Source organism: Phacochoerus africanus, chromosome 7 (assembly GCF_016906955.1).
Source record: "Phacochoerus africanus isolate WHEZ1 chromosome 7, ROS_Pafr_v1, whole genome shotgun sequence".
Taxonomy (NCBI): Eukaryota; Metazoa; Chordata; class Mammalia; order Artiodactyla; family Suidae; genus Phacochoerus; species Phacochoerus africanus.
The window spans coordinates 67,845,782-68,121,984 of NC_062550.1; the positions used below are offsets into that span (position 1 = coordinate 67,845,782).

The following is a 276,203-nucleotide window of genomic DNA, read 5'->3' on the forward strand; positions in this document are numbered from 1 at the left end:
TGGGGGGGTGATGGTTGTGGTGGTGGTGGTGGTAGGGTGGTGGTGGTGGTGGTGTCCGTGTGTATTATGGGATGGCCAGGAGGTGGGTGGTTGCCCGGGTGACACGCGCGCGCGCGCTCGAAGGGGGCGTGGCCAGTGGTTGCTGAGCGACGAGGGGGCGGGGGTTGCCCGGGAGACCTAGGGAGGAGGGTGGCGGTAGTGGAGGGGGGGGTTGGAGTTGGTTGAGGTTATTATGGGCTGTCCGTGGGGGGGCGGGGCCTGTGCGGTGGGATTTCCCGGCCGGTGTTTCGGGCCCTTTAAGAGGCGACGCTGGAGCCGGAGCCATTTTCCCCCCTTCGGCCGCGGCGAGGAGGAGCCGGAGCGGGAGTGACACCCGGCCGGACCCTGCGCGACCTGCGGCGGCTCCGGGGTGAGGAGAGCACGGGGTTCCCAGACAGAAGCCCCTCTCATCCCGACCGGCCCCGAGGGTCATCCCTCCACCCAGCCTCTCTTCGGGCGTCCCCGGACCCGCAGACCGCCCTCTGCCCGGGAAGCCGACCCTGCCTCTCCTTCCCCTGCAGGGCGCCCAGCCCCCGCCCTCGCCCTGCCCGACTCTAGCTCTCCGCGACTCCCACCTCGGGCTTTGCCTCCCACAATGCCCGGCGCCCCCCTCGCCCTTTGCTCACTTGCCCCCCGGGACACGTGGCCCGGCCCCCCGCCTGGTGGGAGCCCCGGCCCCCCACGCCCCTGCCTCCAGCCCCCCGGAGCGCCGAGCCTCCACGCCCCCTCGTCCCCGCGGCTTCTCCGGAGAACCCGAGTTGTCCCAGAGGACAGCCTTTGGAGAGCTGCCCTGTCTGGGGACTGGCCCCTCCCCAGGCGCAGGGAGTCGCCCCCCCACCCCCAAGTGACCTTGTGTCCCCAAGCGCCTCGCCGCCGGCCGCCTCCCCCGATCCTCCCCCCCACCCCCCCGCGCCGCGGCCACTCGGACCCCCTCCCCCGACACGCCCGGCTCAGTTCAGCGGCTTCTCCCCTTCCTACGCCGGCACCGGCTTGCCCTCGGGGGCGCCGCTTCCTCCGGTCTGGGGGGCTCCAGCACGGGAGCCGGCTTCCGGGCTGCCCCTGGGAGTGTGGAACTAAGTTCAGCCTGAGTGGTTCGGGTGCCCTGCTCGGGTGGCTGAGGCGGGGGGGGGGCCGGGGGTGGGCGGAAAGCGCGGCGGGGTGGGGGAGGGGGCCGTGCGCGTCACTGACTGTTCTCTTTCTCTCCCCCCTCCCCCGCACAGTGACTCGGGCCAGTGTCGAGGGCCCCAGGCCGCAGGCAGGAGCAGCTGGGCCAATTCCCTGGCCGGGAGCGGAAGGGGATGGCGTCGGGCCTGGGCTCCCCGTCCCCTTGCTCAGCGGGCAGTGAGGAGGAGGATATGGATGCACTTTTGAACAACAGCCTGCCCCCACCCCACCCAGGTAACATCTTCCCCAAGGGCCCCGGGCAGGAAGGAGCCATCTGGGCCCTCCCTAGTGGCTCTGTGAGGCAGGGTTGAGTTTCTGGGCTTGCTCTGTGCAGTGAGAGGTGGAGGGCATCCGAAGGGAGTGGTTCCCTTCTGCGGAGCTCTTGTGCGAGGGGATTGGAAGCCATGTGCCTCCCGGGCTGCGCGGACCGAGATGCAGGCTTGCTGCACTGCCTTCGGGAATTGCTCTGCAGTTCCCGGTTGAGGGAGCTCTCTGGGCTGGCAGGCTTTGTGGGTCCTTGGAGGAATGCAGGTGGCTGGGACCCCTGGAGGCTGTGCAGTTGGGGAAGGGGCTGGGTTGAGGATTGCTGTTGGAGGAGACCAGCCGGGCATCTCTGCCGGTAGGATCCTGTGATTGCTGCTGTGGAAAAGAAAGAGGGAGTGCTGGTTACTCTCTGATTATTTTTAGCTTCTGATCAGTTACCGGCTTTCTGTGCTGTTTCAACTGTGTGAAGTTTGAATTGCGCTCCGAAGCTGGAATCTAGAGTGCTCTTAGCCAGGCAGATTGCTGGAATGTTTTGAGTGGGGCTAGGAGTGGGATGTAGTAGCCTGCAGGGTATACTCCAAGGGACAGAAAGAAGAGAGATGACACTCTGGGCACCTTTCTTCCTCGGGCAAGTGGACTTAATCCTGGCTTTTTTCTCTAGACGGTTCTGCCCTGTGCAGGTAGCCTGGGGTTTGGACTGGTGGTGTGAGGTGTTTGTGTAGGTGTGTTGGGGGTTGTGTTGTCTGTGTTTTGGGGTGGGTCCTTGCACTGGCCAAACCCGAATGGTTATGCATCCTGCCTGGTTGGAATGGCTCTTGTTTGTCCTCAAGTGATGATTGGTGTTATGTGTCTAAGTGAATGTCTCTCTTCTCTTTCTTCAGATCCCTTAGTTAAGTCACCTCCTTGTTTTCTTGACCTTTTTTTCGTAGCTTTGTTTTTTTCTACGTACTGTTTCTTCATCTTTTCTGTTTGTGGTTTTATTTTAATTCTGGAGCTTGCTAGTCCTGTTTTTGTTTCCCATCAAATGTTTTTCATTTTTGACTTCTCTCTCCATAGTTCCAACTGCAAGTTGAGGTGGTCTGGGAGAGATGTTTCTACTTTGGCACTTTCTAAGTTGGAAGTCTTCGTTTCAATCCGAGGCCATTTAGGAGAGGGTCATTCTTGTCATTGAGTCTTCAGCTGTGGGGATGAGAAACTTAGGCTTGAGTCTCATCACTGTGTAGGGCAAGGTGGCAGATTTCTGTGCTGTGGCCCAAGGTGGGGTGGAGAATGGCGGTAGTGGTGAGGTGGTTCCATCCTGGCTTTGAGGGGCATGAGGAGTAGCCGGGCCGTCCAGCCAGCATTGGTTCCACATCTTGGTTTCCCATTGGCCCCTTGGTCTGGGGCTGCCTCTGTGTTGATTGGGAGCTGTGCAAGCTCCCACGGTGAACTCTGCCCCAAGCTGTAGCGTGACCCAGTTTTTCCACTTGCCACACCTCATTCCTGCCCCTTTCCCAAATCTTCCCCTGTATCTCAGCCAGTTTGTCGCTTGCCATATCAGTACATCTGCCTGAGAAGTTTGAGGGTCTTATGTGGATGGAAGGTGTCCCCTTGGCCTCCATGGGTCTGTCCTTGTCTCCACTTCTAGTTTTTATAGAACTGATGAAGAGGAAGAGCCCAAAGGTGAGGCTGTCTGGGGAAAGGGGCAGTATGGGGATTACTGAGGAGAAGTCTTTAAGAAACTCATTCTTTCTGGTGAGGTCCAGGCTGCTGTTCCATTCCCAGGGGGATGGGAGGGGCTCTCTTGTGCCTGGCCTGATCTTGGGCTGAGAGGGGAAGGGGGAGGCTGATGATGCTTTGTCCAGCCTCAAGTCTCCCGGTTCCTAGTGTCTAGCTCACACGGGAAGGGTGGAGCCAGAGGATTTTAGGACCAGTTCTGGGGGTCAGGCGGTGAGAGCATGTGTAGGAGTAAAAGAAGCAGGCTGTTGTCCACCCCTATCCAGGTGCTGCTCCTTTTTTCTCGGTGTGGACATGGCACCCAGGTGTTGGATAGGTGGCTACCTCTGATCTGTTAGAAGGGGTTTAGGATCTGTGGCCTGCACTCTGGGTGGAGGTGAGGAGGAAACCTGAGTTTCAGAGAGGTCTTGTGAGCTCCCATTCCTCTAGGTAAATCTTTTGGGTGTCAGAAAGAAGGTTGTATGCTCTGACAACAACGCCACTGAGCTGTTTGTTAAATTCCAGCTCTGATGTCTGGAAGAATAAGGATTGAGGGAGTAATGCAGTCCCTCACATGGTATCCCCTTCCAGGTTGGCTTGAGTTTCCTTGTCTAGGACATTAGAATGGTCTCCTGAGAACCGAGTCACCTTAGAGTAGGTGGTAGGAGAGGTGGCATGTGGACCTGGGGCTAGGTAATAATTTGGGAAGTGTTCTGTGAGAGGGTAGTCTTTCTCCTGCCACCTCTCTCAACCCCTCCCCCCTCCCTGCCACTTCCTGTCTATCCTCTGTTGGCAGCTGGGTGCCCTGGGCTGGCTTCTGTGGTCAGGAGCCATTTTCCCTCTCCTCAGTGGGTGAGCCATTCCCTCCTTCTCTCCACTCCCTTCTCTACTCCCCCCTCCTTGGGCGGGGGTGGCTTAGGAAGAAGGAGAGGGGGGAGGAGGGAGCTGGTGTGCTGGTGTGAATGTCTTACAAAGGGAGCTGCCTCCTGGCCCTCTCCTCCTCCTCTGTGCCCCTTCCCACCTATGCCTGCCCAGGAGCTCTCGCTTAACCCCAGGCTTTGTGTGCGCTCCCAGCTGGGGAGGAGGTGGAGCCAGATGGGAGGAGGATGGGGGGGGGAGATGGTGACAGCTGGGCTGATTTGGGCCCCTGGGGAGAAGAGGCTACTGACCAAGGAGAAGCTGGGGAGGAGCAGTAGAGCTGGAGGTGGGGAAAGGAAATCATGTTTGGGAGTGGGCGTGATACTGGGCTGGCAGCTGAACCTGGGGCGTGGAGATTCTGGTGATTTTGAGCAGTGATGACCCAAGGAGGGTAGTAAAGGGTGTGGTTTCTGGGACCCCTGAGCAGAAATTGTTCTGGGAATGTGGTGAGGGTATATTCTTTAGTTTTTGCCTTCTGGGTAGGATCTTTTATTATCTCTCCATGGTTTATGGCATACTTGGTAGCCAGTTACAGGAAGACTAGACCTATTTCCCTCATTTGGTTAACTGGGTGCAGCTTGATTCTGCTACCGTGGTGAACATATAGAGAGCTCTGTTGGGGACGAGGGAGAGGAGGCAGGGGTCTGGACAGCTGCCCGAGGTGGGCCTGGTCTGGCCTGGCAGGCCTATTTCGGGTATATACAGCTCTCTCTTTGTCTGTTTTTGTCCTGGGTATCAGCTTCCTTCTGTGGCGTGTATAGCAGTTCTCTTCAGTGGAATCTGGGACAAGAGGTGGGGGAATAAAGTCTAAAGCCTCTGGATTAGGCTCTAACCTTTTACTATTGATCTTTTCCCTGTCTGCCATTTTCTGCCAAATACATACAGAAAACGAAGAGGACCCGGAAGAGGATTTATCCGAAGCAGAGACTCCAAAGCTCAAGAAGAAGAAAAAGCCTAAGAAACCTCGGGACCCTAAAATTCCTAAGAGCAAGCGCCAAAAAAAGGAGGTGAGTGGGTGACTGGATGTTCTGGGGAACGAGAGGAAGAAGGGGGAGCTCTGAGAAGGGGTGGAGGGCGCAGGCACTGGTTCCTCTCTCTTGAGTGGTGGGCCGGGGCCTGGGCCTCGGGGCTGTCCTGAGGTCAGCATGTGTGTAGCGTGTGTGTGTCTGTCTCCCTCTCCCCCTTCCCCGCTCCAGCGTGTGCTCTTGTGCCGGCAGCTGGGGGACAGCTCTGGGGAGGGGCCGGAGTTTGTGGAGGAGGAAGAAGAGGTGGCTCTGCGCTCAGACAGTGAGGGCAGCGACTATACCCCCGGCAAGAAAAAGAAGAAGAAGCTTGGACCTAAGAAAGAAAAGAAGAGCAAATCCAAGAGGAAAGAAGAGGAGGAGGAGGACGACGATGACGATGATTCAAAGGTGCCTGGACCTCCATTCTCTTCTCTATGCTGTCACCTTCTGTCCCTTGTTTCCCAGGCGCTCTCCTGCCCCTAAGCTGTTTCCTCTCCACCTGCTTCTACTGGTTCCTCTTAGTTCTCTTATCCTGGACTTGCAAGCCTTAGTACCAGCTCGCATTCCCTTAGCCAATGTGGGCTCTAGGATCAGCTCTTGGACCTTGCCCTCTCTGCAGGAGCCTAAATCATCTGCTCAGCTCTTGGAAGACTGGGGCATGGAAGACATCGACCACGTGTTCTCAGAGGAAGATTATCGCACCCTCACCAACTACAAGGCCTTCAGCCAGTTTGTCCGGTAAATAGGAGGCCCTTGGGGGCAGGAGATGCCTTCACTGTCTATAATCTCTTCTCTCTTTTCCCCCCTGCTCTTCTATTTTTAAGTTTTTCCTCTTTTCTGTTCTTGTCCATCTCTCCACCAGACCCCTCATTGCCGCCAAAAACCCTAAGATCGCTGTCTCCAAGATGATGATGGTTTTGGGTGCGAAGTGGCGGGAGTTCAGCACCAACAACCCCTTCAAAGGCAGTTCTGGGGCTTCTGTGGCAGCGGCAGCAGCGGCAGCAGTGGCCGTGGTGGAGAGCATGGTGACAGCCACGGAGGTTGCACCACCTCCACCCCCCGTGGAGGTGCCTATCCGCAAGGCCAAGACCAAGGAGGGCAAAGGTGAAGTGGGACTCAGTGAGAGGGGGGCTGGTATGGGTTCAGGCTGTGGAAGTTATGGGAAGCGTCACCACACTGTCTTGTCAGCTGGAGCTAGAACCTGGGAGGGAGGAAGGAACCTTGGTTTAGGAGGGAAATGGGGGAAGCTGACCACATGGAAATGTTTTATTTTCCCCGTATCCTGCACTGTGGCTTCTGTCTGGATTGCATGATCTTACTTGCCCCCTCCTTATTTTAGGTCCCAATGCTCGGAGGAAGCCCAAGGGCAGTCCTCGTGTCCCTGATGCTAAGAAGCCTAAACCCAAGAAAGTGGCTCCCCTGAAAATCAAGCTGGGAGGTTTTGGTTCTAAGCGTAAGAGATCCTCGGTGAGAGAGCACCCCTACCTGGAGAGGTGCCTTAGCTAATTGAGGGATGTGGCCCTAGGTCAGCATTCAGCCTTCCCAGTGGGTGTGCAGCAGTGAGGGGAGTTGGCCGTAGAACGGGTGTCGAGGTTCCACATGCCACAGCCCTTGCTGGGATCCCAGTACCCCTAGTGAAAGCTTGATCCCTTCTCCACCGCTTTCTCCTAACCCCCTTGGCTTGAACCGCTGACCTTTTTCCTTCTCATTCTGCCAGAGTGAGGATGATGACTTAGATGTGGAATCTGACTTCGATGATGCCAGTATCAATAGCTATTCTGTTTCGGATGGTTCTACCAGCCGTAGTAGCCGCAGCCGTAAGAAACTCCGAACCACTAAAAAGAAAAAGAAAGGTGTGTTTCTTTTCTGTCTCAGTATGTGACGGGATGAGGGAGGAAAGATTGGGGAAGCATCTCCCTAAGGAGATAGGTGTTAGGCCTGGGGGGGTGGGGGGAGGTAGTTTTTTTCTAATAACTGGGCTTTCCCTCTTCCTTGCCTAGGCGAGGAGGAGGTGACTGCTGTGGATGGTTATGAGACAGACCACCAGGACTATTGCGAGGTGTGCCAGCAAGGCGGTGAGATCATCCTGTGTGATACCTGTCCCCGAGCTTACCATATGGTCTGCCTGGATCCGGACATGGAGAAGGCTCCTGAGGGCAAGTGGAGCTGCCCACACTGCGTGAGTGCCCGGCTGTGGTGACCCTTGGGAGCCCTTGACAGAAAGGGTGGGACAATAAAACTCTCTGGAGCCTGGGTGGTGGTACTGGCTGTGGGCTGTGGGAAGCCTTCAAAGGAATGATGGGTGCGGTTCAGACTTGCGGGGTGGGGGGTGGTCATAACCTGACTCTGTGTCCTTGACTGCAGGAGAAAGAAGGCATCCAGTGGGAGGCTAAAGAGGACAATTCGGAGGGTGAGGAGATCCTGGAAGAGGTTGGGGGAGACCCTGAAGAGGAGGATGACCACCACATGGAGTTCTGTCGCGTCTGCAAGGATGGTGGGGAGCTGCTGTGCTGTGACACCTGTCCTTCTTCCTACCACATCCACTGCCTGAACCCCCCCCTTCCGGAGATCCCCAACGGCGAATGGCTCTGTCCCCGCTGTACGGTGAGTGTCTGACCCCAGCCAGGTGGGAGATGGGGGAGGTGTGGTCCAGTAGGAGGGCTCACCCCTCTTATGTGCGGACATCATGTGGCTCCGGTGTGGGAGGGGTCAGTGGAGAACTGTGGGACTTTTAGCCCTGAGACAGTCATTTTCTTGGGGGACCTTTGTTCTGGGAAACTGTAGGCATAACTTTGAACAGAGTTGATGCTTTGCCAGCCCCCTTAGTGGGATGGAGCACTATTCTAGCCCAGAACATCCTTTCCTGTCTTGATACCTGGCCTCAAGGTGGTCTTGGTAGTTTAGTGATGTAACAGGGCCACTTTAGATTGCCTTTAGATTGCTTAAGAGCGGAATTCTGGGCTCTGGTTCTGTGAGTTTTTTGTACTTACTTGTTCTGGGTTATTGTTGAAGTCTAGCTACTGGCTCTGTTAAGCACATAGGAGTGATGATGTCACTCAGGTCTTGGACGAAGTCCAGAAACAGGGAGGGAACTCTGTTCTCTCCCTAGATGGATCCTAGGATTAGATCTTACTTGAAATGATCTTTTAGGAGTTCCCTGGTGGTCTGGCAGGTTAAGGATCTGGCATTGTCACTGTTGTGGCTTGGGTCACTGCTGTGGCACAGGTTACACATCCCTGGCCCCGGAACTTCAGTGTGCTGTGGGCATGCCCCCCACCCCGCAAAACGAGATTTTAATATTTTGGCCACACCCACGGCCTATGGAAGTTCCCAGGCCAGGGATCGAATCAAAGCTGCAGCTGTGGCAACACAGGATCCTTAACCCATTAGCTCCAGGGATCTCCTAAAATGAGATTTTTTTTTTGTCTTTTCTTGGGCTGCTTCCGCGGCATATGGAGGTTCCCAGGTTAGGGGTCTAATTGGAGCTGTAGCCACCAGCCTACGCCAGAGCCACAGCAACATGGGACCCGAGCCGCATCTGCAACCTACACCATAGCTCACGGCAACGCCGGACCCTTAACCCACTGAGCAAGACCAGGGATTGAACCTGCAACCCCATGGTTCCTAGTTGGATTCGTTAACCACTAAGCCACGATGGGAACTCCCTAAAATGAGATTTTTAATAACCCTTTGATGAAGTTGAAGCTGCAGGTCCTCCCATTTCCTGTCCATGTTACCATGATTTGGTGTTGGATTTTGTCTCTTTCTCTTTTAGTGTCCAGCTCTTAAAGGCAAAGTTCAGAAGATCCTAATCTGGAAGTGGGGTCAGCCACCATCTCCCACACCAGTGCCTCGGCCCCCAGATGCTGATCCCAATACTCCGTCCCCCAAGCCCTTGGAGGGGCGGCCAGAGCGGCAGTTCTTTGTGAAATGGCAAGGCATGTCGTATTGGCACTGCTCCTGGGTGTCTGAGCTGCAGGTAAACCTGGGGTGGACCAGAGATGCGGGGAAGAGGGCAGTGAGAAAACAGCCTTGTGGAGAGAAGGAGTGAACAGAACTCCTTGGGAACTTACCTCTCTCTCTGCACGCAGTTGGAGCTGCACTGTCAGGTGATGTTCCGAAACTATCAGCGGAAGAATGATATGGATGAGCCACCCTCTGGGGACTTCGGTGGTGATGAAGAGAAGAGCCGAAAACGGAAGAACAAGGACCCTAAATTTGCAGAGATGGAGGAACGCTTCTATCGCTATGGGATAAAACCCGAGTGGATGATGATCCACCGAATCCTCAACCACAGGTACCGTGAGGCTGGGCCAGACTGGTGTTTGTCCTGTGCGTACTGGAGATGGGCAGTGTGTCCTTGGGAGGCTCCTTGCCAAAGGGGTTATGAAAATTGATGTCACCAGTAACTTAGACCTGGGTGAGGCACTCAGTATGTTATTAACTGACTGAATCCTGGTATTTGAGCCATAGACTGGAGAGTGGAAATCATTTTTGGTGCAAAGACTGGTAAGCCATATGTATTTGGTGCTGAATACATGTGGTATCTGGCCTTCCTAATGGTCTGGTTTGGAGCATTTACTGCTGGCAGTTTTTGAGAACAAGGCTGACTTAGGAGGTGAGGAGAGTGGCCTTCTGGCTCTGACTGAGGGTTTTCTCTCCTTGACCTTGCAGTGTGGACAAGAAGGGCCATGTCCACTATTTGATCAAGTGGCGGGACTTGCCCTATGATCAGGCATCCTGGGAGAGTGAGGACGTGGAGATACAGGACTATGATCTGTTCAAGCAGAGCTATTGGAATCACAGGTGAGGGACTTTGCTGAGGCTGCTTATTGAGAAGGACCCCAGACAGCTGGGTGATGTGTCTGTCTTCTTCAGGGAGTTGATGAGGGGTGAGGAAGGACGGCCAGGCAAGAAGCTCAAGAAGGTGAAGCTGAGGAAGTTGGAGAGGCCCCCAGAGACTCCAACAGTGGATGTGAGTTGGCAGAAGAGGGAGGGCGGTTTGCCGGGTGGTTGATGTGTCTTGCCTGCCCCAGTCTGCTGACGGTGCTCTAGGTTACCGTCTCAGGTGGCAGCTATAGCTGAGGTGCTTCGCAAAGTCTGCTTCCTGACTTCACGTCGTTGTGAACTGGGATAAATTACTTTATTTTTTTTATTTTTTTAATCTTAAAAAAACTTTTATGTTTTTAGGGCTGCACCTGTGGCATATAGAAGTTTCTGGGCCAGGGGTCTGAGCTGCAGCTGCCAGCCTATGCCATAGCAGCACCAGATCCAGGCTGCGTCTGTGGCCTTTGCTGCAACACCAGATCCTTAACCCACTGAATGAGACCAGGGATCGAATCTGCATCTTCACAGAGAAAACATGGAGTCCTTAACCCGCTGAGCCACAACTCCCGGGACTAGTGTTTTACATGATCGAGAAAATGTTACCTATGGAGGGGTCACACAACCAAGCTTTTATGAAATTTGTTTTGGAACCTGAGTCTTTGACCCTTAATTCATGGTTCAGTTCTTACAGGTTTAGCATAATATAATTTGAGTGTGGTTAAGGTTAAAAAGATAAACTTAGGGGGAGGTCCCATTGTGGCTCAGCGGAAATGAACCTGACTAGTATCTGTGAGGACGTGGATGTGGGTTCCATCCGTGGCCTCGCTCAGTGGGTTAAGGATCCTGGCATTTCTGTGAGCTGTGGTGTAGGTTGCAGACATGGCTTAGATAGCACATTGCTGTGGCTGGTAGGCCGGCAGCTGCAGCTCCAGTTTGACCCCTAGCCAGGGAACTTTCATATGCTGCAGGTTGCGGCCCTAAAAAGCAAAAAAAGATAAATTTAGGGGTTCCCACTGTAGTACAAGGCCATCGATGGTGTCTCTGCAATGGCAGGGAATGGGTTCAATCCTGGCCTGGAAGAGTGGGTTAAGAATCTGGTGTTGCTACAGCTGTGGTGTAGGTCTCAACTTCAGCTCAGATTTGATCCCTGGCCTGGGAGCTCCATATGCTGCGGGGCAGCCAAAAAAGGAAGAAAAGAAAAGAAAAAGGATAAACTTAGGTTGACATGATTATCTACCTGGTGAATCCTGACTAGTAATTACTGTACTGCCAGGGCATCTGTGACATGTTTTTCCTCAGATATCTCTAGGACCAAGATCTCTGTTGCCTTGCTTCCTGGAGGATCCTCAATCAAACACAAAGTTACCATAACCATTGAGCATCTTTTTCCCACCATTTTTTGTGGCTCCCTTGAGTAGGAGCTAGTGAGGATGTGTATGGAGGAGGCAGCTACTGTCTTATGAAGAGACGGGGATTCCTTGCCAGCTCTTGACTTCTTTATTTCATCCTTCAGCCAACAGTGAAATACGAGCGACAGCCAGAGTACCTGGATGCTACAGGTGGAACCTTGCACCCCTATCAGATGGAGGGCTTGAACTGGTTGCGCTTCTCCTGGGCTCAGGGTACCGACACCATCTTGGCTGACGAGATGGGCCTTGGGAAGACAGTTCAGACAGCAGTCTTCCTCTACTCCCTCTACAAGGAGGTAGGAGAGACGGGACTGTTATTTTTTTTTGTTTTGTTTGCCTGTCACGGTAAAGTGTATTGTGAAAACAGGCTGGTGTGGGGACAAGGAGACAGACAAATACATGTACACCAGGTGGCTCAGGTGAAGTAGCATGGCTTGTTCACATTGATGTCATACTCGCTGAGGGCAGGGGTCAAGTCCGCCATGGTTAAGAGTGTACTTGCAGTCCTTGCTCTTGCTTTGGGAGCTGCCAGAGGCCATGCCCTTCATTTTGCAGTGCTGAAGGGCATTGTTAGCAACACTTGAGATGAGTTTCTGGGCAGCTAGGGAGATGAGCTGAATTATGTGTGGATCCGAGGCCTCAAAACCAGCACGGTTCAGGGAGTAACCAGTCACTGCATCAGGAAGTCTACCAAAGATGTGCTGGACACCACCGGCTTCATGTTGCCATTGGCTATTCCTGGCGGCACATACACCCCGTTAGACATGGCCCCCTCTAGGGGTGCCGCACTGCCCGCCAACACTGGAGCTGCCCTGAGCTGCTTGGCCAGCTCCCTGGCCTGTGCCGCCATCGGTCCCCTGCCCCCTGCTGCAGCTCCAGCCCCAGTGCCCACGGGGCTGGCCTTATTCACCACAGTGGAGCCGGTGGGCAGTGAGGTAGGGGCCGAGACCCCGGATACTGGGCCTAGGACCGAGGTGGTGGAAGCCAGCGCCTCCTTGGGGTCCACTCCAGAGCCACCGCAGCTCATGGGGGCTGTTAGTTTTTTTTGTGTGTGGGTGTTTTGTGTTCATGGTCTTCCTTTGCACTCTAAGGAGAGAGAAAAAGAAAGAAAAAAAATTGGTCTTGGACCCTGAAGAATACTGTTGAATGACACTGAGATAGACACAACAGAGACAGACTGGGGGGAATGGAGCTGTGGGCAGAATGAGTGGTAGGTGCAGAGAGCCTCCATTCTGGGGGGTGGGTACGTGCTGTGAGAGATGCAGAACTGGTGGAGGGAATTGGTGTGAAAAGACTTTGGAAGGGGTAAGGTTTAAGCTCTCAGAGGAGGCAGGTGTGCTCTGTGGGCAGGAATAGGCCGGGCGTGTTCGTACCTCGAGGAAGGGGAGGAGAGGAGCATCAGCACACAGGCCAGCCCTCTGCCAGCTCCTGGGGTGGGGGTGGGCACTGGGGTTGCCTGTGGGACCCCCCTGGTCCTTACTCTGCTTTTTCTGTTCTTCCTCACAGGGTCATTCCAAAGGCCCCTTCCTAGTGAGTGCCCCCCTTTCTACCATCATCAACTGGGAACGGGAGTTTGAAATGTGGGCTCCTGATATGTACGTGGTGACCTATGTGGGTGACAAGGACAGCCGTGCCATCATCCGAGAGAATGAGTTCTCCTTTGAGGATAATGCCATTCGTGGTGGCAAGAAGGCTTCGCGAATGAAGGTATCTCAGTGTGGGGAGCCCACCCTCAGGAGGGAGCTGTTGCTGTGGGTTTTTTGTGCTCTGGTCCTGGGGGTGAGGCCAAAGCATAGTGGCTGGAAGGAGGAAACCCCCAGGTCCCTTGACTTGGCTTGTGCTGGAGGAGTTGGACCTTGGTGACTGGTTGCCTTCTTGTGCAGAAAGAGGCATCTGTGAAGTTCCATGTGCTGCTGACATCCTATGAGTTGATCACCATTGACATGGCCATCTTGGGCTCTATTGACTGGGCCTGCCTCATCGTGGATGAAGCCCATCGGCTCAAGAACAATCAGTCTAAGGTGAGGGGTAGGGGAGGGCTGGCCTCTAAGTGTCAGTGTTCTGGTACCACCTACTCATTCGGGGGGGGCGCTTAGGAGGAGTGGAAAAGGCAAAAGGGTCTCTGCCTGCTTTCCTCACTCATGGTAGACCCTTGAGGCCAGGCCTTAAAAGAGAGATGGAGGTGGGGGTAGGGGCTTAACTCTGCTGGGCAGTGAAACCAGAGTGTGCAGAGATGTACCAGGGTCCTCCTGTCATTGGATTTCACTTCTCTCCATCTGCTTCACCAGTTCTTCCGGGTCTTAAATGGCTACTCGCTCCAGCACAAACTGTTGCTGACTGGGACCCCATTACAAAACAATCTGGAAGAGTTGTTTCACCTGCTCAATTTTCTCACCCCTGAGAGGTTCCAGTAAGTGTGTTTTGATCTATAATCGGCTCATAATTCTTCTGTTTCTTTCTTTTGCTCATTTCCTGTATTCACTTTTCTTTCTCCCACATCAACAATTTTTTCTTTTCTTATTTGGAAGCAATTTGGAAGGCTTCTTGGAGGAGTTTGCTGACATTGCCAAGGAGGACCAGATTAAAAAACTCCATGACATGCTGGGGCCTCATATGTTGCGGCGGCTCAAAGCGGATGTGTTCAAGAACATGCCATCCAAGACAGAGCTAATCGTGCGTGTGGAGCTGAGCCCTATGCAGAAGTGAGTCTGAAGGGACAGAAACATTGGCTCTATTTTTCAGACATATTTAAGACCTCAGCCGGCCTGCACAGCGTTGCCTCGTTCTCTCCGTACCCTGCTTCAAGGCACATGGGGACGGAAGCAAGCAGCCTAAAGAAACCCATCCCCAAGGAGCTGGGGCCCAGAGTTCTTTCACTGTTTCTTATGTTACTTATTTATGTATTTATTTTAATTTTTCTTTTTTGGCCGCCCTGAGGCATACCGAGTTCCCAAGCAAGGGATCAGAACTGAGCCACAGTTGCGGCTGAAGCTGCACCTGCCGAAACACCAAGTCCTTAACCTATTGTGCTGGGCCAGGGATTGAACCTGCCTCCCAGTACTCCCAAGATGCTGCTGATCCCGTTGCGCCACAGTGGGAACTCTACCTTTCCTTATTTAAAATGATGAGGGTGGTAGTGTTTCTTAGGTTTTCTCAGTCCCAAAATGAGTGATGTTGGAAGGAAGGTCTCAGGCCTTGGGACTGCATTATGAGTCATTGAAGTCATCGAGTGTGACTTCTCTTGTTTTTTTTTCACTTGTAGGAAATACTACAAGTATATCCTCACTCGAAATTTTGAAGCGCTCAATGCTCGAGGTGGTGGCAACCAGGTCTCTCTGCTCAATGTGGTCATGGATCTTAAGAAGTGCTGCAACCACCCGTATCTCTTCCCCGTGGCTGCAATGGTATGTTGTGCTGCCTCTTGATCCTCCTTGGGAACTGCTTCATTTGGGGTATCTTTCAATATATTTTTTTTCTTCTTTGCTTCTTTCCTCAGGAAGCCCCTAAGATGCCTAATGGCATGTATGATGGCAGTGCCCTAATTAGAGCATCTGGGAAATTATTGCTGCTACAGAAGATGCTCAAGAACCTTAAGGAGGGTGGGCACCGTGTGCTCATCTTCTCCCAGGTATTGTGTGGGCTTGGCTGGAATTTAGAGGGTGGCAGAGGACAGCTTGGCGACACAGGGAGGGATTATCCTGTGACTCGCCTGTGATAAATTGTGCTCCTTTGCCAGATGACCAAGATGTTGGATCTGCTGGAGGATTTCTTGGAACATGAAGGTTATAAATACGAACGTATTGATGGCGGAATCACTGGGAATATGCGTCAAGAGGCCATCGATCGCTTCAATGGTAAGAGGGAAGGAATGGTTTCATCCTGGCAGCCCCATTCACCAGTGGCCCTTGACTGGTCTCTTGTTCTTCCTGGGCATCTGCCTTTCTATTTAGTGGTTTAGGCTCTTTGTCAGTTGACTGAAAGAGTATTTTTGAATTTTTTTTTTTTTTTTGTTTTTTTTAGGGCCGAACCTGTGGCATATGGAGGTTCCCAGGCTAGGGGTCAAATCGGAGCTGTAGCCACCGGCCTACACCAGAGCCACAGCAACACAGGATCTGAGCCATGTCTGCGATCTACACCACCCATCACAGCAACGCCAGATCCTTAATCCAGGGATCGAACCTGCATTCTCATGGATGCTAGTTAGATTCATTAACCATTGAGCCACGACAGGAACTCCTTGAATGTTTTGATTGGAAGAATGTATTGGATTATTCCTTGCAGATTATTTTCCCTTTAGAGTCTTCATTCTTTCTGCACTTCCTTTAATCCCCTTCATTGCATCTTGAGGCCCGGGTGGGCCTCAAGCCCAGACTGTGAGTTATTGGCAGATTTATCTCAGTAGCCACTACCACCTCCTCTTTTTTCTCTCACTTTTTAATTTGAAAGGATTTTGAACTTAAAATTCAAAAAATAGTGCAGAGGCTTCATGTGTACCCTCCGCCAAGCTTTGCCTCATCATGACTTCTATTACCACAATTGAGTTGTCAAAACCAGGGCGTTAATGCTGGATTCATACTCAATTAAATGGCAGACTTGAATCAAACATCACCTGTTTCCTGTGTCAGGATCCAGTTTCTTTTTTTCTTTCTTTTTTTTGTTTTTGTTTTTGTTTTTTCTAGGGCCACAGCCATGGCATATGGAGGTTCCCAGGCTAGGGGTCTAATCGGAGCTGTAGTCTCTGGCCTACACCACAGCCACAGCAACACAGGTTCCAAGCCGAGTCTGCAACCTACACCACAGCTTATGGCAGTGTGGGATCCTTAACCCACTGAGCGATGCCAGGGATCAGATTTTGTCCTCATGGATGCTAGTCAGATTCATTTCTGCTGAGCCACAGCAGGAACTCCTCCTCATTCTTTTCTTCATGAGTTGATGCATTTGATGATGACTGGTTAGCTCTTTTGTAGAAAGTTTCTTAAGTTTAGCTTTGTCTGATGTGTTCTCATGATTAGACTGATGTTAGATATTTTGAGCAGGGATTCCACAGAAGCAGTACTGGATCATTTTCATCCCTGGTGAGGGTTGTCATGTTGATAAAGTCCCATTGCTGGTGTTAATCTTGATCACTTAGTTAAGATGGTGTCTGCTGCATTTTTCTACTGTAAATTTACTTTTTTTTTTCATTGTACCTGATAAATAGCCCAAGGGAGATATTTAAGACTATGGTCATGTGTTTTACCTTTAACTTTCACACTGATTTCAGCATCCATCAGTAATCTTGCTTATTACTTTGATGTTTGTCTAATGTTTTTTTTTTTTTTTTTCCCTCCCACTTTTTAGGGCTGTACCTGTGGCATATGGAGGTTCCCAGGCTAGGGGTCAAATTGGAGTTGTAGCTGCCGGCCTACACCACAGCCACAGCAACCCAGGATCCGAGCAGAGTCTGCCACCTACACCACAGCTCACTGCAGCACTGGATCTTTAACCCACTGAGCGAGGCCAGGAATCAAACCTGCAACCTTGTGGTTCCTAGTTGGATTCGTTTGTACTGTGCCATGACGGGAACTCCCTAATGGACTTCTATGTTTCTATTATTCCTTCTACATTTATTAATTGGAAGTCAGGAGACACCTCTAATGGCATTTTTGGTTCCTTTCTTAGCACCGGGTGCTCAGCAGTTCTGTTTCTTGCTTTCCACTCGAGCTGGAGGCCTTGGAATCAATCTGGCCACTGCTGATACAGTTATCATCTATGACTCTGACTGGAATCCTCATAATGACATCCAGGTGAGCAGAGGTGGCAGCTTTGGTGTACAGTGATTTATTGTAAATGCAGTGTTCTATGTAAGAGTCCCATCAGCTGGAATGTGTTGTTTCAGGGGGAAACAATACATTCTATTCTTTTTGGTCTTTTTAGGGCCAAACCCACGGCACATGGAGGTTCCCAGGCTATGGCTCAAATCGGAGCTGCAGCTGCTGGCCTACACCATAGCCACAGCAGTGCGGGATCTGAGCCATGTCTGTGACCTACACCATGGGTCACCTCAGTGCTGGATCCCTAACCCACTTGAGCGAGGCCAGGACTGAACCTGCCTCCTCATGGATGCTAGTCAGATTCTTTCCCGCTGAGCCTCAATGGAAACTCTATAATATGTTCTTGTTTTTTGTCTTTTTAGGGCTGCACCTGTGGCATATGGAGGTTCCCAGGCTAGGGGCCTAATCGGAGCTTCAGCTGCCAACCTACCCCACAGCCACAGCAACACCGGATCTGAGCCACGTCTGCCACCTATACCACAGCTCACTGCAACACCAGATCCTTAACCCACTGAGCGAGACCAGGGATCGAACCTGCAACCTCATGGTTCCTAGCTGGATTTGTTTCCGCTGCGCCACGACTGGAACTCCTACAATATATTCTTTTTAAATGTTTTTTACTTTATTGTAAGCCAGAAAGTTTGGGTTAGCTGTGATCTTATTTTGGGTAACATGATAGAGGGTGGTGTCCGGGAGCAGAGGTGCAAAAGGAAATTTTGTACAAATGAAGGCAAACTAGCTCCTACCTTGTGCTAGATTTAGTATGTTATGTGGAAGTCAAGGCCAAAGTAGAAGTAAGAAAATACAGTTACTTCAATTTTCGGCTTCATTTTGTGCCTAACCTCCAGGCTTTTAGCAGAGCTCACCGTATTGGGCAAAATAAGAAGGTGATGATCTATCGGTTTGTGACTCGTGCATCAGTGGAGGAGCGCATCACCCAGGTGGCGAAGAAGAAGATGATGCTGACACATCTAGTTGTTCGGCCTGGGCTGGGCTCTAAGACTGGCTCCATGTCCAAACAGGAGCTTGATGACATCCTCAAGTTTGGTACCGAGGAATTATTCAAGGATGAAGCCACAGATGGAGGTGAGCTAGTCAGGAGCTCGTTTTGGTCTGGGGCTTGGCCTCTCTAAAGGGTATCTTTCTCTGGTACCTATGGTCCTGAGACTCAGACCTTGGGTCCTGTGGGACTTGCTTTCTCCACTGCAGCTGCTGAAGCTAACTGGGGGTGTGGACCCCTGATTCTTTATAGGAGGAGACAACAAAGAGGGAGAAGACAGCAGCGTTATCCACTATGACGATAAGGCCATTGAACGACTGCTGGACCGGAACCAGGATGAGACAGAGGATACGGAATTGCAGGGCATGAACGAATATTTGAGCTCTTTCAAAGTGGCCCAGTATGTGGTGCGAGAGGAAGAAATGGGGGTGAGTATGAGTCCAAGGCAGTGCTGTGCTTGGTGATTGGTCCAGAAATTGGAATTGAGACCACAGTGGTATCTGAGAGAAGAGGGAGACATCTCTAGGCAAATTAGTACATTGATGAGTTGATATATGTCTTCCTTTGAAAAGAAATACTGTAACATATGAGCAAATCACATTCTCATCTTTGACGTGGCTGTCCAGAAATTCATGGCTGCATTTCATACAACTTTATATTAACTCGTCTTTATCAGAATCTCGTTTTCTTTTCTTGTATTTTATTAGCTCTATAAGTAAACTTTGGATTACTATCTCCAGTCTCTCCAGAGAAAAGGTAGGAGATAAGATAAATACTTACACCATCTTCCTGTGCTTTTTAAAACAGAATTGTTTTTTTTTTCTCTTTTCTTCTGTTTTCTTTTTTTTTTTTTTTTTGGTCTTTTTGCTATTTCTTGGGCCGCCCCTGAGGCATGTGGAGGTTTCCCAGGCTAGGGGTCGAATCGGAGCCATAGCCACCGGCCTACGCCAGAGCCACAGCAACGCGGGATCCGAGCCGCGTCTGCAACCTACACCACAGCTCACGGCAACGCCGGATCGTTAACCCACTGAGCAAGGGCAGGGACCAAACCCGCAACCTCATGGTTCCTAGTCGGATTCGTTAACCACTGCGCCACGACGGGAACTCCCTTTTCTTCTGTTTTCTTAGTACAAGACAAAAAGTACTCAGTGGTTGTCACTGTTGTGGCGTGGGTTGGCTCCTTGGCCTGGGAACTTTTACATGTCGTGGGCATGGCAAAAAGAAACAAAAAAACAGCCCTCAGTGATATGTGGCTTCTGTAGGAGTTGTGTTTCAGTAGGTTAAGAACCCAACTAGTATCCATGAGGATGCAGATTCGATCCCAGGCCTCGATCAGTGGGTTAAGGATCTGGTGTGGCTGCAAGTTGTGGCATAGGTTGCAGATGTGGCTTAGATCTGGCATTTCTGTGGCTGTGGCAGAGGACGGCAGTTGTGGCTTTGATTCAGCCCTTAGCCTGGGAGCTTCCTTGTGCCGTGGATGTGACCTTAAAAAGGAGAAAAATATGTGGCTTCTGTAATGATTTTTTTTCCCCAAAGTAGTATAGGGTATAAAAAGAAAAAAAAAATGATTGCTTTTTCTTCCTGTCCCCTTTAAGCTACCTGGGTCAGGTTGCTGGTGATTTTTGCCGCTTTTTCTCATCCTTCCAACTTGTAACCATCCCTCTTGCTGTGTTTTTCTCATACCTTCCTATTATCTTGAGTGACACTACTACTGCTAACCTCGGTTGGGTGTAACCGTAGCTGCAAAGTCTGATGGGTCTGTAGACCAACAGTGTCCAATCAAAACTGCCCTCCTGTAAGGTGCTCTGGTTCCTGTCAGTGGTGACTGCATATGGTGGCAGCACCTGCTGAGTGGTTGGATGGGAGAAGTGTACTCTCCCTCCCACTGATCACCTCTGCTAGTGACTACACAGGGATGCTGCCCACATTCTCTTTAGTGGCTGTGGCTGCTCTTTACTTTATAGCCTTTTTAGATTTCGTTTTTTGAATAGGAGTATAGCTGATCCTTGAGCAACTTATTGTTGGTCCTCCATATCCGTAGTTCCTGCATATCTGCAGATTCAACCAGCCATGGGCCGTGTAGCATTGTTGTATTTACTACTGAAAAACATCCATGTGTAAGTGGACTTGTGCAGTTTAAACCTGTGTTGTTCAGGAGTCAGCTGTAATTCAGCTGGTTCAGAATTCAAAAAATAGGAACCTTGAGGTTGCGGGTTCCATGCCTGGCCTTGCTCAGTGGGTTAAGGACCTGGCGTTGCCCGTGAGCTGTGGTGTAGGTGGCAGAGGTGGCTCGGATCCCGCGTTGCTGTGGCTGTGGTGTAGGCTGGCAGCTATAGCTCTGATTGGATCCCTAGCCTGGGAACCTCCATATGCCCCAGGAGAGGCCCAAGAAATGGCAAAAAAAAAGACCAAAAAAAAATTTTTTTTCAAAAAATACAGAGGTATCTCTTTCCCACCCCATTCCTCTGGCCACCCAGCTCCCTCCCTGAGGACAAGTGATATTTTCAGTTTCTTGTATATATTTAAAAAATTATTTTCTGTGGGGAGTTCCCGTTGTAGTTCAGCAGTAACAAACCCGACTAGTATCTATGAGGATGTGGGTTTGATCCCTGGCCTCGCTCAGTGGGTTAAGTATCCGGCATTGTCGTGAGCTGTGGTGTAGGTCACAGACGTGGTCCGGAACTGGCGTTGCAGTGGTTGTGGTGTAGGCTGGCAGCTGCAGCTCCAATTGGATCCTAGCCTGGGAACTCGCATGCTGCAGGTGTGGCCCTGAAAAGCAAAAAAAAAGGTGTGTAATAGTTACGTGTGTGTCCACACGTGTATGTATACATACGTGTATATACACGCACATGATACACACACAAGGATCTTTTTTATTTTCCTTTTAAGGAAAGTAGTTTCTTTTTTTTTTTGCATTTTAGGGCCATACCCATGGGCATATGGAAGTTCCCAGGCTAGGCGTTGAATCGGAGCTGCAGCTGCCAGCCTACGCCACAGCCACAGCAATGCCAGATCTGAGCCGTGTCTACCCCCTACATCACAACTCACAGGCAATGCCAGGTCCTTAACCCACTGAGCAAAGCCAGGGATTGAACCCGAATCCTCATGGATGCTAGTCAGATGTGTTTCCTCTGCACCACAACGGGAACTCCAGGAGAGTAGTTTCTTATACGTAATGTTCTTTACCTTGCTTCTGTCTACCTAATAATTCAAATCAGTAAAGAGCCCCCCATTTTTTTGCTGCATAATATGTCCTTGATTGAAAGTACCGTAATTTATTTTAAAAAGTTGAGATGTAATCGACATATATGCCGCTATAGTAGTTTTTTTTTTTTTTTGGTCTTTTTGTTGTTGTTGTTGTTGTTGTTGCTATTTCTTGGGCCGCTCCCGCGGCATATGGAGGTTCCCAGGCTAGGGGTCGAATCGGAGCTGCAGCCACCGGCCTATACCAGAGCCACAGCAACTCGGGATCCGAGCCGCGTCTGCAACCTACACCACAGCTCACGGCAACGCCGGATCGTTAACCCACTGAACAAGGGCAGGGACCGAACCCGCAACCTCATGGTTCCTAGTCGGATTCGTTAACCACTGCGCCACGACGGGAACTCCCGCTATAGTAGTTTTAAGTGTGCAGCATAATGACCGATATTTGTATATATTGCAAAATGGTCAGCCTGAGAAGTTTAGTTAGTATCTGTTACCCTACTTTTTTTTTTGCTTTCTAGGACCACACCTGCGGCATATGGAAGTTCTCAGGCTGGGGGTTGAATCAGAGGTGCAGCTGCCGACCTAATACCGCAGCTCACAGCAACGCTGGATTCTTAACCTACTGAGCAAGGCCAGGGATCAAACCCACATCCTCATGGATGTTAGTTGGGTTTATAATGCTAAGCCACAATCGGAACTCCCTTTGTTACCATACATACTTAGATGTTTCTTTCTCTTGTGCCGGGAACTTTTAGGAGCTACTCTTGGAAATCTCCTTTGGCTCAGTGGTTTAAGGATCTGGCATTGTCACTGGTGTCGATCTGGTTGCTGCTGTGGCATGGGTTTGATCCCTGGCCTGGGAATGTTTGTATGCCATGGGTGTGGCCAAAAACCCCCTGTTCTTTTAGCAACTTTCAAATATGCAGTATGGTATTAACTGTAGTTACCATGCTCTACATAAATTCACCATGACTTATTTATTTTTAACTGGAAGTTTATACTTTTGATTTTCTTCACCCATTCCCTTTCTAATTTATTCAAATTACATAATGAAGGGTAGTTAGGTTGTTTTTAGTATTATTCTATTAGCACCTTAATCCTAATGCAAGGAGTTTGGAATTAGTGGTCCTGAAGTATCTGAAAAAATACAAGACTTTCAAAGGAGGACAAACATTGAGATACAAAAGGATATATATATATATTATATATATATGTGTGTCCTTTTTTTTTGTACAGTGAACTTTATGAAGTTCATGAAGAACAGAGGGGCTTATGGCCTTTCTGCTTTGTCTCTTGGGAAAGTCTTTTGCAGTATTTCAGAAGAGTCTCCAGTCCGTCTTGTTAAGTCTCTAACCTCTCTTTTCTGTTTTTTACTATCTCCCAACTGTATATATATCACTAAAAGGGGTTAAAATAAAAAGAAAGCAGACTCTCTCTTCACTCTTTTCTTGTGGTAACAGCTCCATTCCATATTTTGCTTTAGTTACATTGTCTGCCAACCTATACATAATTATGAGGAACGTTGTCCTGTCAATTAAAGCTCTTTTAAGTTCTTAGGTCCAAGCTGGCACAGCAAGTATTTCAGAGTCCAGCCATGCACAGGAGCTAGCAGAGTGGGAACTGTGAGGACCAGGGGTAAGCTGGTGGTGCTGACTTCAGCACTCCTGAGTCCTGGCCCTCCCTCTGTCCCAGGAGGAAGAGGAGGTAGAACGGGAAATCATAAAACAGGAAGAAAGTGTGGATCCTGACTACTGGGAGAAATTGCTGCGGCACCATTATGAGCAGCAGCAGGAAGATTTGGCCCGAAATCTGGGTAAAGGAAAAAGAATCCGTAAACAGGTCAACTACAATGATGGCTCCCAGGAGGACCGAGGTGTGTGTGGCCGGCCCCGCCCCCCACCCATGGGCCGTTCCACTAGAGCAGTGGGCCCCGCTCATCTGCCCTCTCTCCCTCCAGATTGGCAGGACGACCAGTCCGACAACCAGTCCGATTATTCGGTGGCTTCAGAGGAAGGTGATGAAGACTTTGATGAACGTTCAGAAGGTGAGGCCTCTGCCTCTCTGCTGGCTTCTTAAATAGTGAATCGTCTTAAGATTACACCAGTGTCACTCACACATCCTTTTCTTCTTGCAGCTCCCCGCAGGCCCAGTCGTAAGGGCCTGCGGAATGATAAAGATAAGCCATTGCCTCCTCTGTTGGCCCGCGTTGGTGGGAATATTGAAGTGAGTAGCACTCGGTTCTGGAGAAGGTTGGGTGAGTGCTCATGTTGGGTCTTCGGTGGGGGAGGTTCTGCTCCCCTCACCTCGGATCCTTCTTCCCCCCACCAGGTTCTTGGCTTTAACGCTCGTCAGCGAAAAGCCTTTCTTAATGCAATTATGCGGTATGGGATGCCACCTCAGGATGCTTTTACCACCCAGTGGCTTGTGAGAGATCTGCGAGGCAAGTCAGAGAAGGAGTTCAAGTAAGTGGAAAGTGGGAGTTTCCATTGTGGTTCAGTGGGTTAAGAACCTGACTGAGGATGCAGGTTCGATCCCTGGCCTCACTCACTCAGTGGGTTAAGGATCCAGCCTCGCTGTGAGCCGTGGTGTAGGTCACAGATATGCTTGGATCAGTCATTGCTGTGGCTGTGTCTAGACCGGCAGTTGCAGCTCTGATTCAGCTGCTAGCTTGGGAACTTCCATATGCCATGGGTGTGGCCCTAAGAAGAAAAAAAAGGACAAGTAGTAGCTGGGATGAGTGACGTAGAGTGGGTCTCTTAAGTCTCCGGGCCTTCCACAGTGCTAGTCCTGGCTGTGCAGGGAGTTGGCTGTCCTCTGCTGAACTTGGTGGGTGAAGCTATTAGTGATAGGGTTCTTTGTGTCCCTGGAAAGGGCCTGGGGTACGGTGTGGGGTCTGGAGACCAACTTTCAGTGGAGGGTGGGCCTTTCTTCAGATGGGGCCATATTTGTTGTCTGGGATGATGAGGTGGGAAAGAATCTGATCTGAGAGTTGGCATAATTGTGTTTAACTCTGTTTCTCTACTCCTTTGCTGCAGGGCTTATGTCTCTCTCTTTATGCGGCATTTATGTGAGCCAGGAGCAGATGGGGCTGAGACCTTTGCTGATGGTGTGCCTCGAGAAGGCCTGTCTCGTCAGCATGTCCTTACCAGGATTGGTGTCATGTCCTTGATTCGCAAGAAGGTGAGCCCTGAGTTTCCCTCCATTGTTCAGGGTTTCAAGAGGAAACTAGAGGGCCATTAGGAAAAGGAGCTTATTAAAGGTAGAATTGGGTTTACAGGAGTTCCCGTTGTGGCGCAGTGGTTAACAAATCCAACTAGGAACCATGAGGTTGCGGGTTCGATCCCTGCCCTTGCTCAGTGGGTCAAGGTTCCGGCATTGCCGTGAGCTGTGGTGTAGGTTGCAGACGCAGCTCGGATCCTGCGTTGCTGTGGCTCTGGCGTAGGCTGGCGGCTACAGCTCCGATTAGACCCCTAGCCTGGGAACCTCCATATGCCGCAGGAGCGGTTCAAGAAATGGCAAAAAGACAAAAACAAAAACAAAAAAAAAGAAGTGGGTTTACAGTCTTTTGTCCCATTGCTGCAGGTTCAGGAGTTTGAACATGTGAATGGGCGTTGGAGCATGCCTGAACTTGCGGAAGTAGAGGAAAACAAGAAGATGTCCCAGCCAGGGTCACCTTCCCCAAAGACTCCTACACCCTCCACTCCAGGGGACACACAACCCAATACTCCTGCACCTGCCCCACCTGCTGGTAAGTCTGCCTGGACTGTCCTCCTGTTCTTGTCCTGGCCTGTGCTTTTTCTTCTTCCCGGTGCTCAGTTCTGACTGGGGAGTCTGGCAGGACACACAGCAATCTCCCTCTCAGTTTAGGAGGGCTGTCCTAAGAATAGGGCTGGCTCTTAAAGGCACGAGAGGACAATTTAAGACGAGACAAATTGAGATCAGTAATCTCTTTTTCTGATCTGGGGCCTTCTCCTTAATTAATGCCTATTGTTGGTCTGCAGAGGATGGGATAAAAATAGAGGAAAATAGCCTCAAAGAAGAAGAGAGTGCAGAAGGAGAAAAGGAGGTTAAATCTGCAGCCCCTGAGGCCACTGTTGAGGTAAGAGATGGGGGTGACTAGATGGCACACCAGAGGCAAATGGATACAGCCCCTTCTCCTGCCTGGGTGCTGGCCTGCCTGCTTCAGCTTCTGTCTTCTTTCCTTTGCAGTGTACACAGCCCCCTGTCCCTGCCTCAGAAGATGAAAAGGTCCTCATTGAACCCCCGGAGGGAGAGGAGAAAGTGGAAAAGGCAGAGGTGAAAGAGAGAACAGAGGAACCTATGGAGACAGATCCCAAAGGTATCCACATTTTCAAGCACTACAGATCTCTATGAACCGCAGCTGCTCTTGGACCTCCAGCTGGCTGGAGAGACGTCTGGAGGAAGATACATACTGTAAAATCTTGTACCCTTGATTTTTATTTTTATTTAAAAAAAATTTATTTTTTTCAGGGCCACACCCTCAGTATATGGAGGTTCTCAGGCTAGGGGTTGAATTGGAGCTGCAGCTGCCAGCCTTACGCCACAGCCACAGCCATGACATATCTGAGCCCCGTCTGTGACCTGTGCCACAACTTGCAGCAACCCCAGATCCTTAACCCACCGAACGAGGCCAGGGATTGAACCTGCATCCTCATGGATACTAGTCAGATTCATTTCCACTGCGCCACAATGGAAACTCCTACTCTTGATTTTTATTTTTTTATTATTATAATTTTTTTGTCTTTTTGCCATTTCTTGGGCCGCTGCCGAGGCATATGGAGGTTCCCAGGCCTAGGGGTCTAATCGGAGCTGTAGCTGCCAGGCTATGCCAGAGACACAGCAACTCAGGATCCGAGCCGCGTCTGCAACCTACACCACAGCTCACGGCAATGCCGGATCATTAACCCACTTAGCAAGGGCAGGGATTGAACCCACAACCTCATGGTTCCTAGTCAGATTCGTTAACCACTGTGCCACGACGGGAACTCCACCCTTGATTTTTAAATTGAGGGCTTTTTCTCCCTGAAGACATCTTTTATGAGTATAATCATTGAGATTGAGGTTTAGGACTCTTCCAGGTGCGAATAGCATAGGACAGAGAACCCTCTTCTTCAGGTACACTGTCAACGCTCTCTGCCCCTGCAGGTGTTGCTGACGTGGAGAAGGCGGAGGAGAAGGCGGCAGGCGATCTGATTCCCATTGTGGTGGAGGACAAAGGTGAGTGTTTGGAGAAGCTGCCTGTGCTTTAAGAGGACTCGGAACTGAAAGGAAGGACTTTATCTCTGGGATGCCCTTCCCTCCCCAGGTTCCCCATCCATACCTGTAGAGCCATTTTATCACAAGCTAGAATACTCCATCTCTCGCCATGTGTGGCTGTCAATGGGTGGGGGCCGGTGGCCCCTTCTTCTGGGTTTGAAAAACACTTATGTGGAGAAAGGGTGGAGGCAGATGGATATTTTGTAGCATATGGTGCTATGGCTAAGGGCCATGGTGCTGGGCTTCTGTCTGGAGCTGACGTTTTTTCTTCTGCATATCCTGTAGAAGAGAAGAAAGAAGAAGAAGAGAAAAAAGAGGTGATGCTTCAGAATGGAGAGACCCCAAAGGACCTGAATGATGAAAAGCAGAAGAAAAATATTAAACAGCGTTTCATGTTCAACATTGCAGATGGTGGTTTTACTGGTAAGAAAAAGAGGGCCCCACTGGGATTAGAAGGATTTGAGGTGAAATTAGGGTTTTTGTCAGAAATCAGGGTATAGAGACTTTGCTATCTCTCCTAGTTGAGGGATTGCCAGCCTGGTTGCAGACTCCTCTGGGATCCATGGGGCACATGAAGTTGGTATTTGAGGGGTCAGGAATAAGTAGCTTTTTGAATTCTTACAGAGATTGCTTTTCTTTTTCTCCCCAAACCTCCTCAAATTCCTCTTCAGAGTTGCATTCCCTTTGGCAGAATGAGGAGCGGGCAGCCACAGTCACCAAGAAGACCTATGAGATCTGGCATCGACGGCATGACTACTGGCTGCTGGCTGGCATCATAAAGTATCCTTTGCCTGAGTCTGGGCTGAGGTTCTTGGTGAAGGTTTCTGAAGGTCCCACAGTTTGAAGTTCATTCCTTGTTGCGTTTTTCCTGAGCAATTTTCCAACAGCCATGGCTATGCCCGGTGGCAGGACATCCAGAATGACCCACGCTATGCTATCCTCAATGAGCCTTTCAAAGGTGAAATGAACCGTGGCAATTTCTTAGAGATCAAGAATAAGTTTCTAGCCCGAAGGTTCAAGGTGAGCATGATGGGGAGGAAAGGAGCGTTGAGGTGACGGCCTTTAAAGTGCGGAAGGGAGTCTGCTCATTCAGCCACACTGTTTGTTGTATTCTCCTGTGTACTTAACTTTTTATATTCTTTGGAAGGCTTTCATCCCAACTACTTTAAATATTAGAGATAAGACATACAGAGTTGGGGAGTTTCCTGGTGGCCTAGAGTTTAAGGATTTGGCATTGTCACTGCTGTAGCTCAGGTTTGATCCCTGGCTTTGCAACTTCTGTATGCTGTGGGTGCAGCCAAAAAGGAGAGAGACATTCAGATTTGAAAATTAACCAGCTATTCAAAGGCTGGAGATGACTGTGTCTAGTGAATGACAGGCCAGTGCAGTGGGTGTGCTGGGGGGACACTGCAGGTTGGAATGTTCGGAAAAGATACAGAGGTGGGGCTCAATCAGATCTTTAAGGAGGCAGGGCTGACACGGGCTGGAGGTACTTTTTTCTGGGTCTGAGCATTTGTGTGGATGAGGGGTGGGGTAGATGCAAAGGTGTCGAGCTCCATTTTCAGAATCACTAGGGCTATTACTAAGCCGAGGGTGGAAGGGGAGTCTTATTTAGGAATTCAGCCGATGTCTGTGGCACGTTGTGTGCAGACCATGAAAATGGGATACCAAGAAGATGGGACACGTGGATCTTGGGCCGAGTATAAGTGGGGTAATAAGGTATACTAATAAACCTTTAAACACCATGTGCCAAGCGGTGGGTGGCACAGAGACAGGCCTGGTACCTGTTCTCAAGGAGGAGCTTTCAATTTAAAGTAGTGGCAAATGTGTGATCAAATGAATGCCATTCTCTGTGTTGGGAAGGAGATTGCTGGATCCACAAAAAAGTCCTCCAGAGGGAGTGTGGGGAGTGGGGAGAGAGCTCACAAATTCTTCATGGAGAAGATGGCATTGGAATGAAATTTTGATGAATGTAATAGAGACTGTTGGATAGAATTGGAAGGCTGTCTGAGACAAAGGGATTAGGCTGGGCGAAGAGAGGCTGTAGGGCTTGGTGTGTTTGGAAACAGCAAATAGTCCAGGTGGGGTGTAGAAGTCAGCTGTGTTGGTGATGGTGGGAGGTAGGCTGGAGCCATAAAGAGGTAAGGGCTGGAGGTGGGTTTTTGGCACCAGATAAGAGAGTTGGGCTTTACCTTATGGTTCATGGGCAGCCATTGAGGGTTTGTGAAGGGTTTGGATATAACCAAGGGAGATTGAAACAGAACATTCATGAGATTACAGAACTATCATATAGGCATGAGGTAGGTACGAGCTGGGCTGTGATGCTGGTTGTGGAAATGGAAAAGAATTTACAGGATTTACTGATTTACTATAAGGATCATCAAACCTTTTCTTTTAAGGGGCCTGAGAGTATTTCAGGCTTTATGGGACATTGACGCTCTGTTATAGTGTGCAATCAGCCCTAGGTGATAAATGAATATAAATAGAGTGTGTTCCAGTAAAGCTTTATTTATGGGCACTAAAATTTGACTTTCATGTAAGTTACAGACCATTATTTTGGCTTTTTTCCAACCATTTAAGAATTAAAATACCCATTCTTGAGTTCCCCTTGTGGCTCAGTGGGTTTAAGAATCTCACAGTGTCTGTGAAGATGTGGCTTTGCTCAGTGGGTTAAGGATCCAGTGTTGTCACAAACTGTGATGTAGGTCACAGAGGAGGTTCGGATCCAGCATGGCTGTGGCTGTGGTGTAGGCTTCAGCTGCAGCTCCAATTCACTTCTAGCCTGGAAGCTTCCATACGTGGCCATAAAACAAAACGAAACAAGACCCATACTTGGACTATCCAAAAACAGGCAGTGGCCCAGGTCTGGCCCACAGGCCATAGTTTGCTGACCCCTGACTGACTTTACTGGATTTGAGATACAAAGGAGTGAGATTCCAAAAATAACTGGAGTTTTGAGTCTGAGTTGCTGAAAAAGTTAAATTATCATTGGCAGGTCAGGGAAGTAAGAGGAGAGGGAGCAGTGTATGGGAAAGAATTAGTTTTAGATAAGACCTTAGGTGTTTCTCACAAGTAAATGCCTTCCCAGTACCACCCCACCCCACCCACCCCCCCGCACCGTAAACAAGTGGGATCAAAGTGGTCAATCATGCATAAGTGGGATCGGAACAGTCAGTGCCTGAGATGACTGGTTTGAAAAGCACCAGCTCGTTTGCATAGAGGTGCTGGTCGTTGCCAGGAGGGGAGAGCTCTCTCCAGAAAATGCTTTAATACAACAGCCGGGGAGTTTCCATCATGGCACAGTGGTTAACGAATCCGACTAGGAACCATGAGGTTGCGGGTTTGGTCCCTGGCCTTGCTCAGTGGGTTAGGGATCCGGCGTTGCTGTGAGCTGTGATGTAGGTCACAGACTCGGCTTGGATCCCACGTTGCTGTGGCTCTGGTGCAGGCTGGTGGCTACAGCTCCATTTTGACCCCTAGCCTGGGAACCTCCATATGCCGCGGGAATGGCCCTAGGAAAGGCAAAAAGACCAAAAAAAAAAAACCAAACAAAAAAAACCCACAACAGCCGGGAGTTCCCATTGTGGCAGCGGAAACGAATCCAGCTAGTATCCATGATTCTGTGGGTTTGATCCCTGGCCTCGCTCAGTGGGTCTGGGAATCCCGCATTACTGTGGCTGCGGTGTGGGCCAGCAGCTGTAGCTCTATTCGACCCCTAGCCTGGGAACCTCTATATGCTGCAGGTGCAGCCCTAAAAAGCAAAAAAAAAGGGGAGGGGGGAAGAAAAAAGAAAAACAGGCAAGGACTGATCCTGGAGAAAGCTCATAGTTTGGTGCAGGAGTTGGTGAAGGAGACAGTATATAGACTGAAAGTAGGTTCTTAGTCTGTCTGGGGATAAAGTTAGTAGATCCTGATGGAGCCAGTCTTGTGGAAGAAACAATAGTCCATTATTCTCATACTCGCCTTTTTCTTGACCCCTAATGGACTCTTTTTAAGAACCAGTGGATATTTGAGCAAAGTAAGTCTCATAACTCATGAATCAGCATTCTGTCCCTTGGAATATATTTCAAAGGACCGTTTACACAGCTCCATGAGGCGACATGGGCAAGTGTTGGTTGCAGTATGAATTTTGGTGGTGGGGCCTAGAGATAACTTGGATGTTGCACTTTGAGGGTGTGGGTAGGTAAATGTGGATTCACATCACAAAGTAAGCAACAGAAGTAACAAAATGCACATAACAAAAGGATTTCTAAAAAAGATGTGTAGTGGTGAAAGGAGGAAAAACCATTTTATACCAAAAAACATTCTTTAATTAGAAATGTGCACGTAAAACAATACTTAGTCTTCAAGAAAACTCAAAAAAGACACACAGTAAATATATTAGAAAGGTCGCCTATTAAGAAAGGAAAGAAATGGGATTGACATATGAAGAAAAGAAACAACAGGAATAATTTTAGAAGAGTAAAACAAGCACTATCCATAGGAGGGACTGCTGTGCAACTGTTAAGTCATCTTTTATAAAGACCAGTTAATAAGTTTTGTGGTTTTGTTTTTTTGCTTTGTAGGCCTGCATCTGCAGCATATGGAGGTTCCCAGGCTAGGGGTCTGATCAGAGCTACAGCTGCCAGCCTACACCATAGCCACACGGCATCTGAGCCGCATCTGTGACCTATATACCACAGGTCGTGGGCAATGCTGGAACCTTAACCTACTGAGCAAGGCCAGGAATCGAACCTGCAACTTCATGGTTCCTAGTCGGATTTGTTAACCACTGAGCCACGATGGGAACTCCAAGATTTTTTTTTTTTTTAATAATGAAGATTTTTTACTACGTAACTGTGAATGAAATTATAAATATGTAGGATCTTTTTTTTTATATGCATTTTATTTTTCCTATTTTTATTTTTTTTGTCCTTTTCCTATTTCTTTGGGCCGCTCCCGCAGCACATGGAGGTTCCCAGGCCAGGGGTCCAATCGGAGCTGTAGCCGCCAGCCTACGCCAGAGCCACAGCAACGCAGGATCCGAGCCGTGTCTGCAATGTACACCACAGCTCACGGCAACGCCGGATCGTTAACCCACTGAGCAAGGGCAGGGACCGAACCCGCAACCTCATGGTTCCTAGTTGGATTCATTAACCACTGCGCCACAACGGGAACTCCAAATATATAGGATCTTAATACATAAAAAAATAAACATAAGGAAACACATCAAATGTTAACTGTTTTTAGGAGGTAGAATTGTGATTTTGATGCTTTATACATTCTGTATTTTCTAAATTGAGTTTTTATCATTTTTTGTGTAAAAGTGAACCAGTAAGATAACTTAAAAAACTTGGACCACCAAAGAGGGATGAAAAAGCCAATGTAATGTTGAACTGGTGTTGAACACCAGTTCAGGTGTGAGGGAGCCATTCCTAAGGTTCTTCACAGGTTCTCAGAGGCCCATCAGAAATAAGCCAAGTGAATTATCATTCCAATGCCCATCTCTTTATCCCTTGTCCAGCTCTTAGAACAAGCCCTGGTGATTGAGGAACAGCTGCGTCGGGCAGCTTACCTGAACATGTCAGAGGACCCCTCCCACCCTTCCATGGCCCTGAACACCCGCTTTGCTGAGGTGGAGTGTTTGGCGGAGAGTCATCAGCACCTGTCCAAGGAGTCAATGGCAGGAAACAAGCCAGCCAATGCGGTCCTGCACAAAGGTAGCCAGTGGCTCCCCTGCCTCCTGCTGACTTAGCCTCCTTCTTTCTCTGTCCCTCCCCAACACATTTGGGGAGCTTTGCCTTCCTCCTCAGGAAGCTAATATCTCACAGGCAATCAAGGACAGTAGTTCTTTGCCTCTTAACTTCTTGAACATATTCAGCTTTTTGGAGAGGTGGAGAGCAACCCAGAATAATACATAGTGTTATCTGGGCTACTTTAGAGGTAACTTCAGGTCATTTATGATCTTGTGCTTTCTAGACCCCCTTTCAACATCCTGTTTCTAATTAAAGGTAAGACATTGTGAGGGGGTGGAGGGTGAAATGAGGGAAAGGTAGCTGTTATAAAGGAAGAGGGAGACAGCTCCAAAGGTGGAGAGGAAAGAAATAGGAATAGCTATTTAAGAAGTGGTGGAGTTCCCTGGTGGCCTAGTGGTTAAAGATCTGGTGTTGTCACTGCTGTGGCATGGTTTTCTCCCTGGCCTGGAAGCTTTTGCATGCTGCGGGCACAGTCAAGAAAAAATAAGTGATGGAGATAGAGACAGGGATCAAAAGACAGTGAGAGGTAACTTTAAAACACAGAATCATGGACATTTGGAACTGGAATATGAGGAATAGGAATTTGAGCGTGGCGGAGCCAGGTCAGGTGACTGACAAGACAGCACTCCAGCACGTCACTTGATCATTGAGAAGTGATGGGAAAGCCGGTCCACATATTATAAGATGGGCCTAGGTCTTGACCACCACGGCTCACCGCCTTTTTTCCCCCCCATGCAGTTCTGAAACAGCTAGAAGAACTGCTGAGTGACATGAAAGCCGATGTGACTCGACTCCCAGCTACTATTGCCCGAATTCCCCCAGTTGCTGTGAGGCTACAGATGTCCGAGCGTAACATTCTCAGCCGCCTGGCAAACCGGGCACCTGAACCGACTCCACAGCAGGTATAGGACCATTTTCCTCTGGCCATCTGTTCCAGCAGAGCCACTCTGGAACTTGTAACGTTGCTGTCTGTCCCTGGCTTTACACATTGGGCAGGTGGGGCTGGTCCACCAGTGAGTTCCTTTGGGGTCAGGAGGGTTCCTGGGGTCTGACATTCTGACCCTCTTGGCTCTCTCTTTCTCTAGGTAGCCCAGCAGCAGTGAAGATCCAGATGGATGATACCACCTCCACCGCTGAGCAGTGACCTTCCTCACTTTCCCTTGCCCAGCTTCTCCCCTGGGGGCCTGAGAGACCCTCTCCTCCCTTCTGCCCCATCTTCCAAGCTGTACAGGAACAGCCCCCAGTGCACTGGGGGAGGGGAGGGAGTGAGGGGCAGTGGTGCCCTTCCTGCTGGAGAGACATGCAGCAGTAGCGCCGGCGCCATCTGCAGGGAGCTGGCGGGCTGGCCTTTTGGGCCCTGGCTTCTCCCCACTGTAACGTCTGTTACACACAAACTGTTGTGGGTTCCCGCCAGGCTTGAAGAAAATGATCTGAATTTCTTCCTCCTTTTCGTTTTATTTTGTTGGTTTATTTTGTGTTTTCATTTCTCCTTTTTGGGGGGTATTCACAGTGGGCCGGGCCCCTGGGCGAGACACAGCTACCTCTGTTGGCATCTTTTTAATACCAGGAACCCAGCGGCTCCAGCCCCTGAGCAACTAGAATGAAATAAAGTTGGAAAAAAAAAAAAAGGAAAAGAACCAAAAGCATAAAAAACCACAGCAAATTTCTTGACAAAAATTGAAAATAAAAGTTTCCTTGTATTTTAGTGCTCTGGTTCAGTGTGGGTGTAGGTGCAGGTGGGTGTGTCTGACGGGAGCCTTGGGACAGTGCAGCTGAAGACTAAGGGTTTCCTTGTGTCCTGAGACTCCACGAAATCTGGACTGTGCACGTACCCTCGTGCTCCGGCCGCCACCACCTGCACGCTGCGAGGAGCTCCGGAGCTCCCTGGGTTCACAGCCTAAGCCTGACTCCCAGCTTCGCGGCCTTCTCCAGGCTGTAGATGTCTGCTGTAGAGAATCAAAGGAGAATCTTCCTCGCAACATTGCGAAGACAAACCAGCGAAGTGCCGGAGCAGTTTTGAACAGCTGCTAAGTACCACCTTAGGGTTTATTTCAAGAAAGGCTGCTCTGGGTTTTCTGTTAAGTTTGTGTGAAGTGAGAACACAAGATGCCTTCCTCCCGACCTCTCGTATGGGAACCAAGGCAGAGAGTTCCCTTACCTGAGGGGCAGCGCGGGGTATGGTGTCAAGGAAGAAGGTTTCAAAGTCACAGGACTTGGGAGTGGGTGCGACGTTGTGGGGCGAAAGAGGGTCCGGCTCTGACGCCTCCGTCCGAAGGGAGGGGCCGTCTTTTGGGTACCAGCTTTTCGGACGAAATGCGGCGTAAGGCGAAAGGCTGACATCTGGAGGGAAGGGCGGGGAAGCTAAAGACGTCCCCCTACGCGCCGCCTTCTCCACCTGGGCGAGAGCGGAGCGGTCCTTCCGGGGAACCTGCCCGCCCTCTGCACCGCCTGCCCCGCGCGGCCGCGCGAATGAAACTTCCGGCTCCCGCGGCGGACGGGAAGCCCGGAAGAGGCGGGGCCTCGGCGGGCGCGCTGTGCGCTTGCGCGAGACGTTCCCTTGGTGTGGCGTCCGAGCGCTGTCCCCGCACCGCACGTGGAGTGCTGTCGCTGCTTCCTAGGGCCCTCTCGGGACTGGACCCGCTTCCAGGTGAGCTGCAGCTTCGGGCGGGTCTTCTGGAGGAAGTCGAGGAAGGAAGGGTGAGGCGTCCACTTGGACCGGGGCGTGGGAAGGGGACGTTGTACCAGCGGTGTGGGACCCAGGGCCTGGGGCTCAGCGTGGAGTGGAGGTGTGGCCAGGCCTCGAGGGGCAGTGGGGCTGCTGAGTCGAGGTTCTCGTCAAGGCAGTGCTCTTTTCCACTTCAACTTGCTTCGTCTGCTCTCTGCCTTTCCCGGACAACACGCGCCACTCTACTGTCTCTCGTTTTTGTTTTCCTCAGTACCATGGGGCGCAAATTGGACCCTACGAAGGAGAAACGCGGGCCGGGCCGAAAGGCCCGAAAGCAGAAAGGTGCTGAGACCGAACTCGTCAGATTCTTGCCTGCAGGTAAGGGTCAGACGTGCCCGTCCCCTTCCGATTCTCTAGCTTTTGCGCCGTTCTTCCATCTGTAGTGTAATCCCTCAGTTTTTTAGACTGTGTGTTCATGAGTTATTAGGAAGTAAATATGAATGGAACAATCTCATAAACGTTTAGAAATTAGAGAAGATGTGACAGGGGCACAAGTTCCCATGCAAGGAGATGTGTGGTTTAATGTTTAGGGCCTTCAGAGGAAGCAGGATTCCACGGAGTTGCCAAGTTTGAGAAGATTTTGTGACTTTTTTTTTTGTTTTTTGGCCGTCTCAGCAGCATGTGGAAGTTCCCAGGCCAGGGATCGAATCGAAACTGGAGCTGTGACCTACCATACTGATCGTTAAGCGACTGCACCACCGCAGAAACTTCCAAGAAGTTGGGTTTTGCACTAAGCTCTTCTTAGATGACCTGCTTCTGTGTGGGGGTTTCATAGGTAGCCATGCAGCTCCCTTGGTGTGATCTATTGAAAATCAGCCCTGGACACAAAAGATTGTAAGACAAAAAAAGAAGAGAAAGAGAAGAAAGAAGTTGGGTTTTGAAAAGTGGGTGACATTTTAGCAGGTGGAAGTTGGGAACCGGGACAGTCCAGTCACTGTGAACTGCATTGTAGAGGAGATGGGAAGGCACAGAGCTGGCTCCCACTTGGTCAGGAGTCTACTGCAGGTAGTTTGTGTTGAGTATTGTCTAAAAGATGCAGTTTATTGAAGTATAGGCAAGTGGTAAATACAATGCTGAACCCATTGGACACATTATATCACTTCATTCTCTCAGTGTCCTGTGAGAGAGGCACTGCTGAGGAAATGGATGCTGAGAAGTTAACTTGTATAGTTATAAAATGATAGTGCTTTATGGAGTTCCAGTCTTGGCGCAGTGGAAATGAATCCGACTGGGAACCATGAGATTGCGGGTTTGATCCCTGGCCTTGCTCAGTGGGTTAAGGATCCGGTGCTGCCCTGAGCTGTGGTGTGGTTTGCACACATGGCTCGGATCTGGCGTTGCTGTGGCTGTGGTGTAGGCTGGCAGCAACAGCTCTGATTGGACCCCTAGCTTGGGAACCTCCATAAGCCGCCTCCGGTGCAGCCCTAAAAAAGGACAAAAGGCAAAAAAAAAATAGGAGGGCTTTAAACTTTCTATTTCTTGGAGAATATAGGAAAAGCAGCAGTTTTGAAATCTGTGGTTGGCAACTGATTAGATAAAAGAAAGGGCAGAAGAAAGATTTGAAAGTTTCAGAATGGCGATGATGCTATTTTTTGAAATCAGTCTGGAGGGAGGCCCAGTTTGGATTTGGTTGATGAGCAGCCAGATGGCGATCAGCTCCTTTACATCTCTTTACCCGGCTCCCTGTAGAGCACAGTGGAGTGAGTTACAATCTCTTCCCTTTAACTACTGTCCTAATTCTCTGCCCTTTTATTTTCTCTCCTTTTTATTTTCTCATAACCTCCTCTCTGCCTGTTTTTGATTTTTTAAACAGCTGGTGATGAAAATTCCAAGAGGCTGTCCAGTCGTGCTCGAAAGAGGTGAGTGTAGAAGTTCTGTCGTGGTTCAGTGGAAACAAATCCTACTAGCATCCTTGAGGATGCAGGTTCAATCCTTGGACTTGCTCAGTGGGTTAAGGATCCAGTGTTGCCATGAGCTGTGGCATAGGTTGCAGACGAGGCTCGGATCTGGCGTGGCTGTGGCTGTGGTGTATGCCGGTGGCTACAGCTCCGGTTGGACCCCTAGCCTGGAACCTCCATGTGCCTCAGGTACGGCCCTAAAAAGACCAAAAAAAAAAAAAACAAAAAGAAAGAAAGAGGTGAGTGTGAATGTCCACATTTATGTTACACAGGCAGATTAAATTGGTCCTACTCATCTTTGGGCACATGATCCCATGTGACCCTGCTGATGGAAAGGGCTCTTTGGGGACTGTCATGGTTCCCTGCAGTGGGAAGTGGCAGAGCCTGGAGGGGTATTCCATTTCCTTACTCCTTATGTCTTTTCAGGGCAGCCAAGAGGAGGTTGGGCTCTGCTGAAGTCCGTGAGACAAATAAGTCCCCTGGGGCCAGACCATTCCCTGGAAAGCTACCAAAAGGTCAGTGAAAATAGGAGCTGGGTGCTATGTGAGGAGTCCACTGGGTCCTGGGTAGGGAAGAGCTTGCTGATCATTTCTGGAGTGAAAGGAACAGCCAAAGGACATGTGTGGGGGTAGAGAGTACAGGCCTCATTAGTGTGTGACTGCTCTCAGCCCGGTATTCTTCAAACCCTTCGGGATCTCTGCAGGAGCCGTCCAGACACCGAGTAAGAAGGGAGCCCTGTCCTTATTTAATGCTGCTCAAGGCAAGAAGCGCCCAGCATCAGCCTATAGCAGTGAGGAGGAGGGAGAGGAGGAAGACTCTGAAGAGGGTGGTGTGGTGAACGAGGGGGACCTCTGGGGCTCTGAGGACAGTGATGCTGATATGGTAGATGACTATGGAGCCAACTCCAGTTCAGAGGACGAAGAAGAGGATGACAGTGAAGAGGTGAGCTCTGTCTCTCTGGGTCTCCAGGAAGCGATCTTTGCCTTTTTGAGTCTTTCCAGATCGTTGAGACTGACTGTCCCTTGGTGACGAGGATAAGCCTGTGTAGAGGACAAGGATTTTATTTGGTATCTGTGAACCTCAAAAAGATTTTTTCTTTGGGGAGTTCCCGTTGTGGCTCAGTGGTTAACTAATCCGACTAGGAGCCAGAGGTTGCGGGTTCGATCCCTGGCCTTGCTCAGTGGGTTAAGGATCTGACGTTGCCATGAGCTGTGGTGTAGGTTGCAGACACGGCTCGGATCCTGTGTTGCTGTGGCTCCGGCGTAGGCCGGCAGCTGTAGCTCTGATTTGACCCCTGGCCTGGGAACCTCCATATGCCGTGGGAGCAGCCCAAGAAATGTCAAAAAGACAAAAAAAAAAAAAAGATTTTTTTTCTTTTAATTTGGTGATTCTGTCCTAGGAAGAGGATCCAACGATTTATTTACTGAAGTAGGAGAAGTTATCATGTACTGTACAGTTAGTATGTGAGTGTGTAATTAGGAAAATTGAAGCAATTTCTTTGTATGGAATACAAAGAAAGTCCCCACTTGCACCTTTGTCCCACAACCCCCCCCTTTACAGAGCTACTATTTTGAGACTTAGAGGTATCATGTGGACCATAACGCCAAAACTCTGGAAACTTCCAAATGCCCAATATGCTTAAGTTAATTGTGGTTTATTCATATGCTAATTAACAGTTGGCCGTTATGTTTGTGAAAATGCTTGTGATCTAACTATGAGAAAAGTCAAGAAACACTCTTGAAAATGCGTAATGATTTTAACTGCGTGAGAAACGTGGAGTAGGTCTGGAGGAGGATATGGCAAAGTGGGTATCCAAGGGCAATTTTTCTCCCCCACACCTGTGTACAAACAGGGATGGAAAGAAAAGTATAATGAACCCTTTCAATCTGTCGCTTTAGTTCACTGATGGTAGATATTGTGCCAGTCTTATATATTCCCTTCTTCAGAGTCTGTATTTCTTTTTTGGAGCAAGAGTTATAGTTGTATTTAGGAAAAAATAAAATAACAGAGGCCGGAAGTATTATGTGGGCTGGCGGAAGGACAGGCCTTGCGGCACCAGCCCCTTGTGTCTTTTTTTCAGTTGCTGCCCATTGAAAGGGCTGCTCGGAAGCAGAAGGCCCAGGAAGCTGTTACTGGGTAAGTTTGGGAAACTCTTAGGGTGGAGAACAGGCAGCGGCTGGAGTGAAGTAAAGTGTGAGGAAGGAGGCGGTGTCTGCTTTGATCTGTGAACCATCTTGTTCCTGGACCTGTTTCAGGAGCCAGTGGAGTGAGGAGGAGACTGAGGAAGAGGAGGAAGAATCCCCTGAGTCAGGCCCTAGAGAAGATGAGACAGAAGGGGGCCTCCAGATCAATGTGGATGAGGAGGAGCCTTTTGTACTGCCCCTTGCTGGGGAGATGGAGCAGGATATCCTTCTGGTGCAGGGGGAGGCATGGTGGGAGGTACTTGGGAGAAGGGATTTCCAGGCCCAGGGACACTGGGAAACAGTTCTTAACGGAACCACATGCCCAGGCTCCAGACTTGCAACGAGTTCACAAGCGCATCCAAGATATAGTGGGAGTGTTGCGTGATTTTGGGACTCAGCGGGAGGAGGGTCGGTCTCGTGCTGAATATCTGCAGCGGCTTCGGAAGGATTTGGCCACTTATTACTCCTACGGAGACTTCCTCCTTGGCAAGCTCATGGACCTCTTCCCTCTGTCTGAGGTACTTACTTGCTAGTCTGATGCCCTCCCTGCTCTTCTAGCCTCACCTTCTCTCTTACCCTGTGTGAGAAGGCAGCCAGCCCCCTTGCTCTCTGCTCTTGTGGCTGAGCCCCTGTCATCCTCTGTCCCAGCTGGTGGAGTTCTTGGAAGCTAATGAGGTGCCTCGGCCCATCACCCTCAGGACCAATACGTTGAAGACCCGGCGCCGAGACCTTGCTCAGGTGAGGGGTGGGCTTTGAGGTTTGCTTGTCTCAGGGAAGCACTCTGATTTCTGTGAGCTGTAGAGACCCCCGAGTCCCACCCCAACTTGGGGGATCTTAGGACCTGAGCATTTCTGGGTACAGGCATGAACCCTAAACCTAGATAGACCTAGTGTCAAGCTGGGTTTGTTTGGCTGGTTCAATCACAATAGAAGTGCTGCCTTACAAAGAAATGGAAGGGCTCGTCTGCCTCATTCATTGAGAAGCTGGTGAGACTGATTCCTGCCCCCAGGAGAATACACGACACGCTTGCATAAGCAGAATTTTAAGCTCATCATTTCCAAGGGTTTAGGGAATCGGTGATGTATCCCTGTGTGTTGTGATCTCCTGATGTGGAGATATGCTGGTAATTATCTTTAAAGCTAAATTTTAGGATGATAAGGAGGCTGAACCTCTTGGAAAATCAGAGTTCATTTCCAGGAGATAAAAGAACAGCAGCTGGTAGTTTGTTATGGCATTCAAACCTTGAATTAGAACCGAGGCTAAGGAAAAGGAGACCATGACGAGATGGGAGAAGCTGTTCACTGTCTGTGATGACTGTGTCCTGATTAAACTCTAAGGGTTGTGGTGCCGCAGGCCTCCCAGCAGGACCAGGGCTTCATGTCTCCATCTGCTTTCTGGGTAGAGTAGCTTCTGAGGTTTTAAAACCTTCATCTATCTTCTCTTCAGGCACTAATCAATCGTGGGGTTAACCTGGATCCCCTGGGCAAGTGGTCAAAGACTGGACTCGTGGTGTATGATTCCTCGGTGCCCATTGGTAAGTGGTCCCTGCCCAGCAGCCCTTCCTTGTCCCCCTCCCCCCTTGTTCCAGCACATCACAGGTGGGTCCTCCTCCACAGGTGCTACTCCTGAGTACTTGGCTGGGCACTACATGCTGCAGGGTGCGTCTAGCATGTTGCCTGTCATGGCCTTGGCGCCCCAGGAACATGAGCGGATTCTGGACATGTGTTGTGCCCCTGGAGGAAAGACCAGCTACATTGGTAAGAGGAGGGTCTAGGTGGGTTGCTGATTTGTTGGTGCTTAAGAAACAGGGCACAGGTTCTGGAGTTAGTCTCTGTTCCAGCCCCACGTGGGCCTCTTACTGGCCACATGGCCTCGGGCAAGCCCCTGGTCCTCTCTCATCACCTGTAAAACGGTGCGGTGATTGTGCTTGGGTTGGCTGTTAAGTGTTACGCTTCAGTTGCAAGGGTTGAGATGTGCATGTAGAAGCCCTTGGCACAGGGACACTGTATACAACTAGTCGTAACCATTTGATTAAGCGGATGTTACTTAGAAGTAACTCAGTCCGTAAGATCAGAAGGGTGTTTGGTAACAATGGAAAAACCACCCTGGTAGGCTTGCTCATCCCAGGGGCCAGCACAGACCAGGTAGACCTACCACCTTACTGTGGACATGGGGAATGCAGCTTATTGGGGAAGTGATGAATGAGCATGTTCCTGGGCTAGAGGGTGGCTGGCAGGTTTGGAAGCAGAGGAACTGCTGGTGAGGCCTGTGCCCTCTGCCCTTCAGCCCAGCTCATGAAGAACACGGGTGTGATTCTCGCCAACGATGCCAATGCTGAGCGGCTCAAGAGTGTCGTGGGCAACTTGCACCGGCTGGGAGTCACCAACACCATCATCAGCAACTACGACGGGCGCCAGTTCCCCAAGGTGGGACTCCCTTCTGCGTGTCTCTCCTGAGATTGTGTTCCAGCCCCCCTGCCCTCTTCTGATCTCAGGATATTGAGACTTGCCTCTAGGAAATACAAGGTTTGGCTCAGGTTACCCAGAATGGCTGATTATCCTGCCCTTTTCCCCAGGTGGTGGGGGGCTTTGACCGAGTCCTACTGGATGCTCCTTGCAGTGGCACTGGGATCATCTCCAAGGACCCAGCTGTGAAGACTAACAAGGTGAGGAGGCAGGGTTGGGCGACCAGTTGAAGTGGGGGTTGGGGCCTGGAGAGCCAGAGTGGGAGGTGGGGGACCCCCTGAGCAGCCAGCAGTGCCTTTTGAAATTCCAATGCCCTGGATCTCTGTCTGGGGACAGGATGAGAAGGACATTCTGCGCTGTGCTCACCTTCAGAAGGAGCTGCTCCTGAGTGCTATCGACTCTGTCAGTGCCACCTCCAAGACAGGAGGCTACCTTGTGTACTGCACCTGCTCTATCACGGTGAGGCCTGGCAGTGGAGCCCAGGGGGCCTGGGCTGGGGCTCCTCAGCCCATCCTTCATCTCCAGCTCTTTGCCTTTTCCTTCCGTCTCCATCTGCCCCCATATGTCAGGTGGAAGAGAATGAGTGGGTGGTAGACTACGCACTGAAAAAGAGGAATGTGCGGCTTGTGCCCACTGGCCTGGACTTCGGCCAGGAGGGCTTTACCCGCTTCCGGGAAAGGCGCTTCCACCCCACTCTGCGTTCTACCCGCCGCTTCTACCCTCACACCCACAACATGGATGGTTTCTTTATTGCCAAGTTCAAGAAATTCTCCAATTCTATCCCCCAGTCCCAAACAGGTAAGCTCTCTGTAACATTCGTTGCCACCTTTGCTTTCTCTGCCTCTCAGGAAGCTTTTTAGGGTGGCTGCAGGGAGGGGTCGGGTCTCTGCCTCCCTATCCCAGCTTTGCTTACTTGGGTGAGGGACCCCTTTCATCCCAGCGACATTTGTTCCCAAGCTTGGACCCCATTCGGGTATGTTAAAGGGTTCATGCAGGTGGGGCCTTTTCCTTGATTCTGCCAAGTGGCTGCAGTTGTTTGGCACTAAATGCATTCGCAGTGCGGGTGTGGTTTGTCTTCCTTCTTGGCGAGGCTGCCTTACTGGTAATAGACCTCTTCTGGTCCAGCCTTGTTGGCACTGGGTTGGCACACGACTCCTCCGAACTATCAGCGGTTCTCTGAGCCCATCATACTAATTGGAGATCTGTTTCCCAGCCATCTTGAGGAGTCTGGCCTCAAGGGGAGGGGTGGGGTTGCTGAAACAGGCCCGAGGGCTTTGCCTGCTGGGATGTCACCCTGGGTTTAGTTGGAAGAAAGAGAGGCAAGCCTGCCTTCTCTGGATACAAACTTCATGACTTACTGCGTTGATTTCTTTTAATAAACAGTGCCTCCTAACAGAAGTCACATCTGAACATTAACAGAACAAAAATCTCTTTGAGAAGTAGCAAAATTTCCTGTAATTTTTTTGCTCTATCTTTAAAAATCTGTGTTTAAGTACATGTTTAATATATGTCAGTCTTCATTTATGAAGACTAGCTTGTTTCTAGTTGCTCTGTGTGCAGCTCATCAAAATCTGCATTTCCAAAAGATTTTTGCATTTCCATCAAAAATCTTTCCCGATTAAAAGAAAGGCCCACCCAGTGCTTGAGGTTTATTCAGGATTCACCTCTCCTTAGAGTGTCTCATTACCTGCTGGCCTCAAGGGGGTACAGCCTCCTCTAAAAACCTTTTGGACCAAGGATGGGTAGTGATCCCTTCTCTTTAATATAGGGTTCAAATTCGACTTGAGTATAGGTGAGGCTAAGTAATCTGAATCTTAAGTAATCTACTTTTTAGATAGCTCCCAATTGTGCGGAACACTTGGCCAAGAGATAGTACCCGGGCAGTTTTCTTATTGTACTCCCTCTGCTTATCTCCACCACTGATGATCAAGGCTCAGTGATGAGGCCTGTTTTCTGAAACCATTCTATTTAATTTTAACCCCAGGAAATTCTGCAACATCAACCCCTACAAACCCAGACTTGCCCAGCCCGAAAGGGGAGGTGACTCCCAAGCCTGAGGGCAGCAGCCAGCCTGCCAAGAAGGCCAGAGTGGCTGTGCAAGCAAAGCAGCGGCTGCAGAAACGGCAACTTCCCAAGAAGGCTTCTTTCCAAAAGCAGAATGGCATCTCCAAAGGGACAGGCTCAGAATTGTCCACTGTGTCTTCTGTCACAAAGGTCCAACCTTCCTCTAAGCTCCAGGATAGCAAGCAGCCAGCTGAGAAAGCAGTAGTGGTCAGGGAACCAAAGATGGCTGGGAGACTAAAACAGTCACCCAAACTGCAGTCCTCCAAGAAAGTTGCCTTCCCAAAGCAGTGTGTTCCTCCCAAGGGCACGGACCCAGAAATCCCTCCTGTGCCATCCCTCTCCAAGACCCAGGATGCTTTCAAGCCTGAGGACCGCAATCAGCCCCTTGGGAACAATACCACAGGGGCTGAGAAGGTAAAGCAGCAGTTGCCAGAGCAATCTTTCAAGAAAACTGCCTTCCAGAAACAGAATGGCACCCCCAAGGGACCTAAGACTCCCACCATGTCCCCTCGCAGTTCTAGCAGGCCCCCACCAGCGAAGAGGAGAAAATCGCAGTCCAGAGGCAGCAGCCAACCACTGCCCTCTTCAGTGGATGGTTGAACTAGACTGGGGTGGTTCATTGCCATTGTTACTAGGTTGGAGCTCTTACCTCCGTGAGGATGGCTTTCCCACCATGGATATGAAATTTAATACACAATTTGCAATCTTGCCATTGTGGTTTTTTTGCTGTTATTTTGTTTTTCTGAGGGTTCTGGATGTTGGCTTTGCTGCTTTTAAGGGTAGGGGTGGGAGGGTGGGATAGGGATCCTCTGAAGAGGGGATCGTGTGGTATACTGAGAAATCAAGTCAATTCCAGGCACCTGGGATCCTTTGACTTCCCCAGGGACCCAGGAGAAGGCGAGGCAGAGCCTGGGTGTTCAGACTGGAGCGAGGAGGGCAATAGGAGTGTAGGGAAGATGGATTTCGCGCTACTACAACCATGGAGTAGTGGAGGATCTGGGTTTGATGACTCTCTGCCATCCTGGTTGGATTCCGGGCACAAGCAAGCGGTCCGCTCAGACCAGGGCTCAGCCTCAGACCCGGAAAGGTCGGTCCAGGTGCCAGCTTCTCAACGAGCCTTTCATTGGCTTTCTTCCTGCCCTCCTCCTCTCCGCTGACCTCTGCCCCCTCGATCGAGCTGTCTGATTGGCTGCCACACGTCCCCCTGGCGCCTCATTGGCTCTTCTCCCTCACCCTCCATCCCTGTTCCTGCACTAGTCTCCATCTCCCAGCAGAAGGCGCAGCCATGAATCCGTTATTCGGCCCCAATCTCTTCCTCCTCCAGCAGGAGCAGCAGGGCCTGGCCGGGCCGCTGGGGGACCCCCTGGGAGGTGACCACTTGGCCGGAGGCGGGGACTTGCCTCCGGCGCCGCTAGCCCCGGCCGGCCCGGCTCCCTATTCGCCCCCCGGGCCGGGCCCGGCGCCCCCCGCCGCCATGGCGCTCCGCAACGACTTGGGCTCCAACATCAACGTGCTCAAGACCCTGAACCTCCGCTTCCGCTGCTTCCTGGCCAAGGTGCACGAGTTGGAGCGCCGCAACCGGCTGCTGGAGAAGCAGCTGCAGCAGGCGCTGGAGGAGGGTAAGCAGGGCCGGCGGGGCCTGGCTCGCCGCGACCAGGCCGTGCAGACCGGTTTCATCAGCCCCGTCCGGCCCCTGGGGCTGCCCCTGGGCTCCCGGCCGGCCGCAGTCTGCACCCCGTCGGCGCGGGTGCTGGGGTCGCCCGCGCGCTCCCCGGCCGGCCCCCTCGCGCCCTCCGCGGCCTGCCACCCAGCGCCCTCCACCTCCGCCTCCACCGCCTACTCCTCGTCGGCCCGCTTCATGCCCGGCACCATCTGGTCCTTCTCTCACGCCCGCCGGCTCGGGCCGGGACTGGAGCCCACGCTGGTGCAAGGGCCTGGCCTGTCGTGGGTGCACCCCGACGGGGTGGGCGTCCAGATCGACACCATCACCCCCGAGATCCGCGCCCTCTACAACGTGCTGGCCAAAGTGAAGCGGGAGCGGGACGAGTACAAGCGGAGGTAGGGACCGGGAAGGTGGGGACGGCGCACACCGTCAGGCCACACTCGGGCCGGCCGGGGCTAGCTGTGCCTCCGGGAGCCGATGGGGCCCAAAAATCAGGGAGGAGTCAATAAGAGTAAAAAAGTTCCTGCTGTGCAAGGAGGAGCTTGGAAGTCCGTAAGACGACGGAATTGGATACTCTGAGACTAGAATCCACAGCAAATGCAGAAGTCAGACCTGTGACAGGAAGGAGTCTAGGAGTGGATACTGCGGGGGAACTCATGTTCTTCTGGCTTTTCTCTCTGTCTCATCCAGGCTGCAGTGTTTGAATGACTGTGTTAACGCTGGGGTTTTGTGAGGTGCGAAAGGGATGTGGGTCTGAGAGGTCACATCTAAGCTACCACTCACCTGCAACCATCTCAGCCCTGGCAGTGATTTTGTGATATAAGCTCCACGTAGTGATCAAAAGTTAGAGGCAAAGGATGTAGCTTTAATGTGGGAGTCTTAAGTGAAATAAGAAGGGGGGTGGGGAGTGCACCTTGCAGTGGGTGATCCTGCTGCTGCTCAGGGTTTCCCAAAGTCGTGTCCATGGAAGCTGTGGGCCCACTCTAGTCCATCCTCAAGACTGGGGACCTCAGGGCATTTCTGGGAGCAGGTCAAAAAAGAGGGATGGAAGAGTGAAGGGAATTCCCTGGGGGAGGGGGAGGGGATTGTTCTTGCCATAGGGCTAGTGGAAGTTGGGGGAATCTGAAAGTGCAGAGTCCAAGCTGGAGGAAGTGTGAAGAGGGCAGCAAGTACTGAGTAGGAGAAGGTTGGAAATTTGGACACACCCATAATATAAAGCAGCTGGGGCAGGCCTGGTCACTCTGAGGATGGAGCGTTGACTTTCTGCACAGATTCCTTTGGGTTATCACAGGGGGCCTGGGAGGGGACTCAGTGCTGGAGTGCTGGCTGCATCCCAGTGGATCCCTTAGAGGGTTGATAACTAGGCTGTTGGAACAGGAGCATGAGCACAGGCAGCACTTTATAGACTCTGACCAAGGTGCCATGGTTGAAGAAGGAGGTAACTGGTCAGAGGCAGGCTTTGCCTTCAGGTTCAGCCTCTTAATGAGCTACTCTGACCCCTTGTGGGCAGACTTGGGAATTACCCTTGCAACCCAGCAGAGCAGAGATGTGTGTCTGGTGGGGGACTGGCTGAATGTTCTGGGAAATGACTGCTCCCTCTGGGGGTGACCTTCAGGGATCTGTAACCTGCCAGAGTCTAGCAGATCACAGGCTTTCAGGGGTTGAGTCCCGTCCTAATGCTGGCTGGCTTCCTTCCTTAGTTGTAGTCCATGTTTAAGTGTCTTTGGGAGACTCAGTTATCCTAAAACCAGTGCTACCCAGAACCATCCTGCCCCTGCCCCAGCCTCGACCCCTGCAGAAATGAATCAGCACAGTCAGCAGTGGAACATGGGCAGTCTGGAATACATCCATAACCACAGCAACAACTGCTGGTCTCAGGGACACTTTTTTTTTTTTTTTTTTAACTGAAAGAGTGTTTGTCCTTGGTCCAGCTGTCCAGGGCAACAAAGAGTTATTCCTTAGGGATGGATGATCTCATGGCTCTGCAGCACACTGCTGTGCAGAGGGCCCCACAGCCAGACTTGGATGGTACGTGACCCTGGCAGTTACTCACTCTTCCCATCCCAGATCCCCTGCCCTCGATCTGTTCTCTTTATAGCAACACTCACTCCTGTCTGTAGCCTAGAAGATACCGGCAGAGTTTGAGCACTGGAAAGGAGCTAGGCCTCCTGGTTCCAAGTTCAGCTCTCCTGCCTTTCATGACCTTGGGTGGGTCTCTTTTTCCTGGCCTTAGGTTTTCTAATATAGGAGTGGCCCCTGCTTCCTCACTTCACTCAAGGATGCCATTTATTTAGAAGAGAGGGTGTTTGCTGGATGTAAAACACACGGAAATTGCTCACATTTGACCCATATTTAGAGAACCTTGTGAGACCAGATTTGAATGGAGGTCAGAATGAACCTATCTGTGGGAAAATCTAGCTGGAGTACAAATAGAATTTTAACCAGCTTCCAGATGATTGATTTTCAGTTTTGTTTTTTTAGCCCTGTAAGATTTTATTAATCTTAATCCTTACCTAATTTCCGTACTTACGTTTCTACCTGAAACTGTTGAGTTCACTGTCCTGTCCTTCCTGATGCATCTTGTCCAGGGTTATTGTCCCCTTGTCAGCTTGCTTCCTCCAGGGACGCTTGGACCCCAGGGCCTTCAGAGTACCACATCCCATGCCCTCATGTTGCGAAGAAACTAAGGCCCAGAGAGAATGCCAGAGCAAAAGGGAGGAGGACAGAGAGGAGAACGTGGGGGCTGGCAGGGAAGGCTGGGCGGGGAGCCAGGAAGGCGGGAGCTGGGCTGTGCGCTGAGCTGGCGGATGGAGGCCCGGCTGCCTGCCTCCTCCCTGTCCAGCTGGGAGGGGCAGCCGCAGTGATGCCAAGGAGTTATTATTAGGAATACTGCAGTGCGGGTGTGAGTGAGGAACAGGAGAGCAGGGCGAGATGGGACTGGAGGGAGAGCCCAGGGCAGAGAGCAGAGGCATCTGGGAGCAGAGATGGAGGGCAGGGGAGGACTGAAGCCTAGGCCTGCAGAGTGTGTTCTCTGCGCTCTTCCCAGCCACCTTTCTGGTGCTGAAGTTTCTCTCCTGGTGCAATTCCCCTCCTGTCTCAGCCTGAAAGAAGTCTTCCCAGGATGGGGGAGAAGTGCTGGGCTATGTCAATGGGTCTGAGAGGTCCTGCTGTTCCGGCCAACCTTGGGGAGGGGGTCCTGACATCAATCCTAAGCAGTGGTGTTGCCCTCGCCCCTGCCCTTCAGCCTCCACCATGCAGTGGAGGATGCTCTGGCTTGCTCCCAGCCCTGGGAAAGGGACCCTGCCTTGATGGGGAGTGTCTTTTGGCTTATTCGTGGTCTTAGGCTCTGCATTCTGGAACCTGGGAGATGCCTGCCACCTCTTGGTCTCATCCAGCACATCAGCGAGGCACTTCTGCACGCTCCAGTTTCCCTCTCCCTCTGGGCGTGGGTGCTTGGTGATCCCAGGCTCCAGCTTGCAGAGCTTGAGTGCTTCAGGCCAGCCTGGGCACCTCTCTGCGGCTCACTAGGGCCTCTGGGTGGGCACTTTCTGGAGCCTGTGGGGATGGACTTGGAGCATCTCCTCCCAGGCTCTTGACCAACTCTGTTGATGCGGTGTGTGTCCCGCAGCTGCTTTTGCAGGGTTAATGGTACCCCAGGAGGCAGGGCAGCGGGCTCGAGGAGCTCTGTTCTGGTGCGGGCAGGAGGCGGGAGCCTGGATCTGAGGACTGAAGGTGGGAGAGCGGGCCAGGCGGGCCTGGCGGTCTGGTGCGGGCAGGAGGAGGGGGACGAGGCTGGGCCGGGGCCTGAGCGGGACGGGCTCTGCGAGGGACCAGAGCAGCCGCAGTTGCTCTTAACTGTAGTTCGCGGTGCGAGGTCAGCAGTTCCGGGAAGGCAGCTGGTGAGCTGGGCACCGGTGCCTCGTCTTGGCGGAAGCTCTTGGGGGCAGCGGCCAGGGCGGCGGCAGCTGCCTGAGCCGGGCAGGAGGGGGCGGGGCCCGGAGGGGCGGAGCCTGAGCCCACCTGCCGCCCTCGCGCCTCCGCAGGTGGGAAGAGGAGTACGCGGTGCGGCTACAGCTGCAGGAGCGCGTGGACGAGCTCCAGGAGGTGAGGGCCGCCCTCCGCCCTGGCCCCCCCACCCCCCGACCCCAAACCCCACGGCCCCCGCTCTCACGCCCGCAGTGCGCTCACGCGGGTCCTCCTGACTGCAGGAAGCCCAGGAGGCCGACGCCTGCCAGGAGGAGCTGGCCATGAAGGTGGAGCAGCTGAAGGCCGAGCTGGTGGTCTTCAAGGGGCTCATGAGCAACGTGAGTGCGGCCGCGTCCCCCTTGCGCCTCCCGCGCGCTCTGCCGGCTCGGCCCTGAGGCGTCCAGGGCCAGGCGCAGCAGGCCTTCTTCACCGTCCCTGCCTCCACTTCGCCCTGCTTCCTTTTTCCCCTTGGCCACCCCAAGAAGGAGGGGAGTTCGCTAGTATCCATCAGGATGCGAGTTCGACTCCTGTCCTTGCTCAGTGCATTAAGGATCCTGTGTTGCTGTTGCTGTGGCTGTGGTGTAGGCCAGCAGCTGTAGCTCCAATTCAACCCCTAGCCTGGGAACTTCCATATGCCTCTAGTGTGGCTCTAAAAAAAAAAAGAGAGAGAGCGAGCAGGAGGAACAGAAGCCCTTGTGGCCTCCACCACTACTCAGGGTTTTTTGCTTGCGTTGTGGCCCTGGGTGAAGTCCTTCCTGCCCTGCCTCTGCCTCCAGGCCTGTGGAACAGGATAGTGAAGCATGTCCTTTGCGGGATGGTTCTGAAGGGCATCATCATGGAGTTAGGGTGGTGCCTGCTCAGGGTGAGCTAGTGCGGTCATCACTGCAGTATTTTTTCCGTTCTCATAGCCCCCGTGGTCTCACTCTCTCTCTGGGAACCTAAGTTCCAGGAGGGAGCCCCCCTGCATGTCCCAGGCACTGTGCCACGCCTTTTCGGGGCCCTGGTTGGCCAGGGAGCCATTTGCCTGAGCAGAGTGCTGGGGGCCCCGGGGAGGGGGCATCCGGGAAAAGTGACACCTGCTCGGAGTTGCCGAAGACGTTTGACTGACTGGGAGGATGAGGGCAGCTCACCAGCCCCTCTGGCCTGCCTCACCACTCCTCACGCCTCCTGCGCAGAACCTGTCAGAGCTGGACACAAAGATCCAGGAGAAGGCCATGAAGGTGGACATGGACATCTGCCGCCGCATCGACATCACCGCCAAGCTCTGCGATGTGGCTCAGCAGCGGAACTGCGAGGACATGATCAAGATGTTCCAGGTGAGGGCTCGGGACTGCCTCGCCCGGCCCCGCCCCTGCCGCCAGGTGCCCGAGCTGAGCGCCCTCAGCAGGGGGGGGCTGGCCCCGCCCCCTTCTCTGGGACCTTAGTGTGGCATCTTGGGGGCGAGGCTGGGGGGCGAGGAACAGCCTCTGGAGAGGAGTTTGGAGCTGTCTCTAATGCCGTCTCTCCCCCCTCTTCTCTCCTGTCTGCCTCCTCTCCTCTCTTCCTTTCATCTTCTCTTGCTTCCTCCACAGAAGAAGCTGGTTAGTTTTGCTCTCACGCAAGCTTCTTGCGTCCTGCCCGTTTCTCAGCTCCGGGCCTCCCGGCCCAGCGGGCTCTCAGCACAGACCCCCCTCCCCTGAGCCTCCTGCTCCCCCCACCCCTTCTCTCGGCTCCATTTCTCCCCCCCTTCGCCCTCCGGCTTCCAGATCTGGATGTGTGACTCAGGTTCTGCTTTGTCAACTCTGCGGCCCCCTCCTTCCTCCTTGCAGCCTGAAACTTGCCTCTTAGTTCAGTCCTTTCACTGGAAAGACGCTAGAAAGGAACTCCTCTGAGCCATTCCGCGCATCTTAGTGTGGTCACGGCCAGCCATTTCCCCCTGATCTTACTGCTCTGTTTTCTCTGTTTCTTCTCTGTCTCCCTCCTCGTCTGCAGCCCCGTCCCCATCCGTGTCTGTCTGCCGGTCTCGGCGACTCTGGCGTTTCCGTTGTTCCGTCCTGTAACCGTGTCTTCTCTCTGTCCGCCCGCCCACCCTTCCCGCTGGTCCCTGCTGCCCCGCCCGCCGGCGCCCACGCCCTTCTCCTCATGCACCCGGCCTCGTCTCTGTAGTCTCTGCACTTGTCTCCCATTAAGGTCCCGTCCATGGGGGGGCGGAAGCGGGAGCGCAAGGCTGCCGTCGAGGAGGACACCTCCCTGTCAGAGAGTGACGGGCCCCGCCACCCCGACGGGGATGAGGAGGAGAGCGCGGCCCTGAGCATCAACGAGGAGATGCAGCGCATGCTGAACCAGCTGTGAGTCCCGCAGGCCCCTCGCCGCCCCGAGGCCGGAGCTCCCCCAGCAGCCCCCTCCCCGCCGCCCGCCTTGACGCCGGGCTCCGTGTCTCTAGGAGGGAGTATGATTTTGAGGACGACTGTGACAGCCTGACTTGGGAGGAGACGGAGGAGACCCTGCTGCTGTGGGAGGATTTCTCAGGCTATGCCCTGGCCGCCGCAGAGGCCCCGGGAGAGGTAACCGCCCTCCCGGCCATGGGGCCTGGCTCCTCCTCCCTGGGCACCAGGCCCGTCTCCTCCCCGCCCGCCGTCCACTCCGCGCTCTGTCTTCCCTCTGTGGCCACCATCCGTCACCAGCTTCTCCCTTGTGCTGTGTGCTCGTCCTCTCTCTCTCGCCAGCTGCCTCTAACCTGCCTCTCTCTCTCCCCTGCCTTGCCTGTGGCGCCCCGTCCTGTCCCTCCCCTCCCCTCTGGCCTCCCCCTGCTTCCCTTTCCACTCCAGCAGCCGGAAGACAGTTTGGAGAAGGTGATTAAAGACACCGAGTCCCTGTTCAAAACCCGGGAGAAAGAATATCAGGAAACCATTGACCAGATAGAGGTAAGGCCGTGAGCTGAAGCCAAGGGGCCCAGCTGGTGGGTTCTGAGCCAGGCGGCAGGTGCGGTGGCCTCACCCCTGTGGGACTCCAGATGCCAGGGCTTCCCTGTTTCTTCCTGGCGAGTGGGGAGTGGTCTTGCTGTAGTGCCTCTGGTGGCTCCTTGAGACCTGGGGCTGGGGAGGGAAGCAGACAGCTGTGGGCTTAGATCTCAGCTCTGTCACTCATGGCCTTCCACTCTTTTAACAAGCTGCTGCTTTGCTCTGAGCCTATTCCTTTTGTTTGTTTGGTTCGTTTTGTTTTTTGCTTTTTTAGGGCCGCACCCTTGGCATGTGGACTTCCCAGGCTGAGGGTCAAATCAGAGCTACAGCTGCCGCCCTACACCACAGCCACAGCAACTCGGGATCCTTGACCCACTGAGCGAGGCCAGGGATCGAACCCGCATCCTCACAGATCCTAGTCGGGTTCGTTAACCGCTAAGCCATGAAGGGAATTCCAGCCACGAAGGGAACTCCTATTCCTTTATTTGCAAAAATGGCGATCTTCCTAACACCTCCCTCAGCATTGTTTGAAGGTCAAGTGAAATAAGGCACCACGGAGGGCCGTGTCTGTCTCGCCCTCAGCACGCCGTACTGTAGTTGCGTATTGTTGTTATCGTCCGTGCTGTAGCCGAGTCCACTCAGAGGTGGGCTTGAACTTTGCTATCGCTTCAGCTCAGCCTGTAAGCTAGTAGAAGAACCTCTATTCTTAGTCCTTAGACATGAGGAAGCACCTGGAGATGGCAAATGGAGCTGGTGCTTTATTTTTATTTTTATTTATTTTAATTTTTTTGTCTTTTTGCCTTTTCTAGGGCTGCTCCCGCGGCATATGGAGGTTCCCAGGCTAGGGGTCCCATCAGAGCTGTAGCCGCAGGGCTACGCCAGAGCCACAGCAACGCGGGATCCGAGCCTCATCTGCAACCTACACCACAGCTCACGGCAACGCCGGATCCTTAACCCACTGAGCAAGGCCAGGGATCGAACCTGCAACCTCTGGTTCCTAGTCGGATTCGTTAACCACTGAGCTACGATGGGAACTCCCTGGAGCTGGTGCTTTAATGTAAACTCTAGGCCTCCAGGGGCGGCAGGAAGGCTTTGTGGCAGCCGTGGAGGCGGGAGCTGCAGGGCAGGGCTTGCATGTGATTCCCGTGAAGCTGGTGGCGGGGGTGTTTCTGGAACTCTCAGCCTCTTTCCAAGTCCGCTGCACTCACACTGCCTGCGTTTTAAGAAAGAAGTTAAGGAATTTTTTTCCTACATCCTCATTTTCCCACGGTGCATCGGCTGGTCCTGTTCCTTAAAGCAAGACAGGTGCTCGGTTTTAAAGCATAGAGGAGGGAGTTCCCTCTGCAGCTCAGAGGTTAACAAACTGGACTAGGATCCATGAGGATGCGGGTTCGATCCCTGGCCTTGCTCAGTGGGTCAAGAATCTGGCGATGCCATGAGCTGTGGTGTAGGGTGCAGAGGTTGACTCCGATCCCTTGTTGCTGTGGCTGTGGCATAGGCTGGCAGCTGCAACTCCAATTTGACCCTTAGCCTGGTAATGTCCGTATGCCAAGGGTGTGGCCCTAAAAACCAAAAAAAGCAAAAAAAAAAAAAGACACAGAGGATGTGTGTCCTGAGCTGAGGAGCTGGGAGGGGGAGCAGAGCGCAGTTCTCTCCCGTTCACCGCCATCCATCCCGCTGTCCTCTCTGCACGTAGAATGGTACGAGGAGAGGTGTCAGGAGGGTGGACACCGTGGTTTTGGCTGTTGCAGTGCTGCTTCCGGCCATCCAGATGGGGCAGCTGGGGTCCCCTTATCTCTGTGACCTTTATCTCTCAGGGTCCCTGGGAGGGAGGCAAGGACCATTTCCATTACTGGATGGGGGAGGCCCAGGCCCAGGGTGGAAGGTGGGAGGGAATTTTTTCTCCCCTCCCCTTCTCCCTCCACCTGCTCAGCCCACCCCTCAGTGTAGACAGTCGGGGTCCTCTCCCTCCCAGAGCCCTGCTCCGAACGTGTGCGCGAGGTGGGAATGTGCAGACGCGTGGAGACTGGCAGCAGTCCCAGCCTTGTTTCCTGCTGGAATACGTTTCCTTCTTCCCCGCCTGCTGACGAATGGGCTCTAGAACCCAGCTCCTCCGCTTTATCGCCGGCTCTCCTGAGCGGCAGCACGTGAGGTGTAGGTGGACGGAGCTGGACTGACCGGTCAGCGCGTCCTGCCCCTCGGCTTGCTGCAGAACCCGGGCCGCAAGCCCAGCTCTGAAACCAAGGCCGCCGTTAGAACCGTGCTCATTAGGGCTTCTGACCCCCCGCCCGCTGCAACCCCCACCCAAGCCACCATCTCACCACCCCCTGTGTCGCCGTCCTGACCATCTCTTTGTCTGGCCCTGTGACCATTTCCTTTTCTCTAAGTTCCCATCCTGTCTTTGCCCAGTTCAGATCTTTCACGGATGCTTTCCCGCCCTTTCTCTCTGCTCCCGGGCAGTCAGGCAAATCGCCCCCAACAGTGGTGTTCAGCCTCCCCCTCTGGCCCCTGTTCTTTGTGTCCAAACAAAGACAGGCAGGAGATTGTCTCCGGCCTGGATCTCTTCCCGCCTCTGCCTCGGAGCCTGTGGTGCAGAGTCAGGCTCGGGGAGGGAGGCTGCATTTCCTTGATTCCAGGCACCGCACCTCTTCACCTGTAGTGGTTCTCGAATTGGGCTCCATCTCATAACCTGTCAGACGGTCGATGTGGCAGACAGTCCTTCTGTTAGCCTCTGAAACGGGCTTACAAGTGGGAGAAGAGAGGAGGAGGAGGAGATGAGCGGTGAGAGAGGGGAGCCCCTGGCTGCTGAGCTCAGGGGGCCACTGGGCCACGAGTCCGGTAGCTGCTTTACGAGGTGAAGCCCCGAGTCCCCGTTGAGGTGCGGGGCGTGCAGATGCCGAGGCCCCGTGGCCGGCCCTGCCAGGGGCCCCCGTCCAGGGAGTGAGGGACTGAATAGGCCACTTGGGGACCCAGGGAGGGGTGAGGCCTTCCACAGGGAGCCGCTCGTGAGCTCCAGGACATCCCTGTCCTTCACACCCACCGTCCCTTCCTTTCCTCAGTGAGTCTGTTCCAAGGTGCCAGGCCTGGCTCAGATCCCTTAGTGAAACCCCCTGCGGGCAGAGGTGCCTGGGGAAACGAGGAGCAGTGGTGAAGCAGTGCCTCCTGCCCTGAGCTGGTTTGGTTTTAAATCTGAGCCCTACCCCACGGCTGCCTGCACCCCTGCCCCGGGTGCCCTCGGCAGGTCAGCCTCCTGGGGGCGGGGGCCCTGCTGACCCGGCGGCCCTGCCCCCGACCCCCACCACAGCTGGAGTTGGCCACGGCCAAGAACGACATGAACCGGCACCTGCACGAGTACATGGAGATGTGCAGCATGAAGCGGGGCCTGGACGTGCAGATGGAGACCTGCCGCCGGCTCATCACCCAGTCTGGGGACCGGTAAGCACCGCCCCCCCGCCCCCCCCCCCGCCCCGAGTGTGGGCCCCTCTCTGACGACGAGCCCTGAGACCCTCCAGCAGTGACTTAGCCACTTGTCACGAGGCTGCCCGTTGAAGGTTGCCTCGTTTGTCTGGCCCAGGCTAGCAGCTTTTACTCCTCCCTCAGCAGTTGGATACATAGGTCCACTCACGGCTGCGCAGCCCAAACCTCCCGATGCCGCCAAGGCTGGTGGTTCCCCCACTCAGAAAGGCAGTTCTCGCTGTGGCATGGTGGGTTAAGGATCTGGCATTGCCACAGCTGTGGCGTAGGTCACAGCTATGGCTCAGATTCGATCCCTGGCCCAAGATCCCTGCCGCCCGCTGCCCCTGCACCCCTTAAGGGCAGCTAAGAAGTCCCCTGGTGGCTCAGTGGGTTAAAGATACGGTGTTGTCACTGCTGTGGCTCTGGTTACAGCTGTGGTGCAAGTTTGATCCCTGGCCCAGGAACTTCTGCATGCCATGAGTGCCACTGAAAAAAATAAGAAAAGCAGCTAAATTCTGACAAAGAGCGCAAGGGGGTGGGGGCAAAATTTTATCTAAAGTTAGAGCCACAATTTGTGCCTTTGACTCTGTGTAAGCTTTGAAAAAAATGGCAAAACTAGGAGTTCCTGCTGTGGTGCAGTGGGTTAAGAACCTGACTGCGGCGGCTCAGGGGGCTGCAGAGGTATGGGTTTGATCCCTGGCCCGGCACAGAGGGGTAAACGATCTGGTGTTGGCACAGGTGTGGCATGGTTCAGTCCCTGGCCTGGGAACTCCCATATGCTGCACTTGCAGCCATGAAATTAAAAATAAATAAATAAATCACAAACCCGCTATAGATAAGCATGGAGTGGGGGCCACAGAGCCAGGGCACTCAGCCGGCCCCTCTTACTGTGACTTCACATCTTTCTGAACTCAGCCTCTATTCAGCCTCTCCTGGTCCCCAAGTTAAAGTGGGAACTGTTCCCCCCATCGGGGTGGAGTGGGCGAGGTTTCCTCTTCCCTCCCCGCCGGCCTTGCCCTGCATCCGTATCCGCCCTTGCCCTGTGATCCTCCTGCCCCACCTAAGATGTTATTCATCTACCTGCCAGGAATAAGGCCAAGGGTGCAGGATGCCAGCTTGTCAGGATTCTTGCATGCCTGGAGGAGGTTACAACTGGTGTTTTTTTCTAGAAAGTCTCCTGCTTTCACTGCGGTCCCGCTTAGCGACCCGCCGCCACCGCCAAGCGAGGCTGAGGACTCCGATCGCGATGTCTCATCTGACAGCTCCATGAGATAGGGACCTCGCACAGCGGGGCCCTGCTGGGACTCACCGAGCCTGGCCCCTGGGACCGGGCGCTCCCCCTGGCTTCCTCCCCTGGTCCTCGGCCTCTCTCGGGTCCTGGGGTGCCTGGAGCGAGGCTCAGCCCGCCCTTCCCGGGTGACTCCCTGCACAGCTGGCTGTCCTCCTTCATGCGTGGGTGTCCGCTACTTTCCCATCTTTAAAATGCTGCCAGAGTGCTCGCGACCCTCACCCCGTCCTCTGAGTAAGGAGTGTGATTGTCGGCTCTTCCTTCCACCCCGGTGGCCTTGAGCCAGCTGACAGTCCTGATTCTGTTCTGGTGCTCACTGGCCCAGGTGCTGGTAACGGCCTGAGCAGCGGGAGAGGGCGTCCCTCTGTGTCGCAGGGGCATGGAACAGGACTGGGCGGCTCTCTGCCCATGGACAGTGGAGTGACGCGGCCATGACCCTTCCCTCGTGGAAGTGCCATGCGTCTAGGCAGTCTCTGGGGCCGATGGGGTGCAGTAGCATGAGGGGACAGGAGCTCCTGCAGTCTCCCAGTCACTGCCGAGGGACGGAGAAAGGTGCGCGCGAGCGTGTGTGGGCGCATGTGCGCTCCTGTTCTCGGGGGTCTCAGTTTCTTCAAGCATCAACCGAAGATGCACCTCCTCCTCCTCCTCCTCGTCTGACACACGCCGAGTGAGAAGGTGGCCCAGACTCAGAAAAGCTTGGAGAAACTGGGGAGACGTGACTGAGGGTACCTCGGCCTTGCTGGCTGAGGCAGGCTGTGCTGAACTGATGTTTGAATGGAATCTAATCCTAATGAAACTGGCGAGTATTTATTGAATGCTTTGGTGTCACTGTTTCCAGCAACTTTTCAGTGGTGGCCCCGGTCCCTGTTGTGTGGTGTGCACCGGTGATCATCGCACAGACACGCAGGGTTACAAGCAACTTGCCCAAAGTAATGGCACCTCAAGTAGCAGAACCAGGGCCTCCATCCAGGTTGTCAGTGCTAAGTCTCTGCTTCTCCCCACTAAGCCTGTGCACATTCACAGGTGACAGAGGACATGGAAATAAAACCACCCCAACCTTTCCTTTGGGCTAACCTACTGTAACTTCTCTGAACAATCTCTGAGCTGGCACTGGCACAGCGGTACCACAGATGGCAATCTCTTGGGCACTGAGGCTCACAGCTGTGACAGGGCGGAGCTGGAATCCACTCCTGGCAGTCAGGCCGCAGCCAAATGGACTTCCTGTGCCAGTTCCCCCCTCCAGGGAGCTGCAGACAAAATGGTGTCTTGGGTACAAGCAGCCAGGCCATTCCTGGGTTCAGCCACGGCAGTCCGGAGCTGTAGCACCCAGAGGCCTCACTAAGGCATCATGAGGACAGGTGGCTCTTCAGAGGAGCCCAGGGTGGAGTTTCCTCAGCAAGTTCTAGTTCTCCTTGGCCCCAGCCTGGCTTCCCTCCTCTTTATCCCAGGCTTTAGAGTGAGACACGACAGGAGGCTGGGTACAGTGTACTTTATTGATGGTACATGACGAGGCAGGTCTCCCTAAGCCCCTCCCCTTCTTCCGGGGGTCTGGGATGGAAACTGGAAGTCAGGAGATGCTCGGTGTGTTGGGGGATCGAGTTGGGGCTGTGACTCCCCAGCAGCTGAGGGCCTCTCTCCTCCTCGCGTGCTCTTGCTGGGGTTGGTGGTCCAGGGGCTCTTACTCCTTGGAGGCCATGTGGACCATGAGGTCCACCACCCTGTTGCTGTAGCCAAATTCATTGTCGTACCTGGAAGGAGAGCAAGAGTTAAGTGTGGTTTTCCCGAGCAGCCACCAGGGGGCACCAGACTCGATCACATTCTGAAGCATCATCCCTCCCCACCCGCCACATCCCCCAGCACCCTACCAGGAAATGAGCTTGACGAAGTGGTCGTTGAGGGCAATGCCAGCCCCAGCATCAAAGGTGGAAGAGTGAGTGTCACTGTTAAAGTCACAGGACACAACCTGGGGAAGGAAGAGGGCCAATTACGGAACCCAGTCTTTTTTTTTTTTTTTGTCTTTTGTCTTGTTGTTGTTGTTGTTGCTGCTATTTCTTGGGCCGCTCCCGCGGCATATGGAGGTTCCCAGGCTAGGGGTCGAATCGGAGCTGTAGCCACTGGCCTACGCCAGAGCCACAGCAACGCGGGATCCGAGCTGCATCTGCAACCTACACCACAGCTCACGGCAACGCCGGATCGTTAACCCACTGAGCAAGGGCAGGGACCGAACCCGCAACCTCATGGTTCCTAGTCGGATTCGTTAACCACCGCGCCACGACGGGAACTCCACGGAACCCAGTCTTGGTCAGTGGGGTCGTGTGGACACCAAGTTCCCTGACCTATCAGTACCTGGTCCTCAGTGTAGCCCAGGATGCCCTTGAGGGGGCCCTCGGACGCCTGCTTCACCACCTTCTTGATGTCATCATATTTTGCCTGATGAGGTAAAAACCGATGGTTATTCAAGTACCAATCCTACAACCCCTCAGCCCCCCAAAGCTGTTCCAACCCAAACCTACAGGTTTCTCCAGGCGGCAGGTCAGATCCACAACCGACACGTTGGGGGTGGGGACACGGAAGGCCATGCCAGTGAGCTTCCTGGGGACACGAGGAAGCAAGCAAGAGTCAGCACCACCCCTGCTGGTGCCCCAGACACCCAGGGCAGGAGAGCAGCAAAAAGCCTCACCCGTTGAGCTCAGGGATGACCTTGCCCACAGCCTTGGCAGCGCCGGTAGAAGCAGGGATGATGTTCTGGGCAGCCCCTCGGCCATCGCGCCACAGCTTCCCAGACGGGCCATCCACAGTCTTCTGGGTGGCAGTGATGGCATGGACCGTGGTCTGGAGACAAGGAGGGGGAGTGAAGGCCCTGCCTAGCGCTTGTGACGCCTCCTCCCTTTGGGAAGAACTAAGGCACACAGTGCTTGGAACCACCCCCCCCCCCCCCCCGCCGCCACCCCTCCTCTGATGTCCTGAGCCCCTACAGCTCCAGGCTGAGCTCTGGGAGGGGAAGGATCCAGTCCTGGATGAGGACAGAACGTGCTCCGGCTCAGTCCCCATCACCTACCATGAGTCCCTCCACGATGCCAAAGTGGTCATGGATGACCTTGGCCAGGGGGGCCAAGCAGTTGGTGGTGCAGGAGGCATTGCTGAAACGAGGGAGGCAAGTCAACGGGCAGGTCCACGGGGTCCCGCGCAGCATGACCCCCCCCCCCGCCCCCCTCCACCAAGCTCACCTGACAATCTTGAGGGAGTTGTCATACTTCTCATGGTTCACGCCCATCACAAACATGGGGGCATCGGCAGAAGGGGCAGAGATGATGACCCTCTTGGCCCCACCCTTCAAGTGAGCCTGCAGCAGAGGAGCAGTTAGACACCCGGGCTTCCCCTTTCCTGGTCCAAGTCAGCCTCCCCCAGTCTCCCCGCCACACCAACCCCGCAGTTAGGTCCCCTCCTCTTTCGGTTCCCTGCTGCTCACCCCGGCCTTCTCCATGGTCGTGAAGACACCAGTGGACTCCACAACATACGTGGCACCAGCATCGCCCCATTTGATGTTGGCGGGATCTCGCCTAGAAGGGAAGACAGGACAAAGTTCAGGGGCGTGGGGGACCACAGACCCAAGGTGGTCACCCCATCCCAGCACCACCTCCTCCAAGGCAAAGCTCTTCCGGTTCCGTCTTCCATACTTACTCCTGGAAGATGGTGATGGCCTTTCCATTGATGACAAGCTTCCCGTTCTCCGCCTTGACTGTGCCGTGGAACTTGCCGTGGGTGGAATCATACTGGAACATGTAGACCTGGGGGGGACGAGGGAGGGCATCAAGGGGCTGCGCCCTGGCAGGCTCTGTCCCCGCCCCCGCCACGGGGGCCACTCACCATGTAGTGGAGGTCAATGAAGGGGTCATTGATGGCGACAATGTCCACTTTGCCAGAGTTAAAAGCAGCCCTGGTGACCAGGCGCCCGATGCGGCCAAATCTGAGGGGGACAAGAGGCGAGGAGGGAGGAGTGAGCTCTCCTGGAGATGTAAGCAGTCCCAGGCCCACGCGCCCGCTGTCAGCGCGGGCACTTTCCTACCAGGAGATCTCACTTCCTCCTTCTCGCACAACCCTGCCAGACCAGCCTGGCTTCCCAGCACAGCCACAAAGTGAAAAGCTCCCATCCTGCCCAAGAGGTGATGAAGCTCCGAGACAGGCCCACACCCCCTGGTCATCTGAAATCTGTTAAGGGGTGACAGGGTGGTGCACTGCTGCTGCCACCTACAGTCTGGGCACATGGCCGGCACATGGCATTCCTCAGGCCCACTGTCGGTAAATGCTTGTTCCTATCTGGCCAGCTTCAGGCCACACCCTCTAGGGAGCAAAATCTTGCACACTCGGCATCACCCAGCTCAAAGGGCAAGAGCAAAGGTCAGAAGTTAACTGGCCAGGGAAACCCACCCCTTCCCCAAGTCCCTCCTACAAAAGGGAAAGCCATTTCTCAAACCCAGAATCCTGGGCTTCTGATTTGTTAGGAACCTGTCTTTGTTAGCTCTTTTCCCAAAATCAGGAGTGGGAGCAATAGACGTGTGGGGAGCGGGGAGGAAGGAGAGGGAGAAGCCCAGGCCCCCAGCTGCAGAAAGGTCAGGCAGCTATATTTAACCCCAGCTTAGGGTGGACTGGGGATCTGGTTTCTGGAAGAGGGGATGGGGAGAAGGGCAGGATTCCCGAGGCTCACGGACATCTAATCCTCCTGGTGACCTTTACAGCTTGGCCTTTAGGGCTGGGTCAACCCTAGGCATGGATGGAAGGAAGCAGCTTCAAGGAGCACTGATGCAGAGACAGGGGCTGCGGCTCCGCCGGCTCCGGGAGCCATTTTGTGGAAAATTTCTAAGTACCCATGACTCAGCTCCCCCGGCGTGGCACCAAGCCAATGCTACCACACCTCTCCGGAGAAAGAGAAGGGAAACAACCCGGAAACAACCCAAGACCACCCCCATAAAGCCCCGTTTTTGATTCATCAGAGAATCATCCAGAAAAAGCATCCCCTTATCCCCGGGGGGAATCTGGCTGGGACTTGAAGGGATGCTCTAGGGTTAGTGTGCTAAGAGCTGAGGTCCAGCTGACTAAGAAGGGGAAAGCGTGGCCGGACCTGGGTTACCGGATAAAGGAGACTCCACCCCACGAGGCAGGGGTAGAAGGCTTAGTCATGGGCAAGTAAGGAGAAAGATTGAAGGACTCAGGAAGATTTCCTAACGGCGGTTCATACATTTCCTTCCTAGTTGCAACATGGCGGCTAGGTTACGGCAGATGCCCCCTCCCAGCTGGTTCTGCACTGCAGCTGTGCCTCCTGCATCCCGGGGCTGCCCGGCTGGGGGCACTGGTTGCGGCTGGGGGGATGGGCTCCTCCCCTGCACGTGACCCTGCAGGGCGCGAAAGGAAAGAAAGAGCCCCAGCTGAGGGATTAGGGGATGGGGCCAAAGCAAGAATTGGGAGACTCCAGTGCTGTGTATCTGCGGCAGGTGAAGAGGAAGGCTCCGCAGAGGCGGAGTTACAGGACGCGCAACAGCCAGGGATGGGGGACACGAGGCCTTGCGAGGGCCTCCTCCAGGTCTGAGCGCTGACCTTGAGTTCTCCTTGGGGGTGGGTTACGACCACCCCATCCAAGTCCCCCACATGCTTGCACAGACCCGGTAGGGCGAGACCTGCGGACGCAATTCGGTGGGGGCTGCTGTACTTACTGCCCCACCCTGCCCCACCCCCTAACTCACCCGTTCACTCCGACCTTCACCATCGTGTCTCAGGGACGCGGCTGCGGGCAGAGGAAAGAGAACATTAGATCGCGGGGCAAAGCGGCTGGAGCCCGACGGTGCCCTCCCCGCCCCTCCCCCAGGCCTCCATCCTCGCTCTGCTCTTCTGCACGTCCTTCCTCCCCCTCAACCCGCAATGCAGGGGCCCGGCCCGGCGCAGCCACAACTCCGGCCCCAGCCGGGGCCCCGCAGCCACACTCCCAGACCGCGCACGGCCCCCGGTCCCTTTCGGACCAGTCCTCGAACCCTTGTGGCTCCACTCCGCCAGGCTTTACCTGGCAATGCACGGAACACACGGCTGTCTGTCGAACGGGGAGGAGCAGAGAGCGCAGGGGGAGGCTGCAGCCGGAATTTATAGGGCAGGGGGCGGGGCGGGGGCGGGGTGACGTGGGCTCGCCTCGCCCAGTCCTAGCTCCAGCAGCGGAGGCCTGAGCTACGTGCGCCCGTAAAGTCGCGAGTAGCCGACCCCCACTTCTTTTTTTTCCTTTGGACCCGCCTGGTTCTGCCAATGTGCACGCGCCACACAAGTGGGCTGAGGACGGAGAGGGGGAGGGGACCGGTGATGCTGCCTGGCCCGGTTGGGGTTGTACTGCAGGGGGCAGTGGACTAGGGGGAGGGGGCCCTGGCGAAAACTGAGGACACCCAAGGAGCCAGGGACGTTAAAGCTGCTGCAGGGATGTAACGGGAGGATATGGGGAGCCAGTGGGATGGGAAATTGGAGCGGAACCCGGGGTTGGGGGCGCGGCTCGCGGCTCGCGGCTGCAGTCTCCCCTACCCGCCCCCCTTCAAAAGCTGAGAAGCGGGAAGATTGAGGAACTTCTCGAGGCTCTTCGGTAGTGACCCAGGAACTGCAGAGGAAAAGGCCCGGGAGGGGCCTCCAGCAAGGCCCTCCCCAGCCCCCTTCCCCCTTCCCCCCTCCCCACCTCTTGGCTCCTGGCCTCCCCGGGCTGGGGACCGCGGCTGGCCCTGGCCAGTGGGAGGCCTGGAGAGGAAGGAGGCCTGAGAAGGAAGTTTCTGCACTGAAGGTCACGATGCCCTGCAGGACAGGCAGCCTGGACATCTGAGAATCGGGCAGACAAACCAGGACCTGTGTGCACCAGCTGCTCTCCCCCAGGCCCTGGCTGGCTGGGGCCTCAGCGAGGGGACAGGATCGCTTTGGGGGGCTGGCCAGGTAGAGGCTCAGAGGTCTCTCACAAAGTTGCTCCTGGGAAACTTGAGGGCTGAGCGGCTCGGGCTGGGAGACAATGTCCCTTTCACCCCATCCAGCCCTGGGCAGAGCAGGACGTGAGAGCGGAAGTCCCTCCCCATCCTGGGACGTGCAGGCCAGCCCTGCAGTCAGGGCCTCCCTTTCACTGGCTGCACCCAGGGGATGTTGGGGGCAGGGTGAGGTGTCCATAAGAGGGAAAAGATTGGGAGGTCTTGGACACAGGGTGGGGACAAGGGCCCCTAGCCCCTTCCCAGACGTGATGTGGAGGAGGAAATCCACTCTTCTCCAAGACCAGTCCCTCAGAAGCTGGGGCTGGGCCAGGTTTGTGAGCAGAGGATGGAAGATGGGTTGGTTCTGGACTTGAAGTGTTGAAGGTTTGGGGAGGGTGGGGGGAGGGTGGAATGGACGTTGCCCATTAGCAGGTGCTGGTGGAAGGAATTGGGGCCTCTTTGCTGGCCCAGCGTAACCTGAGACCAGCCCCCTTTTCCAGCTGAAAAGCCTGTGGCTAAGTTTAGCCCACAGGATGATAACCTTTGCTTAAAAGGCAGAGAGCACGCTGTCCTGCACCCCGACTCCAGCCTGTCCTGTCCCTTCCCTTTCTGGGACTGCCCTCCTTCCTTGGGGCCCCAGATCCAAGGCTGACTGTTGCTGGCAGCCATGTGTACAGTCGGTGCCCAAGCTTTTCAAGAGCGGCAAGAGCAGGGCCTGAGGGCACTTAACCATGAAGGAGGCGGGATGCTGGGCACTGAGGAATCTCCTGGGGAAGTGGAGCACCAGGATCACATACTCTCCCTGGCAAGGGCCTTAGGAGCCCCTCCACCCTCCTCTGCTCCCCGAAGCATGTTCCCCTTTGCCGCATGCTTGTCATTGTTCATTACTGTCCTTTGCTGAAAAAAGAGGGAGCTCAGTGCCCAGGGAGCATGACTGACGCAGTCTGTTGTCATGACAGCAAAGACACCAGTGTTGTCATGACAGCAGCCTCACTGCCTCCGCTTCAGGTGACTCAGCAGAGAAGTCTTGGGGGGCAGGAGGGGGTGGACAGGGCCTGCAGCTGAGGGGCTGACGTCCTGCAGACCCTGTAAACGTGGTGCCAAATCCCTGGGGGATGGTCTCCACACTGTCTAGAGCTGGAATTAGGGGCACAAGCCAGGGTGGGCAGGACAGAGCAGCCAGCCCCTGGTGAGGAGGGTTTCTCAACTTCAACACTCCTGACATTTTGCGCTGATGACTCTTTGCCATCAGACCTGTCCTGTGCATTGTAGGATATTTAGCAACACCCCTGGCTCCTACTCATTACCTGCTGTTAGCACCCTCTCCTTGGCTGTGACAACAAAATAGTCTCTGGATATTGTCAAATGCCCCTTGGAGGGCAACACTGCCCCCAGATTGAGAAGCGTGGATCTGAAGCCTAGGCACTGCCTAATTCTGCACAGCGGAGCAATCCTGCCATGTGTGCAGGGTGTGGAGGTTGAAAGGCAAGGACGGGCCAGCAAGGGACTCGAAGCTCATCAGATGCTGGCACAGGCCCCAGACTCCTGGATCAATAACCCTCTGTCTGCTGCCTGCCTCTGGGCTAATGTGGGATGAAACACAGACAGGCTTAGGAAAAACCTCTAAAAGTATATAAAAATATTTATTCATTAGAAAACAAAGAAACTGGCAAACATACATTCTGGAAAACAACTCGACTCGGTTCAGTTAGGCTTAGTTTAGCAAAGCCTAACATTATAAAGACCATTTACACATTAAAAAAACCCAAGGAGACAGGTAAACAAGTATTTTACAAGGGGAATGGAATTCAGGGTCACTCCACAAGACACCTGCAGGGCTGGCTGGGATGGGAACAGGCAGGACCGCCTCTAGGATCTTTGTCTGTGAGCAGATGCTCGGCGGATGGGGGTGGTTTTCTTGGGTGTCTCATCTTCCATCATCTCTGCTGACAGTTCTATTCAAAAGAATTGGGGGAATGAGACAAAGCTGAGTCACAAATATGGTGAAAAACGGGTCTCAAGAGAACGAATGGGACAGTCCCTGACCACACTGCCCAGTGGGGGGAGGACGACATGGGGGTGGGGGACTATGTGGCAGGCCTGCCATCAAAGCAGGCCTCCCTGCAAGCTGTGCTCGCTCTGGGCCAGGTCCAGAAAGGGGCACCGTACCCTCCTCGCTGGACTCGTCGCTCGAGAAGACAATTCTGAGCTTCTTTTTCGAAACTTGCTGCTGGGTGTTTGGATGCCGACGGGTAGTACGGCGGGGCTCAGGTGTGACAAAGTCATTGTCTGAAGCTGCAGAGGCCAGATGCCGGTGTCTAGAGACTAGAAAAGGCAGAGGCATGAGTTGGAAAAAGGGAAAAAAAAAAAAAAAAAAAAAAAGAACTTCTATCAGCGAGGAGGCCCCGCCTGGTCTCTCCCAAGGCGCTGCCTCACATACCAGCAGGTAGTTTCTTGGCTGATGGGGCTCTCTGGCTGCCTCCTTGGCCCATCTCAAATTCCTCTATTGCATCCAAACCTCTGGTGTGACAGGCCCGAAGCTTCTGCTCAAATTCATCTATTACAGCCTGGAGGAAAAAAAGATTAAAAGTAGGCCTGGAAATAGTTATTTCTTTTTTTTTTTTTAACCTTTTTGCCATTTTCTTGGGCCGCTCTCATGGCATATGGAAGTTCCCAGGCTAGGGGTCGAATCGGAGCTGTAGCTGCCGGCCTACGCCAGAGCCACAGCAACGCGGGATCTGAGCCGCGTCTGCAACCTACACCACAGCTCACGGCAACGCCGGATCCTTAACCCACTGAGCAAGGCCAGGGATCGAACCCGAAACCTCATGGTTCCCAGTCTGATTCGTTAACCACTGAGCCACGACGGGAACTCCAGGAAATAGTTATTTCTAAGATTAAAAAGAAACAAGGCAGTGAAAAGACATGGAGGAACTTTAAATCTGTATTACTAAGTGAAAGAACCCAACTGAGCAGGGTACACACTGTGATTCCAATGCTGTGACATCCTGCGAAAGCCAACGCTGTGGTGACAGGAAAAGGATCAGTGGCTGCCAGGGCTGTAGGAAGGGGGCTGAACGGGGAGCAGAGGGTGCTGGGGCAGGGGGACTACTCTGAACGAAACACACAGCGCTGGGCACAAGCTATTCATCCAAACCCACAGCGCGCACACCAGGAGTGAACAGTCCTGGAAACCGTGCTCTTTGGGCGCTGTGACACGTCGAGGCAGGCTCACCCACTGTACCATAGGTCTGGCTCTGGCCTCTGGCGGGGGTGTGGGTAACTGAGGAGGCTGTGCCTGCGTGGGAGCATGGGGCCTTTGGAGAAACTATACCTTCTACTTGATTTTGCTTTGAACCTGAAATTGCCCTTAATAAAGTCACCAAAAAAAAAAAAAAAAAAAAAAGAAGAAGAAACAAAGAAACAGGAACTGGAAAAAGATCCCGGCTCAGGTCATTCTGGTTACTTGGTTGCAACCAGCTGGGTTTCCTCAGAACAGCGGCTGGAATGCAGCAGGCGCCACTCACCTTGCCCTCCGGCTTGGCTCCACGTCGCAACTTGCCTACAACTGACAAAAAGGCACTAAAGATGGACTCGTCTGATAGTTTATCTCCAAAGCAATCAAAGTTGTCCAGCATCTTGCGGAGGCCCCGCTCTGTGAGGGGCAGCTGCGACACGCAGTAGGCCAGGTCCCGGTACTGCCGCTCAGTTCTGCGGGTGGGAGGGCGTGGTGAGGAGCAGCGGGATGGAGGGCAGGCCCGTGCCTGCCCCGCAGTCCCTCCCAGCCCAGATGCCACCGTGCGCTCTTTTCTCTGGGCACAGAGAACCCTCCAGGAGGCAGCATACCGGGCTGTGCGGAACCGCTGACAGAGCTTTTCCACCAGGCTCTCGGTCTGCTTGTCCTTGGTGATGTAGGAGAGGAGCTGCCTGCAGGAGGGGAGATACCAACGGGCTGTCTCCAGGGGCGGCTCCGAGCCCAGCCCCAGGCCCGGCCCAGCCTCTATCATCCTGCCTCAGCAGCCGACTCTTCCCTGCCCTGGCCCGTCCCTGGCCTCTCCTGTCCCTCAGGGAGGGGTCCTCGCCACCCTCCTGAGGAATTTTCACTGTGACTGGAACTTTAGGACAAAAGCAGCGACCCTCTAGTACTAGTATGTGCTTACCCCCATTAGGAACTTTCATCTTTTTTTTTTTTTCTGTCTTTTGTCTTTTTAGGGCCGCACCCACGGCATATGGAGGTTCCCAGGCTAGGGGTCGAATTGGAGCTAGAGCTGCTGGCCTACACCACACCTCACAGCAATGCCAGATCCTTAACCTGCTGAGCGAGGCCAGGTATCGAACCCACAGCCTCATGGAGGAACTTTCATCTTACTGAATCTTCTTAAGAACTAATAAGGGGCAAACATTTGGGGGCTCGTTCTACACAGGAGGAACAGGCACAGAGAGGCTGTCACTGCTGGAGTCCACACGGCTACAGAGACACAGAGCCACAGAGCCAGAATTCACACACAGGTTTGTCTGAGTCCTAAGCCTGCGCTACATGGAAAACGTGTCCCAAGGCCCAGGGAAGCGTACTTCATGATGGTGTGGAAAGGCTCTTCCTCCACCCCTCCCTCGGGAGCCGACAGGCGGCTGATGATATCTGGAAGGAGGTTATAGATGGCGTTGCCCTGTAAGACAGACAGTCATGTCACAGAGAGAGGAGACCTGCGTGTTCCCTTGGCAGCACACCTGAGGCTGCTCCCACCTCTTACCTTGTGGGAAAGCTCATTAAAGAAGTTCTTGGCCAGGGCAGCAATCTGAGGAGCGGGGTCGATGAGCAGCACGGCCATCTCGCTCACCTGTCCCTTCACCTTCACCATATCCTTCAGGATCAGGTGGGTCATCACCAGCCCGGCTGTTTTACGCACTTGCTGGGCCGGGTCCCGGAGGCTAGGAATGAGATCTCAAGTCAATGGGACCAAGACCATGGGCTACACCCTGAGGCTGCCCTGGAGGCCCTCAGCAGGAATCTATGGCCTCTTTGTTTTTGGCTGCACCTGTGAGATGTGAAGTTCCCAGGCCATGGATGGAACCCGCACCACCGCAGCAACCCGAGCTGCTCCAGTGACGGCACTGGATCCTTAACCCACTGTACCACAAGAGAACCCCACTATGGCCTACTGTGCCATTCTAGAAGCAATTAGAGGCTTTCTAGATTTAAAAGCTGGGTTTAAGGAAAAAGGCCAAGCCTATAACCAAGGCTTTAGACAAGAGGCGTCAATCCCTTTGGGGCCACACTCAGCCAGGGCCTGCGCAGGTCAGGTATCAAGTAGACGTTCAAGGGAAGGCTGGGGACCAGGGGACATAGTCCTGGCGATTCTCACCGACCTCACCCCAGCCTCTGGGGCTGCCAAGGACAGCTCAGGCACTGTGAAGGATCTCTCACCGAGCATACAGATGAGGGGTCCAGGGGTCCACCAGGTTGGGGAAGCGGATGGCCAGATCCCCAGTAGCAATCATGAGGTTAGATCGAACAGTGGGGAGTGAGGACTTTTCTAGCATGGTGAACAGAAGACGAAGCTGGGAGTCACAGAAAGTGGCACTGGGGGCAAAGAGAGGATCGTCAGGGAATCCATACCCCTCTACACACACCCCGCCCAAGGCGATACCACCTCAGGGCCTACCTGATCATACAGAACTTGCCCAGGGCAAGTGAAGCAGCTGCACAGAGCTCTGGGTTGCTATAGAGACCAGGGTTATTGCAAACTTTGAGGAGAAGTGGAACGAAGGCAGCCAGGGTCTGTTTGCCTAGGGGAAGAACAACTCTAGGTTTGGGACAGGCTAGCTACTAGCTGGGGAGGTCACTCTGCAACCCATCTCACCATCCAGCAGCTCCAGCTCACAGATGCCGCGGATCAGTTCTGCCTCGGTGTCATCAGCAGTGGCCCCGACCAGCCCCATCTCCTCCTCCATGGTGGCCTCAGAGCTTGCATTCTGATGGGAAAGCAGCCAGGAATCACGGGTGCGCAGACAGTTTTGATTCCAGCCTATCCTTCCTTTCACATGAATGGCTCTGGGGAAAGGCAAATTCTGCAAAACCATTTACAGGCTTGTCACGTGTATCTGAAGAGGAGGGACTCTTGAATTAAACAGAAAGGAACTAGATCCCTTCCATTTGTGTTTAAGTTGCCAAAGCACCCTACATCTCTGCCCAATTCATCCTCATAGAAGCATATGATTTCCTGTATACAGTAAAGAGATGGAGCCTGCCAGACTGTGGTTCAAGTCAGACTGAACCCACGGAGAAGGTCAGACTTTATCCCACTGCTGCAGGGCTGTGTCTCATTTGTTTGCCAGACATCACCGCCTCTAGTGGAGAGAACACAAGGTCCCATCAGGTGCCAGGCCCAGGCACTAAGGCTGCTGGAAAACCAGTGGGAGTAAGCAGGTTCTAACAAACACTGCTTCGGGCACAGCCTGTATTTTATGCCAAAGTCCCTCACTCATGCTCTGTATTCACCTCAAACTTTCCTTCCCGGGTGATCCATCTTTGTTCTCACTGATGGTTCCGAGCAGCCGCAGCAAGGAGGCAGTCTCCCTCAGCACATTCAACGGGAGAGAAGCAGAGACCCCCACCCAGGGAGGAAAGGTGAAGGATCCGAAAGAAAGAAGCAACGTCTGGGAAACGTCCTGGACACAAACCCAAATGCCGGGGCGTGCCATTCACCTTCTCCTTGGGATCTTTTGCCTTATGCTCCTGCTCTTCCTGAAGAACTCGGCGCCGACAGAGCTCTCCACTCACTGCCTGCTCCAGGTGCACCAGCTGCTGCAGAGCCACATCCCCAGCCAGGGACAGCAGGTTCATCAACAGGAAAGTGGGGAGCATGGGGGTGTCCTCTGCAGGAGGTGGAGTGGGGAGGCAGGGAGAGACAGATAATCAAGTCTCCCTGGAGCCCGCCCTGTTTGCACTGATGGCCCCTTGCTCATGTGCTCTACAACCCAGTGAAGAAGCAAGAGAAGAGAGTGAAGGAGATGGTGGCAGAGACTGGCCCAGCCTGAGTGACAAAAAGGGACAGCGTGGGCTAAGGGGGTCAGGATTCATTGTAGGAAGTGGTAGTGGCAGTGGCTTCTTTTCTGCGGTAAAGCAGTAGCTGTTCACTGCCCAGGGACCCATGGACCCTTCGGCCCACTTACTCGGGGCCTCCTGGGGAGGGCTCTTCTCCTCCAGCTTCTCCAGGGCCTGCTTCGCACAGCCCTGCAACATCTGGGCACAGATTGCCTCAGGGCCCTCTGCCAGCTGGTAAATGAGGGTCACTGCTGCCTCTTTGAATGGGATCCAGAGTGGGTCCGGGTGGACAATACCTGCACAGGAGAAAGGACAAGTTGCCATGGCAGACAAAGGACCCAATTCTGCCTAAGGCCCTTGACTGTAGCTCACCCTTTGTGACCATCTCCCGCAGTCGCTCAAACAAGCAGTGTTCCTGCGGCAGCCGGAAGGGAGGGTGACGTTTGCCCAGCGAAGGCTGTGGAGAGTGGGGAGACACTGTGGGTATGTGTTGCGAGTGAATAAGAGGATGCCCACTCTCTTTGGTTTAGACGTAACCACCCCACATACCTTCCTCCTGTCAGAGATGTTGGTGATGGCATGGCACACCTGTTGGGCCAGCCTGTAGTCTGGTGGAAACTTCTCATCCAGCCCTATGCTCACCAGAGTGTCTAAGTTGCTGCCCACAATTTCTGGTTTTCCTCTAGGAGAAGGAAGCCAGAGTTAAAGCCACTCATGGACATGACTCTGTGTGGGGGACAACGCTGGTAGGAACCAGCACCCAATGCAGGGCTTCTAGAGCCTTGGAGCGCTCCAGCGAGGCTCTGACATAGGGCTGGCTCCTCGGCATCCCTCTTGCTCTACTTCTGCTGGGCGGGTGGATTGGTACTGTCACCGTTTTATTCTCCGCTTAGTAGCTGACACAGGCACAGAACTCAGTTGGGCCTGACTGCTATTACTGCCATTACTGAAGAAACGGGAACCTTCCTTTCTTCTCTCATCCCATTGCCCGTCTGGATCTGAGCCTCACCGTGCCATCATCCCAAGAAGCATGACAGAGGAACAGCGCTCCAGAGGAGAACAGGGGACCTTCTCGGTTGCCCGTTCCCACAGCACTTGGGTCACGGCTGGTTTCAATTCATCCTTCTGCACAAACTCACAGATCTGAAGAGAAAAGAATAAGGGCTCAAATAAAAAATAAATGATTTCCAGAGTTCCTCTCGTGGCTAGAGGTTGAATCAGAGATGTAGCTGCCGGTCGACGCCACAGCTACCTTTGACCCAAGCCACATCTGCGACCTACACCACAGCTCAAGGCAACACTGGATCCTTAACCCACTGAGCGAGGCCAGGGATCCTCATGGATACTAGTCGGGTTATAACTTGCTGAGCCACAACAGGAACTCCCTATTCTACCTTTTAAAATTTGTTTTCCATCAAGTGTAATTTTCCTTCCACTCCCAAAGTCCAGACCCCTGTCACTGCACACCTAGGGCAGCCCCCAGGGAGATCCCGTCCCTAGCCTCTGCTCCAACCAGCCTGTGTGCTGCGGTCTCCCCAGACATGTATTTCATGACACCACAGTTCTGCAGAAAGAGCTCTTCCTTGCCTGCTGGATAGGCTCCCCTGTGACACCTCGGGCCAGGCACCACCACCAGCTCTTCTCACAGTGAGGAGGAACCACGGCCGGTGGCGGTGCTCCTCCCAGTGGACGCCGCTGGTCCGCAGCACCTCGACCTTTTATCTCACAGTCCAAATGCCTCAAAGCAGATCTGCCTCACTAAAATGCTGGGATCCCTGGCTGACAAGGTTCAAGCCCGAGACTCTTGAAAGATATCCGGGACCTTCATGATTTACTTCCAACCCACATCTCCAGCTTTACTATCTCTTGCAGATAACAGTTTGAGCCAAAACACAATGGTCTTCATTCTACAACACAGGCAATGCTTTCTTGGCTTTCTGTCTGAAATGTTTTCCCTCCTGGAGTTTCTGTCATGGCTCAGTGGTTAATGAACCCGACTAGCATCCATGAAGACACAGGTTTGATCCCTGGCCTCGCTCACTAGGTTAAGGATCCGGCATTGCCACGAGCTATGGTGTAGGTTGCAGACACAGCTCGGATCCAGCATTGCTATGGCTGTGGCGCAGGGTGGCAGCTGCAGCTCCGATTCAACCACTAGCCTGGGAACCTCCATACGCCGTGGGTGCGGCCCTAAAAAGCGAAAACAAAAACAAACTATCTGCTGCGTTGTTCTATATGTTTTGTGTTTTTTGGCTGCCAACTAGACTTGAAAGCAAATAATCTTTGGGGAGGCTGAGTAAGTTGCTGAACCAAAGTAATCACTCACCAATACCTGCTGAATAAAAAGTGGAAGTGAGAGGACTTACAATTTCCTCAAGACACTGAATGGTCCCAACTGAGGCATCCACTAGCAGCAAAGAGAGATTGTGAATCAAAGTCTGGGCCTTGGCTCTGTCGGAACAGCAGAGATCAGGGGTCATTAAAAGACTGAGAAGTTGAAACTGGTAAACGGATTATTAGTGAATTCCAGCACAGTATCAAATAATAATAACTGCTTTAGACGCAAAGATAAAGAGAACAACCAGTGGTTACCAATGGGGAGGGGAAAAGGAGGAGGAGCACTACAGGGATTAAGAGGTACAAATCATTACGTATAAAATAAGGAACTCAGCAGAAATGAATCTGACTAGCATCCATGAGGATGCAGGTTTGATCCCTGGCCTCGTTCATTGGGTTAAGGATCCTGCATTGCTGTGGCTGTGGCACAGGCCAGCAGCTACAGCTCCAATTTGACCCCTAGCCTGGGAACCATCATATGCCATGAGTGCAGCCCTAAAAAGACAAAAGATAAAAAATAAAATAAAATAAAATAGGAGTTCCCGTCGTGGAGCAGTGGTTAACGAATCCAACTAGGAACCATGAGGTCGCGAGTTCGATCCCTGGCCTTGCTCAGTGGGTTAAGGATCCGGCGTTGCCGTGAGCTGTGGTGTAGGTCGCAGACGCGGCTCGGATCCCACGCTGCTGTGACTCTGGCATAGGCCGGTGGCTACAGCTCCGATTTGACCCCTAGCCTGGGAACCTCCATATGCTGTGGGAGCAGCCCAAGAAATGGCAAAAAGACCCCAAAAATAAATAAATAAGTAAAATAAAATAAAATAAGCTACAAGGGTATATTGTACAACACAGGGTGTATTTTGTAATTATAAATAGAATATAACGTTTAAAAAAATGTGAATCACTATACACCTGTAACTTAGATAATACTGCACTTCAATAAAATATTAAAAAAAAACCAAACGAATAATGCAAACATTTAGAATGGATAGACAACAAGGTCCTACTGTATTATACAGGGAACTATATCCAATCTCATGGGATAAATCATAATGATGATATATATATATATATGTGTGTGTATATATATATATATATATATATGCATAACCAAGCCACTTTGCTGTACAACAATTAGCACAACACTGTAAATCAACTATACTTTCATTAAAAAAAAAAAAGTTAAAAATCAAAATTTGTGGGGACACAGTTCAATTCTTAACAGCTCTGATTCTACCATTAATAAAAATATTTTTTGACTTGGGGGAAAAAACAAACAAATAGATAACTGCTCATGATGGGTTTCACTGGAAGTTCAGCCCCATCCCAAGCCCCACTACAGACCTATTACCTCCAGATTTAGAATTCCCCTAGAAGGGTGCCCACTTCCCCATCTTCCTTTAGGAGACCAGACACATCCTGAGGAGCTGACTTCAGAAAAGTTAGTGAAGGCAAATGAGGCCCATCTACCTGGCGGAGTCACCCTTAGGTTTGAGATAAAGCTGACGGTAGGCGTTCAGCACAGCTTCCCGGACACCAGGCTCCTTTGACCAGATGAGAGGCAGCATGCGACGCACCCCGAACAGGGCCTGGGGTACCCCAAATTGGAACACCATCACAAAGAATTCAATCACCTCCTGCACCACTGAGAGGACAGACACAAATGTCACCTATCTGCTTGGCAAAACTCTCAACACTCATAGAACCTTCCTTACTGTAAATCAACATCGTGCGGAAGCCTTCCTCATTTTCCCTGAGGATGCTGACTCCCCTAAATGACCTACCGTGAAATACTAAATGCGCTAAAATAGACGTCCTCCACAGGGCTACACAAAGCATGGGGAAGTAAAGTATCTGGGCAGGTCTAAGGAGCAAATACAGAAAGAAAGACAAATACCACAGGATATCACGTGTGGATCTAAAAGTAAACCTATACTCAAAACAGAAACAGGCCCATAGACATAGACAACAGACGAGGGGTTGCCAAGGGCAAGGGGGGAAGACAGTGGGATGAACAGGGAGTTTGGGGTTGGTAGATGCAAACTATTACACTTAGAATGGATAAGCAGGAGTTACCGTCGTGGCGCAGTGGTTAACGAATCCGACTAGGAACCATGAGGGTGCGGGTTCGGTCCCTGCCCTTGCTCAGTGGGTTAAGGATCCGGCGTTGCCCTGAGCTGTGGTGTAGGTTGCAGACGCAGCTCGGATCCCGCGTTGCTATGGCCCTGGCGTAGGCTGGTGGCTACAGCTCCGATTCAACCCCTAGCCTGGGAACCTCCATATGCCGCGGGAGCGGCCCAAGAAATAGCAAAAAGACAAAAAAAAAAAAAAAGAATGGCTAAGCAATGAATGAGGCCCTAATGTATAGCACAGGGAACGATATCCGATCTCCTGGGAAAGAACATGATGGAAGATGAGAAAAAGAATGTGTGTGTGTGTGTGTACACATATATATATATATGCATGTATGAATGATTGGGGCATTTTGCTATATAGCAAAAATTGGTACCGCACTATAAAGTAACTATAATAAAAATAAAGCAAAACAAAACAAAAAACCCAAAGGAGCAGACAGATTGTCAATAAAATATGGACAAGAATGGTTTTTCCAACTTCAAGCCCCATCCTTACAGAGGGGGCGCTGCCCACCTGTGGTTGTGTGTTCATACATCATCTTGCTGATGATGCCAATGGCCTCTGTGATCTTCTGAGAGAAGCTGTAGGCATCCTGCAAGTACTGCACCAGCATTTCCTGCTTCACCAGCTCATCATTTTCCCTGCCTTTCTCAGGCTCTGACTTGTCTTCACAGCCAGTTTCTCCTGAGCCCAAGTTCCCCACAGCCCCCTGGGGAGTCTTCTCCTGGGTGGGAGCTTCTGGGCCTAGGAGTCAGAGAAATTACAAGATGGTTTTTGTACAGGGGCACATGGAGAAACCAACAGCTCTAAACATCCCTGGATATTCATTTCTACAAGAGGAAAGCATGAATTTAGAATTAAGTATCTTGGTTCACATCTCAAAAAAAGATTCGAGTCCTCTGTGGTCTGGAAATACCCTTTCATACCCCATGACTATCGATCTTGGGCTGGAGCTGCTTCCATTCCAAGGCAGAAGCACTGCTAACTCCCCTTTGGCCTCTTTCAGCATCAGGTTGTCAGTGAGGCCAGCATTTGACATAAACAGTCCATAAACACTAGTTGAAATGTCTTGCTTGTTGACTGAAGAAGGAAAAGGAATTTACCTTTGAAGATAGTTCCTAAGAGAGTCAGGAACCTGGTCTCCTCTGAATCCTCTGGGTCCATATGACAGAAGGGCTGAGACTCCTGGAAGTGGCCTATGGCTCCTCGAGCTAGAATGATGGCCTGCCTGACAGAACATCACCTGTCACCAATTTGGCACCATAAGAGTGTCTGCAACCCTGTGTCAGGAAGCCTATTTCACGATTCTATCAAGAACTGAGACCTATGGGTAGAGAATTCTGTCATTTGTGTAAAAAGGGGGAAAAAATGAAAACATGTTTGACTGTCTGACTGAACATTATTTCTAGAAAGAGGCTCTGTAACAACCAGCATTGCCTTCCCAAGAGAAGGGAAGTGAATGGCCGGAAAGCAGGTTTGGAAGGGATTTTTCATGGCATGTCCTTGTAATTTTAAATTTTTTACAATGTGAATATATTATCTAATTTCAAAAAAGCAGGTTTCTGTTAAAACAAAACAAACAAAACACTGCTATTAAACCATTAAAAAAAAGTTAAAAAACTTTAAAAATGTTTTGTTCTGGAGTTCCCATTGTGGCTTAGTGGTAACAAACCTGACTAGGCTCCATGAGGATGTGTGTTTGATCCCCGGCCCTGCTCAGTGGGTTAAGGATCAGGCTAGGATTAGACTCCTAGTCTGGGAACTTTCATATGTCTTGAATGCAGGCCTAAAAGACAAAGACAAAGAAAAAAAAAAAAAAAAGATTTGTTCTAACACATGTTTAAGTTTGTAATTGGAAGCCAAAGCCTGCACTATTATTAAGAACTTCACCCAGCTTCAACCGCTGAAGATTGCTGGAGGAAGAGACATCTCTAACATGGCAAGAAGCATTTTTTTCTTTTTTTTTTTGGCCTCATTCACAGCATACTGAAGTTCCTGAGCTAGGGATCAAACCATGCCACAGCAACAACCCAAGCTGCTGCAGTGACAGTGCTGGATCCTTAATCTGCAGTACCAAGTGGGAACTCCATGAAGAAGCCTTTTTCTGAAGGATCATTAGGATGCCTGGAGGCCCCTGGCCACCTTCTCTTTAGCCTTTTCTGAATAGCCTAATTAGGTAAGAAGTAAACAAGTAACTTGTGGCTGAGGTTTAATACCTGTTAATAGCTATAAGGCTTTGGTTGCTGTGATGAAGTTCTAGACAAAAAAATCTTATCTCTAAGATCAGGATTCATATTAGATTGATTAAAGATTAAGGCAGGATTGAGCAAGTTTGTTATTATTTATCAGCTCATGGGTTTTAGAATTAGAAAGCCGGAGTTCCCGTCGTGGCTCAGTGGTTAACGAATCCGACTAGGAACCATGAGGTTGCGGGTTCGATCCCTGCCCTTGCTCAGTGGGTTAACGATCCAGCGTTGCCGTGAGCTGTGGTGTAGGTTGCGGACGCGGCTCGGATCCCGCGTTGCTGTGGCTGTGGCATAGGCCCGTGGCTACAGCTCCTATTAGACCCCTAGCCTGGGAACCTCCATATGCCGCAGCAGTGGCCCAAGAAATGGCAACAAAGACAAAAAAAAAAGAAAAAAAAAGAATTAGAAAGCCGTTACAGATCTTAACATCTAATCATGTCCCTGGCTTGCGGAAGTTTCTCGGCCAGGGATCAAACCACTGCAGTGACCTGAGCCTCAGCAGTGACAATATCAGATCCTTAACCTGCAGAGCCACCAGGGAGCTCCCGCTGATAAACTATTTTAAAATAAATAATGACACTGAGGCCCAGAAAGTTTAAGCAACTTACTTTACAGAATCAGAATTATACTCATAGGTCTTCTTCTTCAAATGAAACAGAACTTTGGTCATATTTAATTACAATACTATTTACATTTAGTTGTTTTAGTAGTTTCTTTAAACATTTGTAAAAGTAGAAAGCACACTTAATTGCAGACTTTGCCTTTAGCATAAACCTGGTGTTCAGACCATTACTGCCATGAAAATACCTACCATCATCTGGTGGCAGCATACCCTAAGTGAAGTTCATTTGAAAAAACACTGTTTCTCAAAGGTTAACTCTAAACCTTGGAGTTCCTGTCGCAGCTCAGTGGTTAACGAATCCGACTAGGAACCATGAGGTTTCAGGTTCGATCCCTGGCCTTGCTCAGTGGTTCGATCCCTGGCCTTGCTCAAGGATCCAGCGTTGCCGTGAGCTGTGGTGTAGGTTGCAGATGCGGCTCGGATCCCGCCTTGCTGTGGCTGTGGTGTAGGTCGGTGGCTACAGCTCTGATTAGACCCCTAGCCTGGGAACCTCCATATGCCACGGGAGCGGCCCTAGAAAAGGCAAAAAGACTAAATAAATAAATAAAAATAAACCTAACAGGTCATTCAAGAATATCCCAGCCTTTCACATACCTGTAACTAGCTTTGGCTAGCAACCGACGGATGCGACTTTCCACCTCTTTGGCGGTCTCTGTCTTGGCAATTTCCTCAGGCATCCCCTCTCCTTCCTGGGGGAGCTTCAGCAGCTGCTGCAGGGTAGCCTTCAACTCTGGCAGCATGGCTCCCCACTCCTCCTCTGGGTCCAGCACTGTGGCTGAATGAGAAAGTCTCACTTAGACTCTTGCACTCAGTTTCCGGCTGGAGGGAGAAGGATGTCTGAGGTGAGCATGCCCATGCAGCGATCACTCACAAGCAGCTGCAGCTCGCCTCTGGACCCTCATCTCTTGTAATTTCTGGGTTTCTTTCTGCAGTGGTCCAGCAAGGTCAGTATCGCTAAGCTATCAAGGTAAAATGAACATCAGGGTCTTGAAGTCATGGAATTTCACCTCTATTTCCATTTAATTTATTCTTTTTGGGGTGGAACAAGCCCTCTTACCTTGCAGGAAAAGGGATTATTGGCAAGAAAACTGGCCAGCAGCTGGATGGCATTTTTACATACCAGCACCGACTTGTCTGCCAGACGCCCCACTGCTAAGGCCACCACTGCCTGGAAACGTGTCAGGGGCAGAGCCTACGTGGGGTAAGAAGAGAGGATGAGATCCCACCTTATACCTTCCGCTCTGCTCAAGACGCTCATGAAGTACACTCTACATGAGATACCCACTCATTCTAAAGAAATTTTTCTATGGGATGTGAATAGTTCAGGAGTACTCTTTTGTAGTGGTTAAGATGCAGTGTAGTCCTTAAATGGAGCCCTGCATCCTTGTCCTTGATAGAGGAAGACCTTACTAGTCGTAGTAAAATCCTGAATTCTAGACTCTTCTTTGACACAGCTACTTCCTTTTGACCCTGGATTCCTCCCTTCTTCAGTCTGTACACAGTGGGATACTGTGTATCTTTATCATGTTGAAAGCTGCTCACCTTCTGCTGGACGATCCGGGTGAAAAGTTGCAAAACACGGCTCCGCACAAAGGAATTGACGTCGTGGCCATGGGCTTGCAAGGTGTCCAAGAACTGGTCTCGGGTGTCTCGGGCCGCTGCCTCCAGCTGATCCCCATTCAGAACCTGCAGCACCATCTCTGCCATGGCTGCCAGCACGGCATTGCGCATCATGTAATTCTGAGGAAAATGAGGTTGGTATAAGCCTCTGCACCCCAATACTAACTGTCCTTTCCCTAAACTCTAGTGTTTATCCAGGCACAAAGGAGGGGTAAGGCCTTTAGGTAAGGTTAATTAAGCTTGCTTTTCTCAGCTCTGACTTTTTCTGTCAACTGCCCAACAGGTATTTTCCCCAAGAGCACTGGAAAAAGATGAATTCCAGGGACCTCCCATTGTGGCTCATCGGTTGAAGAACCCGACGAGTATGGGTTCAATCTCTGGCCTCAGTTGGTGGGTTAAGGATCCAGCGTTGCCACCAGCTGCAGTGTAGGTCAGTGATGCGGCTCAGATCTGGTGTTGCTCTGGCTATGGCATAGGCCGGTGGCTACAGCTCTGATTTGACCCCTAGCCTGGGAACCTCCATATGCTATGGGTGTGGCCCTAAAAAAAAAAAAAGAATCCTAGAAGGTCTTGTCTGCTCAGAGGAGAATGCAGGGACAAAATAAGCAAGGGCCAAGAGAAATTTTTTCTCACAAGGCTCATCCAGGTAACCATGGTGGCAGGTGAATATGAAATCACATTTCTCCACCAACACACTTTTGAAAAGCAGTAATTTCTACCTTCCATCTGAGGCTGAAACCCTTTGATCCTTATTAATAAACACTGCCTTTCCCCCACACTCCCTGTTCCACACCTTACTGACAGAGAAGCACAAATCAGCCCTAGTGCCAACCACTTCCATCACAGAATCTGATGGAGGATAGGGTCTGGGAGTTTGGCCAGGCCAAAAGCCAGAGAATGGGTCTTGCATTAAAGGTTAAAGTATATTAGGAGTTCCCAATGTGGTGCAATGGGATGGGTGGCATCTCTGGAGCACTGCGATGTAGGTTTGATCCCTGTCTAGGCACAGTGAGTTAGGGATTCGGGGTTGCTGCAGCTCGGATCTGATCCCTGGCCCAGAACTCCACACGCTCCGGGGTGGCCAAAAAAAGAGGGGGGAAAAAAAAACCAAACAACAGGTAAAGTACATTAGATGAAAGGGTGGAAAGGGTGGACTTTCACCAAGGAGCACCGGCCATCAAGGGCCAGATTAACACTAAGGGATCAGAGAACTGAGAGGGAAAACCTGGGTGGGTCTGAGAACCAGGTGACAGGAAGAGGCTGCATCCTGAGGACTGCATGGGATTCAGGATCACAGCTGAGTCACTCTCACTAGACTTAAGCTGAGGAACCATCATCTATCCCACCAGACCTGGATGAAACCAGCGTGACACTGAACTAGGATTAATACATGGCTCTTTATTCAACTTAATAAACTTCAACTCTTTCTCTACAGGAAGGAATTGCCACAGCAAAAAGCCTAGACAACCTGACTTCATGTGAAAGCTACCCTCTTGTTAAGAAACAACCTTTCAACAATGGACACAGAACCCCTAGAAAACCCTGAGATCCCCAGGGGACCACTACCTACTTCTCCATCCAGATGATCTAGCAGAATGCATATGCTGGACATCAAGATGGCTGGGACACGCTCCGCTAGTTCTGTCAGGAAGGTGGCAAAGCCCTTTGCCCCTGAAGGGTCCCGACTCAGCTCCTGGGGACACTTCTGTCCAATCTCCCTACACAGGGGAAAAAAACCACAGCAGTATAACTTAACTACTCAGTTCCTAGGAGGGGAAGGTAAAGTTGGTATCTAATACCTGAAGGAATCTAGTGTTACACAGAGAGTCTCTTTCTCTTCATCTCCTCCCTGAGGAAAATGAAAATTAGAAACTTAGAGAAGGACGCATCACCTTACAATCTCTCCTACTATGCTCTTCATTCCATAATCAGTTGCCCACAGGCTCACAGCGGCCACCAGTACAGATGCCAGGTGTTCAAAGTGCTGCAGCATCTGGATGATCTTCACAGTGGCACCTGTGGAAGTACTAAATGTGAGAAACCACAGGGAAAAGGAAAAGGGCGGGGCGAAGCAGAGGGCCAACTCACTCAGCATATGGTTATAACGTGTCAAGGCTACACCGAGCAGGCGTGTTATGGCTTCCCGGGTGGGGCGGTTCTTTTGGTGACTAATGGTGGGATTCTCCAGGAGGCGGTAGCAGCAGCCGGTAACCAAACTGAGAAAGGAAGGGTTGAGATGATAAAATCAGCTGTCTGGACACAATTATACTGGGGCCTTACTTATTCCCTCTATCTCTGCTGCTCCAGTTCAGTCTTCTATTTTTTTTTTAAATTCTATCGCCTTCCAGGTTGCTTTATTTGGTTGACTCCTAGATAGGTACTTCTTCCTTCCAGATGACAACTTTTTTTTTTGTCTTTTTGTCTTTCTAGGGCCGCACCCACCGCACATGGAGGTTCCCAGGCTAGGGGTGTAATCAGAGCTGTAGCCGCTGGCCTACACCAGTCATAGCAGCTCGGGATCTGAGCTGCGTCTGTGACCCACACCACAGCTGACGGCAATGCTGGATCCTTAACCCACTGAGCAAGGCCAGGGATCGAATCTGCACCCTCATGGTTCCAGGTCAGATTCGTTTCTGCTGCGCCATAATAGGAACTCCTTTTTTTTTTTTCTTTTTTTGCCAGATGACAACTTTCAACCAGTTATGATGCCTATATAGAACCTTTTTTATGTATGACAAAAGATAGAGCAAAATCACTGAGGACTTGTCATTGGTAAATGGCCAACTCAGTCCTCATCTTTTTTTTTTCCCTTCCATTTCTGGCCACCCTGCGGCATATGGAGTTCCTGGATCAGGGGTCAGATCCAAGCAGAAGCTGTGACCTACACCACAGCTGTGGCAATGCTGGATCTTAACCCAGTGTGCCGGGCCAGGGATTGAACCTGTGTCCCAGCATTCCAGAGATGCTGCCCACTCCGTTGCGCCACAGTGGGACCTCCTCAGTCCTCATCTTAATTGACCTTTCAGCTGCATCAGACATAGCTAGTCACTCCTTTCTCCCTGAAACATGCTCCATTTGGCTTCCAGGAGGCCAGACTCCCTTCTTTCTTCAGCTGGTTCCTTTTTTTTTTTGGTCACACTTGTGGTATACGGAAGTTCTAGGGCCAGGGAACAAACCCACACCACAGCGGTGACAACACAGCATTCTTAACCACTAGGCCACCAAGGAACTCCCCATCTTACCCTCTTGATGCTGGAGTGCCCCAAGGTACAGTCTTTGGATTTCTGCTCTTTCTCAGCTATGCTTACTGAGTTAGGGATCTCATTAAATCTCATGGCTACAAATACCACTTATACAAGTACATTATATTCCCAAATGTGTACCTCTAGCTCAGACTTTTCTGAGGTACTGCACTCCTGTACTCCTCCAGCTCCGCATATTCCCCAGAATCGGACATTACTTAGATGTCTAACAGGCACCACCAACTTTCTACCTCCAAAGTGGGACTTCCATGGATCCCCCGCATATGCTCCCACAGCCTTCCCTGTACTTCAGTTACTGGCAGCTCCACCCATTCTTCCAAGTGCTGGGGCCAAAACCCTGGGTAAGTCATCCTCAACTGCACCCTCCTTCAAACCTCACATGTCAGCTCATCCTGCAGGCTCTCCTTAGAGAAGAAGCACAGACTGCTTCCACCTTCCCCATCTCCACTGCCCTCTTGCGTCTAAGCAGCTGTCATCTTTTGCCCAAGTTATTGCAACAGCCTCTTAAATAGTCTCCCGCTTTCCTCCTCTCCCTCCAGAGTCTGTTTCAACACAACAGCCAGGCTGATCTTGCTAAGGGTAAGTGAGACCACCTCACTGCCCTGCTTGGAACCCCAAGTGGCCCTATCTCACTCCAAGAAAATGCCAAAGTCACTGTGATGGCCTACGAGGAGTTCAGTTTGCTCCCCCTTGTCCCTGACCTCACAGCCTTTTGCCATCACCCTGTCTCAGTCGCATGCGAACTATGCACCTGATAAACTCCTCCTCAATGATTGAGTGGTTCCACAGATGACGGATGTCCAACTGGAGCAGCTGTGTTAAAAGCTGAAGAATTGGTTGCCTCTCTTCTTCCCAGTCAAAGCCATGGGCTGACTTGGCCCGGGCTTTCCTACCCTAAAAAAGGACATGTTTAGGAAAAATTAAGGAAGCAAAGAGGATTACAATCTGCAAGTCTGAGTGCCAAACTATCCAGTGTCCAGACAAGGTAGAAAGTAAGACAGAAGTATCATAACTTCCCAAATATAAAAGAGCTGCTTGTCAGCAAAGGATATATAGTGATACTTTTTTTTTTGGTCTTTTTAGGACCACACCTGTGGCATATGGAAGTTCCCAGGCTAGGGGTCGAATCAGAGCTGCAGCTGCTGGCCTCTACCACAGCCACAGCAACACCAGATTCAAGCCGTGTCTGCAACCTACACCATAGCTCACTGGATCCTTAACCCACTGAGCAGGGCCAGAGATTGAACCCACATCCTCATGGATACTAGTTGGGTTTGTTACTGCTTAGCCACAAGAGGAACTCCCACAGTGATACTTTTGAGTACTTCCTCATAAATCTTAAACAAGGACAAAAAGGTAAAGGATCCTCAGACTCACTGAATTCCCTTCTTTTGCACCAATTCTCCTATCTCCCCAGACCCCATATTAAGAGAGCCAGGAATATCAAATTACCTTCCCGCTGAGGTCCAGGTCCATGAGACTTGTCTGGCTGGTCATGGTCTCAAAAGACTCAAGGAGGCGTATCAGAGCATAGCAGTTCATCTTGAGGGCATTCAGGTGGGCACTTCTATTTGACACACTCAAAGCTGCATCATCCAAGACAGTGGGAAGTTCCTGGGAGTGGCGGGATACCACTGTGAGAGGCAAGACCTCGAGTCAGTTTCATTCACTTTCCTCGTACTCCTCAACTTCAAAACACCCAGCACTAGCAGCCATCAGATTACCAAAGATCTGTGTTTCATCTCTCAGTGGTCACAACACAAGCTAAGTCCTTTGGGACCCCTGACCCGGATGTCCTGGACACACCTTATCCCTACTCTCTCACTCCAGTTACCCCAGTTTCTTCCCAGCAACAGGAAGAACAGCCTCTACTGCAAAGAAGCAGTTCAAGAGTAGGAAGAATTTGTTGTTGGTCTGCCCTTACAGTGAACACACATAACTCTGTATCGCCCACCAAGATTACAGACCTTAATAGGTCAGAGGTCCTCGGGCTTAGCCCAACCAGCTGAATCACCACAGCCTTGATATCATCACTTGGCTGATAAAATGCAGGAAACAGTAAACAAACAAACAGCAACCAATGCCTTCCATCCCCTGCCCCCTGCCCCATAAACACCTTTCATCAGGAATTCCAGGGTATCTTCCTTGAGGCCAGGGTCTATACTTCGAAAGTGACTATGAGGGAAAGAAAGTGCGGGGGGTGAGACAGGAACCTGCAGAGCCCATCCTAACAGATGAGATCAAACCTGAGGAATCTACTGCTTAAAAATACACATGAAATTCCTCAACTGAATAAATATGGTGGCAAGCTGGGGTAAATGCTCATTAGTAGAAATATCAGCACCCAGAACCGTTTATCAGTGAAGCATAATTTGGAATTTCAGGACTAACATGCAAAGTTAGGGCAAAAAGCCACCAGTTCTTTTTAAAGTACCAGAGGGGAACTTTACTTACTGCAGAATGCTGTAGATGGTATCAAAATGCTCCAGCATAGCCAGGGGCCCCTGAGCTCGAAAGGCAGCCTGAAATGCTGTAAAGATAAGAGAAGTTAATACAGAGGGGAGAAGCCTTTTTGGTAAGTTCTACTCATGGCAGAAAATGGGATTGTTTTTATTGACAAAAATCACAAAAGGAGATAGTTTGTTTCAATGTAACATATTATAATAACATCTGACATGTATTCTACAATTAGAGCTTACTTGAGTTTTACCACATCTTTGAGCTAGATGAAACAGATAGTACTATGCCTATTTATGGGGAAAGAAATTAAATGTCAGAGTAGTTACATGACTTGTCCAATGTAGCAGCGAACAAACTCAGGATCTTTTTTTTTTAATTTTGAAATTATAAAAGTAGCAAAAACAGTACAGAGTCCTATATAAATATATTTTTCTTTTTGGGTCTGTCTGTGCTTTATGTTTCATTTATTTATTTATTTAGTCTTTTTAGGGCTGCATCCGTGGCATATGGAAGTTCCCAGGCTAGGGGTGGAAATGGGAGCCGCATCTGCTGGCCTACACCACAGCCACAGGAACGCCAGAGCCAAGCTGTGTCTGCAACCTACACCATAGCTCATGGCAACGTGGGATCCTTAACCCATTGAGCAGGGCCAGAGATCGAACCCATGTCCTTATGGATACTAGTCGGGTTCGTTTCCACTGAGCCACAATGGGAACACCCAGAGTCTTGTATTTTTCACCCACATAATGTTAACATCTTATGTAACCATATAGTACAAGGATCTATTCTAAAGCAAGAAATGAACATTAATTCAATGTTGTTAACTAATCTACAGACCTTATTTACATTTTGCCAGCTCTTCTATTTATCTCTATTTCCCAGTTCATGAGCCAGTCTCGGATACCACAGTGCATTCAGCTGCCATACCTCCTTAGTCTCCTCCAGTCTTTGTTTTTCATGATCTTGATACTTGAAGTGTATTTGCCCCTTCTTATTCCATAGAATGTTCCTCACTTTGGGTTTGTCTGCTATTTTCTCATGATTTGACTGAGGTCAGACACTTTTGGCTAGATCCCTGAGACAAGGACGTTGAGTCCTTCTGATGCATCATATCAAGATGATACCACTGTCTTATTACTGTTAACTGTGATCAGTTGGACTTAGTGTTTACCAGGTGTCTCCCCTGCAAAGTTACTATTTCCCCCACTGCAACTAATAAGTATCTTTTGGGGAGATACTCTGAAACTATGCAAACATCTTGTTTCTCACCACATTCTGCCCACTAATTTAAGCATCTCTGGATAATTCTTGCCTGCCACAATTATTATTGGGGTGTTTACTAAATGAGATTTGTCTGTCTTCATTATTCCTTTTCACCTACTAATGGGAATGCCACTATAAGGATGAACTGTCACCTTCATTTATGAATTCAATTATTTGTTTACATCAGAATGGGCCCACAAATGTTCCTTTTATTCTGTTTTAATCAATTCCTATTACCACTCACTTTGTTACTCACATTATCCTATACCTGACCATGGGGAGCTCCTTCAACTTGACCTGTGTCTCATTCATGCTTCCTTTACTCTCGTTCTCTTAATTTCTTATATTACAAGATGTTCCAGGCTCATTTTGTATCTTCCCCTGGCTAAGTACTAGAATCAACCATTCTCAACAGGGTGCTGGTTTCTTTTATGGGAGAATGGTGTGCAGAAACCAAGTTCTAGGCACTAGTTAAGATCACTGCTGGAGTTCCCGTCGTGGCACAGTGGTTAACGAATCCAACTAGGAACCATGAGGTTGCGGGTTCAATCCCTGGCCTCGCTCAGTGGGTTAAGGATCCGGCGTAGCCTTGAGCTGTGGTGTAGGTCACAGAGGCGGCTCAGATCTCGCATTGCTATGGCTCTGGTGTAGCCTGGTGGCTACAGCTCTGATTCGACCCCTAGCCTGGGAACCTCCATATGCTGTGGGAGAAGCCCAAGAAATGGCAAAAAGACAAAAAAAAAAAAATCACTGCTGTTGGAGATTTTAGGCCCTGTTAGTATAGAAGAGCAGGATAAACATATATATATATAGGTATAAACTCACATTCCTGTATTTATTTATTTATTTTTTGGCCACCCAGAGGCATATGGTGTTCCTGGGCCAGGGATCAGATCCATGCTGCAGTTGTGACCTAAGCCTCAGCTGTGGCAATGCCAGCTCCTTAACCCACTGTGCTGGGCCAGGGATTGGACCTGAGCCTAGCACTCCCGAGACACTGCCCATCCCATTGCACCACAATGGGAAGTCCATCCTATATTTATTTTTATCTCTGCGTACAGATTAAGAACGTAAGTTCATTTATATATTTGCTTAATCCTAGGATATATATATAAAGCAGTTTCAGAATTGCTAACTTACACCCCTTTAAAAATAAACTTACTAACAACCTTAAGCTAACTTGTAAAGTTGTTTTATATACAGTTTATAGTAAAAATACTATTTCATAGTTACTTAGGTCAGTTATTCTCTTCTGCAGTCCTTTAGTGTGATTACGTCAAGCCACGACGGGAACTCCCCGATCCTCTTCAATGTTTAATAAACTATTTTATTCCCCCAATTCCTACAGACTCCCTAGGATATTCATAGCATGTTCTCCCCTTTCTTTATACTTTGTCTTGCCCTTTGCCTCTCTTCCCTTAAATAACTACTTTCTACTTTAGCAAAAAAGAATGAGACCCAGAGCACGGGCTCCCTCATGTAACTCTGCCTTGCTGTCAATAAATCTGCCAACATCTATTCTTTGCTTCAGTCTCAAGTGGAAAGACATTTCTCTCTAAAGCTAAGATTTCTCATTGCCCCAAAATCTTCTCTCCTCTCTTTCACCTCTGGTTCCATCCTCTCCAGGGAATGCTGTTTTCCTGCCAACGTGCTCAGGCCACCCCACTTCTTTAAAACAAAATAAAAATGCTCAATGCCCTTCATTTGCCTTTGCTTTTACTGCACTTTAAAATTCTGTCTGGAGTGCCTGTTGTGGCTCAGTGGGTTAAGAATCCAACAAGTATCCATGAGGATGCCAATTTGATCCCCCTGGCATTGCTCAGTGGGTTAAGGATCTGGTGTTGCTGCATGCTGTGGTGAAGGTTATGGATGCAGCTTGGATTTGGCCTTGCTGTGGCATAGGCTGGCAGCTGTGGCTTTGCCCCTGGCCTGGGAACTTCTATATGCCACAGGTGCAGCTCTAAAGAGACAAAATAAATAAATAAATAAATAAAAATTGTCTTATCTTTCTCAATTTCCTAAAACCTAGTTTCCGAGATTTACCAAGCTAACATCTATCCTCTCAAAGATTACCCATTGCTTTTTTTTTTTATTATTACATCCAAGGATGCTCTCTGTTCACATCCCCCTTTACTTCTCCAAACAATCACTCACTGTCTTAGTCTACTCACACTGCTCAGGTTTACATTTGGTTTTAACATTCACTAGGCTAAGCTACTTAGCTTACCAGGTCTCAGTTTCCCTTTCTGTAAATTGGGAATAAGAGCAGATCTTACAGAACTTTTTTGGTAAAGATTAAGTGAGACAATCCATGTGAAGCAGTCAGGACAATACTTAGCACATGATGTAACTCAGTACATGTAAGCTATCTCCCATTCTTACAAACCTCCTTCTATAATCTGGAAAATACACAAAAATGGACATGAGAAAAAAAACCCACAGTTAACATTTGGCTAATTTTTTTCAGTTTGTTTTCTTTCCTTTTTTTTTTGGCTTTCTAGGGTCAGTTTATTTTCTAAGCATATTATTTCTTTCTTTCTTTTTTTAGGGCCATACTCACGGCATATGGAGATTCCCAGGCTAGGGGTCTAATCGGAGCAAGAGCTGCCAGCCTATGCCACAGCCACAGCCCACAACAGATTCGAACCACATTTGTGACCTACACCACAGCTCACAGCAATGCCGGATCCTTACCCCACTAAGTGGGGCCAGGGATTGAACCTGCATCCTCATAGACACTAGTCAGATTTGTAACATGCTGAGCCACAACAGGAACTCCGTGTAATAATTTTTGATGGTTGTATAACATTCCACTGAATGTACCTTCAGTTACTATTCTTCTATTGTTAGACATTACGATACTTCTAATTTTTCCCACTAATCAGGAGCATATTTACTTCCCTTGTAAATATGAATTAGATCCAACTGACTGCTTACTCCATTCATGTAATGACATAAATAAAAGTGGCTCCAAAAAATCCACAACCATGCTAACTATTCTTATTTTAAACTTAAGATGACCTCAAGTGGGGCCTTAGTATTTCTTAGTAAGCCTATAACAAGTTCCCAGGCCTTTTGCTTTCTTTTTAGGGCTGAACCTTGCAGCATATGGAGGTTCCCAGGCTAGGGGTCCAGTCAGAGCTACAGCTGCTGGCCTATGCCACAGCCACAGCAACGCAGGATCCGAGCCGCGTCTGTGACCTACACCACAGCTCAAGTCAACGCCAGATCCTTAACCCACTGAGCGAGGTCAGGGGTGGAATCTGCAACCTCATGGTTCCTAGTTGGATTCATTTCCGCTGTGCCACAATGGGAATTCTGCCTTTGGCTTTCTTTTAGGCAATTATTTCACACCTTTCTTCTGCTCATAAGACACCCTCCTCATCCTGCCCAAAAGTCACCATCAGTTAAAGGCTTCACTTCCTATCTCACTGAGAAAACAGAGTAGGACAGAAGAGAATCTCAAACTGCCAAACTCTGTATGTACCAGCAATACCTGAACATATCTGTGTCCATACACTGCCTTCTTTTTTGCTGCTGTGGATAATCTGTCCCTGCACTAATAAAACCATCTCCTCCCCCAGCACCATATCACATGCTCTCTGACCCCCTAAAGGCTACTGCTCCAACAATCGTTCCCTTTCCCTCCAGCATCCTCAGCTTTCCCCTTTCTCTGATTATCCCCATTCAGCATATACACATGTAATGTCGCACATCCTACTAAGAAAAAGTCTCCCCTTGATTCTGCCTTCCCACTAGCTACCCCCTATTTCACTGCTACTCCTTAAAGCAAAACAACCAGAAAGAATTATCTGAACTCACCATCTCTAATTTCTCTCCTCCCATTTTCTCATAAACCTGTTCCAATCACACTTTTGATCCCACCACTCTGAAAGTGTTCATCAAGGCTACTGGCAACTGCCACATTGCCAAGTCCAGCAATGAAATGTGCAACTGATCTCACGTTTCACTTCTGAAATTTCTCTTAATTTAGCTTCCACTTGGCTGCTTTGTTCACTTTCTGCCTCAAAAGAAGTTTCTTCTACTGGTTCTTTCTCATCTTCATAGCCTCTAAATGTTGGAATGTCTTAGGTCTTATGTCCTGAAATTGCTTTTCTTCTCCATCTATACTCACTCCAACTTCACGGCTTTAAAACACCCTCTATGTGCTAAAGATTAAATCCCGAATGTGTATCACCAGCTAGCACCTCTCCCTAAACTCCATATAACCAGCAGTCTAAACCTGCTTCTCTCCTACTCTACCCCATCTTATTATATGACAGCTCCATTCTCCTAGTTGCTCAAGTCAAAAAGCCTTGGCATTCCCTTGATGGCATAGCAGGTTAAGAATCCAGCATTGTCTCTGCTACAGCACGGGTTTCAGCTGGCCTGGGAATTGGAACTCTGGAACTTCTGCATGCTGTGGCATTTAAAAAAAAAAAAAAAAGCCTTGTAATCATCCTTAGAGTCTTTTCACTCTAACCCTGTAAGTGCCCAATCCAATCCATCAACAATCTTGTTGGCGGAGTTCCCCATTATAGGTTGCGACTACGACTCAGATCTGATTCCTGACTCAGGAACTCTATATACCATGGGCCAAAAAAGAGGGAAAAAACCAGAAAAAATCTTGTTGGCCAAAAAAACCAGAAAAAATCTTGTTGGCTCAAATTTCAAAATTTACTCAAAATCTAACCTTTTATGATCACCTCCACTGCTATCAACCCAAGCAAGCTACCTGGCATTTTATTAGCTTCTTAATTAGTCCCTTGCTTCTTCCCTTGCCTCTTACAGTTTCTGCTCAACACAGTAAATATACTTTTAAAATGTCAGACCATATCACTCCCGTGCTCAAAACCCAGTGGCTTTCAAGGTCACTCCCTCTCAAGCTGAAGTCTTTACCGTAACCCACAACACCCTAGATGAGTGCTTCTTCAACTGAATTACCTGGGGATCTTCCTAAAAGACAGATTCTGATTCAGTAGTTTGGGGAGGTGTCTTCATCCTGCATTTTTTTCTTTTTAGGGGCACACCTGTGGCATATTTCCAAGTTCTTGTGGCATATTTCCAAGTTCCCAAGCTCAGTGTAGAAGTGGAGCTGTGGCTGCCAGCCTACACCTCAGCCACGGCAACACTAGATCACAGATTTCTGTGACCTATACCATAGCCTGCAGCTCCTTAACCCACTGAGCGAGGCCAAGGATGGAACCCACATCCTCATGGATACCATGTTGGGTTCTTAACCCACTGAGCCACAACAGGAACGCTCCATCCTCTTTTTCTAATAAGCTCCTAAATCATATAATGCTGCTGGTCTGAAGACCATACTTTGAGGAGCAAGACGCTAGAAAAATCTGTACCACTTCCCACCTGACTTTGTTTTCCTAGCTTACTTCCTTCCAATCATACCTCAGGGCCTCTGCAGTGGCTTTCCTGTCTGCTTAGAATGCCCTTCCTTGAGAATCTGCATGGTTCACTTCTTCACTTTTAAGGTCTCTGCTCAAATCTCACCTATCAGCAAGCCTTCTTCATTATCCAGTATAAAATGCCAGTCCATATCCTGGCACTGTAATCTTTATTTTGCTTTATTTTTCTCCTTGCCACTTACAACCACTTGACATACTCCATATTTATTTATTACTTGTCGAAAGCCTTGAGAGATTCTTTTTTTTTGGTCCATTTCTTGGGCCACTCCCTTGGCATATGGAGGTTCCCAGGCTAGGGGTCGAATTGGAGCTGTAGCTGTCAGCCTACGCCAGAGCCACAGCAATAAAGCATCCGAGCCGCGACTGCAACCTACACCACAGCTCACAGCAACACCAGATCCTTAACCCACTGAGCAAGGCCAGGGATCGAACCCGAAACCTCATGGTTCCTAGTCAGATTTGTTAACCACTGCGCCACGATGGGAACTCCCAAGAGAGAACTGTTTTATTTACTGTTGTATCCCCAGTGCCTAGAACATGGCCTGGCACATAGTATATCAACAAATACTTGAACAAATTAAATGATCTGATCTTGTGTTTACAGTAGGACTTGTATTTACAGTTCTAAATACCAAAAGCAGGAGTTCCCGTTGTGGCACAGTTGTTAACGAATCTGATTAGGAACCATGAGGTTGCAGGTTTGATCCCTGGCCTTGCTCAGTGGGTTAAGGATCTGGTGTCGCCGTGAGCTGTGGTGTAGGTCGCAGACGCAGCTTGGATCCCATGCTGCTGTGGCTGTAGTGTAGGCCGGCGGCTACAGCGCCGATGAGACCTGTAGCCTGGGAACTTCCATATGCCGCAGGAGTGGCCCTAGAAAAGGAAAAAAGCCAAAAAAAAAAAAACAAAAAAAACAAAGCCAAAAGCAATGCAACTATTATAAAAAGGACTCTAAGGGTGAGCATGCATTTTAAGAAGTGAAGCATAGTAACTGAAGAATAGTTTCCTATAGTATTCTGGAGGATTCTGTAGTTGGTTTTTTAATTTTTTTTTTGTTTGGCCGCACCCATGGCATGAGGAAGTTCAGAGCCAGGAATCAACCTGTGCCACAGCAGTGACAGATCCTTAACCTATTAAGCCCCCAGGGAACTTCTCTAGTTTTAAAATAAGAAAGAAGAAAAGACACAAGACAGAAAACCCCATTTTCTACCTGGGCATATCAGAGCAAGGAGCTGTCATCTGGCAGTAATGATGGGAAAACCAAAAGGAGACAAGCTGGAGTTATTACCAAGTTGCTTGATAATTAACCAACCCTACTTGTTGTAGGAGATCATAAACAAAGTAGATTACTATTCAGATGAGGAAACCAAGGCACAGAGAGAGTAAGTAACTGTCCAAAGTCAGAGTAGTGGAGACAGGATTCAAATCCAGGAGGCAGTCTGGCTCCACAGTCTTAATCTCTACTCTCTGTAACTCTCCAAAGCAATCTACCTGACACAAGACACTTCCAATAAGTACAATAACATTATGGATGAGGACTTGTTGATGATGCATGAACTGCTGAGTCATCTATAGGTTTCAATAGGTAACTGCACTGTACATATATCACACAGTGCTGCAACTGTGCACATATTCTTTTTTCCACTATTGTATGCTCTTGGAAATGTGATCTAGACTCTAAAAGTATTACCTGGGCACATCCCAGACATTCTGAAAAAGCTATCTTCTCCTACAACTCTTAAAACTGCCAGGACTTTATTTTGACATATGGTTAAGAAGCAAAAATCTAAAACAAAAACTTCCCCAAAGAGTAACCATATACACCCAGACTGTTGATTGAATTATCTAGAGAAGGTGGTTAATGAAAATACTCTTCGTGTAACAAAATACTAGGGGAAAAAAAACAATAAGAGGAAAGACATGTTCCTTGCCCTCATGGAGCTTAGCGGTGTAGTGGAACAGACAGATGATATAACTACATGTGGGTGGCTGTTTTGAAGTGCTAGGCACAAGGGCAGCTGTGGAGTCTTACCTTTAAGGTGTGATGGAAGATGTTTGATGGACAGTACCTCCTGCACCACATACTGATTCACCCCTCCACTTTTCAACAACTCTTCTGGGGATAAGGGCAGATGGAACTCATACAGCTGGGGGGACATCTTTCTCCCAATGGCTCACAGTGCTGGAAGCCAAACAGCAAATAAGTCTCTATCTAAAGGTTGTCTTTTTATTCGGTTCTATTACTTCTCTCCTCAAATATATGCTTTTTAGTCTTACATCAAGCTAATACCATTATCTTAGGGAGTGTGAGATTAACCCTGGACTAGAATGTAATTCTAGTTGTGACTCTGACACTTGGTCATGTCACTTAACCCTGGGCCTCATCTGTCAAACAGGATTACTAATCTCTGATTACTTTATAAAGTTGCTCTGGGAATCAAATGGGTCAAGAAGTATGAAAGTATTTTAAAAACTGTAAAATGGCATATCAATGTTCCTTCTGTTTCTATGGGCAAAACTTAGGTATAGAGAGAATGCCTCATCAGAGGCTAGAACAGTGGCCCAGTAGGGCTTAATGTGTTTCCTGTTTGCAGAAAGAGAACATTTGCACTATTTGTTTACTCTGTGCCAGGTTCTGTTAGGCTATTTGAACGTCATATCTGATCTAACTCTCCAAATGCCAACCTCATGGAGTGCATAATACTACTGTTCCACTTACAGATCAGGAAATTGAGGCTCTGAAAGATTAAGCAATTTGCTCAAATTCCACTGCGGATCTGTGAGACTGTGTTACCACGCCGTACCACAAGGACGCACCAATTGACCTCCCAGCCTGATGCCGCATCATACCGCCCGGTTCCCGATTTTCCCGGCCTCTCCTTCCCCGCTCGCCCTGAACACCACACCTTTTAAGAGAACTTCACCTGCAGTTCCTCTGGGTCCGGTTGTGGGGCTGAAGTGAAGGAAAAACCACGAAGGGCACAACACACACCAATCAGCTAGGCAGCACTCCCACGGGCAGAGAAACCGGCCAATACCTGCCAGGCAGAGGCAAAAACCCGCCTCAGAGCCGGGGACCGCGCTGGCAAAGCCGCGAACCTGGAATTCAAATCTCAACGGCCGGAAGTGGGCCAATCAGGACACTTGCTGTAGGGACCAACCAATCATAACGCAGGAGCCGGTGAAACGGAGAAGGGCGGGACCTAGATTCTGGCTCCTGCCCCCTCACCTCGCCACAACCTCAGTCCCTACAAGGTCCTCCTTTTACTCCGTCGGTGGAGAGGAGGCCTTCGTGGTGTCTGCCGGAGATGCCGCGTCTTTAGCTGGGCGGTGGCCGTGCCCCTGGGACACTGACACACTCAGTCACCCCCCAGTACTGGAGGCAAGTTCAGGCCGGCAGTTAGAAGGCCTAGGCTCTAGTCCGGGTTCCGCCATCTCCTCTGCCAGGTGACGTCAGCAGGTCGTTTCACTCCCTCAGCCTCGGATTTCCTCCCCTGTCCAATAAGGGGAATAAAAACAGCTACAGCGCAAAACTGCTGTGGGGCACAGAGAAAGGAAGCTCTGGGTTCCTCCAGGTTCTGGACCTTCATCTCCCTCAGTTGAGGGAAGCCCAAAGAAACAGGAAAGGGTGAATTTTCTTGAAATTCAGTTTTGGGGCGACCTAGACAACGACACGGGCCCCTCAACTCTTCTGGCAATCCAGAACTTCCGGTGGGCAGACCGGAAACGCCTCTGCGGGGCAGGGCTACAAGGCCCCTCTGCCCCGGAACCTGGAGGGCGGGGCTCGCCGCTGGGGAAGGCGGGGCTAAGCGGGGCCTGGCAAGTCTGGCGCCCTGAGCTCCCTGGGTAAAGGCCAAGATGGCTGCGTCCATGTAGTACCAATGTGAACCCAGTGGGGACGGTTCTTATCTCCTCGAAGGCCACATCTGGCCCTCCCTCCTGTGCTCCTGCGGAGGGCCGTTGTAGCAGAGAGACGAGGGCAATGGCAGGGAGCCTTTCTTGGGTGACAGGCAGGGGCCTATGGGGCCGGTTGCCCTTGACCTGTAGAAGCTTCTCTCTGGGTAAGTGCTTCATGCAGTAAGACGCCTCGAGAACTGTTTCTCAGTAAGCGGCTCAGATTCATTCCTTTTCTTCCCCTTCCTTAGGTATTCCTAGATTGTTCCATGTAAGGGTCACTCTCCCGCCCCGCAAAGTGGTTGATCGTTGGAACGAGAAGAGGGCCATGTTCGGGGTATATGACAATATCGGGATCCTGGGTAAGACTTGACTCCTTGTTGCAGAATTCCAGAACAGAAGTTATGTCGTAACGACTATAATTTTTCACCTGTGTAGAAATGATACCATGTTCAATAGTAAGAACAAACATTTATGTGGCTGTTTACGTTGTGTTGGGCACTGTTCTGTGTGTCCTGCACGCATTAACTCATTTAATCTTTATAATCTTTTCACTTTAAAGATGAGGAAACTGAGGCACAGAGATAACCTAGTTTTCCCAAAGCTAGTCAATGGCAGTGCCAGAATTTGACCCCAAGCAGCGAGGCTACAGAGTCTGTGGTCTTGATCCTGTAGCATAATGTGTCTTTTTTTTTTTTTTCCTGCGATTTTTTGGGCCGCTCCTGTGGCATATGGAAGTTCCCAGGCTAGGGGTCTAATTGGAGCTGTAGCCAGAGCTGTAGCTGCCGGCCTATGCCAGGGCCACAGCAACGCAGAATCCAAGCCGTGTCTGCAACCTACACCACAGCTCACAGCAACGCTGGATCCTTAACCCACTGAGCAAGGCCAGGGATCTAAGGCGCAACCTCTTGGTTCCTAGTCGGATTCGTTAACCACTGAGCCACGACGGGAACTCCCAATGTGTCTTGTCTATAGGTGCTGCTCAGGTAGATGCAACTCTGTTGAAGGCTTAGCTAGTGGAGGCTAGGTTCTTTCTCCTCTTGGAACTAACATGTTCTCTCACATTACATAGGAAACTTTGAAAAACACCCCAAAGAACTGATCAAGGGCCCCATATGGCTTCGAGGCTGGAAGGGGAATGAATTGCAGCGTTGTATCCGAAAGAAGAGAATGGTTGGAAATCGGATGTTCATTGATGACCTGCACAACCTTAACAAACGCATCAGCTATCTCTACAAACATTTTAACCGACATGGAAAGTACCGGTAGAAGAGAAAGCTAGGAACTGTGGAGGAGGCATATCTACCACCCAGGAGAAGGGGGAAGTACTTTTCCTTATGAGGAAAGAGATTTGTATGCCCTCAGTAATAAAATGGGACTTCTTTGGAATGTGTTATCCATATGCGTTATTTTCCTTTAGATGCTGCTTTTACTCATTCAGGAGACTAGAAAGTGTGATTCATTCCTAAGTCTTGTCTTAGGTTTGGACTTTACCACTTGTCTTTTGTGGTCTAGCCATACCTGTGGTGTTTAAAAAGTAAAAAATGATGGAGTTCCCTAAGCGCCTAGTGGTTAAAAATTTAGTGTTGTCACCGCCATGTCTTGGGTTACTGCTGTGGCTTCAGTTCAATCCCTGGCCAGGGAACTTCCACATGCCTTGGAAGTGGTCTAAATAAACAAACAAATAAAACTAAATAAAGTAAAAAATTGTTGCCCCCTTTTGACTTTTGGCCTTTCAGAGTGTTAAAAGTTGTAATTTTAGGAGTTCCTGTCATGGCACAGTGGAAATGAATTCGGCCAGGAACCTTGAGGTTGTGGGTTTGACCCCTGGCCTCGCTCAGTGGATTAAGGATCCGGCGTTGCCGTGAGGTCGCAGACACAGCTTGGAGCTGGTGTTGCTGTAGCTCTAGTGTAGGCCAGCAGCTGTAGCTCCAATTAGACCCCTAGCCTGGGAACCTCCATATACCATGGGTGCGGCCCTAAAAAGACAAAAAAATTTTTCATTTTAAATGCCATAATGCCATCATGTTAAATATATTTTAAAAAACCTTTCCACACTGGAATGAAGTGTGATAGAAAAATGGAATTATACTTCTATACTATTTCTGGTCAAAAAATATTAGTTGGATACCTTTTCGGAGGTGAGAACAAAGTGTAATATAGCCTCCCCCCATGTTTTTCTAGTTATAGGTATAAAGTTATAACCTCATACTTCAATATGAGGCATTAAGTATCGTGAGTGGTTTGCATGAGTGGTTCCTTAGCCTGATTGAACATCAGAATCTCTGGGTAGACAGTTTAAAAAGTCTGATCCTTCTCCCCAAAGATTTGTGATCTGTTGGGATTCAAGCCAAATCTGCGACCTAAACCACAGCTCACAGCAATGCAGGATCCTTAACCCACTGAACAAGGCCAGGGATTGAACCTGTGTCCTCATGGATACTAGTCAGTCATTTCCACTGAGCCACGACAGGAATTCCTTTAGGAGATTCTTTCTGGATACATACTGTACACATACAAGCTTGTACTTATCAGTCTATCCATCTATCTTTATAAAAAAGTAGGATTCCATGCACACTGTAATGTACCTTGCGTGTTTTTTTTTTTTTTTTTTTTAAGGGCCTCACCTGTGGCATATGGAAGTTCCCAGGCCAGGGGTCAAATCGGAGCTACAGCTGCCGGCCTACACCACAGCCATAGCGACGCCAGATACAAGCCTTGTCTGCAACCTACACTGCAGCTCACAGCAACGCCGTACCTTGTAATTTTACTTAATGTATCTTAGATACAGTTTAGTGTCCTCATATTATGTTCCATAATTGTTTCCAGGCTTTTGCTTCAAAGTATGACTTTAATTTTAAATAATTCTTTGTTTTTGTTTTTTCTAGGGCCATTCCCGTGACATATGGAGGTTCCCAGGCTAGGGATCTAATCAGAGCTGTTGCTGCCGGCCTACACCACAGCCACAGCCACACCAGATCTGAGCCATACTTCTCTCTTTCACTACAACCTGGTGTCAGTAGATTAGCTTCACTGTGTTTTTGGGCAAGTGGTTTGGTAACAAGCTTAAAAAAAAAAAAATTAGAACCCCTCTCAGGAGTTCCCACTGGTGTTGACTCTGTTGCAGCTGGGATTTGATCCCTGGCCCGGAACTTTTATATGCTGTGAGTATGGCTGAAAAAGAAAAAAAAAACAAAAAACCCCAGATCAGTGAAATCAACCTGAGCTGGGGTCCCAGGCATTCATATTTTTAAAAGCTCTCCAAGGGAATTCAAAATCAGGGTTGAATACCACAGTTTTGGAAAGTGAAATAAGGCAAGGGAATACCTTAAAGGTCCCTTTACTTTGAGTCATCTGAGCCTCTGAACTCACATTCTTTTCTTTTTCCTTTTTTTTTTGTCTTTCCATCTTGCTTGATTTTATATGTCTCTGTGTCCATCTTCCCTATTAGCTAGGCCTCATCCCCATTAAGGGCAGAGCCTGTCTTGTACACGTTTGTTCACTGCAGTGGTCTAGCATCTGGTCTCTGTACAGTAGCTCTTTATTTATTTATTTAAAAAATTTTTTTTTCTGCTGTACAGCATGGGGACCAAGTTACACATACATGTTTACATACTTTTTCCTCCCATTGTTTGTTGCGATGTAAGTATCTAGATATATTTCTCAATGCTACACAGTAGGATCTCATTGTAAATCCATTCTAAGAGCAATAGTTTGCATCTGTTAACCCCAAGCTCCCCATCCCTCCCTCTCCCCCAGGGCAGTCACAAGTCTATTCTCTAAGTCCATGATTTTCTTTTCTGTGGAAACGTTTATTTTGTACAGTAGCTCTTAATAAGCCCTTAGTAAATATCTGTAGGTGTCATTCATTCAATAGCTATTTATTTATTTATTTTTTCATTTTTTTAGGGCCCTACCTGCAGCATATAGAAGTTCCCAGGCTAGGCGTCGGAGCTGCAGATGCTGGCCTATGCCACAGTCATAGCAATGCCAGATCCTAGCTGCATCTTCAACCCACCTCACAGCTCATGGCAACACCAGATCCTTAACCCACTGAGCAAGGCCAGGGATTGAACTTGCATCCTCATGGATGCTAGTTGGATTCCTTTCCTCTGAGCCACAATGGGAACTCTCTCAATGGCCATTTATTGAAGGCTATCAGTTGGTGCTAAGAATAAAAAAAAAAAAAAAAAAAGACTTAGCCTTTCATAAAATGGTTCAGCCACTTTGGAAATCTCTGGCAATTCCATCCAAAGTTAAATATAGAGTTACCACATGATCCAGCAATTCCACTCCTAGGTATACACCAAAGAGAACTGCAAACATGTTCACACAAAAACTTATACACAGATGTTCAGAGCAGCATCATTCAGAATAGCCAAAAAGAAGAAACAACCCAAATCTCCATCAACTGATACTGGATAAACAAAGTATGGTCTAGTCATACAATGGAATAGTATTCAGCCATGAAGAGCATGAGCTACTGACACATGCTATAACATGGATAAAACTTGAAAACACTATGCAGATGAAAGAAGTCAGTCATAAAGGCTACATAGTATATGATTCCATTTATATGAAATATTCTGAATAGGCAAACACAGAGACAGAAAGTAGATTAGTTGTTGCCAGGGAATGGGGTAAGGAGTGAGGAATCAGAGATGACTACCAGCAGGTACAGAGTTTTTCTTGCAGATGGTGAAAATGTTCTGGGATTAGTGGTGATGATTGTACAACCTTGAATATACTAAAAGGCATTTAATTGTATACTAAGTGGATTCATATGGTATGTGAATTTTATCCCACTTTGAAAAAATGGGATGGGAGGAGTTCCCTGGTGGCTCAGTGGGTTAAGAATTCGGCATTGTGGCTCAGGTCACTGCTGTGGTATGGGTTTTATCCCTGGCCCAGGAACTTCCAAAAACAAACAAACAAAAATCCCTAGTAACGGAAGGAAATTTCCTTAACTTGGTAAAGGTTATATACTAGAGATTAACAGCAAATATTTAAGGTGTTCCTGTTGTGGCGCAGTGGAAACTAATGTGACTAGTATGCATGAGGGTGTGGGTTCAATCCCTGGCCTTGCTCAGTGGGTCAGGGATCTGGTGTTGCCATGAGCTGTGGTGTAGGTGGCAGGTGTGGCTCAGATCCCATGTTGCAGTGGCTGTGGCGTAGGCTGGCAGCTGCAGCTCCGATTAGACCCCTAGCCTGGGAACTTACATATACTGTGGGTGCAGCCGTAAAAAGCAAAAAACAAACAAATAAAAAAACCCCACATATTTAGTGGACATATATTCCATTTAAGATCAGCAACAAGACAAGGATACCCCTTATTCCTGCTGCAGTTTAACTTGGTACTGAAGGTCCTAGTCAATGCTATTTTAAAAAAAAAAAAAAAGGGAAAGGAGACAGGGAAGGAAGAAATTAAATAGATATGAAGATTGGAAGGAAAGAGATCAAACTGATCATTTACAAATTATATGATTTTCATTGTCTAAAATAGGAATCTTTAAAACTTCATGCTGTTTGGAAAAATGGTGAGCTTTAAAACATGATATCATTTATGTAAATTAAAAATACATGCACAGGAAACAATATACATTTTGCAGAAATACAAAATTATAAATATTAACCATTTTATAATGTTATCTATGGCTAGGAAGGGGAATAAGGAAAAAGGGAATTTAAAAATGAAATGAGGGGAGTTCCCGTCATGGCACAGTGGTTAACGAATCCGACTAGGAACCATGAGGTTGCGGGTTCGGTCCCTGCCCTTGCTCAGTGGGTTAATGATCCGGCGTTGCCGTGAGCTGTGGTGTAGGTTGCAGACGTGGCTCGGATCCCGCGTTGCTGTGGCTCTGGCGTAGGCCGGTGGCTACAGCTCTGATTCAACCCCTAGCCTGGGAACCTCCATATGCCGCGGGAGCGGCCCAAGAAATAGCAACAACAACAACAACAACAATAACAACAACAAAAAAGACGAAATGAGGGAGTCTCCACTGTGGAGCAGAGGAAATGAACCCGACTAGGAACCATGAGATTTCAGGTTCAATCCCTGGCCTAGCTCAGTGGGTTAAGGATCCGGCATTGCCATGAGCTGTGGTGTAGGTCACACATGTGGCTCAGACCTGGCGTTGCTGTGGCTGTGGCTGTGGCATAGGCCCACAGCTGTAGCTCCAATTCAACCCCTGGCCTGGGAACCTCCATATGCCGTGGGTGCAGCCTTAAAAAGCAAAAAGAAAAGAAACGAGGAGTTCCTGTTGTGGCTCATCAGGAACAAACCTGAGAACCTGACTAGCATCCATGAGGATTTGGATTTGATTCCTGGCCTCGCTCAGTGGGTTAAAGATTCGGTGTAGCAGTGAGTTGTGGTGTAGGTCGCAGATGTGGCTCGGCTCCCATGTTTGCTGTGACTGTGGTTTAGGCCGGTAGCTACAGCTCTGATTTGACCCCTAGCCTGGGAACCTCCATATTCTGAGGTGTGGCCCTAAAAAGACCAAAAAAAAAAAAGGAAGAAAGAAAGAAAGAAAAGAAAAGAAATCTTCCTGTGCACAAGTGAAAATCAAGCATCATGAATTGAAGAGCAGGATTAACTCTTTCTATACCTGAAGTCCCCCAGAAAAACAATGTTATATTTTTGTCTTCAGGTTGATTCATGCTCTAAGAAATCCTCTTATTTATTTACTCCTGCTGGTTTCTTAAACTTATCAGTATTCATAAGAAGTCAAAATATTTTAGCACACTCTCAACTCCCTTTTGGTATTCTCATCTCATGTATGTGTATTATGTATGTCTAATGTTTGTGGTTTGTTTTGGGAATCTAGCACATGTGCTAGTTTAGGATAGCTGTAATACGTTTGTTTTGTTTTGTTTTGTTTTGTTTTTGCTTATCAGGGCCACACCCAAGGAAGTTCCCAAGCTAGGAAGGTCAAATTGGAGCTACAGCCTCTGGCCTACTCTACAGTAGCCACAGCAACGCCAGATACAAGCCACATCTGCGATCTACCCTGCAGCCACAGAGACATTGGATCCTTAACCCACTGAGCTGGGCCAGGGATCAAACCTGCGTCCTCATGATACTTCTCGGGTTCGTTACCACTGAGCCATCACAGGTACACCTGGATTCGTTTTCTTGGGCTGCCATAACAAAGTACCATAAGTTGGGTGGCTTAAGCAACACAAATGTACCACCTCACGGGTCCAATGACTTGAAGTCTGAGATGTAGGCATCACCAAGGCTGGGAGGGAGAATCTCTCTGTCCCATGCCTTGTTCTTTGGTGGTCCTTGGCTTATGGACATAACCTCTGCCTTAATGTTAACAAGCCATGCTCCCTGTGTGGGGGTCTTTCCAAAAATCCCCGTTTTATTTTTATTTTATTTTTGTCTTTTTAGGGCATATGGAAATTCCCCGGCTAGAGGTCGAATCAGAGCTACAGCTCCCAGCAGTGCAGGATCCAAGCTTCATCTGTGACCTCCACCATAGCTCACAGCAACAGCAATGCCGGATCCTTAACCCCCTGAGGGAGACCAGGGCTCGAACCTGTGTCTTCACGGATGCTAGTCAGATTCGTTTCTGCTGAGCCACGACAGGAACTCCAAAATTTCCCCGTTTTATAAGGACCTGACCCTACCTGCATACGACCTCATCTGAGCTTATGACATCCGAAACTGTTTCCAAATAAGGTCGCGCTGAGAAGCCGAGGGTTGCTGAGCCTGCAATTCAATACACAACAGCATTCAGTATCCCCAAGGCATTCTTAAGCTTTTGTTGCTGTTAGTGCTTGATTCCCTATAGCTTCCGCAGATTCTCCACTTTTGATTTTGAAAGAGGGAGCCAGTGGCCCTTATTAGTTGCCTTGTCAGGAAACTGGATTTAGACCACCCAATGCCTGCCCTCTTTCCAACTCCCTTCTTTCCTTCCTTCTTTCTTTCTTCCCTCCCTCCCCCCTTCATCTTCCCTTCCTTCCTTCTTTCTTTCTTTCCTTTCTTCTTCCTCTCTCTCCTTCCCTCCCTTCCTTCCTCCCTTACTCCTTTCTTTCTTTCTCCTTCCCTCCTTCCCTCCCTCCTTCCTTTTCTTTCTTTTTTTGGCAGTGCCCAAGGCATGCTGAAGTTCCCAGGCCAGGGATGGAACCCATGTCACAACAGTGACCTGAGCAGTGATAATGCTGGATCCTTAACCTGCTGAGCCACTTGCCCTTCTTTCTTATAGCCCCATCCCTCACTCTTTGTCATAGTTATATCAGCATTTTGGCTTAAATCAGTTTACTACTGAGCCAAGTGGTATACTATGGGATACATTATGTTTTATTTATATATATGTGTGTGTGTGTGTGTGTGTGTGTATATATGTTTCCATATATATATACCTCTTTATATCTTTCTGAGATATAATTTACCCAATTCAGTGGCTTTTAGTATATTGGTAGAGTTGTGCATCCAACACCACAATCAATTTTAGAACATTTTTATCATTACCACAAAATGAAACCCCATGCCCCTTAGCTGTCACCCATAATCTCCCCTCCCTCCAAGTTCTAGGCAATCACTCATCCACTTTCTGTCCTTACAGGTTCTTGCCTACTTTGGATATTTCATCTAAATGGAATCATACAATATTTTATCCTTTGTGATTGGCGTCTTCATCTCAGCATAGGTTCAAAATTTCTCCATGTTGTAGCAAGTATTAGCACCTTATTTCTTTTTATTACTAAATACTGTTCTACTGCATGGCTATACCACACTCTACTTTTCCATTTATCAGCTGATGGAGATTTGGGTTGTTTCTACTTTTTGAATATTCTGAATAATGCTGCTATGAACATCTGCGTGTAAACTTTTGTGTGAATGTTTGCAATTCTCTTGGGTGTATACCTAGGAGTGGAATTGGTGGGTCACATGGTAACTCTACACTTAGTTGTTTAAAGAATCACTGACTCTTTTCCAAATTGGCTGCGTTATTTTGTATTTCCATGATGGTTTAATTTCTCCACATCCTCATCAACACTTGGTAGTATCTATCTTTTGGATTATGACCATCCTAGTGGTTATAAAGTTGTAACTCATGGTGGCTTTGGGTTGTATTTCCTTGATGGTTGATGATGTGGGGTATCTTTTCTTGTGCTTATTGGCCATTTGTGTATCTTCTTTTCAGAAATGTCATTTAGATACTTTGCCTACTTTCAAATTGTTTTTTTTTTAAATATACTCTTTAAAAAACAGTATTGAGTTGGAAGTGTTTTTTTGTATCTCTACAGTCTAGCTACAAGTACTGTATCAGGTACAAATATTTGATTTGCCAGTATTTTCTCCTATTCTATGTGTTGTCCTTGCAGTTTTTTTTTTTTTTTTTTTGGCTTTTTAGGGCCACACCCTTGGCTTATAGACGTTCCCAGGCTAGGGGTCACCCACTGAGGGAGGCCAAGGATAGAACCCACATCCTCATGGACACTAGTTGGATTCTTTTTTTTTTTTTGCGGTTTTTTAGGGTCGAACCCATGACATATGGAAGTTCCTAGTCTAGGGGTTGAATCGGAGCTACAGCTGCCGGCCTACACCACAGCCACAGCAAGAAGTTCCCAGGCTAGGGGTCAAATTGGAGACGCAGCTGCCAACCTATACCACAGAGCCACATCTGTGACCTACACCATAGCTCATGGCAATGCTGGATACCTGACCAATGATCAAGGCCAGGTATCGAACCTACATCCTCATGGATACTAGTTGGATTAATTTTCACTGTGCCACAATGGGAACTCCCACTAGTCAGATTCTTAACCGGATGAGCCTCAGTGGGATCTCCTCCTTTCACTTTCTTGATACTGATATTTACTGATCTTATACTGACAATTTGGCTGATATAGGATTCTAGGGTCATAATTACTTTTCTTAAGAATTTTAAAGGCACTGCTACATCATGTTCTATCAGTAATACTGGATCAAGTTGCTATTCTCATTCCTCTTCCTTTTTTTTCCCCCCTCTCTCTTTTTGAAAAATTTTTAATTTTTTGGCTGCACACTTGGCACACAGAAGTTCCATGGGCCAGGGATGGTACGCATATCACAGCAGTGACCTGAACCACTGCATCGACAATGCCAGATCCCTCATCTGCAAGAGAACTCCTTTCCTCTCTTTTTGAAAGCTTTTAGGATCTTCTATTTTCCCCTAATATTCGGAGATTTCACAAAGATGTATCTTTTTTTTTTTTTTTGTCTCTTTGCTATTTCTTGGGCCGCTCCTGCGGCATATGGAGGTTCCCAGGCTAGGGGTTGAATCAGAGCTGTAGCCGCCGGCCCACGCCAGAGCCCCAGCAACTCGGGATCCGAGCCTCATCTGCAACCTACACCACAGCTCACGGCAACGCCGGATCGTTAACCCACTGAGCAAGGGCAGGGACCAAACCCGCAACCTCATCGTTCCTAGTCGGATTCGTTAACCACTGCGCCACGATGGGAACTCCGCAAAGATGTATCTTGATGTGATTCTTTTTTCTTTTGTTGTTCTGGGTACATAGTGTACTATTTAATCCAGAAGGACTTATTCAATTCAGAAAATTTTTCTTGCATTTCTTTTGTAATTTTTCTCATATGCTGTTTTCTCTTTTTAGAACTCCTATTCTTTTTTTTTTCTTTTTAGGGCCACACCTGAGGCATAAGGAGGTTCCCAGGCTAGGGGTCAAATCAGAGCTGCAGCCACTGGCCTACAGCATAGGCTGGGATCAGAGCTGCGTATGCAACCTATACCACAGCTCAGGGTGAGGCAGGATTCTTAACCTACTCAGTGAGGCCAGGGATCGAACCTGTGTCCCCATGGATACTAGCCAAATTTGTTTCCGCTGAGCCACGACGGAAACTCCTAGGATTGCTATTAATCAGACATTGAATTATTTGGCTTGATTTTCTTTTTTCTTTTTTTCTTTTTTGTCTTTTTGCCATTTCTTGGGCTGCTCCCAAGGCATATGGAGGTTCCCAGGCTAGGGGTCGAATTGGAGCTGTAGCCGAGCCACCGGCCTACGCCAGAGCCACAGCAACGTGGGATCTGAGCTGCGTCTGCAACCTACACCACAGCTCACAGCAAAGCTGGATCATCAACCCACTGAGCAAGGCCAGGAATCAAACCCGCAACCCCATGGTTCCTAGTCGGATTAGTTAACCACTTAGCCACGATGGGAACTCCTTGATTTTCTTATTTTCTTATTTCCTATTTCCATCTTTGTTGACTCTTGCTCCTGGTTCTTTGTTCCTTATTTCTTTGCAATCTTTGACCACAAGTTTTTTTTCTTGGAACTGTATCTGTGGAAATTCCCCAAGGCCTAGATTGAAGATGAGCTCATCCAGACAGGGTTTGCATTGCTTAGGCTGGTGCTTGGTGGCACTGTCAACCCAGAACCACTTTAAATTCTTGCTATTTTGTTTTTAGGACCAAGAAGGAATTCAGGCAGAAAAGCCACAGCTTGTGATTATAAATTGTCTACATATATTTAAAGGAAAAACAGAAAGATCTCCAGGAAGAACCTAACTTCCAGATAAGTGATTTTCTATGCACTCCTCTAGGGGCAGTTAGGGTGTTTGTGCCATGCAGAAGTTCCTGGGCCAGGGATCAAACCTTGCACCACAGCAGCTACCCAAGCCACAGCAGTGACAAGTGTTAGCATACTTTAAACTCACTTTTTTTTTTTGTCTTTTGTCTTTTTGTTGTTGTTGTTGTTGTTGTTGCTATTTCTTGGGCCGCTCCCGTGGCATATGGAGGTTCCCAGGCTAGGGGTTGAATCAGAGCTGTAGCCACCGGCCTACGCCAGAGCCACAGCAACGCGGGATCCGAGCCGCGTCTGCAACCTACACCACAGCTCACGGCAAGGCCGGATCGTTAACCCACTGAGCAAGGGCAGGGATCGAACCCGCAACCTCATGGTTCCTAGTCGGATTCATTAACCACTGCGCCACGACGGGAACTCCTAAACTCACTTTTAAATGAGGATATAGTCCTCTGGAGTTTTGGCTTTAGGATAGGGGACTTCTGCTAGATTTCCAACCCTATGCAGGCCCTGGATTCTGTCTCCTATGCCACAGTGGCACCACATGAGATGACCATGCCTAAATTCAACTTTTAAGGAATTGCTCTCAAAGCAAAATAGGCTTTATCTCAGTTTACCTCTTTAGGTACCAGCTTTCACTTAGTTTTTGGTCCTTAAATAGTCTACTTTCTTGCCAGCTTACATAAATGCTTATTAATTTATTAATTTATTTATTCTTTTTATGGCCGCACCTGCAGCATATGGAAGTTCCCAGGCTAGGGGTCAAATTGGAGCTGCAGCTGCCAACCTATACCACAGTCACAGCAATGCTGTATCTGAGCCAAATCTGTGACATATGCTGCAGCTTGCAGCAATGGTGGATCCTTAACCCACTGAGTGAGGCCAGGGATCAAACCCACATCCTCATAGACACTATGTTGGGTTCTTAACCTGCTGAGGCACAACAGGAACTCCCATAAATGCATTTTAAAAATAATCTTTTAGGCAAAGGATCTAGAATAGCTAACTAATTTTGAAAAAGAACAACAATGTGTGAGAAATACTTAAGGCTTACTGTATAGCTACAGTAATTAAGACAGTGTGTTATTATTTTTTTGGTCTTTTCTGTCTTTTTTTTAAATTATTTTTTTATTTTTTTGTCTTTTTGCTATTTCTTTGGGCCACACCCGCGGCATATGGAGGTTCCCCAGGCTAGGGGTCAAATCGGAGCTGTAGGGCAGGGACCGAACCTGCAACCTCATGGTTTCTAGTCGGATTCGTTAACCACTGCGCCACGAGGGGAACTCCTCTTTTCTGTCTTTTTAGGGCCACACCTTCGGCACATGGAGATTCCCAGGCTAGGGGTCCAATCGGAGCTGAAGCCGCTGGCCTACACCACAACCACAGCAACTAGGGATCTGAGCCACGTCTGCAACCTACACCACAGCTCACGGCAATGCCGGATCGTTAACCCACTGAGCAAGGTCAGGGATGGAACCCGCAACCTCATGGTTCCTAGTTGGATTCGTTAACCACTGCGCCACGATGGGAACTCCAGGTTGTGACATTTTGATAAATCATCCTAGTGGTTTCTTAGAGGATGGATATGAATGAGGGCAAGATGAAACAAAATGATATGATATTTCATTAATTTTAAGAGGCACTTTTCTTTTTTCAGTTTAACATCTAAATTGGGATGTCTGACTATATTAGCCAGAATGGTCATACTGTATTTGTCATACTGGCTCATAAGAATCAAAATTTGCCAAATGGATGTCTTGAAAGAAAAATTCCAGACAGAAAAGGAACATTTCTTTAAGAAATGCTGCATCACCCAAAGCCCTTGATGGCATGCACAGAGGACTATATTGTGTGGAAATCATGCACATCTAAGACTGAGTAAAAAGAAAAAAAAAATTGTAAGAGTCGGTGTCTGAAAAAGTTTTATGAACACTAGGCTACTTTTCTATTTTCCTTTTCATGTATGCATGAGAGTGATGTATGATAAAAATCTGCATCTATAGAAACCTCCACTTTCGATACATATAAAATAAAAATTCGAAGTGATAAAAAAGCATTATGTTGGTGTGCAGTACGTGGAAGAATGGTTTTACAACTGATGGACGCCAAACAAGGGATAATAAGCTGCAGCAGGACAATGAGAGGAGGGGAGAGAATTATTGAAATACTAAGAAGAAAAAAATCCACTCAGCTTGGTGATTTATAGGAGGACAGAAAAAGATGAATGGGAGGAAAATCTAGCATGGTTTTCAGGTTTCTGGTTTGGGCAACTGAGTCCAAGTGGTAAGCTGCCCGAGAGGGATAGGACAAGCAAGTTTGGGGAGGGAAAGTTAAATTTAGGACAGACTGAGCGAGGGGCTTGATGGCTGTGTAGAACCGGTGAACCGAGCTCTCCAAAGTATTTACTTTGGTCGTAAGGATCCCCGCCGCCCAGCGGCCCGGGGAGCCTGCGGTTCTGCCTTGATGGATATAGCCTCCTTAGAGCTGTCTGTCAAAGACTGGGGGTGGAGGCCTGCCAGGTCCGAGCACCTGGGCGGTGCCCAGACAACCGAACCTCTGCCCCTCCCAGGGTTTGGGAGTCCCCGCCGCCACGCGCCAACTTGCTCGCCGCTGTAGGCGGAAACGGCGTGATTGGCTGGAGACGCGGGCCGTGGGCGGGCCCGGACCGAGGAACTGCTCAGCGATTGGCTTGGAGGCACCAAAAAAGCCCAACTCAAACTGCTGGAGCCGACCCTCCAGGAGGCTGGCCATAGTTCCACCCATCCCTGTCGCTTAGTCAGACAGGTAAGCAAACCACAGTTGTATTGGCCACATCTTCCCAGCATCGCTCATTTTCCGGGTCCGAATGATAACAGAGCTGTGACTGGCGAATTTCCAGGGGCGGGCACTGTAGGCTTTATTCCCCGCTTCATTTCAGGACTGGCGTCTGTTCTTGGCGGGGATTGGTCCACAGGTTTATCAGCGTGATCCGGGGGCGTGGCCAGCACTAATAAAGACTGGGGCCTGAGCGGCCGCTGCAGTGAGTTCCACCGCAGCTAGAGCTCCAGGTGGTCAGCAAGAGGAGGAGCTTGGCGTTGCCGTCGGTTTCACCGCAGAGTTCCCTGACCGGGTGTCACGCCGCAGCCTCCGGAGAGGAGACAGACCTCTCCTTCCTCTGTTTGAGACATGTGAGTTGACTCTGGTGTGGGGGGCGCGACACCTCCTTGCCAACTCTCACCCCCAGCGCAGAACTCTGCGGGACCGAAAATGGCGCATTGCAGCAGCTGCAGCGACGCGGGGAACCACCGCCGCGCACCAGCCCTGGGCCGGGCCACCCTTGGGGAAGGGAGGCTGCACCTCATTCCTGCACCAGTTCCAGCCAGCATCCCACGGGCGGCGCAGGGGCGCGGGGGTCCCACTTTCGCTCCCCCTCTTCTCTCGCCTGTGGGGCTCCTCAGTCAGGTCTCTGTTGAAAGATGGTGCGTCGAGACACCGGGTAGGGGCCTACCCCAGACCCTTTCTTGTTGTTGGTTGAAGCTGTACTTAGGGCCTCTAGAAAGACAGTCATGGCCATGGGTGCACCTGCCAGTTAGTAACTTGGCTTGTCCTGCAATCTCTGACTTGGGTACCCCCCAACTCTTCTTGGCTGTGAGCAAAGCTCCAGAAACTTACCTGCCAGTTCCCTGGCGCCAGGTGAGCAGCTCAGAAAGACTCAAGGGGCAGAGGCATGTGATTCCAAGCAGCCACTCATCCCAAGGCCACCCGTGTAGGTGATGTTTTCCTATTATTGAGTCTTAGCCAAGTATTTGGAAGAGAAACAGCTGAGGATCCCCTCAACCCCTTTCCTCAACACATTCAACTTAGTTTCTGATCATCTTCAACATCACCCCCATTCCAAAACCTTGAAGAAGAACTAGGGCTAGACAAATGAAGAACTTTCCATTCTTTCCTGGAGTCCTGGTCTGGTCCTAGATGTATTTTTGATGCTTCTCTTGGTGACAGAAAAGGGAACAGATTTATTTACGTTACATAAGGGTTATAATTATCTCCGGATATTCTACTCCTGAGTGTTCCCAACTCGCTACAAGTTATTAAGTGAAATGGTCCCTTCAAATCCTTTATAACCAATTCCCCTTTTCTCTATTGGATTTCTACAGTTTTAACTGTATATGACATTCTGTGCATTTTTGGCCAAGCCCTAGGATTCCATAGGTTTTCATTTGGGGGAGGGGGAATCATCTCAGCCGACTGGTTCCCAGTAGCATCCATGTGGGAAGGAGATGGGGAAAACTTGGTGACTAGAAGGGCATCACGAGGTCTCTGACCTTAATCTTGTCATTGGTGCCACCAGCCTGGACTGCTTCCAGGACCAAACACTGCCTGCTCCCTACTCATTGAATTTTCCACTTTTAGTCAGAGACCTAGATTGCTTAGCTCAGTAGGAGCAGAGGAGTCTGGTGGCTTCCATGGCTTTCCTTTGCCTCCTTTGTGCCTCAGAGGGAAATGGGAGATGCTTCTTTTAGTGGGGATGAGTCAGGTGTCATCTGGGAGTATTACCTCTTTGAGAAGTTATTCTCTATCCTTTCAGGCTGAAATTTACTTGCTTAGTAGAGAGGAGGAACTTCTGGGCATTAGTTCTATTGTGAGTAGTCAAGGCTTTACCTTTTTGGTGACTTTGTGATGGTTTCATCCATAGCGCATTCACTTGTGGACTGCTGCTATGAGGTATGTTTTGTGGGATTCTGCTTCTGTTTGAGGAGTTATTGTCATTTCTCTTCTTCATCAAATTTGAGAGGTCCCCCTCCTGCCTGTGGGTTCCTTGGCAGAGAAAATCTCATGTCTTAGGTTAGACTTCTGGGAATTCTTTGGGGGGGGGGTGAATTTAACTTCCATGTGTTGGGGCCTGGAGAGGAGTTTATGTTGAGGATCCCACACCAGATTATTCTCCCCCTAAGGCTAAGGGGAAGAGAGCATGGTCTCTGTGTATAGCAGTGTAAACCAAGATTTCTCCTTGGCACATAAAGAACTAGGAGAGTCTCCTGGGACTTGATGCCAAATCTGGAAAAGGAAGGGACAGAATGTTTCTGATGCATGTACACTGAGGATCACATCCAGTGTTTTTGCTTCCTGTCCCTGTCATTCTTGGAACAGTCTCACAATACAATTGCTTTGGCCCCCCAATTCTAAGTGAAACCCCAGTCTTCTCTGGCAAAAACAAGGCAAGCAAACAGTCCTGACTCACTCTACTGACAGAGGCCTTGCCTTTGGTGATTCTCCAAGTTGTCCTAGAGGGGCCATCATATACTAATCATTGTGTGAAACATAACCAGCTCCCCATAAGCAGAGTCTGTTAGCTTGGCCTTTCTTTTTATATGCAGGCTCTGCAAAAAGGAGCTGTTCAGTCTGTAGGCTTGTCCTGAGGGTCAGTCGTTTGTGGACGTTTTTCCTAACCTGGATTGGAGTTTTCCAGTTTGACTTCACGTGAAAGGCTTCTGAGAGGTAGAGGAATGGCATTTAGGCCAAGGCTGGCCCATTTGTCCCAGCAGCCGTTGTGCCAGAGGATGGTGTTTGAATTTGGATAGCCCAAATGAAATCTCTTGATGTCAGCCTGGATGTCCCTGAGCCCCATCAAATTGTTATAGCATCTTTCATCTTTTACTTCTGGCCTCTCTGCTGCATCCCCCTCCTGGGTATTGCCAAGGAGCTGGAATCCCTTCTGACTGCGTACAACCTTGTCACCACTGCTTTGCTGGCATGGGGTGAGAATGCACATGATTCTTTTCTTGTCTTGGTCACTTTGTGCACTTCTCTCCACAGGTCTGCTCCAGCTCAGCCACCCACCGAAGGGGCAGAAGGGGCTGCCCCAGGTGGGGGTCCCCCTGGCCCTCCTCCTAACACGACCAGTAACAGACGCCTACAGCAGACTCAGGCACAAGTGGAGGAGGTAGGTGGATAGCTTTTTCTCTGAGAGTTTCCAAATCAAGGATGTTTGGAGGCAAGGCATCCTAGAGTTACTCAGGGCAGATGCTGTTCTTTTCCCTGCTCTAGCGGGGAGCTTAGCACCTTTGTTCTGCGCCCCCCTCAGGTGGTGGACATCATTCGTGTGAATGTGGATAAGGTCCTAGAGAGGGACCAGAAGCTGTCAGAGCTGGATGACCGAGCTGACGCTTTGCAGGCAGGAGCATCACAATTTGAGAGCAGCGCTGCCAAGCTAAAGAGGAAGTATTGGTGGAAAAACTGCAAGGTGAATGTTCTCGTCCTCTCCCTTTTCTTTTCCTTGGCCTCGATGCATAGAAGGCAGGAAAAACCCTGGGTTCCATATTCCGTCCCTCTCACCACCCAGGATCTGCGTTCTGTGCGACTCTTGGGAGAAAATCTGCACAGACCTTCTTGAGCTGCATTACCCGAGTTGGCCACCAGAGGAGGCTAGCGTACTCAGAACCACTCCCTAGGGGAGGAGAACCCTGAGGAGTTCAGAGGGGTTAGACAAGCTTCTTTTCCCCAAAGGACCCCTGGAAAAATTCTCATCTGGCCCTTCCTCAGACACACCAACCTCGACCCAATGGCTAGCTACGGCAGATATATATTTAAATACCTGCAGCTTTGGGGAATGAACAGAACCCTTTATGATGAAAACTAAACCAGTTGACCAAAGAGACAAAGTCTGTACCTTCACTGGCGTTCCTTTGAAAGCAGCAGAACTAGGAAAAAAGGACCAAGCTGCAGACCCTCTGAAGTTTTTGAGAAGCTTCAGCTGTGGTGAGGGGTTTACTGTCTGACAGGGGAGCACGAGGAGTGGAAGGCCTTCAGCTGTCCCGGGGGACATGTGGCTTCCTCCACTGTCCCCAGGACAGAGGACATGCTGCTCCCACATCGCTAGTGCTGGCTCCTTTCCTCCTTCCCCAAATCCAAGGGCTCATTTCGTGTCACTGTTTCCTCAGATGATGATCATGCTGGGAGCGATCTGTGCCATCATCGTGGTAGTTATTGTAAGTAAGTATCGCTGAGGTGGCTGGTGGGGTGAAGAGGTGGGAAGGTCCCGGAGTCTTCTCCCAGCCTGCCTGCCTGCCTGCCTGCCTGGGGAGTGGGGCTGCTCTCACTGAGGTATGGACATCGCTGCCGGGGTCAGGGGGTCATCACCTGGTTCGGGAGGGAGGAAGGGCTGAGACGAGGGACTTCCTGGATGGACAAGCCTACCCTTCGTGAGACTGGCGGGGGGGAGGTGGTCCCTCCTGTCCTGAGGAGGTGGGGCTGTGCTCTTTGTCACCGGCTTGGGATGGAGGGAGACCCTGGGGAGGGGTCACCTACAATGACAGCTGAATGTCTAGTAACCTGATGTCATTTGCCCTCTTGTTCTCTCCTCTTTCTCTTTTCCATCTGGGACCTCCTGATTCCTGTGTCCAGTTTACTTTTTTGCTTGAGAATGTGCCCCCCCTTCCCTGTACTCCATTGCCATCCAAACTCACATCCCTCTCCCTCTTTTCTCCCTGGAACTTCCCCATCCGCCTTCCTCCATCCCAGCCCCAGATCCTCCATCGCCCACTCCTCCTTTTCTGTTGCTTTCCTTTGCACTCGGTCCCGCGACACTAGAAATGCTGCTCATGGTGCAGTCTTGAAGTAACTACCTGAAGAGCAACAGCTGGCGTCTCCTTCCTACCCTCTCATGTTCTCAAGTTCCCCCAAAGCCAAAAAGAGCTGGAGGCCACAGGACAGGAAGGGGTGGAGCTGAGGTGACATGCCCTGGAAGGGGCCAAGACAGGGACAGGAGAAGCGTGTTGGTGCCTGAGGGGTTGGCAGGGGAGGCCAGGTTGCTGGCTGGTGGAGACTGGGGACAACTGGGAGGACGTCCCGGTCACTTGGAGCTCTCCTCCTGGGCCAGGCCTGAAGGGGAGCCTGGGATGGGCCCTAAGGCCAGTGTGGCAGGTAGAAAGTCAAACCTGGTTTTCACCATTATTTCTCACCTTTTAGTCCAGGATTTTCTATGTCGTCAGGGATATCACAACCTTTTATCTTATCCTCCGGAGAAGTGGAGGACACGTATGGATAACGAGACCCCAGGACCCTTGTTCCCATCCCAGAAGCAGTTCCACAAGCTTGTAGCTGGGAGGGGCTCCAGTCCGCAGTTCCCACAGCATTGTTTGTTTGTGAGGGTGGCAAATACTGTGATTTAGCCAAAGTTTGAGACTCTCCCTTCATTTTAGTTATTGGCATAGATATGGAGAGAATGCCTGTTAGTTATAGAGAAATAGCGAGTCAAGGGCCGAACTTGAAAATACCAAGCTCAGAGGAAGCCACTGAAGCTCACAAGAGCCCTCTTGCTAGGGAGGGTCCTGTCCCTCCCTTCCTGTTGGAGGTGAGGGCCCTGGAGCCTCCAGGACACCTTCTCTCCACACCACCCGTGGTTCTTGCCAAAGACAGGGGTGAGGCCCCTCCTGAGGCTGGGCCGCTCCTGAGCACTCCCGCCCACCCAGCCTTGGGAAGGAGGCTGTGGGCTGCTGCACCGCTGCGGGGCCCTCTCATCTGGAGCGGCCTCTGTTCTTCCCACTGTACGTTCCCCTTCCAGAGTGCCCCTGCCTGAGTTCCATGTGGCCCCCTTTCCTGTCCTCCTCTTTGCGTGGTTTCTGGCACAGACAGTGCGACCCAAGGACAGGAGCTGCCTAGTCTGTCTCAGGGCCGTGCTGGGCTTCAGGAAAAGGTCTGAGGGGAGGGGAGCCGGCAGGGAAGAGAAGGGGGACCGCCCAGGTCCCTCTTCCTTCCAGCAGGAGGAGGCCAAGGCTGGGCTTTCCATGTAGCAGCATTTCGGGACGCAGACCCATCTCTCCCCTCCCCACACCCTGTCCCACCTTCCCTGCGTCCTGCCCCCTGGGCGGACGGAAGAGCCGGACCAAGGCAGTCAGTGTGCCCTCCCAACGGGCCCCTCCGGGCTCCCCCTGCCTGATGCAGGGGGTCACTGCTGGAGAAGAACCACCACTGTCCTCGATGTGTCCCAGGCCTGGAGCAAACCTGCCTGCTTGGCCTGCCCCGTCCCATCACAGGAATCACCCCTGGTCTCTGTCCCTGAGGCTCCCAGATGTAGTCGGCTTTGTTCTTCTGGGGACATCAGCCCCTCTACTCTCTCTCTCTCTCTCTCTCTCTCGCCCTGCCCTGTGCCCTCTCCTGTGTCTTTGCTGTCCCCCTTCCCTCCCACCAGCCATGTGCATGAACAGATGTGCAGCTACACCCAGGGCCTGGCTGTCACGAAGCTGAGGCCCCACAGCCCTTTGGGTCGCCATGAGACAATGTGGGGGCTCCACTGTGTGTCTGCCATCCCCTCTGTCTTTTTTCCTAATCCTGGCCTCATACTTGTATAGAATGATAACAGTACTTCCACCAAAGGCATGTGGCATATTTACCAATTTCATGTATTCTGGACAAAGGCAAAAAAAAAAAAAAGAAAAAAAATTTACAACTTCCTACCACTCAACTGACGTGGCTGTTGTTTGGGTTGGAGTGATTGGGGGGGAGGGGTGTTGTTTCTAATTCTTTCTGATGCTGCCTTAGGCCGGAAGGGCAGCTTATGTGGGCTGTGAGTCTTCTTGAGATGAAAGATCTGGGTGTAGGCAGGGGAAGTGGTCTCCGCTCTCAGGCTCTCAGCGCTGGTGCCTAAAGCAGCCCAGCTTTCCAGGTGTGGGTGACAGGAAGCCAGGGCAGGAAGCCGAGCGGGCATCTCACTGACAAACACCTGCGGGTTCCCTCAGACATCTGCCACCTCCCCCCTCCAGCTGCTGGGCTGGGCCCTGAGGAGACGTGCAGTGGACGCATCCTGCACCCCGAAGTCCTTGCACACAGCGGCCTTTGCCAAGTTCCACTGCACTGGCCAGGGCTACTTTAGGAATGACTTCAGGGAGACCGCTCCCCTGCAGCAGAGGGAGTGAGGGGTCTGGAGGTGTCCTGAAATGCCCAGCAACTGTCCAAAGGGGCAGGACCTCAGTCCCAGCTCAAGGTTACACAGAGCAACTGAGATGGGGCCCCAGGGCTGCCTCTGGCGGGGGGGGGGGGGGGGGGGCGTGTGTCTTCCTTTCACATGTCCAAGAGGCTGGCAGGGGGCAGGGGGGCTCAGTGTGGAAAAGACAGGAAAGTGGAAAGGCTTTGCTTCTGAGGACATGAGGGGCTTTGATTTGGACAGAGTTCAGTGATTGTGTGTGGTTGCCCAACACCCGCCCCCTTGCCTCAGTGTCTCTCACTTGCTTCTTCCTTAATTTTTTTCTGTTACCTTTTTCTACCACCTCGAATTCAGTGTTTCAACCTCCACCCTCCTGCCTTTCTGCCACCCTCTCAGCAGTTCACATTTCTCCCTTGTATGCCATCAGTCCAGGACAGTGAAGGAAGGCTGAGGCCTGCAGACACCCAGAGCCAGAGGTCTGTGCCTTCTCCATACCATTCTTGGGCCTTTTTGAGCTCTGGGACTCGGCTGAGAGTCCTCCTGGGAGAATGTGACTGCCTCTTAAGTCTAAGGCGGGAGAGTGGCTACCCAAAGTGCCTCGGGGTCTCGGCAGGCTTTGGTGAGGCAGCTAGGAGAGAACAGGAGGGAACGACGTTGGTTTCAGCTGAGGACCCTCAAGAGCTGGGGGGCTGCGGAGGGCTGGCTGGGAGGTGGGACGCCTGGGCTTCATCCCTGGCTTGCGGTGGCGATGTCTGGAGCAGGTCGATCTCCAAGTGAGGAGGGTCAGGGCCAGAGCCGGGAGCGACCGGGCTCTTTCTTACCTTGGCGTCTCTGCAGCCCCAGGAACAGCAGGGCAAGGAGGAAGAGGCTGCTGGCAAAAAGGACTCCAAAGGCCATCCCCTGCTCTGTGGCTGACAGAAGTGTGGACAGGAATCAGTGGGCAGGAATCATACTGAGCCCTCACTGCAGTGTCTGTCCCGGCAGGAGGGACAGAGTGTGTGTGTGTGTGTATGTGTGTGTGCACACACACACGAGCGTACTTGCAGGCTCGCACGTGTTGTGTGAGTATGCCCGTGGAGGGGTTCCTGTCAGGTGTTCTGCTCTCACCCAGGGACCAGGCACACACTGGCACTGGGACCTGCTCAGGGTGCATGTCCCTGTGTTACTCCACACAGAATTCTCTACCTCTTCCCACCTCAGGACAACACATTTTCAAGTTGCTTTGCAGGAGAGGTTTTGTTTAGATTAGTTGTCGACAGTTAAACTGGAATTCTCTAAACAGCTGGGGGATGACAGGAGCTACGGCACAAACCCTGTTTTGGGGAAGCCTAGTCTCTTGAGCCACCAGGTAACGCTCATTCCACCTGGATGCCTGCATTTCCAGGTGCAGATTCTTTGTGGTATAAGATCTTATGACATTCTGTGGCCTCGGGTCAAGTTCTAGTATTTGCCCACTAACAGCAGTAAGAGGCTGAGGCTGAATGAGAATCAGGCTGCCTATTTTTCACATTTTTCAGTTTTTTATTTTATTTTTATTTTAGGGCCACACCCATGGCATGTGGAGATTCCCAGGCTAGGGGTCAAATCGGAGCTACAGCTGCCAGCCTGCACCATAGCCACGGCCACGCCAGATCTGAGCTACATCTGCGACCTACACCACAGCTCATGGCAATGCCAGATCCTCAACCCACTGAGCGAGCCAGGGATGGAACCCACAACCTCAGAGTTCCTAGTTGGATTTGTTTCTGCTGCGCCATGACGGGAACTCCCACATTTTCAGTTTTATTACTGACTAGGCAGGTGACCTCGAGCAAGTTGCTGAACATCTCTAAGTGCCGTTTACTCCTCTCTGAAATGGGAGGCATGTCGACGGCGGGCATACAGCTGAGTGCTCAGGACGATGCTGGCTTGATATAGCTGCTCAGTTAATGCAGTCAGTCCTTGGGCTTCTTGGCCACCTTCCCCTCTTTCCACACACCCCTGTCTTTAGCCTGCAGGTCCCCCAGTTCTTTTTAGGCAGCTCTGTAATTACATCTGTGCATGTGCTGTCCCTCCTGTCCCAGTGTTCCCTCCCCCCGGAGCCAGCCCACCTGGCTCGCAGGTCCCATCCCCTCCGCCTCCCAGGTCATCTTCCCTGACTGCCTGGTTTCTCTCTCTGGCTGAAGAATTGTTCAGCTCTGGTCTCTGGCTCTCAGCAGTGCCTGGTACACTTGAATCTGGGGTGTAATAAAGTTGCAGTGGGATGTGTGGTGGGAGCTGTGGAGGAAGCCACCTTGGGGAGGAAGCTGAGACTATGGGATGCAGAACAAGGCCAGGGGGCAGGAGCTGCAAACCCAAGTATGGGGGTGGGGAAAGAAGGGCACTCCCTTACCTTGTGGGGCAACCCACGTGTTGGCCACAAGGGGCTCCTCCAGGGAGATGTGGGTGACGTGGCAGGTGTAAGTGGCACCCGCAGAGCCAGGATCTGCTGTCAAGGAGGAGGAGATGCTGTAGGTGCCTGCTGCACTTTGCCGAAGGCTGGAGAAGGAGGCGTCGGAGACTGGAACCAGGGCTCCGCCCAGCTCCTCCCGGATCCATGTCACTGTCACATCCAGAGGATAATAGCCAGTGATACTGCAGATGAGGGTATGTGACAGAGCTTCATTCACCAGGCTCAGTCTTACTTTGGGGGCAGCTGGAAGAAAGGAGTGACAGAGGCATCACCAGGACAGCAGAGGAGCCTAGAGTCTTCCTCTCCTGCTGAGCATGAGAGCAGCTTGTGGAGGCTGAAGTTCCCTCCTCAGTGGGGTGCCAGGGTTGGGGAGGGGGTGAGGGGTCCACCCTGGATGTGGGACACAAGGGGCATAATTTCGACGGGGAACTGAAACATAGCAGCGAAATCAACCAAAGGGTGGCTTGCTTCTTAGCATCACTACAAGCCAGTGATTTTTTTTTTTTTGTCTTTTTGCTATTTCTTTGGGCCGCTCCCGCAGCATATGGAGGATCCCAGGCTAGGGGTCGAATCAGAGCTGCAGCCACCGGCCTACGCCAGAGACACAGCAACGCGGGATCCGAGCCGCGTCTGTGACCTACACCACAGCTCACGGCAACACCAGATCCTTAACTCACTGAGCAAGGCCAGGGATTAAACCCACAACCTCATGGTTCCTAGTCGGATTCGTTAACCACTGTGCCACGACGGGAACTCCCAAGCCAGTGATTTTAAAGACTGTCGGTGTTGAAACAGTCCTCCTGGTCAGGACCACTCCCAGCCCCTCCTTGGTCTGCAACTGCTCCTCCTTAGGATGTGGTCCAAAAGGACGGGGGTGACTGGAGACAACCAGCCAGGGTGGGGCAGCAGAGTCCTGGGCTGGGAAAGTCGCAGTGGAATTTATTATCCTAGAGTGTGATGGGAAACCCAGTCTGATGCCACCTGCACGTCCAGGTCGGAGATGGCATTGGGGCTGTGGGAATGTAGTCCTTGTGTCTGACCCCACCCCCAATAGGGATAACTCTGTCCTGGCCTTACCTTGGACATGGAGCTGGACAATCTGTTGCGTTTGGTACAGGGAGGTTGTGATCTGGCAGATGTAGGCCCCCTCATCCTTCACAGTGAGGCTGGGGAGGGTGAGGGTGGCGTCCCCAGCCACGAGCAGTTGCTCAGGGTCTAGGGTGGCGCCCTCCCGCTGGGCCTGCCCCTGCCCCATGGTGGTCCAGCTGTACACCAGGTGGCCACTGCCCCCATGCTGCTGCCGCCACTCCACGCTGGTGAGGTCCAAGCCTGGGGCCATGGAGAAGCCACAGTGCAGGGAGGCTGTGGATCCCAGCAGAAGATTCAAGGATGGGGTCTGTGTTGTCACCTGGAACTCCACTGGGGGAGAAAAAGAGAGGTGACTGTGGGCTCTCCGTCCTCGAGGCCACCTGATCTCAGCTGTGGCATGCTGTGGCGGGTTGAGAGGCAGTGTCGCAGGGTACAGCATAGTACACTTAACTATTCTGGAGTCACTCACCTCTTGCACAAGAAGAATACACATGCAAAATTATGGGTTACTGTTGATCCTCAGGTAGGGACTCCTGGAGTAGCTGGCAAAGCTTTTTGAAGCCAGGCTCTTCCATTTACTTGCTCTCTGACCTTGGGCAAGCTAGTCAGTGTTTGCCAAGCTCCTTCTGCTTGGGGCAAGGCTTCTGAGGAGACTAAAGGAGTCAGAGTTTAAAAAAGCACCCAGTGGTGGTACTTGAGCCAAACATGCTGAACCTCAGGCTAATGAGGAAAACAGTCAGACAAATGCAAATGGTGAGACATCTACAAGATGATGGCCTGGCCTCAAAAACGTCTGGGCCTTGAAGACTGTTCCAGAGGAAAGGAGGCTGAAGGGTCCCGACAGGTAAATGCAAGGCTCAGTCCTTGTTTGGATCCTGGAGTTCAAAAACCAAACCACACCCCCAAAAGCTATAGGACACCACACAAGGGCAACTGGAGAAGGTGGAATTTGGACTTTATATTTGAGAGTGTTATTCTTTCAGTTTTCAAAGGCATAAGTATAACGATCAGGGGCCGGGGATGTGGGGACAGCCCGCCCTGGCAAGGGGGAATGTTCGATCACTGAGATGGTTCAGAATTGCCAGGGCAGGGAGAGCGGTGAGAATATGCTTTTAAGTTACCTGCACACTGCACCCTCGTACGGCCTGCACCCTGGGTAGACTGCTCCCCACCTTGGGCTGCTGCTGAGGTGACGGTTTTATGATTATGGAGAACATTTTTGTCTTTGATTATAAACTAAGACATGCCATCCATGGAAGCATTTGGGATCAAGTGTAGAGCTATGTCAGCAGTTGACTTTCAATTAGTTAAGAAGGTGGGAAATACATGGCAAGGGGGGAGGGAGGAGGAGGGGATGAGGCAAGATGTTAAGGAGGATTCAGTTGGTGAATCCAGGTGCATGGTATACAGGTGTGTATTATGTTATTCTTTCACTTTTTTGTAGGTTTGAAATATTCAAAAATGAAAGGGAGCAATGCCTAGCCATGCTAGGACTATGGTTGACACTGGACAGACGTGAGGACTCCCCCTTTTTTTCTTTTTAGGGCCGCACCTGCAGCATATGGAAGTTCCCAGGCTAGGGGCTGAATTGGAACCACAGCTGCCAGCCTACACCACAGCCACAGCAACATGGGATCTGAGCCACATCTGCGAGCTATGCCTCAGCTTGTGGCAACGTGGAATCCTCAACCCACTGAGTGAGGCCAGGGATCAAACCTGCATCCTCATGGATACTAGTTGGGTTCTTAATCCACCAAGCCACAACGGGAACTCCAAGGAGCTCTTTTCTGATGTAGCAGGATAAATTTAGGTTGGACCACAGAATAGCCTGAGTGATCTGGAGCTTTCTAAGACTAGGAGGGTAAGCCCCTAAACTCCTCTGGACTGGTTGTCTCCTCTTGGAGGCAAAAGAATTGGATTCAATGAATTCTGGAGAAACCTATCATCATGTTTTCAATTTCCTATGCCCTCAGGGATATGCAAGGTTGGAGAGGGCAAGGACCGGGTTTTACTAATAAGGAACAAATTCTGTGTGCCTGTGCTCTGCTCTCATCATCTTGATGCACCAGACCAGGGGAGCTGTTCCCTGGGGAGGTGCTCAGCTCAAAAAGATGGCTGTGGGCAGCATATAAAAACAGAGCATCACAGGATTTCCTGCTGTGGTGCAGTGGGTTCAGACTCCAACCGCAGCGCCTCAGGTCACTGTGGATGTGAGGGTTAACTCCCTGGCCCAGTGCGGTGGTTAAAGGACCAAGTGCCACAGCTGTGGTATAGGTCGTAGCTGTGGCTTGGATTTAATCCCTGGCCTGGGAACTTCCATATGCCGAAGGGGTGGCCATTAAAAAAAAAAGAGAGAATAGAACATCACATGTCTTATGTCCTCAGGCCACCCAGTGAGATGAAAATTATCCCCATTTGGGGTCTTTAAGAAGAAAGGACTGAGGCCTAGGGGACACCCTGAGATGACAAATGTGCATGGAGGTGGGCTTGTCCCTTCCCTTCTCCTACTATTCCCTCATCTCTGACCCCTTAAAAAAAAAAAACAAAAAAAAACCCTAAACTTTCTGCCACTTTTCATTTTCTCACCTGCAGTTGGCACAGTCCCCTGGGGGCTCAGGGGCACATTCAGCGTGGGATGCAGAGCAGCCCCCTTCTCAGCATCCCCGAGAGTCTTCATCACCATGGAGATGCTAGGTCCCCCTCCAGACACCTGCACGTTGGTGATGAACCAGGCTGCCGTCTCCACGGTGGCCTCTTGCCTGGCCTGGAGAAAGTAGCGGGAGATCTCACAGGTCACCTCTTTCCCGCCGCAGTCAGCATGGAGCAAGGCCTCGGCCTGGGGAAGCTGCACCAGGTTCACTGGTGAGAAGGGCAGCACAGAGGTTGAGCTGGATTGAGAACACCTGGGCTGACGGGAAGCAGGTATGGGGGGCTGTCCTTGGGAACTGGGTCTAGGAACTGGAGGAGCCCAGGGCTGGGACACAGGGTGGAGGGCTCTTACCTGAGGCCTCGAAGGTAATGGGCGGGTCGTCCTTGGCCAGCGTGCCCACTTGGAAATCCGTGAGGCCTTCCAGGGAGCCATCATCCGGCACTGGCGCCTGCTTCAGCACCAACAAGGCCTTCATCTTGTTCCCACTGCTGGCAAAAGCTCCACGGTGCCCACCTTCCTCCATCAGGAAGCAGTCCAGGACCACATCCACTGCCCGCCACTGCCTTTCTACTGCAGGGAACAGGCTGGGGTGAGCACCCTCTTGTCCAGAAAGTTACTTCTATACTTGCTCCCCTCACCCTAAACTGTCCAATCATCAAGGGGTAAACTTCCCGCTTCCGAGCTGCTTCCACGTCCCTCTGTTCTTTTTTACCCAGAACCAGCTTTCTGGGAAGCACCTGCTCCTCCAGGTATTTACTTCTTGGTGGGAATTATTTAAAGTCCTGGATTTGCCTTGCTCAGGGGGTTTATGAAACTCTTATTTCCAACTATCAGTGAAAAACTATCTCTTCAGTCAAAGCAGTTCTCACCAAAAGCAAATAAATGAGCAAAACTGCCACTGGGAGAGGAGATGGTTTTGGTTGCTAGGGCGCTGGCAGCCGTCTCAACTTCTCACCCCGCCTCCAGGGTGGCAGCTCAGTGCCATTACAGGTGCCCTCCCCCACCTCTCTGGGGAGCCCCTCCCACGTGATCTTCTAGGTGGCGGGGGCCCCCTTCTTCCCCAGAAGGTGCCTGTTCCCAGGCCAGCCCCCTCCCCCTGCAGGACAGCGGCCCCACCACATCCGCTGAGAGGCCCTTTGCTTCTTAATCTGGCTCCTCCTTCCTCGTTTGGCCCTCTCCCTAGAGTTCTCAGCCTCTCCCCAGTACAACTGGTTCCTTCCGCTTACCAGCTGCGGAGCCTTCCACTTGTTGGGCTTAGACGGTGATTGGAAGCCATCCCCGGCTCCTTTCCCCTTTTGGGATCTCACGGAAGGTGGCCACCCAATGCTTCCTTAGCCCAACACGTACCACCAGCCAGCCCCCAACTCACCGGCGTCTGCCACCCGGGAGAGAAGCAAGCAGAGCAGCAGACACCATCCCTCCGCGCCCATGGGGGCTGCTCTCAGGCCCCTCTCCCCCGCTGCCCTTCCTCAGTCCCCCACGCTGGCCAGGACCCAGCTGGAGAAGGGGCTCCAAACACCCCTGCCTGGTCGGCTGCCTGGCCCTTTCTGTTCTCTCCGCCTACTTGGCTTTCGCTTTCACTTTGAGGCAGAGTCACCGTGGCTGCCTTTGCCTCTGGCTGGAGCCATTCTTGCTGGAGCCAAAGGCCTGTTCACCGTTCTCCTTTCTTTTCACCTCCGCCCCCGCAAAAAAAGTCCCCTGGTGCTTTCAGGACCTGGCTTCACTGTGTGCGCCCTTTTACTCCCCACCAATCCCAAGAAAGTGGAGACAGAAGTACAGAAGGTAGGCGGGGTGGACGAAAGGAGGAACTGACTTCAGACGCAGGTTCCCCGGTAGCAGGGACCGCCCTCACTTTCTTTGGGCGCCCCACCTGCCCGCCCCTTACCGCGGGCCTCAGAGCGTCCGCGCGGGCGAAAGCTCCGCCCCCGGGTCCCGGGTCTGCAGGGCGGCTGGGCGTGGCCTGCGCTTGGAGACTGAAATTTCCGAGAAAGCTGGAGACCTGGGCAGCTGCCGTCTGTCACTTTATTTCGCTGTTTCTAGGTCAGCGGTATAGCGCGCTGGCCTTCCGTAGGCCAAGGTGTGTTTTCCACCTGGAGCCCCAGCCCTCTTGCAGCACAGGGTGCAAGCTGGATGGCTGGGACACACCCGGGCTCTTGCTTCCCCACCCCTCCACCTCGTCCCCTGTGTCCTCGACACACCAGTCCCGAAAAGGCACATTGGCCAGTTTCCCAAGTCTGCACACGGGAAAGGGTTCTGATGAAGGGGTAGTGCTGAAATTGGGGGTGCCAGCTCTCGATCCCCCTGGATGGCGGGTGAGGTGGGATGGAAGCTCGGGCTTGATGGCAGTGATGGCTCCTCCTCCGCGGAGCGCTGGCTCAGAGGTAGGAAGCGAGCTCTGGTTTTCGGTAATCTTCCTGAATGGGGATGGCGCTGCCCTCCTCCTCCCTGGGGTAGCTGTAAGGACAAGGCTCCGCTGGCGCCACTGGACTTTCTCCGGTGTCTGCAGAGGGAGAATCGGATGAGTGTTGGCCCGTAATGGGGGAGGGGTGAAGGGTGCCTAGGTGAGCAAAGGCGGGCTATCCGCAGGGCCCCAGCTACTAGGAGGGGAAGAGAGGCAACAGGGTAGTAAAGATGGAGCTGGTTCAGTGAGGTTCCGAATTGGGTAGCAAAGCCGAGATGGTGGGTGGGTGGGAGGGGGGCAGTGCAGGAACCTATATTTTGTCTCTTACTTAATCCATATTTTCTTTGTTGATAGAGGAACAGGGCTCCGACTACGGTGAAAGCAAGAAACACTCCAGAGAGGACCACAAGGATGCGGATGCACTCCGAGCTGCACCTTTGGGCTGTGATGGGCAGGGGCCACAAGGGGGTTTTTGGGAGGGCTTAGCCCTAGACTCTCCTCAGCCCATCCCTCCTGTCACCCTTGCCTCTTCCCTTTCCCCACCTTCCTCCCCTACTCCTAGCAATGGACTGAATCCTTTCCTAATCCCTGGGCTCTGCTTCTGCCTCTTCTTCTTATCCTGCCCCTAGGAGCTTTCTGGCTGGCTTCTCTCCTGGACGCTCCTGTCTGTATTCGCTCTCTTGGGGTGGGGAGTGGGGGGAAAACTCACAAGACAAGTAGGTGGAGAGAGTTGGGACAGGAACCTGCACGACGTCAGCCAGAGTCTGAGTGTACCGGCTGGTCCTGGCCTCTGGTATTGCTGGAAAAGGAGACCAGATGAGTGGCTGCAGGGGGCCCAGAGGGCACAAGGCTAGGCTGAAGGCCGCAGTCACTCTCTACTAAGGAGGCAGAGATGGGAAGGCCGACAGCCGACTTGGCAATTTATACGGGGCTGAGCCTGGGAGAGGGGGTGCTGGTCGAGGTGGGACCCTTAAACAAAGGGTTGCGGAGAATTTACCTTCAGCATAAGGTGGGTGGGAGGGTTGTGGGTGTGGGCCTGGGGCCTGGGCTGGACCATCACACTCTGTACACTCCTTGTCCCTGCACTGCCAGCCCTCAGGGCAGGCACACTTGGCGTTGGCAGTGAGGGTGCAGTTTTGAACGAAAAGACCTAGTGACAGAGGAAGCCAAGGAACACACAAGGTTAATCTCTCCCCCACTCCTCCAGCCCCATCCCAGGCCCACCTCCTGGGACCTGCTGTCCTTCCGGTTCCCCCACCACCCCAAGACCTGCCCCTCCCTCACTGTCACCCAGTGCCTTTGCCACTCATGTTATTGTTATTTAAGAGAAACTCGGGCTTTTTAGAAGATTCATGTTTCAGAAGTAGAAACAGCTTACATGATTTTCTCTCTTACTAGTGCTTTTATAATTTCTTATTGAATTATACTTTAGAGAGGTACATGTGTCAGAAGTGTAAAGCTTGAGAACTGGGAAAATTGGACTCACAGGTGTAATGGGCGCCAATTTAGAAAGCAGTGTTCCTTTCTAGTTTCTAATGCCTCCTCCCATCCCCCCAAGAATAGCAACTAGCCTGACTTTCTAAAACCATGAGTTGGTTCTGCCAGTTTCTGAACTACATATGTGGCATCATGTGTGTGTACTCATTGTGGCTGGCTGCCTTTACTCAGCCAGGTGATTGCGTGTGATTGCAAATCCTTCATTCTCACTGCTGTATAGTATTCCACTGTGTGTGAATATGCCACGAATTATTCATCCATCCTACTGTTATTGTGCATTTGGGTAGTTTCCAGTTTTTAGCAATTAGGAATAGTGCTGCTGTGGTCCCCTATAGGTACTTAACTGTACTAGAGAGTAAAGTTGATTACTGACATCCTTTGCCTTTAAAATATAAATTGTGTTCAATGTAGAGGTCAGGTGACTGCCAATCAGTGATCCTGGGGGAGATGGGTATGAAGGGCATTGTGTGAGTTGTGTTGATGATAGGGGCGTTGAGAAGAGAAGGGTGATTCTGGGGAAGGCAGTGGGGGGCCTGGTGGGGTCCTAGGGCAGTGCACTCATGGGAGCCCAGGGACAGGAGCCCTGATAGGTGGGAGAGGGGTGCAAAAAGGAACATTCAAGGATGCCAAAGACTACTATCAACTCGAACAATTTCTTTAGCAGTTGCCTTTTGTCAGGAAAGAGTGTAAATTCCTTCTCTTCCTTATGCCTCTATGGCCTCTTGTTTCTGAATTCTGACTCATAGTTGTGCCTTACCAGGAATTGTGAGTCAATTGTGAGCCAAGGATCTGCAAGGGAAGAGTGGTGATGGGAGAGGGAATGGTGGTGGTGAAAATAAGAAGGGTAGGAAAGTCAAAGATCCAGGGGGCTTAACGGGATGGGAAGGGAAGGATTAGAGAAGGGCATTGGTTAAAAATGGGTGAAGGGTCATTGTTTTCAGTGATGAGTCTCCAGAAACTTTGGAGTTCCTTTTACCACGTGTGATCTGTGCTCAGAATTCCACAGGGATTTCAGGCACTTGTCCATCTTACAGATGCCTGAGTGCTGTGGGATGGATCGAGGGGCTGGCTCACAGAGAGGGTCCATGGCTTAGGCTTGTCTGGAGCACAGGCAAAGGAGTGCAGACTGGCTCAGGATCAGGAAAAGGCCTTCCAGTGGGGCCTGCAGAGTGAGGAGGGCGTTTGACTAAAAAATCCCAATCTCGCCAGGGTTGTTGCCAAGGAGAGAAAAGTGTCCATTAACAATCATATTTCTAGGTTAAATAGACTGGGGATACTTGTTGTGTATTATAGATGTTGCCATTTGATTGATTTGCAGTGGCAAAACTTTGTAGTTATTTTAAAGAGTACAGTATTAAAATGCCTAATCAGACCCAGGCAAGCAGTGTTGTGGCTCAGTTAAATAGTCCTCAGAAGTGCCCTGCTGGAGAACATTTGTTCCAAGAGGCCACTTTAGTTTTTTGGCCATGAAGATTCTCGGGCCAGGGATCGAACCCATTGTCATAGCAGTGACAACACTGGATCCTTAATTGCTAGGTGACCAGGGAGCTACCAAGGGGCCACTTTAAATCTGCTAATCTATGTTCATGGGTACATAGTTTCTGAAATTCTAGCTAAAATGGAGAAATAATGAAAGTATTCATAACACAACTGTAGATTTTTTTTTTTTCTTTTTATGGCCACTCCTGTGGCATATGGAAGTTCCCGGGCTAGGGGTTGAATTGGAGCTGCAGTTGCTGGCCAACGCCACAGCCACAGCAATACTGGATCTGAGCCACATCTTCGACCTACAGCACAGCTCACAGCAATTCCGGATCCTTAACCCAGTGAGAGAGATCAGGGATGGAACCGCATACTCACAGAGACGTCAGATCCCTAACCCACTAAGCCACAATGGGAACTCCCAGATATTTCATTTCTTAATTTAAAACAAGATGAAATTACAAAATAAATTAAAATACAATCCTCATACACATTCTTTTTCCTAAATTGGCTTTGGGGCAAAAAAAAAAAAAAAAAAAGATGTCCACTGGCTGGTACTGCTACATCCTTTGAACAATGTATTCCAAATTCCAAATAAATGTGCACTGAGAATGCAGCCAGTTCATCAGTGAGGGGCTGCTCATCTGAAATCTAGTGCTGGAGCCACTTCTTCCTCTGTGTTGCCTTGATATTAGCTGTAGACCCCTTCTCAGCAATGCCTCAAATTCTGCCTGCCGCTTCCCTGAGTCACTTCACCACAGCTCTCCCCACTATATCAGCGCCCCATTGCCCACCATGGGCTCCACATGCCACTGTCTTGAAGCAGCTGAAGCTCTGACTCCCCCTCCTCTCTGCTCCCCCAAACGCTCACCAGAGTTACAGTGCCGGCAGCTCTCACAGTGGGGCCGGCTGTGGTGGTCTGGTGAGAAGGACACCCCCTGTTTACATGGATCACAGCGAGCAGCCTTTCCATGCTGGTCACAGTCCTTCACCAGGAACGTTCCTGTGAGCAGAGGTCTAGGGTCAAGGGCTGCAGAAGGCTGCGCGCCCACCCTCAGGTGCGGCCTCTTGGCCACCTCAGGCTTCCTCTCCTTATTGGAGCTCAGACCCCTCTCTGCTTCCCTTTGCCCCAAGCCTGGTCCCCTCTCCCCACACAACCGGCCCTTGGCAAGGCTGCCTCTTACCTGGCTGGCACATCTGGCAGCACAGTTTTCCCTGAGCCCGGTAGTGCTTCTCCGGACAGCTCTGGGGGGCTGGGGTAGCGGAGAGCCCTGCCAGGGTACCCAGAAACAGCCAGCAGAGAGGTGACCGGGCCATGGCCCCTGCCCAGGAAGTTCTTCCTGTGCCCCACCTGTGGCCTTGGGGGAGCTGGCACCTCCCCAGCTGGGTGCTGGTGTCTCTTCTTTGCACCACCCAGGCAGGTCTTCTGGGAGTTGCCCCCCTCAGGTGGCAGGCAGACCTCTGATGCCGTTGAAGCGCTACTGTGGCTGTTTCTCACTCATGCAGCCACTGCCACTGCCACTGCCCCCACCCCTTTTCCGTGCGCTGGGTGCTGGGAGAGTATTAAAGGGCAAACTCTGTCAGAGGACCTGCGCTCTTCAAAGGCGCCCCCATCACAGCAGTCTCTCCGTGGTCTCTTGTCTCTTCCGCTCGCCAAGCATTTAACTTGTCTCCGCCTGCCTCTGACAAAATGTGGGCTGTGTTCAGCGACCCACCTCTTCTACTCATGCACCTGCATACAGAGATGCCCACACTGCCCCCCTGTTCACAGCTGCATGTCCCCACTCCTCTCCCCACACTGCCGCTTACACAGAGATGGGCAGTTTAGAAAAGGAAGGGAACCAGGACTGAGCACAGGTCCATACACTTTTATCAGAAACTCTTGGAGTCAGATCCATTCAGAGTGGTTCAGGTTTGGGGAAGAAACTAGAACCACACAACATCCTTGCAGGGCTGGGGCAGTGATCACTGCCAAGTACAACCTTTCTGCAGCAAAACTCTTGATTATTTAAGTGGGGCGGATAACAACTATAACCAGCCTTGCACCAACTGACATCTGATTTTACAGCCAAAAGAGTTTGCTAAGGGATTGTTCAGAACTGCAAACAAGGGACTTGAGCGTGGGTCTCTTCTCTGTCGGCCTGTGTGCTAGGAGCTCACACATGGTCATTTAACCTTCCTGCCAGCCTGTGAAGAACTACTGTTGTTTCCACACTGCTCATAAAACCTCACACCCCTGTAGGCTCATCTGGTTAGATCAGTTCTCTATCTCACTCTTTGGTTTCCTTTCCTCTTCATTTTTTCCATCCTCCTGCTCTTTCCCAACCTCCTCCACTCTCCAGGAGGGCCCTCTCAAGTGCCAAGCCACACAGGGATGTGATCTGAAGGGTTACTTGTGGAAAACCACCCTTTTGGCTGTATCTGGCCGGGTGCCAGAATCCCCTCCTCAGAGAGCTGTCAGCAGCAGTCCTGCCCCCACCCCCAGATTATGGCCCATATCTTCACTGTTAGTTTTGAATGTCAAAGCAGGCATGGAGAGGTGGGGTCTGGTGGGGAGGGATGAGACTCTGAAAGAATGATGAGGGGCTGGGGACCTTTAGGAAAAAACATGCCAAGGGGGGATTGAGGATGCCGAGAACTAACAGCCTCCACTAGAGCCTGGGCTTCCCCACAGAAGGCCTCTGTTCTCTAGGCCAAGTTACACCCCCTCTTCTACTCAATCACTTTTCTCAGGGTGGAAGGAGGGCGGGAGCAGGGTCTGCCGGGCTCTTCTAAAGTACCCCTGCCCAGGAGATGGAAAGCCAAGTTTCTGGCCCTTACTCTTCTCTGCCTCCTGTGCTACTTGTTTATTTATTATATATATATATATATTTAATCTTTTGGCATGTGGAAGTTCCAGGGGCAAGGATCGAATCCATGCCATAGCAGTCACAATACCAGATCCTTAACCCCTAGGCCACCGGGGAACTCCCCCTTCTGGGCTATTACATCAACTTCTGGTGAGCCTTGGCAGGTCTTGGGTTGGCTCCCTGGGCCAGACAGCCCTTCCTCTTCTCTACAGACCCTGTGGGTGCAGCCTACTAACCTCTCCCTCTGAGTCCTCCACCACCACTTTCTCTTCGGGGTTCAGACTCTCCCCACCCCTAGCTGGGACCAAAATACATGGTCTCCCAGCGGCTCTCTCCCTTTCTTGGCTCCCCAGAGACAGGCCCATAGAAGCCTTTCACCTCTGACACTTTTGAGAAGGTTATCTGGAGCAGGGGCGGCAGCTGGACATTGGCTGAGGTCCACCCGCTCCTTATACCTAGGCATGTCACCCCGTACCTTGAGGTCAGGGCAGGTCCTGGCAGAATGGGGAGAGGCAGCACCAGGGACCTGCACGGACTCCTCTGGGTCAGGTGTGATGGTCACCTCAGCTCCTGCTTCCTCTTTCAGCTGAAGTCCCCATCCTTCCTCTCTGCTTCTGAGTATCCCCGTAACATATGCCCTGCCACAGGGCCCAGATTTGGGACATGGAGCTTTCTTGAATTTTCCTCCAAGTGAGCTATAAGCAGAAGGCTGTTAGGTGTGGCAGAACTTTCACTGAAGCTTTAAATCTCATAAGGGTACAAGTTAAAAGCACACGTTGGATATTCTGGTTCTTGATGGTCTTTCCCATGAAGCAGTAGGAACACCGAGCATCCTGGCTCACCTCCCTCCTTCTGCTACAGACCACCTTCCAGAAGCCTGTCAGGCGTCATGTCTCCCCTCTTCAGCCCCTAATCCCCAGATCAGTCTTGGTCCTTTATAAATCCATAACCAAGTCTTAGACGGAACTAAACTCTCTCCAAGATCTTTCCTTCGAAGGAGACATCAGAAATCATGTTCCCCAGCCTTATTAATCAAACCCTTAGTTTTTCTAGCCTTCTTTGTCTACCACTCCCTTTCTTCTTCCTCCAACCCCCTCAGCCCCTCAACACTTTCAATCCTGCTTCCCAGCCTCACTCTGAGAGACCAGCTGGGCAGGACAGTGGGGTGAGGTGCTTAATGAGGGTTTGGGTGCTCACATCCCGGATCTGTAATTTGCACTCCTGGGACTCCTCAGTCTGGGTGACACTGGGGACTGACCAACTCTGGGCATTTCGTCCATCCTCTGATCACTTTGAAGTATCTCAGCTCCGGCTCCTAGGGCCTCCCAGCACATGGGGCACCCACCACATAGGAGCTGGTCTAGCCTCAGCTCTGTGCCCTGGCTGTTCTATTGAAGTTTCAGGGGACCCAAGGCCACAATGACGGTGTAAGCTCCACTCTGCATTCATTTAACAGCTGTTTGTTGCGTGTCCATTCTGCTTCAGGTACCAGTTAAGTAACGAAGACTAAACAAACAACGAAGAAAAAATTAACAGCTAGTTTCTGCTCATGTGGAACTGACACAACAGTGAGAGGCAGACACTGATCAGATAATTTCGAAGGCAATGTGAAGTTCTTGGGAATGGCCATCATTGCAGCACCATGAAGGCGAGGTTCAGGGTGCAGGGGTGGGAGGGCTGGGGGGGTGCTTCAGCCCGGAAGAAAAGTTTAGCTGAGGTTTGTGGGCTCTCAGCAACCCGCCTTCTTGAGAAATGTTTCTTCCTTCAGTTTGGGTTTCCAGACCCCACCTTATTCTTTCTCTGACCACTTCTCTTCTTTGATCAGCGGTAGTTTTTCTTTTCTTAAATACAGAGTATATAAATTAGGGGCAATCTGTCCCTCAAAGGCTTGGTAGAATTGCGTGTGTGCATGTATTTTTGAGTGTAGGTTTTTCACTATTGATTTAATTCAGATTTTCAATTTCTTATGGAGTCAGCTGTGGTAGGTTATATTTTTCTGGGAGATTGTCTACTTAATCTGTTTCAGATTTATGAGCAGAAATGTTTAAAATCACCACTAAATCTATAGTTATTTCCCCCCTTTTCTCCCAAAATTATTTGTTTAAAGTTTCTTATTTTTTCTTGATACACTTTGCCAGAAATAAGTCTAATTTGTTAATTGCTTAGAAGAACTACTTTTTGATTTCACCATGTTTTCTTATTATTTCTTTGTTTTCTGTTTCATTTTACACTCTGATCTAATTTTTAAACCATTTCCTTCCTTTTTACACTCTTTGGATTCATTCTGCCATTCTTTTTCTTTTTTTTTTTTAAATCTTTTTTTTTTTTTCCCACTGTACAGCAAAGGGGTCAGGTTATCCTTACATGTATACATTACAATTACATTTTTTCCCCAGCCTTTCTTCTTGCCATTCTTTTTCTAAGTTCTTGCTTGCTTCATTAATTTTAAATTTTCTTCTTTTCTAATATATGCATTTGAAGGCTATAAACTTCCCTCTAAGAACTGCTTTAGCTACATCTCATAAGTTTGGCTACACTGTGTTTTCATTACTGTCAGTTTATTTTTTCCCATTATTATTTATTTTTGACTTCTGTATTATTTATAAGTATATATTTACATTTCCAGATATATGAAGTTTTAAAATGTTATTAAATTAAATTTTATTTTAATGTGGTCAGAGATGTCATCTGTATGTGTAATATGGAAGGCAGAATGCTGGTGCCCCCATGATGTCTCCAACTCTAGAACTGACTATGTTACGTTACATGGCAACAGGTTATTTGAGCTGCATATGGAATCAAGGTTGCTGATCAGTTGACTTGGAGGTGGGGAGGTTATTCTGCATTATCCAGGTGGACCCCATGTAATAGTTATAGGAAGAGGAGGGAGAAGAGAAAAAGCCAGAGAGTTGTCAGCAAGAGATGGGTACAGCCTAATGCCACTGACCTTGAAGACTAAAGAAAAAGACTCTGAATTACAAAATGTGGGAAGCCTCTAGAACTAGAAAGAGCAAGGAAGCTGATTCTTCCCTAGAGCCTCCAGGAAGAAAAACACCCTGCCAAAACACTTTGACACTTTGATTTTAGCCTAGTGAGAGCCACTTCAGGCTTCTGACCTACAGAACTCTGACAATAAATTAGGGTTCTTTTCAGCCACTAAATTTGTGGTCATCTGTTACAGCAACACAGAAAACGAAAACACATAGCTCCTCTGGCATTTGTTTGAGATTTACTATACGGCTGTAAATGTTCAATATGTACTTGAAAAAAGAAGTGTATTTCTTTCCTTTTTTTTTTAATAGGGCCACACCTGCATCATATGGAAGTTCTCAGGGCAGGGGTTGAATTGGTGCTGCAGCTGCCAGCCACAGCCACAGACACAGCAACGTGGGATCCAGATCACATCATCGACCTACACCACAGCTCACAGCAATGCCGGATCCTTAACCCACTGAGCAAGGCCAGGTATAGAACCCACATCCTCATGGACATTAATTGGGTTCTTAACCCACTGAACTATGATGGGAGCTCCAATAAGTATATTTTTAATTCACTAGTCTATAAATTTTTTGATTTTGTATTTCATCAGTGTAATGATTTTGAGAATATATCCTCAAATAGATAAAATATTTAAATATAAATATAGTCATAGATTATGTACTCAAATATAAATTCTATGAGTTTACATAGACATTAAAAAGGATGAGATAAAATTACATAGTCACATATAAAAATATAAAGGATGACAAAACATTGGAGAGAACAATATTTAAAGATAATATTACTGGAGTTCTCATTGTGGTTCAGTGGTAATGAACGTGACTAGCATCCATGAGGATGTGGGTTTGATCCCTGGCCTTGCTCAGTGGGTTGAGGATCCGGTGTTGCCATGAACTGTGGTGTAGGTCACAGATGTGGCTCGGATCTCACGTTGCTGTGGCTCTGGCTGAGGCTGCTAGCGGCAGCTCCAAATCAACTGCTAGCCTGGGAACTTCCATATGTGGCAGGGGTGGCCCTAAAAGGAAAAAAAAAAAAAAAAAAAAAGGTAATACTACTTTCACTTACTTGCATTGTAAAAGATCTCTTTGCTCTCACTTAAACATAAAAAATCTTACACAATATAGCAATAGTAAGAACAGTGTAACTTTTTTTTTTTCTTTTTATGCCTGCACCTGTGGCACATGGAAATTCCTGGGCTAGGGGTCGAATTGGAGCTGCAGCTGCCAGCCTATGCCACACCCACGGCAACACCAGATCCTTAATCCACCAAGTGCGGCCAGGGATCGAACCCGCATTCTCACAGAGACAAATGTCAGGTCCTTAACACAATGAGCCACAACAGGAACTCTAAGAACAATGTGATTTAATGTGTTTCATTATTTAAAAAAAAATCTCGCTTCAATACTTGATGTATAGTAACTAGGAGTTTGGGTCTTATGTTCAAATATTTGGTTTTAATGACTGACATGGCCGAAAGGGGCTCTTTTTTCAGGTGCGTTTTCTGATTTTTGAATCTCTAGTCTATCAAGATCTTTTCTGCTGGAATATGCAGGGGGCTCACGTAGAGGACACATCTTTTAAAGTAGTTTTGCAGTTAATTTTATCAGACCCTCAGAGATATTATTGGTCTGAGACCAATTTCTATGTTACTTTCTTGGGACAAAGGAGGTTTTCCAACCATGCGGATAATATAAATTTCTTTTTTTTTTTTTGGATAGGCAAGAAACAGATTTACTAAGATAGGACGCTTGTGAGAGATACAAGCAGACAGGCATGGAAGCTCTGATAATATAAATTTGAACCCTAAATCTGGGTGAGCACAGGGTTAGAGTTACAGCTTCTCTTCATTCCTTCCTCCCTTTCTTTCTCTTTCTTCCTTCCTTCCTTTCTTTCTCTTTCCTTCCTCCCTCCCTTCCTTCCTTCTTTTTTTGCTTTTTAGGGCTACACTTGCTGCACATGGAGACTCCCAGGCTAGTGGCTGAACTGGAGTTGTAGCTGCCGGCCGACGCCACAGCCAGATCCGAGCTGCACCTGAGACCTACACCACAGCTCACAGCAACACCGGATCCTTAAGCCGCTGAGCGAGGGCAGGGATGGAACCCGAATCCTCATGGATCCTAGTTGGGTTCATTAACTGCTGAGCCACAATGGGAACTCCTGTAGTTGTACACTTTCAAGACCATTTTTTTCTCCAGCGAGAAGGCAGACAGAGACAGACCAGCTTCTTTGCTGAGGCTCCCTTAAAGATGTCTAGCTTTATGTGGGAAGGTATGTTTTCCTATTTCTGGTCTGGTGGGCCCCAAGGTCTTCTCTTCTGGATCCACATGGGCATTAAAATCTCAGCCCCTGGAGGACCAGAGCCTCCCTTTGGCAGCTCATGCACACCCCCCAGCAACTTCCACTGCTGCCTGCTTCTTTGGCACCTGGCATTTCCCTTCCTTTGTTGAGGGCTTAACTCTTCATGTAAAAGAATGTTATGTAGCTTTTCAAAGTCTCAGCTGCAAGAGCTGGAAGTCCCCTCTTCACGGGTGTTCTGTGGCCCTCTCCCCTCAGCACTCTTTCTGTCCCTGGGCTTGTGATTGTATGTGATATATGGTTGAAAGATTTAATTTTGGTTTAAGATAAAATTGATTTCTTAAGTCCGATACTGTGTCAACTGACGTGTAAGGTTTGAGTGTTGACTACTGAGGTTTTCTGACTGCCAGTTATGAAGTCAGCAAAGGGCAAAACCGGTAAAGGGAAATTCTCAAAGATACCAGGGCAAGGGGTGAGACAAGTGTCCCAGACCCCATACCCACTTAGACAGGAGGATCGGGGCAGGTGAAGGGAGTATGGCTTTCAGAAGCATGTAGACTGGTGGTTCAAAAGCATCTGTATCAGTTACCATCTGGAGCATCTAAGGCAAGTCCCAGAATCTCTCTGAATGGTGTCTGCAGCTACTTTGGGATGTCACGTCGGGAGCACTGAGTGTAACAACACAGACGAAATGCCTTGGCCCATTTGGACACTCAATAAATGTTCCTTCCTTCCCTTCCTTTCTTGGTGTTTGAGGCTGTAAGTCCCAAGACATGGGCTTGAAGGAACAGCCAATTAACCTGGGAACTGAACCAAAGGAGCACGAAAGAGACAAAGACTCACTCAATGGGCAAAGCCTGCGTGCATCACATCTGCCCCACATGTTATAGTCAGAGGGCTCTGGTTCCGCAGAAAAATGGTGTGGTGCAGGTGTGGGGGCTGCTTCCGCTCACTGGGGCTCCTGCACCTGCTGTTTCCTGATTCCTCTTGCCCACCCAGATGAGTGAAGACTGTACACACACCAGTCTAGGGATCCTCCCTGCGTGGAGGCAACTGCCATTTCTCCAGCCTTCCACCGAGTCTGAAGTGCTGGGAGTTGTGTGAGTAACTTGCCTCGGTTTCCCCTCCTGGCCTGTGCGGTGTCACCCGAGCCTTACCTCTCAGGGCCAGTCCACTTCCCTTTGGTGTGCTGCAGTCAGCCTGGACTTTGTGAGCTCTGTTATACACAGGCAGCTTGACATTGGCCGTAGTGGGAGTATTTACAATGGAATAAAGCAGAAAGTGTTACAAATCAAGTGTTCCCCACCCCAGAGAGGCCCTGTTAGACATTTACCACAGTGTAGCTTCTATTGGCTGGTGAGGGCTGGGCTCAGTCTTTGTCTTTAGTCCTCTTTTGGATCCTGGGGAGGCAGAGTTCTTTCCTATCTGGGCCTCTAGCCCTCTCCTTCTGACCTCTAGATAGAACTACTCATGGTGAGCCCCTGTTTCCCTACTCTGACCTGCTTAGGACTCCAAACTAGCAGAGCTGGAAAGGATATTTCTTTCCTTTCTTTTCCTTTTTTGGCCACATCAGAGGCATGAGGAAGTTCCTGGGCCAGGGATCGAACCTGAGCCACAGCAGTGACAACACTGAATCCTTAACCACTAGGCCACTGGGAAACTCCCAGTGGAAGGAAGGTTTCTGATCCTGTGGGTCCAACCCCTCATTTTACAGAACCAGGGGCCAAGGAGGCAGGATGATTCATTCTTTGTGGCAGAGCTGGGAGAGCTCCCAGGTCTCCTGAGCCCCAGCCCACTGCTTACCGTAGCACTTATAGTGCTGGCGGAGTACCCGGTGCCCTCAGTCTGCAGACGTGCCTCAGCTGTTCTTCCCGGGCCTTTCTGCTTCCCATCTCACACAGACTGTGCCCTGCCCTTTCGCTCTATGAAAACGTCCCAATTTCTTTCTTTACTTTTCTTTTCTTTCTCTCTGCTTTTTAGGACCGCACCTGCCACACAGAGACATTCCGGGCTAGGGGTCGAATCAGAGTTGCAGCTGCCAGCCTACACCATAGCCACAGCAATGAGGGATCCGAGCCACATCTGTGACCCACACTGCAGCTCATGACCATGTGGGATCACTGACTCATTAATTGAGGCCAGAGATTGAACCCACATCTTCATAGATACTACTCAGGTTCATTTCCCCTGCGCCACAGTGGGAACTCCCTACTTTTCTTTTTCTAAGTGGAAATTTAATATATTCATAGCGTCTCTTATAGAAAATCAAACCAGTAAAATACATCAATTCCACCAGAAATTATATGCACTAAGGATTCCTGCACATGTGCCCCAGGAGATACATGCAAGAATGCTCAAGCACTACTATTTGGACTAGCAAAAGCAAAGCAAAAGAAAGAAAGAAAGAAAGAAAGAAAGAAAGAAAGAAAGAAAGAAAGAAAGAAAGAAAGAAACAAAAAACCCATAGGTCCTTCAATGGTAGAATGAATAATAAATGATGGTAGATTCCACTAACAGAATGTTCACTCAACGGGACACTTTAGAGGAATAAAAATGAGTGACCTCCATGCAACCACATATAATAATATGGATAAGTCTTAAAAACATGATATGGCACCCAGAACGTAAATGTATTACTTAACACCAGAGAATGGCATGCTTAAAAATGGTTAACACTGGAGTTCCCGTCGTGGCGCAGTGGTTAACGAATCCGACTAGGAACCATGAGGTTGCGGGTTTGGTCCCTGCCCTTGCTCAGTGGGTTAACGATCCGGCGTTGCCGTGAGCTGTGGTGTAGGTTGCAGATGTGGCTCGGATCCCGCGTTGCTGTGTCTCTGATCCCGCGTTGCTGTGTCTCTGGCATAGGCCGGTGGCTACAGCTCCGATTCGACCCCTAGCCTGGGAACCTCCATATGCCGCAGAAGCGACCCAAAGAAATAGCAAAAAGACAAAAAAAAAAAAAAAAAAAGGCTAACATGATTGATTTTATGTTATGTATATTTTACTGCAAAAATCCAAGCAAATAAATAAATAGAACCACAATATTGAGCGACATTGGGTGAGGGAAGCAAACCACACAAAGGGACTGAGTGAGATTGCATGTATAATACATGTAGTACAAAACCAGGCAAAATTAAGCAATTTTTTGTTCAAGGATACACACACATAGGTGGCAGAACCAGAAAGGAAAGCCAGGGAGTGAGAGACGACCCAGAGCTGGTTCTCTTGCTGGGGAAAGAAGGGGAAGATCAGGAGGCTTCTAAACTTCTGCTAATGTTCTGATCTCAGTGTGTGTTTTCATACAGTTATTTCCATATGGCATTTTGTATATTTGGTATAGCTTACACTGCAAATTTTAAAACTATAAATAAGGAGTTCCCGTCGTGGTGCAGTGGTTAACGAATCCGATTAGGAACCATGAGGTTGCGGGTTCGGTCCCTGCCCTTGCTCAGTGGGTTAATGATCCGGCGTTGCTGTGAGCTGTGGTGTAGGTTGCAGACGCGGCTCGGATCCCGCGTTGCTGTGCCTCTGGCGTAGGCCTGTGGCCACAGCTCCGATTCGACCCCTAGCCTGGGAACCTCCATATGCCACGGGAGCGGCCCAAGAAATAGCAAAAAGACAAAAAAAACCCAAAAAAACAAACTATAAATAATATAGATATATTTATTTAAAACTATAAATAACATAGATAATATAGATATATTTATACACATATGAAAACAAAATCTATGATAAAAATCAGCTGTAAAACCACTTCGAAGGGACATATCCTCAATCTGGACTCATGATTTGAAATCAGAAAATGCACCTGGGAGTTCCCACTGTGGCACAACAGGATCGATGGTGTCTCTGGAGGGCTGGGATGCAGGTAGGAGCCCCCACCCTGGCACAGTGGGTTAAGGATCTGGTGTTGATGCAGCTGTGGCATAGATAGCAACTGTGGCTCGGCTCTGGATCTGATTCCTGGCCTGGGGATTCCGTATGCCTAGGGGCAGCCAAAAAAAGAAAAAAAGAAGAAAAGAAAATCCAGTTTGACCTAGAGCACCTTTTTTCATCCAGGTCAGGCATGAATAGCAAATACTGGAACTTAGATCCAGAGCCCTAGTCACTGTGTATAAAATATTTTAAACATAAAAAATCTTTAAATTTAAAGATTTAAAAAAAACAATGAAACACATTAAATCACATTGTTCTTAGTAAATATATTATTACTAAATGTTGTTAACATTGTATAAGATTTTGTTTTTTTTGTTTGTTTGGTTTTTTTTTTTTTTTGTCTTTTTGCTATTTCTTGGGCCGCTCCCGCGGCATATGGAGGTTCCCAGGCTAGGGGTCGAATCGGAGCTGTGGCCACAGGCCTACGCCAGAGGCACAGCAACGTGGGATCCGAGCCGCGTCTGCAACCTACACCACAGCTCACGGCAACGCCGGATCGTTAACCCACTGAGCAAGGGCAGGGACCGAACCCGCAACCTCGTGGTTCCTAGTCGGATTCGTTAACCACTGCGCCACGATGGGAACTCCAACTTTTTTTTTTTTTTTTTTTAGATTTTGTTACATATTTTAGTGAGAGCAAAAAAACTTCTACATTGTAAATGAAAATATTATCTTTAAATACTGTTTTCCCTATCTTTGTCATTCCTTTTTATTTAGAAAATTAGAAGTGAAAATGGTAAATACTGAACAATTATAGATAAGATTCAAATTCCCTTTGATCAGTCTGCCTACAGCCCTGGTCCTGGTCCTTTCTCTGCCACCTCAGAAGTTATCACTGTTTCAGATTAGTGAGTATTTTTAAAAAATGTATCTTTAAAAAGTTCTTTTAAAGTATAGTTGATTTACAATGTTCCTTCAATTTCTGCTGTACAGCAAAGTGACCCAGTTGTGTGTGTATGTGTATGTGTATATATATATATATATATATATACACACACACATTCTTTTTCTCATATTATCTTCCATCATGTTCTGTCACAAGTGATTGGATACAGTTCCCTGTGCTATGCAGCAGGACCTCATTGCTTATCCATTCTAAAAGTAATAATTTGCATATACTAACCCCAAACTCCCAGTCCATCCTACTCCTTCCTCCTCCCCCTCGACAAACACAAGTCTGCTCTCCATGCCTGTAATCTGTTTGTTTTCTGTAGATAGGTTCATTTGTGCCATATTTTAGATTCCACATATAAGTGATATCATATGGTATTTATCTTTATCTTTCTGATTTACTTCACTTAGCATGAGAGTCCCTAGTAGCATCCAGTGAGTATTCTTTTTTTTTAGCTGCACCTGTGGCATATTGAAGTTCCTGGGGTAGGGGTCGAATCTGAGTTGCAGCTTCTGCCTATGCTACAGCTGTGGTAACACCAGATCCTTAACCTACTTTGCTACAGCGGCAACTCCTAGTGGGTATTCTTGCAGAACTTTTTCTAAACAAACAAATGTATATGTGTGTGTGTTATTATTTTAGGAATGTTCATAGCTAAAAATGAGGGATGATCCCTTACCCTTGTTAGACTGTTGTTAATAAACAGGTCTTTTTTTTTTTTTTTTTTTTTAATGGCCACACCCAAGACATGTGGAAGTTCCCTGGGCCAGGGATTGAATTTGAGCCACAGCAGTGCTGGATCCTTTAACTCACTTCACTGGGCCAGGATTGAACTTGCACAGCTGCAGTGACCCAAGCAGCTGCCGTGGGATCCTTTTTTTTGCTTTTTTTTAGGGCCGCACTCTTGGCACATGGAGGTTCCCAGGCGAGGGGTCCAATCGGAGCTACAGCTGTGGGCCTATGCCACAGCCACAGCAACGCCAGATCCGAGCTGCATCTGCAACCAACACCACAGCTCACAGCAATGCTGAATCCTTAACCCACTGAGCAAGGATAGGGATCAAACCCGCAATCTCATGGTTCTTAGTCGGATTTGTTTCCGCTGCACCACAACGGGAACTCCTAATAAGTCCTTTTTATATAGCAGGGAATGAAAGTTCAGAATCCCTGGAGTCAGACATTTATCAGCAAAAAAGCCAGGTAGAATTTTCCAGCAAAGTTGTTTCACTTCCTACTTAAAATATTAAGCAAAGAGAGTTCCCTTACAGCTCAGTGGGTTAAGGATCCAGTGTTGTCAGTGCAGCTTGGGTCCCTGCTGTGGTGTGGGTTTGATCCATGGTCTGGGAACTTTCACATGTCTTGGATGTGGCAAAAAAAAAAAAAAAAAAAAAAGAAGAGAGAAAAAAAAAGAAAGAGACAAGAAAAAAAGAAAAAGAAATTAAGCAAAAACCAAATATTTTTCACTTGGATCTCAGCCCCTCTCCTACTAAGATCCCTCTACTTTTATACCTGAGATGTCTGATGGCAAGGACATCTAATTTTCGCTTTCCCTTTCTTATTTGGGAATTGTAGGTTACTCCTATCCTTGAAAGGAAATACACAGAAGCCTGCAATAATTCTCCTAACACAGAGCCAGAAATAAAGCCTATGGAACAAATCTCACATTGGTTCTCTTCACTTGTTAAAAAGTGATCTCTTGGAAATGAAATGGCCCAAGCCTGGAAGTTCCATGTTCTCCTTGTGTTGCTTTTTACTTTTATTTACTTTTTTTAGGGCCGCACCTGTGGCATATGGAAGTTCTCAGGCTAGGGGGTCAAATCAGCTACAGCTGCCAGCCTATGCCACAGCCACAGCAATGCCAGATCCAAGCTGAGTCTGCTACCTACACTGCAGCTTGAGGTAACGCTGGATCCTTAACCCACTGAGCAAGGCCCGGGATTGAACCTGCGTCCTCATGGATACTAGCTGGGTTTGTTAACCGCTGAGCCATGATGGGAACTCCTGTGTTGCTTCTTAAATTCCACCTTTTTTTCAGACAAAGGATTCTTTGTTTCTTTTTCTTTTTTTTTAATTGTTATTTCCCCAATACAATTTTTTTTTCTACTGTACAGCAATGGTGACCCAGTTACACATACATGTAAACATTCTTTTTTCTTACATTATCATGCTCCATCATAAGTGATTAGACATAGTTCCCAGCGCTACACAGCAGGATCTCATTGCTAGTCCATTTCAAAGACAATAGTTTGCATCTATTAACCCCAGGCTCCCCATCCACCCCACTCCCTCCCCTTCCCCCTTGGCAACCACAAGTCTATTCTCCAAGTCCATGATTTTTTTTTTTTCTGTGGAAAGGTTCATTTGTGCTGTATATCAGATTTCAGATATAAGTGATGTCATATGGTATTTGTCAGACAAAGGATTCTTAATTAGCCTTGCACCCTAACCTGCCAGGCTGAATTCTTCAAAGGTCCAGTACACCTGTGTTTTGGCTTTGTTTTTTCATAAATGACATAGAGTATACATCCTTCCTTCTAAAATTTGTGTTTTTTTGCTTTTAAAATCCAACAATATGTCTTGGAGATCATTTTATGTTATATGTATAGAACTACTGATTTGAGGAGTTCCCATTGTGGCTCAGTGGTTATCGAATCCGACTAGGAACGATGAGGTTGTGGGTTCGATCCCTGGCCTTGCTCAGTGAGTTAAGGATCCGGCGTTGCTGTGAGCTGTGTGTGGTGTAGGTTGCAGACGTGGCTTGGATCCCGCGTTGCTGTGGCTCTGATGTAGGCCGGTGGCTACAGCTCTGATTCGACCCCTAGCCTGGGAACCTCCATATGCCACGGGAGTGGCCCAAGGAATGGCAAAAAGACAAAAAATAAATAAATAAATAATAATAAAAAAGAAGAACTACTGATTTGATAGACACTGGATGCACATAGGCTTTTTAGTCATTCTCCTCTTTATGAATACTTAAGTTTGCCCAAGATTTCACTATTACAAATGGTGCTGCATAGACATCTTATACTTCTCTGTGCATGTGGGAGTGTCCCTTTAGAATACATTCTGGGCACTGGAATCGCTGAGTCATAGGGTGCATACATTTTTCACTTTAACAGATACTGGCAAGTTGCCCTCCAAAGCGGCTCTGCCAATTCACACACCCACCAGTGTGGGATGAGGGCAGATTGCCTCACAACCTGCCAACCTTTCTTATTTGCAAACCATTTCTGCCCATCGAATTAGGGGAATATGCTGTCTCACTGCACATCCCTCTGATTACCAGAGAGCCCCAGCATCTTCCCATGATCACTGGCTGTTTGTATTTCCTCTCTGTGACTCTCATATTTTTATCCCTGGGTCACCACCAGTGTTCCAAAGTCCACTCTTGGCTCTTTCCTACAAAAATCCCGTTTTGGGACCCAACCTGCAGGGCCTCTGCCAGTCCCGTGAATCCCTTTGGATGTTTGCTATCTGCCCTAGGGGCTGAGACAAGCCTCCTTGTGGCAGGAGAGGTCACTCCTGTCCCCCTACAAACCTCCAGAGACTCCAGACCTGTGTGGAGATGGTATCCCCTACCTCATTTGCAAGATGCCAGTCGGACACAGGGGACTCCTGATCCCTCTGCTTTAGCTCTAGATTCCTCCCTAAGAGTATACTGCCTTTCTGGCCCAGGCTGAAGGGCAACCTGGTGCAACTCTTGCAAAACCGAGACAAAATTCAACATTTTAACAACTTTTTGGCCATACCCATGGCACATGGAAGTTCTGGAGCCAGGGATAGAACCTGATCCACAGCAGCCACCTGAGCTGCTATAGTGACAATGCCAAATCCTTAACCCGATGAGCCACCAGGGAGTACCTTAACCATTTTAAAATGCACAGTTAAGTGGATTTTAGGATTTTTTTTCCTGATGTTGTGCAAATAGCACCACTATCTAACTCCAGAACATTCCCATCTCCCCTAAAGAAAACCTCCTACCCACTGGCAGTCAGTCCCATGTTCCCCCTCCCTCATCTCCTGGCAACCACTCAACTATTTTTGGTCTCTATGAGTTTGCCTATTCTCAACATTTCATATAAAAACAGTCATATAACATACAGTCATTTGTGTCTGGCTTCTTTCACTTTAGCGTAATATCTTCAATTTTATCCAGGATATTGCACGATTGAGTACTTTCTTCTTTTTTATGGCTGAATAATATTCCATTATGTGGACATACCACATCACGTTTATCCATTTTTATCAGTTGATGGGCATTTGGATTGTTTTCACTTTTTTGGCTATTCTGAATAACGCTGCCATCAGCATTCATGTACAAGTTTTGTTTGGACCTATGTTTTGAATTTTCTTGGGTATGTATCTATGATTGCAATTGCTGGGTCACATGTGAATTCTGGTTTAACTTCTTAAGGAACTGACAAAATGTTTTCCACAGCAACTGAACCATTTTACATTCCCACCAGTACATATGGTTTCTCTACATGCTTGCCAACACTTGTCAATTCCCACTAAAAAATTATAGTTGCTCTAGTTGGTATAACATGGTATCTCATATGGTTTTTTTTTTTTTGTCTTTTTGCCATTTCTTGGGCCTCTCCCGTGGCATATGGAGTTTCCCAGGATAGGGTCGAATCGGAGCTGTAGCTGCCAGCCTATGCCAGAGCCACAGCAACACGGGATCTGAGCCGCGTCTGCAACCTACACCACAGCTCACGGCAATGCCGGATCATCAACCCACTGAGCAAGGGCAGGGACCGAACCCGCAACCTCATGATTCCTAGTCGGATTCGTTAACCACTGTGCCACGACGGGAACTCCTCATATGGGTTTTTTGTTTGTTTGTTTTTGCTTTTTAGGGCCGCACCCACAGCATATGGAGGTTCTCAGGCTAGGGGTCCAATCGGAGCTACAGCTGCTGGCCTACGCCACAGCCAGAGCAACTCAGGATCTGAATCGCATCTGCCACCTACACCACAGCTCGCTGCAATGCCAGATTCTTAACCCACTGAGCGAGGCCAGGGATCGAACCCACAACCTCATGGTTCCTGGTCAGATTTGTTTCCACTGTGCTACAAAGGGAGGCTCTCATGTGGTTTTGATTTGCATTTCCTCAAGGCTAATGATGCTCACTGGGTATTTGTTTATCTTCTTTGAGACATGTCTATTCAAATCCTTTGCCCATGTCTAAATTGGATTATTTGTCTTTTTTTGTTGAATTGTAAGAGTTCTTTATATATTCTGGATACTAGACTCATCAAATATATGATTTGCAAATATTTTCTCCATTCTGTAGGTTGTTTTTCACTTTCTTAATCATGTCCTTTGATACACTAACCTTTTTAATTTTGACAAAGTCCAGTGTATCCACTTTTTTTCTTTTGTTGCTTGTGATTTTGGTGTTATATTTAAGAAATCGTTGCCTAAACCCAAAGTCAGAGATTTATACCTGTTTTCTAGCAGGTTTCTAATTTTCTTTGATCTATTTAGAGTTAATTTTTGTATATGATTTGAGGTAAGGGTCCAAATTCATTATTTTGCCTGTGGACATGCATGGTCCTAGCACCAACTGTTGAAAAGACTATTCTTTTCACATTGGACGGTCCTGGTGAAACCACAATCCTTCTTGGGTGGGACTTGAACCCAGCTAAAACCTAGACTGGGACTCAACCCACTCGAACCTGTGATTGGGACTTGAATCCATGATTCCTGACCTAGGAGGGGACTCAAACCCACTGTCTTTCCATCGAAATGGCCCACTGGATGTCAGGACCACTGAAGCTCAGGTTCTTTTGCCTCATCACAGAAAGAATTCAGTGTGAGGCAATGGCAGGCAGTGAGTTTATTAGTATAGGATGCTTGTGAGAGACACAAGCAAGCTGGCAAAGGAATACAGCAGCCCTGAGGACAAAGAGGGCTACATTTTTATAATCAAAGAAAAAGCGGAGCAAGGAGAAGAACTTCTTCCTCATTTTCAGATAGACGTCAAAGCTTACATCATTGGTTCCTCCTTTGACCCTATGTGGTTTAATCGGGGTTGTCATGGTGCTATTTAAATCATACATATATTAGCAAAAGAGTAGTAACATATACTAAATATGGCAATTTATCTGAGGTTTCAGTATAGTGTTCCCCCTTTACCTAGTTTTCTCCCTTTCACCTATTTTCTGTCTTGGCTACATGCAGAAGTGCTCCTCTTCAAGGACTATTAACTCCTTGACTTCATGTAATAAGAATCAGGCCCCATGTCTATTGTCTTGTGTTTTAACTATCAGGGTGTGCGGCTTGAGTGTGTCTGGTGCTTAGATGCACCTGGTCTTCCTTCAAGGTATTGTAGATTATCGCCAGGTTACTGGATTCTTTTCTTGAGTGGTTTTAGCTTATAACAGTCTCCCAAACTCCCTTAAAATTCTCTTTCTGGGAGTTCCTGCTGTGATTTAGGGCATTACAAACCTGACTAAGAGATGGATTTGATCCCTGGCGTCGCTCAGTGGGTTAACGATCTGGGGTTGCCATGAGCTGTGGTGTAGGTCTCATATAGGGCTCAGATCTGGTGATGCTGTAGCTGTGGTGTAGGCTGGCAGCTGCAGCTCCAATTTGATTGGGAATTTCCACATGCTGCAGGTTTGACCTTAAAAAAGAGTGCAAAAAAGAAATTCCCTTTCTGTCTTTAATCCCCTAGAGGGATTTCTAAACTGACTATTTAATCATCCTACTCTATCCCCACCATTGACACCCTTGACAAAAATCAACCGATCATAGATGTAGGGGTTGATTCTGGACTCCTGTTTATTCCATCAATCTGTGTGTTTTGTCTTTATGCCAGTCCCACATTGTTTTGATTACTGCAGCTTTGTAGTAAGTTTTGAAATCAGGAAATGTGAGTCTTCCAGCTTTGTTCTTCTTTTTCAAGATCATTTGGGCTACTCTGCATCTCTTGCATTTCCATATGAATTTTAGAATTATCATTTGTATTTCTGCAAAATAAGGCGGTTGCAATTTTGATAGGGGTTGCACTGAATCTGTAGATGAAATTTGGGGTGTGCTGTCATCTTAAAAATACTAAGTCCTTTAAGCCATAAGAACACTGGATATCTTTCCATTTATTTGGAGCTTCCTCAGTGTCTTTCAACATTGTTTTGTAGTTTTCAGTGTACAAGACTTGAAAGTACTTTCTTCATTAAAGTTATTGCTAGGTATTTGATTCTTTTTGATGCTGTTGTAAATGGAATTGTTTTCTTAGTTTCATTTTCGAATTGTTCATTGTTCATGTAACACTTTGATTTTCGAAAGAGGCAACTGTTTTCTCCACAGACTTGGAAGGTGATGCCTGGGGGCATGGGTGTGTTGCTATTTCATCCTGTGGGCCGTTGCTTGGGCTTACCTGTGACTTATCTGAAGTCCCAGATGGAGAGTTTGATTCTGTGACGCAAAGGGAAACATATCTGACTCATCTTCCCCATGCTCCTTTTGCTTCTGACATCTCCCTCTCCTGGGAGAGGAAAGAGTGGTTTCTTGGCAGGGGCCCCCCCATCTCTCACAGCTGCTTCCCTGACCTTGGGGCACCTCTGGTGGCATTCCTGAAGGTCAAGGGCTGTGGCAGCCTTCTCTCTTCCCTGTGAGTTGAGCCAGGAGCCTCCTTCCTTTGATGGGCATCTTGCCCAGTGAAGAACATTGAGGGTGACATGCAGGTAGAGGTCAGAGGAGTTGGGGGAGGGAGTATAAGGATCAACCACCCAGATGGTGAAAATCTGAGATGTCGAGGACCATTCAGGGTACTTTGTGACTCTGTGCTTCATGTCACTCTGCTTGGTCACTTGCTAGTAGGCCAATAGCTCAAGCTGTGAGTCTGTTTCCACTGTAACACAGGGATGCTGATGCTTACCTCACAGGGTGGACGTGAGCTATTAAGCGTGGTAACAGGGGGAACACTCTGCATAGGGCTTGATGTAGAAGTGCCAGTAAATATTCCCTGGAGTAATTTTTTTTTTTTTTTTTAGGGCCACACCTGAGGAACATGGAAGTTCCCAGGGTAGGGATTGAATTGAAGTTGTAGCTGCAGGTCTACACCAGAGCCACAGCAAAGTAGGATCCAAGCTGCGTCGGTGACCTGCACCACAGCTCACTGCAACGCCAGATTCTTAGTCCACTGAAGGAGGCCAGGGATCGAACCCTCGTCCTCATGGATGCTAGTCAGATTTAGTCAGATTCGTTAACCGCTGAGCCACCACAGGAACTCCCTTTTTCTTAATGATTCTTATTTTTTCCATCATAGCTGATTTATAGTGTTCTGTCAATTTTCTACCGTACAGCAAGGTGACCCAGTTACACATACATGTACACATTCTTTTTTCTCACATTATCATGCTCTATCATAAGTGATTAGAGATAGTTTCCAGTGCTATACAGGAGGATCTCATTGCTTGTCCATTCCAAAGGCAATAGTTTGCATTTATTAACCCCAAATTCCCAGTCCATCCCACTCCCTCTCCGTCCCCCTTGGCAACCACAAGTCTGTTCTCCAAGTCTATGATTTTCTTTTCTGTGGAAAAGGTTCATTTATGCCATATATTAGATTCCAGATATAAGTGATATTAAATGATATTTGTCTTTCTCTTTCTGACTCACTTCACTTAGTATGAGAGTCTCTAGTTGCATTCATGTTGCTGTGAATGACATTATTTTGTTGTTTTTTTATGGCTGAGTAGTATTTCACTGTGTATATATACCACTTTTTTTTTTTGTCTTTTTGCCATTTCTTGGGCTGCTCCCATGGCATATGGAGGTTCCCAGGCTAAGGGTCCAATCGGACCCCCACACCAGAGCCACAGCAACTCGGGATCGGAGCCGTGACTGCGACCTACACCACAGCTCACGGCAATGCCGGATCATTAACCCACTGAGCAAGGCCAGGGATGGAACCCTCAACCTCATGGTTCCTAGTCGGATTCAATAACCACCGCGCCACGACGGGAACTCCTATACCACATCTTCTTAATCCAGTCATCTGTCAATGGACATTTAGGTTGTTTCCATGTCTTGCAATGATGGATGGATTCTTTGACCCACTGCGTCGGGCTAGGGATTGAACCTGCGCCTCCTCAGCGATCTAAGCTGCTGCAGTCAGATTCTTAACCCACTGCACCACCTACTGGACATTTTTTATGGTGGTAAGGTATGCCTAAAAATTACCATTTTAACAATTAATTAAGTATACAGTCAGTGGTATTAAATACATTCACAGTGTTGTGCAGCCATCACCATCACCCGTCTTCATAATGCTTTTCGTCTTGTAAAACTGAAACTCTACACCCATTAAACTAAAACTCCATCCTCCCCAGCTCCTAGAACTTGAAAACCATCATTCTACCTTCTGTCATTATGATTTTGGCTATTCCAAGTACCTCATTTAAGTGGAATCATACAGTTTTTGTCATTTTTTTGACAGACTTACTTAGCATGATGTCCTCAAGCTTCATCCATATTGTGGCATGCTGCAGCACTTCCTTCCCTTTTAAGGCAGAATAATATTCCACTTTAGGCATATACCACATTTTTTGTTTCATTCATCTGTCAGCGGACACATAAGTTGTTTCCACATTTTAACTATTAGAAATAATGTTGGTGTAAACATGGGTTTACAAATGTCTTCTAGACCCTGCTTTCAATTCTTTGGGGTATATCACCAGAAGTATAATTGCTGGATTATATGGTAATTCTATTAAAAAAATTTTTTTTAAGGAACCAACATACAGTTTTCCATACTGGCTGTATCATTTTATATTCCCACCAACAGTGTATGAGGTTTCCAATTGCTTCACATTCTCACCCACACTTGTTTTCTGTTTTTATTTATTTATTATTTTCTTTAGGGACCATGGCATATGGAGATTCCCAGGCTAGGGGTCTAATGGGAGCTACAGCTGCTGGGCTACGCCACAGCCACAGCAATGCAGGATCCGAGCCAAGTCTGCAACCTACACCACAGCTCACAGCAATGCTGGATCCTTAACCCACTGAGCAAGGTCAGGGATCAAACCTATGTGCTCATGGATGCTAGTCAGATTCATTGACCGCTGAGCCATGACAGAAACGCCTGTTTTTGTTTTTGTTTTTTTTTTAACAGTAGCCATCCTAGTGGATGTGAGGTTTATCTCACTGTAGTTTTGTTTTGCACCCCTCTAATGGTTAGTGATGTTGAGCATCTTTTCATGTGCTTATTGACCATTTGTCTATCTTCTCTAGAGAAATGTGTATGCAAGTTCTTTGCACATTTTTGAGTTTTCTTGGTTTGTTTTGTTTATTTTGTTACTGAGTTTTCAGAGTTCTCTACATATACCTTATCAGATATATGGTTTGCAAATATTTTCTCCCATTCTCTGGGTTCTCCTTTTACTCTCCTGACAGTATCCTTTGATTTACAAGTTTTAAAAAATTTCATGAAGTCCAGTGTATTTATTTTTTTATCATTATCTGTGCCTTTGATATCATATCCAAGAAATCTTCAAAAAAAAAAATAACTGAATCACTTTATTGTACACCTGAACCTAAAACAATATTGTATATCAACTATATTTAAAAAAATGAAAACAAAAAACAAAAAAACTCCCAACAAAGAAAAGCCCTGGACTTGATGACTTCACTGGTGAATTTTATTAAACATGTAAAGAACAAATACCATCTCAAAATTTTCCAAAAAACTACAGAGGGAAAAAGAAAAAGGAGTTCCCATCATGGCTCAGCAGAAACGAATCTGACTGGCATCCATGAGGATGCAGGTTCCATCCCTGGCCTCGCCTGGTGGCTTAAGGATCTGGTGTTGCCATGAACTGTGGTGTAGGTTACAGACTCGGCTTGGATCTGGTGCTGCTGTGGCTGTGGCTGTGGTGCAGGCCAGCGGCTATAGCTCCGATTGGACCCCTAGCCTGGGAACCTCCATATGCCACGAGTGCAGCCCTGAAAAGACAAAAAAAAAAAAAAAAAAAAAGAAGAAGAAGAAGAGGAAGAAACACTTCCTAACTCATCCTATGAGGCCAACCTTACTCTGACACCAAAACCAAAGACATTACAGGACAAGAAAACCATAGACCAAAAGCCCTTAAGAACATTGATGCAAAAATCCTCAACAAAATACCAGCAAACCGAATTCAGCTGCATATTAAATGGAATACACACACACATACATATATATACATACATACCACATCTTCTTAAGCCAATTGTCTGTTGATGGGTACTTGGGTTGTTTCCACGTCTTGGTTAAAGTACATAGTGCTGTTTGCTGAGAGATTTTTGGCTATTGATTTAATCTCCTAACTAGCTATAGGTCTATTCAAATTTTCTATTTCTTTGTGATTTAGTTTTGGTAGTTTTTGTGTTTCTAAGAATTTATTCATTTCATTTAGGTTACAATGTTCATATACTCTTATAATCCTTTTCATTTCTGTAGAATAGGTGGTAATGTTCCCACTTTCCTTTCTTTGTGTGTGTGTGTGTGTGTGTGTTTTGTCTTTTTCTAGGGCTGTATCCGTGGCATATGGAGGTTCCCAGGCTAGGGGTCGAATTGGAGCTGTAGCTGCCGGCCTACGAGACAGTCACAGCAGCACGTGATCCAAACCGCGTCTGTGACCTACACCACAGCTCACAGCAAGATCCTTAACCCACTGAGCAAGGCCAGGGATCAAACCTGCAACCTCATAGTTCCTAGTCGGATTCGTTCACCACTGAGCCACGATGGGAACTCCCCCACTTTCCTTTCTGATTTTAGTAATTTTAGTCTTCTCTCTTTTTCTCTTAGTTCATCTAACTAAGGGTTTGCTAATTTTGTTGATCTTTTCAAAGAACCACCTTTTGGTTTCATTGATTTTTTTCTATTGTTTTCCTGTTCTCTACTTTGTTTATCTTTGGCTTAATCTGTATTGTTTACTTCCTTCTGTTAGCTTTGGGTTTAGTTTGTTCTTCTTTTTCTAGTTCCTTAAATTGTAAAGTTAGGTTGTTGATTTGAAATCTTTCAAAAAAATATGTTGTTATAAATTTTCCCCTTTACTGTATCTTCAAAATTTTGATATGTTGTATTTTCATTTGCATTTTCTCTAAGTATTTTCTAATTTCTTTTGCAATTTCTTCTTTGATCCATTGGTTGTTAAAAAATGTGTTATTTAGGAGTTCCCTGGTGGCCTAGTGGTTAAGGATCCAGCACTGTCACGGCTGTGGCATGGGTTTAATCCCTGGCCTGGGAACCTCTGAATGTTATAGGTGCGGCCAAAAATTTTTTTTTTAGTGTGTTGTTTAATTTCTACAATATTATGAATTTTACAGTTTTCCTTTTGTTATTAATTTCTAACTTCATTCCATTGTGATCAGAGAAGATACTGTATATAGCATTTATCTTTTAAAATCTATTGAGATTTCTCCAGCACTTATTGTTTGTAGACTTTTGGATGATGGCCATTCTGGCTGGTGTAAGGTGGTACCTCAGAGTGGTTCTGATTTGCATTTCTCTAATAATGAGTGACGCTGAACATCTTTTCATGTGTTTCTCGGCCATCTGTATGTCTTCTTTGGAGAATTGTCTGTTTAGATCTTCTGCCCATTTTTGGATGGGGTTGTTTGTTTTTTTGGTATGGGGCTGCAGAAGTTGTTTATAAATTTTGGAGATTAATCCCTTGTCAGTCAATTCACTTGCAAAGATTTTCTCCCATTCTGTGGGTTGTCTTTTTGTGTTGTTTAGGGTTTCCTTTGCTGTGCAGAAACTTTGAAGTTTGATCAGGTCCCATTTGTTTATTTTTCTTTTTATTATCAATACTCTGATAGGTGGATCTGAGAAGATGTTGCTGTCGTTTATGTCAGAGAGTGTTTGGCCTATGTTTTCCTCTAGGAGTTTGATAGTGTCTGGTCTTATATCTAGGTCTTTAATCCATTTGGAGTTTATTTTTGTGTATGGTGTTAGGGAGTGTTCTAATTTCATTCTTTTCCATGTGGCTGTCCAGTTTTCCCAGCACCACTTATTGAACAAGCTGTCCTTTCTCCACTGTATAGTCTTGCTTCCTTTGTCATAGATTAGTTGGCTGTAAGTGCATAGGTTTAATTTTGGGCTTTCTATCTTGTTCCACTGATCTATATGTCTGTCTTTGTGCCAGTACCATGCAGTTTTGACGACTGTTGCTTTGTAGTATAGTCTTAAGTCCGGAAGCCTGATTCCTCCAGCTCCGTTTTTCTTTTTCAGGATGTCTTTGGCTATTCTGGGTCTTTTGTGCTTCCAAACAAACTTTAAAATATTTTGTTCAAGTTCTGTGAAAAATGTCCTTGGTAATTTGATAGGGATTGCATTGAATCTGTAGATTGCCTTGGGTAGTATAGTCATTTTGATAATATTGACTCTTCCAATGCAAGAGCATGGTATGTCTTTCCATCTGTTTGTGTCATCTTTGATTTCTTTCATCAGTGGCTTGTAGTTTTCAGAGTACAGGTCTTTTGTTTCTTTAGGTAGGAGATTTAATTTATTGCCTAACATATGGTCTATCCTGGAAAATGTTATGCATGTAGTTGAGATGAATGTGTATGCTGTTGTTGTTGGGTAGCGTCCTATATAAGTCTGGTAGGCCTAGTTATTTCATTGTGTTTAAGTTTTCTGTTTCCTTACTTCTGTCTGGTTGTTCTATAGTTATTATGAATGGAGTATTGATGTCTCCAGCTATTTTTGTAGAACTGTTTATTTCTTCCCTCAATCCTGTCAGTTTTTTTCTTTTTCTTTTTCTTTTTTGTCTTTTTAAGGCTGCACGTGGAAGTTCCCAGGCTAGGGGCTGAACTAGAGCTGCAGCTGCCGGGCCTACACCACAGAATGCCGTATCTGAGACACATCTGCAACCTATGCTGCAGTTTGTGGCAACAGGAGATCCTTAACCCACTGAGCGAGGCCAGAAATCAAACCTGCATCCTCATGGATACTAGACAGGTTCTTAACCCACTGAGCCACATCAAGAACTCCTGTCAGTTTTTGTTTTGCATATTTTGCTGGTCTGTCATTAGGTGTATGTATGTTTATAATTATATCTTCTTGCTATATTGAATACTCTATTGATATACAATATCCTTTGTCTCTTGTAACTTTTTTTGATTTAAAGTCTATTTTGTCTGATATTAGTGCTTCGTCACTATTTGCATGGAGTATCTTTTTCCATCCTTTCACTTTCAACCTGTTTGTGTTTTTGGATCTCAAGTGAGTCTCTTGTAGGTGACATAGAGTTGGATCAGGTGTTTTTATCAATCTTGCTGATTTCTGTCTTTTGATTGAGGAGCTTAATCCATTTACATTTGAAGTAATTACTAATAAGAAGGGACTTACTTCTCTTATTGTGTTATTTGTCTTCTATTGCCTCTTAGCTTTTTCCCTTCATTTCCTGCATCCCTATCTTTTTTTGTTTAGTTGATTTTTGGTCGTGAAATATTTATATTCCTTCCTCATTTCTATTGTGTATATTCTACAGCTATTTTCTTTGTGGTTACCATGGGGATTACACTTAACATCCTAAAGGTATAACACTATAGTTTGAGTTTATACCAGCTTAATTTAAAGAACATATAAAAGCTGTATTTCTTTACACCTCCATCTTACATTGTCACTTTCTAATTTTTCCCATATATGCATTTGTTTTTGAATGTCCTAGTCTTTCATGTCTGGCTCCTAAAAAAGGAAAAAGCAAAAAATGAAGGGAGAAAAGGGCACTGGCCGTTTAAGTTCATGGGAAGTCACTTCAGCTAGAACGGGAGGGGCTTGTAATGGGTAGGGGAGGTGCAACAATGGCTACTGGCTTCTTTGTAATCAGAAGCAGCAGCCATCAGGGCACCGACTCCCAATATTTAGAAGACGGGGCCCTTTTTGCCCACCCTGACTCTCCCAAGCTATGTGCAAGCTGCTCCAGGAACACATGCACAGCTGCCTGCCACCTGGCTGGTAGGCAAGGGGGTGTTGTTTTGTGCTAATAGCTGATATTGACCAAAATCAAACACAATTTACCGTTCAAGTCTTTCTCCGGATATTGCAAGCCTTCAATCAGACTCCAGAGTTCCAAACTAGTTACAAAAGACAGATTCTGCCAGGGCAGTAGTCCGATAGGAAAGGAGCCAGATTCCCGTTGCTTCCTACTCTGCCATCTTCTCAGAATCTCCCCAATAATTTTTACTTTTTTTTTTTTTGGTCTTTTTAGGGCTGCACCAACAGCATCTGGAGGTTCCCAGGCTAGAGGTCAAATCAGAACTGTAGCTGCTGGCCACGCCACAACCTCAGATCTGAGCCACCTCTGTGACCTACATCACAGCTCACAGTAATGATGGATCCTTAACCCACTGATTGAGGACAGGGATTGAACCTGCGTCCTCATGGATGCTAGTCAGATTTGTTTCCACTGAGCCACAATGGGAACTCCAATTTTTACTTTTTAAAATTAACTTAAGTTGAACAATCTAAATTCCAGTAATAATCAATTCCATTTATATCTATAGTCCACTGAATTTTTAAAAATATATTAAGTTGCATATCTAAATTTCACGTTTTATTTTCTTTTTAAGTACTTAGATACATAACTGAATGGGCTTATGACCCTAACAAGAAAATACTTCCTAAATACTTACAGAGTTTTTGTAAGTGTAATGAATGATAGCCATACCAAATCATAAAATCCCTCAAACTTTATAATTCTATTTACAGCCAACACTTTGAACCCCTTAAACTTAGATCATTAATTGAAAATCAATTACACATTTTAATAGAAGAATGAGCCTAATTTTTATAGCTCTCCCATGTTAAATTATTTTCAGTATTACCAAAACTTTAAATACTAAATATACACAGATTATCCCAATGATTAAAACTTGTGTGAAGTCCCACTCCTAGGCAGCCTCACTCCAGACAAAACAATAATTCAAAAAGTTGCATGCACCCTTACGTTCACTGCAGCACTATTCACAATAGCCAAGACATGGAAACAACCTAAATGTCCGTCAACAGACGAATGGATTAAGAAGATGTGGTATATATACACAATGAAATACTACTCAGCCATAAAAAAGAACAAAATAATGCCATTTGCAGCAACATGGATACAACTAGAGATTCTCATAGTAAGTGAAGGAAATCAGACAGAAAAAAGACAAATACCACATGATATCACTTATATGTGGAATCTAAAATCTGATGCAAATGAACCTATCTGCAAAACAGAAAGATTCACAGACATAGAGAGAACAGACTTATGATTTCCAAGGGGGAGGGGGAGGGGGAGGGAGTGGGATAGGCTGGGAGTTTGGGGTTAGTAGAGGCAAACTATACATTTAGAATGGATAATCAATGAGGTCCTGCTGTATAGCACAGGAAATTGTATCCAGTATCTTGGGGTAGACCATGATGGAAGACAATATAAAACAGGGAATGTATATATATGTATGACTGGGTCACTTTACTGTGCAGCAGAAATTGGCATAACATTGTAAATCAACTGTACTTAAACAATAATTTTAAAAACCCCAAAACTTATGTGAAGCGCTTAGCATGAGTTTGATTTGGTTCATCACTTTTGGTTGGTTTGACCTGAGAAGCAAAACCACTATGAGTGATAAGGAATAAGGAACTGGTAAAGGGGTCTGTGGATGTCTATTGCCTCTGTATCTGTGCTGGGCCTAGATCATCGTTGGTCAGGTGGGAAGAAATACTGGCTGTGAGGTAGAGGAGAACTTGAAAGGACCAAGTGGAACCTATGTCTGTCCCTCCCTGCTCTGGCCTGGATGACTTGGGTGGTCTGCAGAAAGATACGAAGATGCACAGATGCCTGGCCCAAGAGTTAGTGCAGCTGAAGGAGGAGATCTGACAGGAGCTGGAAGCCCTGCAAGACTTGCTGCTGTGTCGACAAAGTGAACCAGCAGGGCAGTGATGATGGGTGGGGGCTGCAGCAGTCTAGCACCCATGCCAACCCATGAAGCTGCTGCTTTAGTTCTGCCTTTCCATCTTGCAAACTTTGCACACACCTCTCCTGTGGCCAGCCCTCATCTGGAACCATACTGGGAGGGAATTCCAAGAAATGTGGTTTCATCCTAGCTAAGCTGACACAATACAATGCTCCCACGTCAATTCAAAACCTTCCTGGAGTTAACAGGACATCTGTCCACTAAGGGAAGTTTTCCTATCTCAGGTGGATAATGTATGACAATGATATATGATTACCATCTCAAGAAGGCTTAAGTTATCTATTTGCCAGAGATCTGAGGCTAGGATGCCAGACCTGGGGCCAATGTATGCCTAGGTGAGTCTTCTCGATTGGGTACATGAAGTTCCCTGAGATATTTTAAACTCCATTTATGAATGTAATGTTTTTGATTTTGTCTAAGTCCATACCCTTCCACTGGGTTTATATGTGTATCCTGCCTTCTGGAGCCAAATTGCACCCTTGCTAGAGTACATGGCAGTCTGGGATCCCCACCTACTCAAGCTGCAGCTATTTTTGGTAACTCTTCCTGTAGGCCTCGGTGAGTACTGGATGTTTTCCTTTTCCTTCCTGTCTGGGAGGGCCGCAACTCTCTAGAAATTACTTTTTACTTTTAATTTTTTTGTCTTTTTATCTTTTTTTTAGGGCCGTACCCTCAGCATATGAAGGTTCCCAGGCTAGGATCCATTCAGAGCTGTAGCCGCTGGCCTACACCACAGCCACAGCAACGCGGGATCTGAGCCACGTCTGTGACCTCCACCACAGCTCATGGCAAAGCCAGATCTTTAATCCACTGAGAAAGGCCAGGGATCAAACCCGCATCCTCATGGTTGCTGGTTAACAGCTGAGCCACGACAGGAACTCCTAGAAATGTTTTAATGACATCCTATGGACACCTGCAGACCTCTGCAGGGCTCTGCTCACATCCTGAAATCAATCACATTAAACCCTGAGCCCTGGATGAGGACCCTGCAAGCCCAGGAATAATCCAGGGAGTGGAGAGCATAAGTATGTGCTATGTTCACCCCAGTTCAGAATCTTCTCAATTCAAATTACAAGTGCTGTGCAGACACCAGGGAGGGATGTGGGATGTGGGATTCAGGTTCACATCTAGGGAAAGGGCTGAAGCCAGCAAGGACACACACAAACTGCACTAAAATGATCACGGGGCCTCCTGGGGGAACTGGGTGCAGGTAGAAAGGCTTTGTGGGCCAGTTGTATAACCAGGAGCTTTAAGCTTTGATTCAGAGCTGCAGAAGCTTCTCTGAGCAGTCAAGATGTTAGTTGTTCCATCTGTCTGGGCTTTGGGTGCCCCCTTGTGGTGGAATAGTGATTCTGTCTTCAGAGGGTCCCAGGAGGAACCCTCTCAGGAACCCAATCTTCCCGCTCCAAGGCCATCACCCTTAAGACACAGGGTGGGGATGCCAGGAACCTGCCATCCCTCCAAAGCGTCCCTGTGTCTGCAGGGCAGGCTGGGTTTCAGTGAATCCTAGGGGTTTGGGGAAGCCCCTGAGGGAGGGCCAACGGTATGGTCAGAGACTCAGATCCAGGGCTGCCAGTCTGTGGCTTTTGAGGAATCAGTCTTTGGTAAGACCCAAAAGAGCATTATCTGATTTTAAAAGCCCCTGTACTTCCCAGCCTATTTTAGCCCAGACTCTAGACCAGTGGTTCTTATTCAGTTTTTTGGGGTCCAGGGGCTCCTTGGAGAATCTGAAGAAAGATGTTGATCTCTCTTTGGAAAATGCACACGTACACAATATTGTGAATAGAATTTCGGGGAGTTAGTAGACTCTTTGAGGATCCAGTGGGTCATCTGTAATAGCTCCTACCCTAGACCTCTGCTTCTGTTAGATTCTCAGAGGCTTGATGCCCTCGAATAGATTTGCTGCCCTTCTGAGGACACCGACCAAGTCCACTAAGGGTGGTGCTTCCGGTGAGGGAAGAAGGACTCAGGGTAACATTTCTCCTCATGAGAGAAGTAGCAGTAGCTTTAAAGAGGCCAAAGAGCTGCTTAGTATAGACTGACAGTTGTCCCTTTCGTGAAAATACCTGAGAGAGAAATAACAGAAATAGTTATTTCACATAATGAGATGAAAGGCAATCCACTGTCTGGAAGAGTCTCCTAAAGCAATTCCTTTTAAACTCTATTTCCAATGGTCTGAAATGTCTGTGAAAGGTCTATTTAGGAGATCCAAAAAATTCATACCAGCCTGCTTCTAGAATAGAACTTCAGCACTCCTTTAAGTTGTGCCTTTAAAGGGATTTTCTTTTGGTTGGATTCTGTTCATTTGCTCACCAACTATTTATTAAATGCATACTGGAAAAGAGAATTCTAGAGTTGGCGGGAACTTGAGGCATCTCTTATTCTGATGCCTTTATTCTCAGACAAGCATCATGAAGCCCAGAGAGGTAAAATGTCACTCCTTTATTCATTCATTCAAGTTTATGGATCACTTCCTATGTGTCAGAAATTGGACTTGGTATGAATAATAAAAGAGGAAAAAACCTTGAGAATAATCTGATGGCGGTAGAGAGGTATGTAGGCAGATAACCATAATTCAATAAAGACACTGCTTTGATGGAAGCTATTCCAAAAGCAGAGGAAACTTAGCCCCAAACCCCAACTATATCTGCTAGAGGAGGATGACTTCCCAGAGGAGATGGAGGATGAGCTGAGCCTTGGTGGATGAGTAGGGGGTTTCCAGGTGGGCTAGCTGTGTTTGTTTCAGGCCTCAGAAATGGTGCGTGGGTTGGTCCATGCAATACGGAACCAGGCCAAGAGAAGCAGGGACCTGAAACTTAGCCTGCATGCCACTGGAAGGAAGAGGTACCTTTCCCTAATTTTCACAAAGGTGTAATACTACAGATTACTTACTAGTCTTGAGATGTGGGCAAAGGCACAGAAACATACAAGAGCAAGCTATGTTCTGAGAACTATTAGTTCTGAGAATTATTAACTCAGAACGGCTAGTGTAAGAGCAGAGGAGAGAGGAGATGGGTCTGAACAGGTGAGTGAGGCCAGGTCATGAAGGGCCTTCTTTATGGCCATAACGCTGGCAGTGGTGATGTTGGGGATGGAACCTGAGTGTCTTCTGTCCAGACCATTCATCTCCCTGCAGCACCAAACTGCTTCTAATTAGATGATGAGCCCTGTGCTGGCTGCTGGTGAGGGCACAGTGAGGAATATGCACAGGGCTTGCACAATCAGGAAAGAGTGTCAAACCAACAGAAAAAGAGTAAACTGTGATAAGTAGCAAACAGAGGGAGAAGAATCACACAGGGCAAAACTCAGTACCAGAGACGATTTGCCTAAGGCCACATGCTGCAGGCCAGGGTTCAAGGTCAGGGCTGTCTGACTTCACAGCCTTAAAAATGCCCTCACACTTTAACTCAACAATTCCACATCTAGGAATCTATTTTAGGGAAATAAATGAAGATGTGTGCAAGGATTTAGCTGTAAGGATGGTCTGTGAAAAATTTTTATAACAGCAAAAATTTTTTAAAAAGGAAACAATCTAAATGCCCAATAATAAGAGACTGGGTAAGTATATTATAAATGATAGAATGCAAAATAGCTATTGTAACGATGTTTTCAAAGTATGTTATTAATAGAGAAAAAGGTTCATAATACACTATTGAATGAAGTCAGCAGCTTAAAGCACATACTGCATAATACTGTTTTTATAAGTGTATAGAAGAATTTATACCCCATAGATAGGGTGTAGCAGTGATTAACTTAAAGAGATGTGACGATGGGTGACTTTTACTTTATACTTTTTGCTGACCTGAATCTTCTAATTTTTTCCCCATAATACTAAGTCTTACTTGTGCCACAATAACAAATAAAGTTTTAACAGAGTATTTGCAAAGAGTTTCTATTTCCTTCTCTGTAAGATGGGACACTCATTAGGATTAAATAAGAGAAAGCATCTAAACATTCAGCACAGGGCCCAAGTCATTAAGTGTTAGCTGTTGGTGCTGCTGTAACAACTACATCATCAACTACTACTACTATCCAATTACCAGTCCTCTTACAACTACAGTACTACTCCCACACCTTGACTATCAGTACAACTACATTACTGGCTGTAGTTCAAAGTCAGGACTTGAAATTACAAAGGGGACAGGCTGAGGCTGTGATTTTGGTTTTCAACTCAAAGCCCAAGGTGAGAGGCTTTGCTCCAGGAGCAACAATCAGATAGGAGGCAGAGGTTAGAAGATGCAGCAGAGACCCTGTTATCAAGGTAGCTCTCCGCCTTGGGGACATTGGCTTCAGTGCCAGAGTGCTGGGCTGGAGCTGAGCTCCTCTGCTTCAGCTCAGGGAAGCCCTGGTCAGCAGGCCTGGGCTGGGAGGAGGGCTGCAGGGCTGGGGACTCCTGAGAGCCCCACCAAGCCTATTACTGCCATGAAGCTGGTCACCCTTACTTTTGCCTGTATTGCATCTGAACAAGTTCCACTGAGAATCCTGCTCCTTTCATGGTGTGTCCTTTGCGGCACAAAAGTTTTTAATTTAGATGAAGTCCAATTTATGCTATTTTCTCTTTCATTATAGATTTTTTTCTCTTTCATACTATAGATTATCCCTATACTCCTTCTAAGAGTTTTATGGTTTTATCTCTTGCATTGAGTTGTTTTATCCACTTTGAGTTAATTTTTGTATATGGAGTGAGACAGGGGTGAAGTCCATCCTTTTGCATGTGGAAACCCAGGTGCTCCAGCACTGTTTGTTGAAAAGAGCATTCTTTCCCATTTGAACTCTACAGGCACCCTTGTCAGTCCCAGGTCATCTTAAGCCATGCCTGATGAAGGATGGATATTCCTTGTGTGACTGGCTCCTTGCAGACTTGCTCCTTAGTTGAGGAGTCAGCTAAGGCTTTGAAGGCATTCGTGTGCTGATTTGGGGCTCTCCTCTTGTTCCTTCTTTTCTGGGAGTGCCCTTCCATTTCCAGCTGATCTGACAGTGTCAAATTCTGACTCCTTAGTGAGACTGTTGACTTCTTCTCCAGCTGTCTGCTTCCCCCACCCCCAAGGGTGCTGTGCGCCTCATGAAAACCTGCCAAAACCCCCAGTTAAATGTAGAGTTCACCCTGTGTATTTCCCTTCTGTTAGACACTAAATCTCTTCTACGTTTTGCCCTTTGGGGTACTCTCCAATGTATTCAAACAACTGTTTTTAATATTTTGTTCACAATTTATAAATATCTATCTACCCAATACAAGCTGCTCTGCCATTTTCAGAACATCTTTCAACCTTGTTGTCAGACTTCGGCTAATCTGTGTACGAGAACAGTGAAGGACTAGCTAGCTGTTTTCTGGACTAGAAAGTTCAGAAAGTTCTGACAGAGTCTAAATCTTAAAGGGCAGTCAGCTCACTCATCCATCCTTCTAACACCCATAGATTCACTAAGCACCTACTCAGCATTTTGCACTCTGCTGGGAGCTGGAGTGACTGAGACACGACTCCTGCCTTCAAGAAGTTACAGTCAGGAGTTCCCGTCGTGGTTAACGAATCCGGCTAGGAACCATGAGGTTGCGGGTTCGGTCCCTGCCCTTGCTCAGTGGGTTAACGATCTGGCATTGCCGTGAGCTGCGGTGTAGGTTGCAGACGCGGCTCGGATCCCGCGTTGCTGTGGCTCTGGTGTAGGCCGGCAGCTACAGCTCCGATTCGACCCCTAGCCTGGGAACCTCCATATGCCGTGGGAGTGGCCCAAGAAATAGCAAAAAAAGACAAAAAAAAAGAAGAAGAAGTTACAGTCAGAGTTCCCATTGTGGCTCAGTCGTAACGAACCTGACTAGTATCCATGAGGACATGGGTTAGATCCCTGGCCTCGTTCAGTGGGTTAAGGATCCAGTGCGGCCATGAGTTGTGGTATAGGTCGGAGATGCAGCTCAGATCTGGCGTTGCTGTGGCTGTGGTGTAGGCTGGCGGCTACAGCTCTGATTCATCCCCTAGCCTGGGAACCTCCATAAGCTCCAGGTGTGGCCCTAAAAAGACAAAAGACAAAACAAACAAGCAAACAAACAAACAAACAAAAAAACCCCCCCAAAAAACCTGACTGTTTTTCACAGTCTAGTGAAAAACAAACCAACACTGGTATGGTGTCAAGCAGTTTATGAGGCACACAACTCTGTTACATTTAATTTTCATTACAACCATGTTATTTCTCCCACTTTACAGAAGTGGAAACTCTATGACCACAACTCCCAATTCTTGCTCAATTGCTCCCTCTGTGCCTGATCCCCACTCAGGGCTGCCGGTCTGCTGCCTCCTCCCTTGATTTTCAGCCATCAGCTCCTTCCATTTTCACTTCCTTTTCTGTCCATCTTAGATCCTACACTATTTCTGTCTCTCTTTTGTCAGTACTTTAAAATCTTTTGCCTCTCTGACCTTTAATCATACCTTTGTAGATACCGCCCAATCCTGGATGGATGGAACTATTTCCTTCTCCATGTGTGCAGCTGGATTTCTGAGTACCACCAGGCAGTCCACGTGTCAGCAAAGATCAGTACTTCAGTTTATCACCCACTGAGCCCTCAACTCTGCCTGGTGATCCAGCTACATCCTTCTGCTCTTTCCCTCCATGCAATGACTAGTCAAACCTCCAAGCACTATCTCATTCTCTCACTCTCAACAGATGACTTCGCATCCATCTTCACAAAAAAATTGAACACTGCCAAATTTACAAATACACCTGCTCATTAACACATTCTCACCCTCTTCCCTCCTTCACAACAAAAGTCCCTCCTCCTGTCTAAGTCCATTTCCTCCATACACACTCTGAACCCCACTTCTTGCACTCTGCTTGGGAATCTTCTGCTATTGACTAGTCCTTTCTTTTTGAGGCTCCAACCATTTCTTCTCTACTGTCTCCTTCCCCAAAACTTTAAAATATGCTCAACTCTCTCCACTCTTAAGATGTTAAGATGTTAGTTCTTCCCAACTTCACCTGTAGATTCAACACAATCAAAATTCCAGCAAGTTATTTTGTGTACACTGACAAACTGATTCTAAAAGTTTATATAAAAGGCAAAAGACACAGAAGAGCCAACTCAATATCCAAGAAAAACAAAGTTGCAGGACTGATACTACCTGACTTCAACTATAAGGCCACAGTAATCAAGATATTATGAGACGAGCAAAAGAATAAACAAATAGATACATGGAACAGAATAGAGAGGCCAGAAATAGTCCCACACAAATACAGTCAACTGATCTTTGGCAAAGGAGCAAAGGTATATCAATGGAGAAAGAAGTCTTTTTAACAAATGATGCTTGAACAACTGGGCATCTATATGCCCAAAAAAGTGGGTTGAGAACAGACCTTCCACTTTTCACAAAAATTAACTCAAAATGGATCACAGACCTAAATGTAAAATGCAAAACAACAAAAATGCTAGAAGATAATATAGGAGAAAATCTAGTTGACCTTGGGTTTGGCGATGACTGTTTTTTTTGGGCTGAGCCCTCAGCATGTGGAAGTTTCCCAGCCAGGGATGGAACTTGTGCCACAGCAGGGACCTGAGCCACAGCAATGACTATTTTGGATCCTTAACCCACTGAACCACCAGGAAACTCCTGGCAATGACTTTTTAATGCAATAAAAAAAATACTATCCTTGAAAAAAATTTTAGTAAATGAGACTCTACTAAAATGAAAAACTGCTAAGTGAAAGACATTATTAAGAGAATGAAAAGGGAAGCCACAAACTGAGAAAATATTGGCAAAGCACAAATTTCATAAAGGATTTATATTAAAAATATACAAAGAACTCTTAAAACTCAATAATAAAGAAGCCAATTAAAAATAAGTCCAAAAAAAAAAAGTCCAAAAAATGGGCAAAGAGACCTTAATAGATCCCTCACCAAAGAAGACAGAGAGATGGCAAATAAGCATATGAAAAGATGTTCCAGGAGTTCCGTAATGGCTCAGCAGGTTAAGCATCTGGCGTTGTCACCGCTTTGGCTTGAATCACTGCTGTGGTGCCAGTTCAATGCCTGGCCCTATTACTTTCACATGCCATGGGCATGGCCAAAAAGGAAAAAAAAAGATGCTCCGTATCATATGTCGTTAGGCAAATAAAAATAAGAACAAGATACTACTGCAAACCTATCAGAAGAATGGCTAAAATCCAGAACATTGATAATACCAATTGCTGGTAAGTATATGGAGCAACAGGAACCCTCATTCATTGCTGGTGGGAATGCAAAATGGTACAGCCACTTTGGGAGACAATATGGCAATTTCTTACAAAGCTAAGCATAGTCTTTACCGTGCGACCCGGCAATTGCATGCCTTGGTATTTATCCAAATGAGTTGAAAATTTATGTCCACACAAAAGCCTGCACATGTGTATTTTAGTAGCTTTACTTATAACTGCCAAAACTTGGAAGGAACCAAGATACCTTCTTGGATACTTAGAAATAACTTAAATGCACATTGCTAAGTGGCAATATCTTAAATGTGTATTGCTAAGCGAAAGAAGAAGCCAGTTTAAAAAAGCTATGTACTGTAAGATTCCAACTATATGATATTCTGGAAAAAGCAAGACTATAGCGACAGTAAAAAGATTAGGGGTTGCCACAGGCTTGGGGAGAGGGAGGGATGAATAGGTGAATCATAGGGGATTTGAAGGGCAGAGAAGCTACTTATATGATACTATGATGATAGATATGTGACATGCATTTGTCAAAACCCATAGAACTACACAAAACAAAGAGTGAACTCTAATATTATGGACTTTAGTTAGTAACAATGTATCAAGATGGGTTCATTAATTATAATAAAAGTATCACCAATGCAAGATGTTACTAGTAGGGAAAACTGTGTGGAGGGGAAGAAAGAGTATATGTAAACTATCTGTACTTTCTGTGCAACTTTTCTGTAAACCTAAACTTTAGGAATAAAGTCTACTAATTTTATCAAAACAAAACTAAAACTACCTTTAATTCAATGCCCCCTTCCAGCTATTGTCATTTCTTTTCTCCCATCACAGCCAAGCTTCTTGAAAGAACTTGTCTAAGTAACAGAGAAAATAAAAATTTACAGTTATTGGAGTTCCCGTCGTGGCTCAGTGGTTAACAAATCCGACTAGGAACCAAGAGGTTGCGGGTTCGGTCCCTGCCCTTGCTCAGTGGGTTAACGATCCGGCGTTGCCGTGAGCTGTGGTGTAGGTTGCAGACGCGGCTAGGATTCCTCATTGCTGTGGCCCTGGCATAGGCTGGTGGCTACGGCTCCGACTGGACCCCTAGCCTGGGAACCTCCATATGCCGCAGGAGCGGCCCAAGAAATAGCAAAAAGACAAAAAAAAAAAAATTTACAGTTATCCAGTTCTTGTTATGTGCTAAACATGTTGTGTAGATTGTTGTATTTACTCCTCACAGCATTTTTATTGCATTGGTATTATTTTTATAGATTTGGAAACGCTGAGGAACTTGGCCAACTTCACGTTGTTAGTAAGTGGTGGAACCAGTGTTTGAGGATGGGCTGCTGGACCTTAGAGGTTGTGCTCTTAAATCACTCTACTCAAGGGCTCCATTTCTCTCCAGGGTCCTGCACTGCATAGCCCCTGTGAGCACCATTAAATCTACTCTTGCTGAGGTCAATGACTTCATTTTAATAAATCCAGCGGACACTTTTCCTTCCTTCCTTCCCCCCTTCCTTCCTTCTTGCTTTTCAGGGCCACACCTATGGCATTTGGAAGTTCCCAGGCTAGGGGTCAAATTGGAGCTGTAGCTGCCAACCTACGCCACAGCCACAGAAACATGGCATTGAGCCACGTCTGCGACCCACGCTGCAGCACATGGCAACGCTAGATCCTTAACCCATGGAGTGAGGCCGGAGATCAGACCCACATCCTCGTGGATACTAGTTGGGTTCGTAACCCGCTGAACCATGGGGGAACTCCCAATGGACACTTTTCAATTTTCGTCTTAGTTGACCTCTCAGGAGAATATTTGACATACTTGACCACTACTTTCTTCTTAAAACGTATTTTTTCCCCAGACATCATATTTCCTTGGTTTCTTCCCACATTTTTGACTAGTCATTTTCAGTCTCCTTTGCTGGCTCTTCCTCCTCTACCTGGCCATTAAATGTGGGAGTTACATAGGGTCTTGTCCTGGGCCCTCTTTTCCTGTCATCCTTATACACGCTGTAGGTGACCTTATCTACTCTCATGCTTCAATTATCATCTATATATCTAGGACTCCCACACATATGTCTTCAGTCTATTCAGCACCAACATCTGACTGTCTCACAGGCACATTATACTAAAAATGCTCAAAACCAAATCTTTCAGGTCCTTTGCCATGCTTAACCCAGAACTGTTCCCTTTCATTTTACTGTGTCAAATATACATCTTAGCAGAAAACTGTGTAAGTGTGTACATGTAAGTTTATGAATACCTATAAAGCGAAATGACTATGTAATTACCACCGACACCTAGAGATGGAGCTTTAATGGAAGCTCAGAAGTCATCCATATGCCTCCTCAACCACAATCAACTTCTTCCTTCCTAGGGTGATGACTACACAGTGTTTGGTGATGACCATTTTTTGCTTTCTGTTATAGTAGCTTTACCACTTGTGTTTTCATGACTAAAAAAGGTAGTTTAGCTTTTTAAACATTATGAAAGGAATCACATTATCTATTTTCTGTCTTGTTTCTTTTTTCTCAACAAAATGTTTATGAGATCCATGCATGTTTCACTATAGCTCACCCACTTTCACCACTATGGTAGCATTCCATTGTGTGCCTATACTGTTACTTATCATGGTGAACATTGGGCTCACTTCCAGTTTTTGGAACTGGAATTATGAATACTGTTTCTATTGTCCTATTGTACATGTATACTGGTAACTGTATGCATGCCTCTCTCTGGGTATCTACATAGGAGTGGACTTGCTGGGTCATAGAGCTTTGTCGGCTCTACTAGACTAATGCCAAACTGATATCCAAAGTGAATGAACCAACCTACACTTCCTGGACTATATATGGGAGTCCCAGTTGCTTATCAACATTTAGTGCTGTCAGAGTTTTGAATTTATGCCAATCTGGTGGCTGTGATTTGTTTTTCTCTGATGTCTACTGAGGCTGAGTACATTTTTATGTGTTTATCAGCCATTCGGATTTCCTTTTTGGTGAGGTGAGTGTTTTAAGCTTTTGCCATCTCCATGTCCGGATTCTTACTATCTCTTAAATTTTTTTTCTGGGTCCTAACGATCTTGTTATCGCTCTGGTGCTTTCTCCATGACTTAAAAAAAGTCCACTATTGGAGTTCCCGTCGTGGCTCAGTGGTTAATGAATCTAAGAACCATGAGGCTGTGGGTTTGATCCCTGGCCTTGCTCAATGGGTTGAGGATCCAGCGTTGCCATGAGCTGTGGTGTAGGTCGCAGACATGGCTTGGATCCTGTGTTGCTGGGGCTCTGGTGTAGGCCGGTGGCTACAGCTCCAATTCGACCCGTAGCCTGGGAACCTCCATATGCCGCAGAAGCGGCCCAAGAAAATGGCAAAAAGACAGAAAAAAAAAAAAAAATTCCACTATTGTTAGTTGCTTTCAGCTAGAAATTTGTACTGAAAAAGCTAGTTGTTATTATTGGAAATGGGAATTCTCTACTGTTTTCTTTTAAAAAGTACTTTATTTTTTGGCTGTATCTGTAGCACTCAGATGTTCTCAGGCCAGGGATCAAACTGGAGCCACAGCAGTGACAATGCTGAATCCTTAACTGCTAGGCCACCAGGGAACTTCTAAAAAGTACTTTTAATAAAATATTTCTGGCATACAAAAAAGTGTAGCTGGTAATATAACTAATCACACATGTAACCATGACTCAGCTTAAAAAATGAAACACATATAAAATTGAGGCCTATTTGTATATTCCTTTCTCCTTTCTTTCTCCCCCAGGAGTAGCTAATATCCTAAATTTGGTTTTGTCGGTTCCAAGCATATTTTAATAGTTTTCTATAAATATCTCTAATCTATGTATATTTTGCATATTTCTTAATTTCATGTAAACTGTATCGTTTTACCAATTGGCATTTTTTTTGGTCTTTCTCTGACACTTACCTACATGAGTAAATTTCAAACACAGATGTATATATGCATATATATGTATCTATATATGATATATATAATATATTATATATACGATAGTAAAAATGAAAGAACTTAAGCTACATGTATCAACATGTTCCACTATTGGAGTTCCTGGCTTGGCTCAGCAGTAATGAACCTGACTGGCATCTATGAGTACACAGGTTCGATCCTTGTCCTTGCTTGGTGGGTTAAGGATCCAGTGTTGCCATGAGCTGTGGTAGATCTCAGATGCGACTTGGATCCTGTGTTGCTGTAGCTATGGTGTAGGCCGGCAGCTGCAGGTCCGATTCGACCCCTAGCCTGGGAACTTCCATGTGCAGCAGGTGTTGCCCTTAAAAAGAAAAAAAAAAAAATCCACTATTTACTACATTATTATATTTTACTGTTGTATTTTATATTACGCTGCATAAATATGCTCCAATGTATATATCCATTCTGTTTATATGGCTTTACTTTTTCAATTATTATAAAGCAATGCCCAAATCAACATTCTTACATGTGTTTTTTTTGTTCATGTGAATAAGAATTTCTCTAAATTATATACCTAGAAATGAAATATACATCACATGTAAGGATATTTAGCTTCTGTTTGCCAAGCTATGGCCAAACTTTTCTCCAAAATGATTTTATTCATTTACATTCCTGTTAACAATGCATGAGAGCTTTGGTTGCTCCAAATTTTTGCCAATTCTTGGTTTCATCAGATTTCTTAATTTTTGCTAGTTTAGATGTTTGAAATAGTATCTTGTTATTTTAATATGGATTTTCATGACTATTAGTAAGGCTGAGAGCATCTTTTCAAAATATTTTTTTGGCATTTCCTCATTAGTGAGTTGCTGGTTCACACTCTTTGCCTGTTTTTCTTTTTCTTACTTTTTTTTGTCTTTTTTTTGTGTTTTTCTTGAGTCGCTCCCTCGGCATATGGAGGTTACCAGGCTAGGGGGTCAAATCGGAGCCGTAGCCACCCCACCTATGCCAGAGCCACAGCAACGCGAGATCCGAGCCGCATCTACAACCTACACCACAGCTCACGGCAACGCCGGATCCTTTAACCCACTGAGCAAGGGCAGGGATCGAACCTGAAACCTCATGGTTCCTCGTCGGATTAGTTAACCACTGCGCCACGACGGGAACTCCAATTTTGGTAATCATTTCATGATATATGTAAGTCAAGTCACAATGCTACACACCTTAAACTTATACAATGCTGTATGTCAATTATATTTCAATAAAACTTGAAGGGAGATAAACAGTTATATATTTTATCATTTTATTCCTGTACTTAAAATTCTTTAGTGGACCTCTGATTCAAACTGAAATGATGGTAAGAGTGTTGCTTTCATTTGCATAAGAAAACAGCTATAAAAACTGCATATGAATGACTTTTCTTGATCTCATCAGAGAATTGAGGTCGTGGGACAAACAATTAACCTGGAGTCTAGAAGGAGACATGCACCTACAGGGAGAAATAGGACCTATGCATCTGCTTACTTAAGAAAGAGGATTAAAGTAGAATTTGGGGGGCAGGGCAGTGGCTTGATATGGGATCTCAGTTCCCAGACCAGGGACCGAACCCAGACTGTAGCCATGAACGTGCCAAACCCTAACCACTAGACCACCAGGGAATTCCCCAAACTAGTTTTTTTTTTTTTTGTCTTTTTAGGGCCGCACCTGAGGCATATAGAAGTTCCCAGGCTAGGGGTCTAATCGAAGCTGCAGCTGCTGGGCTAAGCCACAGCCGCAGCAACATGGGATCCAAGGCACTTCTGTGACCTACACCACAGCTCAGTGTAAGGCCAGATCCTTAACCCACTGAGTGAGGCCAGGGGTTGAACCTGTGTCCTCATGGATACTAGTCGGGTTCATTACCACTAAGCCACGACAAGAAGTCCTTAGAATTTTTTTTTTTAACAAATTAATAAAGGCTTATAATTGGCTATTGAGAGAGTGTGGAGCCACTGTGAGCTGCAGACATAGAGAGGTTCTTTTTTTCAGGCTTTTCCTCCAGGAGCCCCCACCGGTCACCCATGGGAAGATATTGGAAATGTGGGAAGGGTTCTAATAAAGTGGCCCCCAAGCTGCTCTATGGTGCTGGCTGTAACTGTTAAAATTCCACTCTTATTGTGACTTAATCTGCAAGAGAAAGGTCATCAAAACCGGTAAGCTGGAGTTCCTGTCGTGGTGCGTGCAGTGGTTAACGAATCTGACTAGGAACCATGAAGTTGCGGGTTAGATCCCTGGCCTCGCTCAGTAGGTTAAGGATCTGGCGTTGCTGTGAGCTATGGTATAGGTCGCAGACGTGGCTCAGATCTGGCGTTTCTGTGGCTCTGGTGTAGGCCGATGGCTACAGCTCCGATTGGACCCCTAGGCTAGGAAGCTCCATATGCTGCGAGTGTGGCCCTAAAGGGACAAAAGACAAAAACAACCAACAAAACAAAACAAACAAACAAACAAAAAAAAACCCGGTAGGCTGAGGGCAATGATGGAAACAAACTGAAATTGGGGGATAGGATCAGGGGAAAAAAAAGAAGCTTTTCCTTCTTTTTTCCCAGGAACACGTGCTGGGCCCAGCAGTTCAACTGGAGAAGAGGTGGAAATGCTTGTGAAGTGACAGTCACCGCCCCACCCACCCCAAGACCCAGGTTCTAAGTGCCCATCTAAGACTGTGGCTTTGTGATAACACCAGAGAACCCAAGTCTGCCTTGCTTCCCACCACCTTGTGGACAAGCATCCAGTCAAATTAACAGAGATACACCAGGGAGAGCTTGCAAGAGACAGACTCTCAGGGGAACAGCACAAAAGGAAGATGCAATGCCAAGGAGGGGAGGCACAAATGAGGTACCACTAGAGGAACGTGAAGACCCCAGGGCACTGGGGTAACGACTTCAAAGCAAACTTGAAACCCAGCCCAATTCCTGACTAGGTAAATGGAAACCCCACACCGAAAGGGCTGGCAGAAGGAAAGGAAGGCTCATCTTCAAGCATAAAACACATCAACATCAGCATCCATGGTGAGATACAGCACATCCAGATTTCAACAAAAAGTCTCTAGACACCCAGAAAGGAAAAATAACACACAATCTGGAGAGACAAAGAATCATCAGAATCAGACTCAGATATGACATCAGAAGAGGAATTTAAAATAACGATGATTAATATGTTAGAGGCTTTAGTGGAAAAGGTAGACAACATGCCAAGATCAGATGGATAATTTCAGCAGAAGAAACTATAAAAATCAAATGGAAATGCTTAAAATAAGAACACAGTAACAGAAATGAAGAATGCCTTTGATAGGGTCATCAGTAGATTCCATACAGCCAAGGAAAGCATCAGTGAACTTGAATATAAGGCTATGGAAATTACCCAAAGGACAACCAAGAACAGCTTTATGGTCATCAATTTGGTAACTTAGATGAAATGGACTGATTCCTTGGAAGACAACTACCAAAACTCACTCAAGGGAAAGTGGACAACATGAAAGAAATCATAGTTCAAAAACTTCCAATAAAGGTTGAGATTATTTCACTGATAAATTATACCAAACACTTATGAAAAAATACCAGTTCTACACAATCTCTTCCAGAAAATAATTCCTCATTAATTTTATAAAACTAGCATTACTATGGGAGTTCCTGTTGCAGCTCAATGGTTAACGAATCCGACTAGGAACCATGAGGTTGCAGCTTCAATCCCTGGCCTTGCTCAGTGGGTTAAGGATCCCGTGTTGCTGTGAGCTGTGGTATAGGTCACAGACACAGCTTGGATCTGGCGTTTCTGTGGCTCTGGCATAGGTCCCTAGCCTGGGAACCTCCATATACCTCGGGTGCAGCCCTGAAAAGACAAAAGACAAACAAACAAACAAAAACAACTGGCATTACCATAATACCAAGCCAGGCAAAGATATGACAAAAAAAGAAACTAAAGACACTAGTATTCCTCATAAACATAGAGGCAGAATTCTTCAACAAAATATCAACAATCAAATCCAGTAATATGCAAAAGGATAATATATTTGGTTAAACATCCAAAAATCAATGTAATACATCACATTGATGGAATAGGAAAAACCATAAAATCATCTCAGTAGATGCTGAAAAGGCATTTGATAAAATTTAAATCTATTACAATAAAAAAAAAAAAAAAAACTTCCAGCAAACCAAGAATAGAGTGGAACTTCCTTAACCTAATAAAGAATATCTATGAACAACCCACAGGTAGTATCAAACCTAATGGTGACAACAGAGTAAAGACCGGGAATAAGACAGGATGTCCTCTCTCTCTTCCTGTGACATAGTAAGACATATGTATCTGGTCTATGTCCCAGTTCCTGCCATAGAGCTCCTCAAACTGTAATTTCCTGAGTGGTAGGGCTGCTAGGAGAATCTTTTGTTCTAGGTTTGGTCTTTGACTCTGGTTCCTGACAGGGCTCTGAAAACCTGGGATTTCTTAGGTGATAAGAGGGTCATTTGTTTTAAAGAGGAGACTCTGGGTGGGCTCGGATGACTTCAGGATGGGAACTGGTCACCAGAAAGACTGAGCCATGATTAGAAGCTTGGAACTTTCAGCCTTACCCACCCATCCTCCAGGAAGTGGAGATTGAGGTAATAATTGATCATGCTTACATGAGGAGGCCTCCATAAAAATCCCTAAGCTATGGGGTTTGGCAAATTTCCAGGCTGGTGAACATGTCTGCAAGCTGGGGGAGGGGAGTTGCTCCCCAGGCTCCCTGGGGACAGCAAGCAGCTCCTGTTATCTGGACTCTTCCAGATCTTGTTCTATGTATCTTTTTTTGTTTGTTTGTTTTTCTTTTAGGGCTGCACCTGTGGCATATGGAAGTTCCCAGGCCAGGGATCAAAGTGGAGCTGCAGCTGCCGATCTACACCACAGCCACGGCAATACCAGATCCAAGCTATGTCTGTGACCTACACCACAGCTTGAGGCAATGCCAGATCCTTAACCCACTGAGCGAGGTCAGGGATTGAACCCGCATCCTTATGGATACTAGCAAGGTTCTTAACCCACTGATCCACGATGGGAACTCCTCTATGTACCTCTTTATCTGGCTGCTCACTTGTATCCTTCATAATATCTTTCATAATAAATGTATAGCAGCAAACAAAGTGTTTCCCTGAGTTCTGTAAGTTATTATAGTGAATTATTCAAACTGAGGAGGGTGTCTTGGGAACACTGATTTGTAGCCATGTTGGACAGAAGTGTGGGTAACCTGGGTACTTGGTGTCAAAACTGAATAAAATTGTAGCACACCCACTAGGTGTCTGCAGAGAACAGGAGGATTTCTTGCTGTGGAAAACCCACACAATTGGTCTCACAAGCGTTATGAATAGAAACAGATACTATTAATTGCTTCAGAGAAGTGGGATTTGCTAAAGCAGCCCTGGCTCACGGAAACTTGTGGTCTGGGAAAGAGAAAGTATGAAAGGGCGGGGGATGAGGAACCTTGATCCCTGATGGCTATCTAGTCACGCACGGGCATGGCCTGAAACTGCAGCTGTGCTATCATCAGTGACCAGTGGGTTTTAGAAGTAGCGGTGGACTCCATGCCCGAGGAGGTAGCTTATTGGGTACATAAGAAAATGCAAAATAATGAGGCATGCTAAATACATAGTCCCTTGGTTATTTTTGTCTGAAATAGCGAAAGTGAAAGTAAAAGAGCCTGCTTGGCCCTTGATGCCGGTTGAAGCTGACTGAGATCAGTCTGAGCTTTGGCTGCCAGCCTCAAAGTTGCTCCCAGAGGGAAAAGTTACGCCAGGACAACAGAGAGCACTGTCAGGCCTCTGTTTACCGAGAGGGTAGTCAACATGGGTGGAGGACAAAACCAAGAAGCTACTGAAACCAGGGTGAAGGAATTGCCTCATTTCGTAGACTGGTATCATCAGCTTCCTGAAGAACTTTACTGAGATGGATTGCGAAAATATTAATTTGGGGTCTGTGTCTTTGGTTTTCAGGCTGCAGAGTGGAGGAGTGTGTTTGGGTTGAACCAGGACCACTACCGAAGAATCACAGATGGCTGGATGAAAGCCACTGTAGAGTATGTTTATCCTGAGAAGAGGATAAACTCCCCTATAAATGCCAAGTGGACCACCTCAGATGAAGCAGCCTCTGTGCTTCATACCCAAGGCCTGCGGGACTGGCTCTAGGAAGACCCGGATATTCACCTGCTGAACATGCCCATTACCCAAGTCATAGGAAATGCTGTGATTAAATGGATATGGACACCTCATGTAACCCTACTGCTACAAATCTGCACAATAATCCCAGAGGTCCCAGGTTCTCTGTCTCACCTTCCTTGGTGGTTCTTACTGATAGTAATTAACAAGAAAATGGGATGAGACAGAGGGGAGCAGCAGGGGCAGTCCCAGCAGGAGAGAAATCTTTAGATGTTTATCGAGAAATGAGGTGAATGGCAGACTTTTGATGCTGTTGAAACATAGCTGTTGATAAACTCTGTTGAAGGTTGGGTGGACAAATGGGATCCCCTGTTGGTCCCCCAACATTAAAAGGCTCTAAATTAGTTTGTTCCATTTATTCCATTTTGTAGGAGTTTTGAAAGGTGGAAAGCAGGATTATGATAACTGTGTGGGGCAATGGTTAGCTTAGTCAAAGTCAAGATTGATGGAGAGATGAGAGTCTTCTTGGCCCCTCTTCCAACTGGCGACAAAAGACTATATGCCCATGAGTGGGTAAAGTGATTAAGGGAGAAGGGAAGAGACTTTTCTGGGACTCCTTGACAAGAGAGCCCAATGTACTGACATTTCAAACCTGTTGGTGAAGTCGTAACAGGGCTAGGATTGGATTAGGAGGATATGCAGATGAAATGGTTGATGGAATTAAGGTGGAAGTTTGGATGAAAATTGATGTTAATGATAGTTCCAAGATGAATGGGAGTATTCTGTTTGGAAGGCCACATTAAGACTGTGGGATGGAAAGACCGATTGAAGAAGATCATCTCTTACTGGGCTGAAGTGCATGCTGTTTTCTATCAGTGATGAAAGAATTGTATGTACAATAGTAAAAAGCCCCTATGTTTGGCTTCTTAGAGACTCATGGGCAGAAGCCAATGGCTTGGCCATATGGTCAAGGTAAATGGGCAGTGGAAGATTGGACCAATAAGGGGATGCCTGTATGGGGCACAGCCATGTGGAAATCACTCTGGGAATTTAAGGGGCTCATTAAAGTAGGACACGTCGTTACTCATCCAAAGAACTTCCTTCCAGATTCACAAGGTGAATGGAACTGCCGAGCAGACCTTGTGATGCACTCCCTTGAGGTGACCACCTAAGTCCATGAGATGAGTGGCCTTGTAGGTGCTGCAGCAATGCAAAGGTGGGCTGAATCCAGACAGAGTCCTCTTGTACTCTCTGAGTACAGAATGCCCACAGGGACAGTTCTCTCTGTCAGCAAGTGAGACAGACTGCAGAACCCCAGAGATGGCTCTGGAGAAGACTCCTCAGGGAAGCCCCTGCACAGAGCGGGCAAGTGGACTGCACTGACCTATTGCTTGTAGCCATGGGGGGCTATAAATGGGTCCTAACAGGAATCTACACTCTAGATTAGACTTTGCATCCTTGGTGGTAGACATAAACGTTCAAAATGCTATTAAAGGATTGGTACAGGGAATAATGTACCCATTTGGGAACAATAAGTTACATAACTTCAGACCAAGGGACATACTTTACAGCCCATTGTGTCCAAGAGTGGGCAAAGAGATACCACATCAAATGGACAAATCATGGTGCGTTTCACCCTGAGTGATGGTCTAAGAGAAATGGAATGGGTGGTTGAAGCATTTGCTATAAATGAGGAAGATAAAGGCATGAGGGGCTGGCTTACATGCCTTCCTGAGTGTGTGCTCACACTTAACAGGAGAGGGGATAAGGGGGAGCCCTTTTGGATGGATTCCTCCAATTTTCTGGGGTATCTGGGAAACAGGGGTTGGGAGAGAATGCTGGTGAGACTGTACGGCTCTTCCTCACATCAGCACATCTTTCTTTTATCCTGCCTGACACAGTGGTCCCAGGGCCAGGGATGCAACAGTGGGTACTGGAAATGGGAGTGGGAGTTCCCTTGTGGTACAGTGGGTTAAGGATCTGGTATTGTCATTGCAGCGGCTTGGGTCACTGCTGTGGTGAGGGTTCAATCTCTGGCTGTATTTCACATGCCATAGGCATGGTCCCCCCCTGCAAATAAATAAATAAATAAATAAATAAATAAGGACGTTAATGGGGATGGTCCCTAAGCAAGAAACTGAGAACTATACCTTTAAACCTTTATGCTAGAATTCCTAAGGGTATGATGGGGTAACAGTGAATGCTGCTGTGTTGCCTAGTGGTGGGAACAGCCCATCGGTTCTGACACAGGTCATCCTTCCCTACATGAATAATGGGAGTGATCTGCTTTGTTTGGGGGATGGCAAATTATACTCAGAGACTGAAATTATCTTTGTCAATAGCTTAATACAGGTTCACCGCAGGAACACAAAAATTTCACAAGCCAGTAGCATACAGGATAATGTCTCTTAATAAGCCAATAAACTTATATACCCAAACAAATGATCAGTTGATTACACTATTTTTTTCCAGGCATGGGGAGATGGAAGGAATAAAGTCCAACTCTAGTTCAAGCTTTATTTTTATACAGGTTGACACTCAGGAGAGAAGCTTGACCAACCAAGACCTGACTTCCAGCTGTCAGTGCAAAAATGAAAGTTCTCATTGCTAAAGCATGTTGCTAGGAGATGAAGGTGCTGGTGTTGGGGGCAGAAGGGGCTGCTCCCAGGGTTATCACTCCAGGGCCTGAGGTTATCACTCCGGGGCTGTTACTTGGCTTGCACTGTTGCCTATGAGGCAGGAACAGATATCCCCTCTTTTCCTGAGACTGCTGCAGGCTTAATACCACTGCCCACCAAGAGCCACTTGGCCGTGGCAGGAGCAAGACTCTCAAGATTATCCCAGAGCTGGATCAGCAAAGGACAGCTTTTGCCCAGACCCAACTCTGAATATTTCTCATGAACTCTCAGTATTTACAGTCTAGATGCCCCCTTGCCATACTTGCTTCTCCACATGTTCTTATCCATAAACCCGCCCCGCCCCCGGGGGGGCCCTCAGTAGCTGAGCTCTGAGTGCTTATCAAAGACACAGATGAGATGATGACATCCTGACACAAAGTACTTCATTCTTATGTGAAAACAACTTTACATCTAAAAAATAAATACATAAAAAATTTTAAAACCCCCACTTTTTTGGGGTCTTTGCCATGATCAAGTGGCTTAAAACAACTTTGCTTACATCATAAACAAGCAGATTTGAAATCATATCAAACCAATACACAAAAGAACTTCCATTAAAATGGAACTTGAGGATAGAAAATGGGGAATCTCATGCACATGCCCTTAAAAGAACAGAGCTTAAGAAGAAGCTGGAGTTCCCGTTGTGGCTCAGTGGTTAACGAATCCAACTAAGAACCATGAGGTTTCGGGTTCGATCCCTGGCCTTGCTCAGTGGGTTAAGGATCCGGTGTTGCTGTGAGCTGTGGTGTAGACGCAGCTCGGATCTGGCGTTGCTATGGCTGTGGTGTAGGCTGGCAGCTGCAGCTCTGATTAGACCCCTAGCCTGGGAACCTCCATATGCCTCAGGTGTGGCCCTAGAAAAGACAGAAAAAGGAAAAAAAAAAAAAGGAGCTGATTTCCATCAAATGCCCAATTTATAGAGACCAAGACTTATCTCCTGACCAATGAACACTCACTAAGAATCTCTCCCCATCCTCAAGCCAGTAAACTTACCACTGGGACTGGATTCCCCACTCTTTGCATTCCTTGCCCATAAATCCAGCCCACCCCCAACCCTGTTAAGCTTGCCAGAGCTGTGTTTCCCCAGTTGCAATTCCTCTGCTATTTTGGAATAAACAATTTCAATTTCTTTGTTTAGGTCAACTCTGACGAGGTCAAATGGCAGTCTGCAAACCTGAGTAGGCGAGACATTCTGCTCATACGATATACTGTTTTTAAAAATTTTTTTTAAATTTAATGTTTAATTTTTTCTTTTTATGGCCATACCTGTGGCATATAGAAATTCCCAAGCTGGGGGGTCAAACTGGAGCTATAGCTGCTGGTCTACACCACAGCCACAGCAATGCTGGATCCAAGTGGCAATTGTGACCTACACCACAGCTTGTGGCAACACTTGATCTTTAACCCACTGAGCAAGGCCAGGGATTGAGCCCGCATGATCACAGACACTGTGTTGGGTTCTTAATCTGCTGAGCCACAACGGGAACTCCTAGACCAGCTATTAATGACCACAGAACTCTAGCGATGGCTAGGGTCTTTGAACTTCTATTTTTCAGGCTATATCTATTACAAAGGATAGCACTTGGGAAGTAGTTTCTGAGAACTACTTCCTATTGGGACTTCAACCTGGGTGGTGTACCACTCCCAACAGACTGATGTTGCATAACCATAAAGCTTACTGATCAAATTTTTAGATAGGTCCTGGTTATAACTGATAAGATACAGTGCCAGCATACCCAACGTGCCATCACTACACAGTTGGTGTAGTGGGCACAAATACACCATTGTGGGCACAAACACCCTTGTTTTTGTGTGTGGAAAGCTATTAAGCTAAACAGAGAAAAACAATGAGTCCTTGATGGGATCAAAGCGGTGGGCATCACAAGTTCTCAGAGACTGGCCCTACCCTGAGACAAGAGAGGCTGTGGGAGGCCTGGGGGCACATTCAGACTAAATTACATCTAGGTACCACTCATCTAACCCCAGTAGTGGGGACTCCACAGTTTTGGATGCAAAGCTTGCAACCTAAATGTACAGGGGCCATTAGTACCCAATGGCAATGACATGCATAGTGGACTAAAGCACACTGGCCCACAAGACAGAAAAGGGCCTTAGGGGAGACTGGTGCTGGTCTAGGTATCTTGGGACAAAGGAAGTTTGCTTTTATTTATTTATTTATTTATTTATTTGTCTATTTAGGGCCATACCTGCAGCACACGGAGATTCTCAGGCTAGAGGTTGAATCAGAGGCTACAGCTGCTGGCCTATGCCAGAGCCATAGCAACACGGAATCCGAGCTGCATCTTTGATCTACACCACAGCTCATGGCAACGCTGGATCCTTAACCCACTGAGCAAAGCCAGGGATCAAACCTGCAGCCTCACAGTTCTTAGTCTGATTTGTTTCTTCTGCGCCACAATGGGAACTCCAAGGAAGTTTGCTTTTAATGAAGAGCAATATTCTGAGGAAAAGATTTATTAGCTAGACTAGGCAGAGTTCTTGTCAGTAGGAAGGCAAATGATGTGAGTTGGTTTGCAAAAATAATGAGGCTTTAGTAAAGTCAGGTGGACTCAATAAATAATGCTGGATAATGCTAGACTCTAGCATTAGGAAAGCGCATGTACCCTGACCCAACAGAGTCTCTTGGCTCTTTTTGTTTTTTGTTTTTAATAATTTTTTCTTGGCCTTGCCCATGGTATGTGGAAGTTTCTTGGACAGGGATCAAACCTGCACCACAGCAGTGACGAGAGCAGATCTTCAACTCTCTGAGCTATCAGGGAACTCCTTCCTTGACCATTTTATTACAGATGGAGGTTGAAGTGGCCACGGGCAAGTGGCCCTCCATCCTAGTCATGGAGGCTCAAAAGGGCACACCTATGGGAAACTTACAGCCCTGTAAACTTACAGAAGTTCTTTAGGGGCACGTTTCTCACCCCAGATTAGGTTAAAATAGAACATATCTTGTAGTATAGTTAGTAGCAGTTCTATAAATCTAAAAAAAATCTATTCTATAAATGCTACACCAAATATAAATGTTCTGACAGGTATGATCATTTGCTGTTAGGAGTGGCTAGAACACCCTTTCAATATCATGCTGGAAGTCCTAGCCAGTGTGATAAGGCAAGAAAATAAATAAAAGGCATATAGATTGGAAAGGAAGAAATAAAACTGTCTTTGTTTGAAGATGACAGATGGTCTATGTAAAAATTCTGAAGATCTACAAAAAAGTTCCTAGAACTAAGAAGTAAGTTTAACAAGGTTGTAAGATCCAAGGCCAATATACAAAAGACAATCATATTTCCATATATTGTCAATAGACCACTGAAATCTGAAATTTTTAAAATACAATTTTTAATACCCTTCCCTTCCCCCTATGAAGTACAGATCCTGTACACAAAAACTATGCTGAAAACTACAAAACACTCATTAAAGAAATGAACAGATGTAAAAAAAAAAATGGATACACTGTGTTCATGAATTGGAAAATTGGAAAAGATGTCAATTCATAGTATTAATGCATCCTCACTCAAAATCACAGCAGATTTCTTTTCTTTCTTTCTTTTCTTCTTTTTCTTTTTTTGAGAAAGTGGCAAGCAGATCCTAAAATTTCTATAGAAAAGAAAAGGAACTGAAAGGAACTAAAAAACAAAACAAAGCAAAAAACAAACCAGTAGCTGAGAGAAATTATACTACCCAATTTCCAATTTCAAGACTTAGGAAGAAATTAGAAGTCAAGACAGTGTGGTTTTAGCAAAAGGAGAGACACACAGAAGCCAGCAGAGAGTCCAGAAATAAATCTACACAAATATCAACTGACTTTCGACAAAGATGCAAAGGCAATTCAATGGAGAAAGAAGAGTCTTTTTGACAAATGGTGCTGGAATAACTGGTCATTTATATGCAAAAGAAAAAACAAAACAAAACAAAAACACAACAACTTCAACCCAAACTTACTCCAAAAATAATGGCTTGTAAACATAAATTTAAAAAGTAAAACTGTAAAACATTTATTAGACAAAAACACAGGAAAAAAAATATCTTTGTGTGTGACCTTGGGGTTGATAATAAGTTTTTGGATACTACATCAAAAACACAATCCATTAAAGAAAAAGTGGATGAATTGGACCTTATCAAAATTTAAAACTTTTGCTCTGTAACAATATGTTGAGAAAATGAACAAACCATGGGCTAGGAGAAGATATTTGCAAATCACATATCTGATAAAGGATCTGTACCCAGAACACATAAAGCATTCTTAAAACTAAATAAGAAAACAAATAGCTCAGTTTAAAAATGGGCAAAAGATCTAAAAAGACACCTGAGCAAATAAGATACATGGATGGCAAATAAGCATATGGAAGATAGTCAACATCATTTTATCATTAGAAAAATGAAAATTAAAAATCACCATGAGGTACCACTGTTCACCTGTTAGAATTGCTTAGCCAACACCACCACCACCACCCAACGTCGAGGAGCAGCAGGAACTCACTACTGATGGAAATGCAAAATAGTAGATTCTCTTTGAAATACACTTTGATAGTTTCTAATCATGAGAAAATGTCAGACACACCCAAATTGAAGGACATTCTATAACCGATTAGTTTCTCCAAAACTGTCAAGGTGATAAAAATAGGGAAAGAGAAACTGTCACACAAAGAAAAGACTAGACAGTCATGACCAATAAACTACAATTGGTACCCTGGACTGGATCCTGGAACAGATAAAGAACATTAGGGGAAAAACTGGTGAAATTCGAGTAAAGTCTGGTTTAGTTAATTAGTATTTCAACAATGTTAATTTCTCAGTTGTGACTAATGTATCCTAGTTATGTAAGATATCAAAAGAAGGGAACCTGGGGAGTTCCCGTTGTGGCTCAGCGGTTAACAAATCCGACTAGGAACCATGAGGTTGCGGGTTCGATCCCTGGTCTTGCTCAGTGGGTTAAGGATCCAGCAGACGCGGCTCGGATCCCATGTTGCTGTGGCTCTGGCATAGGCCGGTGGCTACAGCTCTGATTCGACCCCTAGCCTGGTAACCTCCATATGCCAAGGGAGCGGCCCAAGAAATGGCAAAAAGACAAAAAGACAAAAAAAAAAAAAGAAGGGAACCTGGGTGAAGGATATATCAAAACTCTCTGTGTGATCTTTGCAACATTTCTGTAGTTCTAAAATTATTCCAAAGTAAACAATTTATTAAGAAAAGAAACCCCACAGTGAGAAATACACCCATTAAAATTGGCTAATATTAAGATGATGGACAATACCAAGTTTTGGCTAATATGCGAAGCAATGGAATGCTCATGTAATTGTATGTGTGACTGTAAATCCTTCCATCATTTCAGAACTGTTTCAGCAGTATTTGCTAAAACCATACATATTTCCGCCTGATGATCTAGCAGTTTGATTTCTAGGTATATACACAAGAGAAATGAGAACATATGTCTATAAAAGGAAGTATACAAGAATGTTTATAGTAACTTTGTTCATAATTGCTGCAAACTTGAAACAAACCTTAAATTGGAAATAAACAGGAGAGGGGGTTCCTGTTGTGGCTTCGAGGGTTACAACTCCAACTAGTATCCATGAGGGTACAGGTTTGATCCCTGGCCTCGCTCAGTGGGTTAAGGATCTGACACTGCTGTGAGCTGTGGTATAGGTCGAAGACGCAACCCTGCTTTTCACTTAGTCAACCTTGATTATTCTTCAGTTCACATTTAAATGTCCTCAGGGAAGCATCTCTTGAACCTAGATTAGGTCTCTGATTATATGTTGTTTTTCTCCTTTATAGCATTTATTTCACTGCAGTTATCTTTTAAGCCTCAGAATGTTAGCTGGCAGGTCTGCCTTGTTCCTTGTATCTTCAGATGCCCAGTACATAGTAAATGCTCATTTAATAGTCTCCAAATGCTAATTTTGAAAGTGGGGCTCAAATTTGTTTAACAAATGGGTAGCCCAGACAACAGAATATGAGCTGGATCCAAGCCTAAGATACATCCCGAAAACCACCAACCTTTCTCTAGTTCCCTATTGTAACAGACATCTGCCTGGTCTCTCTGCTCCCATTCTTTATTCATTATCCACTGGATTATTATAGCTAATGATTTACCATTTTCTATTTTCCATACAGCAGCCAGCATGATTTTTTTTTTTTTTTTGTCTTTTCTAGGGCCGCACCCACAGCATATGGAGGTTCCCAGGCTAAGGGTCGAATCAGAGCTGTAGCCGCCAGCCTATTATGCCAGAGCCACAGCATATGCCAGGGCTCAGATCCCATGTCTTCAACCTACACCACAGATCACGGCAATGCCAGATACTTGACCCTCTGAGCAAGGCCAGGGATCGAACCCTCAACCTCATGGTTCCTAATCGGATTCGTTAACCACTGTGCCACAATGGGAACTTGGTTCCTTCTTGTTATTCAGCTCAGATGTCACCTCCTCAAAAAGGACTTTCAGGAGTTCCCGTTGTGGCTCAGGGGTAATGAATCTGACTAGTATCCATGAAGATGCAGGTTTGATCCCTTGCCTCGCTCAGTCGGTTAAGGATCCAGTGTTGCCATGAACTGTGGTGCAGGTTGCAGATGAGGCTTAGATCTGGCGTTGCTATGGCTGAGGCGTAGGCTGGCAGCTACAGCTCTGATTCGACCCCTAGCCTCGGAACTTCCAAATACCGCAGGTGCGGCCCTAAATAAAAGACAAAAAGGACTTCCATAACCACTCAATCTTGAGAAGGTATATAGTGACTATTACTTTCCCTATTTCGGTTTGCAGCATGATACTTATTGTTCCTTATTAATCTTCATTATCTGCCTTATCTCATGAGAGAAAAATGTCCTTTTAGCTCTGTATCTTTAATAACTAGAACCAGTGCTTAGCACACAGTAGGTTAAATATTTGAGATTTAATGAATGAATGATTACCTCCTCGCCTGAACTCTTTCTATCATCACAGGTGCCTTCTCAGCTATTGGCAACCACGCTTCTCCACAGAGCACTTAAAGTTGTGCTGTCCAGTACAGTAGCCTCCAGCCTCATGTAGCTATTTAAATATGAAATTAAACCAAATTAAAATTTCGGTTCCTCCACACTAATCACATTTCAGGTGTTGATCAGCCTCATGTGGCTGGTAGCTACCACATCATACAGCACAGATAACACCTTTTATCATTACAGAAAATTCTATTGGACAATGCTGACAGAGCTTTTCTAAATAAGACTAATCCCAAAGTGGAGCTTTAGGCCTCAAGTATGATGGCCTTTGTGGGTCTTGTCACTCTGGAATGGCTTTTGCTATTCCAAACCATATTGACTGAAAAAGCCAATTTGACGGTCCTTCATGATTTAAGGACCTCAGAGGTATACTACTTGGAACAAGTAACTCTTTCCATGGTAAGTACATAAAAATGAACAGATGCCTGGAAGAAGATCTCTTAACACAGAACTATATGACTCTGTGCTGAGAAGTGTGGGTGGGGGATGAGTTAAAAATAGCCTGGGGGAGGTGAGAGGTTGGCAGTCCTAGATATTAAACTAAATTAACTCTAAGGTGTAATTCCTTTAGGCTGGATTGCTATATCAGAAATACCTTCAGCTATGAGAACAAAAAACAGACCAATAATGTAAATCAAGTTCCCTTATGAAAATCTGAAATGAAACATTAGCAAACAGAATCCTAGGAGCTACATTAAAAGACTACATCAAGATCAACTGTGGCGTATTCCAGGAAGGTAGAGATAGTTTAGTATTAGGAAACTGATTTATGTAATTCATCAGATTGACAGATCTAGGGAGAAAAGGAATGTGATTATGTCTGCAGATGCTCAAAAAACATTTGTTTTCTTCTTATAATAATTCTATATTCATTGCTAATTTTAAAACTCAGTGAAACTGCAAGAGATGGATATTTCCTTAGCATAATAAAATAAATATGTCTATTTCAACTCCAGCTTAATAGGGAGATACTGGAAGTATTTCCATTACAATCTGGATCAAGACAGTGGTGTTCAGAGTTCCCTGGTGACCTAGAAGTTAAGGCTACGGTATTGTCACTGCTGTGGTGTGGGTTCAAATCCTGACCTGAGAAATTTTGTATGGCGCAGGCGCAGCCAAAAAAAAAAAAAAAGGCAGCTATGTCCATTAATACCATTACTACTCAACATTCTTCTGGAGGTACTAGGCAATGTATTTAGACAGGATTAAAATATATTAAAAGTACAAAATAAGACAGCAGAGATTAATTTCGCATTATGTATGGATAAGAATCGATGAGAATCAACTGAAAAACTGTTATAGATGACAGAATTCAGTAAGCGGCTGGGCAAAAAAAAAAAAAAAAAACCCACAGAAAAAATCCTACTTCTATCTTCTACGGCACTTATAAAACACCTCAAATGAACTTAAAAAGAAATACTCAAAATTTATATTTAAAAAAACATTGAACATTAAAAAATACTACTGAGTGGAGGTCCCGCCCGTCATGGCGCAGCAGAAATGACTCCGACTAGGAACCATGAGGTTGAGGGTTCGAAACCTGGCCTCGCTCAGTGGGTTAAGGATCCAGCGTTGCCATGAGCTGTGGTGCAGGTTGCAGACGAGGCTCGGATCCTGCATTGCTGTGGCTGTGGTGCAGGCCGGCGGCAATAGCACCGATTAGACCCCTAGCCTGGGAACCTCCATATGCCACAGGTGCAGCCCTAAAAGTACAAAAGACAAAAAAATAAAAAATAAAAAAATAAAAAAATAAACCAGGAAGATGTTAGTTCTTCCTAACTAATCTATGAATTTTGATGCAATCTCAGAACAAATAACAATAGGAGTTTTTTTGGGGGGTTTGGTTACTTTTTTTTTTGAGTACTACATATGCTGATCTTCGAATTCATGTGGAAAAAGAAATAGGAACATACGGTTGGCACAGTTTTGGAAAGATTAAAAGCAGCCCTAATAGATATTAAGATATAAGGCTAAAAGAATTGAAAGACTGTGGTGGTAGCAAATTAAAAAGACAGATCAAAGAAAGATAATTCCAAGTCCAGAAGTAAATTCAAATTCATACACAAATTTATTTGATGATAATGATAGTGTTTCAAATCAGTGAAAAAAAAATCATTGTTCAATAGATGATTTTTGAGATAATAACATTTGATAACTGTCCAATAGAAAAATAGCAAAAGAGATGAATAATTAATGGCAAATAAATTACAAATGTCTCTAATATATGAAAATGTTCAGTCACAATGAAATGAAAAACTTCACTCAATAACAAGTGCAAATAATAATTACGCTGAGATACCATTTTTCACCTTTTAGATTGGCAAAGATGAAAATGTTTGATAGCACACGACAGTTGGTATTTGTATGTGAAAGTGGCTATTAAAAACTGCTACTGTTCAATCTCTGTGGAGGGCGATTTGGTTTTTTATATATATATATATATATATATATATATATATATATAGTTGTTTTTTTTTTTGTCTTTTTGTCATTTCTTGGGCCACTCCCTCGGCATATGGAATTTCCCTGGCTAGGGGTCTAATTGGAGCTGTAGCCACCAGCCTACGCCAGAGCCACAGCAACGCGGGATCCGAGCAGTGTCTGCCACCTACACCACAGCTCACGGCAATGCCAGATCCTTAACCCACTGAGCAAGGCCAGGGATCGAACCCGCAACCTCATGGTTCCTAGTCAGATTTGTTAACCACTGCACCACGATGGGAACTCCCTGATTTGGTAATATTTATCAAAATAAAATATATGTATCCTTTGGATTTCCTTGGTGGCCTAGCAGTTAAGGATCTAGTGTTGTCACTGTTGTGGCCTGAGTCACTGCTGTGGTGTGGGTTTGAGCCCTGGCCTGGGAACTTACACAGGCTGTAGCCAAAAAAAAATGTACCCTTTGACCCTCAATTTCTAGAAAATTTTTGACAGCAATATGCCTACATGTGCAAAACAACATAAGTAATTATTGTTGTTAACAGTAAAGACTGAAAACTAATTAAAACTCCTCAAAGGGACCTAAATGGTGCAGCCATACAATGGTATAGTGTGCAGATAATAAAAATTACAGAGGATATTTTGATACTTATTACAGTATTATGGCCAGTGGTTATTTTGTGAGCCACACGGGAAGTCCTGGCAAAGTTAATTTGATAAATGAAAAAAGCAAAGGGAAAAATATACAAAATGCTACCATTTGTGGAAAAAAGGAGGAAGGAATATATGTATGTATATTTGCATAAATCATAGCAATAGCAATAGCAATAACACTGGTTGCTTCGAGGGAGGGGATCTTAGTGGTTGAGGGACAGGAGTGAAGAGAGACATTTCATCACTTACTCTTTGACACTTTTTAAACTTTAAGCCATGTGAATAAATCACCTACTCCAAAAGAGAAAAAACAAAGTTACAACTAAAAAAGAAAAGGAAGAGTTCCTGTTGTGGCTCAGTGGAAATGAATCTGACTAGCATCCATGAGGATGCAGGTTTGATCCCTGGCCTCGATCAGTGGGTTAAAGATCCAGTGTTGCCACAAGCTGTGGTATAGGTCGAAGACATGGCTGGGATCTGGCATTGCTGTGGCTGTGGTGCAGGCCAGCGGCTACAGCTCTGATTCGACACCTAGCCTGGGAATTTCCATATGCTGCGGGTGCGGCCCTAAAAAGACAAAAGACAAAATAATAATAATACCAAATAAAAAAGGAAAACTTGACTTACCATGATTTGCACAAATTAGGTTTGTTTTCTCTCTCACAAAAAGCCCAGAAGTAGGAGCTCCCTGACTGCTGGTTCAGCTGCTCAACGACGCCTCACAAACTAGGTTTTTCCTTTTCTCCTAGGATTTCCATTTCAGAGAATTGGCTTTTTATCTCCACGGCTTTCCTTCACGATAGAAAGATGGCTGCCACAGCTCAGGCATCATGTCCTCACACAAAGGTTCCCCAAACAAGAAAGAAAGGACAAGGAAAGCCAAAGAGTTTCTCCTAATGTTTTTTGTCATGATAGAAAGACTTCCCTGTACATGTCACTGGCCACACTGGATCCCATGCTTATCCCAAACGAATTCCTGGCAGAGAGGAATGGGTTTACTGGCCCCTGAAATTGGGAGAAGGGTCTCCCTTCCTGGTATCAAGGAACCTCTACCCTAATACAGAAATAGGGCTTTGTTCCCAGAAAAGGCGCAGAGATCTGTTGGGCAGGTAGCAGAAAGAGTCCACTCAGTGTCAACATGAGCCAGTCCATCTTTTGAAAAAAGTAATTCTTTTTTTTTGGCCCCTCGGAACCTACACTACAGCAGTGACAATGCTGGATCCTTAACCCCTTAGGGCACCAGGGAACTCCCGAAAGCCTCCATCTCTCTGGTGGACCGCTGCCTTAGCCTCGCACTGGCCTCCCCGCACCCCTGTTGTCAGTGCTGGACTCAGCGTTGGCTTTCTCCTCCGTGAGGCACAGGAGTAGCGTTCTCTAAAACGATATGAGGAGGCCGCGGCTGTTCCTGGTGACGCTGTAGCAGGCCCGTGTGATTCCACAAAACTTGGGACCCGGCCAGGCGGAGAAGCGAGGACTTACTTCTGGAGCCACGGCCCGTACTCGCGCACGGCCCTCTGGGAGCTGCTCGTCTGCCCCTGCGCGCCACGCAGGCGCGGAGCCAGGGGGCCCAGGACCCACAGAGCTCCTACTACCCCACCGAGTTCAGCTCCGGGAGTGTGGAGGCGGCCAAGCGCTTCACGCATCTCCCAGGCCTGCGTGGTGTTGGGCAGTCCCACCTTGCGTCCCGAGGATAACCTCGGCCTGCTCAGCGACGAAGTCCTGCTCAGCTCTGTCACCTGGTCTTTCAAGAAGCCCACTGCTTGCCTCTCCGGCCCCCTGCCGTGAGTCCTGCTCTGCTGATACCAACCGCACCAAGTTCGACATTGCCGCCTTTTTTTTTTTTTTACCAGCTGCAAGAGGGCTTCTGCCGGGACAAGATCCGAGACATGGCTTTCGTCTTCGTTCTGCTCACAGTCTCCATCATCATGGGCTTTCGGTTTTAACTGCAGAGGGGAGGAAGGGGAACAGCCCCCAGCCAGCGCCACCCACCTCCTTGAAAATGGCCTTACCTGTCGTCTTGAACCCGTCGCCTCCCATTGTCTACCTCTGCTGGGGTCCTAAGGAACTGCCCTCCCCCTCCTCTTTCCCAACTGGCAGAGTAGCCATTGATCTGCATATCCCTGCTTCCTTGGTCCAGAAAAGGAGGCTTTTCGATGCTCAAGAAAGAGGTACCCAGTGAAGCATCCCGATAGCCCTGAGAGTGAGGGGTTTCCTGGAGGCGCTGGGGTGCCCACTTACAGATATTGTCAATCTCTGGAACACTTGCCCTGGCCTTCTTGTAAAGCCCTGATTGAGACTTGTCTGCTGCCCCATGTTTGTAGCATGGGCTCCTTTGTAACCTGGAAACATGCAATGTGACCAATTGTGGCTGCTGAAGGAAAAATTCTGGGGTTGTACAAAACTTGTCTTTCTGTGAGTTCCCCAAGCTGCAGGTAAGACCTGATGTAGGATAAAGATGTGATCTGTGGAAACCTGGCCATTCTTTGGTGGTCAGCCCCAGACCCCACTCCCCCTTCTGTTGGTGGAGTATGGGGATGGGAAAGCAAGGTCATCTAGGGTGAGGAATGAACCTTCCTGTGCCCACGCTTATCTAATGGGTGACCCTGGAGAAGTTACTTTGTGGCCATAGATGGCAGAGGAGCAAATTGTCTGCTTTCTTGAGGTCTGTCACAATTGTCCATGTTCTAATGGGCTCAGTGATTAAAATATGATGCCAGTGGAGTCAGGTTTATCTTTGGCTGGGACCTGGTCATCCCTTGACCAGCCGACCCCATGACTAACCATGCAGCTCATCCTTTTCCAGGAATAGAGCAACAAGCTGGGTGGGAGTTTGAATGGCCTGAATGTGGCTCACTCTCCTGTTTCATTTGCAGGGCTTTTCACAGGCCAAGACCTTGAAACATGGTGATTCAAGGCTGTGGGAGCTGGGGGAGTTTGAGGAGACAGATCTGCTGAGGAACAGGAGGTAGGAACTCCCTTCCTTATTCAGTGTTGGCTGAGGCTTCCCCCTACTCGTAATTGGTGCTAAGCAGTGAGCCATAGCTCACTTGGCTAGAGCTGTGGTAATCCAGCTCTCCTAACCCTGAATCAGTGCACATGGAGTGTGGATTAGCTGTGAGATGGTAGGTACTCCAGGGAGTGTGTATGCACCTTGAGCATAAAGCTGTGGGATGGGGGAGGTTCCGTTGTGGCACAGCGGAAATGAATCCAACTAGGAACCATGAGGTTATGGGTTCGATCCCTGGCCTTGATCAGTGGGTTAAGGATTCGGTGTTGCCGTGAGCTGTGGTGTAGGTAGGTCACAGGTGCGGCTCAGATCTGTCATTGCTGTGGCTGTGGCATAGGTCAGCAGCTGTAGCTCTGACTGGACCCCTGGCGTGGGAACCTCCATGTGCCACAGGTGCCGCCCTGAAAAAAAAAAAAAAAAAAAAGGCTGTGGGATGGGAAAACCTTTGTAGGAGATCTATCTCAAGGGTGAGGGCCTAAGTGTAAGTCCAAAACAAAGCCAGAGGTAGCTTTGCTATTGTTAATACCAGTTCCTGCTCTCAATCTTTTGTATAAAATCTTTATGTAAATTGGGATAAATCCATAGCTAGTTCACCTTGGTCTCTTGAAAGCCATTCAGGTTTCTCTAGCCTTGGAGGTTGAGGGCGATTTCTTGGTCATGACTTTGCAGTGACCATATGATTCAGTAGTAAAGGAGTTCCCTGGTAGCTCAGTGGGTTAAGGATCTGGTGTCGTCACTACTGTGGCTCGGGTCACTCCTGTGGTGCAGATTCGATCCCTGGCCATGGGAATTTCCACATGCTGCAGGTGTGGCCAAAAAAGAAAAAAAAAAACAAAACACATTGATTCAGTAGTAAAAGATTTAAGCCACTCTGGTTTAGACAGTCTAGGCCCAGTGAGCCTTCGTTTGGGGGAGGGACATTTGTACTTAAAAAAAAACTTTTAGGGAGTTCCCATCGTGGCTCAGTGGTTATCAAATACAACTGAGACCCATGAGGTTGTGGGTTTGATCCCTGGCCTTTCTCAGTGGGTTAAGGATCTGGCATTGCAGTGAGCTGTGGTGTAGGTCACAGAGGTGGCTTGGATCCTGAGTTGCTGTGGCCCTGGAGTAGGCCAGCAGCTACAGCTCTGATTTGACCCCTAGCCTGGGAACCTCCGTATGCCGCGGGTGCGGCCCTAGAAAAGACAAAACAAAAAAACAAAAAAAAACTTTGAGGAGTTCCTGCGGTGATGCAGCAGGTTAAGGATTTGGCGTTGTCTTTGCAATGGCTTGGGTTGCTGCTGAGTCGGGGATTTGATCCCTGGCCCCTTGCCGTGGGTTAAGGATCCGGTGTTGCCACAGTTGTGGTGTAGGTCACGGCTGGCCTGGAAACATCCATATGCCCTGGGTGCAACCAAAATAAATAAATAAATAATAATAAAAGGACACTTAATGTTATTATGTTTCATATTTGGAGAACAAAAGGAAAGTATGTTCTTTCCAAAATACAAACTACCAGAGGTGAAGCTTCCTGAAATGTACAGGCTAGTGATTCTCAACCAAGGAGATGGGGCATAGCAGAGTGTCCTTGGGGCAAGATTCTGTCAAAGTTTCTATCACATGGGCTTGAGGTTGTTTTGGGTTTTGTTTGTAAAAGCACCAGTGGTCTGTGATATCAAGGGCCTTTCTCATGGGCTCTTTGGCATAAGCCTCTCAAGTTTGTTTTCTCTCAGTGAAGATCACTACCAAGAGCATTCCCTGGAGCCCAGAACATGGAGGTACATAGAGAATTCCAGAAGGCATGGGGTGGTGGGGGTTCAGACTCTGCAAAACTTCTAGAACATTCCATGCAACTCCAAACAGGATAGTCAAAAAAATTTATTACCCCCCCCAAATGAGACTAGTGGATCCAGACTTAATTATCCCATTATTTACTGCCGTTGTATCTGGTTCCATCTTCTGAAGACAATAATCAAGAGGCTGTCTTTACTGGTTTTCTCTCTGCTTTCATTCCAGACAGGAGCTTCTCTCTATATAAAATGTGTTCTGTCTACTCAGTATTCTGTGATAACCTATATGGGAAAAAAATCTGAAAAAGAATTGGTATATGTATATTTATAACTGAATTACTTTGCTGTATACCTGACACCAATGCAACATTGTAAATCAACTATAAGCTAATATAAAATAAAAATTAAATTGAAAAAATTGCCATAAATGTTAAAAATAATAACTAGAAAAAAAAGAGAACATATTTATGATTGCCAAGGGGGAAGGGATGGGGGAGGGATGGATTGGGAATTTGGGATTAGCAGATGCAAACTATTATATGCAGAATGGATAAACAGCAAGCACAGGGGAACTATATTCAAATAGCACAGGGAACTATATTCAATATCCTGTGATAAACCATAATGAAAATATATAATGGCACAAATGAAGTTATCTCCAAAACAGAAACAGACTCACAGACATAGAGAACAGACTTGTGGTTTCCGGGAGTGGGGGGGAAGGGGAAGGGGAAGGGAGTAGGATGGACTGGGAGTTGTAATAGATATAAACTATTACATTTAGAATGGATAAGCAGTGAGGTCCTTTTGTACAGCACAGAGAACTGTATCCAGTCTCCTGGGATAGACCATGATGGAAGATAATATAAAAAAGGGAATGTATATGTATGACTGGGTCACTTTGCAGTACAGCAGAAATTGGTACAACATTATAAATCAACTATACTTTAATAACAAAATGAAAAATATATGTGTATAACCGAATCACTTTGCTGTGCAGTAGAAATTAACATTGTAACTCTGCTATATTTCAATAAAATAATTTTTTTAAAAAAGCAAAAAAAAAAAAGTGTGTTCTTTTCATGTGTCTTGGGACCTGTATTAACTCAGCACTGGCAAAGTAAGCATGGACAGTGTAATGTCCTCCAAAAGTCTTGTTTCATTTTATTTATTTTTTTCTTTCTTCCTTTTTTTTTTTATGGCCACACCTGCAGCATGCGGAGGTTTCCTGGGGCCAAGGGTAGAATCGTGCAGCTAGGGCCCACGGTGCAACCACAGCAACTCTGGATCCTTAACCCACTGAGCAAGGCCAGGGATCCAACCCACATTCTCACAGAGACATCAGATCCTTAACCACTGAGCCACCATAGGAACTACCAAAAGTCATATTTTGAAATCCTAAACTCCCAATACCTCAGAATATGGCTATATTGGAGACAGGGTCTTTAAAGAGATCATTAAATTAAAACAAGGTCATTACAGCCAGCCCTAATCCAGTATGACTGGTGTCATAAAAAGAGGAGGTTAAGGTACATATACACACAGAGGGAAGACCACGTGAGGATGTGGGAAGAAGACAGCCATCTGCAAGCCAGGGAGAAGAGCCTCAGAAGAAACCACCTCTGTTGACACCTTGATCTCAGACTTCTAGCCTCCAGAACTGTGAGAAAATAATTTTCTATTGTTGAAGCCACCAATCTGCCGTACCTTGTTATGGAAACCCTAGCAAATCAATACAGTCAGATATAATCCTAAATCTGGGGTCACGTGGGCTGTACCTTAGCATTATTTCTTTAAAAAATCTTTCCTCCGTTTATTTTTTCGGCAAAAATGTGTAACTTTTGTTTTTTATCAGAACTCATTGGAACAATGATTCAGGAATCACATCTGGCTCTAGCATACAGCAAAAGCGGGAGGATTTCACCACGTAAAAATACAGCTCACGTTATTTACTTCTCAAAAAGGGAAGTTGGGTTTAATACTTACAAGGTCAACCTTAAATAACCCGTCCACTCAGCTGGATCAGACAACTCCTGGCGTGTGGGCTCTGTAGCCTCCCCACCTTGAAGAGCCCCAGCAACAGAGTCATAACATTGGACCCAGATGGTGGCCTTTTATGGAAGGAGCAGTCAGCTGGCAGCCGCTCCCGCACAATCCTTCAAGCTAAGATCGTCTCTACTGGGCAGCATGGTAGATAGATTCTGGGGACCCAAACGTTTACAAACAATAAGCAATCTTGAGAAGACTTGAAATTCTTTTGGGGGAAAAAGGAGAAACCAGGCATACTTGGAGATATTGCAGGTTCAGTCCTAGACCACTGCAGTATAGCAAGTCATGTGCATTTTGGGGTCCCCCACTGCATCTAAAAGTTACATGTACACGATACTGTAGTCTATTAAGTGTGTAATAGCATTATATCTAAAAACTAATGTACATGTCTTAATTTTAAAATATTTTATTGCTAAAAAATGCTAACCATCATCATTAATGCAGGGTTGCCACAATTTGTTAAAAAAAAAAAAGCAATAAAGCGAGGTGTGCCTGCAAGATAAGAAGGAGTAAAATAAAAGTCATAAGTGCTCCTTCTGGCCTTAGTCTCTTCACCAACAGAATGTGGACTTGGCCTCTCGATTTAGGTCTAAAGTGCGTATCTTTCCCTTCATCCAAACTTGCCAAACACTTGTGCATCCTGCCTTGAGCCTGGGGCTTTGGGAGTTGGCTGAGACTTGATACCGGCTGAACATGAAAGGGGTCTGATTATTTGAGAAAACTAACCCAGCTTACAGGTTCAATGAAATGAAAGGGTGTGGTATGTGAAGATTTTAACCCAGGAAGCCCCTAGAACCAGCCTAATGGGTGCTGTTTGCAGAGGAACTGGGCAAGTGACTAACCCTCTCTGGGCTTGGATTTCCTCATCTGTTCATTGGGAATAGTCAGTGTGCCTCCCTCCTGGGGTGCTGTGAAGGTTACCTGAGTTGATGTTCTACAGCATTGAGAACACTGCCTGCTGCATTGTTGGTGATCGCTGGCCAATAATGTCATCACCTAAATTCCATAGACCAGCCTCTCGCACAAATACCTTGTGGGCTTTTATACACACACACACACACACATATGTATATATGTATGTATGTATATGTATATGTGTGTATACATATATATGTATATGTATATATATACATTTTCTTTTTAGGGCTGCTCCTGCTGCATATGAAGTCCCCAGAGTAGGGGTGGAATCTGAGCTGCAGCTGCCAGCCTACACCGAAGCCACAGCAATGTGGGACCCAAGCCGTGTCTGTGACCTACACCACAGTGCATGGTAATGCAGGGTCCTTAACCCACTGAGCAAGGCTGGGGATCAAACCTGTGGCCTCATGGATACTAGTTGGGTTCTTAACCTGCTGAGCCACAATGGGAACTCCAGGGCTTATATTTTAAAGTTTTGACTTGTGCCTTTGACATGGGCCCATTGGAATAGTTTCTCTGTAAATCCCAAGGAAATAAATTATCTAGGTCTCAGTCTCCTTTTTATTTACATGTGGTTACAGTTTATAAATACACTCACCATTTTCCTCTCCTTCCAAAACTCTCCCTTATACCTAGAACCCCACCCAAGCCCCCAGTTGTAAGGACTCCCTTTCCAGTCTAGGGGGGGAGGGAGGGTGGTCCTCCATGTCACTCCATCTTCATGTAGGGTCTCCCTCAGTCCACGTGCCCTCGAAGGGCCTCTGAAGCTTGGGGATGAGCACCACGAATCTACCAGAGGTCCTGGCGATGTCCTTGCAGTGACCATACGGCCGGCTCCCTTCTGTGCCATGCTTAGGTGTAGATGCTATGGGGGCAGCAGTTGGCGTTCCATGCCTTGTCCATGCCCGAGGCTGAGTTGGTGCAGCCCCAGTGGGCAGGAGGTCTGCAGTGGAGTCTCAGGCCTGCCTAGGCCGTGGTGAGAGTCCTGTGGGGGCACTGTACCCAGCCAGTGCCTGCCCTGCTCTTGGAGAGGTGTCTGAGGCCCGGCCCCTCAGGGTCCCTCTTGGGGCCCCACCCAGGCCCTCCGTCAGTCCCACGAGGGTAGGGTGGCCTCAGGGCAGAGGTGCTCTCATGCTTCCTTTCTCCTGGCTTCTCCCAGACACCATCAGGTGTGGGTGACAGATTGGGTCCTTGGCCCCCGTTAGAGGGAGTGGCACCCCAGTGTCTCTGTCTCAGCCAGGTGCCAAGCTTTGCCATCCTCCTGATAGGGTGTAGAGAGGCCGGGAGGGCCAGGGGCACCCTCTTCAGGGATGGGGTATGGAGGCTCTGGGGGAGCTGGGGGGTCCCCAGGGCCCCGTGCTCCCCCCAGTACCGGCCCATTGTAGATGTAGATGTTGCCGGTGACAGTCACAGACCCGCCGGTGACATGAATGCCATTGGTACCTGCAGGAAGGAAAGCAGAGCGAGGGGGCACTGTTGAGGGGAAGGTCTGTGTGGCCCCAGCATCGACCCCTGCGCCCCCAGTGCCCCTTTGGTCATCTCCCCACTCTGTCCCCCTCCATCTGCTCTCAGTTTCTGGAGCTCTGCATTCATTCCTCTGTCTCTGGGTTTTCAGTCTCTTCCCTTCTCTAATAAGGACACTCTGGCTGTCAGAGTCTCCTCTTGTTCCCGGTTCAGTCTCCTCTTTTTGGTCTGCCTCACACTTTCTCTCCTTGCCCACCTTCCCTCCTCCCACCCCTTCCCCCGAACCTGCCCCAGGCTCACCGTGGGCCACCTGGCCTTGCTCTGGGAGCTCAGCCTCCAGCTCCCGGGCCTGGCTCAGAGGACTTTGCTGTTGTAGCACCTCTTCCTTCAAAGCCGGGGTTGCTGGGAGCCCGGCCGAGGCTGGCGTCAAATCCCCAGAGGTGGGCAGGAGCAGCTCTACCAGGTCAAGGAAATGTGGGTTGACCCTCGGGGGCTCCCAGCTGCCATCAGCTGCATTTGATTCCTCTCCCTGTAGGACGGAGGCAGAGAACCAACCAAGGATGTGGGCCTCAAACCCCATCTTTCTGGAATTCCCACACCCCATCCCATGCTTAGGCTAAGCTGCGCCCTTCCTCTGCTCCTCATCACTCTCCCTGCCTCAGGGCATTTGCACTTGTGGTTCCCTCTTCCTGGAGCACTTTCCCCCCACATCCAGAAGCCTGGCCCCCTCCTTTCTTTAGCTCTGTTCAAATATCAGCTGATCAGAGAGGCCCTCTCTGTCCACTCTAAGATAATGTACCCCTGTCCATTGCCATTGTCCCTCATTGTCCCCCTACCAGGCTTTATTTAGCAGTTATCACCACCTAATACATAGTTGTCTAACTTTATTCTTGCTCCGCTGGTACGTAACTCCAGGAGGGTAGGCCCTTAATTTTGCTCCTCGCTGGTTCCACAGTGCCTCGAACAATGCCTAGCACATGGTGTGCTGGTTAAATTATTAGCTGAATAAGTGGATGGGTGGTGAAGCTGCATCCTTTTCCTGTCTGCCCCCCACCTTGTTCACCTTGCTATCATCTCAGCCTTCCCCATTACCTCTGGGTGCCTCTTGAGCAGGGATCCTGCAATAGAAAATGAAATGGCAGACCTCAGACCCCCAGGCTTTCCCCTCCACACCCCCCCAACGTGGTACTGTCCACCCTGGCTCCAGAAGGAACAAGTGATCATTGCCCTTATCTCCAGCCTCAGAATGGGGGGCTGGATGGAGCTGATATCTATGTGGGGAGCAGGCATTGGGTGTCTTGAAGGTGTAGAGGGGCAGAAGGGTCGGCCCTGGGGAAGCTGAATGTTTCTTCAAACCACCTCCCCCACCCAGTAGGCACAGACCCAGGCCTGCACCCCTGCCTGTGCCCAGCTCCTTCCTACCCAGTTTTCTGCAGAGAGAAGGGTGGCTTTTCCAGGTGCAGGCAAGGATGATGGCAATGAGCAGAAAGAAGATGAGCGGCAGCAGGATGGCCAGCACCACCATCATTCCTGTCAGGACAGCAGACAGAATACGGCATAAGGACCCCAAGGGAATTTCCATTGTGGCTCCGCAGAAATGAGCCAGACTAGTATCCATGAGGATGCAGGTTTGATCCCTGGCCTTGCTCAGTGGGTTAAGGATCCAGCATTGCTGTGGCTGTGGTGTAGGCCGGCAGCTGCAGCTCCGATTCGACTCCTAGCCTGGGAACTTCCATGTGTGGCAGGTGCAGCCCTTAAAATAAAAAAGGACTGGAGGAGGGCGGGTGAGGGGTGGGGAAGTTAAGGGGCAGCTCTTCAGTTCTCAGGCCACCCAAACGGAGAAAATGGGCGGGGGCTGGGGGGAACAGCTTTCCCCTTCTAGCCCCACTGCAGTTCCTAAAGGCAGAACTGGAGAAATTTCCCTTGGGTTACAGAGAGGCACTAAGCTAGACTAAGGGGAGCCGCCCCCAACCCCGACAGCCAGGAGAAACTGCTGCAGATGTTTGGCTGGTGTGGGTGGCCACTCCCCTAGAGACCAGGGTGGGGGCAGCCTTGTGGGTGAGGACAAGAGCTCAGGCAGTTGTGTCTGCAAGGACTGGAAGCAGGGGTGGGAGGCAGTAAAGGAGGGTGGGGCTTGGGGTTGTGAGCAGACTCACAGGGTAAAGCCACATTTCTGCGGGCTTGACCATCTTCCAGAGAGACCTAAGACCTCCAGCTGTGGGAGCTGACGCTGCCCCTCTGTATGTGAGGGTGTTAACAGGGGTGACGAAGTCGGGATCCTGGCATCTGAACTCTGCCTATGGCTGCCTGGGAGACGATGGTTGCCAGGTCTCCACCCGCTGACTCAGGGCAGGTCCCAGGATGGGGAGGGAAAGGGAGGCTGGGTGTTCAGTTCCTCAGGCGCTCACTGTAGCCATGGGTACCTGCTGCCTTCCCATGAGCCTCAGCACTGCCATCATCGACAGCATGGAGACTACCATGCCTGTCACCTGTGTCATCTGTGCCTGAGGAAAGTCAGGAAGACTTGGACATTTGCACCCTGGGAGTTTGCCTTTTCTGGTCCATCTAATTCTGCGGCCTAAGGGAGCCCAGAATGGGAGCCACGGGGAAGTTCCTGAGTGCCATAATGGGATCTGCAGCATCTCTGCAACGCCCAGACGCAGGCTTGATCCCTGGGCCTGGCACAGTGGAATAAAGGTCCTGGCGTTGTTGCAGCTGCTGTGTGGGTCACAGCAGGCACTCAAATCAGATCCCTGGCCCAGAAACTCCATATGCTGCGGGGTGGCCGAAAAAGAAAAAAAAAGGAAAAAGGGGGAGGCATGGGGAAAATTGGACCCAGAGTCTTAGATACCTGGATTCCTACCCAGTGTGTGTTTTTCATATAGAAAATGAGGAGATTAGCTTACATACTCTCTAAAATTCCGGCTCTAAAATGCCAATTGTATCTGATACACAGATAAGAATGAAGAAGAGGACGTGGAAAATATTTATGATATAGTTGAAGGAAAAATTGAGTTACCTTCCAATGACTCCACTTTTAGAAAAAAATTATTTTTTTCCATTACACCAAAAAATGTCTGGGAGGATCTATTCAAAAATGTTGAGTGGATATGCTGGATGATGGTTCTGTGGGTGATTTTTATTTCTGTTTATCTGAATTTTCTAATTTTCTGCAGCATGCATGTATCATGGCATGAGCTTTGGAGAAAGAAAGGCCTGAGTACAGGTTTTCATAACACCAGTTACCCCTGGATGATCTTGGGCAAGTTACCTAAACTCTCTGGGCCTCACTTTCCTCACCCAGTCAGTGAGGATAATAATAGGACCATTTCATAGGATCATTGAAGATTAAATGAATTAGTGAAAGTCAAATGTTCACAGAGTGCCTGATACACTGCCTCTCAATAAATGGAAATTATGATTATAAACACTTGATAATTTTTTTTAATGGCCACACACATGGCATATCAAAGTTCCTGGGCCAGGGATTGAATTGGGGCCCCAGCTTTTTTTTTTGTCTTTTCTAGGGCTGCACCCACGGCATATGGAGGTTCCCAGGCTAAGGGTCTAATTAGAGCTGTAGCTGCCGGCCTACACCACAGCTCAGGGCAATGCCAGATCCTTAACCCACTGAGCGAGGCCAAAGATTGAACCTGCAAGCTCATGGTTCCTAGTCAGATTCATTAACCACTGAGCCACAATGGGAACTCCGGAGCCCCAGCTTTGACTTATGCCGAAGCTGGGCCACACAGATCCTTTAATGCATTGCACCAGGCTGAGGATCAAACCCGTACCTCTGCAGTGACCTGAGCCCCTGCAGTCAGATTCTTATCCCATTGGGCCACAGCAAGAACTCCAAATACTTGGTGATTTTTTAAAGTGAATGAAATAAACTCTCCCCCAATTAATAACGATAACAGTCATTAGAAACACCCTGTAACCCTTTCTTAGGTGAGGAAATCAATAACTAATAACTCCACAGAAAAAAACAAGAAAGAGTCAAGCGTAGGATTGCATCTCTAATGGAAGTGTGTAATCTAATAAAGAGATATTCGGTCTAATAAATGGATTATACGATGGTGGCATGTCGAAATGATTACATCTCAGTGTGGGCATAATATTATATCTAAGTTATACAAAATCTATATAATACATCATTTAAAAAGTGTGCATGTGTATGTTTGTGTATAAGTACCCTACCCAGGGAGACTCCAATTTCTCTTTGAGGAGTTTCTTCTTGCCTCAATTTTGAGAAGAAAGGATTCATCATTTCCCTGCTTATTTGGATGGTTGGAATTAAGGCATCTTCCCAGGCGCCCCCTCCCTGTGCCCCTGGCCCCTCACCTGGCATCTTGGGGGGGTCCGGTGGATTTCTGCAGGTGGTGTCAGACTGAGTGGTGCCTGGAGCTGCCTCCACAAGGCCCTGGTCCTCACACCTGTGCAGGAAAGAGCCCAGCTCAGGTGGGCTTCCTCCCGGCTGGAAGTGGGAGGTGGTTCCGTGGAAGTGGGCACGGGCGGGGTTGTCAGCAGCTGGGGCTGGGCATGGGGCAGGGGACACAGATGGAGGCACACTCACCTCGTGTGGGGCTGGCAGCGGGCGCTGGGGGAAGAGGAATTCTGGAAGTGCCCTGCCTTGCAGGGAACACATTTTCTGTTCGCCTCCCTGACTTTATCTGGCAAGAGAAAGGCACAGCCAGCCCGGGTGAGTGGGCAAAGGAGCATCTGCCCAGATGTGAGCTTCCCTTGAGCCCTCTGGATGGCCCCCTCCCCACCTGCCCACCCACCCCATTCTGTACTTGGCAGCATATTTCCTGATCTCCAAGTTGCCCAAACTTCCCCAGTGCTGGGAGGACCCCCCTGAGCTCAGCACCGTCCTGGGCCATTTCTCTGCAGGTCCTTTTGGGGGCCTTTCTCAGGGCAGGAGAAGAGACATTTTATGCCAGAGAGTTAAGCGCCTGGAGGCTCGCCATGAACACAGCACCGTATGCCCTGATCCCTGTTCAAGATCACCCGCCCAGCCTCCTCCCTGCCCTCTGCCCCCAGTGACCTCTGAGCTCAGCTTCGGTGCCAGGTGGGCAGTTGAAGAGTGGCTCGCAGTGGACACACTCAGAGTCCCAGAAGACGCAGAACATCCCGGGCTGGCAGCGGCACTGGGCTTTGTGTTTGCTGGTACAAGGCGTGACCTCCATGAAGCCCAGCACTGGTGGAGAGACGGCAGGCTCAGCAGAGGGGCCGCACTCCTGGGGGTCCCAGCACACCCCCCCGCCCCCGCCCACCCCGGGCACACCCCACTCACTCTGGTCACAGGGGCGGCACAGCTGGCAGATGGAGAGGTGGTTCCAGTGCTCGTTGTAGGAATTTTCAGGGCATGTGGCACAAGCGGTGTTGTGGTCATGGCTACACTCAGCTGAGACGTGCGTGCCTAGGATGCGAGTGGGGCAGTAGAAGTGTCAGGGGGCTGGGGTTCCACCATCCCCTCTGCCGCTCGCTGTGTGACCCTGGGCCTGTCCAGGTGCCTACATAGGAGGGACGGCCAGTGTTGCTCACCCTTTGCCTGTCACCTGGGACCTGATGTCTGCCTTCCCTCCAAGGCAGCCAGGTGGGCTGGAGCCCCTGTAACCCCCCTCCCTGTCCCAGCATTCCTCTGCCCCTTGCCTCTCACCTGGGGGGCAGCGCGAGCAGCAGACGTGATGTTTGGGCTCGTAGTACTCCCTTTTCTGGTCCTGGCAGGTTTGGTTCTCCGGGCGGTAAGGGAGCACCTTCAAGGGGGAGATGAAGTGGGGGGAGAATTATTCAGGGGTCAGCTGGGGAGGGCAGAGGGATTACAGAGAGGGCTGCCCAGACCCCTCTCCCTAGCCAAGCCCACCCCCGCCCCCTGCACGGGGCCCTCCCTCACCAGCTGGGACTGGGATGCTGCCTGGAGACTGCAGAGGCCCAGCATGAGTGGCCCCCAGGCCAGGCCGCAGGAGGAGGCGGCCCACGGCAGGCGCATGGCGGCCAGTCGGCCAGCCGACCAGATGGGTGGAGGCCTGGGAGGAAGATGGGAGGCCTGGACGTCCCGGGCAGTGGTGGCAGCAGCGTCCCCAGCTCAGGGGCTGGGACGGGACTCGGGCTGACGTGCCCCTGGGGGCCGGAGCGGCCGGGCCTGGCCTGGCCTCCAGGGCTCCAGCGCCGGGCTCAGGAAGTGGGAGTGGAGCAGCCGGCCGCGGGGCGGGGACAGGGAGCGCTGGGAGCTGGGGCGGCTGTCGCAATCGGGAAGAGGAACAGGCTTGGCTGCCCGATGCAGGGCGGGAGGGGGTGGCTGGGAAAGCACGTGAGGGCAGCAGGGCCGGAACTGGGCCTCCTCCCTTCTCTGGAAGCCTGACTGGAGAGGAGGACGAGGAGACAGGCCAGGCCCAGCTGGTGGGAAAGGGGCAGCAGAGCCAGGGGACAACTCTCTGATGGTCCCTGAGAGCCCAGCTGGGGCAGGGCTGACCCAGGCACAGATGGAGGTCTTGGCAGAGCAGTGTCCAGCGGGCACCCCGTCTGAAAAGTGGATGGGCCTGAGACTGTCAAACTTGGAGGGTGCAGAGACCCATGGAGAGTCTGGGACAGCCAGCAAGCCAGCCAGCCAGCCAGCCCAACATCTGGGAACCAGAAGACCCAGCTGGCAGACTGGACTCCCGGGTTCCTGCCTTGTTATGTGACTTTTTAAGATAAACTACAAAGGAGTCACTGCCCAGCCAGCCCTCCCCTTCCCTGAACCAACCTGACCCATACATCAGTGGGCACAGGTCACCTACATGACCCTTGAGGGGTTCAGTGGCCCTGCTCCCCTGTCCTCAGAGAAGGCAGAGGACATGCAGACTGAAGTCCCATGAACAGGGCAGCTGGACTGGCGCTGGGCAGCCACCATCCCCAGTCCTAGCCTCTCACCCAGGAGTATTTGAATCCCTTTGACCTGGAGGGAGCTGACAGCCCACCAGTCCAGGCCCTTCACCTTAAGGATGAGGACACTGAGGCCCAAATGCCATGCAGAGACCATGGTTTGAGGGAAGCTCACTCTGTCCCTGCACCCCTTTCTTCCTACAATTCTCCTGCATCCCATTAATAGTACTTCCCCCTTCCCCCTATGGCATGCTCTCTGGTTTCCAAATTTCTGTGCTCCTGGCACAGAGGGTCCTTGAGGGTCACCTGAGCTCTGGGAAGCAGCCCCACCCCGGGCCTGCCCAGCCCCTCTGCAGATCACTCCCTGTGACCCACTGCTTGTCATTCACCAGCCACTGAGCCATGAGTTCTGCACTGAATCCATAAGTCTGGGTTCCCCGAGTTTCCTAGAGTTTGGCACGGACCACGTGTCCAGTATATATTTATGGAAGAAACCGATGCTATCTCCCCCATGTCTCATGGCCAGTCCATGGCAGAGCCATGGGGCTCCAAATTTCTGGGTCCCAGCTCATTCCAGCAACCATGCTGCCTCCTTGTGACTCGGGGGGGTGGCTCCCTAGGCATGAGGGACTGACTTGCTGTCTTGAGAGAGGTCACCTGGGCACCATTCCCGCCTCCTCCCTGGAGGGCCATCTTTAGCACACAGCCTGACCCTGGTTGGTCTGACTGGCTGGACAGCCTCCTGGTGGAGGATCAGGGAAGGCCTGGTCAGGGGTGCATCTGGGGAGCAGGGCTCACAAAAGGGTGAAGGGCCCTGAGCTGTAGACATCTCTCGCTCTGCTAGTGCAGGCCTAGGGCTCGCACGCTGCCGGCAAACGTCCGAGGCTGGCTGGGAAGGGAAGGAATGTTAGAACAGCGTGCACTGCTCAGGGCTGTAGCTCTTTCCAGGTCCAGGGAAGGTGGCTGGGCTGGACTCACACTGAGCTCTTAAATGCATAAAGGTCTCTTTATGGTAGCCTTAGATCCCTTTTTTCTCTCTTTTTTCTAACTAAAAATTTTAAGTTGAGAGTTCCCGTTGTATCTCAGTGGGTTAAGAACCTGACTGGTATCCATAAGGACGCAGGTTTGATCCCTGGCCTCGCTCAGTGGGTTAAGGATCTGGTGTTGCTGTGAGCTGTGGTGTAGATCTCAGCCAAGGCTCTGATCCTGCATTGCTGTGGCTGTGCCGTAGGCTGCTGGCTGCTGCTCAGATTTGACCCCTAGCCTGGGAACTTCTATATGCCAAGGGTGCAGTCCTAAAAAGCAAAAAAAAAAAAAAAAAGAAAGACAGAAAGAAAAGGACAGTTGACATTTAGTTGGTTTGGAGTTTCCATTGTGGCTCAGTGGGTTAAGAACCCAAATAGTCTCATATATATTTATGTATGTGTGTGTGTATATATATACACCACCACATCTTCTTAAACCAATTGTCTATTTTTTTTTTTTTTCCTTTTTCGGCCATACCAGCAGCATATGAAGTTCTCTGGCCAGGGACTGAATCCGAGCGACAGCTTTGACCTATGCCACAGCTGCAGCAACACCAGATCCTTAACCCACTGCACCGCAGTGGGAACTCCAAATCTGTGTGTTGATGCACACTTGGGTTGCTTCCATGTCTTGGCTATTGTAAATAATGCTGCTATGAGCATAGAGTTTTCATCTTTTCTGGGTATATACCTAGGAATGGGATAACTGGATTGTATGGTAGTTCTATTTTTAGTTTTTAAAGGACCCTCCCATACTGTTTTCTGTAGTGGCTGCACCAATTTACATTCTCACCAACAGTGTACAGGGGTTCCATTTTCTCCATGCCCTCTGCAGCATTTACTATTTGTAGGCTTTTTGATAATAGCCATTCTGACCAGCATGAGGTGATACCACATTGTAATTTTGATTTGCATTTCTAATAATTTGTGATGTCGAGCTGCTTTTCATGTGTCTATTGGCCATCTGTGCGTCTTCTTGGGAAAAATGTCTATTTAGGTCTCTTTTTTCTTTTTATTATGGAAATCACACGTCATATATACTTACACGAAAGAAAAGAAAAAGTACTGTGAAGTCCCAGCTTTGACTCAGACAGGTTCCGTTTCTTCCATACAACCCTCCCCAACTCTTCTAATATCCTGTTATTATTTTGAAGCAAATCCCAGACGTGTGTCATTACATTTGAGAATATTTTGAGACTTAAAGACAGGGACTGCTTTTCTTTTGAGGTATAACCTCTAAACAAGGAAATGCATAAAGTACACTAATCTTATGTATATAGATCAATGCATTTTCACTTTTGTGTATTCCTGAGTATCTCCCCAGAACACTTCCTGCACTGCCAAAGTTCATGCATGCCCCTTCACAGGCAAGTACCATCTCAGATCCTTTTAACTCCAGCTGGCTGAATTGTATCCTTTTTGCTGCCTTTCTCATGCTGTCACTTCACCTTCAAGGACTCTCCCGGTTCTTGGGAAAGAGCCCTAAGACCTGGATTTTAATTTTAGCCCCATCACTTCACCTCTCTGGCTCTCCTTTCTGGTGCCCAATCAACTGCTGCTTTGCTTGCAGATCTGACCTGCTCGCAACCCTTCCCCTGCTCTGGTCTGTATCACTACTGGGAACTACATTTCCCAGAGTCCTTTTCCCTCTGGCGTCCCTGTAGGTTTAGCCAATAGGAAGACAGGTGGGTGGGGGGCAGGCAGGTGGGAGGAGGGAAGAAGCCTGGCTCCTGGCTGGCCTCTCTTGCTGCTTTCTGACACATGTCCTGAGACTGGTTCTGTTACTTCCTTCCCTCCTTCCACAATCCCATCTCCTGCCAGGCAGTCCCCACTCTTTAGTTCCTGCCAAACAGCTCTGGAGGCTTCTGGGTCTGTAAGGCTGTGTTAGAAGACTGTCTTTCCAGCCCGAGGTGTAGCTGCTTCCTGTTTTGCTATTTTCTTGGTTGCCTCGCTTTCCCCCATTGGCTGTTCAGCTCTTCTAGCAAGCATGTTCCGATTCCTTATATTACATTTCTTCCATCTGAAAGACTTAGAGTGTTTTTTGTTTCTGGACCATGCTCAACAAATCTTATCCATAAATGATTATTATCCCTGCCCAGATTTCTCCAGGAGAATTAGGGGAACTTCACAGGGTGAGGAATCCATCAACTCTTTGTGGGCAGTCATTGTCTCTGCTTCTTCCCTTTAGTGTTCTTTACCAGCTTCCTTGAGGTTTTGCTTATTTCCGCGGGGCAACACGAGACCTGGACTGAGTGCCCCACAGACCCCTCCCCCACCAGAGTGTGTGGGGTGGGCTCTTCCCCAGGTCCCTCTAGAGGGGGTTGCTCAGAGACCCTTCTTCTGAGATACCCATGAGGAATCCAAAAAGAGGGTTGGTGGGAAAGGATTCTTCTTCTTCTTTTTTTTTTTTTGTCTTTTTGCCTTTTCTAGGGCCACGCCTGTGGCATATGGAGGTTCCCAGGCTAGGGGTCTAATCAGAGTTGTAGCTGCCAGCCTACACCACAGCCATAGCAACGCGGGATCTGAGCTACGTCTGCAACCTACACCACAACTCACGGCAATGTTGGATCCTTAACCCGCTGAGCAAGGCCAGGGTTTGAACCCGCAACCTCATGGTTCCTAGTCGGATTCGTTAACCACTGAACCACGACAGGAACTCCAGGAAAGAATTCTTCTAAATACTCATCTTTCTCTCCTTTTTCCTGCGTGGCTGCCCTTGGAAAGGGGCTAGTAAACACTGAGAAATGTGTAATTGATGGGGGCTGTCCTTCAGAGTATTTTCATGGGGGACACTCCTTTAGCCCAGCCGTTCTCCACTGGGGTAATTTTGCTCCCCGGAAGATATTTGGCAATATTTGGGGGAGTTTTTGATCGACACAATTCAGGGGGTACTATTGGCATCTCATGGGTAGACGCCAGGGATGCTCTTAAACATCCTACCCAGACATTTGCATTATGCAAATGTCAATAGTGCCAAGGCTGAGAGGTCCCACCTTAACCCAAAAGAATAAACTTCCAATGGTGAACTTCTAGGCATCCTTCCAGGTGACTGGATTAAGAGCAGCAGGGAGGGATTTTCTGGAATATCATTTTAAAGAGAAATTTATGCAGGTAAAAGGAACCATTTTCCATAGCAGGCAGCCCAGTATAGAGAGCTAATTAGCTCTAAATAGTAAGAGTAAAGATTACATTTGATTAAGCGACTTGTTTTTTTTCCCTAGAAAGGATAGAGACTGAAATGAAAAAAGTGAAGGAAATTTAGATAAATTAATAAGCCACAAATTAATGGGTTATTAGAGGAAATTAGGATGTTGGATGTCTTGAGGATATTTTCCTTAGCATATCACTCTCTCTGCCAGAGATACACCTGGGGTCTTACCCAAGATGCGAATTCTGCTGCTAATTTCGCAGAAGGGGGGCAGTCAAAAAAGAGTGACCACTAGACCACCAGAAAATAAGCCTAGTGTCTGTACTCAGAGACCTCATAATACGATCCGTGCATACAGAAACACACAGGTGCACACATGCACACACCCACACACCAGGATAAGTGTATTCAGCGGTGACTGCTGCCCTAGCCTTCTAAGTCAGGTTCTCTCCTGGAGCTGGAGGAGAAGGTGATCACTTCCATTATCCCCCAATCCCCGCCCACCCACCCCGGGGAGCAAGAGGCAGGAAGACCCTCCCAACTCCCAACCCTCATCCCACTGCAGACCCTCTAGTCTCACCTCTCTTCCTGTAGCCTTTGCACAGTTTATGGCCAAACCGCAGGGTTAGAGGAGGACCTGTCCTGGGAAGGGGAAGGAAGGGCTGGGGCTCTGGGAGAGGTGGGGGGAGCTTCCAAGACAAGGTCTACAAGGCCTGGATCCCCCACAAAACAGGACTCTACTTTCCTGGAAAGCAGAGGCTCAGCTGTCACGCTGGCCCCACCCCCAACTCCTGGCTGATGTGGGCACAGTCACTTTGCTTCTGGGCCTCATGTGTGAAGCAAGGTGCTAGATGCAGAATCAGCTGGAAAGGGTCTTTGTGACCATCGGGGCTGCCTTTCACCCCTGCCTTGCCCCCTGCCCTTTCACTGAGAGCCTTGAGATCCAGAGAGGTAAAGCATCATTTTCAAAGTCATGCAGTTTAGAGGCCAACGTGGACATCATAGCATAACGCCTATAATATGGTCCTATATATGAAATAAACCATGCATTTTGTTTTAAAAAAGTACAAAAAGTATAGACATGTAAGTCTATAAATGCACACGCTCCAAAGAAATAAACACAAGGGTTCCCGTTGTGGCTCAGTGGTTAACAAATCTGACCATAAGGTTGCGGGTTTGATCCCTGGCCCTGCTCAGTGGGTTAAGGATCCAGCGTTGCTGTGAGCTGTAGTGTAGGTTGCAGATGAGGCTTGGATCCTACGTTGCTGTGGCTCTGGCGTAGGCTGGTGGCTACAGCTCCGATTAGACCCCTAGCCTGGGAACCTCCATATGCAGGTGCGGCCCAAAAAGGACCAAAAAAACCCCAAAAGAAATGGACACAAATAGCAGTGACTCCCCTGGGCTGAGAGGTGGGAAAGGACTGGGACCCAGGGAGGCTTTTATTGTTGTTAGAAAATTGTGTTGTGACAAAAGCATCCAGGTATTTTTTTCTGCACCATTAAAGATAATCTTTAAAATGGAGCTATGACATAAGCGCAAGTCTCAGATTTCTATTTTTCTCACAACAACAAGCTTGCTCTGGCCCATTCCAGATCTGGAATGCGGCCGTCTTTGTCTCTAAGCTACTGCACCCTGGCAGGTGCTATGGGGACATGGAACTCTCTGGCTCAGCCCAGACCAGGCCTCACAATCCTGCTCACAGGGCCCTGGAGAGGACAACTGTTGCCCGTGTGGCCTTGAGCCAGTGGTTGGATTTCAGGCACTACCCATCTGTGGGTATCAGGACGTCCCTTGGGAAGGTGGGGACAGTGGAGAAAGCTTCTGACAGAGCCGGGGAGATAATCCAAGACCCAGATGGCTGGTGAATCCGCAGACCCTGTATGTAAGTGTGTGAACCTTCCCGGCTTTCTTTTCTTTTCTTTTTTTTTTAAGGCAGTACCAAAGGGATATGGAAGTTCCCAGGCTAGAGATCGAATCAGAGCTACAGCTGCCGGCGCATACCACAGACACAGCAATGCCAGATCTGAGCTGCATGGTTGTGGATCCTTAACCCACGGAGCAAGGCCACATCCTCCCGGATACTAGTCAGGTTCTTAACCCATGCAGCCACAACAGGAACTCCCTTCCTGGCTTTCAAAACCAGGTGCAGGGGAGCCCCAGTTCCCCATGAGTCTGTGGCTGGTCTGTCTTGGAATGTATGGCAAAAACTCTTAACAGATAATCCCCTGAGAAGACAATTTCTATTTCTCTTCTTCACTCTACTGCTATTTGGTTTTGTGTCCACAGAAAACCGCCTTATCGTTGTGGAGGGCAGTTTCTTCATCTGGAAAATGAAGAAAAATCCAGCGTTTTCCTTCCCAGGCACCGTGTCCCCAGTAGGTGTCAGGGAAGAAATGGGACAGATTTGGAATCTTGGTTGACATCAGCTGTCACTGTAAGAAGCCACAGGAGACCAGGTTGTACCCTGAGCCCATCTAGATGCCACCTTCTCCAGGAAGTCTTCCTGAGTCTCCTGGGGTGAGTGCCTCTCCCCCCACCCCGCCCTCAGGCTCCCTGAATACTCCGTTCCCATCTCTGTCACTAGGATCCTTGTCTTCATGACATCAAGGGCCTGTCCTCTCCCATGGGGCTGCATCAGTGCTCAGGCTGGGCCGGTGTCGGCATGCCCCAGATCTGCTTCCGCAGGGAGAAGCTAGTGAACCCGCCCTGCTCTGGGCTGCCTCCAGAATGGCCACAGTGACAGATCTCTCACCTGGGCTGTGTGCTTGGGTCCCTGTGCCTCCTGGGACCTCTTTTTGGGCCCGATTCTCTGATTCCTTGGCCCTTCACTCTTTACTCTCTTGCTAGGTTGTCTTGGACAGAGATTTCAGAGGAAAAACTCAGCCCCCATATTCAGCTTTTCCTTCCTTCCAGGGGTGACGTGGAGTCAGACTAGGCCCAGCCTCTTCCTCCTAATTTTCCCCGTGAGGCCCACATCCTCCCTGCCTCCTTAGGGCCTGTCCCTGACGCTCCCAGAGCTCCAGGGCTCTGCCCAAGTTCCCTGCCTGGCCCCTGTCTCTGAGTACACATTCCTGCAACCTCGTGACCAAAACAGGGGACATTACACATTCCTGACCTGGCAGCCAATGGTGTAAAAAAGAACAGAATGTCCCAGGGCTCCGCCCAGCCCCCAGCTCCACCTGGGCCCCTCCCTGGGCTGGACAAGGTAGGGGTGGTGGTGAGGAGTCCAGCGGGAAGAGGCTGGACCAGTGGGAGAGGCAGAGGGGGTGCTGTGGCTGAATACCAGGCTGGCGGGCAGGGGCCAGGATGTGTTCCCAGATACCCCTGCTCCTTCCTTTCCAACACCTGGGGGTGAAGCTGGGGATTCCCCAGGGAGGGCACCTGGCTCCTGGAAGCCTGCTGGGGGCATCCCTCCCGGCAGTCCTGCCAGGGATGGGAGACTCCCTTTGGGGGTGGCTCCCTCCCCCTCACTCTCCTCTCTGCTTCTCCTCCATCCCCCCCCCCCCCCCCCCCCCGCCCGTCCTTCTCCATCCATCTCCCTTTTCCTGCCTTCCCTGTTCTCCTGGTCCCTCCACCTTAGTCTCACTCATCCTGACTTGTCCTTTTTCCTGGCTTTGCCGTCCTGGCTTTGTGTTCAAGATCCCTCTCCGGGTTCAAGATCTCTAACCTTCGCCTGCCGTTCTGTCTCCCTGCCGGCCAGCTCCCCATCACTCCCCAGTCCCTGGGCTCCAGGTCACCAGCCCTCAGGAGCCCTCCTCCCAGTGGAGAGCTCTCAGCTCAGGCTCCTCCTCTGCCCCTCCCCCTGCCTGGCTCACCTTTAATTGAGATGCTAATGAGGCTTCTGTCGCTTCTATCCCCGGCCGGCGGGCGGGCTCCCCGGCCCGGCCGCTGCACCTGTCAGGTGAGGGGGAGGAGAGGCTGGGCTGCCAGATTCAACTGGAAAGGAACCAGTCCCAGTCCAGCTACAACCTGGGAGTGGGGAGCAGGAGGCAGCCCAGACCTCCTGGAGCCCTGCAGTCCCTGGGACCAAGAGGGAGTCAAGTCACAGCTTGAGGTCAGGGCCAGAGACTGGAGGAGAGAGCCCAGCCTGAGAGGGGGCAAGGTGAGGAAGAAGAGGACGGGAGGCAGGATCAGAGATCCTGGCAGGCAAGGAAGAAGAGAGTGGAGAGGCAGAGAGACAGAGGGAGACAGAGAGAGACAGACAGAGGAGCCAAGACACAGAGATCTGGAGGAAGAAGAGCAAAGAAGACTGACTAAGCCAGGCAGAGACAGACGGCAGGGGAGACGGAAAGGGGGCGTCTAGGACAGAACCCAAAAGGCGGCCTTATCAGGGAAGCAACAGAGAGGCCACTCCAGGGAAGCCCGGCTCCAGCTCTTCTGGCCCCAACTCCAGCCGGTCAGCGGGCTCTTAGGAAGGAGGGAGGGAGGGGCGGGGGAGTGTGGGCTCAAGGGTGGATGAGGGCCTGTCCAGGAGCAGCCCAGCTCTAGGCTCCGGACGATGACGGACGAAGGGCACCCAGAGCCCAGAACTCAGCCCTGACCCTCGCCCTCCCCAACCCACCCAGGGCTCATGAAGGGAGACAAGCGTGAGGAGCCGGGGCCGGGCCCCGAACCCACGGCCCCCCCGCTGCCCACGGAGGAGGAGGAGGCCCTGCTGGAGTTCCACCGCTCCTACCGGGAGCTCTTCCAGTTCTTCTGCAACAACACCACCATCCACGGCGCCATCCGCCTGGTGTGCTCCCAGCACAACCGCATGAAGACGGCTTTCTGGGCCGTGCTCTGGCTCTGCACCTTCGGCATGATGTACTGGCAGTTCGGCCTGCTCTTCGAGGAGTACTTCAGCTACCCTGTCAGCCTCAACATCAACCTCAACTCGGACAAGCTCGTCTTCCCTGCCGTCACCATCTGCACCCTCAATCCCTACAGGTCAGTCTCTGGGAAGGGAATTCAGAGGATACCTGGGTGCCCACTGGGCTGGCAGATGCTCAGACCCAGGGGTGGGAGAGGAAGCACCTCCCTGCTCCTGCCCCGCTCCCCGCAGACCTGATGGGCTGGCTGCTCTGCTCCTGGGGAGACTTCCTACTACCTGAGGCTTCTCCAGAGAGTGCCTGTGGGACAGCAACCTCCTCTTGGCCTCTTCATCCTCAGGCAAGTGGGAGAGAGTGCTGATGAGGTCAAGATGCTGATAACTCAGAAGGGCGGGGTAGGGATCAGCTCCTCCTCCAGGTCAGGAGATGAATCTGATGGAAATTCTGCAAGGAAGCCACTGCAGGTGCTGGGGCGGGGGAGGGGGGGTTGGTGGGGAGCTAGTAGGGGCTAGGCTCTGGCAGGCTGGTCTTGGTTTAGAAGGGAAGTTTGTTTTGGAGAAAGCAAAGTTGGGGGGAGGCCTGGTGGCAAAGCTATCTGTGAATCTTGAGGCTAGAGGTGGAGAACAGGACTGAATAGAGGCAGCCCTAGGCAGGCTCTTTCCCCCAAGGCCCAGGTGACCCAGCGGCCTGCCCAGTCCACCTGCCCAGGTGCCTGACTTTTCCGTGCTTGGGTGTGTCTTGAAGTTTTGGGTTTCATCACTGTTCTTTGCCAATTTTTGGTCCGGAAGTGGGAGTGGGGGTGAGGCGGTAACCATGGAGAAGAAAGGAGAGCCTGGCTGAGTGTTTATACCCACCTCTCCTGTGTCCTCACTCAGTCAAGCCACACCTGGGACACCCGCGGCAGGCCAGACACGGTTCAGGCACCCGGCAAATGGGTCCCTCGATAATTCATTCAATCGTTGCTGAGGGCCGGGTACTTTGCCAGGTGTTATTGAAAGATAAGATGGCATATAAGAGACAGGCATATAAACAAATAACGAGCACACTGTGATAGGTATAATAAAAATCGTGAGTGAACGTCTCTGCCTTCAAGGGGTATGAGATTTATGAGCATGCGTGTGTGTGCCTGCTTGAGCGTACGTGTGAGCAAACAGATGGGGTGTGCATGTGATGGTGGATGACTGAGATTGGTCACACATGGGGGGGTGGAGGCTCCCCATATACTTACTCTGTTGTGTCCGAAGGTGTGTCATGAACTAACAAGGGTTGGGACATCCTGTCCTGCAGAGAAAAAAATGCAGGGCCATTTCACGGATTGACCCCCTAATGAGGTCCAGGCTAAGGGGCCAGATACTAAGAAGCTACCTCATGCGCCAGACACGGCCAGGTTCCCCACATGCATCTCTAATTCTTCCAACAATCCTATGAAGTAGGTACTATTTTTATCCCTCTTTTCTACTTGAAGAAACTGAGGCAATGAGCAGTAAGGCACAAGGTCACAGAGATAGGAGCTCAGTGTGACTCATCCTCTGTTTGCCTGACCGCAAACCCCCGGCCTCTTCTTAATCCCCAAGATGTGGACTCCATGGAATCAATGGCGTTTCCGCTCAGATGTTTCCCTCTTATTGCTGAGCTTGCTTCTATTTGCCTTCTCCGCCTTCTTTCTCTTCCCCTGGTGCCCACGGCTTTGCTTCTCTTCTTCCCAACCTCCCTGCTTCCCTGTCCTGATCTTTCCCCCACTCCCCCCACCCCTCATCCCCTGGGGCTGTGGTGAGGGGGAAGGACAGCCCTACCCCCCACCCCTACCCCATCCCCACCCCACCCTTGAGCCAGAAGGGAGGGGAGGGCAGGCAGGCCCCGAGTGGGGTGGTAGGTTCTCAATAAATACTTGTGCTTGAATGATGTGGGTGAGAGATGGACAGGGCAGGGGTGATTGTGTTGAGGCCTGCATACTTTCCAAGGTTCTGCTGGGTGCAGGGCCCTGGACAGTAGTGGAAAAAGCCCCAGGGGATGAAAACCAGAACCCAGGCCTCTGGAGCCTGCAGGGCCGGGAGGCAGGTGTCCACTCCCGTAGGACTTGGTGGGGAGAGAACCCAGCACCCTGGAAAGGAGGGGAGTCAGGGGAGGCTCCTTAGGGCTGGGGAAGGATGTTGAACACCTACTCTGTGCTTGACTCTGTGCTTTTTATTTATTTATTTTATTTCTATTTCTATTTTTTTTTGTCTTTTTGTCTTTTCTAGGGCTGCACCTGTGGCATATGGAGGTTCCCAGGCGAGGGGTCCAATCGGAGCTGTAGCTGCCAGCTTACGCCACAGCCACAGCAACACGGGATCCTTAACCCACTGAGCGAGGCCAGGGATGGAACCCCCAACCTCTTGGTTCCTAGTCGGATTTGTTAACCACCGTGCCACAACGGGAACTCCAACCCTGTGCTTTTTAAGCACTATCTCACTTAATCCTGACAAGTCCATGGAGATGGGCATTATTATTTCCATTTTGCAGATGAGGAAATGGATGTAAAGTAATCTGAGCAGGGTCAAATAGCAAATAATAAAAAATGTCAACAATGATAATGGCTGACACCTCTAAGACTTAATATGTGGGAGCTCCCATTGTGGCACAGGGGAAAGGAATCTGCCTAGTATCCAGGAGGATGTGGGTTTGATCCCTGGCCTCGCTCAGTGGGTCGGGGATCCGGCGTTGCCATGAGCTGTGGTGTAGCTCCCAGATATGGTTCAGATCCCACGTTGCTATGGCTGTGGTATAGGCCAGCAGCTGCATGGGCACTTCCCTATGCCGAGGATGCCGCCCTAGAAAGAAAAAAAAGTCTTTATATGTACCAACAACCAAATTAAGATTTTGTATAAATTATTTACTCCTCACAACAGACTTCTGATGTAGATACCAGGAACTATTCCCACTTTATAGATGAAGAAATTGAGGCCCAGAGAGGTTAGGTAACTTGCACAAGTTCACACAGAGAGCAGGTGGTGAGACTGGGATTCAAAAATCCCCCCCCCCTATGTAGGAGCCAGTGCATCTTAGGTCAGCAACTGAGTCCCACACCAAGTGTGTCTGATTTCAAAGTTCTTTCCCTCATTGCGCTTTAAGGAGAGGCGAGGGAGAGGCATCCAGGGTTGGGGGGCTGGTGGGAATCCGTGGGGAAGAGCAGCAGGAGTTGGTGGGGGGTTGGGGAGGAAGGAGTGAGGAGGGAGGAGCTGCTGGTTTCTGTTCCAGGAGACAGGCAGGGGTGGGTGGACAGGTTAATACAGCCTGGTGGGTGGGGACCTGAGTGTGAATCATGCTGCTGGCTGGCGTGGGTGCTGGAGGCAGAGGTGAGATGGGTGACCCGGGCAGAGGATGCAGGGAGGAGCTGGAAATTGTGGATGAGATAGAAGAACCCAGCAAGATCCCTGGCATGAGGCTAGGTGAGACCAGATGCCCCCCTGCGGGTAGCTGGGTATGGCCATCAGATGGGGAGGGAGAGGAAGAGGGGGTGTTCTGGGCTGCTCTGCAATTGCCAGGAAAGGGCACCAGGCTGAAGACCCTCATGCTGAGCAAGGAGGTGCTAAGAGAGTCCAGTGTGAGGGGTCTCCAATGGCAGTCCCCTCTTTCTGGCTAATAAAGGGCTTTTTTTCACCAAAGGAGAGGGTGGGACAAATCCACATCCTTGGAAAACAGAGCCCAAGAACATATTTTTTGTCCAGTCCTGGGAGGGATTTAAGCTGGTTCTAAGGAAGAGCTGGGCATTTTTCTTTATTTTTATTTTTTATTTATTTACTTTTGGAGGACGGGCAAGAAATAGATGCATTAAGATAGGACGCTTGTGAGAGGTGCAAGCGGACAGGCAAGGAGGCTCTGAGGAGCTGGGCATTCCTGAACAGAGAAGGTCATGGAATCTTCCTTCCCAGAGATATCTGGCAGAGCAGGGGACATGGCAGTGAGGAGAGAGGCGGTTCTGCAAGGAGAGAAGCTGCTGGAAGGGAGGGGAAGGCTCTGAGATAGGGGGTTGGGGGGAAAGCAGGCTCTGTCTTGGCAGGCCTGGCAGGGACCACAAAGCCCAGACTCTTAGATCTGGCACCCCTCCCCCTCCCAATGATGGACCCCTTCCTGTCAGCAACCTCACATGTTGTTGGAGACTTGTAACTTCTTCCCCAGTCCTGGTTCAGTCTCTTTGAAGCATCTCTAAAGACGTCCCCTCTTTCTTTGCCGATGGCCATCAGTTCAGGTGCACCTGGGACAGCAGTAACCCTGCTGTGGTTTGCAAAGGCCATTGTCACAATCTGATACTCGTAACAAGCTCGCCGGATAAGGAGGGAAATATCACCCCAGAGTCATAGGAGAAAACGGAGGCTCTGAGAACCTAAAGGCTTTGCAAAGTCACCCAGCTGTCTGTCACTCTACCCAGATGGAGGAGTCAGAACTGGAATCTAGTCTTAGGCTCCACAGAGTCACAGGAGTTCTTGTGTGGTGCCTCGGGTTAAGGATTGGGCCTTAGCCAGGGTTGCTGCTGTGGTTGGGTTTCCAGCCCTGGCCCAGGAACTTCCACATACCATGAGTGTGGCCAAAAATAAAGTAAAAAAAAAAAAAAAAACCCACAAAGTCACAAGGCAGACAAGTGGCGGGCAGTGCTCCTATGTCTCCTTGGCTTTCTCTTCTCCAAAAATAGTTTATTATTGGGAGTTGCCATCGTGGTATAGCGGAAACAAATCCAACTAGGAACCACGAGGTAGTGGGTTCGATCCCTGGCCTCGCTCAATGGGTTAAGGATCCGGCGTTGCTGTAGTGTAGGTTGCAGACTCGGCTTGGATCCCATGTTGCTGTGGCTGTGGCATAGGCTGGCAGCTGTAGCTCTGATTCGACCCCTAGCCTGAGAACCTCCATATGCCGAAAAAGCAAACAAGAAAAAAAAATAGTTTACTATTATTGCTCTTGTTAAAGAACAGTCATGACAATAAAACAATAGCTGCAGTTATACACTGCCTACTCTGCCAGCTATTTTGCTCAACACTTTTCATACATTAACTCACTGAACCCTTAAAACGACACCATGCAACATGTACTATTAATATTCCCATTTTCCAGATGATGAAACAGAGGCACAGAGAAAAGTAACTTTCAGGCTAACCATCCAAAAAGTGGTGAGGCTGGCAAATGAGCATAGAAAGCTGATTGGAACTTAGTTCCTATAAGTTTTCCTTTTACTGCCGTTCTTTTTTTTTTTTTTTTTTGTATTTTTAGGGCTGCGTCCGAGGCATATGGAGGTTCCCAGGCTAGGGGTCGAATTGGGGCTGTAGCTGGCGGCCCAGGCCCCAGCCACAGCAACACAGGATCCGAGCCACGTCTGTGACCCACACCACAGCTCATGGCAATGCCAGATCTTTAACCCACTGAGCGAGGCCATGGATCAATCCTGTATCCTCATGGATGCTAGTCAGGTTTATTAACCACTGAGCCACAACGGGGACTCCTGTTGTACCATTTTAGACTCCCATCAACAGTAATTCCAGTTGCTCCACCTTCTCACTGATATTTGATGTTATCGGTCTCTTACTTTCAGTTGAATGGATGTTAAATTGTACCTCATTATGGTTTTAATTTGCATTTACCCGAGGACTAATAATGTTGAGCACCTTTTCTTGTGTTTAGTGACCATATGCATATTTGGGGGGGTCATTTTTAAAACAACTTATCTTTTTCTTGTTGATTTGTAAGAAGTTTCTATATTTTGGTATTTCATGTTTTGATATTTTTTTATTCTAAGAAGTTTTGCCTACCCCAAGGTCATGAAGGTATCTATGTTCTATACGTTCTAGATTTTTGTACGGACTAAGATAGAGGTTGAGGTTCTATTTGTTTTCCACTCAGTATCCAGTTGTTCCAGTATCTGTTATTTAAAAAACTGTTTTCTCCATTGAATTGAATTGTTGGTGCTTTGGTAAAAAAAATCTGTTGACCATATATGTGTGAGTTTATTTCTGGATTCTCTTCTGTTCCATTGATCTATTGCCTATTCTTCCATAAGCCTTACGCGGTTGATTACTGTGACTTTATAGTCATAAAGTCAGTTTGTGTAAGTACTCAACTTTGCTCTTCTTTTCCAAAACCGAATTGGCCCTTCCAGATTCTTTGGATTCCCATATCAATCTTAGAATCAGCCTCTCAATTTCTTCAAAAATGTCTGCTGAAGCTTTGGTAGGGACTGGGTTGAAACTAAAGAGCCATTTGGGAGGCATCACGAGTTTCTGATCCATGACCTCCACAACTCCTTTCTTTCATTTTGGTCTTTGGTTTGCTTCAGCAGGATTTTCAGTGTGGAAGTCTTGCACACCTTTCATTAGATTTATTCCCAGTATTTGCTGTTGTTTATGCTCCATATGCAACATATGTTAATGTGGTGCTGTGTTTGTGATTTCATTTTCGAGTTTTTTGTGGCTAGTATGTAGAAATACAATTAATTTCGTACATTGGGTTTTTATCCTGCAACTTTGTTTATTAGTTCTAGGTGTTTGCTTTAGTAGATTCTATCATGATGGAGATGATAATAAGCCCCATATTGAGAAAAAGGAATGTGACGATTTATACTGGTCAGTGTTTAACTTAAGGTGTTTGGGCCCCACCCAAAACTCTGAAAAACTGTCTTTGGTATATGGGGGCATAGAGGCGGGGCGGGGGTGGTGATGGGGGGGAGGGGAATGTGTGGCATTGGCATTTTTAAAGTTCCTGGTAAGAGTCTCGAAGTGCAGTTGATTTAGAAAGTGTCAAGTGGCAGACAGGCCAAAAGGCCACTCTAAGGGGATAGCATGGGGTGGCCCGCGGATCGTGGGTCGGTTTAAGTGTCTGGGTCCAGTCTGCCCGCCCCCCCAGGAAAGGGCAGACAAGTTCCGGGTTCCCTTTCAGGCCAGGGCGAGTGGGAGGAGAGCGCCTCCCGCCTCTCCCTTACGATAAACTTGCTGCAATAAACGCTGTCACCGCTGGAGTTCATTGTCGCCTCCAATTACCCCGCGGACACACCTCTCTACACGCCCTCTTGCCCCCAAAGAGTCCAGGAGACCCCAGAACTATTCCCCGCAGGCTTCCCTGGGAACAACCGCCTCACGGGTTACAGACGGGGAAACCGAGGCCGGGCGTGGGGCGGGGGAAACAGGGATTGGCTCGGGGCCGCCCCCTGGTCGGACCCTTAGCCATCGCCCTTCCCAGGTACAAGGAAATTAAAGAGGAGCTGGAAGAGCTGGACCGTATCACAGAGCAGACACTCTTCGACCTGTACAAGTACAACTCCTCCAACACTCTCGTGGCCCACGCCCGCCTCCGCCGAGACCTGCGGGAGCCCCTGCCGCACCCTCTGCAGCGCCTGACGGTCCCGGCTCCGCCCCACTCGGCCCGCAGAGTTCGCAGCGCTAATTCCAGCGTGCGGGACAACAATCCCCAGGTGAACAGGAAGGACTGGAAGATCGGCTTCCAACTGGTAAGGCCCCACCCCGCCAAGGCCCCGCCCATCTCCGGGGAAGGCCCCGCCCCACCGTTTCGGCCAGAGAGCAGGTTTCTGCTCTTTCCCGACCGCACCTCCGCCGCAGTGGTACAAGGCAGACCTCATCCGCGGGCTGGCAAAATAAATAAGTTAAATCTATAAATAAGGTTTGAAAAATAGAATTAAATAACATCTCTCTGGGCGCCAGCTTATGAAGGGTCCTCGCTGGCAGCCTCTGAGAACGTTTATGGGGGCGGGAAGTCGGATCTACTGTGAAAAATGCACCTTTCTGAATTCAGTCCTCCCAGTGGGATTGGGTTGGGACCCTCTAGTGTGATGGGGCACTGGGGCTCCACCGGCCTAAGATGGAGAATAGGGAGGCACTGACAAGGAGACTTAAAAAACAAATGGGGTGTTCCCCCGTCGTGGCTCAGTGGTTAACAAACCCGACTAGCATCCACGAGGACACAGATTCAATCCCTGGCCTCCCTCAGTGGATTAAGGATCTGGCGTTGCCGTGACGTGTGGTGTAGGTCGCAGACGTGGCTCAGATCCCGCTTTGCTGTGGCTGTGGCGTAGGCCTTCGGCTGCAGCTTGGATTCGACCCCTAGCCTGGGAATTTCCATATGCTGCCAGTATGGCCCTAAAAGACAGAAAGACAAAAAAAAAAAAAAAAAAGGCATGGAGAAGAAAGACAAGTCCTTTTAGTAAGAGTGGACCACGGTACCTAGAGGCCAGGGTTCCAGTCCCTGCTCTGCTGTTGGGATGAACTACTTGATTCCTCAGTTTTCCCATCTGTGAAATGAGGAGAAGAATCTTTGTTCCATTCTCCTCGGAGGCTTCATACATGACCCTGAGGTGTGTGCAGCTCCCAGTCTCTTCTCTGGCCTACCTGCCACTCTCCTAGTCCCTTGCTCTCCGGGTCTGCTCTCCTCCAGGCTTCTGCTTCTCTCTGCCTTCTGTTCCTTCCCACTCCCAGCTCCCAATCCTACCTGTTGGTCCTCAGGACCTCAGAACACTCATTCCTTGACCTTGGCCTGCCCTGCTTACCCTTGCTGCCGGCCCTCTGACGCTCTGGTCTCTGTGTTCAGTGCAACCAGAACAAATCAGACTGCTTCTACCAGACGTACTCATCCGGGGTGGATGCAGTGAGGGAGTGGTACCGCTTCCACTACATCAACATTCTGTCCAGACGACGGGACACCTCTCCGTCGCTGGAGGAGGATGCACTGGGCAAATTCATCTTCGCCTGTCGTTTCAACCAGGTCTCCTGCAATGAGGCGTAAGTCTGTCCCTCTGGCCTGGTTTTCTGGGCCAGCCTGAGGCCCCACACCAGTGGCACCCAGGAGCGCTTGTTGACTAAAGAAATGCCTGTGGGGAGGATAGGGCAGCACTGACCTCAGGTCCAAACTTCTGCAGGGCTGGATCTGGGAATGACAGCCTCATATGGCTTCTCTGGGAAGGCTGGGGTTGAGATCTGGCTTTGAGAAACCAAGGGTTGGATGCCTGGTTCTCCACTTTGCCCAGGCCTCTTTCTCACTAACTAACCTCAACCTCAAGAGTGCCTGGAACATCATCTGGCCCCCTGCTCCGCTTTCTCAGACGAGACAGGTAGTAGTGGTGTAGTGGACACAGCATGGATTGAGTGGGCGACTGACCCCCAGTTCCTGCTCTGACTCTGTTCCTTCCAATCCATGTGACTCTAGGTGCTTCACGTCACTCTTTATTTATTTCATCTTTTTAGGGCCGCACCCATGGCATATGGAGGTTCCTAGGCTAGGGGTCTAATCAGAGCTGTAGCTACTGGTCTACGCCACGGCCAGCGCAACGCCAGACCTGAGCTGTATCTGCGAACTACACCACAGCTCATGGCAATGCCGGATCCTTAACCCGCTGAGCGAGGCCAGGGATCGAACCCGAAACTTCATGGTTCCTAGTTGGATATGTTAACCACTGAGCCACGACAGGAACTCCTCATGTCACTCTTCAGAGTCTGTTTATTTGTTCATAAAGTAGGGGGAAATGAGATTCATTCAGTGTTCATTGAACAAATATTTTTGACTGGGCTATGCGCTAGTCACCGCCTGAGTCATTTGTGGTACATCAAGAAGAAGAAAGGAGTTCCCATCATGGCTTAGAGGTAACAAACCCTGGCCTCGTTCAATGGGTTAAATGGATTAAGGATCTGGCTTTGCTGTGAGCTACGATGTAGGCCAGCAGCTACAGCTCCAATTCAACCCCTAGCCTGAGAATTTCATTTTTTTTTTTTTTGGTCTTTTTGTCTTTTCTAGGGCAGCTCTCCGCGGCATATGGAGGTTCCCAGGCTAGAGGTCCAGTCGGGAGCTGTTGCTGCCAGCCTACACCAGAGCCACAGCAACGCGGGATCCGGCTGCGTCTTTGACCTACACCACAGCTCATGGCAATGCCAGATCCTTAACCCACTGAGCAAGGCCAGGGATCGAAAAATATATATATATATTTTTTTTCCACTGTACAGCATGGAGACCAAGTTACACATACATGTATACATAATTTTTCCTCCCATTGTAATGTTGCGATGTAAGTATCCAGACATAGTCCTCAGTGCCACACAGCAGGATCTCATTGTAAATCCATTCCAAGAGCAATAGTTTGCATCCATTAACCCCAAGCTCCCCATCCCTCCCATTTCCCACCCCCGCCCCCGCCACCCTGGGAAACCACAAGTCTATTCTCAAGGTCCATAAGCTTCTTTTCTGTGGAAAGGCTCATTTGTGCTGTACACTAGATTCCAGTTATAAGTGATATCATATGGTATTTGTCTTTCTCTTTCTGACTTATTTCACTCAGTATGAGAATCTCTAGTTCCATCCAAGCCTGAGAATTTTCATATGCTGCAGGTCTGGCCCTAAAAAGACAAAAAAAAAAAAAAAAAATAAGAAAGAAAGAAAGAAAAGAAAGAAGAAAGAAAAATCCGGAGTTCTTGTCGTGGCGCAGTGGTTAATGAATCCATCTAGGAACCATGAGGTTGTGGGTTCGGTCCCTGCCCTTGCTCAGTGGGTTAACGATCCGGCGTTGCCATGAACTGTGGTGTAGGTTGCAGATGCGGCTCAGATCCCGTGCTGCTGTGGCTATGGTGTAGGCCGGTGGCTACAGCTCCTATTAGACCCCTAGCCTGGGAACCTCCATGTGCCATGGGAGCGGCCCAAGAAATAGCAAAAAGACAAAAAAAAAAAAGAAAGAAAGAAAGAAAGAAAAATCCTTGTTATTTTGGAACTTTCTCTTGTTCTTTTGTTTGTTTGTTTGTTGGCAGCAGCCAGGGCATGTGGAAATTCCTGGGTCAGGATTGAATCTGTGCGCAGCACTGAAACTGTGCCAGATCCTTACCCTGCTGAGCCACCGGGGAACTCTGACACTTTTCCTTACCTGGTGAAGATGATAACGTCCATCTCCAATTGCATGAAATAACAACGGAAAGGGAGGGCACTTTGTAAACTGCAGTGAGTGCTGAATCTCAGTACTCATTTGAAGTGACACTCACACAGGTGAAGTGACTTGCCCTAGGACACCAGGCCAGCCCGAGCCAAGGGTCCTCCCTACTCTACTCCCCTCCAGGCATTCTTTCAGTCACATCTCCTCTCATAATGTCCTTGCAGAGGGGTCATGGCAGCTACCAGCACTCTGAGGGATGGGAGAGGCTAGGGGTAAGGGAGGTCCCTTTCTGCAGCCCCTGGCCCCTCCTACTGCCGAGGCCCCTCCCTACTCAGTTCAGGCGTCTTACCTGGCCAAGGAAGGGGATTGAGGCAGCAACCCCCTGTCCCTGGAGAATGTCAGCAGGGCCAGGTGTCACCTGCTTCTGCCCCTACCTGTCACTTGGAGCACACTTTTGTTTCTGTCTCTGGCTTTTGTGTTTGTTTGACAGCAGAAGCTACCACCGGGAAAGTGAGACAATAGCAGCACTTGAGCCTGGGTTAGCCCCCACCTGCCATCAAGTCTCTCCATCACCCTCTCTCACTTTGCCTGGCCCCGGGCGCCTACCTCCCCATCAACGGAAAGTCCACAGTTCATCTCAGTCTTGACGCTTAGGTCATTTCCTCAGTTCAGAGCCTCATCATTTCTCACTGGGGCTATTGTAACCTCCCTTTATTCTGCTTTATATCCCTGTGTTCTGCTTGCACTTTGCTACACTTAACTATTCCAGTTAGTCCTGTTTAAAATCCATCAGTGTCTCTCATGGCCTTTGGAGTCAAGTTGAAGCTATTTTTCATGGCTTTTTCAGCCTTCTGCTGCCCCATAATCCCAATACCTTTGCCCTTCTCTCTATGATCTTTTCTTTTTCTTTTTTCTTTTTAGGGGCACACCCGTGGCACATGGAAGTTCCTAGGCTAGGGGTCGAATCAGAGCTGCAGCTCCTGGCCTAGGCCACATTAATGCCCGATCTGAGCTGCATCCGTGACCTATGCCCTAGTTTGTGGCAATGCTGGATCCTTAACCCACTGAGCAAGGCCAGGGATTGAACCTGCATCCCCATGGATACTAGTCCGGTTCATAACCTGCTGAGCCACAACAGGAACTCCTATGATCTTCTTTTTAATAACAGCTTTATTAAGATGTAATTCACATACCACAAAATCCATCCTTTTAATGTATATGATTCAGGGTTTTAGCATATTCAAAGAACTGTGAAACTCCTAACACTCTAATTTTAGAATATTTTTCCTGCTCCCTATTCCCTCCCCTCCTCCAAGCCTGGGAAACCACTAATCTACTTTCTGTCTCTATGGATTACCTACTGGGGACATTTCATGTAAAAGTGATCACACAATATATGGTCTTTTATGACTGGCTTCTTTCACTTAGCATGGTATTTTCAAGGTGCATCCATGTTGCAACATGTACCAGTCACTCATGCCTTTTTTATGACTGCATAATATTTCATTGTATGGATATGCCACATTTTGTTTATATATTCTGCAGTTGATGGACATTTAAGTTGCTTTCACTTTGGGGCTATTATGAATAAGGCTGCTGTGAGCCTTCCTGTGCATGTTTTTGTGTGTATGTATGTTTTCATTTCTCTTACGTAGATTCCTAGGAGTGGAATTGCTGGGTCATATAGTAATTCTCTATTTAACGTTTGGAGGAATTGCTGGACTGTCTTCCAAGTGGCCATGCCTTTTTTATATCCCAAGTGGCTGTGCCATTCTACACACCAGCAGTGTGTGAGAGTTGTAAATTCTCCACATCCTCCCCTTGGTATCATGTCTTTTTGCTGTTAGCTCACTCTTTCTTTCTTTCTTTCTTTCTTTCTTTCTTTCTTTCTTTCTTTCTTTCTTTCTTTCTTTCTTTCTTTCTTTCTTTCTTTCCTTCCTTCCTTCCTTCCTTCCTTCCTTCCTTCCTTCCTTCCTTCCTTTCTTTCTTTCTTTCTTTTTTTCTTTCTTTCTTTTTAGGGCTGTACCCACAGCATATGGAAGTTGCCAGGCTAGGGGTTGAATTGGAGCTGTAGCCTCTGGCCTATACCACAACCACAGCAATGCCAGATCCAAGCCGCTTCTGTGGCCTATACCACACATGGCAACACTGGATCTGTAACCCACTGAGCAAGGCCAGGGATTGAACCCACATCCTCATGGATACTAGTCGTATTCATTTCTGCTGAGCCCCTATAGGAACTCCACTTTTAGCTGTCCTAATGAATCCCCATAGTCTTTAAAAAAAATTTTTTTTGGCTGCACTTGCAGCATGCAAAAGTTCTTGGGCCAGCGATCAAACTTGTGCCACGGCAGTAACCTGAACCACAGCAGTGATAATGTGGAGTCCTTAACTATAGGCCACCAGGGAACCCCAAAATCCCTATACTCTTATTTAATAGCAAATTTATATAGCTCTCCCTAACTACTAAGCACTCTTCTTCTAAGTAATTTAATCCACACAGTATCCCTGTGAGGTAAAGGTCTATTATTATTATTCCCATTTTATAGATGAGGAACTGCAGCACAGAGAGATCAAGTACTTGGGTAGGTCCCTCAGCTAACACTTGTCAGAGTTAGGGTTCAAGTACAAGTAGTTTATGTTCCTCACCATTGTGTTATACTGCTTCTTATATATTCTCATAATGTGCTTGATGTGTTTTTCTTTGTGTGTGTTCTTACCAAGTGTCTTGTAATGCGGACATAGATGGCGGTGTGTTACGCATTTCATGTGGCCTTTTACTTTTTTTTTCTTCACTTTCTTTTTTTTTTTTCTTTTTCCTACTGTACAGCCTGGTGACCCAGTTACAGATACATGTACACAGTCTATTTTCTCACATTATCATGCTCCATCATAAGTGACTAGACATGGTTCCCAGTGCTACACAGCAGGATCTCATTGCTAATCCATGCCAAAGGCAATAGTTTGCATCTGTTAACCCCAAGTTCCCCATCCACCCCACTCCCTCCCCCTTCCCCTTGGCAACCACAAGTCTATTCTTCAAGTCCATGATTTTCTTTTCTGTGGAAAGGTTCATTTGTGCCTTATATTAGATTCCAGATATAAGTGATATCATACGGTATTTGTCTTTCTCTTTCTGACTTACTTCACTCAGTATGAGGGTCTCCAGTTCCATCCATGTTGCTGCAAATGGCATTCTTTTTTTTTTTCTTTTTAAGGCTGAGTAGTATTCCATTGTGTATATATACCACATCTTCCTAATCTATTCATCTGTTGATGGACATTTGGGTTGTTTCCATATCTTGGCTATTGTGAATAGTGCTGCAATGAACATGTGGGTGCATGTGTCTTTTTTTGTTTGGTTTTTGTTTTTTGTCTTTTTGCCTTCTCTAGGGCCACTCCTGCAGCATATGGAGGTTCCCAGGCTAGGGGTCCAATCCGAGCCGCGTCTTTGACCTACACCACAGCTCATGGCAGCCCCGGATCCTTAACCCACTGAGCAAGGCCAGGGATCGAACCCACAACCTCATCATTCCTAGTTGGATTCGTTAACCACTGAGCCACAGCGGGAACTCTGCATGTGTCTTTTTAAAGGAAAGTTTGTCCACATACATGCCCAAGAGTGGAATTGCTGGGTCATATGGTAGTTCTATGTATAGATTTCTAAGATATCTCCATACTGTTCTCCATAATGGTTGTACCAGCTTACATTCCCACCAAGAATGCAGGAGGGTTCTCTTTTCTCCACACCCCCTCCAGCACTTGTTATTTATGGACTGACTAATGATGGCCATTCGGACTAGTGTGAGGTGGTATCTCGTGGTAGTTTTGATTTGCAGTTCTCTAATAATCAGGGATGTTGAGCATTTTTTCATGTGCTTATTGGCCGTCCATACATCTTCCTTGGAAAAATGTCTACTCAGGTCTTTGCCCATTTTTCCATTGGGTTGTTGGCTTTTTTGCTGTTGAGTTATCTAAGTTGCCTGTGTATTCTAGAGATTCAGCCCTTGTCGGTGGCATCATTTGAAACTATTTTCTCCTATTCTGTAAGTTGTCTTTTTGTTTTCTTTTTGGTTTCCTTTGTTGTGCAAGAGCTTGTAAATTTGATTAGGTCCCATTGGTTTATTTTTGCTTTTAATTCTGTTGCTTTGGGAGACTGACCTGAGAAAATATTCATAAGGTTGATGTCAGAGAATGTTTTGCCTATGATCTCCTCTGGGAGTTTGATGGTATCTTGTCTTATATTTAAGTCTTTAAGCCATTTGGAGTTTATTTTTGTGCTTGGTGTGAGGGTGTTTTCTCATTTCATTGATTTGCATGCAGCTGTCCAGGTTTCCCAACAATACTTGCTGAAAAGACAGTCTTTTTTCCCATTTTATGTTCTTGCCTCCTTTGTCAAAGATTAATTAACCATAGGTATCTGGGTTTCTTTCTGGGTTCTCTTTTGTGTTCCATTGGTCTGTCTGTCTGTTTTGGTGCCAGTACCACACTGTCTTGATGACTGTGGCTTTGTAATATTGCCTGAAGTCTGGGAGAGCTATGCCTCCTGCTTGGTTTCTGTTCCTCGGAATTGCTTTGTCAATTCTGGGTCTTTTGTGGTTCCGCATGAATTTTTGGATTGTTTGTTGTAGTTCTGTGAAAAATGTCCTTGGTAATTTGATAGGGATTGCATGCCTTTTACTTTTTAAACTAAGTTCTATGAGTTTAAGCTTCACCTGTGTTGCCCTACCCACTCCGTTGATTCCACCCGCTGTACACAGCCCACAGTGTGCATCTCTCACCCTGTCCCTGTCCCTGTCCCTCTCCTCTGTGCAGGCTCACCCACCTTGCAGGACTGGTCTCTGGCCTTTCCATTGCCTCTGCTTCCATGCCTTCTTGAGTGCAGCCTGTGCTCTGGAAATGCTGACTTCCTAGCCCTTCCCAGAATGTGCACCAGTATTTCACACCCCTGTGCTTTTGTTCTTCAGGGCCCATGGAGTGTTCAAGATCATCTGGTTCCAATCTCCTCATCTTACAGATGAGGAAAGTAAGCTTAGAAAAAATGACTTGCTCCAGGCCGCATAGCCAGAGCCCCACTCCTGGTCTCCATGCAGGCTTTTTCCCTCTCCTAGTTCTCTTTCTGTCTCCTCTGCCTATCCTAGGCCAAAGCCCCCTCTTGTCCCTGCTCCTATCACTGGCTCCAAGGTAGCAGGGTAGTTAGAACACAGATCCCCTCTCTTCCCGTCGAGACTCTGGCTACAGCCCCGCACAGCCTCCCTGTTGGGGAACCTGCGATTTGCTGTCAAACTGTATTCCTCTCGCAGCAACACAAAGCTGCGATTCCCTTCTCTCTGTTCCTTAACCTGTCCCAGCCCAGCTTTGGACCTACCAGTGGGAGGCATGCTCATGTGAGAGGTCCCACTCCTGCCCTCGGATCTGATCTTTGTCTTTGAAGCTCCTACTTACCGGTCTCATTCTCATCCTGTCCCTCTGTTCCTTTCCCTTCATTAATTTCTCAACCATTTATTAACCTCCTCCCCATGTCTCCTATATGCCAAGAACCATACTGTCAACCCAGAAATGACTCAGACATGAATGAGATGTGGCTCCTGTAATCTCAAGGAGATTACAATCCAAATGGGGAACGAAGATTTAGATGTGTGAGAAGCTAGGGGTGCTGCAAGAGTTTGCAGTGCAACACGCAATCTGAGAGGTCACAAGGCCAGTGAGATCAGGTGGCCTGGTGGCAGGAGCCTGGGCTAGAAGGTAGCTGACGTGAGTTGAGTCCTCGCACACTTGCTGCTTATGTGAACTTGGGCAACTACGTGACCTTGAGCCTGTACTTCCTCTTCTGTGAAATGGGGTTGATGCCCAATGGAGTGACTGAGGGAGCTCGGGCAAGGCCCCCAGCACTGCATTGGCACATAGTAGGTGATCGGGAAACACAGGGCTCTGAAAGTCTTGCTCTCCCGACCCCCTGCACTTTCCCCTCTGACCCCACTCCCTCTGGCTCTCTCTCCTGGATAGGAATTACTCTCACTTCCATCACCCGATATATGGGAACTGCTACACTTTCAATGATAAGAACAGCTCCAACCTCTGGATGTCCTCCATGCCGGGGGTCAACAATGGTGAGCGGTCCCCGACCTCTGCCCAGCCCCCCACCCCCTGCCCTGCACGGCCACATTTACCCACCTTGAGCTTGTGTCCTAGGGGTGCTCAGGGCCTCACTGCAGCATGCCCACCTCGATCCTGGAAAAATCCTCTCTGTTCTTTCTCCCCTCTGGGCACCACGTAGTCCATTCCAGGTGTGAAAGGAATCCTGTCCTGGTCCTTTCTGCCTCCCTCCTCCCCCTTGGAACCCAGTTCAAGGATTGCCATTCCATTTGCAGGTCTTCCAGAACTTTCTGCCCTGGGAGCCTTAGAGACTAGGCAGAGTGGGAAGATGGGTTTCCACCCCCTGATGCATCTCCCAAACCTCTCCCACCCTGTTCCCTCTGTACCCCCCAGGTCTGTCCCTGACGCTGCGCACAGAGCAGAATGACTTCATCCCACTGCTGTCCACGGTGACCGGGGCCAGGGTGATGGTGCACGGGCAGGATGAACCTGCCTATATGGACGATGGCGGCTTTAACCTGCGGCCTGGTGTGGAGTCATCCATCAGCATGAGCAAGGCAAGGATGCTGACTGGGAGGCTGGGAAGAGAGCCTCAGACTGGAGAGGGCCCTAGAGGTGACAGCCAGAGGACCTGAAGAGGTCATGCAGGCTGGGCCTTGAGTGTGTGGAGGTCCTCGGGGGCAGAAAGCATGGGCGAGGGGCCTGGTCGAGGGGGCATCAGAAAGTAGGGATCTGGGGCAAGAGAGCTGAAAGGGGTCCTGATGTGCTTAGGGTCTCAGAGGATGGATGCTCTGGGCCCAGGGTCCTTGGACTAGCCCGGGGGACAGGCAAATAAGAGAGGTGGCAGCCTAGGATGTACAACCCGGGACTGTGGGAAGACAGAGGTCAGGAAGACCCCTGGCCCACCTTGCTCTGACCTCTGACCTCTGATTTCTCAGTGTTTCTGGGTTCTTAGGAAGCCGTGGACAGACTTGGGGGCGACTATAGTGACTGCACCAAGAATGGCAGCGAGGTCCCTGTGAAGAACCTTTATGGTTCCAAGTACACGCAGCAGGTGAGGCCCACCTGTTTCTACGGCGACCATCTCCCAGGCCTGCAGGGTGGGTCAGCCAGAGCTGGGGGGGGGGGTGGCGCAGGTGATGGGCATGGTGGAAAGAGGGGGGGCGGCGCATTGTGGGGTCTGGGACAGGTATGTCCTCCCCTCCCATGCTGATCAGGCCTCTGTGGGGGAGGGCAGGCCTGACCCCCCCCACCTTCCCTCTCCCTTCCTCCAGGTGTGTATCCACTCCTGCTTCCAGCAGAACATGGTCAAGGAGTGTGGCTGTGCCTACATCTTCTACCCGCTGCCTCCGGGCATGGAGTTCTGTGACTACAGGAAGCATAATTCCTGGGGTGAGACTGCGGGAGGCCTGGCCCCCACCACCTGCCCCCAGGATTCTCCTGAGAGCCCTGCACCCCCAGTGCCCTGGCTGTGGGGAAGGCTTCTGGCTCCCGTGCTCTCTGACGGGTTCTCCCCCTGACTGCTGTTGTCCAGCCCTTGGATGTGGCCCCTTGCCGTTTTCCTCTCCCGCTCTGTCTCTTTCTACCTCTGATCCTCCCGTGCAGTCTTCCTCTGTGTTGGCTTCTGTGCATTTATAATGGGGTGGCCCCATTTAAAAATAACTTGCAGCAAAAGGAAGGAAGAGCACGTGAGGGAGAGCTCCCTGGCTTCTGCACTCAGTCCGCTATGCCTGTGGCTTCCCGGCCCACTGCCCAGGGAGCTGGTGTCAGGCACTGGCAAGGCTGCACTGGGTGCAGGACGAAAATACTAGAAGCATTGGCTGACATGTCATTCCCTAACGCCTTCCATTTTATGGATGTTCTATAATGTCCAGATGTATGAGTTCAACAGGAGCAGGTATGGCAGTTCCAATTCCAGATTGGAATTTCTTCCTTTTTTTTTTTTTTCCTTCTGTCTTTTTGCCTTTTTCTGGGGCCGCACCCGCGGCATATTGAGGTTCCCAGGCTAGGGGTCTAATCAGAGCTGTAGCCACCAGCCTATGCCAGAGGCACAGCAATTCGGGATCCGAGCTGTGTCTGCGACCTACGCCACAGCTCACAGCAACGCCAGATCCTTAACCCACTGAGCAAGGTCAGGGATCGAACCTGCAACCTCGTGGTTCCTAGTCGGATTCGTTAACCAATGAGCCATGACGGGAACTCCTGAATTTTTTTTTTTCTTTTCTCTTTTTAGGGCCACTACAGGGCATATGGAAGTTCTCAGGCTAGGGGTCGAATCGGAGCTGTAGCTGCTGGCCTATACCATAGCCACAGCCACATGGTATCTGAGCTGAGTCTGCGACCTTCACCACAGCTCACACAATGCTGGATCCTTAACCCACTGAGCGAGGCCAGGGATCGAACCTGTGTCCTCATGGATGATAGTCAGATTTGTTTTCGCTGTGCTGCAATGGGAACTCTGGAATTGCTTATTGAAGAATGTTTTACCTGCAGGAGGGCACACTCATAGAATCTGGAGGGCCCTGGCGCCTACTCCTTACCCTGATCTAGGAGCAGACTGATCCCTTTTGCTTTTCTCTGCAGCTGAGTTATTCAGCAGGAAAGCTGTGTGCTCAGAAGCTGAGAGGGAAAGAAAATCCCAAACATGAGACTTAGACAATAGAGGCGCGTCTCTGGTACACATGGCCTTCCCTGGCATGGCTGACCCCTCCCAGGGGACATGGTGGGGGCATGGCAGACCCTAGAGGGCTGAGCGCTGTCTTGGCTCTGCTTTGTTCCTCTTTCTGCCTGCTTTCTTCCCTGGCTCTGCTGCTCTCAGCTCTCCTCCTGCCTGAGCTTTGCAGCCTCAGCCTCCGGGTTGCTGTTTCTCTGGCCTTAGAGACTCACGGCGCATCAGAGCTGGAGGGACACGCAGAGGCCGTCTGGCCTGACTGGCTCCTTTCTCAGATGAACGAGCCAAGACCCGGAGGGCAGACATGAAGTCCCAGGACGCTGCTCCCTTGACCCCCAAACAGTGATTGCTAAGTGGTTGTGACTTTTGAACAGATTTCCTGAGAGAGAAAAACAGTGTTGCGCTGTTTGCTGAGACGCTATGAAGACGAGGGAGAGGAACTCGGCTGGAAACACATTCTGCCGAGTTTCTTAAAGACTGCTGACTCCCCAGAGAGAAGGACTTAGCTGCTTCCCATTCTTCCTAATTAAAGATTAATTGGGTAATTAATTATATAAGCCCTGGCAGGCAGAGGGATTTGGGTCAGAAATGAAGAAGGACTTCTGGACCGGGTGACTGAAAGAAAGAATGACAAAAAATAACTTTACTGAGAACTTGGGAAAGAGGGGAGAAGGAGGAATCCATGGTCCCATTATTCCTTTTTTGGTAATGTCTTTATTGAGATAACTCAGTTCCCCAGATAACTCACCCATTGAACGTGTACAGTGCAATTGTATTGTATAGTTTTCATTTTCAGCAGTCATGGAGCTGTAGAATAATTGTCACAATCACTTGAGAACCCTCTCGGGGAGTTCCTGTCATGGCTCAGTGGAAACGAATCTGACTAGCATCCGTGAGGACACAGGTTTGATCCCTGGCCTCGCTCAGTGGGTTAAGAATCCGGCATGGCCGTGAGCTGTGGTGTAGGTTGCAGACGCGGCTCAGATCCTGAATTGCTGTGGCTGTGGTGTAGGCCGGCGGCTACAGCTCTGATTGGACCCCTAGCCTGGGAACCTCCATATGCCGCAGGTGTATCTTAGAATCTTCTCATCACTCCAAAAAGAAACTTTGTTCCCGTTAGCAACCTCTAAGCTCCCCATTCCCTGCACCCACAGTTCCCCCCTCCCTCCTCCCCTGTGCTCCTCATAACCACTAATCTACTTTCTATCTACTCTGGATTTGCCTATTCTGGACATTGCTTATAAACAGAAACATACAATAAGTGATCCTTTGTCACTGGGTTATTGTTATTATTACTATTTTTTTGGCCACACCTGTAGTACACGGAAGTTCCCGGGCCAGGGATCGAACCTGCACCACAGCAGTAACTGGAGCCACAACAGTGACAACACTGAGTCCTTAACCCATTGAGCCACCCGGGAACTCCTGTCATTGGTTTCTTTTCCCTAATATAATATTTTCAAGGCATATCCACTTTGTCGCATCATCTGTGCTTCATTCCTTTTCATGGCTGAATAACATTCACTGTATGGATAGACCACATTTTTTTATCCAGTCATCAGTTGATGGGCATTTGGGTTGTTTCCACTTTTTGGCTATTGTGAATAATGCTGCTATGAATATTTGTGTGGGCATGTTTTCAGTTCTCTTGGTTGTGGAAATGCTGGGTCATAGAGCAATTCTGTGTTCAACCTTTTTATCTTTCTTTTTTTTTTTGTCTTTTTGCTTTTTCTAGGGCCACTCCTGCGGCATATGGAGATTCCCAGGCCAGGGGTCTAATAGGAGCTGTAGCCGCTGGCCTACACCACAGCCACAGCAACGCTGGATCCTTAACCCACTGAGCAAGGCCAGGGATCAAACCCGCAACCTCATGGTTCCTAGTTGGATTCGTTAACTACTGTGCTACAATGGGAACTCCTGTGTTCAACCTTTTGAGGGACAGCCAGACTCTTTTCCACAGTGGCTGCACCATGTTACGTCACCAGCAGTGACGAGTTCCAATTTCTCGACATCCTCACCAACACTTGTTATTATCTTTTAAAATGATAGCCATCCTAGTGGGTGTGAAGCGATATCTCATTGTAGTTTAATCTCATTATTCTTACCCAAAAATTGTTCCTATATGTCCTTTTGACTTTATTTATTTTTATTTTATTTTTTTACTTTTTAGGGCTGCACCTGCAACATATGGGGGTTCCCAGGCTAGGGATCCAATCAGAACTACAGCTGCTGGCCTACACCATAGCCACAGCTGGGATCCAGACTGCGTCTGCGACCCACACCATAGCTCATGGCAACACCAGATCCTTAACCCATCGAGCGAGGCCAGAGATCAAACTCTCAACCTCATGGTTCCTAGTTGGATTCATTTCCGCTGCACCACGATGGGAACTCCTCCTTTTCACTTTTAAATGTTTGTCCATATCCTACACATCTTTGCAGAGGTGTGTCCTGGTTGTTTTTCTTTTTTATTGGACTTAGCTTAATTTCTTTAACATTTTCTGGTGCTGCCCCTCAAGAGGCCTCACTGTCGTGCTCCGTAATACTCCTGTGAAGTGGGTGCCAGGGATCTTGGGACTCCCCCGGGTGTGGGGTGGAGAAGCCTGAAGGGTCCTAGGAAAGTGGGCACTTCTCTGCACTCACAGGCTACTGCTACTATAAGCTCCAGGATGCCTTCTCCTCTGACCGCCTGGGCTGTTTCACCAAGTGCCGGAAGCCATGCAGGTGAGCTTGGCTGGGGAGAACACAGGGTCTTCAGCTCAGCCTCCCTGTGGGAGAGCCCCACCGCCATCACTAAGCGCCCTTCTCCATCCCCAGCGTCACCACCTACAAGCTCTCTGCTGGGTACTCTCGATGGCCCTCAGTGACATCGCAGGTAAAGTGTGTGTGTGTGTGTGTGTGTGTGTGTGTGTGTGTGTGTGTGTAACATTGTGGTTTTCTCTGGGAATATCTATATGGGTGTGTTTGACCCCACCCCCACCCCTGTAAGCCTGAAAAGTATGTGGGTGATCGTATTGACACCCCCATCCTGTCCCAGGACTGGGTCTTCCAGATGCTGTCTCGACAGAACAATTACACCATCAAGAACAAAAGGTCAGTCCTATCCTGGTCCCAGGCCCAGGGAAGGAATCTTGGGGGCGGGGAGGGGCGGGGAGACACAGACCTGGGGAGAGGAATTGCTCCCGTTGATTGGAGGAGGGCATTTCCAGCAGCAGAGAAGGTAACGCTTGGCCATTTCTTCCCATCCTCTCCCTCGCTCCAAAGAAATGGAGTTGCCAAAGTCAATATCTTCTTCAAGGAGCTGAACTACAAAACCAACTCCGAGTCCCCCTCTGTCACGGTGCGTCCTGCCTCCCTGAGCCTGGGATGCTCTGGGGGTGGGGGTGGGGGTGGGGGGCTTAGCCAGGTGGCTGTCCTCGAACGCAAGGGGTCAGAGGGTTTGGGCCTCGAAGGTTGAGGACCAAGGGAAGGAGGACCACGGGTGAGGTTGGGGGGTCAGAAGAAGGGTGCTGGCTGGAGGGGAAGTCCTGCGGGAGGAGGTGCCGGGTGATGGGATGATGGGGCAAAGGCCCCTGAGACAGATTCAGTGTCAGCCGGCCCCACTGTGGCTTAGAGGGACCCGGGGGCCATGAGAGGCCGAGCTGGGTGGCTGAGGAGGGTGGGGCTCCTCTGCTGATGGTCAGCGCGCCTCTCTCCCGCACAGATGGTCACCCTCCTCTCCAACCTGGGCAGCCAGTGGAGCCTGTGGTTCGGCTCCTCCGTGCTGTCTGTGGTGGAGATGGCCGAGCTCATCTTTGACCTCCTGGTCATCACCTTCCTCATGCTGCTCCGGCGGTTCCGAAGCCGATACTGGTCTCCAGGCCGAGGGGGCAGGGGCGCCCAGGAAGTGGCCTCCACTCCACCCTCCTCCCTCCCCTCCCGTTTCTGCCCCCACCCCGCATCCCCCTCCTCATCCCCGCCAGGCCCTGCTGCCAACCCGGCCTTGTCAGCCCCTCCACCTGCCTATGCCACCCTGGGCCCCTGCCCTGCTCCATCAGGCTCAGTAGCTGCAGGGTCCTCTGCCCACCCGCTAGGGGAGCCCTGAGAGGGAAGGACACTGTCCCCTCCCGGAGGCAGGCACTTCCCTTGGTGAGCGGAGACTGGCATTGTCAGGATTAAAGAATTGTTTGGGGCTTCCTGTCCAGCTGCCCAGCTTCCCAGCTGCCTTTGGTGGGGGAGGGAAGCAGGTGGGTAAGGGGCTATGGAAATGGCCTGGAGAACAGGGGCCAGCATCACCTTGGCTCATGCCCTGTGCCCAGTGGCTATGCCCTGAGAACACTCTGGTTTCCCCACCCAAGGGCAGACAAGTTTTTTTTTCCCTTGGATCGGCCAAGCCAAACTTGGAGCTTTGACAAAGAACTTTCCTAGGAAACAACTGACGACCAGAACAAAACACAAACAAGGGCACACAAAGGCATGCGCCGTTTCCTTCCCAAGGATGACTGGCCTCTGCCCCAGGATGACCCTCCACGCCACTTTCCAGTGACAGACGTTTGCTCCTCTTCTTGAACTGGGGTGGGGAACCCCACCCAAAAGCCCCCTTGGTTAGTTGTTAGGCAGTTCCCTTCCCTGTCTCCTTAGGGCAGGGGATGGAGCGGCCCAGGGCAATAGAGGCTTGGCCATTCCCGGTTGGCCCTAGGACTCTTCCGGCCTCACTGCCCCAGGCTCCCATGGAGCTACACCCTGGTGCCTTTGCCCTACATCTTTTGTAACTCTGCGTATTTGCTGAAGCTATTTCCTTAGCCTGGAAGCCTCCCCCACCATTTGCTGGAGAACTCCTATGCATCCCTTAGAACCCTGCTCAGAAAGCACAACTTCTGCGAAGCTTCTGTCCTATTTTGTCTTCCCCAGAATTGATGGCTCCCCTCTCCCCTGGACTCCCGCAGCACACCATAACATCTACGGAAGTGCGGATGTTGCGTTTACTTTCTCGTTCATTTGTGTCTGCATCTTCAACTAGACTGTGAGCTCCTTGTGGTCAGGAATTGAGTCTTGTTCATTTATGTATCCTTGGGATCTAGCCCAGTGTCCCAGTGTCCCGCTTGGAGCAAATAGGCAGGTATTCAATAAATGTTGTTGCATGAAGACTGTCTGGAGAGCTGGATGGAGGCACCGTGAAGGGGACGGGAAGTGGATGCAAGCCCCGGTTGCTGCCCAAGCACCTGGGAGGCCTGGGTGGGAGGTGGGGACAGTTTCTCATACCAGTGGCTGCACCTTATAAGTGACCATTCTTCGTGGCCTTCGGAGAGACAGACTGTCCTGCTAAGCCCCTCCCTAGACATTGCTGAGCATCTGTGCCCCTGTCCTGGAACCCCCTTCCCTTCCCAGCTTTGGTCACCATGATCTGTAATCCTCTCCATTCACTGAGTACCACTCACCACCCAGCTGCAACATCCTCATCCTCATCTGCCCACCTCCCCATCAACTGCCTCGTAGCAGAGGAAGCTGACACCCCGAGCCAGCTTTTTTTTTTTTTTTTTTCTTTTTTGGAAGCCCTGAGGCACATGGAGTTCCCAGGCCAGGGATCAGATGCGAGCCATAGCTGTGACCTAAGCCACAGCTGCGGCAACTTGGGGTCCTTAACCCACTGTACCAAGCCGGGGATTGAACCTGTGTCCCGGTGCTCCCAAGAGGCTCCTGATCCCATTGCGCCACAGCAGGAACTCCTCAGGCCAGCTTCTTTAGGAACTTCGAATCTTGTGTATTCCCACGCACATCATCACAGAGAGAGCAGCCTTGGGAATCCTCCTAGCTTTTATTTTGACAAAAGAGAAACTGAGGGATGTCTGAGGGGAAACCTGGTTTTCAGAACCCTGGTTCCTTCCCCCACTCTAGCATCAGACTTGGAGCCCAAAAGACACCCTTCTTCATGCTCTCTGGGGCCGCCTCCCCTGCTGCCTTGGTCTTCCTGCCCTCAGTTGTGATCTGCCTGTCCTGAGTCGCTGGGCGAGTCTTGGGAAAGAGGCGGAGATGGTGGAGGGAGCAGGAAGGTAGAAAAGGTCCTGGCGAGGAACTGATGTGACGACTCCTGACTTCCCTTTCTTAAACTCAAGATGATGAGGGGAAAATGCCGGTGTCACAACGGTTTCCTCTCAGAGCCCTCACATTCAGCCTGTCCTCGTCACTCTGCCACAGCTTATCCTCAGCCCTGCCCAACCCCCTGGCCAGGGCTCCCTCTCCCCTGGCTGGGGTGGGCAGGACCTCCGGGACAAAGCTGGAGCTATGCTGGATGACAGCATCCAGCCACCCTCCCCTTCCTTCCCCTGTCTCGCCCAGCACCCCCCCCCCCCACCGCCGCTGGGCTTTCTCCTGCCTAAAGCACTTCCACCTTAGGGGGTTTCCTTCTTTCCTCCATCCCTCATCTATGTGTTACTCCTGGACACCAGGGGTTTTGATTTTGTTTGTTTGTTTGCTTTAAAAATCGTTTATTTCCTTCTCTACCAACCCATGAGCCTTCTGATCATGATGCAAGGCATCACAAACATCATAAAAACTTATACTAATATATTTCTCTTCCATGATTCAAGACAAAGTGGATTGAAAAGCAAATTGGGGGTGGGGGAGGAATTCCTGTTGTGGCACAGCAGAAATGAATCCGACTAGGAACCATGAGGTTTCGGGTTCTATCCCTGGCCTCCCTCAGTGGATTAAGGTTCTGGCATTGTCACGAGCTGTGGTGTAGGTGGCAGATGCGACTCAGATCCTGAGTTGCTCTGACTGTAGCTCCAATTGGACCCCCTAGCCTGGGAACCTCCATATGCCGCAGGTGCAGCCCTAAAAAGACAAAAGACAAAACAAAAAACAAAAAAGCAAATGGGTGTCACTTACGGGAGTCAGGAGATGATCAGGGCAGGTACCAGTAAGAGGGGGCATTCGTTTTTCTAGTGTGTTTATTGGAATCGGCAGTAATCAGCACGCTTGCCTCTTATGAGCAGCTATCCAGAGTCAGCACATCCAGAAGGGCTGCCTCTCCTGGTTTTTCAATCTCAGGTTGTTGATCAGACTGGTAGAGAAGGAAGAGTTCAAGTTGTTTCATTTTCCTTATCAAGCTTATCAGGTGAAGTGACTTGCCCAAGTTCATTATTCTTACAGAACCAACCTGGAAGCCAGGATTCCTGTGACCCAGCCTGTCTGTCTCCCTGTGATGCATGGAGCTGGAATGTCAGGGCTGGCACTGGAACCCACGTCACCTGGACCAGGAGTCCAGTGCCCTTGCGATGACTCTGTGCTACTGTGAGGTGTGTGTGTGTGTGTGTGTGTGTGTATGGGTGTGTCTGTGGGAGAGAGACATGATGGAAATGGGGGGCTCTTTTCATCCTTTGCTCTACAAGTCCTAACCTAAGAGCCTAATCCTGTCACCTCTGAGTTTGCCCCTCCTATCTCTCCATCTCCCCCTGTCTCTCCCTCATTATCATTTCTTCTTCCCCTGGAGGGATTATGGTCAGAGTTTCATCCCCTCCCAGAGACTAGTTATCTGTTCATATTCCTAGACCCGCCCACATCTCACCATTTTTTTTTTTTAAAGGCTGCACCTGAGATATATGGACATTCCCAGGCTAGGGGTCGAATCAGAGCCACAGCTGCTGGCCTACACCACAGCCACAGCAACGCCAGATCCAACTCATGTCTGGGACCTACACCGCAGCTCACAGCAACCCTGGATCCTTAACCCACTGAGCGAGGCCAAGGATCTAACCCACATCTTCATGGATATTAGTCGGGTTCTTAACCTGCTGAGCCACAGGAGGAACTCCCATCTTTTTTTGTTAAACAGAACTTTATTGAACAATTGAATACCACATTTCTCAAGACTTTAAACTGACTGAGTAAATAAGCACGTATCCTAAACTCTGGCAGAAACTCTTTTGTGCTGAGCTGTGTGTAATGGTTTTGACAGTTGGCGAAATTCCTTGTAACATTAAAAAAAAGGACACTGAAGGAGTTCTCTGGTGGCCTAAAAGTTAAGGGTCTGGCATTGTCACTGCTGTGGCTCGGGTTCGATCCCTGGCCTGGCAACTTCCATGGCCATAAAAATGGGACATTGAAATTGTTATTAATTGTTAACACAAACCATGAACACTGCTGCCACTGACTGAATGCTTAGTATATGGCAACACTTGCTAAACACTTCACATGTGCTTACTCATCAATGCCTATGACGTGAGGGGTGCTTCCCATGGGCAATCCGGCTCCTGCACCTGCTTCTTTTTTTAAAAATTTTTTATTTTTTTATTTTTATTTTTTGCCTTTTCTAGGGCCACTCGTGTGGCATATGGAGGTTCCCAGGCTAGGGGTCTAATTAGAGCTGTAGCCACAGCCACAGCAACGCCAGATCTGAGCCGCGTCTGCGACCCACACCACAGCTCACAGCAACGCTGGATCCTTAACCCAGGATCCTCAACCCACTGAGCAAGGCCAGGGATCGAACCCGCAACCTCATGGTTCCTAGTCGGACGGGACGGGAACTCCATGCACCTGCTTCTTTGAGAGCTCTTTCGGGTCCACTCAGACTATACTTGGAGCCTCCCTGTGTGTTGGTGGAGGTGACCTCCTCCATCTATGAGTCCAGCTTTACTGAACCCTCCTGTTGCTCAGAGCCTGGAGGATGGAATGAAGTCAGCCAGAGGTGGGGGCATCAAGCTCCACGTACATTTCCAGATGCTCTGCCCCTGAGGTGGGAAAGGAGGCCAGGAAAGGCGAGAGTGGATTCCAGGGTGGGGGATCCTCTGGTGGATCCAGAGACGGATGAGAAACTCTGATGCCAAGTCACAAAGCCCTAGGACCTCACGCCTGTCTGGCCCTCCTGCATTTCCAGCAACTTCAGTGGCTGAAGGACCCTGGGCCTGGACTGATACAGGGAAGATCATTGTGCCTGGAGACTATTTGGATGAATTTTGTACCTTTGTCATGGGATTCATTTGGGAGCTGCCCTGCACAGATAGGAGTGGCATAAAATACCCCAAGGGTCAGGGTGTGAGCTCTGACACAAAAGGACTGATAGAAAAGTGGCAACTATTTGTGGTAGGGCTTGGGCTGAAGTCAGGAGTCTGTGAGCTAGGCTGGCTCTGCAGGGCACGTGGCCTGCTTATCTCTGGGCCTTGGCTTTCTCATCTGTAAAATAGGGAGCTAATTCCACAGCATTAGCATAGATGTGATTTCATTAAGCCTCATGACATCACCTTCGCTGACAGTGACAGGCACTGTCACTGTCATTTAATAACTGAGGTCTCTGAGTTCCCTTCATGGCGCAGTGGTTAATGAATCCGACTAGGAACCATGAGGCTGCGGGTTCGATCCCTGGCCTTGATCAGTAGAAATCAGTGGATTAAAGAGCCAGCGTTGCTGTGAGCTGTGGTGTAGGTCGCAGATGCACCTCGGATCCCAAGTTGCTGTGACTCTGGTGTAGGTTGGTGGCTACAGCTCTGATTCGACCCCTAGCCTGGGAACCTCCATATGCCTTGGGTGAGGCCCTAGAAAGACAAAAAGAAAAAAAAAGTTAAAAATTAAAAAAATTAAAAAGTAATAACTGAGGTCTCTGGGAAAGCAGAGCCAGGGTCAGCAGCTGGGGGCCCAGCCCCAGCAGAGCAGGGACTGGACTGAGAACTGTGGGTGGAGGAGGGGGTCAGGGCCCGGGTCAGGGCCCGGGTCAGGGCCCGGGCGGGTCAGGGTTCTGGTTGGAGGGGGAAATTCCCAAGAAGGCGAGAGATTAGGGTGTCAGTAGAGAACTTTGGGAAAAAGGGGAGAGACTCGAAGGAGCACTTAGGACTGGTCCAGCATCAGATGCTTAATAAACCTGTCTGGTCTCAATAAACTCTTAAAACTACGAAAGAGAGGGTCTCCCCGTTTTGCAAATTGGAACACTGGCTCTGAGAGTTTGTCAGAAATCACACAGCTAAAAAAACAAAAGCGTTCTGTGCTGAAACCCAGTGAATCTGACTCCAAAGCCCTGGGCTCTCCTCTAGCTGTGCCCCTGGGAAGGCCCGGCGATGGGGATGAGGAGGGAGGGGGCTGGCCCGTCCTCTGTGTTTGGTTGGGAGCGGTCAGCACGTGGCAGCTGAGCCAGCGCGGGCTCTCTGACTGGCCACAAAGGGTTAAGGAGCCTCAGCCCCCTCCTCCCGCCTCCTCCCGCCTCCACCCCCGGCTCTTCCTGTCCTGAAGTTACAACACCCCATCTGTGCTCTCCCTTCCCCTCCCACCTCCTCTCTCCTCTCGGCTTGACTTTTCTGAGTTCTCCGAACTCTGGCTCCAAAGCTGGCCTTCCGGGTTTGAGGTTCCCCGGGACCAGGCCGTGATTCTCTGCCCCAGGCTCAACCCTCAGCTCCCTCGCCCAACCCTCCGGCTCCACTTGGGACCTCCGGACCCTGCTCCTCCTGGGACGGTATCGACTGTCGCCTCGGTCCGCCGTCACTGTCGCCACTGCCTGAGCCCTGATGGGGGAGTGAGAGGCCACAGCTGGCCGGACATGGGCCTCCCCACCGTCCCTGGCCTGCTGCTGCCACTGGTGAGACTGGGACGGAGGGCTGAGGGGGCTGTCGGGTGAGGAGGCCGCCTGCGGCAGGAGAGAGCCAGGCCCCAGCCTCAGGCCTGCGCGGCCTGATCTCAAACACTGCCCCATTCATCCGCAGCCCCTGTCGGGGACCAGGGGAGACGTTTGAAAGGCAGGGAGGGAAAGGGAGCCTGGGAGGGCAGGGACAGCCAAAGAAGACTGTAGGGGCTGGGGGTGCCCGGGAGTGTGGGGGAGGGTGACCCTCCTGGTCGCGGGTGGGGCAGTTTGTTAGGAAATGGGAAGGAGTGGGAGAAAGAGTCCTTTCCGAGTCCCAGTGGCTCAGAATCCTGTCCTATGGGCCAGTGTGATGGGCCAGAGAGGTGAGGCCACCGAGGGGTGCCAGGACACTGCTGGACGGCAGGGGCCGGAGCTAGTGAGGTGGGGAAACTGAGTCCGGGAGAGGCCAGGGCTGAGGGCTGGCTTGGGAGGCTGTGTGTTGGGAGCGTTTGGGAGGGAAAGGGGGTACGTGGATCGGGGCCACGACCCAGTGGCCTCCCCAGGCCCAGGCCTCCCACCTGGGGGGCCTTCTTCACCTGGGGCTGTCAGGCTCGGTCTGTCGGATTGTGGCCTCTGAGCCCTTGGGCCTGCCCCCGGCCCCCTCCCACAGACCCAAACAGCCCTTCGCTGGCTTTCTTCTTCTATGGCTCAGTTTGGGGAAGTTGGTAGACAGTTGTTTTCGTCACTGAAAAATGTCCCTTTTCTGTTGCCTGAGGCTTGTTTCAGTGTACTCCTGATCCCTCCACCCCCTGGAGTCACCCTGGGCCGAGACCCCAGCCCCTGGCCCCCACCTGGTTGGGTGGGTTAGGCTGGCCTCTTGCTTCAGGCTCCCTGCCCTTCCGGGGCCCCAGGGCCACGCCCCACCGCGATCCCCCCTCCTCTCCCTGACCTCTCTCCCCAAACCCTTGCCCCTCCACAAGGGTCTTACCCTGTCTTCCCATCATTCCCTCCCCTTCTGTCAAGACTTCCGGAAGACTTCTCGGAGTCTCCTTTTGGAATCTTTTCTCTCCCGCTCTCCCTCTCCCTCTTCTAGTCCATGTTTCTAGATCCTAATTCCCCCGCGGCACCTCCCTCCCTCGTCTTCTCCCTCTTGAATCTCCCACCTCCCTGTCTCCCCAGGCCCATCTTTCCCTTCCCTCAAGGCTCCCCTCTGCCCCCATCCAGCGGCCCTGCCTTCTCCTCTTCGCCCTTGGGGATAAATCACCTGATTGAGTCCTGGCTCCCTCAGGTACCAGCTGCCTGGACTTGAGCAGCTTACATAACCCTGCCTCGTTTCTTTATCTCAAGATGGGCCTAAGAGTCATTCTCTAATAATGTTGTTTTAAAGATGCTAGATGGATAGGTATTAAGTATTCCATTTATTCATGCCTGCGCTGTGCTAGACTCCGTTTTAGATGCCGGGATTACAGCAGGGAACAAAATCTCTGTCTTCGTGCAGCCTACATTCCAGTGGAGGAACCAGGGTATATAGCAAACAGAAAGCAGTTGGTAAACGTTAGCTTTGATATTGTTAGTAATAGTAATGGCGGTAATTACTCAGTGGCTACTGCATTTGGAAAACAGAGGTACAGGGAGCCCGAGCAGATAAAGGAATGTGCCTGGGACTGGGGCCAGTCCAGCCCAGGTCAGGTGTGACGCTAGGGGACCAAGGTCAGCCTGGAGCTGGAGGGGAAGCAGGCGGTGTGGCAGTCCTGATAAGGGTGTCCACGGGCTTTCCAGCTGCCCGCCATTCAATGGGCAGCACAGGGAAGGCTGTGTGTGTGTGTCTGTATGTGTCTATGTGTGTGTGTGTGTGTGTGGTGGTGGAGTGGGGAGAGGGTGGGATGAATTCAAGAGACACCATGACAGAACACACAAGATCTTGCTGGTCTCAAAGAGCTTATAGTCTTGGAGCCAAGACATCTTACCGCAAAAATGATTTTAGAGCAATCGGGGGAATATGCCCCGCAAAGCGTTGTGATGTGGTGTGTGTCCTGGGACACTGCCGGGACGCACAAATAGAGGGACACGGGAGCATCGTCCAGCTGCCTTTCCTGCTTAGCAGAGCTCACCTCCAGTGCCTGCGCTGTGCTCCCGGAGCGCTCCACACAGAGATGCAGAGACGCAGAGAGGCAGAGCCCATAGTCTCCTGTCTCTGACCCTACCAAGAACTCTTGTGTATTCATCTCTGCATCCCTGACCCATGCCTTGACCGTGGTGCTCCTTAACTGTTTGTTGAATAAATAAAGGTGGGGATGAGAGGGGGAACGTCTCAGAGAAAAGTGGATTGGGAGCTGAAATTTGAAGTCCCTGACTGGCAAGAGGCTGGAAGGAGCGGTGACTGGTTGGAGGGAGAGCAGAGGAACCGAAAGATGGGATTTTGTGTTCTGGGGGGGGGGTGGCAGGAAGCCCAGCACCTTGGCCGGAGAGGAAGGTCTCTGTAGAAGAGCAAGAAGAAATGAGAAAGAGAAAACCGGAGGAGGTGGAGGAGGGGATGGAGAGAGAATCTTGACCATGGCTCCAGGTAGAGGAATTCATTCATTCATTTATTCGCTCGACCACTCGTTTGTTCCTTCATTCATTAATGGTTCCCTTGGGGGCCGCTGCATCTGGGAATGTGTCCAGAACAGCACGAGGCACCTTTTTGAGTTCTCAATCAAGGTAGCAGGGACCCACCCATGGAAATGATATTCAAGGTCGGGCCTGGTGAGGAAGAGTCCCACACCTGTGGGTGCAAGTTGAAGCCTGACTGCAGATAAAAAAGCACTTAGGATAGACTGGAGGAAGAAAGAGGTGGGAAGATAGTTGTGTGAGGCAACCCGCGGACTTGGAGAGCCCTGAGGGACGACAAGGAGGGTCTGGCAAGATGAATTACAGAGCGGATGGCGGCAGGGGAGGGACGGGGTCCTTGAGGACAGGAGGGTGGCAAAGGTCTCAGCATTGGTGCCGAGAAGAGAAGTGCGAGAAGTTGGCATTGTGATGTTGGTCCAGGCCAGGAGGTGGATGGATTTCGTTTGGGGGCGTGTCGAGGGTCTGGGGAATGAATAGCCAAGCAAAGGGCGCGTCTCACAGGCTGGAGCAGAGCTTCTCAGGCGCTCACCTGCCCCTGTGTCCTTTGTCAGCCCTCACTCACCAGGGGAGGCCCAAAGGGGGAGGAAGCTTGTCAGCCTCTCCCATGGGGGCGCTAGTTGGGGGGGGGGGTTCGATTGTGCACATGCGTGGGGAGAGGGGGGACTCCCCCGTGGGGTAACTCTATTCCTCCCCAATTCCCACTTTGGTCAGCACCGGCTTTCACTGGAGTGGGAGCCAGAGAGTCGTGAAGTCAGCCAATCACTCCCCGAGCACTTGGCTCCTCCAGCTCCTGTGCTGAGGCTGAGGATGACAGTATTTCTCACCGAGATAAACTTTCTCATCTCTCATCTCCTAGTTTATGGTCTGTTTGGGGAGATCATATCTATTCACCCAAAGTAGTTATGTTACCCAAGATAGCTATAGTTTGTTCGGTTTTTTTGTTTTTTGTTTTTTGTCTTTTGTCTTTTTTTTTAGGGCTGCACCCGCAGCACATGGAGGTTCCCAGGCTAGGGGTCTAATCTGAGTTATAGATGCCAGCCTACACCACAGCCACAGTAATGCCAGATCCGAGTCATGTCTGCAACCTACACCACAGCTCACGGAAACGCTGGATCCTTAACCCACTGAGTGAGGCCAGGGATCGAACCCGAAACCTCATGGTTCCTAGTCGGATTCGTTTCTACTGCGCCACGACAGGAACTCCCCAAGATAGCTATAGTTAATTCATGTTTTTACAGTTCACCGGGGTGGAGTGCGAGGAGTGCTGGTCTAAGAAGCTTGAGTGGGAGACGCCTCATTAATGGAGGGCTTGGGTGGGGGAGGGAGCTGGGGGTCTCAGCTGAGCCTTGGAGGAGATGCTGTCAGGAGCTCCCCAAAGGTTTTGACATCAAATGAGCAAACTATTTTAATGTAATAAACAAATTAATGCAGGACGGAGGCTGCTGGGTTGGGGCTAGACCACAGGGTCTCGGCCCCCACGCTGCAGTCCCAGCACAGGAAGTCACACTTAAAAGCCTCCCCAAGCCTCCCCGGGAGGAAGTTGTGGGGGAGTTGGAGGGGTGTTGGGCCACCCCCTCAACTGTCTCTCCACAGGCACCCCTGGCTTCCTGCCCTTCCCCTGCTCCAGGCACTTAGGCTGGCTGGGGGTCTGGGCCCTCAGAACTCACCTCTTTCTGCTGTTTTGCTGCCAGATGCAGCCACTAAGGCCATGCTCACTGGAGCCAGCTGCTGCCAAGGAGCGGTGCCCACTCATAGGGGGCCTGAGGCCCGGGGCCTGAAGCCCTGGCTCTGAGGGTCAGAGTGGGCTGGTTAGGGGGGATGCTGGGGGCCAGGGGGGACCAGGAAATGGTGCCGGTTGTCTCATACCCCTTCTGGCTTGCTCCCTCCCTCCTGACACTGGGTGCTCAGGGCTCTGGAGTTTTGCCTGCGCTGCCAGTGAGCTTGTAGGAGGGGCTGTGGAAACTGGAACTGGCCTTAGAGCCTAAGGATTGTCTGGGGACCCCAGGGAGGCCCCCCCTCCTGATAACCCCCTCCCTACCCGGCCCCGGCCCAACCCAACTGGCCAGAACCAGCCAGGCTGTGGGAAGGCAGTGAACCCTGGGTGGGAGGGCAGCCTTGGTTTGCTCCCTGCTGGAACTGGGGCGCGTCTGGGGGCTCAACGTGAGAACCTGGGAAAGGGTTAGTCTGTAGAGGGACTGGTGGAACCGGGAGGAGGAGACTGGGAGGGGCCGAGTCTAAAGGAAGGATGCTGAGGGGCAGGAAGGAGCTGAAGGGCCCTTAGGGAGGGGAGGGTAGTGACCCGAGGGGGAGGAAGCCAGGGGTCGACGAGACTTCCCTTTGGGATGCAAAGGGGTAGGGAGCCATTTCCCGAAAATGTAGGCCAAGAGGGACTGAAGTCTCTTGCCTGGCTCCTTGGAGGAGGCGGGGAGGAAAGGGGGCTCCGAGTGGGAATTGGAGGGGGAGACGGGCCCACTGAAGGAAGGGATCAGATGGGGTCCCAGCTGCGGGCTGGTCCCTTCAGTCCTTCTGCTGACTCATGACCCTTGAGGAGCCGGGGAAGCTGCTGGTTCCCTCTCCCTCCCCGAGACGCCCTCCCTCTGGCTTGAGTCACTGGGCGGAGCTGCTGGGAAAAGATTTCCCTTTCCCGGATCTGGCTTAACCCCCAAAGTGCCGGAGAGCAAGGGCGGGTGGCACGTGGCCTGAGAAAGCCTCTCTCCCTCCTGGAAATCTCGTCCCCTGGAGAGCTCCCCACAGATTGTTCCGGAACTGGAGCCCCCTAGTTCCTTTTCCTGACTCTGTCCCTGTCAGCTGGTGTTGCTTCCAATCCCCCTGGATGGTGTCAGTGACCTTAGGTGCTGTGAGCTCTTCTTCGGGGAAAGGAACCACACTTTCAGGATTGGGAAGTTCTTCCCATAAACACCCCAAGTGCTTCCTGTCGCCCTGGAAGTCCCGGTCCTGTCCTCGGGGAGATGGCACCGTGCCGGGGTGGCCAGGGAAGGGTGCTGCCCTGGGAGTGGGGGCTGTGCCCTGCTGCCCTGCGGGTGCTGCTGGGCCTCTGACTGTGGCCTCCCCAATTTGTGGCTGAGGCTGGGGCTTCCGGCAGCTGCAGCAGTGACACCCAGCTGGTGACTGGGGCACTGGGACAGGACCTGCCAGCTTTGGGCTGTCAGGGTCTCCTGTCCTGGGCCAGGGTTTCTGTGATCTGCTTAGTCTGTCATTCCAAAGGTTTAACATCCTTGGAGGACATTCTCTTACCTTTACATAAAGTGGCTTTTATAACAGAGGGTAAAAGCAAAACAACACGAACCTGGAAAGCCAGGAAGAGGCTGGTGGGAGGCGAAAGTGTGAAGTCTGCCCCGGGTGGTGCCATCCCCTCTCGGAAGCCACGGCTGGCCAAGTGGTTCCTCAGCTGCGGTGGGCTTGGCTCAAGCCTGGAAAACACGCCTCCCACGATGCTCCCAGGAAGTCCCAGCGCGCGGAGGCAGAGGGACTCCCCACACCCTCAGCTCCTAGCTTGGTGATTGGATTCTCAGCCTCCAGCGGCTCTTGCTGCATGGAACCTATTATGCCTTGCCCGCTCCCACCCCCACCAGACCCTCATCATCCTCCACCTCCTTCTCAACTTTGCCTTTTCCTTCCCTCCCCGGGTGCCCTGGCCAACTTGGGGTACTCGTGCAAGTTTAGTGGTGGAAGGGGATGAAGCATGGGAGTCTGAGGCAGGAACCTGAGTGAGGCCTTTTTTTTCTTTTTTTTTTTTTGGCTTTTTTTATGGCTGTACCTGCTGCATATGGAAGTTCCAGGCTACGGGTCAGATCGGAGCTGTAGTCACCGGCCCACACTACCGCTCTCAGCAAAACCAGATCCTTAACCCTCTGAGCAAGGCCAGGGATTGAACCTGTGTCTTCATGGATCCTAGTCGGGTTCACTACCGCTGAGCCACAATGGGACCTCCCTGAGTGAGGCTTTGATAGAAATTTATAAAGAAACTTTTCCTTTTGCTTCTGCCCTCTGCCCAAGAATGGGGCCCACAGGCTCGTCACTCACCTCCACTCCAGGCTGATTTTATTTTTATTTTTTTGGTCTTTTTGTCTTTTTAGGGCCACACCCGAGGCATATGGAGTTTCCCAGGCTAGGGCTCCCACCGGAGCTGTAGCCGCCGGCCTATGCCACAGCCACAGCAACGTGGGATCTGAGTCACATCTGCAACCTACACCACAGCTCATGGCAACGCCAGATCCTTAACCCACTGAGCAAGGCCAGGGATCGAACCTGCCTATCATGGATGCTAGTCGGGTTTGCTAACTGCTGAGTCATGACGGGAACTCCTCCAGTCTGATGTTAGAAAACAGCTTTCTTCCTGGCATAACATAACACAGGAAAGCGCACAGATCCTAAATGGTCACTTCCATGAGTGTTCACGAAGTGAACACTGTGAACGCTGCGCCCAGACGGAGAGACGGCACCCTCATCTTTAGGGCTGCTTGTTGGAGGGAAGGGCCAGAATGGAGGTAACCCGCTGCTCCCAATCCCCAGAACTCTTGAACATCTGCCCCGTGTCCAGTGCTATTATGAGCTTGGGGGAAATAAGGATCAAACACAGCCTGCACCTGGGGTCTACCAGCCTTGAGCCGGAGGAACAAAAATGAGCACACAGGACCGCCAGAGAGCAATTAAGTAGGCTTGGAGCCAACAGGCAGGAAAATTTGGAGGAAAACTTGGAGCCTGAGCCAGCGTGGCTTGGGGCGAATGGTCCCCTGGGAAGGGACTTGAGCTAGAAAAGCCTTAGCCTTGCTTCTTCCAAGACTCCCACCCCTTCCTCTGCTGACGAGGCCTCCTCCCTCTGACTCCTTCCCAGGTGCTCCGGGCTCTGTTGGTGGATGTGTACCCCGCAGGGGTCCATGGGCTGGTCCTTCACCCTGGGGACCGGGAGAAGAGAGAGAGTTGGTGTCCCCAAGGAAAATACAGCCACCCTCAAAATAGGTCCATTTGCTGCACGAAGTGCCACAAAGGTAAGAGAAAGGGATAAGCGTGGAATTCCTCAGTTATGGGGCCCTGCTTCTTCCTTTGCTTTTTCCAGATGTTCTAGAACCTGGGGTCCCTGACTTGGCAGTCTCTCCAGGGCTGGGAGTTTCTCCTTCCTTTCCTCTCCTGGAGACTTCAGGGAGGTACCTGGGCTGTCCTCCTGGCCCGGGGCTCCTTCCCTGAGCTCTGGGCTGCAGCCTAACCCCGACACTCCAACCCCAGGCACCTACCTACACAATGACTGTCTGGGCCCGGGGCTGGACACGGACTGCAGGGAGTGCGACAATGGCACCTTCACTGCATCAGAGAACCACCTCACACAATGCCTGAGCTGCTCCAAGTGCCGGAGTGGTGAGGCTCCGGAGGGGGCGGGGTTCTAAATGGACCGGGTCTGGTGGGTGTTCAGAGGGCTGTGTGCGTGGGTCTGTCTCAGGGCGAGCGTTACGAAGGAATCTGGGGGTGGGCAGGGATGCGTGTGCACAGGTGTGTGAGTGCATGGGTGTGAGCGTGACTGTGTGTTACCCAGAGACACTTAGACCTGGGGAGGCTCAGACCCCATCTCCTCCCATCACCAGAAATGTCCCAGGTGGAGATTTCTCCGTGCACAGTGGACCGGGACACCGTGTGTGGCTGCAGGAAGAACCAGTACCGGAAGTACTGGAGTGAGACTCTTTTCCAGTGTCTGAACTGCAGCCTCTGCCCCAACGGCACAGTGCAACTCCCCTGTGAGCATGGCTCTCCCCCCCTCCACCCCCCGGGGGGGGGCGGGTCCCCACCTTGCTCTTGCTCTGCAACCCCCCGCCGCCCCCCAGCCCCAGCCCCGGAGCTCTCCTTCAGCTCTGCTGCTCGTCTCCCACAGGCCTGGAGAGACAGGACACCATCTGCAACTGTCACTCGGGGTTCTTTCTAAGAGATAAGGAGTGTGTCTCCTGTGTTAAGTGAGTACTTCTGGCAGCTACTGGGCACTGGATGGGGGGGAGGGGGAGGCGGTGGTGGGGAGAGCCACTAGCTGGGCGGGAGCCCAGGGTGCATCTGGCTTCTGCTGGCTGTTTGGGTGGGAGACACTTCATGTTAAGATACCAGACTGTCCTCCCTGCCCCCAACTTGTTCCTCAAATCTTCCTTTGCCGACAGGCTTGTACCCCTGAGAACTTGCAGCTCCTCTTAGACATTCAGATTTTTTGGAAGACACTCAGGTTCTTGGGTGGCAGGCTCTCCTACTGATTCTAGAAAAACACTTTGCATCTCTGAAATCAGACTGCATCTTACAACAGCTGATGGCGTGTCATGGTCTAATTGGCAGCTCTGTGTGTGTGTGTATGTGTGTGTGGTGTGTGTGTGTGTAGGATGTAAATAATGGTGCCTCATTATTGATGGCATTTTTTAGGTTTGATACGGTATGATCTTTACTCCCTGGTCCCTTTGACCAGGTCTCCCCACTCCTTCTGGCTCTGTAGAGGCTGCTCTTAAACACTCACTTGCAAAGAGGAAACTCTGAGGGCTCCGAAGGTGAACTGCCCTGGGTTTAAATCTCAGCCTAGCCACTTACTGGCTGTGTGACCTTGGGCAAGCGACTTAATATCTCTGAGCCTGAGTTTTCTTACCTTTACAGTAAGGATAATGACATCAGGTTGTGAAAGTTTTAAGAACCACAAAAAATAGCTAGAAAGTGCCTGACGAGAAACTTTTTTCTACAAAGTTTCCTCTCTTCTCCTTGAAAGAGCTTTACACTCATTCCATGTGGTTCCCACCATGAGCCTGTGAGGTGGGCAAAAATTACCTTTCCTGCTGAGAACACGCTTTCTCAAGTCCCTTCCAGGGCCCCTGATGTAGTTCTTATCAGGCCACTCTGCCCAGTGCCAGCTCCCAACGCAGGAAGACGTTCTAGAGTGCTCTCTGGCTGCCCCTGCCATATCTAGTTTTAAATTGTTCACATGGGAGTTCCCATCATGGCACAGCGGAAACGAATCTGACTAGGAACCATGAGGTTGCCAGTTTGATCCCTGGCCTCACCCAGCGGGTTAAGGATCTGGCGTTGCCATGAGCTGTGGTGTAGGTTACAGATGCGATTTGGATCTGGCGTTGCTGTGGCTGTGGTATAGGCAAGTGGCTACAGCTCCAATTAGACCCCTAGCCTGGGAACTTCTATATGCCACAGGTGCGGCCCTAAAAGACAAAAAGACAAAAAAAATTAAAAAAAAATAAATTTTTCACATGTGTGCTGGGCCCATCTCTCAAACTCAGCTGTCACCAGTAGTGTTATCTATAGAAAAAGCTCTTTAACTTCTCTTTGCCACGGAGTCTCATCAGTAAAACAATAATAAAATAACAATTCTATGACAGTTGCCATTTATGCAGCGCTTACTGTACACCAGGGAGAATTGTCTCACTCAATCCTCAAACCTGACAGTGGCTAGGACCCCTAGCTTACTGATGAGGAAACTGAGGCTTACAGGTGAAGTGATTTGCCTGGAGTCACACTGCCAGCCACTGAATGGGCTAGAATTTATACCTGACTCTGACGGCTTCTAACTCTTTCTGCACAGCCTCCTCGAGATCAACTCCGATTCTAAAATTAAATGCTTCAGGGATTAACTAATATTTCTTTTCTCTGCATCAATTCCCAAGATAGGTTTAATCTCCATGATACCAAAAGGTAGCTACAGTAATTGTAAAGTGAAGGATTTACAACAATTCCTCCAACAATTTGTGTATTTTGCCATTTCTTCCCCTGTATTCTTCCTCTGGTGGACCCCTATTCACTAGAGTGCTCTCTTCTTTTAGCTGTAAGAACACAGACTGCAAGAATTTATGTCCAGCCACATCTGAAACTCGTAACGACTTTCAGGACACAGGTGAGAACTATCCTGGTGCCCAGGACCCTCTCCCAATCTTGCCCATTACCCATCCATCCCACCCTGCTACCTCCCTGGCTCCTCTGACCACAATCTGCTCTGTCTCCAGGCACCACGGTGCTGTTGCCGCTGGTGATCTTCTTTGGTCTTTGTCTGGCATTCTTCCTCTTCGTTGGCTTAGCTTGCCGCTACCAACGGTGGAAGCCAAAGCTCTACTCCATTAGTAAGTGGGGCCTTTGGAAGGGGACAGGGTGCTCCTGGGGCTGTGGGGGGAGGCTGGGAGGATGAGATGCACAGGCATTGAAGGATGTGAGTGTCCCCTTAGTTCGCTGGGAGGACCCGAGTGGCAGGAGGTGGCCCTAGATGGCTGGCGAGAGCCCATACTACTGCATCAGTAGTTCTCTCGTCCCTGGGGCCACATAGGCTCTGAAGCATGTCACCACAAGTGCCCACAGCCAGCCCCACGATGGGCGCCAGGGCTGAGAGAGGAAGTGAAATTTATGTTGCTCTGTTTCTTTTTTCTCAGTTTGTGGGAAATCGACTCCTGTAAAGGAGGTAAGATGAAACCAGGGAACCTCCCCCAGTCTTGCCTGACTGTCACTGTCATCTCCCCAGAATCCAGAATAATGAGGGCTGGGTTGTTTTTCCTCTCCCCGCCCCCAAAGCTGTGCCTTCTGTCTTCCAGGGAGAGCCGGAGCCCCTGGCCACAGCTCCAAGCTTCGGTCCCATCACGACTTTCAGTCCCATCCCAAGCTTCAGTCCCACCACGACCTTCAGTCCTGTCCCAAGCTTCAGTCCCATCTCCAGTCCCACCTTCACCCCCTGTGACTGGTCCAACATCAAAGTCACATCACCTCCCAAAGAGATGGCCCCGCCCCCCCAGGGGGCTGGCCCCATTTTCCCTGTGCCTCCAGCTTCCACCCCTATCCCCACCCCTCTTCCGAAGTGGGAGGGCAGCGCCCACAGCGCCCCGGCTCAGCTCGCAGACGGTAAGTTCCTCATTCATCGTAACCGGGAACCCGGCGGGGAGGCAGGTGGGCGGGGCGCCCGGGGCACGTGCGCGGGGGCGGGGCCGGGAGGGCGGGCGCCACTGTCTCACCGCGCAGCCTCTCCGCAGCGGACCCAGCGACACTGTACGCGGTGGTGGATGGCGTGCCTCCGACGCGCTGGAAGGAGTTCGTGCGGCGGCTGGGGCTAAGCGAGCACGAGATCGAGCGGCTGGAGCTGCAGAACGGGCGCTGTCTGCGCGAGGCGCAATACAGCATGCTGGCGGCGTGGCGGCGGCGCACTTCGCGACGCGAGGCCACGCTGGAGCTGCTGGGCAGCGTGCTCCGCGACATGGACCTGCTCGGCTGCCTGGAGGACATCGAGGAGGCGCTGCGGGGCCCCGCCCGCCTAGCGCCCGCGCCACACCTTCTCCGATGAGGCCACGCCCCGCCTCCTGGAGGCCGCCCTGAGGACTGCTGCTTCCTGCCCCGGGCAGCCCTAGGAAGACCTGCGAGATGCCCTTTGGACTCCCTTTTTCTGGAGAGGAAGGGTCTTGGAGGGGCAGGCGTGATTTGGCAGCCACTTACCTGGTGCTACACCCTTAGTGTACATAGCTTTTCTCAGCTGTCTGAGCCCGAAGGGCAGGTTATGTGTGTGTGTGTGTGTGAGTGTGTTAGATGTGGAGTGTGTGTGCTCGTGAGAGGCTGAATGTGCCAGGACAAAGGATAGGTGTGTATGTGTTAGAGGTGGAGTGTGTGCGCTCCTGAGAGAGGCTGAATGTGCCAGGAGCCAGATGCCAGTGGTTGCGGGAATGAGGGCCGTCATGCCTCACTACCCATTTTGGACTTGGAGAACCCAGCAAGCTGCGTGGGGGGCCCCTGTTAGTCCCTGAGCCTGTTTCACCATAGATAAGAAGTCTTTGTAACCATTATGTACACTAATAGAGACTTGGCACCCCTTTGTCTCCTGCCTGGACAGGGGCAGAAAAAGCTGAACTGTCCCAAGGCAGGGAAGGCACAGAACAATGGGGACTCCCACTGGAGCTGTGGACTTTTGTAAATACACTAAAACTCTGGATTTAAAGCCGGTGATCTTGACGCCTGGGATTACCCCCCTCACACACACACCTACACACACTGCAAAGCTGGCCGACAGAGGAGCCACTTGTGCTCACTCAGTGACTCCCCCCCCCCCCCGCCCCAGGTTCTTTCCTCCCCCCTCATCTGGTGCTGGCTGGATGGTCATGTTTTTATTTTTTATTTTTTGTCTTTTCTAGGGCCGCACCCGCGGCATAGGGAGGTTCCCAGGCTAGGGGGCGAATCAGAGCTGTAGCCGCTGGCCTATGGCACAGCTCACAGCAACACGGGATCCGTAACCCACTGATCGAGGCCAGGGATCGAATCCGCAACTTCATCGTTCCTAGTCGGATTCGTTAACCACTGAGCCATGACGGGAACGCCCTGGACGGTCCTTTTTACATACAACTTTATGTGGGGGTTCCAGTGTGTCTATGATACATAAATGTACAGCTCTTGATCTCCAAAGTCCTCAGAGCAGGAAGGCCAGGGTGCCTGGGGACGTGTCCTTGAGGTAGAATCCAGGGGTCGAGGTGGTGACCAGCACACCTAGGGAGAGATTTCCTTCGGGAGAAATGCTGAGGCGCCTGTGTGTTCCTCACACCTCTCTGAAAAGGATAAAGGCAGGTGTCAGGGAATCAGACATGGGGTAAAGGGCCAGCCTAAAGGCCCTTCCCTGCCATGACCCCCCTCTGGTCTGGCCCTCCTGTGTTGACCTGCCTCCCCACTGGGCTTCCTGCTCCGCGCCCCATCCCGCTCCCTCCCACGCCAGCTTCCCTTCTGCACTTACGACGTGGACAGGGGCGTGTCCAGGTGTATGATGCGAGGCCCACGCATCCTCTGCAGTTGGGCCCGAGTCAGTTTCCGAGGCCTGCTGTCCGCAGGCTCGGGGATGCCCTCAATCCTCTGGCTGGCCAGTTCCTCCCGGATCTCTCGGAGCATGTCCTCAGCCCGGAGCGGGTGTGGGGAGGGCGTGTAGCTGGGAGGTTCCCAGGCTAGGGGTCCCTCTTCCTCGTCCCCTGAGGATTCCCAGGGGCTTTCTCCGGCAGAGTCGGCGTGGGTTGGGGATGGGGGACGCTGCCCCCGAAGTCGGGCCCTGTGTAAAGTGTCCACCACCAAATCCCCTCCCGTTGGTGTCCTGTCTTCTTCCTCAGACCAGGCCGGTAGGTCTACCCTGGGCAGACTGCCTCCTTTCCAGATTCCTTCCCCTGGCAGTTCAGGGGCACTTCGGCGTTGGGGAGCTTGGGGGTCAGGAGGCTGGGGACGCAAAGGAACAGCTCGAAGGTCCAGGGTGGAGAAGGTGAGGCGAGGGTCCCGCCGAAAGGCCCTCGAGCGTAGACGGCTCAGCGGGGAGTGGGCCCCCTTGGGAGAGCCTGGGACCAGAGTGCCATAGCCAGAGTCCGAGGTGTCATCTGGGACTGAGGGGGCATCTTCATCTATGTCTTCTGTCACCACCAGGTGGGGGATGACTGTGGAGGACTCAGGAGTCCTACAATTGATAGTGAATGGTCAGAGTCAGATGCCGAGGGGTCAAGTTCAAGACCAGGGAGTCTCCCTGGATCACTCCATCCAGAAATGGCTCCTCCTCTAAATTTATTTTGGAATCACTTTTACACTGCACTGATTGTTTTTCTCATCTCACTGGCTAGACTGTAAGCAAATCTGAGGCACTTAAGCCACTTCACTCAGTCCCTAAACTTGGACCAAGTGTTTGCTGAGCTCCCCTGAGGTTATCCTAAAACATGCGGCTCAAGAGCTGTGTTAATTCTGGGTGAACCTTTCTCTCTCTGGGGATTTGAACTAGCAGGGTCCCTGCAGATCTGACATTCCATACTGGCTGTCACTCTCCCTCCCTGGCCTGGGAAGCCTATTCTTCTTAGGGGGTTGGTACCTCCTCTCATGTCTGTTTCCTTCATCCTGTGCCAACCCTCATCTGGCTAATCCTCTAGGCTGTCCCATGCAGTTCTTCGCACGGTACCAACCTGTTCTACTCCGACCTGTGGGCTGGGCTCCTCAGTTTAGTCCCCATCTCCCCCCCGCCCCCGCAGCTGTAATGCCATTTCCCAGCCTTGTGGGTTCCTTTTTCCTGCCTCCCAGCCTGCAGCCCCCCCCACTCTGGGAGACCTTGTGCTCCCTGTGTGTCTTACCGCCCCTCTGCGCTGCTCTGAGAGCCCTCTAGGGAAGGCGTGGAGGGCCTGGTGCTTGGGGACTCCTCCCGGTCCCTGTAGAGGGCAAGGAGCTCCCTCTTCTGTTGGATGTACTCCTCTGCCTTCAGCTTTTGCAGGGCGACCTGGGGTAGGGATAGGGGTACTTGCATCAAAAGCTCTCATTTGGAGTTCCCGTCGTGGCGCAGCGGAAATGAATCCGACTAGGAACCATGAGGTTGAGGGTTCGATCCCTGGCCTTGCTCAGTGGGCTAGTGGGTTAAAGATCTGAGCTGTGGTGTAGGTTGCAGACACGGCTTGGATCAGGCGTTGCTGTCCCTGTGGTGTAGGCTGGTGGCTATAGCTCTGATTAGACCCCTAGCCTGGGAGCCTCCATATGCCAGAGTGCTGCTCTGAAAAGCCAAAAAATAAAAATAAAAATAATAATAATAATGATAAATCTCTCATTTATTGAGCACCTGCCCTATGCCAGGCACCACACTAAGTGTTTTACATACATTATCTTGCTTCATCTTCACAACCACCCTATGAGACAGATATTTTTGCTCCTACTTTACTCCTGAGAAACAGAGACTCTGAGGTTAAGTAACTGCCAAGGTCATGCCGTTGGGATGGGAAAGTGGGACGGAGGCAGGATTTGAACTCTCGAGGTGGCCCTAGGGGTGGCTGGGGTGAACAGAAGTCCCCTTTCCCTACCTGTAGAGTCCTTCCTGCCTCTCACACCCCCTTGGCAAGCCTTCTATCTGGTCGGCTCCCTCCTTCAGGAAGCCCTCCCTGATTGGTGGTGAGAGTGGCGCAAGTGCCGCCAATGATGCTGGACGCTCAGGTTCCTCTTTCTCCCACCACCAGGGTGGCTGGGGACAGGCTTTGTCCTAGGCTGAGGACTCTGCTGTCCTTCAGAGATGAGAGCACCACCATCCCAAGGGGAACGGAGAGAGGATACGTTACAGTTTGTTTTCCTTAACATTTTCCTAGAGGCGCTATCAGGATGAAACAGGGACATCTGAGAAGAGGTTTATAAAGCACCTCCACGTGTATACAGTCATTTGATACACACCATCACCCTGCAAGGTGGAAAGTATGGATATTAGCCCATTTTACAGATGAGAAAACAAGACAGAGAGATGAGGTCACACAGAGAGAAGCAGAACCGGGACTGGGACTGAGCCTTCCCCGTGAGTCCTAGTTTAGTAACTACACTGTTTTTCAAAGGCAGCCTTAAAGGGTCAGGAATTATCACAGGACAACTTTCTCTCGGGGGCAGGGAGGGATGGCAGCGGTACCCTTGGAGAGGCTGAAGGTGGAGGCTTGGCCAAAAGAGGTTGTGGCGGCTGCTGTGGGCAGCACTGATACTATCACTGGCTGGAATGGCCATATCACTGTGGAAATACCGAAGTACTTCCATGCCAGGGAGCAAACGGCTACTGTCTGTGCCTCCTACCTCCCTTCCCCAGGACTACCCTGCCCCCAAGATCCAGCAGGAGAGGGCTGACAGCTAGCACCGCAGGCGATCTCTAGGACCGCGCCCCCCATACTCTACTCTGATTGGCTGATGCCCATGCCATGCTGGCTATTAAGTAATTTGAACTACAACCCCGCCCCCGCCCCCCCCCCCTGTATATGAACCAGCAACTCTTAGGCACCTTCTCAAAGCCTCTCCAGAAACACAGTGGGGTAGGGGGTCGCTGGGATGTACAAGAGACCTGTTAGAGAAATGGATGAACGGGGACAGGAAGATGACCTCGGGCTTCTATTTCCAATTTTCCTTGCCAGTCACTGTCTCATGCCAGGAGTCTTAGAAGTCCCAAAAGACTTGCCTGGTGGCCAGAGCCAGGGGGTGATGGTGCCTAGGGGCAGGAAACCAGCACACCAGGCCAGGTCCTGTGACCTTTTCTGCATCTCCCAGCTGTTCGGTGTGTGGGGAGGAACGAGGGTGAGAGGGCCACTCTCAGGGGTCAGGGTGGGGCTGGGGCAGTCTGCTTGTCCTGCTGAGATGCACTTTGGCCCCACAGGACCCAAGTTCAGTTTCATGTTTTGGATGTCCAGGATAAAGACGGTGTGTGCAGGCAAAGAACTGGGAGGCAGGGGGTGTTGGTCTGGAAGGAACGTCTGATACCAGCATCTCCACTAGACTTGCCCATGGTCCCACCTGGGAAGAAGCAGGTGGCATGGGGGTGGGGAACACAACACCTCAGGTACCAGGGACCAGGCTGTTTGCAGTGCCCCCGGCTACCCTGAGATGGCTAAGAGGAGAGACATGTTGGGGGCAGGGTGGGAAAGGAAGAGGAAACTAGTGCCTGGGCCAGAATGTGACACCCCCACAAAGCCAGGAAAAGGGAGGGCTCCCCCCGCAACAGTTCCTCCTTTGCCCCTGTGGGGAACTGAAGCCTTGGGAAGAAATGCCTCCTCTCCCCACTGCCGATGGAGTGGTTCCCAGATTCACCCCCTCTCCCCACGCCCCGCAGCCCGTCATGGTCTAAAACTGTGTCTTGAAGGTGCCCTCAGACTCTGAGCGGCAGACGCATTTCCCTAGTTGGCACCACCCAGGCACCCAGGCACCACCGGCCACCCCTTTCTTCTAAAGATAACAATAACAAACATTTATGGAGCCCCTGTTGTTAAGTGCTGGGCTTCTGGCCAAGCAGCTTACAAACAAACTCTCCCGTCTAGCCTGCAGTTTCCAGCTGAGGACTGGGCTGAGAGAAGTGAGATAACTTCTGACAGCTTTCTGTTCACGGGCACTGGTTGCTCGGCTTCTTCCCAGGCTCTAAATGTGGGCATTTCCCAAGATTCAGTCTCGCTCCTCTCGAGAAGCTCCTTTTCTCTAAAAGCTGAAGCCACCGCAGTCAGACCCACTAGGAATAAATCTATATGTACATTGCTGTAATGCAGAGAAAAAAATGGGCTGACCCCTCAGACCAGTAGATGCGCTACTGCCCTCTTCCGTTGACAAAGACTGGTGGTAACTCAGAGAAGGGTAACCTAAGACTCCGGTGTGAGGCAGTAGCCGGAGAAATTCGTTTCAAAGTTTCAGGGCTCTGGGTTTTGCGTGGGGAGGCGGGAGCTTGTGCACTGCTTGGTTATGTATCAGAAACGGCTTCTTTACCTTTGGTAACCTGGAGTAAGACTCCAGGGGCTAAATTAGTTTGTATGATAAAATACCAGCAATTGAGAGTTCCTGTTGTGGCTCAGTGAGTTACCTGAACCCTACTAGTACCCATGAGGATACGGGTTCGATCCCTGGCCTTGCTCAGAGGGTTAAGGATCCTGCGTTGCTGTGGCTGTGGTAGAGGCCGGTGGCTGCAGCTCTGATTTGACTCCTGGCCTGGGAACCTCCATTTACCCATGTGCCGTGGCCCCAAAAAGAAAAAGAAAAAAAAAAAAACCCAGCAATTTTCAGTGGTTTCCCTGGGGGTTCTAAAGGGGAGAAGGTGGGAGGGGATGTCTTCCTGAGGAAGGGAGTAAAAGGAAGAGGAAGAAGTAAGGTGGTGGGAGTGATGAAGAAAAAAGGCTTCAGGCCAGTAAGGGCCCCTTATCTATTGCCGTGGGGAGCTGGATCTGGGATCCCTGGGGCGCCCCTCTCCCCTCTTCCCCAGGCTTTAGTATAGCTCAGTGAACCGCTAGTGTGGTGTCATCGGCCAGCCAGTCTAGCCTCATGATCACTGGGCTGGGGAGGATGGTACAGGGGAGAGGGGACTCCGAGCCAGCCTGGAGCAGGGGTCAGAGCAGATGACCCCCACCCTGTCCCCTGCCTCTGGCTTCCTGGGAACTGTCACCATCTTGTTTAGGTGTCCAAGGAAGTGGAAGCCCTGAAGGCAGGAGGGCACAAGATCTGAGGTTCTGCCTTGCATCCTCTTTTCTTTTTTTCTTCTTTTTAGGGCCGCACCCACAGCATGTGGAAGTTCACAGGCTAGGGGTTGAATCAGAGCTGCAGCCACAGCCACAGCAACACCAGATCCTTAACCCACTGAGCGAGGCCAGGGATTGAACTCACGCCTCATGAACACTGTGTTGGGTTCTTAACCTGCTGAGCCACAATGGGAACTCCTTTTTTTTTTTTTTTGGTCTTTTTGCCTTTTCTAGGGCCGTACCAGCTAATCAGAGCTGTAGCCACTGGCCTACACCAGAGCCACAGCAATGCAGGATCTGAGCCGTGTCTGCGACCTACACCACAGCTCACGGCAATGCCGGATCCTTAACCCACTGAGCGAGGCCAGGGATCGAACCTGCAACCTCATGGTTCCTAGTTGGATTCATTCACCACTGAGCCACGACGGGAACTCTTTCTTTTTTCTTTCTTTTTTCGTTTTTTTAATTGAGTAACCATCCTAATTATTTTTTACTCTCCTAATCCTGCATTTTATTTTATTTTATTTTGTCTTTTTGCCTTTTCTAGAGCTGCTTCCCATGGCATATGGAGGTTCCCAGGCTGGGGTTGAATAGGAGCTGTAGCCGCCGGCCTATGCCAGAGCCACAGCAATGCAAGATCCGAGCCATGTCTGCAACCTACACCACAGCTCACCGCAATGCTGGATCCTTAACCCACTGAGAAAGGCCAGGAATCAAACCTGCAACCTCATGGTTCCTAGTCGGATTTGTTAACCACTGTGCCACAGCAGGAACTCCTAATCCTGCATTTTCAATGCAGTATTTAAACAGAGTTTTCTTTTTCTTAAATAAACTCTCCACATTATGAAATGATCAAAAGGAAATTTGTGGGAAGAATGCTCAAAATTATTTGAAGAACAGGAGGATTTGGGGAGTGCCCGTCATGGTACAGTGGAAACAAATCCGACTAGGAACCATAACGTTCCAGATTTGATCCCTGGCCTTGCTCAGATCTGATGTTACTGTGGCTGTGGTGTAGGCTGATAGTTGTAGCTCTGACTGGAACCCTAGCCTGGGAACCTCTACCTGCCGTGAGTGCAGCCCTAAAAAGCAAAAAAAAAAAAAAAAAAAAGATGATTTTCACACATCCTCAAAAGTTTCAGAAGCCCTAATTACCTAATGTGCAAATGACAAATCATTATAATCTACTCTTTAAAGGCAGCCCTACTTTGATTTACACACTTTAAAAATAGTGAAGTTGCATTCTTTAGAAACTGTCTACACTATGATTTCACTTGTTCAAAGTGCATTTTCCCAAAATCCAGGTATAACTGATGGATAACGTTATGTTAGTTTCAGGTGTACAATGTAATGATTCAATATTTGTCTATATTATGAAGTGACCCACGATAAGTCTAGTTCACATCCATCACCATTTTTCCCTTGGGTGAGGAACTTTTACATAACTTTCATTGTCCATTCCTATTTCTCACCTGAGCTTCGGTCTGTGTTTGCATGTTTCCAAAAGCCCCTAAGAGAGCTCCCCTTGGCTGACCTCACGACTGCATTTCCAAAATGTTTCTGTTTAAAACTAAACCTTACTACCCCAGCCCCGCCCCGCCCAGGAAGCAACAACTAAACAAACAGGTTTCCTTTTCAAATGATTTCATTTCTGTCATCGCCAAAGTAACCTTTCACCCAGGAACCCTGAAAGCAAAGTCATCCTTTGTCCTTGCGGAGTTGGGTTACCGAGAGTAGGCACCATGCCACCTGTTTAATCTGAATGGTTTCTTTGAATCCCCTCTGGGAGCAAGGACTGTTACTATTTCTATCCACTTTGCAGGTGAAGAAATGGAAAATGAGAGAGGCCATATAACTCATCCAAGGTCACCTAGCTGCTGAGAGGCAGAGCTGGGGTCGAAACCTAGACCTCCATGCATTCAGTACAGACTTCTAATAATCTCCCTAAGGCTCACCTGTCTCTTCCTTCTTCAGCTCCTTTCTTCTTCTTTTTTTTTTCTTTTTTTGCATTATGTTCCTAATGCCATGGCAACAAACGTCAATGCTTCATGCCCAGACTGTACAGCAAATGCCACCAATCTCGCCCTCCCCCAGCCCATCTGTCACATTGCCATCTGACAATTCAAGACAAAACATACAGATTTCACCATGGCCATCCCTTGCTCTTGTGTCAATGTGCCAACCCATTTCAATTGAGCCTCATCCACTTCACACTCTTCTGCAGGCAGCTGGGGCGTCCTAGAACTCAGCCTCTCATCACTGGCTCCACTCAAAACACTTCCCTCCAGACTCAGCCAGGCATGGTCACCATACCCCAAATAAATCCAGCCCAATTTTCCCCTTGTTTCTTCTGCTCAGCATCTTCCCCATCCTTAAAATCCAACTCAGATCTTCCCTCTTTGGCCATGCTGCTCCTGTAGTGGGTTGAATGGTGACCCCAGAAAGACAGGTCTAGGTCCGGACCCCCAAATCTGTGAATGTGAGTGACTTCGTTTGGAAAAGGGGACTTTGCCAATGTGCCCAGATCTTAAGTGCAGGATCTCAAGCTGAAGGCATCCTGAATTTGGGGTTAATGATTGGTGTCTCTCTAAGGGACAGAGAGGGAGCCTGGGACACAGGGACACACAGAGAAGATGGAGGCAGGGAGTGGAGGGATGTGGCCCCAAGCTGAGGAACACCCGGAGCCCCAGGAGCTGGGAGAGGCAGGGAAAGGTTCTCCCCTAGAGCCCTGGAGAGGAAGCACGGCCCTGCTGACACCTAGATGTTCAACTTCTGGCCTTCAGATCTCTGAGAGAATATGTTTCTGTTGCTTTAAGGCACCAAGAGGTAACCAATGCAACCTCATTTGGGTGGCCCTTCTTTTGAATTCCTCTAGCTTTTTTTTTTTTTTTTTTGGTCTTTTTATGGCCGCTCCTGTGGCACGTGGAGGTTCCCAGGCTAGGGGTCAAATGGGGGCTGTAACCGCTGACCTACACCACAGCCACAGCAACACGTGATCTGAGCCATGTCTGTGACCTACACCACACCTCAGGGCAATGCCGGATCCTTAACCCACGGAGCAAGGCCAGGGATCGAACCCGTGTCCTCATGGACGCTAGTCAGATTCGTTTCTGCTGAGCCATGACGGGAACTCCCTCCTCTAGCTTTTATTGCATAAATCTACCCAGGTCACTCCCTGGTTAACATTTTCCCTGGTTCTGTGTCATTTACAGGACAAAGTTCAAGTTCCCCAGCAAGGCATCCAGAGATGGGCATGGGCTGGCGGTACCTCCCTGCTGCCGCGCTGCCCTTGTGCTGGATGCCTGGGTAACACCAACCACGAGGCTGGAGATTCTCAACACACGCATCAGCTTCTGATTTCCGACCTTAGCATATTCTGCTCTTTATCTGGGGTAGCTTTCCTGCCCACCTCGTTCACCTGACACACACCTAGATACCCCCCCACCCCCAAGAAAGTGGTGCTCAGACAGTTGCTGCTGTGGGAAGCCTTCTCAGCATCCCTGTCCTCTGCATAATCCCTTTCCCACCAACCCACCAGACAGAGTGGATCATCCCGTCTCCATCATAGTTCCATTCTGTCCACACGTTTCTTTTATTTGTACACTGGTTTGTCTGGCTAGGCTGCAGCGCATACTCCTTGAGGGCAAAGTGGCGTTTTGTTCTTTTCTGATTTCCCAGCAACTGGCCAGTGCCGGCACCCAGGAGGTATCCCATTCACAGCTGCTGAATGGAGGCTGAACCGCCCAGAAACCTTCAGGGAAGCTGCCCTGGCTTTCCCGGGAACAGGGACGGCACCCCAGCTGGCCAAAGGCTTTCTTCTGTGCTCCTTCTTTTTTTTTTTTTTTTTTTTTTTGTCTTTTCTAGGGCCGCACCTGCAGCATATGGAGGTTCCCAGGCTAGGGGTCTAACTGGAGCTGTAGCTGCCAACCTACATCACAGCCACAGCAACGCCAGATCTGAGCCACCTCTGCAACCTACACCACAGCTCAGGGCAATGCCGGATCCTTAACCCGCTGAATGAGACCAGGGATCAAACCCGAAACCTCATGGTTCCTAGTTGGACTCATTAACCACTGAGCCACACGAGAACCCCTCTTCTGTGCTCTTAACGAAGGTTAAGACTGCCTCTCCCTCTGAAGGTGCGCCTGAGGGCCGGAAGTTCAGATCTAAAGCTGTCTGCATTCCAGCCTCTCTCCCCCTTGTCCCCTCTTGTGCTCCTGTGTCTGAGCTCCAGGACCCTGGGCATCCCCCCGCTTCCTGCCCCCCACCTCACCCCTGGTTTCACATACCTGGGCTTGCTGGGTCTTCTCCAACCACTGGGCGCGGTCTGCAGCGCTGGGACAGTGCACGACGAGGGCGCTGGAGACACACTGGAATTCGGTGAGGTGGATCAGCAGGAAGCTGCCTGTGTGGAGGAGGAGGTCTGCTTCCAAGGCTGGACCTTCTCAGATCCCCATCCCAACCTCTCCTTGCCCTGCTCATGGGAAATGAGGACTAAGTCCCCCCAGGAGAAACATACTAGGGTCTCGGAGCGGTTGGCACACCAGCTTCTCCAGCATGAGGGGTGGGCGGATAACCTTGGCTTTGTCTGCCTTGCGAGGGGGCTTGGTCACCAAGAGCACATCAGAGAAGAGGAACAGGTACACGTCCAGCTGGGGGCAAGTGCGGGAGGGAGATGAGGGTCAACCGGAGCAGGGGGCAGGCAGAACAGGGGTCAGGGCTCACACGTGGGGTGCGGGCACAGGTGCACACCGCATAGGGATGGGTGCAGAGCTGTGGGATGTGAGAGCTGGGAGCTGCATCAGTTTGGGCCCATCTCTCACTTCAGAGGCAGAGAAGGTGGCTGATTCAGTGTCACACAAACAACCAGAGTCTAGTCCAAACCACAACCTCTTCCCAACACCCACAAACACACAGAGATACACACAGACACAGACACCCATAGGCACACACATACACACTCAGATACACACAAACATAAACGGACACACAGACACTGACACACATACACACTCAGACACACATAGGCACACACAGATACACACAGGCACACAGACAGACACTCACAGACACAGATACACACAAACATACAGACACATAGGCACACACGGACACACAGATACGAATACACACAGCTATACACAGACACAAAGGCCCACACAGACACAAACACGCATAGACACCCATCCCCTCTTCTCCCATTTCCAGCCTCCTGGCTCATCCATCTCCCACCCCTAACCCTAACCCATCTCCTCCGCCCCTCCCGCAGCCCACTCACCTTCCCTTCTCGACCCTCCTTCATGCGCGCAAACCCCTCAAGCAGCAGCTGCCGAGTGTGCTCAGGGCCAACCCCCAGCATGGGGGACATCAGGTCCAGGGTGGCGTATGGACGCAGGTTCTGAGGGATGCAGAGAGCAGAGGTGCCGAGCCCTGAGTATGCCGCCTCTTGTGGGAGAGAAAGCATCCCAGGGCCTCCCTTTCACTCCCTTGAACCTGCCCTTGGGCCCTCGGCCCTGGAAGGGATGGTGGGAACGCACTGCCCGAGGCTCCCTGCCCCTCCCTCTCTAGGCCTGCTTCATCCCTTCTTCCCGGGGCCTCGCTTTTTCTGAGCCACCTTCCCTCAGGCTTGCTCACCTTCTCCACCTCCTCGCTGGCTGGCTCCAGCACCTCGTAGGGCCCGATGCGCTGGGCTGCAGCCACCAAGCTCTCCTGCTCTTCGTCCTGGCGCACCTGCTTGTTAATGTGTCTGAGGAACGACTCCACTGCCGCGATCTAGGGAAGATGGGGGGGAAGGGTGGGGTGCGTGGGAGTGGGCAGATCAGCGCCTCGCCCTCCATCCTCCCAGCCAACATCAGGGCCACACTGTCTCGTACACTCAGGACCTCAAGAGTTTGGAGAGCCGTTCCCCGTCTCCCAGCTCCCGAGGGCGCAGGTCCTGCCAGCCCCTACCATGGCCTTCAGGGCGTCCCTGGCGTGGGCCTCCGGGCTCCTCTTAAGCACGGCTTGGAGCAGCAGCGGGTACTTGGTGATGCGCTGGTGGGGCTTGATGAGCAGGTCCCCCAGCATCTGCCTCCCCGAGCGCTTGTGCTTCTCACACCACTGCCAGGGAAGGTGGGAGGGGGTCAGGGGGCTGCAAGCTGCTCCTGCTCCACCCAGGGGGTGCACTCAGCTTTGGGCCAGGGACCCCTGCCTCCCATTCCCCAGGCAGCCCCTCTCGCACCTGCACGAAGGTGTGGAAGAGAGGGTTGTTATCCTGTTGCTCCCGGGCGTAGGCCATGGTCTGCTTCACTCGCAGGCAGTACAGGACATAGGGCTGGAAGCGCTGGCTGAACTGGAGGGACAGATGCAGGGGTAGGAGTGGGCTGGGGAAGGAGGGCGGGGACCAGGCTGGGGAGGAGCCTGGCGTGGATTCCATAGAGGAGTGCGGTCCCAAGGGATCAACTGGCTGCTGCTCTCTGAGCTCCATCCTCAGCCCCCGCCTTGTCCTGCTGCTCCGGACTTCACTCGCCATCAATAATTCAGCCCGAAACTTTTCAGGACACTGTGGATCCTGTTTCATGCTGGCCATGGGGTGGTGACTTGAGGCTTGTCCAGAGCCCTGCTCCTGGGGCAGGGGGCCATCAATGGCCTCCAAGAGACCTGTCTCTCTACCCCAGTCCAACTCTGCAAGGCCCCCAGGTGATGAACTGGGGGGAGGTCTGATCCTGGGGCTCCTGCTTTCACTTATGGGTGCCCCTGTGCCTATCACACTGCCCCCCCCCAGGGGCCACCTGGCTTAGCCCCATTCTTGTTTCCCACTGCTTGTCACTGGGTCTCTGACCCAGAGGTAAGATTTCATGGCTGATGAGGGCATAGGTCTAGCCCTTCCCTGAAACAGCTGCCCTCCGGGGTCTCCAGAAGCCCAAAGGGTCTTCGGGGCAGAGGTCATACTTGAGGAATGAAGACTGGAGGTGAGGTGGTATTTGGGGGTCGGGGCTGTGTCCTTGGACCCCATCAAGTCACGGCAGGATTCCAGTTGCACGGTTATGCCCTGCGTACTGTTCTCCCAGCCCCGCCCCATCCCCACCCTTCTCCAGCCTCACCGTCAGGAAGCCATTTTGCAGGCTGAGAGGGTCCAGAGGCTGGCCTGAGGCCCTGGTCTCCCCGAGGGTGGGCCCCAGCACCTCTTCCCAAAAGCTCCGGTGGGCTCGAATCAGGCTGGGAACATTTCCAAACAGGGTCTCAGCTGACACCTGGAGGGGGGAGCAGACCTTAGCAACATGTTTCAGCAGGTGACCTGTGGGTAGCACCTGCCATGACAGGTGGAGGCGGCTATGCCTGGATGGCAGGAGCTGTGGTGGACCTGAAGCCTATTTGGGATCTAGGGCAAGAAGGGGTGTGGGGAGGGCAGGGGGTGTCCTAGTAACGGGGGCGGTGGCAATTCATGCTGGGCAGCCTGGGGGGCTCTTTTTGACCCCACCCCCAACTCCCCGGGCTCAGCCTCCCACTCCTTGCCCCCAGCGCCCACTTACTTCCATCAGCAGACCCACTCGCTGCAAGTTCAGCAAACCGGCGGCTAGGAGCTGGATGCCGGGAGAGAGGGGGATCTCAGCACCTAACTTCCTCCTCTTGGACCCCAGCCTGGCCCGCCACAGCATCCACCCCCCTCCACCTTCAGTACGGCTAACCTTTCCCCAAGCACCCAGGCAGGTCTCACATCAGGGGGATGGGGTATCCTGTGCCTCCCTCTCCAGCAACCCTGCCCTTCTGGTCTGGAGAATGGGGGATGATGCGGGGAGGTGGCTGCCATGGCTGCCAAGGATGGGGTCAGGGCTGGGGCTGGGGGAGGCTCACATCCGTCATGATCTTGAGCTTCCGCACGTAGATGAGCTCCGTGGTCAGCAGCTCCCACAGTGCTTCCTGCTGGTGGCAAAGCTCCCGGCTCATCTCCTGGGCGGGGATAGGATGGGGAATGAAGACAAGTCCAGCAGCCACCAGTGGTTACATGCCACTGGATCTACTTCACAGATGGCCTTTAATCCTCCACCGATCCTCCAGTGTACGGGGGGTGTTATCCTCATGTCACAGACAAGGTGACCGAGGCGCAGAGAGGTTTGCTATCTGGATGGGGGTGCGCTAGTGGGAGCTGAGGCCAGGATTAGAAGTTAGAGCGAGGTGCCTCCCAGGGCTTTCCCAAGAGGCAGAGGTGAGGTGTGTGTGTGTGGGTCTACGACACCACTGTGTCCCAGGCCCACCTTGTGCCCAGGCACCAGCTCCTTCCAGGACTTCTCAATGACCAGGCCGCTGTCGCTGCCCTCTCCGATCTCCCAGTGCCGCCGGTCTTCTGGGGGCAGGCGGGGCATCCCAAACATGCTGAATGTGTGCAGTCTCATCTCCAGCTCATGGGCCTTGGGGACTTCCTGGGGGCGCCGAGAGGGGGTGAGTCCTGGCTATGTCCTAGGCACCCAGACCACCCAGCTCGGGAAGGACTCTGTGTGTGTGTGTGTGTGTGTGTGTGTGTGTGTGTGAATGGCAGGTGGCAAGCTGCTCTGAGTGTGAGTGAGGACCCGCAGGCCCGGGGGACAGGGATCGACCCCGGCTGGTATTCAGGAGACAAGGCATTGCTGGAACATGTTGCTAGAACCTCGCCTGCAGAAGGTCCCTGGACAGAGGCATCTGCCCTGAGCTCCCTGACCAGAAAGATACCCTCCAGGGCTCTCCCGAGACAGAACCCTTGAGAGGGACCTTCAGGTGAAGACCAGGATGGAACAGAAAAAACCAGTGGTTTCAGGAACCATTCTGACACTTTCCCAGAAAGGGGACATTTTTATGGGTCAGCCTGGCTTAGAGATGGGCCCCAATTCAGAGCTAGACCTGGCTTCTTGGACGGACTCCTGGCTCTCAGCTCTGATTGTCTGTGGAGGACCTTGCAGCAAGGCAGAGAGGGACCCCTTACCTTGAGCTTTGGGGAGTGAGGGGGGCCAGCCCCAAAGTGGCCTCCATGCCTCTTCTCAGGCTCTGGTTCTCGCAGCCTCAAGGGAGACAGGCCTCTGGCTGGGACGAAACCCTTGGCAAAGGGGCCGTAGCCCGGGAGGCGTCGGCGGCTGGGATCCTGGAGGAGGAGCAGGGGGGATTCTGGGGGTGCTCCCTGCCCCTGGAAGTCCCAGAGGGGCAGTGGGGCCAGGCTTGGCTCCAGACAGCATCCCCTAGGCCTGCAAGTTGAGCCGGCTCACCTCTCCCCTCAAACCAGTTTAGTGTGAGTGGCTCCTGCTCTGAGTCACGGTGGATGCTGCCAGGGCAGCCAGGTGGGGTTGGGCAGGGGCACACCAGCCTGGGTTCCCAGGGGCCCAGGTAGAAGTGGAGCCGCATGCAGAGCAGGAGTACAAGTAGGCACACGAGTGGGCTCTGGATGCACCCTGGGCTCGCCTGCTCACAGCGGCCGGGCGTGCACAGTGCCCGGTGCACACTGCTTTCTGGGGCCCTCCCAGCCTCCCTTGTCTGTGACAGCTTCCCTCGCACGTGGGGATGAGGGCACACACATGTGCAGCCTCTTCCCTGGGGCCTGCAGCCGGTGTCCCATCCAGTTGGGAGGGGCTGCCCTTCCCTGTGACAGGTTGAGACGGAGGCCAGACGCCTCCTCCCGGGCAGGCCTGGTCACATTCCTCCATGCCTGTGGCCTGATGTACCCACAAAGCTCCCAGGCTCCCTTCCCACCCTCAGCTGTCTCCCTGGGCCAGCTCCTCCTCTTCTCTGGCAGGGGATACCCCCAGGGCTGGAAGCAGAACTGTTCTCAAGGTGCAGGGTAAGCCTGGAGGCCCAGGGAAAGACCCTGGGCCGCCACACCCCTTTCCTTGGTCAGCACGGGAGGCTGGCCAGGAGGGTGGGGCCCGGGGTGGAGCCAGGCAGGTCCCCACGCCCCTCCCCACCTGTGCAGTAGGGACACCTTGAACCTTTGCTCTTCCTCCAGGCCTGACTCAGAGGGAGGCAGGTCTCAGGGAACCCACAGGCTCCTCCCAAGGAGAGGCGGGAGTCTGGGAGGTGGCAACCCCAGGGTTTGGTGACTGTCCCCGCCAGCTCCGTGTCTCCCACCAGTCTAACAGCTTGTCTGAGGGCCTGGCCTCTCGGGACTCTCTGTCTCACCTGCCCCCTCTGTCTGGGTTGGGTGTGGCATTCCAGGAGGGAGCCTGGCCCAGCACAACCCCGTCCCTGTCACCGCCCAGGAAAGAAGGCAGGGATGCGGGGTAGAATCGACCAGCACAAGGTCTGGCAAAGGGACAGAGGCTTGAAAGCCATGGGGTTCTCCCTCCTGCCCCACCCAGGTCACCTTTAGGGTGCAGCCTGGACTCACCAGCACGGGGCCTCCTCGGGGATAGAGGCTGCCAGGAGTACTCTGGGCGGAGGCCCAATGCCGACCCCCATAAGTCTCAATACGGGAGGCCACCAGTCCTTGGAAGGGCCCTTCATTGGGAGGCCCAAAAGCCTGCATCCCTTCTCTCCTTGTTCACCTCCAAAGGGTCATAGCTCCGATGTCCAGGAGAAAGGGGCCTCCTGAGACTGCAGAGAGAAAATATGAAGTGGAAGGGCCAGCCTTGGTCAGTGGGTGGCACCAGGCTGGAGGGCAGAGGTTGGGGGGAGGGGAGAGAGACGGGAAGGGGAGGGCCAAGATTGGGTGTTGGGAGAGCACAGCTGCCTCATCTCTGACTTGAGGGGGTGGAGCACACCCCCTCCCCAAGCTGGCTAGAAAGCCCCTGGAACTATACCCCTCTCTCGCAGGTGCACATTTGGGGTGCCAGCTCCGACGCTGGCCTCCAAGTATGCTGCAGTCCTGAGAGTACCTGGAAGCAAGGGGCTCAGACAGGTCCCCTGCTCCCTGAATGCCCCCAAGTGGGGAGATTCCCTTCCCACCAGGCTCTACCCTCCCCTTCCTCATGGTGAGGGTGGGGGGGGAGTGACTGGAGACTGTCACTCGGGGGCAAGGTGGGTGGCTGGAGACTGTCCAGTCACCACCTGTTTTTGCACAGCCCACAAGCTAAGAATGTTGTTTTACATGTTTAAAGAGTTGGCAAAAGTCAAAAGAAGAATAATATTTCATAACATAGGAAGATCATATGAAATTCAAACTCCACATTCATAAAATGTTATCAGAACACTGGCACATCTCCTTGGTCTTATTATCGGTCAGTTATCTGTGGCTGCTTTCCTGCTAGTCCCGACAGAGATGATATGGATAGTGGCTTCAAAGCCTGAACAATTTACTCCCTGGCCTTTTACTGAAAAGCTGCCCACCCCTTACCTGGACCCTCCGGGCCACAGACAGTTATCAGGCCACTGGCCTTAGAGAGGAGCCAAGAGGGGTCAGGCTCTGTTTGGTCTTCCCGCCTCTGGGAACCTCTCCGTGGGGCCGGGAGCCGTGCCTGGGGCTCCATCCCTTCCCCTAAACCTGGATCGAGGAGGACCCGCTCTGGGTGGGCAGGGCCTGGAGAGGAGAGGCCTCCTAAGCAGGTGCTGGCCCCCTTACAAGTGGGCCCTCAAGGACCCACAGCCTTCCCCCTTCGCGTTTCTGATTTATGAGCAGGGAGGACGACGTTTTCCTTGTCTCCGGCCCCCTCCGCCCCCCCAGTAGTCCTTCCTCCTAGAGCTCTTCCTCCACAGGGTTCTCCTTTCTGAGCTTTGACCCGGCTTCCCTTTCTCTCCCGCCCCCCGCGCCCCGACCCCCTGCCCGGACGCCCCGCCCGCGCCAGCCCGGCCCGCCCACCGCTCACCTGGGCGCACAGGTGTCCCGGCATCGGCTGCCCGCGCTGCTGGCCCCCGCCTGCGGGGCTCCCGGTCGCCGACGGCTCCCACGGCGATGCCCGCCCCGCGGCCAGGCCGGGTCTGGGACCCAACAGCCCGCGGGACCCGGGCAGCGCAGGGCAGGTCCCGAGGGAGGGGGCGGAGGGGCGGGGCCGCGGGCTGGCTCCTCCCGCTCCCGCAGGCAGCGGACCCGCTGCGCGGCTGGAGCCGGTGGGGCCTCTGGGACCGAGCAGCCTGGCCTGAGCCGCAACCGCCACCCTCCTCCGGTGAGGAGGGCTGACTCCGCAGGTCCCACTCCCCAGTTCTCTTCGCCCCTGAAATCGCTACCTACCCGGCCCGGCCTGACACCCCCACCCTCGCGTGCTGCCCTCTGGGCCAGACCCCTGCCGGAACCGTAACTTCGAGGATGGGGACCCGCGGCGGGAGGCGGCGGGGGTGATGACCTAGTGAC

The 276,203-nt window shown here is 49.6% G+C and overlaps 13 protein-coding genes, 2 long non-coding RNA genes, 2 other non-coding genes and 1 pseudogene across 48 annotated transcripts; 9 read left to right on the forward strand and 9 right to left on the reverse strand.

Annotated features, from left to right (window-relative positions):
* Positions 1-233: 233 nt before the first annotated feature.
* On the forward strand, positions 234-33,797 carry CHD4 (chromodomain helicase DNA binding protein 4). Of its 8 annotated transcripts, none has more exons than XM_047787727.1 (40): positions 234-409; positions 1,260-1,437; positions 4,966-5,087; positions 5,298-5,492; positions 5,704-5,822; positions 5,947-6,188; positions 6,424-6,551; positions 6,802-6,937; positions 7,085-7,263; positions 7,449-7,688; positions 8,860-9,063; positions 9,176-9,381; positions 9,759-9,890; positions 9,963-10,059; positions 11,425-11,616; positions 12,827-13,027; positions 13,204-13,341; positions 13,609-13,730; positions 13,849-14,022; positions 14,583-14,724; positions 14,817-14,948; positions 15,057-15,174; positions 16,982-17,106; positions 17,982-18,219; positions 18,386-18,561; positions 23,033-23,213; positions 23,298-23,384; positions 23,475-23,563; positions 23,669-23,802; positions 24,376-24,520; positions 24,923-25,088; positions 25,342-25,439; positions 25,550-25,679; positions 26,507-26,578; positions 26,903-27,040; positions 27,289-27,397; positions 27,505-27,637; positions 32,121-32,319; positions 33,091-33,254; positions 33,438-33,797. In XM_047787727.1, the coding sequence occupies exons 2-40, from the start codon at positions 1,338-1,340 to the stop codon at positions 33,453-33,455; spliced, it is 5,721 nt and encodes a 1,906-aa protein (XP_047643683.1). In that variant the 5' UTR covers positions 234-409; positions 1,260-1,337; the 3' UTR covers positions 33,456-33,797. The 8 variants fall into 8 exon arrangements, with proteins under 8 accessions (XP_047643683.1, XP_047643680.1, XP_047643681.1 ...); XM_047787724.1 differs by having other exon boundaries at positions 258-409; positions 5,277-5,492; XM_047787725.1 differs by having other exon boundaries at positions 258-409; positions 5,277-5,492; positions 32,121-32,316.
* On the reverse strand, positions 11,555-12,897 carry LOC125131307 (transcription initiation factor TFIID subunit 10-like; annotated as a pseudogene).
* Positions 25,118-25,257, forward strand: LOC125131880 (small Cajal body-specific RNA 11). Its single transcript, XR_007136059.1, has one exon. It is a non-coding gene; the product is annotated as a small Cajal body-specific RNA 11 (non-coding RNA).
* Positions 33,798-34,029: 232 nt separating the features above from the next.
* Positions 34,030-34,838, reverse strand: LOC125131308 (uncharacterized). The gene is made up of 2 exons (XR_007135887.1): positions 34,511-34,838; positions 34,030-34,298 (listed from the first exon to the last, which is right to left on the reverse strand). It is a non-coding gene; the product is annotated as an uncharacterized LOC125131308 (long non-coding RNA).
* A 37-nt stretch (positions 34,839-34,875) lies between these two features.
* On the forward strand, positions 34,876-44,395 carry NOP2 (NOP2 nucleolar protein). The gene is made up of 16 exons (XM_047787731.1): positions 34,876-34,999; positions 35,289-35,395; positions 36,891-36,936; positions 37,402-37,490; positions 37,679-37,917; positions 39,056-39,111; positions 39,231-39,379; positions 39,477-39,676; positions 39,807-39,896; positions 40,605-40,692; positions 40,775-40,915; positions 41,445-41,584; positions 41,734-41,823; positions 41,960-42,082; positions 42,193-42,421; positions 43,608-44,395. The coding sequence occupies exons 2-16, from the start codon at positions 35,293-35,295 to the stop codon at positions 44,285-44,287; spliced, it is 2,463 nt and encodes an 820-aa protein (XP_047643687.1). The 5' UTR covers positions 34,876-34,999; positions 35,289-35,292; the 3' UTR covers positions 44,288-44,395.
* Positions 44,396-44,925: 530 nt separating this feature from the next.
* IFFO1 (intermediate filament family orphan 1) lies at positions 44,926-57,814 on the forward strand. 8 transcript variants are annotated; one of them, XM_047787747.1, is made up of 10 exons: positions 44,927-45,745; positions 49,394-49,454; positions 49,559-49,654; positions 50,492-50,632; positions 50,888-50,896; positions 51,462-51,643; positions 51,739-51,859; positions 52,124-52,219; positions 55,560-55,690; positions 56,881-57,814. In XM_047787747.1, the coding sequence occupies exons 1-10, from the start codon at positions 44,973-44,975 to the stop codon at positions 56,984-56,986; spliced, it is 1,716 nt and encodes a 571-aa protein (XP_047643703.1). In that variant the 5' UTR covers positions 44,927-44,972; the 3' UTR covers positions 56,987-57,814. The 8 variants fall into 8 exon arrangements, with proteins under 8 accessions (XP_047643702.1, XP_047643703.1, XP_047643695.1 ...); XM_047787739.1 differs by having other exon boundaries at positions 51,486-51,643; XM_047787740.1 differs by having other exon boundaries at positions 51,486-51,643; positions 52,127-52,219.
* A 659-nt stretch (positions 57,815-58,473) lies between these two features.
* Positions 58,474-63,136, reverse strand: GAPDH (glyceraldehyde-3-phosphate dehydrogenase). Its single transcript, XM_047787748.1, has 12 exons — positions 63,052-63,136; positions 62,738-62,778; positions 60,867-60,966; positions 60,681-60,787; positions 60,469-60,559; positions 60,227-60,342; positions 60,058-60,139; positions 59,680-59,831; positions 59,513-59,591; positions 59,346-59,429; positions 58,865-58,962; positions 58,474-58,747 (listed from the first exon to the last, which is right to left on the reverse strand). Exons 2-12 carry the CDS (start codon positions 62,758-62,760, stop codon positions 58,678-58,680), a joined length of 1,002 nt encoding a protein of 333 aa, XP_047643704.1. The 5' UTR covers positions 62,761-62,778; positions 63,052-63,136; the 3' UTR covers positions 58,474-58,677.
* Positions 63,137-65,597: 2,461 nt separating this feature from the next.
* Positions 65,598-96,094, reverse strand: NCAPD2 (non-SMC condensin I complex subunit D2). 7 transcript variants are annotated; one of them, XM_047787734.1, is made up of 32 exons: positions 95,307-96,094; positions 94,415-94,564; positions 85,694-85,769; positions 85,356-85,414; positions 84,692-84,873; positions 83,991-84,133; positions 82,065-82,192; positions 81,869-81,992; positions 81,547-81,694; positions 79,899-80,096; positions 79,414-79,548; positions 79,228-79,315; positions 78,951-79,131; positions 76,592-76,716; positions 76,002-76,232; positions 74,823-74,997; positions 73,385-73,469; positions 72,028-72,161; positions 71,568-71,700; positions 71,391-71,475; positions 71,147-71,314; positions 70,680-70,849; positions 69,856-70,042; positions 69,637-69,760; positions 69,399-69,554; positions 68,725-68,902; positions 68,546-68,640; positions 67,820-67,900; positions 67,501-67,684; positions 66,414-66,540; positions 66,143-66,298; positions 65,598-65,928 (listed from the first exon to the last, which is right to left on the reverse strand). In XM_047787734.1, the coding sequence occupies exons 2-32, from the start codon at positions 94,539-94,541 to the stop codon at positions 65,843-65,845; spliced, it is 4,269 nt and encodes a 1,422-aa protein (XP_047643690.1). In that variant the 5' UTR covers positions 94,542-94,564; positions 95,307-96,094; the 3' UTR covers positions 65,598-65,842. The 7 variants fall into 7 exon arrangements, with proteins under 7 accessions (XP_047643690.1, XP_047643688.1, XP_047643689.1 ...); XM_047787732.1 differs by having other exon boundaries at positions 69,835-70,042; XM_047787733.1 differs by having other exon boundaries at positions 69,835-70,042; positions 95,289-96,094.
* LOC125131892 (small nucleolar RNA U85) lies at positions 84,950-85,278 on the reverse strand. The gene has a single exon (XR_007136069.1). It is a non-coding gene; the product is annotated as a small nucleolar RNA U85 (small nucleolar RNA).
* A 68-nt stretch (positions 96,095-96,162) lies between the features above and the next one.
* MRPL51 (mitochondrial ribosomal protein L51) lies at positions 96,163-97,665 on the forward strand. The gene is made up of 3 exons (XM_047787749.1): positions 96,163-96,443; positions 96,528-96,638; positions 97,349-97,665. Exons 1-3 carry the CDS (start codon positions 96,365-96,367, stop codon positions 97,543-97,545), a joined length of 387 nt encoding a protein of 128 aa, XP_047643705.1. The 5' UTR covers positions 96,163-96,364; the 3' UTR covers positions 97,546-97,665.
* A 12,883-nt stretch (positions 97,666-110,548) lies between these two features.
* On the forward strand, positions 110,549-123,954 carry VAMP1 (vesicle associated membrane protein 1). 2 transcript variants are annotated; one of them, XR_007135888.1, is made up of 7 exons: positions 110,549-110,592; positions 110,726-110,975; positions 113,605-113,731; positions 113,873-114,031; positions 114,729-114,780; positions 123,615-123,710; positions 123,822-123,954. XR_007135888.1 is itself a non-coding variant. In XM_047787755.1 (6 exons), coding segments are annotated over exons 2-6 (357 nt in total). In that variant the 5' UTR covers positions 110,550-110,592; positions 110,726-110,973; the 3' UTR covers positions 115,209-117,250. The 2 variants fall into 2 exon arrangements, 1 of the variants encoding a protein (XP_047643711.1); XM_047787755.1 differs by lacking the exons at positions 123,615-123,710; positions 123,822-123,954 and adding an exon at positions 115,192-117,250 and having other exon boundaries at positions 110,550-110,592.
* On the reverse strand, positions 117,166-125,717 carry TAPBPL (TAP binding protein like). Of its 2 annotated transcripts, none has more exons than XM_047787751.1 (7): positions 125,249-125,717; positions 124,231-124,446; positions 123,816-124,088; positions 121,218-121,559; positions 120,081-120,383; positions 118,531-118,620; positions 117,166-118,337 (listed from the first exon to the last, which is right to left on the reverse strand). In XM_047787751.1, the coding sequence occupies exons 1-7, from the start codon at positions 125,307-125,309 to the stop codon at positions 118,294-118,296; spliced, it is 1,329 nt and encodes a 442-aa protein (XP_047643707.1). In that variant the 5' UTR covers positions 125,310-125,717; the 3' UTR covers positions 117,166-118,293. The 2 variants fall into 2 exon arrangements, with proteins under 2 accessions (XP_047643707.1, XP_047643706.1); XM_047787750.1 differs by having other exon boundaries at positions 124,231-124,449; positions 125,249-125,716.
* Positions 124,335-129,149, forward strand: LOC125131317 (uncharacterized). Its single transcript, XR_007135889.1, has 2 exons — positions 124,335-124,468; positions 126,635-129,149. It is a non-coding gene; the product is annotated as an uncharacterized LOC125131317 (long non-coding RNA).
* On the reverse strand, positions 125,884-130,950 carry CD27 (CD27 molecule). 2 transcript variants are annotated; one of them, XM_047787753.1, is made up of 6 exons: positions 130,444-130,950; positions 130,131-130,262; positions 127,278-127,430; positions 126,990-127,079; positions 126,609-126,722; positions 125,884-126,379 (listed from the first exon to the last, which is right to left on the reverse strand). In XM_047787753.1, the coding sequence occupies exons 1-6, from the start codon at positions 130,574-130,576 to the stop codon at positions 126,255-126,257; spliced, it is 747 nt and encodes a 248-aa protein (XP_047643709.1). In that variant the 5' UTR covers positions 130,577-130,950; the 3' UTR covers positions 125,884-126,254. The 2 variants fall into 2 exon arrangements, with proteins under 2 accessions (XP_047643709.1, XP_047643710.1); XM_047787754.1 differs by lacking the exon at positions 126,609-126,722 and having other exon boundaries at positions 130,444-130,930.
* A 67,527-nt stretch (positions 130,951-198,477) lies between these two features.
* Positions 198,478-205,609, reverse strand: LTBR (lymphotoxin beta receptor). Its single transcript, XM_047787761.1, has 10 exons — positions 205,295-205,609; positions 205,061-205,157; positions 204,695-204,820; positions 204,446-204,598; positions 203,975-204,071; positions 203,743-203,834; positions 200,821-200,928; positions 200,491-200,516; positions 199,699-199,927; positions 198,478-199,377 (listed from the first exon to the last, which is right to left on the reverse strand). The coding sequence occupies exons 1-10, from the start codon at positions 205,388-205,390 to the stop codon at positions 199,136-199,138; spliced, it is 1,266 nt and encodes a 421-aa protein (XP_047643717.1). The 5' UTR covers positions 205,391-205,609; the 3' UTR covers positions 198,478-199,135.
* Positions 205,610-212,071: 6,462 nt separating this feature from the next.
* On the forward strand, positions 212,072-240,019 carry SCNN1A (sodium channel epithelial 1 subunit alpha). Of its 5 annotated transcripts, XM_047787759.1 has the most exons (14): positions 212,072-212,320; positions 212,725-212,955; positions 215,004-215,364; positions 222,447-222,714; positions 223,809-223,999; positions 232,135-232,238; positions 232,618-232,781; positions 233,180-233,278; positions 233,499-233,616; positions 237,541-237,619; positions 237,713-237,770; positions 237,933-237,988; positions 238,160-238,235; positions 238,599-240,019. In XM_047787759.1, exons 3-14 carry the CDS (start codon positions 215,009-215,011, stop codon positions 238,977-238,979), a joined length of 1,950 nt encoding a protein of 649 aa, XP_047643715.1. In that variant the 5' UTR covers positions 212,072-212,320; positions 212,725-212,955; positions 215,004-215,008; the 3' UTR covers positions 238,980-240,019. The 5 variants fall into 5 exon arrangements, with proteins under 5 accessions (XP_047643715.1, XP_047643713.1, XP_047643712.1 ...); XM_047787757.1 differs by lacking the exons at positions 212,072-212,320; positions 212,725-212,955 and adding an exon at positions 213,993-214,339; XM_047787756.1 differs by lacking the exons at positions 212,072-212,320; positions 212,725-212,955 and adding an exon at positions 214,346-214,834.
* Positions 240,020-245,074: 5,055 nt separating this feature from the next.
* TNFRSF1A (TNF receptor superfamily member 1A) lies at positions 245,075-257,973 on the forward strand. Of its 2 annotated transcripts, XM_047787767.1 has the most exons (10): positions 245,077-245,435; positions 252,883-253,036; positions 253,272-253,400; positions 253,625-253,774; positions 253,909-253,987; positions 255,833-255,903; positions 256,013-256,126; positions 256,430-256,458; positions 256,589-256,892; positions 257,021-257,973. In XM_047787767.1, exons 1-10 carry the CDS (start codon positions 245,397-245,399, stop codon positions 257,326-257,328), a joined length of 1,377 nt encoding a protein of 458 aa, XP_047643723.1. In that variant the 5' UTR covers positions 245,077-245,396; the 3' UTR covers positions 257,329-257,973. The 2 variants fall into 2 exon arrangements, with proteins under 2 accessions (XP_047643724.1, XP_047643723.1); XM_047787768.1 differs by lacking the exon at positions 253,272-253,400 and having other exon boundaries at positions 245,075-245,435.
* A 385-nt stretch (positions 257,974-258,358) lies between these two features.
* On the reverse strand, positions 258,359-275,876 carry PLEKHG6 (pleckstrin homology and RhoGEF domain containing G6). 4 transcript variants are annotated; one of them, XM_047787762.1, is made up of 16 exons: positions 275,722-275,876; positions 274,308-274,513; positions 272,916-273,071; positions 272,215-272,379; positions 271,814-271,909; positions 271,492-271,542; positions 271,063-271,212; positions 270,201-270,311; positions 269,930-270,079; positions 269,615-269,752; positions 269,259-269,378; positions 268,500-268,632; positions 268,270-268,385; positions 260,114-260,256; positions 258,757-259,455; positions 258,359-258,574 (listed from the first exon to the last, which is right to left on the reverse strand). In XM_047787762.1, exons 2-16 carry the CDS (start codon positions 274,443-274,445, stop codon positions 258,565-258,567), a joined length of 2,376 nt encoding a protein of 791 aa, XP_047643718.1. In that variant the 5' UTR covers positions 274,446-274,513; positions 275,722-275,876; the 3' UTR covers positions 258,359-258,564. The 4 variants fall into 4 exon arrangements, with proteins under 4 accessions (XP_047643718.1, XP_047643722.1, XP_047643719.1 ...); XM_047787766.1 differs by lacking the exons at positions 258,359-258,574; positions 260,114-260,256 and having other exon boundaries at positions 259,396-259,455; positions 275,722-275,846; XM_047787763.1 differs by lacking the exons at positions 258,359-258,574; positions 258,757-259,455; positions 260,114-260,256 and adding an exon at positions 261,757-262,280 and having other exon boundaries at positions 275,722-275,846.
* Positions 275,877-276,203: the final 327 nt, after the last annotated feature.

Excerpts from the sequence above, each read along its gene's own strand:
- PLEKHG6 (XM_047787762.1), bottom strand. The coding sequence starts at position 274,445 with ATGCAGGCTTTTGGGCCTCCCAATGAAGGGCCCTTCCAAGGACTGGTG. Across the intron at positions 271,213-271,491 it reads GAGTGGGTCTGCTGATGGAA|GTGTCAGCTGAGACCCTGTT; the intron begins GTAAGTGGGCGC and ends TCCCCCCTCCAG. Across the intron at positions 259,456-260,113 it reads CAGAGCAGCGCAGAGGGGCG|GACTCCTGAGTCCTCCACAG; the intron begins GTAAGACACACA and ends TATCAATTGTAG.
- GAPDH (XM_047787748.1), bottom strand. The coding sequence starts at position 62,760 with ATGGTGAAGGTCGGAGTGAACGG. Across the intron at positions 60,967-62,737 it reads GTGAAGGTCGGAGTGAACGG|ATTTGGCCGCATCGGGCGCC; the intron begins GTGAGTTAGGGG and ends TGTCCCCCTCAG. Across the intron at positions 59,832-60,057 it reads GCATCGTGGAGGGACTCATG|ACCACGGTCCATGCCATCAC; the intron begins GTAGGTGATGGG and ends CCTTGTCTCCAG.
- LTBR (XM_047787761.1), bottom strand. The coding sequence starts at position 205,390 with ATGCGCCTGCCGTGGGCCGCCTCCTCCTGCGGCCTGGCCTGGGGGCCA. Across the intron at positions 205,158-205,294 it reads CAGCATCCCAGTCCCAGCTG|GTGCTCCCTTACCGCCCGGA; the intron begins GTGAGGGAGGGC and ends TCCCCCTTGAAG. Across the intron at positions 200,517-200,820 it reads TTCTCTCTGCAGAAAACTGG|GATCCCTGCTCAAGAGGCAC; the intron begins GTAGGAAGGAGC and ends TTTCTATTGCAG.
- CD27 (XM_047787753.1), bottom strand. The coding sequence starts at position 130,576 with ATGGCCCGGTCACCTCTCTGCTGGCTGTTTCTGGGTACCCTGGCAGGG. Across the intron at positions 130,263-130,443 it reads CTGCCAGATGTGCCAGCCAG|GAACGTTCCTGGTGAAGGAC; the intron begins GTAAGAGGCAGC and ends CTCTGCTCACAG. Across the intron at positions 127,431-130,130 it reads CTGCCGGCACTGTAACTCTG|GTCTTTTCGTTCAAAACTGC; the intron begins GTGAGCGTTTGG and ends CTCTGTCACTAG.
- NOP2 (XM_047787731.1), top strand. The coding sequence starts at position 35,293 with ATGGGGCGCAAATTGGACCCTACGAAGGAGAAACGCGGGCCGGGCCGA. Across the intron at positions 37,918-39,055 it reads AAGAGGATGACAGTGAAGAG|TTGCTGCCCATTGAAAGGGC; the intron begins GTGAGCTCTGTC and ends TCTTTTTTTCAG. Across the intron at positions 42,422-43,607 it reads TATCCCCCAGTCCCAAACAG|GAAATTCTGCAACATCAACC; the intron begins GTAAGCTCTCTG and ends TTTTAACCCCAG.
- SCNN1A (XM_047787759.1), top strand. The coding sequence starts at position 215,009 with ATGAAGGGAGACAAGCGTGAGGAGCCGGGGCCGGGCCCCGAACCCACG. Across the intron at positions 215,365-222,446 it reads TGCACCCTCAATCCCTACAG|GTACAAGGAAATTAAAGAGG; the intron begins GTCAGTCTCTGG and ends CGCCCTTCCCAG. Across the intron at positions 232,239-232,617 it reads CATGCCGGGGGTCAACAATG|GTCTGTCCCTGACGCTGCGC; the intron begins GTGAGCGGTCCC and ends TGTACCCCCCAG.
- IFFO1 (XM_047787747.1), top strand. The coding sequence starts at position 44,973 with ATGAATCCGTTATTCGGCCCCAATCTCTTCCTCCTCCAGCAGGAGCAG. Across the intron at positions 51,644-51,738 it reads CAGCGCATGCTGAACCAGCT|GAGGGAGTATGATTTTGAGG; the intron begins GTGAGTCCCGCA and ends CCGTGTCTCTAG. Across the intron at positions 55,691-56,880 it reads ATCACCCAGTCTGGGGACCG|AAAGTCTCCTGCTTTCACTG; the intron begins GTAAGCACCGCC and ends GTTTTTTTCTAG.
- CHD4 (XM_047787722.1), top strand. The coding sequence starts at position 1,338 with ATGGCGTCGGGCCTGGGCTCCCCGTCCCCTTGCTCAGCGGGCAGTGAG. Across the intron at positions 9,382-9,758 it reads CACCGAATCCTCAACCACAG|TGTGGACAAGAAGGGCCATG; the intron begins GTACCGTGAGGC and ends TTGACCTTGCAG. Across the intron at positions 14,725-14,816 it reads TCTTCCCCGTGGCTGCAATG|GAAGCCCCTAAGATGCCTAA; the intron begins GTATGTTGTGCT and ends TTCTTTCCTCAG.
- TNFRSF1A (XM_047787767.1), top strand. The coding sequence starts at position 245,397 with ATGGGCCTCCCCACCGTCCCTGGCCTGCTGCTGCCACTG. Across the intron at positions 253,401-253,624 it reads CTGCTCCAAGTGCCGGAGTG|AAATGTCCCAGGTGGAGATT; the intron begins GTGAGGCTCCGG and ends TCCCATCACCAG. Across the intron at positions 256,459-256,588 it reads AATCGACTCCTGTAAAGGAG|GGAGAGCCGGAGCCCCTGGC; the intron begins GTAAGATGAAAC and ends TCTGTCTTCCAG.
- TAPBPL (XM_047787750.1), bottom strand. The coding sequence starts at position 125,309 with ATGGGCGCGGAGGGATGGTGTCTGCTGCTCTGCTTGCTTCTCTCCCGG. Across the intron at positions 120,384-121,217 it reads TGTCCAGCTCCATGTCCAAG|CTGCCCCCAAAGTAAGACTG; the intron begins GTAAGGCCAGGA and ends CCTTTCTTCCAG. Across the intron at positions 118,621-120,080 it reads CACGTGGGTTGCCCCACAAG|CCACAGAGCAGGGGATGGCC; the intron begins GTAAGGGAGTGC and ends CACTTCTGTCAG.
- VAMP1 (XM_047787755.1), top strand. Across the intron at positions 113,732-113,872 it reads CTCAGGCACAAGTGGAGGAG|GTGGTGGACATCATTCGTGT; the intron begins GTAGGTGGATAG and ends CGCCCCCCTCAG. Across the intron at positions 114,032-114,728 it reads ATTGGTGGAAAAACTGCAAG|ATGATGATCATGCTGGGAGC; the intron begins GTGAATGTTCTC and ends CTGTTTCCTCAG.
- NCAPD2 (XM_047787732.1), bottom strand. The coding sequence starts at position 94,541 with ATGTCCCCCCAGCTGTATGAGTTCCATCTGCCCTTATCCCCAGAAGAG. Across the intron at positions 73,470-74,822 it reads CCTAAGGGTGACTCCGCCAG|AGCCAAGGCCCAGACTTTGA; the intron begins GTAGATGGGCCT and ends CTGTTCCGACAG. Across the intron at positions 71,701-72,027 it reads CTTCTTGGGATGATGGCACG|AGGAAAACCAGAAATTGTGG; the intron begins GTGAGGCTCAGA and ends TCCTTCTCCTAG.
- MRPL51 (XM_047787749.1), top strand. The coding sequence starts at position 96,365 with ATGGCAGGGAGCCTTTCTTGGGTGACAGGCAGGGGCCTATGGGGCCGG. Across the intron at positions 96,444-96,527 it reads CTGTAGAAGCTTCTCTCTGG|GTATTCCTAGATTGTTCCAT; the intron begins GTAAGTGCTTCA and ends CCCCTTCCTTAG. Across the intron at positions 96,639-97,348 it reads TGACAATATCGGGATCCTGG|GAAACTTTGAAAAACACCCC; the intron begins GTAAGACTTGAC and ends CACATTACATAG.